The sequence below is a fragment of the Callospermophilus lateralis genome, chromosome 8 (assembly GCF_048772815.1).
Source record: "Callospermophilus lateralis isolate mCalLat2 chromosome 8, mCalLat2.hap1, whole genome shotgun sequence".
NCBI classification, from domain to species: domain Eukaryota; kingdom Metazoa; phylum Chordata; class Mammalia; order Rodentia; family Sciuridae; genus Callospermophilus; species Callospermophilus lateralis.
In genome coordinates this window covers 42,960,172-43,248,529 of record NC_135312.1, presented here as the reverse complement: position 1 = coordinate 43,248,529, position 288,358 = coordinate 42,960,172, and the positions used below count along the sequence as shown (strand labels likewise).

Genomic DNA, 288,358 nt, shown 5'->3' with positions numbered 1-288,358 from the left:
GGTTCATGAAAAAAAATCCTAAGTGGCAGAATAGGCAGAAAAAGGTAACTATTAGTAATAAAATCTTTGGAGTCATACAAACATGGTTTAAACCTTGGTTCCAATGTGTATTATTTGTGTAACTTTGAAAGCTACCAAATACTCTGAGTCTTAGCACTCACAACTACAAGTAAAAAAATCAAAACATAGTATACCTAATGGTTTTCCTGAAGTGCCAGACACATAGCAGACAATGAAAAAAAAAAAAAAGATTGTAATATAAGAAACTTGACATTCAAATTCTAAAACTGAAATTGTTTCAAATCAATAGAAACCATCGCATTCCAATCCATTGTTTGTCATAACATATGACAAAGTATCTGCTATATTGAGTCAGGAGGCCCCTAGACATAGTAGTGCTTTAAAAAAAACTCAAAATTTGGTCTGATAAATACGAGACAGAAGAAAGAGAATCCAAAGCTATTGAGCTCCTAAGATTGTAGTGGATAAAGAGGAGGACTAAATTTAATCTTAAATATTTGATGTTGTGATGGCATGACATGACCCTGCCACTTTCTCCAGTGATCACATTCTTTTTTACAATGACCTCTATTTTATGAATTAGGTATGATGACCTTGCAGAAGGAAATGTAAAAAGCTATCAAAAAAGCATTGTATGAGATGGCAGATGTAGCCTATTGTCCCTGTTACCTTGAATGCAGCCAAATAAAAGTGATATACAGGTTTCTTGAATCAGAGAATACAATGTACAGGACTGAGAGGGTCTATTTATTCTGCATGTATCATTGGCCTGGATATTAAAAGCATTGATTTTTGCCTTTTGGGGTCCTATAATTTTTTATTTTCTAATCTTTTACTTCTGTGTATTTTTCCCACTGTCTATCTTTGATGTTTCCAACTTGACCATGTATGCTTGGCTCTGTTATCTAGGATTCATGCTCTTCCTCTTTTATCTTTTCTGTTTATTCTCCCCCAACTTCGTTGAGATATTTAAAAACAAAACCAAAAAAAAAAAATAGTATGGCCAAGATGCACAATGAGATATGTTTTAATCAACTCTTTCATCACTGTGACTTAAAGACCTGACAAGAACAATTTTAGAGGATGAAAAGTTTATTTATCACTCATGGTTTCAGAGGTACATCTTGAACATACTCTGTTTTCATTTATTTTAATTTTCTCTTCTGATTGGATATTTTCAAGTGAGTTTTCTTGGAGTTCACAAATTATTTCTTCTGCCTGATTAAATCTGTTGCTAACAAACAATTGCATTTTTATTTCTTTGCATTTTTCAGGCCCAGAATTTTGGGTACATCTTTTTGTGATTTTTTACTGTACTCATTTTATATCTATTTTTTAAATTTCTTTGAGTATTTTTTTGTATTCTCTTGTAACTCTCTGTCATTTTTTGTTTGTTTGTTTGGTTGGTTGGTTGGTTTTTGTTGTTTTGTTTTCTTTTGCTTTTGGTTTATACTGAGGATTGAACCCAGGGATACTTTAACATGGAGCTATATCTCCAGTCCCTTTTATTTTTTTGTTTTGACATGGACTCACTAAGTTACTGAGGCTGTCCTTGAACTTGCAATCTTCCTACCTTAGTCTCTTGAATTACTAGGATTATAGGCATATGTTACCATGTTTAGTTCTCCAGGCTTTCTTAAGGCAACTTTTTTTTGGTCCAACAACATGTAGCTCCTCAATTTTTTTTGAAGTCAGTTACTGGAAAACTTTTATGTTTATTTTTTCTTTGTTTATTTTTAGTTTTCTTTTCTTTTTCTTTTCATCCTCTAAAATTGTTCTTGTCAGGTCTTTTAATCACAGTGCTGAAACAGTTGATTAAAACATCTCATTGTATATCTTGAACATAATAATTTTTTGGTTTGTTTTTAATAAATACATATTATTTTGATAAATACATATTATAAATACATATTATTTTGATAAATACATATTAGATGGACCAGTCACTTCATTCATACTTTCTTTCATACTTCAGAAACTTATTTCAGTGAGAAAAGTCCTTCACCTCAGCAAGGTTTCAAGGATTCTCTCTCAGTGGAATGCAGCAGTTTAAAGTTTGTTGAGGTCAAAGTGGTACAGTCCCCATGCAGCTCCAGTAGCGTAGGTCAGCAGCGGCAAAGATTAAGTGGTCTTCAGTGGTTCAGCCTGTGGGTGGCCACAGTGGCAACAAGGATGATTTGTTCCTTTACAGCAAAGACTGATGAAGTCCATCTGATATCTTTTCTACCATGGAGAAAGTCATGATTGAAGGAATCCCTTTTGGTGCCAAGGCTGGCTCACAGGTGTACTTTCAGTAGATATGATAATGACATTTGATATAAGGCATCAAATGGAGCAACCCCAGAGCTGGGGACCTGAAGAATGGATACATGTGGAGGGAATCATAATTTGGGGTCCTGGCTAACAGTATCACATGTGGACAATGCACAAATATCCCTACTGTGGCATTGATAATGACATTCAAAGTGTGGGCACTTGTGGAGCAACTGTGGAGTGAAGGTTCAGATCATGGCACATGAAGAATTATAATGGCTCTAAGATCTGGGGTACAGACATTTCTGGTATAGCAATGACCAGAGTGCCCAAGATATGGGTCCTTGCAGAGAGGCCATGTAATCTTGGTTTTTCCACAGGTGAATGCATAGCAACCTCTTCTCTAGGTTACAGGGCATGAACATTCCTGCTGCAGTTCCTATGGCATTTAAATACTCATGGAGTGGTCCCAGAGATAGTCTAGCATATGGGATAGCGGTAGCAGAGTGGAGGGGGCTTGTCCCAGTGTAGCACAAGAGCAGCTCCTTTTTACAGGGGATAGAGATGTGATTCAGCAGCTTTTCCCTCTGCAGGACTCTGAGTAGCAATGGGTATTTCTTCCCTACAAGACAAATGCTGCCATTGTCACCTGTGAAGCAATCCATTAGTGTCCTTGCCAAAAAACGCTAAGGGGACCTCCACTGCAAAAGCTCCAGGGAGTCTGTGGCTGCTATAGGCTCTGATAGATACTCCATAGTAAGAGTTGCTGATGAGTCACTCCCTGGAACTTCAGTGCCATTCTGTATGACTGATATCAACAGCCTCTGAATTTATTTATTTGATTTTTTTCTCCTCCTCAACAATCTTTTATGTTTGGTTATTCTACTCGTTTTTGCTCCACTATGATTATTATTTGAGCTGAACCACAGCTATTTTTATATGTGTAACACTATTTAATTATAGTATTACTTTTCAAGGACAGAACAAAGAATGGTATTTTCTGCCCCACCATCTTACTGATGTCATTCCTGTTAAAATCCTTTTCTCTTCAGCTCCTAAGATGGCTGTAGATTTTCCTTTTCTATTATTCTTAGTCATTGTTTTATCACATCTTGCTTGTGATAACAAGAAGCAAGTAATTCTCAAATGTTAAATGCCTTAAGCATAGACAATTAGGAAAAACATTCAAGTATGTAGTAGAATAAAGCTCCGGACTCTTACAGGTCTGGCTTTTAAAGAGAGATGGGCACTTATTTTGCAATTTGCTTCTTTGTATCTTTTATTAAGAAAATATAATAAGCAAAAGGCAGGTGTCCCTTGAGAGTGTCCAGTAGTTTCACATATATAGTTGTGACTAAAATTCAACATTATCCTTTAAGGAATAACTTACATTCCACCACTTTACCTCTGAGAAACTGGTTGAAGACATTTGGCCTAAGTCATGTTGCAACAGTTGTAGTTCCTGGGTGTTAATTTGAACTTTCTGACTCTAAAAACCTAAACCATGTGTTTTCTCCAGATAATGTCTCATGACTAAGGTCAACTTTCTGTGTAATGTGTTTTCAGGCACTTCAGAAAATGCTCTGTTTCTTAAAATATCTTCTAATTAATGTATTTCAATGGAAACTAAACTTTTCACATCACCAGCTTTATTGCATAAAACACCAAAGGAACCTATGAAATATAAATATCAACAAAAGTGACAACATACTAAGATCACTTTAGATCATCTACAGTCAATATCAACCAAATTAGACTGAATTCTTTAAACCAGTAAGGAGATAAGTTTTGTAATCGATATGAAAAAAAAAATCTTAAGGAAAATAAGTGGCCAGTCGAGGATGCTGGGTCTAGCTCCTTGAAGGAAGCAGATATAGCATGGATAGTATGAAGTTGCTAGCTGGTAAAATATTGGTGTCAAGTAGCAGGAATGGTCTTTTGTTCTTCTGTCCCTAGCCTTACTTTCACTCTCAGATTTATTCATAGTCTTACAAAACACACAATTTCTAGATTACAGTCTAAATTTCAAATGGGAAGAAGGATGAATGACCTCAAAGTTTGCTTGGGTATCACTCCTATTCCCCTGGTTTGAGTCTGACTCTTATGATCTTCCCAGAGATAATGATACATCCATGATTTCCCTTTTATGAAAGCCATTTGCATCAGATACTACTACATGCCTATTCAATATCCATTTCACTTTTTCCTTAGCAAGAAATCCTGGATATCTCTCTCTCTCTCTCTCTCTCTCTCTCTCTCTCTCTCTCTCTCTCTCTCTCTCTCTCGTTGTTGTTTGGATTGCTTGTTTTTTCCTTGAGTGGTATTGTGACAGGTTTATTTAGAAGTCTGCATGTTACATCCTTTCATCATGTAATGAACAAAAGTCAAGTAGAAACTTCCTAGAGACTTTTGAGAATGCTTTGCTTTCCAAATATGGGTGCTATCCTTCTTTCTTATGCCTTCTACCAGTCTGAAATTCAGATGTTAATCTGAAAATTGGGTACTTTCTTGAGACTGTGAAGAAATCATGAGACTAAAAGTGCAAGCCAGGGATAATAGAACAAAAAGATAGTATGATCTTAGAACATTAACATTTTAAATCCTCTGCACCATCACTCTATCACTCATAGTTTTATTTATGTAAGAAATGTAAGCTTGCATTTGCCTAACCTATTATAATAAAACTTTTGATGTTTGCAGGTGATATACTCTCTAAAAATATTTTTTTCAGTTAAGCCATTGTTTCAATCATATTTATGTCTCTGTGATCAAAAGACCCAATAAGAACAATATAGAGAAGGAAAGTTTCAGAGGTTTAGTTCATACTCAACCACCTCTGCAGCTCTGGGCCTGAGGTAAGGCAGAACATCATGGTAGAGGTGTGCTGGAAAAAACAGCTCAGGACATGGCAATCAAGAAGCAGAAAGAGAGCTCTGCTCACCAGGAACAAAATATAAACCCCTAAATCACACCCTCAGTAGCCCCCCATCCTCCAACCATATCCCACCTGCCGAACTACTACCCAACTAACCCATTCAGCGACTTAATACAATGATTAGGTTACAACTACTACCCAACTAACCCATTAATACAGTGATTAGGTTACGACCTTTACAATCCAAATTTTTCACCTCTGAACATTCCTACATTGTCTTAACTCATGAGCTTTTGGGAAACATCACATATCCAAAGCATGATGCATACAGAAAGATTGAAAATACATAATATAAATGAACTATAACACCAATAAATTATACATATAATATATTGATGAAGTCTGTATTCTACCATTATTTGAACTAAGACAAGTAATTTTGCTTTTTAGAATCTAAGATTACTTATCCAAAGTGAGCTAGTCAACCTAAGTAACGTTAAAGATAATTTTGCTCTTCTAAAGTTTTAAAATTTTATGAAGTATTCTAAAGTATTTGATAAAATAAGTATTTCTTCACTTGTAAATGTTCTGTAAATTGAATCAGTTGTAACAGAAAACAGACCAAAAGTGTTTCAGAAATTCAAAAGGATTTTATTTTGTGTAAACTAGTGTATTGAGACATGACTTCACATACCCTGAAAGGTGATGCCAAGTAGATCATATATCTAATTACAGATGAAAAAATACAAAAATGTTATTTTTAAGTCAGCTTGAGACAGAACATTATAAAAGATTTCTAGAGAGTAATCAGGGTTCTGGAAGGGGTATATAAGCCACCAAAATGGGCAGGATGTTAGCAGATTCTCTCCCTCCCATGTGAACCTGAAGTTGGCTATTGTTCACATTGTGGTAAAGGATGATTATAAATATTTCAAATATTCATCATTTATCAAGGGACAATTTTTGAACATGTACTCTATGCAAATCTCTGTGGGAAATTCAAAGGAGCATAGAGAAAAATATCACCACTTTCAAGTAGGTTTTAATCCACCATCTTCCAAAAACAGATGAGGAGGCTTCACATATAACCACAAAATAACTTTAAGTGAGGTAAGAAGCACAAAAGTAGGCTGACTGTGTATTCTGTTTAAATAATTCTTGGATTGAGCCTGTTGTCCTGGCTTAATTACTGACACCGTCTACCATCCATGCTCAGTGTCCACCATGGTTATATGAATTTTTATTAGGCACTTCTCTATTACTACAACAAAATTCCCAAGAGAGATAATTAACTTACAAAAGAACACATTTATTCAGCTTATGTTTTTGAAGATTCCAGGCCTTGAAAAAGTGGCCCCAAGGCTTTGGGCTTCCAGTGGCCGTGTTGAATGGCAACGTCAAGGGCCTCGTGGTGGGGCAAAGCCACTTAGATCATGATTTAGGAGACAAAGGAGAAAGACCAAGAGAAAGGTGCCCAGGGTGTTGATTTTCATCTCCGCTTCCTTTTGTAATAATATAGAAAGAAAATTGTAAGTCTCTAGAGTTATTTTTATGTTTATGAATTTTCAGGCTTGCTTTGTTTGCATCCAACTCAGTTATTAACAACAGAAAAGGAATAAAACAAAATCTGAATGGTCAGAAATTCCAAGAATGGTGACATAAATGACCCACTATGGTACACATGGAACACAAATCAAATAGGCAGATTGATTGAGAGATAAGCAAAAAGCAAATCAAAAAGAAAAATGAGACCTGAAGTACATACACCAGAATTATTAATAGACTGAGGAATAAGAGCATCCTCTTTGCCTAAGGAATGATGCTATTAATGTGTTCTCTGATTGTAGAAGATAAAACTTTGCCTCTATTATAAGTGTCATTTGCCAAATGAATTTGTAATATCCTATTTTACATTATTAGTGTTAACACTGGTATTTCTGGCAGGAGCTGACTTCCAGAAGGAACTAACAGATGAGGATAATGAAAAAAATAACTATGTTAAAGTTTGCATGCCAGCCCTGAAACAGTAGCACACAGTGGGAGGTGCCTATCTGATCTGTGGCTGTCAGCTGCCTCACACATTCTCTTAGGGTTCATTTGCTTATTGCACATGAAGCACTGTCATGGCCACTCACAAAAATTTTGTGTGATTTTAACATTTTCCTTCTCTGGTTTTGTCAAAGAAAGATGGCTAAAAAGTCAAAACTGGTTTTTGAAATTTAAAAAAAAATGTTTTTTTGATCCTTGACACCCACTGGAGAAATTATCTTTTCTCTAATAATAATAGGAAGTGCTGTAATCATAGCTACAGAGATTTTATATTTCCCCATAATTTGAATTAGCATAAATTCCCTCTAATAAACATCTATGGTATGTTGAGACATGATTATAACTGACTTAAAAAGCAGCTTTGGTTAATAATGCTGCAGTATAAATTGAGTAAGGTTGATCTTTTCTGTTAGTCTGTGCTTTATAATAAATGGGTGGTGAGGGACAAGACAACAGAGTGAGAAGATTTTTCCAATTTTCCACTGAAGTAAGCCATCCTGCTTTAATCACTGTTACCCCAAGCAAAATAGATTTATAAATCACTTATTAATGATGAAATGTGGTTCCAGTTTAGACAAAACTTATTAAAGGATTACAAAAAAATGTAAAATGTTTATAACAGTTTAATGAAAGATTAACTGGGAGTAGAATTTTCATTAAAAATAAGGGCTGGTTAAAGAAATAGAAGGAACCATAGAAAAATCTCTTCTGTACTCTTCTTGACTTTCTCATCTCTCAGTACTTAGAGAAAAAAAAAGAGATTAATTTTCCAAAAGTCTTAAAGTAGCAAAGTTTGAATTTGTATCTTTGTTCTTCTTTTTTTTTTTAATTAATTTTTATTGTAGGTTGTTCAAAACATTACATAGTTCTTGATATATCATATTTCACACTTTGATTCAAGTGGGATATGAGCTCCCATTTTTACCCCATATACAGATTGCAGAATCACATCAGTTGCACAACCATTGATTTACATATTGCCATTCTGGTGTCTGTTGTATTCTGCTGCCTTTCCTATCCTCTACTATTACCCCTCCCCCAACCCCTCCCCTCTTCTCTCTCTACCCCCTCTACTGTAATTCATTTCTCCCCCTTATATTTTTCCTCCTTTCCCCTCACTTCCTCTTGTATGTAATTTTGTATACCCCTGAGGGTCTCCTTTCATTTACATGCAATTTCCTTTCTCTCTCCCTTTCCCTCCCACCTCTCATCCCTGTTTAATGTTAATCTTCTTCTCATGCTCTTCGTCCCTACTCTGTTCTTAGTTACTCTCCTTATATCAAAGAAGACATTTGGTATTTGTTTTTAAGGGATTGGCTAGCTTCACTTAGCATAATCTGCTCTAATGCCATCCATTTCCCTCCAAATTCTATGATTTTGTCATTTCTTAATGCAGAGTAATACTCCATTGTGTATAAATGCCACATTTTTTTTTATCCATTCGTCTATTGAAGGGCATCTAGGTTGGTTCCACAGTCTTGCTATTGTGAATTGTGCTGCTATGAACATGGATGTAGCAGTGTCCCTATAGTGTGCTCTTTTTAGGTCTTTAGGGAATAGACCGAGTAGGGGAATAGCTGGATCAAATGGTGGTTCCATTCCGAGCTTTCCAAGAAATCTCCATACTGCTTTCCAAATTGGCCGCACCAATTTGCAGTCCCACCAGCAATGTACAAGAGTACCCTTTTCCCCACATCCTCGCCAGCACTTGTTGTTGTTTGACTTCCTAATGGCTGCCAATCTTACTGGAGTGAGATGGTATCTTAGGGTGGTTTTGATTTGCATTTCTCTGACTGCTAGAGATGGTGAGCGTTTTTTCATATACTTGTTGATTGATTGTATGTCCTCCTCTGAGAAATTTCTGTTCAGGTCCTTGGCCCATTTGTTGATTGGGTTATTTGTTATCTCATTGTCTAATTTTTTTAGTTCTTTGTATATTCTGGATATTAGGGCTCTGTCTAAAGTGTGAGGAGTAACGGTTTGTTCCCAGGACGTAGGCTCCCCATTTACCTCTCTTATTGTTTCTTCTGCTGAGAAAAAACTTCTTTTTAGTTTGAGTAAGTCCCATTTGTTGATTCTAGTTATTAACTGTTGTGCTATGGGTGTCCTATTGAGGAATTTGGAGCCCGACCCCACAGTATGTAGATCATAGCCAACTTTTTCTTCTATCAGATGCCATGTCTCTGATTTGATATAAAGTTCCTTGATCCACTTTGAGTTAACTTTTGTGCATGGCGAGAGAAAGGGATTCAGTTTCATTTTGTTGCATATGGATTTCCAGTTTTCCCAACACCATTTGTTGAAGATGCTATCCTTCTTCCATTGCATGCTTTTAGCCCCTTTATCGAATATAAGATAGTTGTAGTTTTGTGGATTGGTTTCTGTGTCCTCTATTCTGTACCATTGGTCCACCCGCCTGTTTTGGTACCAGTACCATGCTGTTTTTGTTACTATTGCTCTGTAGTATAGTTTGAAGTCTGGTATAGCTATATCGCCTGATTCACACTTCCTGCTTAGCATTGTTTTTGCTATTCTGGGTCTTTTATTTTTCCATATGAATTTCATGATTGCTTTCTCTATTTCTACAAGAAATGCCGTTGGGATTTTGATTGGCATTGCATTAAACCTATAGAGAACTTTTGGTAATATCGCCATTTTGATGATGTTAGTTCTACCTATCCATGAACAGGGTATATTTTTCCATCTTCTAAGATCTTCTTCTATTTCTCTCTTTAGGGTTCTGTAGTTTTCATTGTATAAGTCTTTCACCTCTTTTGTTAGGTTGATTCCCAAGTATTTTTTTTTTTTTTGAGGATATTGTGAATGGGGTGGTTGTCCTCATTTCCATTTCAGAGGATTTGTCGCTGATATACAGGAATGCCTTTGATTTATGCGTGTTGATTTTATAGCCTGCCACTTTGCTGAATTCATTTATTAGCTCTAATAGTTTCTTTGTAGACCCTTTTGGGTCTGCTAGGTATAGAATCATGTCATCTGCAAATAGTGATAATTTGAGTTCTTCTTTTCCTATTTTTATGCCTTTAATTTCTTTCGTCTGTCTAATTGCTCTGGCCAGTGATTTGAGAACTATGTTGAATAGAAGTGGTGAGAGAGGGCATCCCTGTCTTGTTCCAGATTTTAGAGGGAATGCCTTCAGTTTTTCTCCATTCAGAATGATGCTAGCCTGAGGCTTAGCATAGATTGCTTTTACAATATTGAGGTATGTTCCTGTTATCCCTAGTTTTTCTAGAGTTTTGAACATAAAGGGATGCTGTACTTTGTCGCATGCTTTTTCTGCATCTATCGAGATGATCATATGGTTCTTATTTTTAAGTCTATTGATGTGGTGAATAACATTTATTGATTTCTGTATATTGAACCAACCTTGCATCCCAGGGATAAATCCTACCTGATCATGGTGCACAATTTTTTTGATATGTTTTTGTATCCGGTTCGCCAGAAGTTTATTGAGGATTTTTGCATCTAGGTTCATTAGAGATATTGGTCTGTAGTTTTCTTTCTTTGAAGTGTCTTTGTCTGGTTTAGGAATCAGGGTGATGTTGGCCTCATAGAATGAATTTGGAAGTTCTCCCTCTTTTTCTATTTCCTGAAATAGCTTGAAAAGTATTGGTATTAGTTCCTCTTTAAAGGTTTTGTAAAACTCTGCTGTATACCCATCTGGTCCTGGGCTTTTCTTAGTTGGTAGTTTTTTGATGGTATCTTCTATTTCCTCAATTGATATTGGTCTGTTTAGGTTGTCAATATCCTCCTGACTCAATCTGGGCAAATCATATGACTTAAGAAATTTATCGATGCCTTCACTATCTTCTATTTTATTGGAGTATAAGGATTCAAAATAATTTCTGATAATCTTCTGTATTTCTGAAGTGTCTGTTGTGATATTGCCTTTTTCATCCCGTATGCTGGTAATTTGAGTTCTCTCTCTTCTTCTCTTCGTTAGCGTGGCTAAGGGTCTGTCGATTTTATTTAATTTTTCAAAGAACCAACTTTTAGTTTTGTCAATTTTTCAATTGTTTCTTTCATTTCGATTTCATTAATTTCAGCTCTGATTTTAATTATTTCTTGTCTTCTACTTCTTTTGCTGTTGTTTTGCTCTTCTTTTTCTAGGATTTTGAGTTGAAGTATTAGATCATTTATTTGTTGGTTTTTTCTTTTTTTAAGGAATGAACTCCAAGCAATAAATTTTCCTCTTAGAACTGCTTTCAATGTGTCCCATAGATTCCGATATGTTGTGTCTGTGTTTTCATTTATCTCTAAGAATTTTTTAATTTCCTCCTTGATGTCTTCTATAACCCATTGATCATTCAGTAACCTATTGTTCATTCTCCAAGTGATGCATGATTTTTCCTTACTTCTTTTATCGTTAATTTTCAATTTCATTCCATTATGATCAGATAAGATGCATGGTATTATCTCTACTCCTTTATATTGTCTAAGAGTTGCCCTGTGACATAATATATGATCTATTTTTGAGAAGGATCCATGTGCTGCTGAGAAAAGAGTGTAACTGCTTGATGTTGGGTGGTATATTCTATATATGTCAATTAAGTCTAGGTTATTAATTATGTTATTGAGCTCTATAGTTTCCTTATTCAACTTTTGTTTGGAAGATCTGTCCAGTGGTGAGAGAGGTGTGTTGAAGTCTCCCATGATTATTGTATGGTGGTCTATTAGACTCTTGAACTTGAGAAGAGTTTGTTTGATGAACATAGCTGCACCATTGTTTGGGGCATATATATTTATGATTGTTATGTCTTGTTGGTGTATGGTTCCCTTGAGAAGTATGTAGTGTCCCTCTTCATCCCTTTTGATTAACTTTGCCTTGAAATCTATTTTATTTGATATGAGTATGGACACTCCTGCTTGTTTCCGAAGTCCATATGAGTGATATGATTTTTCCCAACCTTTCACCTTCAGTCTATGTATGTCTTTTCCTATCAAATGTGTCTCCTGAAGGCAGCATATTGTTGGGTCTTGTTTTGTGATCCATTCTACTAGCCTGTGTCTCTTAATTGGTGAGTTTAAGCCATTAACATTTAGGGTTATTATTGAGATATGGGTTGTTCTTCCAGCCATATTTGTTTATTTATGTTACTAAACATGGTTTGTTTTCCTCTTTGATTATTCCCCGCCCCTTTACTGCACTACCTCCCGCTGTTGGTTTTCATTGATATTTTCCATTTCCTCTTCCTGTAATATTTTGCCGAGGATGTTTTGAAGAGATGGTTTTCTAGCTGCAAATTCTTTTAACTTTTGTTTATCATGGAAGGTTTTAATTTCATCTTCCATCCTGAAGCTTAATTTCGTGGGATACACAATTCTTGGTTGGAACCCATTTTCTTTCAGTGTTTGAAATATGTTATTCCAGGATCTTCTAGCTTTCAGAGTCTGTGTTGAAAGATCAGCTGTTATCCTGATTGGTTTACCCCTAAATGTAATCTGCTTCCTTTCTCTTGTAGCTTTTAAAATTCTCTCCTTATTCTGTATGTTGGGCATCTTCATTATAATGTGTCTAGGTGTGGATCTCTTATGATTTTGCACATTCGGCGTCCTGTAGGCTTCTAGGATTTGGGATTCTGTCTCATTCTTCAAGTCTGGGAAGTTTTCTCGTATTATTTCGTTGAATAGATTGCTCATTCCTTTGGTTTGGACCTCAATACCTTCCTGTATCCCAATGACTCTTAAGTTTGGTCTCTTTATGTTATCCCATATTTCTTGAATGTTCTGCTCATGGTTTCTTAACAGCTTTGCTGAGCTGTCTATGTTCTTCTCCAGTTTAAATACTTTGTCTTCATTGTCTGATGTTCTATCTTCTAAGTGTTCTACTCTGTTGGTAGTATTCTCAATTGAGTTTTTAAGTTGGTTTATTGTTTCCTGCATTTCCAGGATTTCTGTTTGTTTGTTTTTTATAACCTCTATCTCCCTGTATAATTGATCTTTTGCTTCTTGGATTTGTTTATGTAATTCATTGTCGAAGTGGTCGAAGTGGTCTTTCATTGTCTGATTTTGCTGTCTAATGTCTTCCTTGAGACTCCAGATCATCTGAATCATGTATATCCTGAATTCTTTATCTGACATTCCATCTGCTGCAGATATTACCTCTTCTAAAGTTGAGTTGACCTGCATTGCTTGTGGTCCTTTCTTTCCTTGTCTTTTCACACTGATCGCGTTTCTTTCTGCTTGGTGAAACTGTTGTGTTATTGATTTTTCCCCCTATATATTTATATTGCTCTTGTATAGTTGCAAAGTCTCCCTCGCAGGCTTTGGCGGTGGTTCTGCCCCTCCTCCAATTGAGGCAATGTGCCTACCACGCCGGGAGGCCACTGTGCCTGTACTTTCGATGGGCCTGTTCTTTCGGTGGTCACAGGTCCGCCTACCTTGCAGGCGTGAGCAGCGGCTTTGCCCCTCCGCTGGCCGCTAGGCCTGTTCTGTCTGTCGGTTGCAGGTCTGTCTACCTAAAAGGCACTGGTGGAGGCTCTGCCCCTCCCCCAACCGGGGCGATGTGTCTGGCGGGCCACTGGGCCTGTTTTGTCAGTGGTCACGGTTCCGCCTACCTTGCACGCACGTGGAGCAGCTGTGTCCCTCCGAGAGTTGCTGGCCCTGACCTGCCGGTGGGTGGCAAGTGCGCCTACCTTGCAGGCCCGGGGGTGGCTCTGCCGCTCCGTGGGTTGCTGGGCCTGATATGCTGGTGAGACGCAGGTCTGCCTACCTTGCAGGCGCCCGGCGGCTCTTCCCCTCCCCCAACCGGGGCGGGGCGATGTGTCTGGCCGGCCGCTGGGCCTGTTCTGTTGGTGGTCACGGTTCTGCCTACCTAGCAGGCGCGTGGGGCAGCTGTGCCCCTCCACAGGTTGTTGGGCCTGACCTGCCGGTGAGTTGCAGGTCTGCCTACCTTGCAGGCTCGGGGGGTGGCTCTGCCGCTCTGTGGATTGCTGTGCCTGTTCTGCTGGTGGGTCGCGGTCCACCTACCTTGCAGGCGCCCGGCGGCTCTGCCCCTCCCCCAGCCGGGGCGATGTGTCTGGCGGACCTCTGGGCCTGTTTTGTCGGTGGTCAGGATTCTGCCTACCTAGCAGGCTCGTGGGGCAGCTGTGCCTCTCCGCAGTTTGTTGGGCCTGACCTGCCGGTGGGTGGCAAGTGTGCCTACCTTGCAGGCCCGGGGGTGGCTCTGCCGCTCCGCGGTTGCTGGGCCTGATCTGCTGGTGAGTCGCAGGTCTGCCTAACTTGCAGGCGCCCGGCGGCTCTGCCCCTCCCCCAACCGGGGCGGGGCGATGTGTCTGGCTGGCCTCTGGGCCTGTTCTGTCGGTGGTCAGGGTTCTGCCTACCTAGCAGGCTCGTGGGGCAGCTGTGCCCCTCCGCAGTTTGTTGGGCCTGACCTGCCGGTGGGTGGCAAGTGCACCTACCTTGCAGGCCCGGGGGTGGCTCTGCCGCTCCGCGGTTGCTGGGCCTGATCTCCTTTGTTCTTCTGATACCTCATTTATGGGGGCCATCCACTAGCTCAACCAAAATCTTCCCATCATTAGGTCCATTCTGGTTCTCCCATGGTTAACTGGTTCACTCAATCAATGCCCCAACATCACGATTCCTTGACCTCTGGAGTCCAGCAGAATTCACCCTTACTTTAAGGAAGCACTCTCAGAACCGTATCCAGGGTGCTCTATTACTTGAAAGTTTTTCATCTTTGAAATCTCAACCTCCTTACGCCACATTCTGGCTTCAGACTTCTATGCTTTTACATCTCCTATGACTTGGCTCTAAATTCACCAATTATATTATATAATGAGTCTGATTACCCTTTTCTGTGACTTTTACATATTCTATTGCTTTAAAAGTCCTAACTATGTTTGAACTTCTTTCTTTACGTACTCCATATCCACTGATAATGATTTCAAATAATTACTAATTCTTACTTAGCATGATTTGATTGAAAGAGCACTAAATAGAAGACATACCTAGGTTAAAATCTTGTTTCTGCCATCTAGAATTCATGAACTTCTCTTACATCCTATGATTTAATTGTAGTATCTTCTCTGGTAGAATGGAGATAATGTCAAGGTTTCGACTTTTTGTGATGATGAAATGAGGTGATATTACTTCTTCAGTTATTCTAAGCTCACATTACATGTTTACAAGCTCAGGTCAGTTAGTCATCTTCTCTCAGTCCTAGTAAACGGTCTTGCTTTCTGCTCTCCTGAGAATCTGAAAGCTGTGAAATGTGAAGTCCATCAGTTTCCTGCCTGCCACCTCCAAGCTCATCTATCTACTATCTGCCTAACAACTGCTATTTCCCTCCACACCGATTCTTTCTTCTTTCTTTTACATCTCAGGAAAGAAAACGCCCTACTTCACCTCCAAGAATGACAGCTCCCTCCTTCTCCTCCTGCCCCTCCTGGGACCCTGCTTCAGTGATGATGGGACTTTCTCTTGTACTTTGCACCTTTCTTCTCAGCATACTGATATATTTATTATTTCCCATACTTATTCTTTTCTATTTTTAAGATTTTTGTTTTGCTCATGCATTCATTTTTCTTCCTAATTTCTCTGCAATACCCTGTACTTTCCAAGTTCTTAAAAAAACAGGTCTTATTTCTTTCCTTCACTTTCTCACTTGCCATTTATCTTTCTAGCTATGACTCTTGCCTTTGTCACTTAATAAAATTATTTCATTTTGATAGTTGACTAGTCACTGTTATCTTTTTAAGACTTTTCCCCTTTTGACTTCAGTCTGGAATTCTCCTCCTACCTCACATATTCCTTCACCTTCCTGAATTCTACCCTACCTCTTTTCTCAGCCCCCAAGTTCTTTGTATCCTAACATCTGTCTTTTACTTTCTCTCATGCTACACATTTCGCTCTAGAGTTAGTGTATTCATGCTCATGACTTTCAATGGTTAAATATAAAACCTGAGAATCCTCTTGTTTGTATTTTTGCAAACTGGTTCTTGATTTCTCAGAAGAAAATTGTAACTGGCACTAGACATATACAACAGGTATACCTTTGGTTAAAAGATCTCCATTAATCCAATCATTTGATGGTTTCCAGAATTCTGTGTGGGTAAACAAGGTGTTTCTAGGTTAGAGGCCATTCCAGGAAGCTAGGGAAAAATTGGTGATCTTAGCTCTGAGTAGTCAAATGGAAAAAATAAAAAAGAATGCTCTCAATAAAAAATAAGAAAGTCAAAGTATGCATGCATCACTGGAATTGGAGGCAATATTAAGAATGAATAGCCAATTAATTATAAAAGGATTGTAGCAGGCTAGGGAGAAAAATACACAAAGAAGTACTAGATGATTTTTTTTAATTGGTACAAGCTTGTCCATGACCTGTGGCTGATGCCAAGTGCCAAACTGTCCTTGGGTAGATCATATTGACCTAAAGATGGACTCAAATTTGCTCCTTGGTCCCTCAGTTTCCAACGTTTTTACCTAGAATCAGTCCAATTATGTAATCTGTGTGTTCCATCATCTAAACAAATCCCAGTCCATTCTATATCTTTGTTACTGCTTCAGTTCAGGCCACCATTATTTGTCACAGAGATGATTGCAATAGCCTGTTAATAGGTTGCTCTTGCTCTCACTGCCACTAATCTCTCTCAAGTCTAATAAATCTTTCACAGTGCCTTGGAGGGATCATCCTGTTCCATGAACCTGGTCAAGTCACTCCGTTGCTTTAAAAGACCTCTGCTGAAAACCTTACTTTTCTTAACCTGCCAAAGGAGGCTACTAACAATCTCACCTGACCACTGGGTAAACCTAGCTCCCACAGCTCCTGACAATTGTGTTCCTGTTCTCTGATTATGACATTCTTTCACACATCTGTATTCCCTACTGGCTCTGACTGTTGTGTTGGAAAATCTATGTATCTATGGTGAAACAACAATAACTCTTCAAGTGTTAAGTGAAATATCATGTCCTTGTTGAGGCTATATGTTCTATAGCCTTGCAAGTGGCATGAATTTATATTGTAGCAATTAAATAAGTACCGCATTGTTAAGATTCTATGATCTTCTTGACAAGACGGGCCATTTTATTCCCATTTACATGTCCCATATTGACCTGTGTGCCTAGTGTCAATAGATGCTTGAAAGATGTTTGTCATTTAACTGATTGAATGGTGGGATGGACGAATTAATGAATGAGAGGCCACTATAAGAATTACCCTGTCACATTTTACTAAGGGAAAAATAATAGTACTTTTCAAAGAGAAATTACACTTTACCACCCAAGACTGAAAAGGATTGCCAGTTCCAAAGAGGACTCCTTTCTTTCAGATACTAGATTGGTTACAAGATCAATGATCGCAATGCTCTTACTGTTGCTATTTAAAAATTGTTAAATGATATTTAAATATATAAAATTATTACTTCTCCCTGTAATTATAGCTTAGAAATTGATTTAATGTAGGCTCAGGGGATAAATTACTATCTCACAACAGATTGTGATATAGGAAGGAAATGAACCTCTCCTTGATGGTCCCTCCTGCTCTGACTGTTCTTCTGGGTAATTATTGATGCCTTTCCCTAGCGATCTCAGCACCACCCACTTCCCAAAGCAGTTTGCATTAAGTGTATTCAGCCTCAGAAATTATCACCTGGCACAGTCTGGAAGTGACAGGAAAGCTCTCATCCTACTATTTTGATTCTTTCTGTGCCACAAGTTAGAGCACAGCTTCTTGTCTGATACTCATCCTGTCCTGTATCCCAGTACCTCAGTGAGGCCTTGGGACCTTACCTAGCTTTGGCCAACTCCTATTTACATTGGCTAAATGGAGGGATCTCTCAAATTCAATGATTTTGCCTGTCCCAATTGCCTTAGTATTACTTGCCACTCACAATCCTTTTGAGTACTGAGTTTTTTGGGTTTTGTTGTTGTTGTTGTTGTTGTTTGGTAGTTTTATTAAAACAGTTACTCAAATCAAGCTAGTGTTTGCATCTTGCAATTGGACACTCTGTGTTGATGTTGAATGCTTCTATGAAGTGCCAAGGATAGAACCCAGATGTGTTTTAGGACCCACTTTCACTTACGTAAAACACAGAGGTTCTCAGTGGAGGGATGGTGGATCTGTTGTTCCCCACAGGGCATTTGGCAACATCTGGAGACGTGTGTGTGTGTGTGTGTGTGTGTGTGTGTGTGTGGTCAAAATGCAAGAATCCTATTGGCATCTGTGGATAGAGGCCAAGAATACCATGCTGTTAAATACCCTGTAATGTACAGGTCAACTCCCACCACCACCCCACAATAAAGACTCATCTGGCTCAAAATGTCAATAGTGCTGATGTTGAAATACCCTGCATGTAACATTTTATACTTCTCGCACACCATTGGTGCTTAGAGTACCAGGATGCTTCATGACTGAGCTGACCCCAGCTATAAAATCAAGGAAGAAAGCACATAAAGTTTGCCAATTTGAGGCACTATAATTTAGTCATTTGGATTCTTTTTTGCCCAGTTTTCCCATCTTGATGAAATAGCAGCTGACCATCCCTCTTCTACAGAGGACCCTGGAGGTTTAATAAATCCATTTTAATGAGGCACTCTGCCATCCTCAGGTGAAAAATGTTCCACAAGTGTTATTCCCATCACAAGGGAGAGCAAGGATTGCTTTGCAGATTGGCACATGGAGTTCATTCCTGCAACACACCTCCATCCCACAGCTCCAAAAAGTACAAAATTTGCTCATAAAAAATAGAAGCAGACTGACAACTTCAGCATTTTCTTTTACTTCTGTCAGTAGAAGTGGAGTCACTGAAGAATCAGCTGTCAGATGGCTGCATCTTTAAATTATCCAGCATGTCAGCCACCACTGTTATTGAATTTCACTCCATTCATAGCATCCCCTCATGTACAGGGCAGGCAGTGGAGGTAGATTGCATTGATTACACAAAAAGGGAGATTAAAATGTCTCTAATGTACCCACCAAAAGTTTCAATGTAGCAAATGTGGCCTATGTATGGTAGTAAGGATTGAGAAGGCAAAGATTAAGGGCTTTGTCTTAAAGTTTAAAAACAGAAAACAGAAGCAGAAAGAGAATTTTCCCCATCTGATAGGAATTAAATATATTAAATGTTGATCTGTCTCTGGGAAGCTGTCTGCACATGGAAGCTTGGATGAATTATTTCCTTTTCCCTCCAAATGTACCTTTGGCTTAATGACACTGTAAAAAGTTAAATTTCAGGTTTTAGCTATTTAAAAAACCTCAACTAAAAAACATTAATACAAGATATTGACATAACTATTCTCCCTTTCATACATTACTGACCTCCTCAAAAAATATATATATGCACACACACACACACACACACACACAAACACGGATATATTTTAACACAAATGTAATTATGGTGAAATTTAGTTTCATAGCCTTTTCTACTAACTTATTATTTTATTCAATTAAAATATTTGTATATTTTAATTCATTGTTTATGGACTGCATTTTCCATGTATATATTGATAGATGACCTTCATAGATAACCACTATGTCCAAACCTCTAACTTCATTTATTGGCACTGTTTTTATAACCTTCTAACTCATCTCTATTTTTAGTTTAAGAAATAAATTTGGTTGCATATTGGAAAATAATTCAAATAAAAGTGGCTTAAATAAAATTGGAGGTGATTTTTCTTCATAAAGCTGGAAACTGGAATGCAGTGTACTATGGCCTATAGTTCCTGGCCCATTCTATTCTTCAGGCATCCTTAGATCAGGCCTTCTGCCCTTCAAGATGCCCTGCAGTTGTAATTTAGTCCTGGTATATCCATCCTTTATCCTCATGTCTGGGGAGTCCGATGTGTTGCCGGAACTCCATCTATAGAGTTTTCCCCCAAGGTCTCATCCAGAGATTTCAGCTTATCTTGAATTGACATAATCACTCCAAGTTGCAAGGGAAGCCGAGAAATATTTCCACCATGTGCAATGCAACCTTAAAAAAGAAAAGCAAACAGGATTATATTAGTAATATAAGAAAGAGATAAAAAAGGAGATTGAGAATGGAGATTGGGCTATCAATTGCCGTTTGTAAGCAATTCTATATTTTGTTTTACTCTTGTCCTTATTTAGTCTGTATCCCATAAGCAGAGAGCTCTTTTATAACATAAAATTGTATCTAGTGATTCCTTGATATAAAACCAATGCACTTAGAATAAAATTAATGCTTTTCTTCATATACTATATGCCAATATGTAGTCTGGCATAAAAACCTAGTATTTCCTCCTTCTTTATATCTATAGCCACATTATTTTTAGTATCAAACATCCCACGTGCATTTCATCCCCTGAATCTATATACTCACTACTCCCTCTGTCTAGTTCTCTCTTTTAGAAGGACATTTGTGTGTGTGTGTGTGTGTGTCCTAATAAAATATGTCATTCAATAAGTCTCAGAGAAGTCTTTAAATCACACAGCAGAGTGTTGAATAGCTTGAACTCTGAATATGAACTTCCTAGATTCAAATCCTGACTTCTACTAGGGGTCAGGTGGGTGACTTTAGGCTGTTCTTACCTCTTCCTTGTTTCCATTTTCTCATCTGTAAAATGTGTTTAATTGTGTTTAATGTGTTTAATTCCCCAGGGTTGTTGATAGCATCCATCCATTTTATATGAAAGTATAAACCATGTTAAACATTATTGAGAAAGTGTGGTTATTTGAAAAAGTCTTGGCAAAAAAAATTAAATGGGACTCTATGCCTCTCATAAGTCACTATCTAAGCTTATAGTTTTTTTTATTATTGTTGCTGTTTGTAAAACTACCTGATTTATTTATGTGATTACTTATTAACTAACTTCTCAAGGGAAAAGTAGACTGAATAAAGGTTTCAATTTATTTTCACAGTCTAGACTAGTTCCTAGCATAGATTAAGTGTTCAAAAATTTACTAATGAATTCTAAAACAATATTTTTATTTATTTTCCTCATATTACAAAATTAGGTCACCTCTGATAAATTGTTAACACATTATTAAAATATTTGCTGCTTGCTTGTTAACATTCTCTTTTTAATTCTGACCTGGATTTAGAGTTTAAGAACATACCAGAAGTTTGAAAAAGAAAATTAAATCAACTATAATTGGAAGCTGCCTGGATAAAAATCAAGTACCAACCACAAAATGCAATATTTCTCCAGGTCCACCCTAATCCCAGAAGTAATACACTCTACTTATCATAAATATTTGAAAATTAGAAGATTACATGTAAGTTAAAAAGATGAACTAAACAAATTACCATAGATTCACATATGTATACTATTTTTATTGCTGAGGTAAAGCAATGTCAGTATCCACTACACACAAAAATCTCAAGGCTTCAAATAACACAGATTTTTATTTATTTGTTTGTTTACTAATTTATTTTCTAAAATGTAATTGAAGATTGAGGAAGCATTTGTCCTCTTGGTGATGATAACTCAGGAAGCCAGGCAGCTATCCATCCTGCAGCAATATATTCTCAACACGTGGACTCCAAATTTAGCCTGCAATAAAAACATATGAAGAAAGTACACTAGCTCTTAACTGCTTCAGCTTGGAAGTGAAACGTATTACCTCTCCTCCCAGTCTTTGGTCCCATGTTGGCCATATAGTTCTACTGAACTACAAGGGGGAATAGGAAATACAAGGGAATGCATGGGACACTAGGTAAATTTCCTACCTCAATATTATACATAGAAGAGGATCTATTTTATATTGTTATATAAATTATATAAATCACATTAGCTTGAATGTAAAGATGTGTGTTTATTAGAAAGCATGAAGTTAGTGTGCGTATTGAAGGAAATTTTAGATTGTGTCACCTCAACTGCTGTTCTCTGAAAATAATATAAATCACCCATGGAAATCAGAGGAAAGCTGCATCATCCACAGATACATTGGATACTGAATGAAGAAAAGAACAATTAATTTTTAGTTTCTTTGGAAATTTAATTACTATGATGATGAATATGTTTAACAAAAACTACATATTAAACAGAAAAATATTTTGAATTTGAATTATCTTAGCCAATAATGTTATGCAAGCCATTTCACCATTTTGGTCCTTTTTAAATTTGTTCCTTTGTTTTAATGCAGTATATAAAATAGATGTTTTTAACTTTTCAGTACCAAACATCTATGATTCTATCACATGTTTTTTCAACCTAAGTGTTTTATTCTCCAATTGACATGCCATAAAATTAAGTCATACATTAATTGAGAAATATTTATTATTTATTTTCCCAAATTAAAATAATTTCTGACATGGATACAAAATCAAATCAGGAATCACAATCACAGGAAGTATTTCATACCATGGTATGAAAACTTAAAAACTTTAGAATATTATCCAGTAGTAACCTGGGTAAGTGATTGGTTTCACATTTTAAAAAAGAATTAATTAAAAATTTAACCAAATAATTTTCAGTATTCTTAGAAATTTATACTAAGGAAAAGAGCTAAATTTGGAAATTTTATTGTAAATTATACATGTGCAGGTATTCATATTTTTTACATTATATGTTAAATTTAAGAAATAAAATTCCCATTTCTTCTCAAGACAAAATCTTAAAACATATAATGCACCCCTACATTGTCTCATTCACCCTGGTGTTTTTAAAGTGTGAAAAGAGACATTATAACCACACACAAAAAAAGTCATTTTAACTTTGTGGATATTTAACATATGCACCTGCTATTGTGCTCAACTGGCAGGTGGCTAACAATTTTTTACACTGAAAACCTTTTCCCTTAATGCCTGCATGTGCTTTCGTGTCATTTTCAGCCCCAAGGAGACGAGCACACCTGCTGTTTAATCTGCCTAACTATGACGCGTGATGAGCTTGCCATTTTGTGCATGCCTATGTTAGAGCTGTAGTTTCATGACGCCTCCAGAGTTGCCTTATTTCCTAAACTGTCTGCTGCTAAAGCCATAATGTGGTTCCACATTCAAAGGAGAGGTAGAAGGGATGTGAAACAGGAAGTCTAGCTGATCCTCGGTGGGCTCTCACCCCTTGGAAGGGTCACCGCTTTCTAAGGACTGGTCCTCAACTTTGGCTAATTCTGATGAGCTTTGCTAACCAAGTCAGGATGTGAGTAATCAAACACCAGACGGTGAGGAGTCCTTGACTTGGATTGCTGTGGACTTAATAAAGGTAAAACACTGGTGTCTCACCCAAACAACACACTGCCAGGATAGAACATCTGGGAAATGGAGTTTATAATTTAGACATGGGAAGATGGAGGTTGAACTGGTGTTAGAGGAAATTTTAGAAGGAGGTCTGAATTATAACAAAAATGTGAGGAAGTTAATATATTCTTCAGTAGGAATGAAAGAAATCCCTGTTTATTAGGGTTTCCTCATGTCAGTTAGCATACCATGTATGTTTGCAGTTTCACTTAATCTGCACCTTAATCCAAAATGGGAGCTGCAGTTATTCTTACTTATAGGGATAAATTTGGGTCAGAGGAAGGAAGGACTGACTGCTTGGAGGAGTGGAGGCCAAGTTAGAGACTTCCTGTAATGTGATGCTCTTATTCTTCACTTCAATGCATTTCCTTTCCTAAATGTGGAAGACCAAGTAAAAACTGACAAAAAAAATTTTGTTTTTATTCTCCCTTTTCTGAGCTCAATATAAACCTCACTCCACTCTGGTTGACACTTTTATTCCCTCAGACACTTGTACAAACTACAAGTTTCTTTATCTCCATTCTTATCCTGAGGCTTCTTGTTCATCTTGATTAGACTTGGGTATTTCCAATCCTCTAGAAACACTTTCAGAAAGTGAAATGATATTATTGTTATATAACTAGCCCTTGGTGAACTCCTGCTGCCTTCTAGCATTCATTATTTTCATTCAAGTAAACTGATTTTTTTTTAAAGGAAGCCCAGCTTGATGGCATGAAAACAAATAAACAAACAAAAAAAATGACTTATTTTTCTTTAGTCATAGCATTTTAACATATTCTGTTGAATTTACACTCCCCACTGGGAGGCAGATCCTTTAATGCCAACTTTAGAAAGTTTCTGCAGCTTTCTGCACATTTACTATTAGCTTTACACTGCATTAGTCTAACCCAGCCTAAAATTCCACATATTAATCTATGCAAAACTTTTCTCTTTCCTGTTGTTGGTAATCACTGTGGAAGTAGTAGCAACATTTGTTGAACTTGAACATGTTTTTCTCTGTCCTTTCTTTTCTCCTTTTAGGATGTAGCTACACTGATAATGAGAATAAATAGCAAGGGAGCAAAAGTGATGAACATCAGTATATTAACTGGGTCTGGCCGCCATTTTTTCTATAGTGGCTGTTGCTGCTTCTCTGACCAACATTGATGAATGGCTTCTGCTTACAAGGTGTGGCTCTAGTAATGAGGCATGGGAGTCTCAGAGCATCCTCACTGCAGGGACTTTGCACTACACAGTCCCGGGATATGGGAGTTCAAGCTCAGCCTCTTCCACTATGATGGTCTCATGTTCCACCCAGTACCTTATGTAAAGTCCTCTCCCTTGATCATCTCCCCTCCTGTGCTGGTTCCTACAAGGATGGTTGAAAAGCAGTTTTCTTCCAGAGTATGCACTAGACACAGAGGATATTCACATACCCTTACCATGCCTGTGAGATGCCAAAGTGCTTCACACCCCACCCTATTCTGCCCTGTCCCTCTCTCCAATTCTCTTTCTCTCTGCTCAGAAAGATAAAAAGAGAGGCAAATATCCATTGTATGAGTGCTTTTCAAAACTGAGGGAATGTGAACCAGTCTCTCTTATTGCAGTGCAGGTATGTGAGTAATTTCACTAATGCATCCTCATCACCTGATTTGGCAGAAGAGTACCCAAACCTTTCACCCTCAGGGTGGGATGGCCTCCATCACTCACAGGTCACTTCCCATGAGGCCAGTGACTGATGACACACTTTATCTCTTGCCTCTCTACATTCTTTAGATATTTTTGGCAGAAAGTGAAGTTAAAGGATAAGTGGTGAGAGGAAGGCTGATTCCCATGGCACTTAGTAAGTTCTGGGAGGAGAAATAAAGCACCAATTGTTGGAGGTTATCTTTGGAATGGAATGCATTTAGCGACAATTCTTACAGCTTTTCAGTTGTAAACCCTATGCAACACAAAAAGTCTATCGTATTTCCCATTATATATGCATTTTTATACCTTTCATTTATTTATTTACTTTTCATGTGGTGCTGAGGATCAAACCCAGTGCCTCACATGTGCTGGGCAAGAGTTCTACCACTGAGCCACAATCCCAGCCCTCCATATGCATTTTTAAATGTATCATTTCAAAAAAATTAACAAATACCTTCTATACTAAGGCCATTATAGTGATTAATAATATAGAAAACTGAGAAAATACTATTACCACCCTCACAGTCAGAGTCAAGCATGCTAGTTCATGCCCTGTCTTTGGCACCATACTCACAGCTGCCCACTAGTTTTAACTTGAACCCTTTTGGGCTGTGATGATGTATTTACTAAGTGTGATGGGAGCAGCTGGAGGAGTGAAAATGGCTCTCCATAGGAGGCAGGAGGCTCAGGGAAGACTTCACAGATGAAGAATTGTTCCTCCTACCTCTTATGGAATAGGTAGGAATTAGCCAGTTAAAAAGATAAGAATGGGCATTCAAAATTGAAGAAATAGCATGTGAAAAAGCAAGAAGGTTTAAAAGAAAAAGGAAAATACATGTAATCAAGCATGGCTTGAGCAGAGAATCCATAATAATAGTAGAAGGATAAGCAAGGCAATCATATTTAATGGCTTTTATATTTTTACTGTCCTTGGTAATTCTGATTTTTGTCAGGCATAAGAATTTCCCAGTGTTCTTGCTCAAATGCAAATGCAAATTTTCAAACCCCACTGGAAAATGTCCAGTCCTACTATAAATTCTCAACCAGTATTTGTGAAGTAAGGGACAGTATTCTGAACTTTTGAAAGTATTCCAGAATCATTGAAGTAGGTATCATATGGTAGTTCACTGAAATAGATTCTAGTAAGGCATTAAGACATTTAAGCAAGTGGGTAACATGCTCAGATTTGCATTTTAGACACAAACCTCTGGTTTCCCTATAGATGAATGACTGGAGTAAGGTAAGACCAGAGATAGAAGACTAATTAGATGGTTATTACAGTGGTGCGAGCATGATCTGAGTGGCCCAGGTCCAGTAACAAGCAAGACCAGTCAGGCAATGACTGAAATATAAAATTAAAAGGATGCTAAAATAATCACTAAGAGAGAACTGGAAATATGATGCCAGCTCTACTGAGTTTCTTACAAAATTTCTAACACAATCAGCTAAATAGCAAAATGTACATTGAATGCAGCTGAATTACAGAGCAGAAATTTTCTTTTTTTCTTTTTCCAGTGGGTGCGTATTAATTATACTTAATCAATGGGCCTATTGTGACATACTCATACATGCATAGAACATTATTTAATCAATTACACTCTGTAGTATCTGCCCTTCCATTCCTCTTCTCCCTGCCCCTGACTCTCTTCCTCTTCCCTAACGATTACCCTTCTACTTTCCTAGGATCCCACTTTTTCCACCCTCTGGCTTCAACAAATGAGAGGAAACATGCATTTGTATTTCTGAGCCTGGCTTATTTCCCTTAACACAGTGTTCTCCAGTTCCATCCACTTTTCTGCAAATGACATTATATCCTTCTTCTTTATGGCTGGATGAAACTCCATTGTATGTGTGTGTGTGTGTGTGTGTGTGTGTGTGTGTGTGTATACATATTTTAATCCTTTCATCTGTTGACAGACACCTGAGCTGATTCTATAACTTGACCTTTGCTAATTGTGATGCTGTAAACATGGCAATGCATATATATCTAAAGTACATTGTCTTTGATTATTTTAGATTAATATGCAGAAGTGGTATAACTGGGTATTTTAGATTAATATGCAGAAGTGGTATAACTGGGTCATATGGTAGCTCCATTTATGTATGTTGAGGAATTGCCATGCTGATTTACATATGGCTATACCAATTTATATTCCCACCAACAGTCTATAAGTTTTCCTTTTACAGCACCTCACCAGAATCATTGTTAATTGTATTCCTGATGATTGGCATTCTAAGTAGAATAAGATGGAACCTCTGGTAAGTTTTGATTTGCATTTCCCTGATGACTAAACATGTACAATGTTTTTCATATAATTGTTGGACATTTTTGCTTCTTGTGGGAATGTCTGTTTAGTACTTTGACCCATTTATTGAGTTGATTATTCATTTTTTTGATTCTTGGTGGGTTTTTTTTTTTGTGTGTGTGTGTGTGTGTGTGTCTGTGTGTGGGTGTTGAGGTTTTTTTAGTTCTTTATATATTCTAGATATTAATTCTCTGTCAGAAGAGTACCTGGCAAAAATTTTCTCCCAACAGAATTGGGAATGAAGCAGTTTGTTTCTGTTTGTTTGTTTGGGATGCAACTCTACGCCAAAACTATATAACTCAAGCTAAAAATTGCAGTCAACTTAAATGACAAAACCAGAGTAGAAGGCACTGACTCAGAGATTTATTTTGTTATCTAAATTAATCCCTCTGCTACCTATCACAGAGAGATTTTGAGATTTACGAAAATTTCTAAAGAATATAAAAGAGATATTGAAACCCATTTATAAACAAATGGGGGGAAACTTACTAACAAGGGAAACAAAATGAATGGAAAAAAAAGAAAGTTTACAGTCATTCCATTTCAGTTACCTATTTGATAAGTGAAGGTGACAAAAAATAAAATAAAAGATAAAATTATATTTAGTTGATATATATATATATATATATATATAATATATATATATATATATATATATCAGGAAGAATATTTTGAGGTCTTATTCATGGTGGATTTTAGGTCCTATGTTGTTTTCTTATTGGCTTGGGTTTGTTTTCTCTATTTATTTATTTTATTGTTCTGCAAGGGACTAAGATTTCTTTGGCATGGAAAGTGTTAATATAAGAAACTGGAAGGCAAAGGAAGATGAGAAACACACACTCAAACACAGAAAGAGAAGGGGAGAACATGAGGCATTTGTAGAGTCTGAATTTACCGGCTGTTTCCTCAGGGAATTGGTAAGACACACTGAGAAATGATTGAGCAGTGTCTCCAGTTCTACTACACTTACAGGCAGTTTGCACAAGATTTTTGCTGCTCTAGAGTGACTTGGAAACACCTAAAGGGGCAATTACCATAGAGTCATTGTTCCTTTTCTGTTACCTGTATGTTTCCTTCTTAATTCCTTGGAGGTCCTGAAATTTCCTGACTATGTGTGTGGTTCAGTCTTCAGGAAGGACCAACATTAAGTTTTCTGTGAGGCTAAAGTTGGAAATGTAGTTTGAGTTGTAGAAAATGAAAGAATTATATTTGTTGAAAGCTTGAGTTTGTAGAATGAGATGTGCACACAGCACATGAAAGTAGCTCAGTTGATCAGTCTTTCAATATAACAGAGATGTTCCCACAGCACCAGCAAGGAGACTGCTGAACAAGAACGGCCTGCACAGCAAAGTTTTCTTTTGTGTTTTGTTTTGTTTTATTTGTTGTTTATATATATACATAACAGTAGGTTGTATTTTGACATATTATACATAAAAGGAGTGCAACCCATTCCAATTATGATCCCATTCTTGTGGTCGTACATGATGTGGAGTTACACTGGTCATGTATTCATATGTGAGCATAGGGAAGTTATGCCTGGTTCATTTTATTGTCTTTCCTATTCCCTTCTCTTCCCTTCATTCCCCTTTCTTCCCTTCATTCCCCTTTGTCTAATCTCATGAACTTCTATACTTTGCCTCCCTATCCTCCCTTGTTATGGGTTAGCATCCACATATGAGGAAAAAAACATTTGGCCTTTGGTTTTCTGGGATTGCTTATTTCACTTAGCATGATATTCTTTAGCTCCATCCACTTTCTGGCAAATGCCATAATTCCATTCTTCTTTACAGCTGAGTAATATTCCATCGTGTATAAATACCATATTTTCTTTATCCATTCATCTGTTGAAGGGCATGTAAGTTGGTCCCAGAGTTTAACTATTGTGAGTTGAGCTGCCATAAACATTGATGTGGCTGTGTCACTATAGCATGCTGATTTTAAGTTCTTTAGGTATAAACCAAGGAGTGGGATAACTGGGTCAAATATCAAACTATGGAAAGGTTTTCAAGGAAGCTCCTTGGCCTGGGGGTGAGCATTCAAGGACAGCAACCAACAACCAGGAAACTGTAAGGGTCTTTAGAGTAGAAACATTGGACAGTAGATGGAAACCAGCATAAGGGTACAAGGCATCACTAATAACAAGAAAGCTAAACCAGTAGGAGTTGTCTCAGGAATTGAGAGGGTCTGGTCGGATTCCATTCTACCTTTTCTCCTCATTTTAGTGAATCACAATTCTGGTTAATTCTGCTTGTCTGTGACTGAGCTCCAGTAAGAGAAGTGTCAGAGAGCCTCCATGCTTGAAGGGTAGAGTTCAAGGGAAACATTTGCTGCATCTCCCAGTGAGGAATCTACTCAACCCTTTCTAACTTTCAAAGCTTGCCAGTTACTTCTTGGACAAAACACCCATGTCCTATCTTCTTTGAGAACACTGAGGGGAAAAAAACTAAATGAGAAATTTTTTTGACTGCACAATGATCTACTAAAAGATAATGTAGCTGGGACAGTATTCTGAGATATGAATATGTGGATACTTTTACTTTTTTCCATTTGACTTATTAATACTTAGCTGATAACAAATAACTGAGAACTCAGTATACTCCATCTCTATGTCCTCAACCGGGCACAAACCTGGTACTTGCAGAAACTCCTGCAAGGTCCAAAGGTTTTCATCAGTCTGGAAAAATACATCAGTGCTGGAAAACAAAAATTAAACTTACTTGAAAATCTCACATTTGAGACTGTGAAGCAATGTTCACTCACTTTGGTGTGTTTAAGCCGTTTCTTTGGAAGGAAAAAAAAAGATTTTGTCTTTCTTATGTACTCAAGTAAGTGCTCAATAAATATTTAAATACTATTGATTTTAAAATATACCAAGTCATTTGACTGTCTGTTGGCTGTATATCCCAGATATACGCCTAGATCTGATATGGGATACTTGGCAGAGAAATCAGCTTCCACTCTTTGTTTGATCTTTTGGCCTACTGTTTCCTTTCAATAGTTAATTTTTTTCCTTTTCCTCTTGGTCTTATGTTAAAATGAATTGTGTCCAGGAAGCTCTTTGAGAATAGAAAATTTGACATTGGCACACACACGGTGCAGTTCGCATAGTATATACTAAAGAAATATTTGCTGGATGATTGGATGAGATGAAATTTGAAGGTGCTATATAATATAAAGTGCTGTTTTGTTCCAAGCTGCAAAATTGCAAACATACCACAACTAAGAAATAATATGCCTCCTTTGATTGAACACTGAAAGAACACATAGGGGGTTAGGCGTGTAATTTTAGACTTCTACTCTATTTGTGACCTTGGTTATAACTTTGAGTAACTGGCTCAACCATCGTTTCAGTCTATTTCTGTGTCCTTCAATACCCTGAATCATCCAATCATAGTCACAAAGGTAATTTGTACTGACCTCATATGATAATGGTGAAAAATAAATAAACAAAGCTCAGGTTAAGTTCTTTATGACTGAAACATTATGTGCCTTCTTGAATGTTTGTGGAAGTAGTGAGGCTGACCTGTCAAAAGCCAATGAATTATTCAGGTTCACTGTCATTCTAGAATACTCTAGATACCAGTAAGATTACTTTGACATTGATAAAAGTACAGCAGATATGATTTGCATTCATGAAATAATTTCAGATAATCTTTATCACATTTCAATTATAAAAAAGCTCTACCATGAAACAAACAAAAAGCATTAGTAATGATAAAACTGCAATATATTTTCAGTAGCTTAATTAGAACGGGAATTATGGCAGAAAATAATTGGAAGCAGTCTGACTGCTAAGAACCATAAGCTTTCAGTTTCAGGCTAGGTTTCTAAGTTACTGCATCTGGCTATTTGTAATGAGGATTACAAATCTGGTTGAAATATGGCCATTTAGATAAAACATTTAACCTGGTTCCTAAATTCAGAACCTCATTTACGGACAGAGGCACATGCAGAAAACACAGGGAATAGAACTACTGAGAGGAAATTTAATTTTAAAGTATGGAAAACATTTTTTTTCCAGGATACTTATTTTACTACTATTCTTTGCCTCTGCCCCAAATACTCAATATAAAAAATAAGACAAGAGAAGTCCATATTCCCATCATGTTTCTCAAAAAATGAAAAACATTGTGATTAACTTTAAAAAATAAAAAAAGAACAGCAGGAAATCCTCTAGAGCTTAACCATGATGATGACATTAGCCCTGCTCTGCTGACAGGATGATCAAGGGTGGTAATGGGAGACAACACAACCTTACATTAGTCGAGGTATAAAAGGGATTCTATCAAAATAAGAAATCTGCAAAGTAGAAAATTGAAATGCTGGAACTTGCAGATGTTTCTGTTTACTTTTCCTGCAAAGGAATTAAAATATCACAATATCATCAAGAAGAAACGTTTTATTATTACTGATATATGATAATGTGTAGGTATTTATGGAAGTATATTAAACTACTCTTTTCTTTTCCTACCAGTCTAAGAAGACTGAATATTCCTAAGCACATTTAGTTATAATTTGTGATTTTGAATCCACATGAGACCAATTTACCACAGATAAGAATCCCTCACTCTGTTTTCTGATTCTCTCAAATACTGAGGTGACCTTCCTCCCTAAATTTTATGCAAGTTCAATAATGTCAGCTTCACCTTTTTTTTACAAGTAGTTAAGATACTTATTTATCCTGGTATTTTATAAAAACACTAGTAAGAGTTTCCTGTGGAATGTTTGACCTGGTTATGAAGTGTTTATGTAGCATATATATGGATTTCCTGCTACATCACAAAGATAGTCACTATGCCGCAAAGAAGTAGAACACTTCTTGAGACTATTTGGTGTCTCTATGAGACATATTCTGATTTGAAATACTCAAAATAAATTCAGGTAAATGATCATGCATCAAACATTGACTTCAGCATTATAATATATACTATATAAAATGAATGACATTTATGTCCCCTTAGGAATTTAGAAAGGTCAGGATGAACTAACATGTAACTTAGGAAGAAAATCCTCACAGAACATTGGAGAGTGAGATGAAAATAGCAACCAATTAAAAGTTTAAAACTCAGAAGTTTACAGATTCACTTCTTACTAAAAAGTGAAAAAAATCTCCTTAGGAAAACACCACATTAGAAATAAACATGCAGGGTTGTAGATGTAGCTGAGTAGTAGAGCTCTTACCTAGCATGTGCAAGGTCCTAGGTTCAGTCCCAGAACAAAGGAAAAAAGAAGAAGAAGAATTAAACAGGCACCTCTCAATTGGTCTACCAAGTCACAGAAGGAATGACCCATAAACATGTACTTATTTATTAGTGACCTATCATTTCAGGACATTGCTAACATATCCCCCCCTCCCAAAAAATGCTACATCTCCCCAGACTAGAACCACATCAGGCTAGATGATTATATAAAAAGCCTGTGAGAACTGAGATATAGAAAAAGAATTTTAAAAGGATGGCAGGTAGATGTACACTCAACTGTGCTACTGAACTTGTGAGCACACATAGGGATAGTTTGAGTAAGTTAAATATACCTGTGATAAAACTATACTATAGTCATAAAAAAGTCAAACAAGTAAAGATCAAAACTAATTTCTCTGAGATTTCTCAGGAATGAGCCTCATGAACACAGGAAAGAAGAAGTCATTTCAGGTAATCCTTGAAACTTTAGGAAAATAATGACATGTGAAGAAAATGATTGGAAATAAAAAATATTCCAAAAGATAGAAACATGAGAAATGGCAAAGCATAAAAATGAAGAATATATTAGATTCTTTGGGTTTGGGCTTATATAAGCTACATGTCTTTAAAGGCCTTGAATCCCTTGGTAAAGAATTTGAATCTATTCTATATAAGTAGCGTAAGGCTAGATTTTAGAGAAGAAAGGTCAGGATGGACTAACATGTAACTTAGGAAGAAAATCCTCACAGAACATTGGAGAGTGAAATGAAATAGCAACCAATTAAAAGTAGGTGTTAAAGTGCAGGCCAGAAGAAATGCAAGTGAGAAGAGAAAAGCTGGGAAAAGATTTTTTAAATTTTTTATTTTTAAGGTAGAATCAAGAAGACTTGCTCTGACTAATCAGGTTTATTAAGAAAGGACGAGGGAGAATATTTTCTATTTTAGGCAGCTAGAATATTTGTGCCACCATTAATAGAAATATTGACCATTAATAAAGAGGAGATTATTTCTTCAGGGATGAGAATGAAGGTGGTAAAGATAATTTGTTTCATTTTAGAGGCATTGTGTAAGAGGCTGCTGTGGTTAGGTTTGAGTATGATCCTCAGAGGTACAAGTGTCAGAAGTGTGGTTCAGGGGCTGGGGTTGTGGCTCAGAGGTGGAGCCCTTGCCTAGCATACATGGGGCACTGGGTTCAAACCTCAGCACCACATAAGAATAAAATAAAAGTATTGTGTACATCTATAACTAAAAAATAAATATTAAAAAAAAAGAAGTGTGGTGCAGAGTGTGGCAATGCTGGAAAGTGGCAAAACTTTTAAGAGGTGGAGCTTTGTGCAATGTGATTAGAGCACCCGGGGTTGCTGCTTTTGAAAGGAATTAATGCAGTTTATGTGAGACCCGAAGTTAGTGCCCAGGGCCGTGAGTCATTATCAAAGAGCAAGACTGTTCCCTCCCTGAATTCAGGCTTCCTGTCTCACAGTCTGATTCCTCTTCCAAGTACTCCTGTTATGATACCACTACAAGTCCCATACCAGATTCCAAAAGGCTTACTTCATTTCTGACTTTTAACCTCCAAAACCGGGAGGCAAATAAATCTCTATTGTTTAGATATTGCTCAGCCTTGGGTATTTTTTCTAATAGTAACAAGAAATAGACTAATACAGGAACCTAGTTGAAGGCAAGTAAATATATTTATTAAGCTGAGCATGGTACTACAATCCCATAATCACAGCTACTCAAGAGGCTGAGGCAGAAGAATTGCAAATTCAAGGCCAGCCTGGGCAATGTAATGAGAGTGCATCCCAAATTAAAAAAAGAAAAAAGAAAAAAGACTGGGGATGTTGCTTAGAAGTAGACCACCCTTGGGTTAATCCCCAGTAACACAAAAAGAAAAATGAAGATGTTTTTTAGGTGCATGAAAATTCATATTGTCAGGCAAGAGAATGCTTGGGAAAAAAAAAGAAGGTAACTGAGGAGCTACCTGAATATTATTGGCAATTGAAGTATAGATCTGATTGGGTTTGAAGGCAGCAGATGGGAGTGGAGAATGACTGACACAAGCCACTTACCTCAAAAAATAGTCAATTTATCAAAGTCAATTTATCACATACCCATTTGTATGATACAACATTTGAAATCTAAGAATAATGTGAATAAAAAGAAGAGAAAATCTGCTGATACTAGATGGAAGGCTACGGTTATTTTTGATGCCTTCTTAAATAATGCAAAGTACTTCCTGTCTAATAAGAACCTTTAGAGAAGTGAAGCATGTAGGATCCACGGAAATATTTTCGGAAACCCACAAAAAAGGGTAAAAAGCCAATTGGAAATTATTTTTAAAATAAGATGCAGTGTCCCTTGCAATATACATAGCCCAAGAAAGTTTACATCATAAGCAACATTGCCACTTCAGAATTTAATAGCTCAATAAAGCAGTAAAGGAATTATTTTAAAACAATGTAGGAAATGTTTGAATTAAAAGTATAGAAATAGCTGTAGTATTCATGGATTTGTTGTTTTAAAATTAGATACAAATAAATGACCCTAGATAATAATAGATATATGAAAAGTAAATTAATTTGAATAGAAATTTTGATCTAGTTAAAGCCTTTATTTGTGTGGTCTTATTTACAATCTTTATAAATAAAGAAGCACAAAATAAAAAGAATCTAATGAAGTCACTACTTAATGCAAGTTTTCCTTTTACCTTTAAGTATATTCTGTCTTAATATCTTTCTCTTTTGGTGGATAGCTGATTTGAGCTCCTAAAAATTAAAATTTTGTATCTTTAACCTGGGCATGGTGGTACATGCCTATTACCCCAGTGGCTCAGGAGGCTGAGGAAGCAGGATCCTAAGTTCAAGGTCAGTTTACTGAGGCCCTAGCCTAAACAATCTAGCATGAGACCCTGTCTCAAAAATTAAAAAATTAAAAAAAAAAAGGCTGGGATGTTCACTTTCCTCTACCCCTCCCCAAAATTCAAATCTTTAAAATATGAGATTTCATACATAAATATATTCCATGTCTTCAGGCCTTTTCCTTCAAAATATTTTTTTGTAATGGTTATGGAAGAAAAAGACTCAATGGCAAGTACTGGCCACCTGTATTCCTGTCCTGTCACCTGCCATCCTCCCATACCGCAGGCAGCAGAAGAGGACTTCTGGGTCTTTCCAGCTATCCTCACCATGCAGAGCTTTGTATGCTTGGTTCCTGAGTTGCTTTATAAGATTGGATAAATCAGGAAAGGGAGAGCTCTAGAACATAGAGCTGATATGCAGATGAATATATACTCAGAAGGCGAGGAAACACTGTGTGATCAGCCTCCATTTTGATTGGATGGTGTGCGCCTTGTAAAAGAGGTTAGATGTTTTCAATATCCATGAAGAAAGAACAATGCTTCTCCAACAATCTGTGGTGACGAACTAGCTTTTATTTTCATTCCATCACAGGCCAATATTTTTAACACAATAAAAATAACAGAAAAAAAAACTAATGACAAATAAGCCCATTTTATTACTAGGTTTGTTTAGAAGACTCAATTCATTTTCTATGAATTTTTAAAAATGTTTGCTGTAAGTTTCTGTACTTTTCTCATTGCTGTTGGCAACACAAGTTTCTGGAATCCGCATGAGCCAGCACACCACTGCTTGAGGAGCCCTGCACTGGGAGATATTATATCTAAAAAGACAGAAAAGGAAATCACACACAGAGGAGAGTGACAGAAACGTCGAGGGCTGAGAACACTTCAGTATGGAAATGGACAAGTATTGGGGGTAAGGAAGGAAAAATGGGGTTTGAAGAAAAGTTTTGGGGGCATCTTCTATGGAAAACAATCCTGTGTCTTAGGTTGAAACTTAGCATTGATATTCTCTAAGCAATACTAAATATGGAATACATCTTCATTCATCATTTTTGATTATTGATTTCTTTACTGAATTTCTGAGAAATGACAAATAAGCAAATACAGTGTGGTTAGCTCAGTGTTTCATAAAGTGACTACCCAGTTCTATTAGATCAAAGAGGAAAATTGTCTGTTCTGAATTTGGGATTGGTCCTATCCCAGAAGGAAAAACTTGAAATATGAGACCTAAGAGCTACATTAGAGTTGTTGAAGAGAAAATGGTGGAGAAAAAAAAAAAGTTCTATAATTAGTGCATGAATGAAAGCAACCAACCAGAAGTAAGAGGGAGAACTTCACAGTCAATAGACCTCAATGTGGCTGAAACATCAGGATTAAAATTGAGAAACATCTTTCTTCCTTTTTTTTTCTTTAGCTACCAATTAACTTGTATTTGCATCTTCTAGTCTCAGATATCCTGAGATGTCCTAAATATGGAGTACATATCCATCCATCCATTCAATACCTGCTTGGTGTAAGGTACTATGTTTTATGTTAGAGATAAAATACCTGTAAATATTTACATCTCAAAGCATTTGGCTTCAATTTTTTTACAATTTACTAGGACATATACCAAAGCCAATGTGACCAAAAAGAATTGCAAAAAGCAAATGAAATCTTTAATAAAAACAGAGTTTCATCGTGTACTTTTATTGTTAGGAGGAGAACGGTGATGGTTTTGTTTTATTTTGCATTTTTCTCCCATTCTTTACTCTGGCTGAAATCCTGTTGGGCATATAAATACAGAAATATTCCTACAAACTCTACATGAGATTGTTTTCAAGGAAGGAAGACAAATTTAGAAGCCATTTAACTTCTAATGAATGCAAAAACAACAAAATATCTGGGTGAATGCAAAAACAACAAAACATCTGGGTGACCACGGAAATGTAAAGAACTCTGACATGATGTTTTATGTAGTTTCCTGAGATAAAACCCATCCCTAAGACACCTGGTCCTCTACCACAACTGTCTTTGGTTTTTCCCATCTGAAATTACTGGCTCACCACCATCACAGCAGCCCCAGACCCCCGGATCAGAGTCCATCATGCCATTCAAGACAATATAAAATCTATATCTGAATAATTAAAATAGGTAAATATTTACGATATAATCTTCATTAACTTATATTTCAGTATTTTCAGACATAAAAGTGCCTAATTCTGCTTTAAGAGAGAGTTAAGAAGCACTGCTGTGGAACTGAACTCTATTGATTCATTGGGTTAGATTCCTAAGACTGTTCTTGCCCAAATTACGTATGCTGTTCTCTGTGAGTCAATTTCTATTCCTGAGATAAATGTTACAGAAAATCTCTTTTTGTCCAGATTTTTCTGTTCCCTTAAATTAATGTTGTGCACCAACATACTAATCTCACATCCACAGCACAAGTATTACTCTATAATACTTATACAACTTAATCATATTATTATTATCATTATTAAACTGAAAATAAATACCTGAAGACATTTCGCATGAAGCCCATTGGTGCATATTGTAAAAATATACCAAATACGATTTTTTTATAGTATGAAATGGAACCAAAATGTTAAAAACGTAATAGAAGGTATTAACTAGGAAAAACAATTTCTAAGAGTATGTGAATTCTGTGATTTTAAAAGCACCAATACTATGCTGACACTTTGGTTCATACTCAGGAGATATGGCAATTAACAGCAATAGGAATCAAAGCAATTCTAGGACAAAAAACAATACTAGAGGCATCACAATTTCTGACTTCAAATTATACTACTGAGTTATACTAAAGAAAAAAAAAACTGCATAGCAGTGGCACATAAACAGACAAAATGGTACGGACTAGAAGGTACAAAGACAAACCCACACAGATACAGTCACCTGATTCTTGACAAAGGTTCCAAAAACTTTGGAGAAAATACAGTCTTTTAGACAAATGATGCTGAGAAAACTGGTTATCCATATGTAGAAGAATGAAACTAGACCCTTATCTCTCACCCTGCACAAAAATCAACACAAAATTGATCAAAGACCTTGGAATTAAGCCAGAATTGATGCAACTCCTAGGAGAAAATGTAGTTCCAAAATTCCAACATATATGCACAAGCAATGATTTTCTCAAAAGGACCCCTAAAGCTTAGGAATAATACCAATGATTGGAAGGCACTGAATAAAAAAGATTCTACACAGCAAACAATTAATATGAAGATAGAACCTACAGAATGGGAGAGAATCTTTACTAGCTATTCTTCTGACAGAAGCTTAATATTCAGAATACATAAAGAACTTGAAACACTCAACATCCAAAAGAAGACCCAAATAATAAATGGAAAATGAACTATACAAAAACTTCTCAAAAGAAGAAATACAAACGGCTGAGAAATATATGAAAAAGTGTTCAACATCATTAGCATCTTTGGGGATCTATTTTTTGACATCTTTGGGGATCTATTTCATTCTGCCTTTTACAAGTCCTTTTTAAAATTTTAACTCTAAAAAAAAAGGAACCACACTTAACCTCAGCATGACCAAACTGATCACTACTAAGAATTAATCACACATAGACTGCATAATTTGAAATTGTATGTCTACTTCACAAATTATATTTATTAAATGGCAAGGAATTCATTTCATTTTTATTCTCCAGGGTACTTTATTACCAACAATTAGAACTTTTGATTATCAGGAGGTAGCCAATGTTATTTTATTAAAATGAGTTGTCATGGAGGTGTATAATATTTGCTTTCATTTTTGTTTCTATATCTTAAGATATACAATAACTCTATGGAACACATAGATATTTTTGTTTCATGCTGAAATGTTCCTGAGCAACTCTACATTTTTTTAAAATTTTTTCCTTTATAAATTTGAATCACACATTTTCTGATGATAAAGGAATGGAATCTTTTTATTAGAAGAATAAAATCACTCCTCTCAGCCCTCCAGCAGACTTCCTGTCTGATTGATATGAGACATATCCTCAGCCTCTGTTGTGGTGAGTCAGTTCTGTCAACAAGGAAGAGGGGAGGAAGGAAGTGGCTGTTCTGTAGCAACCAATACCACTATGCTTGCAAAAATAGCTTGATAATAAGAAAACTCTTTATTCACACTGCAATGAGTTTTGAATCTATTTTTGATGTTTGGTTATTAAAGCTTTTAAACCCTTTCCTCCCCTTTTCCCTTTCTTCCTTGCATTTGGACAAACTCCTGGGAAACCTCAGACACTATTTTGAGTACTTGTGGGAAGTTCAAACCATCCAAGTCTATGCCTGCATGGGACCATCTCCCTCGTCCTATCACATCATTTAGGACCCCAAGTCAGTCTCCTTACCTTGTTGCTCTGTCAAGGAACTTTTAACCAGACTGGGGAAAGTCTGCTTTTTTCTTGCCCAGAAAGCCTCATTATGTATTTCATAACTCTTGGTATATCCTTTTGGTGTGCCTGTGTGTGTGTGTGTGTGTGTGTGTGTGTGTGTGTACACGAATGATCATCAGTGTTGACACCCAAATTATGGGTGGATGTCCATCCTTTATTATCTCCTTTCATCTTTACAATAATCTATTTAAGTGGCTTCAATTATCATAGCAGTTACAAATCAGTCAACAGGGATTCGAAAGATGAGTGACTTTCCCAAAGAGAGAAGATGAATGACAAACCTAAGGCTTAAAAACTCCATTTCAATTTGATTGCACTGGAATACAGTACCTCTGATGCATGCCCCAAATATGGCTTGGTAAAATGTCTTTATTCCAAGTGATTTAAAATTAATGATGCATGACACTTGCTAAAATTTCTACACCAACAGTAAAGCAGAAAAGATTTATGTGTCAAACATTTATGTAATAAAGACAATAAGAAAAATATTGCTCCTTGAATAATAATTTTTTAAAAATGAGCTGTTTTGTCAGCACAGGAAATTCCAGTGATAGAGAACCAAAAACCTGTTTTCATAAGCTAGTATTATATATATGGATGTATGTCTAATTGCATGTGTTGCGTGTGTGTTTTCTGCCGTTTTTGAGAATTTCCTAAGGGTCAGTCACTGCACTGCTTTAACATCCATCAAGTTATTTGTTCTTCGTAGCAGCCTCAGAGAATAGATATTTCCCCAATTTCACAGATAAGAAACCAGAGGTTAGAGATTTCATGTAACCTGTTCAAGTTTAGAGACTTGGTATATTGTAGAACTGGGATTTGAACATGGATTATGTGGGTGCACATGAAGTTAGTACTCTCAAGAAGCATTTTTGATGCTGTATTGCTGATGATGATTCCTTCAAGATATTATCATGCTTTGAGAGAAAAATAATCGAGATATTTTATAAATTTTCAGCTGTACTTATTGTTACAATTCCAATATTTAAACATATCACTAATTCAGACTTACCAATTATTTTAAGATCATGGTCAGAAAATATTATTTTCCATGTCCTAAGAGATAGCCTGATATCTTATGACATTTTAGATGTTATTATTTTTAAAAATGAAAACACCTTCAAAATCAACTTTATATGCTGATTATTCATTTTAAAAGTTCCCTGCATTTCTAGTTATTTTTACAATTCTAAAATGCTTTCACATTCTCATTTGTTCTTCATAAACAACCCATCAAGGTAGGAGAAGAAAGCATTATTATTCTTATTTTATAGCCACAGCTGCCAGAGAAAGTTTATGCATAATGTTTCAGGGTCTGGTATAATGTTTTCAACCTAGAATAAACAAAAATGTTGAGAACACAATCTCTTTTGAAAGAAAGAATTTTATTTTTAAAGATATTTTAACATATCATGGTGTTCTCTTCTTCAGTAAATAGTTTATAAATTATGCTTCCAATTTTAAAGTTGTGAGGGATCTTTTTTAATTTTTTGAAAAGTTTGTTCATAATATGCATGTAATATATTTGGGGTATGTGACATTTTCTGCACAATGAAATATCAGATGAATAACAGAGACTTAAAAAGATTTTTTTTTTTTTTTTTTTTTTTTTGGTAATACATGCCACTGATCCCAGCAGCTCAGAGTCTGAGGTAGGAGGATCACAAGTTCAAAGCCAGCCTCAGCAATTTAATGAGACCCTGTGTCAGAATAAAAAATAAAAAGGGATGGAGATGTGACTCAGTGGTGAAGTGCCCCTAGGTTCAAAAAAAAAAAAAAAAGACTTTGAAATATTATTTTAAATTTGCTTTAATTACTTTCTTAGTTCACTGGCATATTTAGACTCTTTCAAATTAACACTTTAAACTTATGACATTAAAGAATAAGCTTTATTCAATTCACTCATTTAAGCTTTATTCAATTCACTCATTCAACATTTATTGAGTGCTAACCAAGATGGTTTTCATTCACCTGACCAAGACTGTTTTGCATTTGCCTCAGCCGGTCTTAGCTTCATACAGGGCTCTTTCCTGACTCTAGTCCATGACTCCCTCTTCTTTAGGAAATTTACTTTAAAAAAAAAATGTGTCGTTATAAATTCTTTCAAAATCCTTTCTTCATGTTTTTATTTTCTCTTTCTTTCTTCTTTTTTTTTTTTGAAAAGTACAGCACATTTTGTTATCTGTGTTCATACTATTTTGCAATAGCACACCAGACTTCTTACTCCTATCTAAGCAGCCCACCACAGCCTTTGTTTTTGTTATAACTATGCAATTTATCTAAGAGCCCAAAGCACAATAAAGTCCCAATCCCACATTGGCCCCTAGGTACCCAAACAATACTGTGCTAGTGTGCCTGGCTGTGTTCCTGTTTGTTTTTCCTACTCATTAATTAAAATTTCCCCAATGTATATGTGATTTCCTCACAAAACAAATTCCTGTCCTTCTATTTCAATTGGTTCTAATGTAGTAACAGTTAGTAAATTCTAAGAGTTAGTAAATTCAAGCCCTTTGCATGTGGATCCCAGTGCTTGGTGAGGGAACCTCACAGTTTGTCTGGGTGAATGAGGGAACCTCACAGTTTGTCTGGGTGAATGGCCTTTTAATGTTTGAAAGTGGCTCAGGAGACACATATACAGAAACTAAACCTTGCCTTCACTCACTTCCTGGGTGCCAGTTAGGTGCCTTTCACTAGGCATGCTTCATTTCTAGGGCTGAAAAATGAAAGTGATAATTTCCTTCTATAGGATTTTGGAAGACTAGCTATGTCTGACCAATAATGATTGGCCCCTAGATATTAATAACCAATTCCTTTCTGTTCAATCATTCATTCAATAAATATTGGCTTATAGTTGATGTCACTGATCTAGTAACTGGCAACAAAGCAACAAACCATCCCAAATACATTCCCCAGATGTTCATCAGCCTTGTATTTGAAGACCTTCCATGGCGAGAAGGAAACCCACTATACAGCCAGTTTTTATTATGAGAAAAATTGCCATAAATTCTATCAAAAATCAGTATCTCTGTGATTTCTATCCATTATCACTATTTCTGCAAAACTATTGCTCCTTCTGTGTAAGTGTGGCACCTATTCATGCCTCATGTTTTTAAACATAAAAAGGCAGTATGAATGTGGCTTGAGTTACCAAAGTTCTGTAAGTTTTCTGACCCTGTATGGGTCACTTTATCCAAATCTACCTGGTCATTTGTTTTCATCAGTTTCCTTGAAAGAATGGTATGTAAAGCTAGTTATGATACTTTCTCTTTTGAGATAATGTGCAAGGCTTTAATGAAGTTTAAACTCAAAGTAGATATACCAACAGCCACATGACAATAATAGTTCATACTGAGCTTCGGGTCAGAAAGCCTACCAATAGAAAAAGCATTCCACATCTTAAACTGGTGATTTTTTTCTTTTTTAATTGACCTGCAGGAAGGCTTATATTTTGTCTGCTTATATTTAATTTACCACAGCAATATTTGACATCAGTTTGTACGTAGTTTTTAACCATGCATCATTTGTGTTGTTTTTTGGTTTCGGATAACTTGCAAATTCAAACATGTTCTGCTCTCTTGACACATCAGTCATTGCTCTAAAATACAGACCTTTTTCTATTAAATGGTGAGAGGCAAACTCATTGTTTCTGTGCTGAGAGCTTCCTCCAGTGGGAAATGAAGCTATACATCATCACCATTTGGACATCATCAATTAGTTATAAATCAATCTAATAATTCCATTTTCTCAAGAACCAAATGACTATGCTGAAAACAAGATATCCCCTTTTCCAGCATTCATCTTAGTCTTTATGGTTCCTAAAACCTAGTCTAGAATTCTAACTACAGGTTGTCCCATAGAATAGAATTTAACCATGAATCAAAAGAAACATAAAATGGTACTTTCAGAATTCAAATATTCCCTTACAATCTCTTCAACTTTGGGGATGTTTTTTCCTTCTCTTTCAGACATACTTTTCTTTGACTAAGTAGACAGTCACAAAAAGAACTTAAAACATATAGATTTTAGCTGAGTTTGAGCCTGTAATTTTAACTACTCAGGAAGCTGAGGCAGGAGGATAGAGAGTTCAAGCCTAACCTGGGCAACTTAGAGCAAGTCAAAGGGAGGAGGGAAAGGAGTAGGGGGAAGGAAAGAAGGAAGGAAGGGAGGGAGAGGGAGGAAGGGGGATCTCTTTGCTCAGTGCTCCTACCTTTAACCAAGGTTTCCACCTTCCTTCCTCCTTTCTTTCTTTCTTTCCTTCCTTCCTTCCTTCTTTGTTTTTTTTATTTCCTTCCTTCCTTGTTTCTTTTTTTCCTTTCTTCCCTCCCCTTTCTCTTCTTCCTCTCTTCCCTCCCTCTTTCCCTCCCTCTCTCTGCAAGGGCATGTCTCTTCTCCCCCTTCACCTCCATCTGTGGTAAAATAAATGTAATAGAAATTTTTGGTCTTAATAGGTAGTATTAAGGGCAAAGAGCGTGAATGTTAATCAGGAAAAGAATTCTCTATAATTTGGATATTTGCTTAATTTTTCTAAATCTAGCTGAGCATGGTGGTAATGCCAGGAATCCCAGCAACACTGGAGGTTAAGGCAAGAGAATCACAAGTTCAAGGCCAGCCTCATCAACTTCATAAGTCCCTCAGCAATTTAGTGAGACCCTGTCTCAAAATAAAAAATAAAAAGGGATGGAGATGTGGCTCAATGGTAAAGCACTTCTGGGTTAAGTCCCCAGTACTAAAAATAAATAAATTAAAATTAAAAAAATTCTAAAGCTACTATATTTTTAAATTTGTTCTAATTAGTTATACATGATGCATGATGGTAGAGTATATTTTGACATATTATACATATAAGGAGTATAATTTCCCATTCTTCTGGTTGTACATGGTGTGGAATTACATTGGTCATATATTGATAAATGCACATAGGAAAGTAATGTCCAATTCATTCTGCTATCATTCCTATTCTCATTCCCTCCCCCTTCCCTTCATTCCTCTTTGTCTAATCCAAAGTACTTCTAACATTCCTTACCTTCCCCTCTCTTTATTGCGATTCAGCATCCTAATGTCAGAGAAAATATTTGGCCTTTGATTCTTTGGGATTGGCTTATTTTACTTAGCATGATAATCTCCAGTTCCAACCATTTATCAACAAATGCCATAATTTCACTTCTCTTTATGAGTGAGTGGTATTCTATTGTATAAATGTACCACATTTTCTGAATCATTTCATCTGTTGAAGGGCATCTAGGTTGGTTTCATAGCTTAACTCTTGTGAATTGAGCTGCTATAAATATTGATGTAGCTGTGTCACTGTAGTATGCTGATTTTAAGTCCCTTGGGTATAAACCAAGGAGTGGGATAACTTCGTCGAATGGTGGTTCCATTCCACATTTTCTGAGGAATCTCCATACTGCTTTCCAGAGTGGTTGCACCAATTTGTAGTCCCACCAGCAATGTATGAGTGTACTTTTACCCCACTTCCTCACCAGCATTTATTGTCACTTGTATTCTTGAAAATTGCCATTTTGACTGAAGTGAGATGGAATTCCAATGTACTTTTAATTTGCAATTCTCTAATTGCTAGAGTTATTGAACATTTTTTCTTATATTTGTTGACCAATTGTATGTCTTCTTCTGTGAAGTGTCTGTTCAGTTCTTTTGCTCATTTATTGTTTGGTTTATTTGGTTTTTTTGGTGGTAAAGCTTTTGAGTTCTTTATATATCCTGGAGATTAATGCTCTATCTGGGGTGCAGGGGACAAAGATGTTCTCCTATTCTATAGGCTATCTTTTCACCTTCTGGACTTTTTCTTTTGCTGTGAAGAAGCTTTTTAGTTTAATGCCATCCCATTTGTTTATTCTTGATTTTATTTTTGCACTTTAGGAGTCTTGTTAAGGAAGTTGGTTTCTAAGACATGATGTAGATTTGGGCCTACTTTTTTGTCTATTAGGTGTAGGGTCTCTGTTCTAGTGCCTAAGTCATTGATCTGCTTTGAGTTCGGTATTGTGCAGGGTGAGAGGTAGGGGTTTAATTTCATATTGCTACATATGGATTTCTAATTTTCACAGCCCCATTTCTTGAAGAGGCTATCTTTTCTGCAATGTATGTTTTTGGTACTTTTGTCTAGTATGAGATAACTGTATTTATGTTGGTTTGTCTCTGTGTCTTCTATTCTGTACCAGTGATCTTCATATCTGTTTTGGTGACATTGCCATGCCTTTTTGTTACTATGGCTTTGTACTATATTTTAACATCTTGTATTGTGATGTCTCCTGCTTCACCTTTCTTGCTAAGTATTGCTTTGGCTATTCTTGGTCTCTTATTTTTCCCAATGAATTTCATGACTTATTTTTCTTTTTCTATAAATAATGTCATTGGGATTTTAATAGGAAGTTTAGCACTTTTGGAAGTATGGCCATTTTGACAAAACCAAGTTCTTCCATTTTGTTTTTTTACTGTACTGTCTTTTTCATTGTACACATCTTTCACCTCATTTCTTAGATTGATTTCCAAATATTTTATTTCTCTTTCAGTTGGCTCATCACTGATATACAGAAATGCAATTGATTTATGAGTGCTAATTTTATATCTTTCTACTTTGATGAATTCATTTATTAGCTCTAGAAATTTTGGTAGAGTTTTTTGGGTCTTCCAAATACAGAATTGTGTCATTGGCAAATAGAGATAGTTTGAGTTTCCCTTTTCCTATTCGAATCCCTGTCATTTTTTCTTCTCTCTGATTATTCTGGCTAGAGTTTCAAGGACAACGTTGAATAGAAGTGGTGAAAGAGGGCATCCTTGTCTTGTTTCAGTTTTCAGAGGGAATGTCTTCAATTTTTGTCCATTTAGAATGATGTTGACCTTGGGTTTAAGTATATATAGCTTTCACAATGTTCAGGTATGTCCCTACTCTCCCTAGTTCTTCTAGTGTTTTGAAGATGAATGGGTGCTTTATTTTGTAAAATGCTTTTTGTGCATCTATTAAGATAATCATATGATCCTTGTCTTTAAGTCTATTAATACGATGAATTATATTTATTGATTTCCATATGTTGAACCAGCCTTGCATCCCTGGGATGAACCCTACTTGGTCATGGAAAACCATCTTTTTAATATGTTTTTGTATGTAATTTGCATCTGTTTTCATCAGGGATATTAGTCTGAAATGTTTTGTCCTTCATGTGTCTTTGTCTGGTTTTGGTATCAGGGTGATACTAGCTTCATAGAATGAATCTGGAATGGTTCCCTCTTTTTATATTTCATGAAATAATTTGAGGAATATTGGTGTTAATTCTTCTTTGAAAGAAAACCATAAAAATAAAAAAAATCTAAATCTAATTTATATATTTGTATGAACATTAAACAGATATAATGTTCTTGGAACATCTTAAGAACAGAACTTATTAATGTAGCATGGATTTAAATTTATATTCAACAGATCAGATAGGTATAATGTGTCATTTTTATTTTTATTAGAAGTGTATGAAATTTTGAGTTCCATTCCCAGTCAGTAGTGGAAAGAAAAGGAGCAATGAGGTAAGACCTCCAAGGTGGCACTGCAACGATCTACCCCAGTTTTAAAACAGGACTGTGATCTAACAAAGTTTTGAGTTTTTTGTTATTTCTATTGTTATTTGTAAAGTACACAAAAATATAAATATCAGAATCCAATCTGTACTATTTGTCCTGTTTTTCTAAGGAAACTCCTCTCCTTTACATGAAGACCTCAGGCCACATGCTCATGGTAGTCACTGGCCCCAGTCCATTCACCAAGCACAATGCTTTCTCCCTCACCTTGGTCTGGTATAAACATCCCCGTGTCACAGCTCTCCTGACTATGACTTATAACAAAACTCTATAATCCGAGTTCTCCTGAAAAGGGTCTTGGGAAAAGGCAGCATGGGAAATTGAAATGTTCAGTAAATTATTTTTTTAAAAAATCACATTTTTCTCCAGAAAAAAGGAGGGAATGTTAATATATTTATTACTTATTAGTAAAAATAAAGACAAAATCATTTTGTAAAAATTATTTAAATTAAAAAAATATAAAATAACATGAATTGGGAACAGTTATACTCCATGTATGTGTCAAAATAGACTCTACTGTCATGTATAACTATAAAGAACAAATAAATAAAACAAACCAAAGGAAGACTGAAAAAAAATATAAGAACCAATTTGAAACGCTAATTATAGTTATTGACATTTAAAGGTAATAGACAATAATTCATAAGAAAAGTTGCATTAATTATGTTCATAGAAATAAAATTCCTTTCTAAATTGTTCATGTGTACTTGCTAAATATTTGCTTCTTACTTTTAAAATGATGGCTGGATTTAAACCCTGTGACATGGTGGACCTAAATAATTATTTTTTATTTTGTTTTATTTCATTTCTTCTACTTTGTTATATATCGCAGCAGAATGCAATTCAATTCATATTACACAAATAGAGCACAATTTTTCACATCTCTGCCTGTACACAAAGTAGAGTCACACCATTTGTGTTTTTATACATGTACTTAGGGTAATGATTTCCATCTCATTCTACTATCATTCCTAGCCCCATGCCCTCTTCCTTTCCTTCCCTCCCATTTGCTTTATCTAAAGTTTATCTTTTCCTGCCATGCTCCCTCCCATATCATTATAAATCAGCATCCTTGTATCAGAAAAAACATTCAGCATCTGTATTTTGGGGGATTGGCTTACTTCACTTAGCATTATATTCTCCAAGTTTATCCATTTACCTGCAAATGCCATGATTTTATTGTGTTTTAATGCTGAGTAATATTCCACTGTAACAAACATTTTCTTTATCCATTCATCTACTGAAGAGTATCTAGGTTGGTTCCACAGTTTAGCTATTGTGCATTGTGCTGCTATAAACATTGATGTGGCTGTGTCCCTGCAGTATGCTGATTTTAAGTCCTTTGGGTATAAAACGAGGAGAGGGAGAGAGGGATAGCTGGGTCAAATGGTGATGCCATTCCTAGTTTTCCAAGGAATCTCCCTACTGCTTTCCATATTGGCTGCACCAATTTAAAGTCCCACCAGCAATGTATGAGTGTGCCTTTTTCCCCACATCCTCACCAACATTCATTATTTGTTTGTATGCATAATAGCTGCCATTCTGACTGGAGTGAGATGAAATCCTAGAGTAGTTTTGATTCCCATTTCTTTAATTGCTAGAGATGTTGAACACTTTTTAATAAATTTGTTTATCAATTGTATATAATCTTCTGAGAAGTGTATCTACAATTCCTTGGCCCATTTATTGATTTAGTTGTTGTTGTTTTGTTTTGTTGGTGTTAAAATTTTTGAGTTTTTTATATATCTTAAAGATTAGTGCTCTATCTGATGTGATTTGGTAAAAATTTCCTCCCATTCCGTAGGCTCTCTACTCACTTCACTGATTGTTTCTTTTGCTTAGAATAAGCTTTTGAGTTTGAATTCATACCATTTATTGATTCTTGATTTTAATTCTTGCACTATAGAAGTCTTATTAAGGAAGTTGGGGCCTAATCCAAAATGATGGAGATTTGAGTCTACTCTTTTTTCTACTAGGTGCAGGATTTTTGGTTTAATTCCTAGGTCCTTGATCCACTTTGAGTTGAGTTTTGTGTATGGTGAGAGATAGGGACTTAATTTCATTTTGTTGCCTATGGATTTCCAGTTTTCCAAGCACCATTTGTTGAAGAGGCTATGTTTTCTCCAATATAGGTTTTTGGCACCTTTATCTAAAAAACTATATTTATGTAGGTTTGTCTGTATTCTGTACCATTGGTCTACAACACTATTTTGGTGCCAATATCATGCCATTTTTGTTATATTGCTCTGTAGTATAGTTTAAGCTCTGATATACTGACTAAACATGCTTCACTCTTTTTGCTCAGGATTGCTTCAGCTATTTTGGGTCTCTTATTTTTCCAGATGAATTTCATAACTTTTTTTCTATTTCTATGAGGAATGTCATTGGGATTTTGATTGGAATTGCATTAAATCTGCATAGTGCTTTTGGTATTGGAATTATTTTGACAGTGTTCATTCTGCCTATCCAAGAACAAGGAAATCTTTCGATCTTCTAAGGTCTTCTTTAATTTCTTTCTTAATCATTCCATAGTTTTCATTGCAGAGGTCTTTCACGTCTTTCATTCAGTTGACTCCCAAGTATTTTGTTTTTTTGAGGCTATTATAAATGGGGTAGTTTTCCTCATTTCTCTTTCAGAGGATTTGTCACTGATATACAGAAATGCCTTTGATTTGTGGGTGTTGATTTTATATCCTGCTACTTTGATGAATTCATTTATTAGTTATAGAAGTTTTAGAATCATAGTGTCAGCAAATAGTGATAATTTGAGATCTTCTTTTCCATCTGTATTCCTTTAATTTCTCTTCTTTGTCTAATTTCTCTAGCTAGTGTTTCAAAAATCACATTAAATAGAAGTAGTGAAAGAGGGCATCCCTGTCTTGTTCCAGTTTTTAGAGGGAATACTTTCAATTTTTCTCCATTTAAACTGATGTTGGCCTAGGGCTTAGCATAGATAGCTTTTATGATGTTGAGATAGGTTCCTGTTATCCCTAGTTTTCCCAGTGTTTTTAACATAAAAGGGTGCTGTATTTTGTCAAAAGATTTTTCTTCATCTATTTAGATAATCCTATGATTCTTATTCTTAAGTCTATTGATGTGATGAGTTACATTTTTGAGTTCTTTATGTTGAACCAACCTTGCATCCCTGGAAAGAACTCCACTTGATCATGGTGCACTATCTTTTTGATATGTTTTTTTTTTCAATTTGCCAGAATTTCATTGATAATTTTTGCATTTATGTTCATTAGAGATATTGTTCTGGAGTTTTCTATCTTTGATATATCTTTGTCTGGTTTTGGAATCAGGGTGATATTGGCCTCATAGTTTGGAAGTGTTCCATCTTTTTCTATTTCATGAAATAATTTGTGAAGTATTGGTATTAGTTCTTCTTTAAAGTTTTTGTAGAACTCAGCTGTGTATCCATCTGGCTCTGGGCTTTTCCTTGTTGGTAGGCTTCTGATGGTGTCTTCTATTTCATTGCTTGAAATTGATCTGCTTAAATGGTGCATATCATCCTGGTTCAATTTGGGCAAATCATGTGGCTCTAGAAAATTTTCAATGCCTTGTATATTTTCCATTTTATTGTAGTACAAATTTTCAAAATAATTTCTAACTATCTTCTGTATTTCTATAGTGTCTGTCCTGATATTTCCTTTTTCATTACAGATATTAGTAATTTGAGTTTTCTCTCTCCTTCTCTTCATTAGTGTGTCTAAGGGTTTATTACTTTTATTTATTTTTTCAAAGAGCCAACTTTTTATTTAAATTTTTAAAATTGTTTCTTTTGTTTCAATTTTGTTGATTTCAGCTCTAATTTTCATTATTTTCTGTATTCTATTGCTTTTGTTGTTGATTTGTTCTTTTTTTCTCTAGGGCTTTGAGATGTAATATTAGGTCATTTATTTCTTGACTTTTCTTCTTTTAAGGAATGAACTCCATGGAATAAACTTTCTTAGTACTACCTTCATAGTGTCCCAGAGATTTTGATATGTTATATTAGTGTTCTCATTTACCTCTAAGAATTTTTAATCTCTTCTTTGATGTCTTTTGCAACCCATTATTCATTCAATAGCATATTATTTAGTATCCAGGTGTTGAAGTAGCTTTTATTTTTTATTTTATCATTGATTTCTAATTCCATTCCTTTTATGATCTGATAGAATGCAGGGTAGTATCTCTACTTTTTTGTATTTACTAAGAGTTGCTGTGTGCATAATATATGGTCTATTTTAGAGAGGGATTCACATGGTGCTGAGAGAGTGTATTTACTCATTGATGAATGAAATACTCTATACATGTCAGTTAAGTCTAAGTTATTATTTTATTGAGTTGTATAGTTTCTTTGTCTAGCTTTTGTTTGAGAGATCTATCCAGCCGTGAAATAGGTGTGTTGAAGTCTTTCAGAATTACTGTATTGTGGTCTATTTGACTCTTGAACTTGAGAAGAGTTTGTTTGATTAATGTAGATCCTCCATTTACTGAGGCATATATATTTATAATTGTTACGTATTGTTGATGTACAGTTCTCTTGAGCAGCATGAAATGTCCTTTTGTATCCCTTTGGATTAACTTTGGCTGGAAGTCTACTTTATTTGATATGGATGGAGACCCCTTCTTGTTTCCATGGTTCATGTGTGTGGTATGTTTTTTCCAAACTTTCACCTTCGGTCTGTGGATGTCTTTTCCTATGAGATGAGTCTCTTGGAGGCAGCACATTGTCAGGTCTTTTTGTTTGATTCAATCTGCCAATCCATGTCTTCTGATTGGTGAGTTCAGGCCATTAACATTCAGGTTTATTATTGAGACATGGTTTGTATTCCCAGCCACCTTGTTTATTTTTGGTATTTTACTGACTTGGTTTCTCCTCTAGTTTTTCCTTTAGTGTAATACATTCCTCTCCTGATTTTTATTGTTGTTTTTCATTTCCTCCTCATGGAATATTTTGCTGAGGATGTTCTGTAGTGCAGACTTTCTAGCTATAAATTCTTTTAAGTTTTGTTTATCATGGAAGGTTTTTATTTCATCACAAATCTAAAGATTAAATTTTCTGGATATAATATTCTTGGTTGGCATTCAGTTTCTTTCAGAGTTTGGAATATGTTGTTCCATGATCTTCAGGCTTTGAAGATCTGGGTTGAAAAATCTGAAGATATCCTAATTGGTTTCTCCCTATATGTAATTTGATTCCTTTCTCTCATGAGTTTTAAAATTCTCTCCTTTTTTTGTATTCTAGGCATTTTCATAATAATGTGCCTTGGTGTGGATATGTTGTGATTTTGTACATTTGCCATCCTGTAAGCCTCTTGTATTTGGTTTATCAATTCATTCTTCATGTTTGAAAATTTTTATGATATTATTTCATTGAATAGATTTTTCATTCCTTTGATTTGAAACTCTATGCCTTCCTCTATCCCAATAACTCTTAAATTTCAACTTTTTATGTTATCCTGTATTTCTTGAATGTTCTGCTCATGGATTCTTACTGTCTTCTCTATGTGATTTACATTCTTTTCAAGATTATATATTCATTGTATGAGGTCCTGTCTTTCAAGTAAACTAATCTGTCAGTGATTCTTTCTATTGAGCTTTTAATTTGGTTTATTGTTTCTTTCATTTCAAGAATTTCTGTTTGTTTTTTTCAGGACATCCATCTCCTTATTGAAGTAATGTTTTGCTTCCTGTAATTGTTCTCTTCTATCATCCTTTAATTCATAGAACATCTTAATTATGTACATCCTGAACTCCTTCTCTGTAATTTATTCTGTTGTGCTAGCCTTTGGTTCTAATAATGCAGTATCTTGATTGGTTGGGGACACTTTTTCCCTTGTGTTTTCATGTCATTCTTTTTTCTTCCCTTCTAGCACTGTGGATCCAGGGCATTACCGTTTTTACTATGCGGGCTTATAGTGACCCTGCAGGGTTCCAATACCTGTCCTTTGAGGGGAAGAACAATGTTAACAAATTCTAATATAAACAATATACAAACTTAAATCAAAGAGTTATTACCGCACTTACAGTTTTGTCACAATACACAGAAATGTTAAGTTCAATTATTATCTATAATACAAACAATAGGTTTGTAAAGGGGTCTACAGTTTCTGATGGTGGACAAAGAACTGGGGGTGAGGTATACAAGGAGATGTTGAGGGGGTAGAAGGTGAGGATATAGAGTTATTAGATCTTAGAAAGTGTAAAAAAGGAATCTAAAGAAGATGGTTAGTAGCAGGAGAAGAGAGAGGAAGTGATTTGGAGGAGACAAGTAAGTGGGGGAGACAATAGAGTATATAAAACAAACACACATAAATGTTAAGAATAATAAAAAAATGTAAAAATAGGAGATAAAAGAATATATAACACAATGTAATATACTATTCAGACATCCCAGTCCTCAGTATTCAAATTTATGCAAAGTGCTTGGTTTCACAAATGTTGGTAATGTGAGAGTGGGAGAATAGAGAGGGAGGAAAAAAAAGTCTTGAAGGAAGAGACAAGGATTGTTTGGGTTGGAGATCATTATATTTCTTCCTTCTCTTCTCATCCAACAGATGGGGTTGTCTGTTGTTTGCTGGCATCTCCACCCTCAGGATGGTAGAGGTTACCAGGGCGGGAGGGTTGGTCTTGGGTGCAGGGCACCTGGAAATGGGGTGTGGCACCAGCCAGTCCCCAATAAGAGGTTGCACCCCAAAGATCTCCTTTGGGGCCTTCCTGAGTGATGTGGCCACCTGGTCTTTTCTCCTTATATCCATTGTAGGCCTCATAGTTTCTGGTCTCTAATTTAGTCTCTAAACTGTATCTCACTCACCTTCTCCCTTTTTACTTCCTAATTGGATACCTTTCTCACTGGAAGTCTTGTAGGTTGCACTCTGGGGGCTACACACCTGTCTTGGAGAGCTGTTTTGTATTAGGCAGTCACTGTTCATAGTAGCAGCTGCCGAGAAAGAGGGATGGGGACTATGGGTACCTGCTCCGCTGGTGTTCCAAGCTGAGAATTGCCTTAACTAAAGATGGTGAGGAAGGTTTCCCCAGAGAGACAGAGGCTCCTTTCAGCGATAGAGTGTCAGGTCAGATGGGGGGACTGGGCAGTGGCATTGGAGGATGTGTTCAAAGATGCAACTCTGTTGTGGTATGCAGTGTTGTGGCTGTCAGCTGTCTCAGGACCCAGTGCAGGCTCCATGAGTGTCATTGGGGCTGATCTGGGGCTGTTCCACAAGTGTCGGTGGGACTCAATAATTGTAATACTTTCTTCCTTAGCAGATTTAATAATATTGAAGAGTAATAAAGCTATTTTTAAAGATAGCCAGAAAAAAAATCATGTGTCTGTATACACTGCAAAACTATAATGGAAGCTGTACTAGATTTTATATTATTTAGCCATTAGAGTACTTCAAGAATAGAGGTTTTATCAATAGTGCATTTCTTACAATGTACATCAGTCAATTTCATCAGTAAGTAAATATAACATTTATAACCTAAATTTTATTCTTTTAACATAGTAAATATTTTTTGCTTAAAAAGAAATTGTATGTGACATGGAAAAAAATTATTTTAAAATTAGATTTGAATAACAGATGTGCTAAGTGTGAGGTTCACAAAGAAAATTTTCTTTATTCTTTTTCTAATGTGTTTTAGAGAAATTATTATAGGTGTGCCTCTGTGCCCATTGGCTTTACACTGACTTTTGTTCAAGAATTAATGTTGCTTAAATGATTAACACAGATCAAGTAAATGTTAAAAGAAAACATTTTTTAAAAATATTTCTTTGGTTTTCACTAAAGAATCTATATCTTTATGAATACATCAACAGTTTCTAAAAGAGCATTAGAATAATATTCTTAATGACTGTCCTAAGGCAAGAAGGCATCACTTTGATTTTCCCATTGCCACTTTGACAATGGCTTCAAATTTATGCAGGTAAATTATTTTTGTTATACTTTCAGCTAACAATTAAATTTTCAAAATGTAATAGAATTTACAAAATGTTTTGCCTCATTATGTATCATCAAATTTAGAGAATGCACAGTGAAAGAAATATAAAAAACATTAAACTACTTTGAGGGTCTTCTCTTTATTCTCTTTTCCAATCACATTTGCAATATTTTTGTATCTCTGACAAGTTATTGTTATGCTTACATTTAAATTGGTTTTATTTTTCTTTAAATACTTCATTACCAAGGTAGATGATCCTTGTGTGATATGTCATATGGTCCAGTAAAATATTGAATAATGTAACCCAAAGTGTTAAATTTTATGTACTTTCTTCAATAGAACTAATCTTACGACATAACATAGAACTTCTTGTGATTATTCCTTAAACACTAGAGTCATTGCCTTGGAAAAAACGACATTGTGTATAATTCTTTCAGGACTTGCCAATATTCTTTTCATTCTCATTTGCTCTGTTTAGAAAGCCTCAATAGTCTATCGGATTTAACTTTGAATACTTACCATTTTTTTCACCACTCTTTTCACATTTGCAAGACTATTAGATAAAAGCTGCCTATGTTTTGTCCCTTCTCATTCTTCAGGTAAATAATTTTTCACTCTCACCTAATTCATAATTGAGTCAAAATACAGAACACATTGGTCTTTAATAAAGTTATTAGAATCTATTATATGTTTTACAATTTGGAAGACATTATTAATGCTCTTGAAGTTTGTTCTACCACTAGGTCATCTAAGTTTTTTCATTGTGGAACATTCAAATTACATGACCAGGCATCAGGTCTTTGGAAAATATATTTGAGCAATGAATTCTTCATGCACATGTTCTCAGTTTTCCTGAATTTTATCAATTTTATTAATTATAGTTAACATGGAGGTAGAATCTAAATTAACCTCCACATCCATCATATTAGTGGTAAATATAATTACATATAATTAATAGCTCTGAAAGCTTGTCCTTTTTATGGCATTCCATCTATTTTCTCAAAAAACATCTTTAGATTATGCAAAAAGGGTATATATATATATATATATATATATATATATATATATATATATATATTCTCCAATGGCTTCTTCATTTTATTTTCAAAAATCTATCTTCATATCCTGATGTATGGGGAAAATAATACAGAAGGGCCAAGAAAACATTTTACAATGTGCAAGAATTTTTAAAATAAGAGCACTATAAAGTCATCAAATTTTAATAATAGGTAATCCTTGTACTGAAAAAATTTTCATAACCACAATGAAAAATTGCTGGATAATAAATGGCTGAAACAATTAGCTGATAATGTATAATGTTTATCTTGTGATTATTGATGATATGTTATTATTATTTATTACATAGTGGTTTGTGTAATAATAAGATACAAGTCCATTTATATCTTGAATGCTATAATACCACTAAAAATAAATGACAAATGATGTAAAGGACAATATTACATATCAACTTATTTGGCTCTTTTACAACAATTTATTCCTTTTAATTTCAAAAAATAATGAGTGTGTGTAGAAATATCTTATTTTAAATTTAGTTGGATCAACAAGTTTAGGTATACAACTCATTCCTCCTTCATAAGTCAAAACGAAATGATATATCTGCTTATGAATGTTCTAAGAATAATATATTTATATATTTTGGGAAATTCTTGTTATGCTATGTACAGGAATTTTTCTTAATAAATACATACATTGATTAAATATGGTTTCAAACAAGTAAAAATATTATATTAGTTTCAATGCCATTAATTTTACATTTTTGTACCTTACAACAATCAAATATTGGAAATTTAGTTCATTTCACATAAAACAGTATTTTCACAGACAGAAAGTTGTCAGTGTTATAAGTGGCACCCCTTGACCTCTGTGTACCACTCCCAACCTGAATAAATGTATTGGTCAGATATAGTTTAGAGACAAGAAAACATTTATCAGTCTCAACAATCCCTGGGCTTCAACACTATGACATCATGAACTTTAGATTCTTAATTTGAAAGTCAAAATGAGAAGATTTTCTTTTCCCTTCTCTTTTAATTTTTTTCTCTGAAACTCTTGTGTTTTCTGGGACAATGATTGCCTTTATCTGGAAAAAAAAAAGAGGAAAGGCTATGAACAAGGAAGTACAAAACATCAATATAAATCCATATATTTCAAAATATTTCTCATTATATTATTTTTGTTCTTATTATTTATATTTTGATTAAGGATTTTTCTTCCCTGGCCTTGTACTTGCAGTTTTGTGCCTCTTGTATTTATATTCAATTATTTCCATTTTTACTCCATATTTTTGTAAAACTTGATCAGAAATCTGCATTCTTGAAATTTAGGATAGAATTTCTCATTTTTTTCCTTTTATAATCCTTGATATAATAACTTTACCCCAAGATAATTATTAAACTTATTCTAACTACTAAACCTCTGTATTGGTAATAATAAACACATTAATAGTTATTACTGCTCTCATGACCTAGAAATGAATTGCCAGAGAAAGAGTTAAAAAGTTATGTAGTTTGCCTACAATAAGTTAATCCATACTCTTCATGTGCATCCTCTCCGGTGTCTCAGATGGATGCCTGTATGGAAGACCTCACTACTCCAGCAGGGACAGTCCTCAAAAGTCCCCTAGTACTGCTTGACTTCAAATGTCAGTTTTCCATTCTCAGACTGGTAACTGGTAACAGCTCCTCTTTATTACATTTCACATGGTCTTGCCCTTCGCATACATAGCTAAGTTGCAAGTAACTTCCTAGAAATGTTGCTTAACCCGTTTAGTTCCCTCTTCCTAAGTATTTCTTTCCTTCAAAATTCTTATCATTTCAATCTCCTTAAACTCTGATCTCTGCCTCTTTACCCTAGCTGTATGATGTTCACTGAGCCACATTGGACACACTGTCCCCAGGCAGAGTAAGGTAAATTGGGACCTACCTTACAAGCTTGTCTTCTCTCAGAGATGGTACAGCATGCTCTACAATGCCTGAGGCAATTGCTTCAAACAACATGTACAGAAGGTTGGCTGTTTATGGCATAAATGCTAATCTTTCCATCATAGCCAAAGCAGAATTCTAGCCTGTTTAATCATATTCTTATGATTCACAAGCCACACTGGTTTGATTAATAATTTATACAGGAAAATTAAGGCTAAGAACCTATACTCACTTTTGTTTGTTTCTTAATCAAATGTATTTTAGCAGTAAGACAGGTGAAATTAAAATAAATTATGTAACATAATTATGAATATAGTAATGTCACATTGTTTTGTGAAACTGTTTTATGTTCTATTATATTTACTAATTCCAAGGGACAGTGCTCCATACATCATGGTATATCATCAGTCACTTGAAGAAATTATGTGCAGTTCATTCAGCCTCAGGTGGGTAAAAAATTTCTAATCAAGATTTTAACCAGCTTCTCCTCAGGAATTACCAACTCCTGGCTACTGATGATACCTCCAGTAGAGACCTATGCCAAATGGACTGACATCATCATGGATCTGTGGTGGAAAGGAACCTTCGTTGATCTGGTTCCTGAAGTTATACCAGTCCTCTCTGCCCTCCTGTGGGGCTCCTTATTTCCCTCCTCTCTGATTCTCCCATGCAGCCCTATCTCAGAGGAAGCAACCAGAATGAGTCAATGCCCACTCTCATTTAATAACAAAGAGGGGTTAAAAGCTTGATTAGAAATTTTTTACCCACCTGAGTCTGAATGAACCTTATGATAAAGGGAAGGAGCAGGCACAGGGAGTTTTTATAGCCCAAATCTGATGGGGTCTCTGGGTCTGCAAGCTGCCTTGTTGGCACAAGGTGGGTTAAGTGTTCAGCCTTGAGCGGGGGCTTGGGTGTTTGGGCTTGAAGCAAACAGGTGATAAAGAACCAGACAGAGGGTTTGAGAAGCCAGGTCATCCTGAAGCTGGTTTGGCATGACCTGCAGACCAGCCTTTCCTGCACCTAACACCCTCAATTCCACTCTTTATTCCTAGTCCAATCAAACTCTCTCCTACCTGGGTGTCTCTGAAACCAGCTTGCTTCTCTCTTTACCTTTCTAGAAATATCCCAGCTTGCTTCTTTCTCTCTTTACCTTTCTCTGGCCCTTGGATCCCAAAATATCTGTTCCCAGCTTTCCCTAGTCTTGTCTCTCTTCACATCAAAAAAGCACAGGCTTTGTAATATAGAAGGCAGCTTCTCCCACGCTCTGAACGAAAGTAGCCAAGGAAGAACAGTGGCCCATTGTTACCAGATTTCTCTTTGAGAACAGTCAGATCTCTCCAGGTTTTATGTGAAACACCTCAACCTTAGATACTGATACTTGAAATTCTTACGAAACTGGGAGGGTAAACAAAACACACATGTTCCTCTTTAGGCCCAGAAGGCAACTGATAAAGTGCTCTCTTATGATAAAGGTAGTTCACACTTATTCAGGGGTCACCATGCTCCGGACACCTAAGTGGTCTGTCAGAAGAACAACACACAATGGTCCCACTACCGGCCAGATCCAAGCAAGTAGGGGATCTGTAAGGAGGAGAAGGGGGTCTGGCTGGAGGGGGCCCTTAGGGACGCTTGCCTTGAATATAGGGCAAAGAGAGCACCCAAGAGGAGCCAGAAATGAGGGGGAGCATTAGGTATTGGGCTAAGAATGGAGACACAGGAGAGGTGGAGCTTGAGGGGATCTTGTGGGGAGGGATGACAAGAGTAATGACAGGTGACGATCGTTGGCTCTTCTGATGAAGGTGTAGGAGGGCTGGGCTTAAACCTGGAAATATGAATCCATGTGGTAAGTTGGTTATTAGACAGCTTGAGTTTGGCTGCCAAGGAAGTGCACATCACCTGAGCAGGACCCTCCCATTTTGCTTTTAGAGGGGACTTTTTCCCTGGTGGGCAATAGTAAACAAGTTGACCAGGTGTTAAGGAGGTAGGGTTTTGAAAGAGACTGGGGTCAGGAAGGAGCCAGTCTTGATAGCACTAGAGTTCAGAGCATAGATGGAAGAGGAGGGGCAGGGCATCTGTAGGCAATCTGGGACGACCATACATGACTTTGAACGTTGAGAGATGAGATGGTTAGCGGGGAGCCAAAGGTAAGCTTGTGTGCTTCTTTCTGGAGGTCATGGGCTACTGCTAGGGCTCTGAGGCATGGGGGCCAGCCCCTGATGGTGGGGTCGAGCTGTTTGAATAGGTAGGCCACTGGTGCAAATGTGGGACCATCCTGACCCAGTACGCCCAGACTTTGTCCCTGTTTTTACATAGAGGGTTAAGCGTCGGGAGAGGTCGAGGAGATGCAGGGCAGGTGCCCAGAGGAGGGCCTTTTTAAAGGGCTTCTCTACCGCTGAGAGTAGGGGTTCATCTTGGGGGCCCTTGGCCAGATTATATAGCAACCTGGTGAGGAGGGAGAAATTAGGAATCCAGGCCCTGAAGTACCCAACCAAACCCAAGAAGGAGAGTATGTCATCTTTGGTCTTTGGTGTAGGTATAGACACAATAAGCTGTTTTTTGTCTACTGTAATGCCTTTTATCCCTTGAGAGATAGAGAACCCTAGATGCTATTTGGGCCTTTTTTGGAGAGGCCCGATATCCCTTTAAGGCCAAGAAAGTAGGAGAACTGTGTCATCTTTTGAGCGCCCTTTGGACAAGCTAGAAGAATTTATAGAGGTTTGCAAGAGGGGCAGAGAGCAGGATTGGACTGGAGCAAGAAGAAAGCCTGGATATAAGCTATCTCTACCCATTTTTTTGAATGCTCACAGTAATTGTAGAGATCCCTTAGAATGAAGAGATCCAGGGACCCAAAAAGGGGCCATCTGCTTTGGTCGTCTAAGGGATAAGTGGGCCAGGCCTGGGTGCTATATTTGATCCAAGAGGCATTGTAGGGGAGAGTCGACTGGCAGAGAGGACACATTACCCATGTAAGGAGGAGGGAAGAGGATACAGAGAAGGAGGAAACTGATTTATTGGCAAAAGGGGTGTCCTCGTTAGAGCCAAAAATCAGGAGTGCCTAAGTGGCAGGTTCGAGCTGCAGAGATTGGTCGTCACAGAATCCTCATAGTCAAAGCTCTCATCCTAGATGGAGCCAGAGCCATGGGAAACCTTGGCCAAGGCTTTTCGGGACCCCTCCTGGAGAGGCCGGATACTCCCAGGGCCAGAAAGAGGGGAGAGAGAGAGAGGCAGGGGAAGAGAGAGGAAGGGGAGGGTAAGCGTCTCTCTAGCAGCCGAGTCTTAAAGGTGGGAGGACTAGGACTTTCAAATCTGCCCAAGGGAGGAGTCCCTGAGGGCCACCATAGCCTTAAAAGCTGTGGTGGGGTGCTTTCCTCCCCACCGACGATAATCAACATATTTCAAGAGGGTGGATTCGGGGCACTGGGGGTGAAAAGATTGGAGGTCGGAGGCCAAGGTTTGTCCAAAGAGGTGTGAACTATCTCGAGGTCCCTGAGGAAGGACAGTTCAGGTTAAAGGCAAAAAAGATATCCTTTAAATCTATGACTGAGAAGTGGGTGGCAGTGTGGGGGATCTGAGACCGCAGGGTGTATGGGTTGGGAACCAAAGGATGTATGGGCCTAACGGAGGTGTTGATGAGTCGTAGGTCCTGAACTAAGCATAGGACCCTTTGGGCATATTTACCGCTAGCATGGGAGTATTGTAAGGGTAATGAGCAGGACGGAGGTACCCCTTGCTAAGAAGGTCCTGAATAATAGGTTGTAGGCCCAGAAGAGCTTTTGTGGACAGGGGGTATTGAGCCTGATTGGGGAAGGTGTTAGGATCTTTGAGATGAATGTTAACTGGTGGGCAGGAAACGGTGGAGGGGGTGTGGGTATCCCATACAATCAGGTCAACCAGGTTCGTAGGTAAGGGGTCCTTTTTTAGTATGGTGTTTCATGTCAGCCTCACAAGTGGAGCAGAATGGCCAGTCTTCTGCCAAAAGGGCCAGAAAAGATGAACAGGCCAATTCTGGTGCCTGACTGATGCCAGGAGCCCGTATGTTGATTGTTGTATTGAATTTAGAGAGAATATCTTGGTCAAGCAAAGGAATTGGACATTGGGGCATAACTAGGAACTTCTGAGAGAATGGGAAGTTGTCTATGGAACAGAGTAATAGGGGAGTCTTTTTTGGATAGATGGTCCTTCCTCCTACCCCAACAATAGGAGAGGTGGATGGCACTGTTTGCCCCCAGAATTCTGTCAGGACTGAGAAGGTAGCCCCGGTGTCAAGGAGAAAGTCAACCTTGCATCCATCCACCTGAATCCGCACCCTGGGTTCCTGTCTATTGATTGTTACAGCTGGGGACAAGGACCCAAGGCTCTGTCAATTGATTGACATGCCCAGAAGGTCGGAGGGTTCCCTGGCCATAGGCCTCCTACGGGATCTAGGACAGTCAGAGCCCCAATGACCTTGTTGTTGACATTTAGGGCATGGGGTACGCAGAGTGTGTGGTGCGGGGCATGCCCTGGCCCAATGTCCCTCCTTGCCACACTTGAAGCAGGCGCCTGGGGGGGTTTGACCTGTGGTGATGGGCAGCGACCTGAGAAAGCACCCTGCAGGGCCTGGGCTAGCATCTGAAATTTCTCATTCTGGGGAGTGGCAGGGCCTTGTTCAAGCTTTTTTAGTTTGGCCCGATGTCGGGGTAGTTCTGCGAGAGGAAATATGTCATAAGGAAATGACGGCCATCCCAGGTTTCGGCACCAATGAAAGAAGAAACAAGGCACGTCGTCAGAGAAAATGCTTGTTTATTGAGGATCAGCTCTGCATATTTATAGAGCTGGGGGTGGTTTGACAGTTATGACAGTTTAATGGATGAAGGGTTTGACAGTTGGCATAGGATGCTTTCTGATTGGTGGGTAAGGATCATATGAGTCAGCAGGGCTAGTCTGATTGGTGGGTAAGGATCATGTGAGTCAGCAGGGCTAGTCTGATTGGTGGGTCAGGATCATGTGAGCCAGCAGGGCTCACCATTACACGGCTTTTCTCGGGGGATGGGGAAGTTAGTCTTTGGAGCCGGGGCAACTCCCAACAATCCTCACCTGCAGTAATCCTGAATGCTACTTTCCAACAGCCTCACTATCACCATTCCTGAAGTCTCTAAATAAGGCCTTCACCAATTAGAATTGGAGCAGACCATGCACCCTGCTCTTCATAACTTTGACAAGTCTGACATGATACCCAAACTGATACTACTTTCCAGAGGACCCCTGAAGCCACCACTCTTTCTGATCTTATCTTCAATGCACCACTCCATCCCACTGCAGGCCCTAAGATTGCTTCCTATTCCTCACTCAATCCTAAGGGACTGCCATAGTTGTTACCACCACCATTGTTACTGGAAATACTGGTTTAAAGCAGCAAAAGTAAAGTTGGCATCTCTTCAGGTCTGACTATTGAGTCTCTATGTTGATTACTACTTTCCTCCACTCAGTCCTGCCCAGATGTTCCTAAAACACTGTACAGAATGGGTGCTACATTGTGGGCTGCTTCTCCCTCTGAACATTCCCCTTGTTAAGAATTCACAGAATGCTCCCTTATCGATGAAATGTGGCTCATTGTGCTTTCCTTCCTTACATTATCCCTGATGACAAACAGGACTTAGGAGAAACCATCTGACACACCCTTTACCCTCACTTCAACTAATGGTCACTTCCTGTCCCTATGATGAATGCCTGTCTGCTAAAGAAATGAGAAAACCATTAGAATTATTGCCATCTTTTTTTTTTTCTTTTCATTGTTAAAGTCATTGAAGGCATGAGATCCACAAAGGTTATATAACTTCTTAATATGGCACTTGGCCATTTAATATAGATCCTATTACCACATTAGTTTTCTCCCTACAAAAATCCCTATTCTGTGAAACCCTAATGGGCCCTTGGGCTAAAATTTCAAAAACATGGACCTAATCCAATAATTCATTTTAAGGTGAAGAAACAGATTAAATGGAATTCAGCAACTTATCCAATTTACACAATGTATTTAGTTGCACAGCTGAAGGTCTTCAAGTACAGTATCCAATGTGGCTTCATGTTTCTTGTTATGACAAATTCATAAATTTATAACTCATAATAACAAGCATTGCTGATATTTATAAAGGAGCTCATTTTATTTGACCCAGATAATTACAAATCTGAATGATGCATTAATTTCCAACTCAGCTATTCTTCTCAGAATTCCAAGATACTTACTTTAGAATTTTGAAGCTTCTTTTCAGTATTGTCCCCAGTTGTCTGTTTTGGGAAGCAATGTGAGAACTCTTCACATTATTAAATAAGAGCCATTTTCAGAGAAGATTTTGACTATAAAAGATCTTCTAGAAAAATAAAAATTCTTACATAAAAATTGTGCCAGAAACATAAAAATAGGTATGTCACAGTGAAAGAAAAAAGCTTTCCTTGCATAATAATAAATTAAGACAATCCTACAATGAGGCATAAATTCTATTGCCATATTCCAGAGTCCTGTTCTGTTTCGCATTGTGTTCTGAGTAAGAAGTGTCAGATTTCATTTTTCAAAACCCTCAGTTGTAATAAAAATGTATTTAAAAGCCCCAATACTTTCAAACTTGTTAGCACATTTTCAAAGATCACAAAAGATGTGTAGCCCCCAGTGGGAAACAACACACATATCAAACTACTGCACTTGAGAGAAAAATAAGTCTGTGGTATGTTTTGTTTGCCCAGCTTTATAGTTAAAACAGAAATTTTAGGCATGAATTATTAACTGGAGCGAGGACAAGAGAAGAGTTTTATTGTTCCCAGATTCATTAATGACCATTCTTCAATATACATTTGCCTCACAGACAGAGTTGACTAGAGCAATTTTCTTTTCTGTTCTAGGACACTTGCTACTCTCTACCCCCAAACTCAAATTTGTAGCATCCTGGAACCTTGAAAGAAAAAAAAAAGATACTTGTGACAAAGCTGAAGCTGCCTAGCTGGAAGACAAGTGAGCATTTAACTCAAAGGAGCAGGGTGACGTGTTTGCCTTGGTCCTGAGGGGAAGCCTCTCACTTGCCTGTTCTTCTGGCATCTTAAGTGCAGGCAGATGGACACCTCCTGATCATATCCCCAAATACACAGACACAGGGTCAAATGTCTCTAGACTTGATCATGCTTAAAAGCATCGATACCCTGAGGATCTGGAATTCATTTGACATCAACAGCAGTGAATCTTTAACTAGACTTCATACTTTGTCACAATTTTTCTGTCTTTCATCATGTTTTGTTGAGAAACAAAGAACTGAGGTTACATGGGTCAAATTTCAGTTTTTGAAACCACGTCAGGTCACTACTGTCCCATTGTCTTTGAGCATCTATATTATTAATATTTTAAATTTTCTTCCTACAAGCATGCTGTTATGTTTCTTTAACCTTCGGTCATTGACAATCTTTGGTCATTTCCATGGCAATAAATGCCCACTGGTACATGTGTGTGTACAGAATGAAGCTTTATTTTTGTGATTTTTTTCATCTTCATTTTTTTAGAAGTTCTATCAGAATCTGCATGTGGCTTCCTTTGAACTCTGTTTGAGTCCTACATTTAAAAAAAATCTCTACATTTCTAAAATCTCCAAATTTCTTTCTAAGGACACTAAGTAAGTGTCCCTCAGGAATGAGTTTGCAATTTGGGTAGTACTTTATATTGTGGGTCATATCTTCAAGTTTTTTTTTTTAATGTTATAGTATTTTATTTGACCAACAATATCTGATCTTAAGTGTAATATACTTTTTAAAATATATATTTGATAGAAATGAATAGTGTTCACCTAAGAGAGAAAAGGGGGTTGGTGTTGATTAGGAGGACTCATTAGAGAACCTTCTTGAGCACAGTGTGTGGAAAGAGACTAATGCAGGAGTGAAAATGAAAATTAGTTAAGCTATACAGTTCATGTCAGTGCACTCTACATACTTCACTACACATAAATCATATCTTGATTAAAAACGTAAGACGTTTTGTTCATTTTATCCCTATCATAACAATGTTATTTATTATGTTCTTGAAATTCTACACAATGAAGCTTTAGGAAATAAAAGAATAGAATGCAATGGCAATATTTTGTGGGGGGCGGCTATACCTAGGATTGAACTAAGGGTCATTTGACCACTGACGGCACATACCCAGCCCTATTTTGTATTTTATTTAGAGACAGTCACTAAGTTACTCAGTACCTCACCTTTGCTAAGACTGGCTTTGAACTTGCAATCCTCCTTTCTCAGCCTCCTGAACCTCTGGGATTTCAGGCATGCACCACAGCACCTGGCTGCAATGGCAATATTTGTTTAGCTGATTATTTCTTTAGCAGCATATTGTGGAGGCATCTACTCTGTGGAAAGAATAGTTGTCAATCAGAGCATATCCTCATGCTCATGTGTCAGTTTAGGTTCACTTCCCCAGGGTGGTAATCCTGTGGCTGGGGAAGCCACCATGTGTGGTTTTGATTTTGGTTTGTCTTTCACCTTGGTGGGATCCATGTTGATGGCCGAGTGCATAGTAATAGTGAAAGCCCACCTGAGGAGATGATGGTTGAATTTGATGTGTACTTAACAGAAATCAAAATATAAATTGTTACTTTTTTTTCAAATGTCTCCAAAAAAATGAGATTGAGATAAATTGGTACAGAAATCAATCAAAACATTACTTTTTTCATTTAATAAACACACAAGTCACACAAATTAATTCCAACAAGAAGAGACCCTAAAAAATTAATGTTTTCTGCAAAATATATTTTCATTTGAATGCAAAAGGTTCAAAGGCAAAGTCAATCTCAATTAAATTTCTGGAAGATAAGAACATCACCTGAAAATAGGGTTTTGGTAGAAGCCTTATTCTAGTGGGAGAGGATGTGCTAGACAATAAGGCCATTTGATCTTAAGTTTAACATGGTAGGATGAGGAGCACCCATGTCCAGTTAGGACTAGAATTTTTTTTTTTTAATATTTATTTTTTAGTTGCAGTTGGACACAACACCTTTGTTTTATTTATTTATTTTTATGTGGTGCTGAGGATCGAACCCAGGGCCTCGCATGTGCTAGGTGAGCGCTCTTCCACTGAGCCACAACCCCAGCCCCTAGGACTAGAATTTTAAAATATGTATTAACTTCAAAAGAACACTCTGTCCCAAGTTATTGAAAATTTTCAGTATCAGTATGATTCTTCTCCAGTAACTTCTCTTTTTATCATTCATTTGGCTGACCTAGCACATCTGTCCTCATCTCCTAGCATCAGACTCAGATTCCAAAGAATCTACTTGCCTGCTTCTAAAATGCCTCAGTCTACCCATGTTTCCAACCACATTTCTATTTCTTCTTCCCTGGTTCCAGCTACCCTATCTTGTCATCCAACATTCTTTCTCTAAATATTCCACCCTTTTACATCCTGAAATTAAAAGTGGAAATGGCTTAAATAAAATAAAATTTCGTCCCTGCCTCACACAAAGCAGACATTTTCACAGACACAGATGTTCCTGTGCTGCAGGGGTCTGTGTCAGCAGTCAGCCTCCTTCTGTCCCTCCTAGGTCCTGGAGTGTTCTGATGGATCTTCTACCAGCTGGAAAGTTGGGGAAGAGACAGTACAAAGGATCAGACAGCTCATACATTTATGAGCTAGGACAGACAGTAGTTCAAATCATCTGAGACTACCCTGAGTGTCTAAGATCCAGTCACCTGGCCACATCTAAATTAAAGACAGGCTAGAGAATGCAGTCCAGCTAATCTTCTCAGGAAGAAAAGAAAATTATTTTGGTTAGTGGATGGCAGTCTCCACATTTGTTCACTAGTTTTTGGCAGCCAATTGCCACTTATGTCTGGGCTTCCTAGTATGCAGTTAGCCATATATGGATTCCACAATTTACAGATTCAATTCATCAAGCATGGATTGAAAATCTATGAAATGAAATGCATCTACACTGAACATGTATAGTCATTTTTTCCTTGTCATTGTTACCTCAACTATGTAGTATAACAGCTATTTATGTAGTATTTATATTATGTTGGAGGCATTATAAATAATCTAGAGGTTATTTAAATTGTAAGAAACAATGTGTATAGGTTTTGTTATGGTTTGGATATGAGGTGTCCCCCTGAAAGCTCACACGTGAAACAATGCAAGAAGGTTTGGAGAAGAAGCCTAATCAGTGAGTTAATCCCCAATGGGTATCAGGAGGGTGTGGCTGGAGGAGGTGGGAATTGGGGCGTGGTTTTGGTGTATATATTTGTATCCAGCAAGTGGAGTCTCTCTGCTTCCTGATCCCCGTGATGTGAGCTGCTTCCCTTTGCCACACTTTTCTGCGATGACGTTCTGCCTCACCTTGAGTCCCGAGGAATGGAGCTGGCCTTCTATGGACTAAGACCTGAAACCATGAGGCCTCAAATAAACTTTTCCTCCTCTCTACAGTTTTGCTGGTTGGGTCATTTAGTTACAGCTGCAAAAAAGGTAACTAAAACAGGTTTTGTTCAAATACTGCACTTTATATGATGGAATTGGCCATTCTTGGACATTAGTATTGTTGAGGGTCCTTGAACCAATCTCTTGCTGATACCAGGAGACAACTGTCACAACAAGATCTCTGCAGTCCCCACAGGTCCCCTGGGTTGACATGTGAATCTTGGCAGTATGAGATAATGAGGATTTATACATTGAGTATATCCTTATTGAGTGCCTTCTCTGTGATGGACACTTTTCTAAGTGTTGGGTAAAAGTGGTAAATACAGGGACCAAAATTGCCAGACTGTAATCACCTCCATTACCTTAGCACCTTCTCACAGCCTGGGAGAAGAAAGAATAGCCACCTAGCTGCATTATAGAATTAGAGGGCATCCTGAAAATCTTTTTGAGTACAAAAGCTCCTTGATTCAGGTAGCACTAAGAGAGATTTAGTCACTTGAGTTAATCCTCTATGTCACTTTTAAATATATTAATTCTTCTGGAAAGAATGATACATTAACTTACAAGAGCTTATGTGAAACTGTCAGATGCCTTTCTTTAAGACATGAAAATTCAGTGATAACTGGAGGATGAAAGAGCCCCCAGGAACACAGAGAAATACATAAATGGAAGAAAAAGTAAAGAGATAATTCCTACCTTATAATTTAACTGCCAATATCTCTGTATTTTATATCATTTTGCATTCAGACCTATAAAACTTGAAGGATGTATATTATCAAAAGCCAAGATCTCACCCACAGTATTAGATAATGAATTTACTTTCAACCATTAAGCTAGTCAAATAAAATACTGAATCTCTAACTTATTGTAATATGGACCAATTTTGCATGTTCTGCAACCCCAATTAGTCTATGGTCTCTCAAACTCACATTATGTTTTTCTCCAAACTTTATGTAATCTTCTATTATCATGATTCAAGGAGAACTCTCTCTCCTCCTGTTTTGTTTCCTTGAAATAATTGGAAATCTTAAATTCAGTAAGTGAATAAATGATAATTCAAATAATAATATTTGATATGAGAGATTTCTATGTATAGCATATTGTTGCTGTATAAATATAAGAGGAAATGGTTTGAATAAACCAAGTCTCTCTCAATTCCTATCAGAGGACTGCTGCCCTAGCCTAGAAATTCTGTATAAACTAAAAGAGTCAACATAGGATCACAAGTGTTTGCAGTATAGAAATATTTCATACCAAATTCTAAAATGATCTTTATGTAAATTGAGTTTGTATTCCTGATTATTACTGTACCCTTTTTTTCTGGATAGTTAAACAAGTTCTGAACTTTTGTTAGCTATGTACAGCAGAGACACATGGATATTTTACAGTTACAAGAGGTTTAAACTTCATTTAGTTCTTATTCTCAGATAGTGGATGAGAACGCTGAGACCTAGAAAGGTCATGGAAACAGATTACCAAGCCGAGGAAACTATACAAGGATACTCTCCCTTGAAGGCCTTAAAAAGGAAGAATAATGTGAGATTAAAGAACTGGATTGGATTCTTACTTCAGATCTGAATAGGGTGAATGGGTTTTGAATTAGTTCTGGACTAGATATCAAATAAAAATAAACAAGGGTCAAAATCTATTTTTTAACAAGTGCTTTAAGTCTCCACTAAGTATAGTTAATTACATATATTCGTGCAGGGGCAGTAGTCCAACCAAGCCCAGTAATTACTTACAGAAGCAAATATTTTACTCTATTTTGAAAGTAGGTTTGTTCCTGTTAAATTAGATATCCTGAGGGAGGGCTAAATGAATTCAGGGCTTGTTTATCTATTCAGAGGGACACGTTCCCATTCTGCCTCCACTGCAGAAATTTGAAGAAACTCAGGTCCAAAGCATTAATGCTGAAACTTTAAATCTGTTCATTGACTCTTTACAGGATTAACTTTCTAAGTATGCTTAAATTCTGAGGCATTTGTTTGTAATGGAAGTCAGACTCCTTAAGCCTAATCAGGAGCTGTTGCTGCAGTTTATTTATAGTTCAGAAGGTCAAACTGATTCACTTAATTGGAAAACGCTGTTTCCTAGACTATGTGGCTATTGATGTACTGTACATTTGACGCAATTAGTTACCAGGGTAAGATTCTAATATGACCTTTGTTAATAAGGTGCATTCTCCATAATGGGTTGTTTGCAGTTTCTAAGAGCCGTTTACATGATGTGCTTGGTAATCAGTTATACAGTGCAATTCCCATGGAGGAGAGAAAGATCCCCCTTAATTGGAATAGCGCAGAAGGCTCAAATCTGAGAAAATTTTAGAAGTCTGTTGTTGATTACTTACAAAGTTCCACATATGCTTTTAAAGTGGAAAAGGCATGTTTGCACAACTTGCCTGACATCCCACACTTCATTTGGAATGTTGTAGTACAAGATATAAACATCATAAGGGAAAGAGTATATGAGTGACATAATGGAAAGATGATTTGTCCATTTAGACAAATATTGCTCATAGTGTTTTAGTCAGCTTTTTTTTTGCAGCTATAACCAAAAGACCAGACCAGAACAAATTTAGAGGAGGAAGAGTTATTTTGAGGCTCAGAGTTTCAGAGGTTCCGATTCATAGATGGCCAGCCCATTGTTCTGGACCCAAGGTGAGGCAGAACATCATGGCAGAAGAGTATGATGAAGGAAAGTAGCTCAAAACATGGCCACCAGGAAGAAAAGAGAGAGAAAGTGTGTGGGGGGCGGGGGAAGAGAGCTGTCCTCATGATGACAAAATATAAGCTTCAAAGGCAGGCCCCAGTGTCCAACCTTCTCCAGCCATACCCTACCTGCCTACAGTTACCTCCCAATTAATCCCTATCAGGGGATCAATGTACCGAGTACGTTAAGGCTCTCATAATGCAATAATTTCACCTCTAAACTTCTTTCTGTTGTATTGTCCCCCATATGAGCTTCTGGTGGACGTTTCATATCCAAACCATAACACATAGCATTATCATCCCTCATTCACTAGCACCATAAAATGTTGTAGGGACAGACGAGGCAAGGCACCGAAGATAGCAGGAAATAATTTTATTTGGCTGCAGCCAGGTTTAGAGGGCATAGCTTTTGCTGTAATCAGTCAACCCCCTGAACCCCGAGTTCAGGTAGTTTCAGAATTTTTATACCCAGCATGTAAGGGGAGGGGCTCAGAAGTTCACAGTCTGCAAAAGTTCACATAAAAGACACTTTTTGTCTCACTGCTTTGGGCAAGTTAACCTTTCAAGGACAACACCTGAGAAAGGAAGAGTTTCTTCTCCCCTTTTTTGCCTTTCCCCTGCCAGCTGGTACCATGAAGCCCAATTGGTATCTTCTCTTATCTTAAAAATGCAGACATCTCTGTGAAGCCCAGCTCAAGGCCAGAGGATTTGTCTGTATATTTCTACAAACAACTATATTGGATATATTTGTGAAAAACTAGTAAGGGAGTGTCCCGGCACCTAGAGTGCTGGTATCTTCCTGACTAGTGGACAAGTAAACGGGGCAACACAAAAATAGGAAGTTTATCTACATTGAACTCTTTTGCAGAGACTCTTTTGGTGACAGTTTCAAAATCAGCCATGGTGAAGATTTCTGGAGAAGCTCAGTTAAGACTTTTCTGTGGAGAAAGGGAGTGCCACTACAAGAACACACACACACACACACATACACACACACACACACCCTCTACAATGATTCTTCATGAGTTCATTCATAGAATTTATATTAAAGATGATCTCTCACCATTTACACACAAAAAATAATGCACAAAACTCAACTCAAAGTGGATCAAGGACCTTGGAATTAGACCAGCCACCCTACACATAATGGAGGAAAAAGTAGGCCCAAATCACCATCATGTTGGATTAGGTCCTGACTTAACAAGATTCCTAAAGTGCAAGAAATAAAATAAAAAATTAATAAATGGGATGGACTCAAACTAAAAAGCTTCTTCTCAGCAAAACAAACAACCAACAATGTGAAGAGACAGCCTACATTTGGGGAGTAAATTTTTGCCACATACATTTCAGATAGAGCACTAATCTCCAGGATATATAAAGAACACAAAAAACATAACACCAAAAAAAAAAAAAAAAAAGAAATCAACCCAATCAATAAATGGGCTAAGGAGCTGAACAGACACTTCTCAGAAGAAGATATACATTCTTTCAACAAATGTATGAAAAAATGTTCAACATCTCTAGTAATTAGAGAAATGCAAATCATCTCAAACCAAGCACAATGGCAATCATTAAGAATACAGACAACAATAAATGTTGGCAAGGATGTGGGGGGAAAGGCACACTCATACATTGCTGGTGGGACAGCAAATTGGTACAACCAATCTGGAAAGCAGTATTGAGATTCCTTAGAAAACTTGGAATGGAACCACCATTTGATTCAGCTATCCCACTCTTCATTTTATACCCAAAGGACTTAAAATCAGCATACTAAAGGGACACAGCCACATCAATGTTCATAACAGCTCAATTCACAATAGCTAAACTGTGGAAGCAACTTAGATACCCTTCAGTAGATGAGTGGATAAAGAAACTGTGATATATAGACACAATGGAATATTACTCAGCATTAAAAGAGAATAAAATTATGGCATTTGCATGTAAATGAATGAAGCTGGAGAATATCATGCTAAGCAAAGTAAGCCGATACCAAAAAACCAACTGCCGAATGTTCTCACTTATAAATGGATGCCGATTCATAATGGGGGGGGGGCATGAGAAAAATGGAGGAGCATTGATGGGACAAAGGGGAGGGTGGGGAAAGGGAACAGGTGCAGAAAAGATCGTGAAATGAGATGGACATCATTACCCTAGGTACATGTATGACTGCACATATAGTGGACACTACATCATATACAACCAGAGCAATGAAAAGTTGTGCTGCAGTTGTGTCCAATGAAACAAAATTCATTTTGCTGTTATATATACCTAATTTAAATAAATTAATTAATTTTAGAAAAGAAAATAACATGATATATAAAATTTATTATGCTAAAAGCAAAAAAAAAAAAGATTATCACGAAAAACACTCAACCAATCTGTTTTTAAAGAATATGATGTGTGGATTACCATGATGATTAGATGTATAAAAGGAACAAAAGATAGGAATGTCCTAAGAAAATAAACAAAACACATTTTTCAAATGAGTAGCATATTATAGAATGTTTCTTGAATGTGAAGCCAAGAAGCCTGGTATTAGTGTTGACTTTAGCACTTATTTGCTGTGTGATTTTGGTCAAATTAATTAACCTCTTTGAGGATCTGTTCATTTATCTATGAAATTAGAAAAATAATGGATATTGCTTAAGTATGTGGGCATCAAATGAAGAAGCATACAGACTGCTGTAACAGAAGAGTCCCAAAAGAGAACTCAAAACACACAATTAAAATAGTAATATAACAGTTTTATTTATATTTATTTTCTAATAAAGTTAATGGGGAAAAAGATTTAAGGACCAGGGAACTTGTGATATGGAAAAAATTCATTTTTCCTGTAAAAATTTAAATAATAATATGCTTTCAAAACTGTAAATGCATAGCCATAAAAATGAAACATCAGATCTAGAAACTGAACCTCCATAGGACATCAGTCTTTGTTTCTTTTGTTTGCTCAAGATCAGTGGCTAGTCTTTCCCATGACCACAGTAATTCTTCCACATTCCTATCACTCATAGTCCCAACCAACACAAAGTTACTAAAATAAACTCACTCTGCTGTTAAAATACTAGAATGATCTTTGTCACTATCAGTTATCATCAAAAGTGACCTGCATTTTTCAGAAATCTCAACACTTGTACACTTCAAAGAATCACTTGGCAAGGTTCATCAGGACCCACATTCCAAACCGCATTCCAGACTTGCTGTATAGTAACTCTGTAATGACACCATGGAAACTGTACTTCAACAAGCGCTCACATCTCTGATATAAGAGGTTTGCAGAAATCACTGAGACCCAATGGCAGAATGTACATCATGTTTTCAAATATAATTAGCATCCCTAATTATGTCATATATAAATGGCTTATTAATTCTCAAGATTTAAGAGAAATGCTTATGTTGAAAATACAAAGCATAGGGTTCAAGACACTGAGGATAGAATATTACCTTCATTATATGGTCTGGAACATGGTGTGCTTCTTGTCCTTTCCACTGGATAACTGATGTTCTTACATGGCTAAGTCAAAGGACAGCTCTGTCACAGAAAGTTGACAGCTGTGATGTCAGTCTTAGGCAACTTCCTAACAGTGGGTGCCTGAGGAAAAACACTCTTCACATATCTCCTGTAGATACCTAAAACAATGGAGGAGGCTTCAAGGGTTTGCATTAGTCATTTTCAGAATCATAAAAAAAAAAAAAGAATTGTAACTGTGTTAGTAGAAACGTAATTTCTTACCTAGGCTACCCTGGCCTGAAAAGTAAAGCAATCTGAAGATTATATAGCATAGACTCTAATAAAGATCTATCTTACAGATCTTAAAAATTAATTTTAATATTAATTAATATGAGCAATAATTTATATTTCATAAGGGAGTTTTTTAAAATTTTCTGATCTAAAGAATTGAAAGTACATAAGACAAATGTAGTCACTTCAGAAATGGCACAAGGACTTTTGGCCAAGTAAATAATCATTCCTTAGTTTTTCCTTTATGAAGGTCCAGATTTCTAGATAGACAAACTTCTAAAAATTGAGACTCAACTATGTTTATTTTTAAACAAAGCAACTTGGAAAACATTACTTTTTCCTGGCCTGAAAATAAATGCACATCAATAATGTTATATGTTCATAATTTAAATATATTATTAAATCTTCCAAATAGTACTATGGTAATCAAACAGCTGGATTTATTCTGACTCATTTTCTATCCATACTGTTCCTTTACCCAATCCAGCTCCCAATAGAAGTACTACATAAACAAATACAATATAAGAAATAATGTTGATATTGCTCATGTTCAATAATATTTTACTTAATATTAAACTTAAGTATAATATTAACTTTGTCCTGAAAATTAATGATAGCATAACAATTGTATAATATTTTATGATTTTGTTTTAAAAAGAGTGTTGTATAGGTTTGGGGTTGTAGCTCAGTGGTAGAGTGCTTGCCTCGCATGCATGAAGCCCTGGGCTTGATCCTTAGCACCACATAAAAATAAAAACAAATAAAAATAAAGATATTGTGTCCATCTACAACTAAAAACCAAAGAAGAGTGTTGTATCATGAAATATCAGCTCGTTGTACACAACTGATAATTCAGGCTTAATAATGTTATAATTGCAAAAATCTACAACGAAATGGGTGGAAGTCTCAGAAGCCCTGTGTGCTTTGCCTGAAGACCCAGACCTTGGTTCAATTTCTAGGCTCTTTCTATTTTAAGATTTTCATGTTCATCACACTAAAGATTTTTTTTTTTTAGATGTTGCACTCTTTATTTGATTTGGTAGACTAGCAGATGCTTTATGACTCATGTTTCCTCACCCTCCTTGTAAAGTGTATATTGCTTCTTTCTCTTTTCAAAAAAAAAAAAAATCATGTGTACAATTAAAACATTTCTCTCCATGGAAAACTAATTGATAAACCTCCTCTTCTGTAAGGAATGCTTGTGGGTTTTTGTTTATTTGTTTTACCCAGGATATGTTTCTGAGCAAGATGTCTCTATATTTTTCTGAAATTGAACATACACATGTTCTCAGCGTTGAACACATAACTTCCCAGATTTGAAAGTAGAACTGCACTGATATACAGTTGGCCTGTTACCAACAGGCCTCCTCACCGGTGACAGCATGGCACTGGGTACAGACACTACTGCTGGCTCCATCCCTGTGGCATCAAAGTAAGAGAATACATATGTCCTGGGAATACTACATAGATAAAAATGTGCTGAAATCAACCTTCTTGGATATTTCTGTAACTTCCTTGAGAAGTTTAAACTGAAAATCATACTATAGCTAACCACACTGGGAAGGAAGATTGCCCAAGATAAAATATGCTGGAAGGAAACAATAAATAGCCCTGTTTTCCTTCAGATTCTCCTATATATCTAAGTATTGTGCTAGTAGAAGAACCAGCCGTTTAACATAAAATAGTAGAAACTGCAGTCTTGCTTTATTTATATTTAGATAGAAAAGGTTCCTGGATCATTAAATCAAAATTCGACAAAGAACAACCCAGAGGGAAGCTTACAGTTTCAACACAAGTGCTGCAACCAACAGAAGAAAATGGACCTACAAGGTCAAGTGGGCCTGGTTCTTAATCTGTACTGACTTCCCTTAAGATGAAAACTAATAAAGTTTAAAACAACATTTTCACCACATTTGCATTATTTTCCAGTTCTTTCTAACGTCCTATGTATTGCTTGATTACCATCTTAGATTTTTTATGGCTCTGGAAATGGTGAAAAATTCAAATTCTTGAAGATTGGAAATGATAATATTATATCTAATGGGGTGACAGATCCGCTGAGCTTGGTCTCTCTGGAACCTCCTTCACTGGCATTTTTGCATTAGAAAAGGGAAAAATGCTTTTCCAATAGTTGCCATTTTTGCATTGCTGTAGTGTCTAGAATGGGACCTGGTCATTACTATATAATCCGGGGGGGGGGGGGGGACACTAGTGCTAGCTAGCGGCAAAGTAGGATATTCAACCCAGAAGCTGATTACTAGGTTCTGGTATCATACTCCCATAGTTGCTGGAGCTCTGGGTGACAGGTCTGTGTGACTATTAGACGCTCAGAAAGCTCTCGCTCAAAACTTTCTATCATGGTAAATTTCATCTGGAGGTCAGAAGCTGTTGATACCACTGAGTGTCTTTTGCATAAGAAAATTTCGCCAGCTGACTAACTGAACAACCTTATCCAAATATATTTGTGCATTCTCTGTTAAGCCCTGCAGCCTTTCAATTTTTCTACAATAAAATACGATTTGTATAAGATTTTATGTTGTCACTTGTCTGTATTAACTCATGACCTCAGTAAGAATAATTCTGGGTAATTCCTAATGTACCCAGGGGGATATGTCCCCAAACGTATCACCAAGAATCAGGATTTATATAAAGGATTTGATTATGACTTAATGATAATATTTATTGAAATATTAGGCCCTCACTCATTCATCTTTCTAGCCCCATGTCTCAACCTATATTTTTCTGAAAATAAAAAGAAAAACACATTCCTAGAATACTTCATTTTCTCAATAGTTTTACCAAAAAAAAAAAAAGAAAGAAAGAAAGAAAGATGGTGTGCTATACCATTTGCTGTTTGTTTCTCTAACTCCAAGTTACCACTAGCTCTTCTTACTCACGATCCTCATTTACTTTAAATGACCTTCTTCATTATCTGCCTCACCTTGTTTCTCTGAAGCCTCCTATGAGCTGAGTGGCTTTTATTTTCCTTGATTTCTCTAATTATAAAAAATGGCATTTTTCTTCTTTGATATCCTCTACATTTTAACATATTTTCTCTAAATTATTCTCAAGTTTCTCCTTCTTCAACTACAACTATAATTATGTGAGGAAGAAGGTAGTTTACACACACATCTGTACTATTTGTTACAACATAAAATGAAAGAGAAAGCATGGGAATTTCTGCTCATGGGATCAAGTTTTTTAACTCATTTAGCCAGCAATATTAACACCACTGGGAAAGATTGAAATATCAATGAAGGTCACATTTAGAACTAGAATATGGAAAATGTGAACCCCAAAGCTGATTTTGGTAATCCATGTTCATCAACATTCATACCCTGGCAGACATAAACAATCCAGTCACTAGAAAGATTCATTCTGTGAAGATATTTGGAACTCTTCCTTTGTCTGGAAATAAATGATCACTCCAGACGATTTGCCTTCTTAGTTGAATTTACACCAAAAGGCATTATAATTATTAAGTTCAAATGCCCACTGACTCTTCTATGGAGAAAGGAATCAGAGAATAAGCACTGTCTTGTCATCAAAGACAGAAATGTCTCATTATAAAGAAATTGCTTGGCATCCCAGGTTATACATCTCCGTGTTGACATATAAAACTCAGTTTAGGTGCTTATCAAGCTGATTCCCCAAATCTGTACCACCATAGGAATATCACCCTATGAAACCTCATCATGTCTAGTCAAATGACAATAAATGTCCCTAAGCTTTTCTACCCTATGAATTTTAATATCAAGAAAACAAGAAAAATAATTTTTTTCCACAAAAAAGTAAAGGGAAAATTATTTCAAACCTTTGACCATCTCTATATTTAACTGTCCTCCAAATTGTATTCGGTTATAAATTCAATTAATTATAGCCAATGTGTATATAATTTTTCTTTATGATGCACATGTTTATTTATTCAAGATATTGGAATTGAATGGTTTTTTTCCCCTGATGATCATGTCCCACTGCATCTTGCTATCTAATTGTCTTCAAAATTTCTTAGTGAATAGCCTCCAGGAGTAATCACAATTGTTTAAGCTAGTCATAGTCACCCTAACCCATTTTCCCAGATACTAACTTTGCCAAATTATTCACAGCAAGATATGAGCCAACCCACTGCTCTGGCCAATGAGAAAAAAAGGTAAGTATTCTGTGGTACAGGAAAAATTTTAAAATATACATACATAAAGAAAGTTTAATTCTTATCACCTCTTCTGATTCTTGCCTTGAAACACATTGTGAGGATGTAATGCTTAGAAGTGCATAGTCCTCTGTGACCCCAAGAAGAGCTATCGACTCGTCTGGCGCATGTATTGAGAACTACCAACAACAGCCTATTTTTTGCCTTCATGATTTGTCAACAAAACCATATCCCCCTTTCAAGTGATGAAAACAAGGCCAGAACTGTTTCTATGCCTTTATTCTTAATCTAAAAAAATACAGAGATCTGGTTTTCTGTTCCAGGAAACCTGGAGGAGCTCTGCATGTATGCCTGAGTTATTACTATGCCTTTTCCTCTCTGGCATGTATTAACCAATCCCAATACATATGCATGTGTACATCTAAGTCTGCACTATTTACTTGATACATCGTTTTTGTTCAATAGTTCACTTATTTTCCATAAAAGCACAATCTTGTTGAACATAACAGAACTTTGACCAATACCTGAAAGTTTCCTTGCCCCGTATGGATATCCAGTCTCATTCTTAAGATAAATATTTTGAATAGGTAATTTGGAATTTTACCAGTAATCTATTCATAGAAACAGTATTCATTAAGCATGAAAAGCTAACAAAATTTTTGTGTATGCTCATATATAAATTTTGAAATAAACTATAACACATATCAGCAATCATTACTATCTCGTGCACCATTACTTATTGGATCTTTAACCCTTGAGGCCTTACAATATTCTTTTCATCCTGAAAAGATGGGCATATTTCTATTCCATTCTGATGCATATGAGAAAAACAGCAAAAACTCTATAAATTAGCTTGGTACAAGAAATTGTCAATTAAAATATACACATTCAAAAATAATAAGTAATCTCATCTTTGCAAAAAATAAAAAGCTTCAGAGATTATTTGTATGTAAGAGTTTCAACAAACACTTTAGACCCAAAATTCAATATCTAATTTTGTCTTGAATTATGAAAAAATGTAATAGCCTGACAATAAAATTAATCTTCAGATCAAGCATTCAACAACACAGAAAGTTGTGATGTGGTTATGTATACATTTGTTTAAATGAGATAATTATCTCCTTCATTCTAAAAGCCAATTCTCCATTTGTAACATCTTCATTAAAATTCCGGTCAAGTCAGATAGTGTAACATAAATAGAAGTTATGCTGCCCACATAATCAGAAAACATTTGTAATAGATTATTTGCAAAGTACTAACTAACAGAAACGGATACTTTTAAAGTCAGGCCTTCAGGGAATCAATTGTGGAGGGAGATGCATTTTTGAAAGGCAAAGACGAGGAAAGCTGCTTCTCAGGAAAACGATGGTTAAAAAAAGAAAAATAAGAGATAAAACATATAAGCCACATTTTGAGATTGCACAGTTAGGTTGCAACTCTAGGGACATGAGTGTGAGTGATATAAAATAAGGCTGCAAAGAGAAATAGACCCCAAACCACAGAGCCTTGAATGGCGTGTTCAATACCAATAATCAATATGGATACTATTGAAGTCTGCTTATTTAATATTTTAGCTATCTCTTATGCATTGTATAAGAAAAAAAATGAACACTTTTCCTGTGTTATCCCCTGTGATTCTAGGATGCTTGTGACAGTTCACAGAAATTCTTTGTATTTGTGAATCAACTGGCATTCTATGAATGATCAGTCCCCAAAGACCTTCTGCATGAAAGGCAAGCACTCTACCACTGGGCCACAACCCCAGCGCATCCTTACAGTCTTTTAAAGGAACATTGTCCATTTATTCAGTTAAACTTTCTGAGCACTTCTACTCCGCTTACCACCCAAGATATTGGAAACATAATGGTGACCATAGAGAGACATAATTTCTGTCCTCAGAGTTCCAGTAAGCTGGAAGAATTAAAAAAAAAAAAAAACACAATCAAGCATATAAACTTAATTATAAGTGAGGAAGGGCTACAAATGATACAAATGACCATATTAAAGCAATGAAAGCTCTTCAGAGAAATCTGTGAAGAAGTCTCTGAGATAGTAGCAGTTAAGCTGAGACATGAAATATTCAGAGAAAATCCCAGAATGGAAAATAAAATGGGAAAAAAATATTATAAGATCCTGAAAATGACAAGTATTGCAAAATCAAACAAAAAAAAATGGGAAAAAGCTGAAGAAATTAGTTGATAAGGGAGAAGAAAACAGAGGTTATAGAATCTGAGAGACATGTTTAGGAAATTTGTTTATAGTTTAAGGTTAATGGAAAGTTACTGAAAATCTTAAACAGCAGAATTATTCCATTAGCAATATGAACGATATTTCAGGAGACCAGAACCGGAAGAGTAGTAAGGTAAAGCAATCAAAATAGCTTTTCTGGTATTCCAGACAAGAGATTTCATTTGAACCAGGTTGGGGGAAAGATTAAGAATTTTGTTCTTTTATCTCATTAGTCTTAATGTATGCTGTTATAATTTTAACACCCTCCCCCTAGGATGCCTTCAATTACTTGCTACCTATAGCCAAAGTCCTTAAATAAATTAGCAATACATGCAGTGTTCACATCCTCACTTCCTATTGTGTATAGAAACTGCAGAATTTCACACTGATCACTGAAACAGAGTGGGTTAGAGTCACAGGACAGCACTATAGTGGAAAATCCTGTCAATTATATTCTGTCACCTTATTTCACATCTAAACTACATTTCACCAAGGTTTATTCAACAAATACATTTTTCTCACTCAGCAACTACATATTGGATTGCTATTGTGTAGCATTCACCCTATGTTTTCACTAGGCTAACAAAAAAGGTTTGCGTGTAGTGGTTTAAACAAATAGTAATCAAAGTATTGTACAAATAATTGTAAGAATTCAATTACGATTAATTTTGTGAAAGTTACCAGAATTCATTTAATCAGAGAAGCAACACATTCATCTCTTGGTTATCATTACATCATAGTCATCTATATCTATGGATGTTCTTCATAAATAAATATGATAGATGGTAGATAGATGATAAATAACAAATATATAGATAGATAGGTAGATGGGTACACCTGGACAAGTAGATAAAAATACTTAAAAGACTGTCACAAAAGAAGATTATGTTTACAATGGGTAAAACTAAAGTGCCAATATGGTTGAACTGGATAGACAGACTTTGCAAGATACATATATAAAAAGATGGATATTCCATAGCAATGACTGATAAAAAATAGGAAAGAGTGAGAATACACTTCTCTTGGGAAAGAAAATAAGAAACTGATGACATAGTTAAAAAGTCTAAAAAAACAGAAAAAAATATTAATGAACTGAGAAAAAAAATGCAGGAGTAAGAGAGAAATTGAAAAAGCAAGAAAATGTAGCCTATATTTATCAGAATAAAGATATAAGAGAGAAAAGAGAATACTAAGAAGGGCAGACATAAATCAATGGTATGTTTTAGAAACAAAAAATATTTCACATTCTGAATAAAAACCAAAAGTACTATATTTTTCTATTATAGTATGGTATTTTTCTGTTATAGTATTTACATAATATAGCATGCATGCAATGTGTTCATTCAGTTATTCAAATTTATGCTTTCTTGAAACATTTTATTATTTCTGTAATATTCCATCACATCTATATTATCTTTCATTTGTATATATTTGTTATATAGATATTACCCTTGCCTATTTTGTGTTTATCATTTCCTTTTCTTGTTTTGTACAGGTGATACCTATTGAATTTTACTTATAATAAAAAAATACTTATTCCCTTAGTAAAAATTGAAAAAAATTAGAGGAAATTTCTAAATATTTTCCTTGAAAATGTTTGATTTATTTGATTTGCGATTTTCTCCCCTAGAACCTCTAGGTTTCCTTCTCCTTCTTCCTATCCTTCTCTTTCTTCATTTCTTTTCCTCTACCTTGAACAAGAGAGAAATCTCCTGGACTTGAATTTTCCTCTCTGAGTGTGTGTTATATAGAGAGATTATTATGATCTCACTTGAAGAATAGTTAATATTATAACTCCACTTTAAACATGCATAGTTTCATTTTATTTCTAAGAGTATTCATATATTGTAGCTCTGTTTGTTGACATGGAATACCTCCAGTCCGCAAAATCAAATTCTCTAATACATGAGAAAATCAGATGTGGCTTTCTTATTGATCAAGTACGACACATAAAAAACAGTATCTCCTTACTTTTAAATACCAATAATGATCCCTCCATCTCTGTCTCATCTTCCTCCCAGTGCCATGTACAATACATTCTCTAAGGTAACCAAACATCTCTAAAAATTCAGTTATTATTATCTTCACCCCTATCTATACATTCTGCCCATCTCAAGTAGATATCTAAAGAACTAGAAAATGAGGTTGGATTGTGCTCACAGATTGGCTTAAATGAGTAGCATCTTTATTGCTAAGATTTCAATACTCTCAAAAGTTTTGTGTTTTTTTGACAATTTGTGGATATTTTATTTTGCTTGAGATAAAAGGAAATATCCTGCTGTGAATCAGAATCACAAGAGTTAGAGATCTACCCTATTGTTTTTCTTTAAATGGGAGTTCTCTCCCAAGAGCTCATGTGGGTGACAATGCAAGATAAGAGGTGCAATGATTGGGTTATGAGAATCTTAATCTAATCAGTGTATTAATCTTCTCATACAAATTAACAGGGTGGTAACTGTGGGCAGATAGAGTGCGACTGGAGGAGATATATCACTGGGAGTATGCATTTAGGATTTATATTTTATCCTCTTTCTCTCTCTCTCTCTCTCTCTCTCTCTCTCTCTCTCTCTCTCTCTCTTTCCTGATTGCAGCATCCTGATCTGCTTTCTTCCTGCATACCTTCCACCATTATGTTCTACCTCATCTCAGCCCAGAGCTATGCAATACATCATCTATGGACTAAGACCTCTGAAGCCTTGAGTGCCAAATAAACTTTTCTTCCTCTGAGATGTTTCTTGTTGGGTTTTTTGGTAACAGTAGAAAAAAGGCTAACTACAACGCTCACTATCAGCTAGTACTAATAGTTTCAAAAATACAAATAATCATGGGAACACATAAAGTAGCAAAAACCATGGGGCTTCCAACACAACTACTCAGGACGGGACGTTTTACCAGCACCAAGCCCAGGTTAACAGACAGGGTTTCTAATTAAAGTGTGTCATCATCTCCTTGGATCATGAAATATCTCTATTGCATACACAATTTATGACCAGAGAACCATGCCCCCTTAATCCATAGGTTTCAGGCACGGTTTTTTCCTTGAACAATTCCAAACAAATAGGTTCATACTATAAAAGACATTACAAGATAGGTGACACTGCAGATGATAATGATGATGATGATGATGATGATGATGATTTTTTGCAAAAATTGTTATTAGCTTGCTTACAAGAAGATAAGACATAGTTGTTTGCCTTCTCCATGCTTCTTATCCTAAAAATGTCCTATCTTGATTATTTCCCATTTGCCAAATTGATTGGATTACACACTTGTTTAACTATTCACTTCCAAGACATTAGGGATCCTTGGGGATAGGCAAAGCTTCTCTATATATTACCATAATGTTGACTTTTTAAATCATGTTTCTTATTGTGTATACACTTACTTATTGGGCCATCATAAAACAGTAAAATCAAATTTCCAGGATGTGACATCCATGACTGTCTACCACCTAACTCTACTTGTCCTAAATAAGCTCAACTTTGCATCCCTCAAGCACATTGGTTTTGCTACTATGAACTTCCAGTTCCTAACCCAACACTTTCATGTATTTTCACTTGTCTCTTCTCTCTGTCCTTTACACACAGTAGGCCTTAGTAAAAACTAGCTCTCTTTAATGCGGTAGGGCAGGAATATACTCATCAATATACTCATTGATTAAGCAAGAGAAATAAAACAATATCCTATAGAGACACAAAGAACTAGAACTCACTCTTAATAAGCCTGAAATATTATCCAAGTTACCTTGTTAGTAACTGGAAGAAAAGAGAATTAAGCCAATCACTTTAATTGAAAATGAAATCACATCAAATCTAATTATACTGTGGCACAACACAGACCCTCCGTACAGTGAAAGCATTCCTTTCCTGTTGCAGACATTATAAATACTGCCAGTACTCTGGCAATGCCTCATTTCCTTCCGATTTCTTCCAAATACAGCACAATTTATTGTTGTATAGTGAGGTCAGCTAATGACTTTTCAAGGTAATTTGCAAATAGGAGCAAGTTATTTCTTTTCATTCCTCCTAGATGTCTGCATAATGGGTTACTTCTGCTGAATTCATTAACTTTTTCATCATGCTGTAAACCAATTGTCTTCTGCCTGTGTTCATTATAATCTAGACTTATATAACTGAAATTAGATGCTCACAGCAGTCCAATGATGTTGCCTAACTGACCCCTATAATAGCTTTTAGAAGAAAACAGAAAATGATATGAATCCCCCTATTATTCTCAAGGCTGCAGAGTTGTGGTTACATTTGCTTCAGGTCTATAAGGTAAATCCAAGATCCAAGTTCCAGATAGACTTCACTGCTTTTCAACCTGGATCTGAAGTTTTGCATTCCCATATACAGAATATTTTTTTTCTTGAGTTTTCTTCTTCTTGGTAACTACAAGGAAAAAAAAATCAAAGAGAATCACATTGTGTCTGTAATGTGTAAGCATACTAGACAACGCTGAAAGGAAAATGTTGCTTTTTGAAGCCCAATCTGCCGCAGTCTGGCTGGGCACAAATCACAAGCCACTGAAACAGGAACACACTTTATTTCTGAATTCCATCAGCACACTCCACACACGCTCCCCAGGAACTCTTCCAAACGCCACACGGCTCCTCCAGGAACCAACAACCGGAAATCCCTCTTCCGGAAATCCCTCCCCCACACTTCCCCAACCAATGGGAACCCTCCAGGAATCCCCAGGAGAACTCCAAAGTAGCGCGAGAACTCCAAAGTAGCTGTATCAAGTAGCCCATTAAATTCATGTCCTTGAATATTTAGTTTTAGCATTGGGCAAGAATTTAAATTTAAAGACAGCATAGCCCAATCTATACCTGTGGAGCCTCATCCCCTGGAACCTCTTTCTATAGTACTACTGAAAAATTTATCATGTAGGCTGGGTATTATTAGTAACTGTGCTATTCTATCTCCTAGTGAAATTACTGATATACCCTTTGGAGAACTAGCTATAATTTTTATTTCACCTTCATAATCGAGATCAATTACCCCAGGACTTATCATAAGTCCTTTTAGAGTAGAAGAACTGCATCCTAACAATAAGCCTACTGTTCCTTGGAGAAGAGGTCCTTTTAATCCTGTGGGAATGATTTGAACTCCCATCTCTGGAGTTAGTACTGCTCTGGCAGAGGCACACAAGTCCAACCCTGTGCTCCCTCTGGTTCGTCTGATGAGAGATCTGATGGATAATGTGTCCTGGGAACTACCCTGATGGTGTTGCTGGGTTCCTCCATGGTGTTTCTTGGTTCCTCCAGTGCCCCATATATTTGTGGTCATGGGCCCCCTGTCCGTTTTTTGGCAATGGAGCTCGATGCCTTTCTCCATGATATCATGGGTAAACACCTGGTCCTTGTCCATTTTTTGATAACGGAGTACCCTCTATGGGGATTTGAGAACGGCATTCATAAGCCCAATGTCTCCCTCTACGGTATCGTGGGCAAATACCAGGTATTCTACTCCTTTGATACCTAGCTTTGTTAAACCCTCCTCCTATGGGGCAATTCCTTTTAAAATGTCCTGTTTGTTCACAATTGTAGCATGTTTTTGGCCTGGCATCTAAAGCCTGTTGTACTGCAGCTGCCAAGACTTGCCCTTGTTCATTAATGTCTCTACATAATTTAATATATGTGTTTAAATCTTCATGTTTCCATGGTATAATGACCTTTCTGCACCAACGATTTGCTTGCTCATAAGCCAGTTGTTTTATTAATGGCATTGCTTGTTCTCTATCCCCCAAAACTCTGGTAGCTGTTTGAATAAGCCTATCTACAAATTCAGTGTAAGGTTCATTAGCTCCCTGTATTACCTTAGATAATTGACCTTGTAAATCTCCATGTCCTTGTAAAGTCTTCCATGCCCTAACTGCATCTGCAGCAATTTGTGAATATATGGCAGGATCATATTCAATTTGTTGCCGTTGACCCTCATAAGGTCCTTTTCCTAACAACATATCTAGATTTCTTTGAGGATAACCAGCTGCTGCATTTTGCCTAACTGTCTCCATACAAAATTCCTCATTGGCAACCCTCCATAACAAATATTGCCCCCCATTTAGCACAGCTTTACACATGCTAGCCCAATCTGCTGGCGTCATGTCCAAGTTGGTAATGGATTCAACCATGCTTACAGTGAAGGGTGCTTGAGGACCATAGGTTGTTACAGCCTCCTTTAACTGCTTCACTGTTTTGAAATCTAAAGCACAGTGAATTCGCTGCCCTCCTGCCTGCTCAATTACCGGGCATGCTAATCTTTGAGGTCCTGTCTCAGGATCCCATCTATCAACTACGGGGGTTGAGGGCCACTCAGCTATCTCCATAGGTGGAGCTGTTGGTTGAATTATGCCCTCTGGTGATAGAACAGAGTTAGTAGCAGCCTCCTGTTGTAGCTTCCCCCCGATAGCTGTTTCTCCTCTAAGCTTTCTTCCTTTAAATTTTCTTCTTCTATCTGACTAGCTTGAGAGACCTTCTCTTTTGCTTGATCTAACATGTTTTCTACCATAGTCTGGACCTCTAACAACTTACTTAACACTCTTTCAGTTTGTATTTTACTAATTTCTAATCTACTATAAAGATAATGCAACCCAACAAGATAACACAAAATAAAACCGAAACAGAATGAAACAAAAACGGAACAAAAAAAATCGTTGTATCAATTTTCCTATTTTCTTGACATGTGCATTTGTAGTCTATTTCTATCTCTTCCTCAGGGGCGAACAACTTCAAACCTTGATCCAAACATTTTTCCCAGTTTGCCTGAGAAAGTTCTAGGGATAAGCAGCTTGAAACAAAAACAAAACAAATCAAAACAAGAACACATTGTTTTTTGAAATGGTCACTCATTCTCTCGCCTTCCCTCAGGGGCAAGCAATTTCACTTACCTTCAGGCGTTCCCCGTACAGGCCACCAAATGCTGCAGTCTGGCTAGGCACAAATCACAAGCCACGGAAGCAGGAACAAACTTAATTTCTGAACTCATCAGCACACTCCACACACGCTCCCCAGGAACTCTTCCGAACGCCACGCAGCTCCTCCAGGAACCAACAACTGGAAATCCCTCTTCCGGTAATCCCTCCACCCACACTTCGAAACCAATGGGAACTCACGAGATCTCCAAAGCAGCACGAGAACTCCAAAGTAGCAGGCCGAGGCGGACAGTAAAGATCTAATATACAACCGAATCAATCCAGCATCATCTTAATGGCTTGCCTCTCAATCAATACTATTGGCAAAATGCCAGGGACCACTCCGACTCCGCTGTGGCTCTCAGCACAATTTTTCTAGGCAAGTTATTCCAGACACTTCTTTTTACCAGACACTTGGCCTCTCTCTAGATTTAGTTCCATTGTCCCTTCTCTACAGCTGTCTCTTTTACTGCTGGTGGTTATCTGTAAGTCAGATTACTATGAAAAATACAAAACTGTGAGATAGATTTGGGATCATTTTTGCAAGTAATTTAACAAATATACATTCTGTATTAAATAAGAAGATGGACCTTATAACAAATAAATCAGAGAATTGAAATCAATATTATCCCAAGTATTAAAATCTAGAATTCTTGATCTTCATTACATTATTTTTTTTATGTAATGTCTAAGCTCAGACACAAAATTTGAGCTTATATAAATTGTCCCTTATGGTACATATTGTGTTATCCAATGTATTTTAGAGAAAGCAAAGAGTTTTTAAAGTAAATATAATCAGTAATGGTCTTTCTGCATACTTCATGACCTATCCCTCCCTTGAAAACTATTTTTTATTTCATTTTATATTCATTGTTATGTTTATTTTCTTTGACCACAGAGAATAATACCAACTATCTTACCTGAAAGAAGCTAGTGTGAAAACTAACTCATGGCACACCTAGGGAGACAGGGAATGATCAGGTTCTAAAGGAGAAACACAGGCCTTAGGTTTGTTGTGCAGGGTAGAATCTCAAAGCTGTGGAAAATAAAAAGGCTTCATTACAATCAATTTTATAGTTTTCTGGAGACCTCTGATAAGGACATACCTTACATGATTTATAGGTTACAATTTGCCTGATCTATTGCATATAATGTCAGGTTAAAGAAAGGAGAAGAGATGGAAGATGAATACATTTTATACATTTTCTTTATATTATTTTTAATTAATCAATTTTAATTAGGTATATATGACAGCATAATTCATTTTGATTCATTGTACACAATTGCAGCACAACTTTTCATTTCTCTGGTTGTACATGATGTAGTGTCCCACCATATGTGCAGTCATAGAAGTACCTAAAGTAATGATATCCACCTCATTCCACCATCTTTCCTGCCCCAATGCCACCTTTCTACCCCACCCTCCCCTTTGCCCAACCGAAGCTCCTCCATTTTTCTCACGTCCTCCCCATTATGGATCAGCATCTACTTATAAGAGAGAACATTTGGCATTTGGTTTTTTGGTATTGGCTTACTTTGCTTAGCATGATATTCTCCAACTCCATTTACCTTCAAATACCATAATTTTATTCTCTTTTAATGCTGAGTCATATTCCATTGTGTATATATACCACAATTTCTTTATCCATTCATCTTTTGAAGGGCATCTAGGTTGCTTTCACAGTTTAGCTATTGTGAATTAAGCTGTTATAAACATTTATGTGGCTACATTACTATAGTATGCTGATTTTAAATCCTTTGGGTATAGACCGAGGAGTGGGAGAGCAGGGTCAAATGGTGTTTCCATTCATAGTTTTTTTAGGAAATCTCCATGCTGTTTTCCAGACTGGTTGCACCAATTTGCAGTCCCACCAACACATGGTAAGAAAATAGGTTATGTCTATGAAAGACATGACTCATGTTGATTTAGATCTGGGGAATTTTTTCATCTAAATAGTCACATGATTTGTACCTTGAAACATTAAATTCTGGTCGGTGAAGAGTCTAGACCAGAACATTTTCATATTCATGTAACTTACTCAGATCATAGTGCTCTGCTTCAGGAACCCACATTTGGTTTATTGCACTGTTGCCATCTTTAAATACTTAATAAGTTTTGAAAAATGGGCCTTAAATTTTTACTTTTCATCAGGCCCATAAATTATATATCTGATCTTGAATGTAGAATGGCCTTGAAGGGAAATAACAAGGTTTATGGTTTGAGACATACTTTACATATTGGGAAGGTTCTTCCTTCTCTGATGCTCTGCATATTTTCAATGTTTTCCTCCAAAACCAACAAAAATATAACTATGTAAAAGTCATATCATGATCTCAGGTCTTTTCTAGCTTAATGCTAAACACATTTTATAATAAGCAAACTATACATGATGAAATTTTGGATAAGATACTTCTACTAATACTTCAAGAAACTTTCATAATTTATAGAATAGCTAAAATAATTAAGGAAAAATGTTGAAATAACTATGTGCATTGGCCTTTCATCTTTTTAAGTTTTATACTTAAAATATCATCTCATCTTCTACTTTCTTTAATGATATATCAATTCTCAAAATATTATAATTCTAAATAACTCAAATACTTATTTAAAATGCTAAACAGGACTTTGAAAAAATTGTAATAATTAGAAATAACAATTTTAACAATGAAACACCCTGAATAAATGTTAGAAGTCCTAAATCCATAAACAGGAGCTGAAAATAAATCTTTATCTAATACTGATTGTAAAGCATTGATTTCATTCAGAGTATTGACTATACTGTGTAAAGTATATTCTTACTTCGTTTTCAATCAACTACATCCAGAAAATTGCACAGATTGAGAATACTGTTCTCAGCCTCAAAGAGAATAGGTTTGGTCTCGAATATAAACTCTGGCCTGCCTTGCCTCATCAAAAAGATTGGAGCTTAAAGGTTTTGTTCAAATAACACCTTCATGTCTATTTAAAATACAGCATCTGGTTTCTGAGCTCTAGGTTAACCAAATAACCATCTGTTAAAAACTGTCAACATGAAAATGTTAAAATCCTCATCTTACTTGCAAAGTCGCCTAGAAATTAACAGTATCCTGGTGATTGTGACTTTAGGTAATTATAACTTAGGTTCATTAGCATTACTTTGAAAATTCAACACAAAAACATTAACAAGGCCCATTTTCTAACCTTTTGCTCTCTCCCACTACATTCAAGACTCTAAATCTATCTCATTCTTTTCTCCTCAGTCTGTTCCACCCACACTGGAGTCCTTGCCTGTCTTCAAATACAGACATGGACCAAATAATGTTTCAGTCAACTCTGAAGCAAATGCTATGGTAGTTCCATAAGATCACATAGAAGCTGAGAAATCCTATTGTCTAGTGAGGTTGTAATATAACACACTCACATATTTGGGGGAGATGTTGGTGTAAACAAACCTACTGTGCTTCCAGAGGTGTAAAAGCATAGCACATGCAATTTTGTAGAGTTTGTAACACTTGATAATGATGATGAATGATTTACTGATGTATGTGTTTACTATAATATGCATTCTATTGTGATTTTGAGGTATGCAATTTATACTTACAAAAAGGTTTGTGTGTATATGTGTCTTTACCATGTAATTTAGGACTGAATGTATGCAGCAGACCACCTAGGTTTATGCAAGTATACTCTATGATTGTCATAAAACAAAATTGCATAATGATACGTTTCTCAATATACATCTCTACTGTGAAGTGAGGAATTGCTGTACTCTTGCTGTTTCCTGTGACTGAGACTTTCTTCATCCAGATCTATATGGCTGGTCTTCAAGCTCCTTCAGCAGTTTGCTAAAATAGTCCTGTCCATTGATGACTTCTCTGGTCACCATATTTAAAACTGAACCATATCCTCAATATCTTCATCTGTAGTACTTGTCAATGTCTATGTATTATGTAGATCTTCTTGCTTGATTCGTTGTTTATACACCTAATGATCATGTATAATGTAAATTCTGAAAGGGCATGGATTTGGGCTCACTGTGTGAGCTTCAGTGTGCAGGACCATGTCTGGCATATTGTAGGCTCTCCATAAATATTACCAAAGGAATGGATATAGTTATATGTACTCTTTGTTCTGAGCCTTCCTTTGCCCTAGAGATCAAAACTGAATTTGTCTTCAAATCTAAACCCAAGAAATTACACTGATAATCACAAGGGGAAAGTCCAATGTCATTCACATACAAGTTTTCAGCCAAACTCTGAAACCCACATAAGTAAGTCCTATTTTATGTTTGCCCCCACAATGACTGCATACATTATTAGCAGGGAAAATATTATGTTTAAGATGCCATGAACTTCCTTGGACAACTGGAGCTTCATAATAAAATACCACAAACTGGATGCAAACTGGTTTTCCTCACAGTTCTATAGGCAGGAAGTTCAAGCTCAAAGTGCCAGCCTGGTCAGTTTCTGGCGAGAACGTCCTTCCTGGCTTGTAGATGGTCCTCTTCTTCCTGTGCTGCTACACTGATGGGGAGAAAGAAACCCCATTGTCTAGTATTTCATCTGTAGAGGCAATAATGCCATCATGAAAGATATACTTTCATGCACCCATATGAATCTAATCACCTTCTAAATGCTCCATCTCCATATACCATCACTTTGAGAATCAGGGCTTCAGCATCTGAATTTTGCAGACATGCAACTCAGTCCATACCATTAACAAACAGAGTACTGAAAATGGTACAAAACATTGCTTAATTTGTTTCATCAAATTCTTTCAAAGTTGACTTCAAATGGGTATCCATCTCAATTCCTCTCAACCACCATTCTCTCTCTTCCTTCCTTCCTTCCTTTCTTTGTTGCTTTCTGTCTTTTGTACCCTCCATATATAAAGTTGCTTGGGATTTTGATTTGGTTATCTTATAGAACTGTTTTACTCTCATCCATCTTAGCTTCTTTCCCTCAGGTCAAGGTTATGAAGATCTTTATACATCTTCCATCCTGGAAATGGTGGTGACATGGATTTCTAATGGTTTAAGGTTTTCTCTCTTGGAGTGAAGAGTCAAAACAAAGTTTTCTTGGACAAATATTATTCTCTCGCATACTAGAGCTTGATTGGTTACCAGGCTGATAAAATCTCTGCCTTTTTACCGGGTTTTATTAAAGTGACATCCTGCTTAAATGGATAAGTGGGTGTTCTGTAACAATTTGGATCCAGTATGATAGAATTGATTTCAAGATACCAGAAGAGCAAAAAGAAGCAGACAGATCCAGGATTGCACAGAAAGAAATGTGCTCAGAGAATTACTGATAGAGGTGTGGACCTAGGAGTGGGATGCAGCAAGACCAACTGGATATCTGCAATATGAATGCTTATAAAGTGGTCAGGACAAAAGTGACTTCATTCAACCTGGATTGTACCTGGCTTATATCAAGCTAATATCAGTGAGTCAGGTGCATTTCTGGCACTGGGTTCCAGGTCATAAAGTTCCATATGCCATTCTAGCAGTTTTGTCTATTTATAGTATGCTGGGAAACTATACAGTAAAAACCAACCAGGATAACTCTGGGTCTACCATGTGGTTATCACTCAAGGTGGCTGCAGTATACAGAGGGAAATGAATGTGAGGGATTAGAGAAGAAAACACATTATCTTGTTACATATGGTTGAATTACCTGTTCATAGATCTTAAATTTAAAGATCAGAGAAAAAAATCTGATATTGTTAAAATAAGACCCAAGTTCTGTGTTCCCAGTCCCTTTCTGGAAATCTGCAAAATTATATAAATTCATTTATCTTTCTTTTTCTGTTCAACAATTCTCTGCTGCCAAGATACAAATCATACACTGTACAACTTTTAAAACAAGATAAGTACTTCAAAGAATTGAAAAAAAATTTAGCAATATATTAGAATATATTATGTAACTTCTTTGAATTCTTAGGCTCACATACAGCTTTGGTTATCTACCATGTAGTAAGTTGTGGTTTTGCTGCTCCAAAAACTAGTTCATGCACCAAATGGTTTAGTTTCTGTAATATATAATGATTGTTTCCAGGTATTAGTTAAGCAGTGATTATAAGAAATAGCGTATCAGAAGATTTATTGACCTGACTATGCTGATTATTTTTTACTTTTATAAGTCATTTTGAGGATAATATGAAGTCAAAACTTTCCATACCTGATGCCATTTATTATTAATCAAAACCACAGACAGATGAATACTAGAAGTAGGAGGAGGAGGAGGAGAAGGAGGAAGAGGAGGAGGAAAGAAGAAAGATTTCTTAGTAATTCTCTTTTTGTGTAGTAATGTAGAAATGAGCATTCTTTTATTAACAGTAACATTTACTTTCATGGAAGGGTCAAATTTAAAATTGAACACAATTTTAAGAAGTCTGGTTCTAAGGGGATAGTGTTCATAATATCGAAGTGTTCTCATTAATGTTGTTGACACAATTTTGTCTATGAGTCTAAGATTTAAGCATAGTACTCGAGTAAGGATATTGGGTTTTTGATGAATCCCATTTTTATTAAAAACAATCAGCTCTAAGAGGTCAGGGTAAGAGGCAAATGATACATGTAATTTACATACAGAATTATTATGTAAAATTTATCTACTTGACTATTTTTTCTCCAAATTTTTTATAGATGTTGAACTCTTTTAATAGAATAATAAGATGCCAAATATCATCAGTAACATATCATTAACAACTGTAAATGTAGAAACATCACAGACTATTCCAACTCTTCATTAGTGCGCTCTCTTGTTGATATTATCCTAGTTGAAACTAAGAACTAAGTTTTGTTTATAAAGACTTCTGGTGTTTGTGGTTTCCACTGAGGTTTATACTTACTGTAAGTGAATTGTAGACCACAGGAACATGAAAACTTCTGCCTATATTCTTTTATTCTGGATAGAAGTTATTTCCCAACTTGCTCTTTGGCTACTGACAAAACCCAAATGTGAAATAATTAAGAAATGCTGTTTAAAACTTTCATCATCTCTACTTATTACAGAATTTAATTGTGATTCAAGAAGAATTATAGGATTGATGTAAAGGGGTAAATGGCTGAATGGTACAGTAAATGTCATTGAGTTTATTTCATTTGGGAGCTCTGAGGTAATTAATCTTACATGGTTAATATCCAGAGGAGCTGAATTGCATTGGTGAGTTTGGGGGCAGTTTGGTAGACAGGTAGTAGAAAATACAAACATTTGAGGATCCAAAGGCTAATTACTAATCACAATCACAGTAATAGAAAGGACTTAACTTGTTGCTAAAGTAAGAAAACCTAGTGGAATCCATGGTTATAAAAAGTTCACTCCTATTTTCATTTTGTGAACTTCTGGTGTTACCCCACACTGAATGTGCCTGAAATAATCATAAAAAAAAAACCTTGAGCTGAAATACAATGAGAAATACATACTAGAACAATACAAGAATTTTGCATTAACAGAGTTAATCATTTCTGTCCTCATGAAAGAGATTTCAGGGAAAAAATATATATGTATAGTCATTACATGTCACTAGGTTATACCAATTTCTTCCTGTTCTCATGGATCACCTACCTTAATTATTTAGTAATCACTTATTTATTAATGCTTTTGGAAACTGCTTCACATTTTTTCTTTTCTTTTACACATATTAGCCTTATGACTTCAGTATCAATATGACTGATGCCTGACATCCCAACGGCTAGATATCTTTACCTCTATCTCAAATACTCACTTCCTCTGCTAAAGTAACGTTTGTCATCACCAAAACTACACTATTTCAGAAATCACAGTTCCAAGTACCTACTATCTCAAACTAACCACTTTATCTCTGCTCATTCACTGTATTTACTTAGCCAAAAAAAAATTCTGTACTCTTATCAGATTCTGCATTCCATTATATTCATCAATTTCTTTTTCAAACAAGCAATTTAAATGTCAGAGGTTGAAAGAGTAATAAAGTCCAGACCCAGCATAAACTGTAACCTCAAGGAAAATGGTTCATCATAGTTGATCTGGGAAATAACAGTTAAATGGGAAAAGAGGAGAATATCTCAAATTCATGCCTTTTAATTGCATTTTGAGGAATAGCAATTGCTAACTGGTACTTCTGAAACCAAATGAACATCAAGAAAGTTTCACCATACACCTGTTATTATAAAAAATACTTGCAAACACAGTTTTGGAGTATATGAAGGATATGCATATGGCAGAAATTATCAAATGAGTAAAAATTAAAAATGATCAGAATTAATAAAATATGAGCAGCTTACCTCAATTTCACTCTCATACTAAGATATAGGGTCCGGTTTAGTTATATATATCATTTTACTTACAATCTGTCCTGATTGATAAGAAATCACCATTCTTTCAGTCATAGCCATTGTGCATCTACTTTGCAAATGATTACCTAAAACATATGGGATTCCCATAAACATATGGGAAACTCCATCTTTGAATCTATAACAAACAACAAAAAAATCACAAATTTGGTTCATTGTGTCGAATCGTTAGAAACTATCCTCATCATGGGGAATGGGGCAGCTGTTAATTATTCTAATGGGAGACAAGACGTGATAAATAATGAAAGAAGTCATTGGCCTTCCTCAGTGCTCCTTCCTGGGGATGTAAATCTAGGTTCGCTAGAAATATTTCGGGGAGACTGAGGCACGTTTATGAGCATTTAGTGGTATCAAGTCACAGAATGCAATGTCTAGGAAGCTCTGAATCCAAATTATAAAGCTGTAGCCTGGGAAAGGCAGTAAATCTAACAAGGTAATGGTTCAGGTGGTTCTGTTTTATAACTGAGGGCCATGGCTGTGAGAGTTGCTGCCATAGTGACAGAGCCACAGTTAACATGTAAGACCAGACAAAAGACACCGCCAACACTCTGCAAGAGAAAAATTCCATTTATTGCCAAAGAGAAATTGGAGGATATAAGAACTAATACCAAACTAAAAAGAATTTGTACATCACCTTTTTTTTTTTAAGTAAAATCAGTTTGTTTCTGGCATCATAGTCTTCCCTTTTGTGTAAATTATACAGGTCCATCTGGAAGATTCAGAGTTATTAATGTGAGCAAATTTAGGTAAAGTCAATGATGTTTCCAGCTTCTATCAAAGAGAATTTATACAGAGCACACCTAAAGATGTTACTTTCTTGACCCTGAAACATAGACATTTAATAAAACCTTTTCCCTCTTAGAAAGCTAAGAGACAGAAACTAGTTTGTTGAGAATCTCCAAGGCAGGTCAGTCACTAAGATCTTAAAGGTGTATCCATGTTGAAGTGGAACACTTCCCTAGGGCTCTCTGGTCTATAAATAAATGCTGCTCAATTTAATCTAAGAAGATCAAGCACTGCATTTGTAGGAAATGGCACAAACATTCAAAGTACAATTTTGCAAAGAATTCATGCTCTCAAGATAAAAGGATAAAACAAAACACATACGAGATTTAGAGAAAGAAAATGTGAATATATTTCTTGAACAGCAATAACAAAAAAAAATACTTTCTGAAAGAAAAAATAATATATATATATATATTTTCAGATCATATATATATATATATATATAGTTACTTTAGTACATCCACTTGTCATTTACTGGTTTCACCAAAGTCAGATTCATTTAAATTTGTTCTTTCTGTGTGTCATAGAAATTAAAGGAACAGGTATAGGATTCAGGCTCAGGGTAGGCTAAGGTTCATCCTGCCACCTGCAGACATCCACAGGAGCTCAGGCTGGCCTAGATCTGCCTCCTCCCAACTGCGCTGGACCCAGACTCAGGGAAGGCCCAGGTCCACTCCAACACCAACAGACACTGGCCAGATCTCAGGCTCTTACACAGGAACACCTCCTCTGACCAGTAGACCCCTGCTGGAGCTCAGACCAGACCAGATCCTCCTATGCAGATATATCCGGGACCCAGGCCCAGGGTAGATCTGAGTCCACCATCTCCCCTCAACCTGGGAGTCCAGGCCTAACCTAATTTTGGGACACTGCAGACATTGCCATTGCCTTCCTCATGCAATAGCCTCTACCTTTCAACAAGAGACATGGCCTAGAAGCAACTTCATCTTGAAGCAGGCATCCCAAAGACAGTGTAAGGCCCACCCTTTCAGCCCCATTTCTGAAAGACATTGCTTCCATCCTGGGGCACCTCCACTGCTATTTCGAGTTCCCACTATTGCCACCACTATATTTAGTTGTGGTAGCGTACATCGAGGAACACCTGCAGGGCCTGGAAGCCCAACATCAAGGTGAGGAACAGATAATCTGCATGAATACTACAAGATTATAGGGTAGAAACTGTGATATCTCACATCCACACTGCAAAAAGGGAAGACACATAGATGACACATGAAAAAAACAAGGGAGGAAAGTGCCCCAAACAAGCCAGGATACTATAATAACAGAACCTATGGACTGTGAAGTTGATAAACTTTCAGAGAAGGAGTTCAAAATATTCATAATTAAAATGATCTGTGAATTAAAGAGTGAGCAAATACAGGCAAAAATTGATCACTCCAACAAAGAGAAAAGAAAGCAAATATAGGTAGCAAAAGATTTCTTCAAGAGAGAGAGACTCTGAAAAAAACAGTCAGAAATCCTTGAAATAAACCAAATAAAAAACTCAATAGAAAGCATAAGCAACAGACTAGATCTCTTGGAAAAAAGAACGTCAGATAATAAAGACAAAGTATACAATCTGAAAAATAAAGATGACCACTGAGTGAAGATAGTAAGAAACAATGAACAGAATATCCAAGAATTATGGGATAGCATCAAAAGACCAAATTTAAGAGTTATTGGGATAGAGGAAGGCACATAGTTTCAAAACAAAGAAATGCACAATCTTTTCAATGAGATAATATCAGAAAATTTCCCATGAATGAAGAATGAATTGGAAAACCAAATACAAGAGGCTTACAGGTCACCAAATGTACAAAATTACAACAGATCTACACCAAGGCACATTGTAATGAAAATGCCTAGCATATAGAATAAGGATAGAATCTTAAAGGCCCCAAGCGAGAGGTTTCAGATCACATATAGGGGGAGACCAATTCGTATCTCAGCAGATTTTTAAACCCAGACTCTCAATGTCAGGAGATCGCGAAACAACATATACCAAGCTCTGAAAGAAAATGGATGCCAATCAAAAATCTTATATTCAGCAAAATTAAGCTTTAGATTTGATGAAGAAATAATAAAAAACCTTCCATGATAAACAAAACTTAAAAGAATTTACAACTAGAAAGCCTTCACTACAGAATATCCTCAGCAAAATATTCCATGAAGAGGAAATGAAAAACAATAATGAAAATGAGCAGAGGAATGTATTACACTAAGGGAAAAACTAATTAAAGGAGAAACCAAGTCAAGTTAAATACCAAAAATAAACAAAAGTGGCTGGGAATACAATTCATGTCTCAATTATAATAAGCCTGAATGTTAATGGCCTAAACTCACCAATCAAAAGACATAGACTAGCAGATTAGATAAAAAAAAAAAAAGACCCAACAATATGCTGCCCCCAAGAGACTTATCTCATAGAAAAAGACATTCATAGACTGAAGGTGAAAGTTTAGAAAAAACATACCACACACATAGATTGTGGAAACAAGAAGGGGTCTCTATCCTCATATCAAATAAAGTAGACTTCAAGCTAAAGTTAATCAAAAAGGATAAAGAAGGACATTATATACTGCTCAAGGGAACCATACACCAACAAGACATATCAAGTATAAATATATATGCCCCAATCAATGGAGCATCTATGTTCATCAAACAAACTCTTGTCAAGTTCAAGAGTCAAATAGGGAGCTAGGGTGGTGGCTCAGTGGTAGAGCGCTTGCCTAGCATGTGCCAGGAGGCCCTAGATTCAATATTCAGAATCACATAAAAATGAACAAATAAGTGTGTCCAACTATTTCTAAAAAATAAATATTAAACAAAAGAGTCAAATAGACCACAACATAATAATTCTGGGTGACTTTAACACACTGCTTTCAACACTGGATAGATGTTCCAATCAAAAGCTGAGCAAAGAAACTATAGAACTCAATAATACAATCAATGACTTAGACTTAACTGACATATATAGAATATTTCATCCATCAATGAGTAAACACACTTTCTTCTCAGCAGCACATGGATCCTTCTCTAAAATAGACCATATATTATGCCACAAAGCAACTCTTAGCAAATATAAAAAAGTAGAAATATTACCCTGCATTCTATCATATCGTAATTGACAGAAACTAGAAAACAATGATAAAATTAAAAATAAAAACTATCCCAACACCTGGAGACAATAATTTGTTACTGAATAAACATGGATTGCCAAAAGACATCAAAGAAGAAGTTAAAAATTATTAGAGGTCAATGAGAACACTAGTACAACATAGCAAAATCTCTGGGACACTATGAAGGCAGTACTAAGAGGAAAGTTCATTGCATGGAGTTCACTCCTTAAAAGAAGAAAAAGTCAACAAATAAATGACTTAACATTACACCTCAAAACCTTAGGGAAAAAAAAGAACAAACCAACATCAAAATTAGTAGAGGACAGGAAATAATTGAAATCAGAGCTGAAATAAATGAAATTGAAACAAAAGAAACAATTGAAAAAAACAAATAGTTGGTTCTTTGAAAAAATAAATAAAATTGACAAACTCTTAGCCATGCTAACAAAGAGGAGGAGAAAGAAAACTCAAATTACTAACATCTGTGATGAAAAAGGAAATATTACAACACATACTACAGAAATACAGAAGATAACTAGAAATTATTTTGAAAGTTTGTACTCCAATAAAATAGAAAACATCGAAGGAATCAACAAATTTCTAGAGTCATATGATTTGCCCAAATTGAATCAGGATGATATACACTATTTAAACAGATTGATTTCAAGCAATAGAAGATGCCATCTGAAGCCTACCAACCAAGAAAAGCCCAGAACCAGATGGATACACAGCTGAGTTCTACACAACCTTTAACAAAAAACTAATATCAATACTATTCAAATTATTTCATGAAAAGAAAAAAATAGCACTTTCAAACTCATTCTATGAGGCTAGTATCACCCTGATTCCAAAACCAGGCAAGGACACATCAAAGAAAGAAAATTTCAGGCAAATATTTCTAATGAATATAGATGCAAAATTTTCAATAAAACACTGGCAAATCAAATAAAAAGCTATATCAAAAAAAGTGATGTATCATGATCAAGTGGTATTCATCCCAGGAATGTAAGTTTGGTTCAACATATGGAAATCAATACATGCAATTAATCACATCAATAGAGTTAAAGAATCATATGATCATCCCCATGGATGCAGAAAAAGCATTCAACAAAATGCAGCACCCCTTCATATTCAAAACACTAGAAAAAGTAGGGATGACAGTAACAAATCTCAACATTGTAAAAGTTATCTATGCTAAACCCCAGGCCAACATCATTCTAAATGGAGACAAATTGAAAGCATTCCCTCTAAAAACTGGAACAAGACAGGGATGCCCTCTTTCACCACTTCTATTTAACATAGTTCTTGAAATACTGGCCAGAGCAATTAGACAGACCAAAGAAATTAAAGGGATATAGATAGGAAAAGAAAAACTCAAATTAGCACTATTTGCTAACAATATGAGTTTATACCTAGAAGATCCAAAAAATTCCACCAGAAAACTTCTAGAAATAATAAATAAATTCTGCAAAGTATCAGGATATAAAATCAACACCCACAAATCAAAGGCATTTCTGTATATCAGTGAGAAATCCTCTGAAAGGGAAATAAGAAAAACTAACCCATTTGCAATAGCCTCAAACGAAAAAAAAAAAAAGTGGGAATCAAACTAACAAAATAGGTGAAAGACCTCTGCAACAAAACTTAAGAAAGCTAAAGAAAAAATAAAAAAGACCTTAGAAGATGGAAATATCTCCCTTGTTCTTGGATAGGCAGAATTAATATTGTCAAAATGACCTTACAACCAAAAGCACTATACAGATACAATGTCAATCAAAATCCAAATGACAGACATAGAAATAGAAAACGGAGTCATGAAATGCATCTGGAAAAATAAGAGACCTAGAATAACTAAAGCAATCTTTAGCAAGAAGAATGAAGTAGGTGGCATCAGTATACCAGACCTTAGACAATACTACAGAGCAATCATAACAAAAGCAGCACAGTATTGGCACCAAAATAGACTTTTAGACCAATGGTATAGAATAGAGGACACATAGACAAATCTTATATTAGACAAAGGCACCAAAAACATACATTGGAGAAAAGATAGCCTCTTTAACAAAAGGTGCTGGGAAAACTGGAAATCCATAAAATGAAATTAAATCCCTATCTTTCACCATTCACAAAACTCAACTCAAAGTGAATCAAGGACCTAGGAATTAAACCAGAGACACTACGTCTAATATAAGAAAGAAATAGGTACAAATCTCCATCATGTTAGATTAGGCCCCAACTTCCTGAATAAGACTCCAATAGCATAAGAATTAAAATTAAGAATCAATAAGTGGGATTGATTCAAACTAGCAATCAGTGAGGTGAATAGAGAGTCTACATTTGGGGAGCAAATTTTACCACACACACATCAGATAGAGTACTAAACTCTAGGATATATAAATAACTCAAAAATTTTAACACCAAAAAAAAAAAAACACAGTTAACCCAATCAATAAATGGGCCAAGGACCTGAAGAGACACTTCTCAGAAGATTATATACAATCAGTCAACAAATATATGAAAAAATGTTCAACATCTCTAGCAATTAGAGAAATGCAAATCAATACTCTAAGATTTCATCTCACTCCAGTCAGAATGCCAACTATTAAAAATACAAGCAACAATAAGTGTTGGCAAGGATATGGGAGGAAAGGCACACTCATACACTGCTGATGGAACTGCACATTGGTGCAGCCAATATGGAAAGCAGTATGGAGATTCCTTGAAAAACTAGGAATGGAACTACCATTTGACCGAGCTATCCCAGTCTTCAGTCTATATCCAAAGGACTTAAAAAAAAGCATACTACAGGGACTTAGCCACATCAATGTTTATAGGAGCACAATTGACAATAGCTAAACTGTGGAGCCAACCTATATATCCTTCAGTGGATGAATGGATAAAAAAAAAGTGGCATTTATACACAATGGAATATTACTCAGCATTAAAAAAGAACAAAATCATGGCATTTGCAGGCAAATGCATGGAACTGGAGAATATAATGTTAAGTGAAGTTAAACAGTCTCAAAAAAACAAATGCCAAATGTTTTCTCTGATATATGGATGTTGATTTATAATGGGGTTGCAGGGGGAACATAGGTGAATTAGACAAATTCTAGATAAAGCAAAGGGGAGGGAAAAGAGGAGGCATGGGGGGGGTGGGGAATGAGATTGGTGGAATCTCATTGGTGGAATGAGATGGACATCATTACCCTAAGTACATGTATGAAGACACAAATGCTTTACTCTATTTTGTGTACAACCGGAGATATGAAAAATTATTCTCTGTATGTGTTGTATGAATTGTAATGCATTCTGCTGTCACACCTAACAAATTAGAAAAAAATCAATAAAAGAAATTAAAGGAACATCTTAAGTGAGGTGGTAGACAGTTTTTAGTATGGCACCTCACAATTAGTACTTTCTGGCATTCATCTCCTTTTGTTTTCTTATTTTTACTAAAATTTTTACATTGGTGCATTCTCATTATTCTTAGCAGTGGCCTTTTCCCCCTACATATTTATACTTGCACACAATATAACAATATAATTTCTTTCCAGTATGTCTTTCTCCTGACTTCTTTTCCCCATCTCCTTCCTCTACCTCCTCTTGTCTCTCTTCTATATTTTTTTGAAATCTCTTCACTACCTTGTTTTTTTCTTTATTCTTTTTGACTTTTAAATATGAGAGAAAATATATGACCCTTGACTTTCTGCGTTTGGCTTATTTCACTTACCATAATGCTCTCAGGTTTCATACATTTTATTCACACTTTTTAATAATCCCCTGCCATTGAATCCCCTCCCTAGATTTAGTGACTCTCTTGGAATAAATAGAATATAGCAAAACTCATCAAATGCCACCCCTAAAAATAGATTGAAAAATTATAATGGCATCCAAAGTTCCTTGCTGCAGGCATCTCCCCGTAATAGATCTTATACGGTGGCATTATAAGAGCAAATAAGCAAGAAACAGGGGAGAGAATGGGAATGTGAAATGAAAGCCCATCACCATTTTGTTCACACAAGCAAGGACTGACACCTTCAGTTCAACAGTTCCATGAGGAGCTCAATCCTGCCAACAACCGGGTGAGTGAGCTTAAAAGTAGGTGCTCCCTCAGCCAAGCCTTCAGATAGAATTGCAACCCATCCCTACACCTGATGGCAGTCTTCTGAAAGCCACAAGCATTCAGCTGAGCTATACCCAGATTCCTAATACACAAAAACTGTGAGAGAATGAGTGTTTGTTGTCTTAAACTTCTACTTGAGGTAATTTGTTACATAGCAACAGATAACAAAAACAACAACAAAATTTTGAAATACTGTCACTGTTCCAAGATTTAAAATTTGATTCCAATTGCATCTTAAACTAAATCAAGCTGTCTAAAATATAAATGGGATACTTTTTCCAATTTGATTGAAAATAACAATAAATTCAGGTTAAATTAGAAAATAGTTACCCATAAAACTGTTCATCCTTAAATAACTAGTTACTATCTAATACAGACTACTTTATAAAGCCAAATGCTTTATATGAAATTACATCCTTAGAGGATTAAATGATATCTTTTGAATCTCTAATCAGATTTTATAGGATTATTTGAAACTCAGTGATATCTCTAAAAAGAAAGCTCATATACTTTCAAATTTCTAAGTTACTGCTTTGATTTTAATTTGTAAATCTGTTAAATTTGCCATATCGCTATTATTATTACATAGCATTCTATAAGATTTTGCAAACATTTATTTAGCATTACGCAGCTATCTATCTTATATACATGAAAATAATGTCAAATAAATATTTGAGAGGTTTATAATAGCTTACATTTTTGGAATTTAAAAAGTAATGCTTCTTAGACTAACACATTAGTCTTAAGCTCACATCTATTACTCAGTGTGGGAACTTCTATACTTCCCAATACAGAGATTAATTCGGTAATTTATAATTATGATATTATAAAATGATTTTAAAAACACACACTATTATATTTTTGTGCAAAACCACCAATTCATATCAACATTTTTGGAAATCTGAAGAGTGGTAAGCAATTCAATTTTAAAAATTCATGTTGAAAGTTACAATTATGTGGAAGGAAAATAAATAAGGACTTCCATCAACTAAGATAAGGCACAGAGATATTATATAATTTTTTTTTCAAATTATGAAGAACTAATAATAAAGGATAGCAAAAAGGCTATCAGCAGCAGAAGCTGACATAATTATTGGATGCAAAAAAGACATAATCAAAATATCATTTTAGGAAATATTTGGACCAGGTAACATCCTAAAAATTTTATATATTTCAAAGTATACTCCCACTAGTATAATGTACAAAATGTAACTGGTAGAGCTGCTCCATCCCTCTGTGCTTAGGTGGATATGTTTCACATGTATCTTTATTTCCTTTTGGAAGTGTCAGTGTTGGGAGCAATTCAGAAGGCTGACCAAAGTCGATCACCTTGAGATTTAGCTCATAAAATCTTTCATGTAAGTATATCCATTTGTTACATGACATCTCATAATGCAGTGAAATGATTCAATTAACTCAGATATGAACAAAGTTACTGAGAGACAATGTATAAGGTCCAGTAACTAGGCAGATGCTGTGGTGATGTGATTTTAAAGATAAAGGTACATACAATGTCTGTGCAGCAAAGGGCTCATTGTGCTAAATAGTTATGAACCTACTGGTTTTTAAAGACAAGTCTCAGGACTTCATAAGAGTCTACCTATCTCTTTAATTCATGTATTTTGGTTTAGTATTATAAAGCATACCAGCATATTTTTTAATGAAATGTCTTTTGCATCTGCTAAAAAAATGTAGAATGAGGATAAATATAAATTTTTTTCTCATTTTTAACCACACTAAAATGTAATGGGGTAATTCATTTATTTCTCATCCTAGTTCTTACAGTTTTTGTTTAATGTATCTTGAAACTGTCAAAGCCTTTGATGAATTGACACTTTTATCATTCTGTCATCTCTCTCCCTTTTCCTAATAATATTATTGTGTGAATTCTACTCTGTTTATGTTAATGTAAATACTGGAGCTTGTTTAAATTTCTATTTTTATGCTGTATTTTATTTTATCTTTATTCTTTCAGTGTATTTACATAATTAAAATGGCATTCTTTTTATTGTATGTATTTATGATGTATAACGTGATGTTTTGATACATGCAATGAAATAATTATTATAGTCAAGAATGTATTTGTGGCCTTCCACATTTGCCTTGTATATATGTACAATGTAGATGTGTACACATATATGTGTCTGTGTACAAGAAAGCACAACTCTACCCTCTTGACAAATTTTCAAAGTACAATATTATTATACATTGCTATTATATATTATTATAATAGCTGTGCACTTTGATCTCTCGACTTATATTATTATTCACGCTGTGCACTTTTATCTCTAGACTTAAACTCCTACATTTCTGAAAGTTTATACTCTGACTAATATCTCTGTATTGCCACTACCACCTGGGCCCTGGCAACAATCTTATTCTCTACATTTATGAGTTTGGCTTCTGTTGGTTTTAGATTCCACATATAAATGAGATTATGCTGTGTTTGTCTTGTGTGCCTGGCATATTTCATTTACCATAATGTTCTCCAGGTACAACCATATTGTCACAAATGAAAACATCTCATTCAATTTAAAAGCTGAATGAAAAATTAAAATTAACTAAAAAATTAAAGACTTTAAAACTTCTTTCTCATCAGCAGATAGAAAAACCATAGAGTAAGTCAATAAGGACATAGAAAGCAAGGCTTCTCTTTTCCTAGTTGATATTTGTAGAATATTTTATGTAGAACTAATAGGATACACACTATTTTCAGGTGTACATGGAACATTTAGCAAGATAAGCTATGAACTGGACCACAAAGCAGTATTTAAAAATATAAATGATAGGAATGACAGGAAGTATGCTCAGTGACCATAAATGAATTAAATTAGAAATCAATGAGAAAATGGTATGTGGAAATCTTCAAAAATTTGTAGATTAGTCAATAAACTACTAAATTATCAATGAATCAAAGAGAAAATTATAAAGAATTTTAGGATGTAGTTTGAATTTGATGAAAAAACACAGCATATCAATATAAATTTTAGGATATAGCTAAAGTAGTACCTAGGATAAAAAAAATGTGGAATACTAATATTATTAAAGAATAGTTGCAAAATCAATTATCTAAGCTTCCAATTTAAGATGCTGGAAAATAACAGCAAATTAAAAAACTGAAGAATAAAATAAATGAGACAGATGAATAAAACTGAAAAGAAAATAATAGATAAACTCAGTCAAACCAAAATCTCACTTCTAGAAAACAAAGTAAATTCATAAATGTCTAACCAGAATTACCAAGGAAAATTAAGAGAAAATTTGTTAATATCCAGAGTAAAACAAAGGACATCACTGCAGTTACTACAGACATTAAAAGGCTGATAAATGAATATCATGACTAGTTTTATGTCCATAAATCCAATAGCATAGAGAAATGGACAAGTTTCCTCAAAGACACAAGCTAATCTAGCTCACTCAAAAATAACTGAGTATGGATTGAAAGTTCCTCAAGGATGGAGCATGCAATCAAAGTAGTGGAGTGCACAGAAAAAATGAATTACAAGAATAATTTTATATGTATTACATAAATTAATTTCATAATGGAGAACCTTTTGGAAAGAAAGTTCAAAGCACACATCCTTCATAAGCAAATTCTACCAAATATTTAAGGAAAAAAATATCATTGTTACATAAAATACTTCAGAAAGTAGAAATGACAAGAGCACTTCTTGACTCATTTTTATCTAGAATTATCTAAATAAATCTGGCCAAAATTCCCAGGATGTCAACATGAGACAAAGCATTATAAGAAAACTACAGATCAATAGTTCTCATAATATAAATGAAGGAATGCCCAACAAAATATTAGCAAATTAACTCCAGAAATATATCAATGGGCCAACATAGCACTTATGAGCAGGGTTAAACTAGAAATACAAGTCTGTTTCAACATTCAAATCTCAGTATGTATTTATTTCCATATCAACAGACTAAAGAAGGCAATCATAAGATTATCACAGTAGATAGGAGAAGAAAGTTTGACCAAATGCAAACTCCAAGCAGGATGAAATACTCAGAAAACCTAGGTGAGAACAGAATTTTCTTAACCTATGTTATATTTTGTATTTTAGATTGAATTGAAACATTTGGTTTACATTTTACCCTATACTGGTGACCCTGCCAAAATAAATTATTTTCAAACTGTACCTTTGTGTAATTAAACAAGTTAAAATCCTTTATGGAATTATAGGATATGCCATAATCAGATTCTTTTTGATATCTGCCACAAGTGATTATTTTAATTTTTTACAGGTAATTGATCTTCATCAATTCTTTGTGATAACATCTAGGTAGAATAATAAATTATTCAATAATGTCATTTCTGGATCATAAATTTAAAACTTTGCTTTCTCTGTGATGGTCCATGTATGTAGATTGAGCCAAAATGACTTTAAAATAAAATATTTATATAAAAGGCAAAAGGAAAAAGAAGTCAAAGCAGAGGTGTGTTTATACTCTGAAATCACCTGCTCTATCATAAAAACATACCAGCTTGTCCTTATTGTCACAGACGTATTAAGACACAATACTGCATAGACATTAGTCACTGAAACCTTTCCCCAAGTTACTGAAATTTAAGCCAAACTGATTCTTACACAGAGTCAGAGCCACAGTGAAGTCCAAACAAGTCATAGTTCACCACACACATTCCTCCATAGATTTAAGTCAATGTGATACTTAAATGTATCCAAGACAGGCATCACACTGGTTTAAATCTATTTTCCTCATGTAAAACATTACACATAAAGATTTTTTAAAATATCTTAACAAATAGAATACAAGGCCATGTTGATGATTGGTGATTGTTTTAAGAGAACAGAAGCCAAATTCCCTTAACATTTTTATCTGTAAAAGTCCTGAGTTTGAAAAAGCCAAATAACAATAAAAATTACTACCCAGCAGAAAAGACTTCTGAATGAGAAGCCAGTGTTTATTTCATGATGGCAGTATTTGTGTTTCTTATTACAGATAACTTTGTGAGAAATTATATACTGTGGACTATACCAGATACTTTATACACATTATCTGAAATCTTCACTACAATCCAATGAAGTGGACATAGATATCCTCATCTTGCTGATCAGAAAACTGTGCCTTAGAAAACTTAAGTATCTTGACAAAAACTTACATGTTCTCAGACCTGGGATGCAAGTACCCCAAGTGCCAAGACCAGTATTCACTCCTCTCAAATACATTTTTTCTGTGCACTCCACTACTTTAGTTGCATGCTCCATCCTTGAGGAACTTTCAATCATACTCATTTATTTACAAATAATAAGCATAATTATGTAAGTATAAGTTAGATACATATATAATAAAGCATACTAGAATAAAACTAAAACATGATATAAGATAAATTTAAGTAGAAATTTTCTATTATACTGGAAATTATTAAACGATCACCTGATGCACTCACCATACATAAGAGACCTACATTTTAGATAATCGAGTTCAAACTTGCACAGGGGAGGCCCTCTTTATACTCCAGCAGAACTGAACACCTGTGTTTATTTCTCACATATTTTCCTCTTCCTGGAATGGCCTTCCCTCCACATGTGAAAAGTCCATTCATCTTTTAAAATTAAGCCCATACACTAATATCCAAGTGATGAGGCTACCAAGAGAAGTAATCAGACAGTTTCTGTGGCCTATGCACCTGTACATCATTTGTTACATTATTGCATTTATGCCTACTTGTACATCTGCCTGCTCCCACTTCCTTGAAAGTTTCTAAATGGAACTGTCTGCACTGAAATGAAATAAAACCAAGTCTTGTCTCCCTAGTGCCTAGTGCAGTGCTTGGTAAATAAAAAGCAATCACTTGGGAATGAACAAATGAATAAAGCCACCTATTCCTTTGTCTCATGCAAATTATTATATTTATGCTGTATGTGCTTAAAACAATGAGCACACTAGGAAAAGAAATAGAAATGGAACCTAATATTATCTCTACCTCTATCATCTGGGAGTAGATAAATACAGCTGTTGTGTGCAGAACAGAAATAGAATCACAGAATCAAAGAACTTTGGACCTAAAAATGACTTAAGCCCATTCACTGCTGAGGTCAATAACAGGTCTAGAGGAGACATCGCAGCACTAAACTACAGACACAATAGAAAACATCATTCAGTGTGCAAGTGCATGTAAATATTTGTGTACAATGCATGTGTATGTGTGCATATATGCGTGAAAATGGACTCTTTAAGCCAAAACTTTGTTACATCAGCCATAGATATCTGACAACTATGCACTAATACCCATTGTTATTGGGTAGGATACTCAGTATTAGCAGTATTTGCATATACTGTTTTCTTTTTCCTTCTAAAAATCAGAAGTTGTGACATGTATTTTCTATTGATATCCTGTAGCAAATTAATTAGACTGCCTTGCTGTTGCTTTTGGCACTGCCTTATCAATGTGGCAATATGGTTGGTTCTCAGTTTCACAGCAGATTCTTTTTTTTTTTTTTTCAGTGCTAGGGATTGAATCCAAGAGTGCTTAACCACTGAGCCACATCCCCAGCCCTTTTTATATTTTATTTAGAGAAAGGGTCTCGCTAAGTTGCTTAGGGTCTCACTAAGTTTCTGAGGTTAGCTTTGAACTTTTGATCCTCTTGCTTCTGCCTCCCAAGCCTCTGGGTTTATAGGCGTGTGCCACCATGCCCCCAAATCACAGTAGCTTCTTCAAACTTTGTGCAGGATATGAAAATAAAGTTCATGTGCTTGTAGTATATCCAATAAAAAGCTGTCTTCTGGAACCATTCAGCTATGTGTTTTTATAATTGACTGAAAACAAATTTCTAAATGGCCTAATTGTGAATTTATTTGTCCTTCTAGAAAAATAACTCAATGAAAAATCGTCTAGAATTACAGAAAGAGAATTGGTTAGAACTATCTTTTCCCGTGTAATTAAAAAGCAAAATCTGTCCAGTACATCATATCCCCAAAAGGATAACAAAAAATAATTGCATTTCTTATATATGTGCAAATGGGCATTAGCTTAAAGAAGACCTAATTATAGTACTTTATGAATGGCAAGAATATTATCTCTCCAGCTGCAATGCAATATTAAAAGAGGATTTATTTATTCAGGAAAATAATACATCTATTATTGGCTCTAAACTATCTCTAACTCATTTAGTAATTCATGGAGTGTTTTAAGATTTTCATTGATCCCTACAATGAATAAATATTTTAATAGTATATACTGAAAACAGGTTTCTTACTGCCCATGTAAAAATAAATAATCAAACATACAAATAAGGTTTCAAAGCAATTTTATTGAAAATTCTCCACATAAGCTGATTTGAATTAAAGCCTATACAAGTTGGAATTATATACAGTATTTTTTCCTTTCTATTTCTTGGTGTCATTAGGGCACTGGTATGTGGTTAAATAAAACAGAATCCTAATGAAATCATTCTCTCTCTTTCTGCCTGTGATATAATCACTACAGTAGAATCTAAGGCATGCATATTTATATATAGCTTTTGAAGTTTTGATTGTTTCTTTTAAGTGTTTAATTGAAACTCCAGTGATTTTCACATATGTGAAAATAGAGAAACCAAATCCACATATTAGCACCAGGTAGTAAAATAAGAACCACTAGAATGTATTATGTACAACACACAATTTGTATTCAAGGTGAAGGAAAACAGGGCAGAGAAAAAATTTTAAGATGTATATTGATAAATAAGGTCAATAGTTTCTCATTAGCCTTTGGTACATAAAGGGAATATTTTATTCCTCTTGGTACAAGTTTCACATAAAATGTGCAAATTTAGAACAGGTGAAAGACAGACAGCCTTAGAGTCAAAACTTCCTGATTTAAGAAGTACAGCCATGCTGCAGTCATGTTGTCTATCAGGCAGATATCAAAGACATTTCCTCTGGACCTGAGTTACCATATGCCTCTCCATGAAGGAAGCTCTGTGCACCAAGGGAAGATCTGTATTTTCTCATTCTGTTTCTCAAAAATAAATAAATAAATACATACATACATAAACTATCACAGGAATTCAACTTGTATTTAAGTAACAAAGTAATAACAATAACTAATATGTATGCACCTGGTGCTCTTCCAGACACACATGTGTAATATCTTATTAAATTTTCAGCATCACCACCTCTGAAAGGTACTATTTGTATACAGTTGAGAAAGCACAGATACTCGAGGTCTTATATATTGGCTATATCTACAATAGTAACAATTAGAAGAACCAGCTATATGTGCAAAATTCCTTAAAATGAGAAAGCAAAGTCAGATTTTAGTAACTTATCTAAGCTAACATATAAGAAAATATTAAAGATTTGGGTCATACACAGTTCTTTCCTTTCAAAAAAAAAATGTAACCACATCAGTTTCTGTAAACACACTCACCCTAATATCCCACACATTCTTAGTTATTATAATCCCTTTAGGAAGTAGTACTTTAATAATAAAGGGTTTCTAAAGAAGTAATTTCACTATATGATATCTGATATACTTTATCCAAGTCAAAAACTAATTCTATTTGAAAATATGTGTATTGGGTTCCAAGCTATACTAAATTCTTCTGGAGACACTTTCTATTACCATTAGCCTTAAACTAATTTGTTATGCACATACCTATCCTATAATATGTAAATGCTTTTAGCAGTGAATTCATAAAAATGTATGCATTTGCACATCTTATTTTTTCATTGTATATTGTCAATGAATCCTAAACTATCAATAGTTAATATAATACATTTTACCCAGATGTGGTAGTGCATTTTTGTAAATCCCAGATATTCAAGAGGCTGAAATAGGAGGATTGCAAGTTTGAGTCTAGCCTGCACAACTTAACAAGACCCTGTCACACACACACACACACACACACACACACACACACACACACAAAATAAAAAATAAAAAGCACTGGGGATGTAACTCAGTGGTAAAATATCCCTGGGTTCAATCCACAACACTGCAAAAAAGCACTTTGAAATATTCATCTACTCTAGCCATTAGTCAAGTGCATATGAGAAAAAATTTAATTTCTTTTTCTCTCAAATCTTTTACCCCCTTAATTTGAGCAACAGCCTTTCTTTGGCTTTAAATTTTTGAGATGCTGATTTAAGTGGAGCTTAGAGGAAAAAAAGGCACAAAATCACTTCAAAGATACCAACAGAGTCAAGAGAACAAAGCAACTTTTCTTTTCATATGACTCAAAGTATATTTGTACCAAGAAGTCATTGAATTTAAGAGAGTTTGCCAAGACTTTTCAGCCCTCAAACTTTGGTCATGTGACATGTTATGTTTTCCTAAAGAAAAAGAATGGCTGGTTATTCTTAATTGAGAAATGTGAACACCATGAAGACCATATAGAAAGATATATTATTTGGAGGTTTCCTTCCTTTTCTTATCTAAACTTTTCCATATGCCATTATCAGAAGAATCTCTCTAAGTTAATGTCAGGGCATACTAACATAATCATCAGAATCATTTGTGAGCAGCATCTAGTTAGTATAATCTGCAAAAGACATCCCTCTCCATATGTGAATCAAACCAAGAGCTACCTCAGATTACTATCTCATCATCTTCTTGTTAAAAAGTCTCAACTGTAATATATTTTTGTTTTGTTCAACTCTTATCCCTATTTCTATTCTATATGCTTTTTAATTCCTTGCCTCTGTTTTCTTTGTTCTTTGTTATTTCTTTGTATGTTCTTTGCCTCTCCATTCATATTTCTAATTTATAATATCTCACACTGTGTTTTTTTAAGAAAATAAACAATAATTGAATGAACAAGGAATAAAAGTAATTTTTAACAAAGATAACCAACCACTGAAGGAAAGAGGTCCCTACAGTTAGGATCTAGAGTGTCCCTCAAAGGCCTATGTATTAAAGGATTAATCCTCAGCTTGCAGTACTTTGGGGATCTAAAGGTTCTACTATCCTAAAATTTCCACCAGGTAAATTTGGAAATTTTAGGTCATTGGAGGAACATTCTTAAAGGGTATTTTGGGACCTGGTTTATATCTCTTTCCCTTTCATTCCAACGATAAGATGGACAATTTGTTTCCACCGCGATGTGCTGCTTCCTCTCTAGAGGCCTAAAAGCAATTCATCTACTCGGAAAGCTCAAAATTGTGAGCCAAAATGAACTTTTTCTCTTTTAAAATTTTTTAAAATTATTTATATATGACAGTAGAATGCATTTATGCACCTTGATATATCATACATAGATGGTATATAATTTCTCATTTTTCTGAGTGTACATGTTGCAGAATCATATTGGTCATGTAGTCACATATATACATACAGTAATAATGTCTGTTTCATTCTACTATCTTTCCTATCCCCACATCTCCTCCCCACCCCTCCCCTCCCATCATTTTCCTCTACCTAATCTAAGGTAACACCATTCTTCCCCTGCCTTATTGTGAATTAGCATCTGCGTATTAGAGAAAACATCTGCGTATTAGAGAAAACATTCAGCCTTTGGTTTTGTGGGATTGGCTTATTTCGCTTAGCATGATATTCTCCAACTCCAACCATTTACTGTTGGCAAGGATATGGTGAAAAAGGTACACTCATATGTTGCTGGTGGAACTTTTTCTCTTAATAAGCTGATATATCTTTTAGGATAAGACAATCTGCAGTTATTAATAACAGAAAGCTAATTAACACAGTGGGAAAGCTTCAGGCCTTCCCCTTCAGATTCAATGGACTTTACTGACATGGAAGCCTGAATCTGTGCAATACTTTCAAAGGTATTGTGTATTTTGAGCTTTGACTTGGAAATAAATGTGGTTAAAATGATAATGCTCAGAATAACTGAAAACAACTAGTGGCATGTAATAGTTTGTTGTGCAATATTCACTGGAACTATTGGAATTCTTTGACCCAAGAATTGGAAATTAATTCAATAGTATTTAACCATACTCTCATTCAAATCTAAAATATTAATATATTTAACATATAATCATTAATTTAAAGGACTATTTGCTCCTTTTCCAAAAAGTCCTGCTAGTGCAAATTTATATGTTCACATTATGAAATGTGATCCAAAAAGAAATAGTAACAGGTATTTGTTTTTCACCAGAAGAAAAAAGAAAACCAATACAATCGATAGTCCATTTGAAAGTCAAGTTTCAAATGCACTATCAATTGTATTGCCTTTGGTGATTTAACCCAAAGCTAATTGACGATGGTCATCTACATTAAACACTTTGTTTCCTGTGGAGGTAATTTTTTTTTATCTGCCAACTTGAAATGATTGAAAGGGTATGATGGGGGAAAGACTACTAAATTTGGATCTCCTAACAGGCAAGACAGAGAGTGGCAGTCCTTTGTTTAATCAGACACAATAATGGGTAATTGGATATGGAAATTTAATCCCAAGAAAAAAAAGTTCAGGGAAGTGAGTTAAATAAGCTGAGGGAAATTCAACAGAAAGAGAGAGATGGGGTTTTGAGCAATCTGGGAAAACCAAAACATAAAAAGCTACAAAGAGAGACAAAAGAGGAATCTATGAGTTAGGCAGTTAGGCGACATGGTAAAAGTCCAAAGCCCAGGAACCAAGGCCAGTAAAATATTCCCAGTAGCAGAGTGGCCAACTGATTTTTTTTTGTAGGATAAAATAACTTGCAGAGATTCAACACAGAATTCCTTCCATTGTCCTAAAATATCAGAAAAACCTATGACACACGTGAATAATTTGTCTCTGTGGATTGTAGAAAATTTAAAAAGAAAGATTAAGAAATTCAGTGTGATGTGGAACAAAAGGGAATAGAAATATGAGTAAGAGTTCTATGTACGGGGGATTCAGGATCACCCAGAGCCATGCCTTAGAAATTCATAGAAATTTAGGGAGAATTTCCTTAGAATCTGGGATAGTAGCTCCTGACAGCAAGATCTCACTCATGAGTGGAGTTTAAGCAAGTAGATCCCATAGAAGTTAAGAGCAGAATGGTGGTTACCAGAAGCCGAGGAAAGTAGTGTAGACTGTGGGGTAGGGGTGTGTGTGGAGTGTGGAAAGGCTGATCAGTTTTCAAGTAGTGTTACAATTAGACTGGAGCAAGAAGTTCTGGTATGCATTGCATAGTAATGAAACTATGAATAACAACAATAATGTATATTTCAAAAAACTATAAGAAATCATTTTGAATGTTTTCACCATAAAAAATGAGAAATATTTAGAAGACATATGCTGAACCTGACTTAAATACTATACATCATATACACGTATTAAAATATTACCTCATTAATATGTACTATTTTCATATTTTTATGTTTCAGTTAAATCTCAACCAACTATATGAATTCAAATGGCATGTGCTTTATTTTTAAAAAAAAAAAACTTTAAAAATTATATTTTAAGCAGAGGGCATGTAAAGCTTTTTAAAAACATGGAGTGATAGTTTGAAGCTTCTACACATACTATAAAGTCTGTCTTCCCTGAAGACAGCTAAAAAATAACCACTTGCTACCCTTTTCCAACCCCAAGCTTCTAAGAGAAAATTCAATGATTTTCAACTTGAATCAGAAAGATTTTATTAAGATTATCATTTGAAATATTTTCACTGTTTCCACAAACAATCGGACTTTTCATGACAGTGGGAAATGTGAGCTCTGAATGCTGGAGTCTGGGAGACTGATTTCCATGGTGATGCAATGCCTCAGGTTTGAGAGCCTGTTCCTTGTCAGGAACCTGATGCTAACACATCCCAGGTAATAAAGCACATATTACCTGTCGCCATGGAAAACTGACGTACATTCCCATAAAATATGAAGGTGTCCCAGTCACACATTTTGCTACAGTTGTCATTGCTACTTTACTTTATTAGGATTCTTAAGAAGCAGGTCAATATTAGAAAATTGGACATCAGCCCAATCATTGCATTTGGTTGACAGCTTAGCTGTGCCAGAACTTGAATCTCACTTCCTCACATTTAACAGACAGAATAGATTTCTGTTTCCAATAAGCTCTCCACAAAAAAGGATCTATGAGGTCTGCCTGTTAACAGAAGTATGTGCACTGTAAGGAGAAGAATGTGAGAGTATCTGACAAAATGCAGACCCTCTGAACATGTTCTGCACATGGGATTTCATTACACTTCCTGGCTAAAGCAAGAATATGAAAAGGAGCACAGATTTAGGATTCTTGATGAGGAGTTATTCTGGATGCAAATGTTAATTCTCAGGTAGTGTTTATGTTTCCAACTTTCTGGCTTTTCTTAAGATCTGTATAAGCTGTCAGCTAAGTTTGTATCAAGTGTGCATTTATTTATCCTAGAGAAGAAAGCCACATTTCTATTTCCATGTTGTGTCTAGACTGGCTGATAAATCTCAGTGGATACCATGTAAGGTCAAATTAGAGACCTCACAGTGCTACACATTTATGAAAGCATTATTATCTTTTAGAACTAAGGAGAAATTAATTACGTTCTAACAAAGTTTTGATACAATGTGTTTAGTGCTACACTATGAAAACAGTATTTTTTAGTCAATATTCTTTCTTTCTTGGTTTATACTCTCAATTCTCAGACTTCTAAACTACTGAGATGCCCGATATCTATAGACATTTAGATATAAGAGGTAAGAGAAATCTCCTCTGGATTGTACAATGTCTGCCTTATTTTTATCAAACTTATATACTTGAGTAAGTCCTATAGAGAGTACAGAAGAAAGTGTGCATTCCATATGAATGATAGCAACAAAAGCACTCATTTATTCATTGTCTTTCTTTTTGGATACTAACATAAGGCCATAATCAGACTTAAAGATATCATTTAAAAATATTTCTTCCTTGATAGTCTATCAAAATTTAATGTATCTTAAACATAGAATAATATTTAAGGTGATACTGCTCTCCAATTATTTGGACTTCTTAGAATGTATGATCGGGAATCTGAAATTTTATAAAACTGGGTAAATTGAAACAAGTTCAGAGATTTCTAGAAATAGGATACAAACATAGTAAATGAGAATACAAAACATATGGTACCAATTTTTAAATTAAATTCTTTCTCACTCAGTGTTTTTCTAAATCCCCAAGACAAATTAATAAGAGGTAATTACTCCCACATTCCAAACTGAGATTTTTAGACTATCCAAGCAAGATGTGCACGGGAGATGTATTATTTTGCTAGAGCTTCCATAATGGATTGGGTGACAAAAACAGGAATTTATCTTCTCACTGGGGTGCAAAGATCAAACACCAAGGTGTCTATAGGATGAGTTTCTTCAGAGGCCCTCTCTTTGGTTTTAAATGGCCATCTTCTCCGTGCATCTTTACATCATTCCTTCTATATATTTCTGTGCCAAAATTTCCTCTTATTAGAACACTAATCATGTTGGATCAGATTCCACTCTGGAGATTTCATTTTGCCTGTGTAATGATCCTATTTCTAAAATAGTCACATTCTGAGGTACTGAAAGTTAGGACTTCAACATGAATTTGGGGGCACACAGTTCAGCCCATAACAAGAAGTAATCAAAACCATGTGACCTGAAGCACAACAGAACTTTAAGGGAATTTAAAAAAAAAAGAAAGAAAGAAAAAACATTAACCTAAGGATCTGGAAGGGAAATTTTTCTAGTTAATTTTTTTTTAAGTTTTGCAGTATTTTTCCTATTTATTCCATCAAGAAGGATGGATAGATACATCACCTTCATTCCATGTCAAGTGAAAAAAAAAAAGCCTTAAAAGAACCTTTTGAACAGCTTGGCAAGGATTTCCTAAAGCAAGAGACCAGGGTTTGACTTATGCTTGAGAAATTTAAAGTAAAAATGTAGTTAATGCAATGGATGATTTTAGGTGTTAATTTGACTAAACTGCCCAGATGTTTACTCAAACATGATTCTGGGTGTGTCTGTCAGAGTGCTTCTGAATGAAATTAACATTTAGATAGATAGATTGAATAAAGCAGATTTCCCTTCCCAATGAGGGTGTGCCTCATCCAATCAATTGAGAATCTGAAGAGTACAAAACTGATTCTTCTCCTATCAGAAAGAACCCCTCCAACCTGACTGCTGAACTGAGATAATGGTCTTTTCCTGGCACCAATACAATGTGAAATTTTGACTCTTTTTGTCACAAGTCTGCAATTTTTGTACTGGATCTTATACAACTGGCTGGCTTTCAGGCATTTAGACAAATGCTGAAACTATACAGAAGCTTGCCTAGGTCTCCAGCTTGTTGACTATGAGTCTGGGAGCTTTCAGTACCAAAATCTGGATGGGTAACTAGGTAGGTAGGGGATAGATACATCCTGTTGGTTCTATTTCTCTGGAGATTCTTCACTAATACAGCTAAAACCATCAAGAAATAGCTGTACTGGGAACAGAGGCTGTACTGCCTCTGCTAACAGAGTAGAAGAGTGTTTTCTATGATCTGTATGTGATCATGTAAGAGGACACTGCTCTCCAAGTCACTTTTTAAAAAGAGAATCTGTCAAAGATATCTTCAATAGCTGAAAGATACTGGAGGTACAGTGTTGGATAAATGAGAAAATAATACAGTTCCCAACAGAGAAGAGGCATTGCCTGATACAATACAGGCTACAATCACTGAAATCATCAACGTCTCTTAGGAAAAAAAAAAAAAATATTTGGTGTTGAACTAGAGCATGCACATACTCCAAATAAAATAATATTTCTGAAATTGGATTGTCTTGCCCTTTACCTCTTTCAATCCTACAGTGGTCATAGAACAAGTAAGAGATAGGAATAGAAACAGTTTACCAAATTGACCTTGTTCCCTCCCTCAATTCACTACAAACTTCCCAGGCTAAAGCCAATTATGTTCAAAGTGTTTGTCTGGGCTTACTGGATTCTATATTTTTTGCTAGTAGGTGTGCAAAGATATCTATGAAGAGATAGAATCTTGCTTTGTGATTTCACTTGATTAAGTTCCATCTTATCCATATATATGTTAATAGTGACTTGTCAAATTGGTATTTGGGCATTAAAGTATGTGCATAAATCCTACTGTTTTAGAAGTATTCTGGTTATTTTTTCAAACAATTTACTTGGGATTTACAAATATTTCAATATTATACAATATCAATACTGTATTATATTGCAAATATACAAAAATCAGACAAGTTTCCTTAGAGAGATAAGAGTTGAACGTAGCTGAGAAATACATGAAATACAATTCCATGTAATGCATTCGTTGCTCTGATAGAGGCAGGCAGAGAACCTTACAAGACTGTGCAGAAGCCACAAACACAATCAAATATCACCATGAAGTGACTTGCACAGAGCTTCCAATGCAAGTGAGATGCATGTGTAGATAGAAACAGCAGTAAGAAGAATCCATAATTTGGTCATTTTGGGTTTTCATGGTAAGCTCTCCTGGAAGTCCAAAGAATGCTTTGTATGTAGGAGGGGATCCTATCAGAATTTTCAATAAAAAAGGAACATTATTCAAATTACAGCTTCACCACTGCTATGGACCTGTCCCACCCACCACCCTCCTGTCAATTACTTCCTATAATGAGAAACGAAAATGTTGGGAATGTTGGAAGATGTGAACTGGTGTAAAAATAGCTTACTTTTGAAGCTGAGAATCTAATCCTAAACTTTCTACGACTACGTAGTGTGTGATGGAAATCTCTTTAAAAAAAAAAAAAACTGTACTTAAATAGAAAGTAAAGAAGGACTTAGTTATGGCTTTCTTGAATCACTGAGAAGACAGAACTGGACCAAAGGATAAGTCGTTGTATCCAGAAGGGTGAGTACACAGTCAAGAAAAGAGATAGACCACAGAAGCAATGACAGGTAAAGTAATAGCTATATTAAAAAAATAAATAAAAACCGCCTTGATATGGTTAGCTCCAGTCCTGGATTCCAGTATTTTCTCTGCCACTGACCTCAGTCACTATGGGAAAAATCACTGTGAGATCATTACCCGACAGTAACTCCAAAGTTTTCCTTTTCAGTTAGAATTTTTCATGCAAAGATTCTGAAGCCTGAAGAATATTTAATCATTTTTTCTTCCAGTTTTCTGCATTATCTTTCAGAGTCATCATTTTTTTTCAGAACTCATCAATTCAGTGATGAATTTTTATTTCAATATTTTCCAGTGAAGAAATATTGCCAGACTTCTGTAAGCTCATTCAAGCCACACTTGATGCTAAGAACATTTCTGATGTAAGTATACTTTACATGGAATACTGAAAATTGGGTTAGTTAGTATAGCTGGTCTTGTTATAATTTTTATTTAGAGATTTTTGCAAGTAAGAGCATAAAAAGAATAAGATTAATTAGGGGATTCCAAATTAGCATAGCCTAGCAGGGCATGTGAAACCATGAGCTATTTGGATGTAACCTGCCCTTTCATCTTATCTCATTCTACTCTTTCCTATGCATTCTGGTCATTTTCATGATCAACAGACACATGCCTTCTATTGTTTTTCTTCCTCTGCTACCTGGTGAAATGCTTGCTATTCCTGAAGATTCTCCCAGAAAGTCTCTAAATCCATTGATATTCTCCCTTGTGAAAGTTGCCCAAATCTCTCAGAGTGTCACTCCCAAATATTTCCATTCATAGCACATATTTTACAGTTCTTTTTGAACACTTCACATATCACATAATGATTGATAATGGGTCTCACTGGGAAACAATCTGATTAAGGAAGAAGAGGACAGGAACAAATGTGAGTTTGGTTATACACATCTTTCTTCTTCCCCACCCTAAACCCTTACCTAGTAGTTGATCTAGTACTTAGAACACAGAAAAATGGAAAGTCACCCCATAGTATCACTTGCTAAGAGCTTCTCCAGTCATTTAGGAGTTAGTGGAACTTGAAGTTCTACTAGAGTTGATCTAGAATGCAACAAAGGGAAGAATGGCCTCATATACAAGTAAATAGATTGCCTCTTCCTTTTGTAGACATACCATACTGTTGATACATTAGAACTGAATTCCCAGCAAAAAACACTAGAACTTGTGCCTGAATGAAGCCTATGTCCACTACATATCAATGTCCTATTGGACTTAGGAATACTAGTTGATAGGCAGGTTTGGGAGACCGATTTTCAACAGCAAAATCGTCAACAAAATGTCTCCAAATGTGTACAATGTAGTATCGAATGGATGGCTGGGAGGACAATTGTTTACAATATAACAGATGAAACCAGAAAATATAGCACATTTTCAGTTTTTTTTTTTTTTTTTTTTTTTGCCACTCTTCAACTGTCCATGAACAACTGCAAAAGTACCATGAATCTTGTTAATAGGCAAATTCACCAGCGCAGAACCAGCACATAAAATTGATCCACTCTATGTGATTTTCTGTACTTCAATTACACTTCAATAAAATTGTGAACAAAAGCGTTGGTCCCACATTCTGATGAATCTATGAGTGAACTTAAGCAACTGCAAAACAAAACCTTCAATCATGGAGATATCCAACAGCTCCTCAGAGCATAGTCTTTTCTGACCATTGCTTCTGTGTCACTTCCAGAACAAAAACTCTCATCTGACAACAGATAGTAGCACAGGCTGCTGACATGGTCACATTGATTGTGAACTGTGAAGGCTGCACTTCCTGAATGAAGCATGTGGAAAAAAATGGAGATGATTCTCCAACACTTGGAGTTCAACCTTCAACATGGTTTGTAAATGTGAGGAGGGAAACAGAACATTTTCTCTGTAGACACTTCGCAGTTAGACTTTCTACAGTTTTACTCCTTCCCACGTTTCTAACAATCACTATGACCTAAAAGAAGTCTATAAATCTTTCTGGTATAAAATTAGCTCATTGAAGGTGTCACCAGAATGATTCTGTGCAGGTGATTTAGAAGTTATGGCTCACCCAGTCCAAAGCATGTCTCTTCTCAAGTCTTGTTAGCATGTAGGCCACCAAATAACTTGCAAAAAATCTTTCTTCCGCACTTTAAATCCTAGGGTCTTCCCACAAACAACCAATATTGCCAATTATTTTGTACATGTGTCACTGGCCTCCTACTGTTGCTAAGCTACCCCTCTTAACATGCTTTTTCCACATTCTCTTTTAAATTATTCCTCACTATTCTTGTTCACATGTCATCTTTATCTCAATGCAAACTTCTTTATCTGTGTTTTAAACATCTAAACTTTAGCTCCTAATGACTTGCAGTTCAGGGACATTAAAACAGTATGACTCACAAATAGCAAGACATTTAATACTCTGCTTTTGTAAGCTTGAGTGTTTCTGCCCCTGTCTTTTCTATTTTTATTTATTTTTTATTTTTTGCTTTGCTTCTGTTTTTCTGCTTGTATGTCTCTCTGTCATTCTACATTGCTGTCTTCCTCTTTCTTGTCTCTGATTACTTTCATCCAGTGTCATTGTTCATTTTTATAGGTCTATTTCTTAATCTGATAATCTTTCAGTTTCCATCATTTCAGGGTTTTTTTCTTTTAATTTTTTAAAAATTTATTCTGCTATCTGGGAAGAAATTATTAGTGTAGAGGTGAAGAATTTTTTCTCTGGATCCAGACTTCTCAGGTTTGAATTCTGGTTTTGCCACTTATTTCCTATAATGTGACTAAATTGTCTGGCTCCCAGTTATCTCATATGTGAAGTGGAGACAAAAGTAATTTCTTCCTCATTCAGACTTTGTGAGCTTTACATGATTCATCTTTGAGAATCACTTAGAAAAATGCCTATAGCAGAGGGACTACTATTGCTGTTTATTAAATGAATTCAACTTTAAGTGTAAATTATCATGCAAAATATTATGCTGGCACAGACAAAGCAGTGCTGGAATAAGTGCAAACAAATACAGGATGAGGAGGGTCAAAGGGAAAAGATTTGGGGAAGGGCAATCGTGGAACCTTGAGATGAAAACATTTTTTTCCATGCAGCCTGAGCCTTCCTTGACTTTCTCATTATACTCAGTTGCTGCATTTCAGTGTGAGGAACAGGTAGATGAATGTGTATAGCTAGATAGGAACAGGAGTTCTTGTTTGCTATTGCAAAACAAGGTGACTTGCTATTGCAGGGTGACAACAAGGAACAATAATGTTCCTGAAATGATAAATGTTTGAGGAGATAGATATGCTTAACCTGATTTAAACAGTGCATTATCTATATATGTGTCAAAATACCACATTGCCCCATTAATATGTACAGTTTTATGTTTCTAGGTTTCGATTTAAAAACAATTTAATTAAAATATATATATATATATATATATATATATATATATATATATGAAATGAGAATTGGGATAGTCAATGCTCTTACAAGAAATGGTAAGGAACCAGGGAAAAGAGTGAGTGAGGACGGAAGGAGGGTGATGGTGATGGAAATGGAAAAGGGATGTAACAAGTCAAAGAGAAGAAGAAGGTTTTTAGGACAAGGTGTGAGAGGAGAACAAGTTAACCCCGGGCTTCATGAGGCCCAGGGTAGAACCCATTGCACAGAAGTTTGAGTGAGGCAAATGTAGGCTCTGGAAAAGAAAAGGGCAGTGATTGCAATATGTTTTATACACATATTATATACTTTTTGCAGTTGCTCTGTGTGTATGTGAACCACATTCCCCATGTATATTATTTTTTAAACAAAATGAGTTAAAAGGCACCAAAAGAATAAATGTTGAAAATAATTTGCCTTGAAAATAAATCCTCTATTTAAGTCATCTCCTTTAAAGAGTTTGATAATCTGTAACTACTGGTTACAAAATAATTGTGGTAGTTGACTGTGCCTCTGGGATTCTCATTGATGTACTCAAAGTGCTACTCTAGCTTGTCTTTTGATCTGAATACTGGGTCACACCAAATAGATAATTTAAATTTTTTATGTAACTTGTCTCTTTCTGTTGTTCAAGTCCTGGTTTCAATGTTCATGTTTCAGGAAAAAAATCACTGCCTCATTCAACCATCTTTTCAGTAAACCTATAATGAGCTTCTTCTATGGGCCAGACACAATTTTATGTACCAGCAACCAAAATAAGTGTGTCCATTTCCTGATGTTGCAAGTTGAAACCCAGTTCAAAGATCCTCCCACCAATAAATAATTAAAACAGAATGCAGCGAGTATCAGTAAGTTCAGGTATGAGCAGTATAGGCACAACAGACTAGCAATGCTTCTGAAATAAATAAAACTTTTATCCCTGTGACACTGTGCTATGTCACATGGTTTCTTTCCAACTTACTATGCTGTACTTATTCACATGGTTCAAGTTGTTCAGAATTACACCGCTTCATTTTAAAATTCTTTTCATTTCATTTGTTGTGCTGACTTTGTACTACATTAACTGAGCTGAGTTCCAGAACTTACTTCAATATATGGTTCAGAGTTAGGATTTGCTATAAGAGGACCTTATTGGAAACTTGGATGTTGAATTTTACCTGAGCCCTGTGCTCCCAGAAAACAGAGATGGTTAAGAAATTCTTCTTCCCCTGACATACAATAAACACACTTTGGGGTTCTAGAAAGCAGCTTACGCACAAATACACCCACGTAAGACCTAGTCGAGATTTATAGATGGCTCCTTACCTACCTATGAGAAAGACACAAACCTTCAAATCCCCTTTCTTTGATTTGTAAGTGATTAAATGAACTCCTCATCCTTATTGATAAATAGGAACAAAATGCTTGTGAACTGAACTTTGATTAAGTTTATTTCCTTTTCCTGACCTGCATTCAACTTCATCTTAAAGCTCCACTTGGACATAGACTCTTCAGGGTGAAATATTCTCTCATCTACTCTCTGCCACACCTTCATCTCACTTTTTTCTAGCCTCGTTCCCACCCCCACCCCACTTCCAGCCTTGTTTCATTCTGGAAACTGGACCTGGGGTCTTGCTAAATTATTTAGGTCTTTCGTAAATTGCTGAAAGTGACCTTGAACTTGTGATCCTCCTGCCTCAGCCACCCGAGTCACTGGGATTACAGGTGTGCACCACCACCCTGGCTCTTTGTTAATCCTCTCTATGAAAGCAAAGCCTTTCATAGAGATGCTTGGATCTTATCAGCATAGCTTTCTTCCTTTTGACATCATCTCTCAACATAAAGATTACACTACACAAAGTAAAATATTCATGGAAGCCTTTATTTAAGACTACTACAATAGGGGAGAGGATCTGAACTCAGTTCCACTGAATCAAAAGCCAGTTTTTAAGTACTGGGGGAGCTAGTGGAGTAGTGCTGGAGTGTGTGGGAATGGTGGCTGAGTTGCTCCTGGGTTGGAATGTTTTCCATGATTGATTTTTCTGTGTTTGCTAACTGGTGCCCATGAAAATTAGATGCTTACCCTTCCACGTAGGCTAGGAGACAGGGATGCTGTGTCATTTGATATCTACATTACAGCAAGATGATTCCTAGGTCCTTGAGAAAAATATTTTCTGGGTGATAAAACTGGAAGGAAGCTAAGAGGAGATTTACATATAGTTCAAAGAAGCAGAGAAAGAATTTATAATTCTAAGTTGTCTAAAGTGTCCTAAAAAAAGAGAGGTCAGGGGCCTATAGTCAGGAAAATCCTATATGAAGATTATTCAAGCTGAAGGGGAAATTTAAGGCCATTTTGATCACTTTAAAGTTAATTCCCTTCTGACTGAATCTGAGTGTGTTTTCATCAGACTCTCTCTCTCTACTGGGGCTAGACTCCTCCTCCCACTGTTCTGAATACTGGACCAGCGGCATGAGTAGCATTGAGCTGAGGGTCATCCAAGATCGGAAGCAACTAGAGCCAGATGTGGGTTCTCGCTTGTTCTTAGAAATTCCAGTCTTCCCTCCTCCTCCCCACCCCAAAGTCAGTCCTACCGACTGCCTGTCGCCTCAGGTCACCTCCAGAGATGATGGCCTCCAGAGAGTCTTTGCCAGCTCCCATCTTTGTGGAAATATTAATGGTAAAATAAATTCTTTATTCCACCTCTCTCAAGTTCTGTGACTGAACCCTATTACACTGCCTCAGCAGATTAAAAAAAAAAAAAAGATTCAAGTTTTAATTTCTGCCTTAAATTGCAAGTTTTGAGAATTAATGCATCATTAATCTCCCTGATATGACAGCAGTGATTTCTTTACACCACAATATTGAAAGAAAAGGAATAAACTTCCTGTAATTAAATAATATTTCTTCAACTGTTTCTGCAGTTCTTTTCTGCAAGCCCTTTTGTGAAGATATCAAGTACCCCATTAAGAAGAAGAAAAAACGAAACTCCTATAACATTTTTCTCTTTAGTGTGTATTTTTCCTCCTCATCCTGAAAAGAAAGGCTCTGCTTTATTCATCTGCCTAAAAATATTCTGATCATCAGAAATCCTTGGAAACAAAATGATTGTGTGTTTGACTCTGCCTCTGGGCTTCTCGTAGATGTACTTGAAATGCCACCTTACACTTGCCTTTTTGGTTTGAATGCTGATTTCCATCCACCATACACCCACTCAAAACTTCGTTATAAGATTAGTCTCTTATCTCTCCTTGCTTCCTATCCAATCAAGTATCAAGTACTGTGAACTTCTTTTCTTTTTCTGTCTTTCTAGTTTGCATCCTCATCGTCATATTGTTGACTATTGTTATAGCCAAGCTTTAACTTCTCACGGTTTTTTCTCTCCTGTTGCGCTCATAAAACATGAATGGAAAATTCAACCTGCACAAGTAACACACCAGATCATCCTTCTACTGTGCAAACATCAAAGACGCTCCTTTTCTGTGAAGTTCAAATCCCTAAGCATGGAATTTAAAGCCTTTCATTCTTCCTACTAATGTTCCACAAGATTCTTATGTGAACCTCTCTTTGTACTTGTGGTCCAGTCTTTGAAAGTCATAGAAGGAGGCAACTCGTTAGCTGCATAGTCATTAATGACCCAGATGACTCATGATTAAAGATTTACATACCCTACCTAGTAATGAAACCCAAACAACTGGAGGCAAATGAAGCATAGAATGGTTCTTTAGCCCTTCAGTCTTTATTCTCAGTATGAGGAAGTTTTTATTGGAAATGTGAGGAAGTTTAAAAGTTAAAACAATTTGGAGCTTCAATTGTCAGTGCAAGGAAGGTGTCCTTAATTTCAGAGGGATTCTGTTTCATGGGAAGTCCTTAGGTCATTGGGAACATGTATTTGAAATGGATTTGAGGAACTTGAGCCCTTAATCTTTCTATTCTGCTTCCTGGCTCATGAAGTGAGTAGTGTGTTTTACCATGTACTTTTGCCATGATGTTCAGTTTGACAGGGCTCTGAAACATTGGGGCTGTTCATCATAGACAGAAACTTTCAAAACCATGAATCAAAATAAACCTTTCATCTTTATAAGTTAATTTTCTCTGTTTTGTTGTTATAATAAAGAGAAGCTGACAAATACAGTGGGAAAGAAAAATTATAAAATTGTTCTCTATACAGTGGCAGATGTTGAGGGTCAGAAAAAAATGATATCACCAAATGTGCTTTGACATGCTGAGCTCAGGAACTAAGGTGTTTGAGAACTAAGGTGTCTCTGACCTTCTCACAGCCTCCCTGTGTCTTATGATCTTTGGTCTTTTTTTTTTTTCTTTCTTTCTTTCCTGAAGCACAGGGAAGGGCTTTCTCTGAAATTCTCTTATCTGCTGAGAAAACTTATTCCAAAAGAAATGTCTTAAATTCCCTCCTTAGGAATCTCATCAGATAAACCAGGAATATTAATCATCAGAGAACAGAACAGAATAAAAGTCATCACCCCGCCTGGACAGATTTCTCGTCTATTCTTCTGAGGGTACTTCTGAGAGCTTACCTCAGGGACTTTACCTGGATGATAAGACAACCTGTATGTGCAGTGAGTTCCATCCTTACCTCCCCCCAAACCAGGAGGAACTTGGTCACACACTGCTCTCTGTGCTTTGGAGTAATTTGTGGAACCTAAAAATCATTCAATAACTCTTTGAATTGCATTCGTGTGCCTCTGCCCTCCCCTTATAAAGAAGATGCATCAGTTTCTGAATCTACCAGATAAAGAGCTATCATTCTGTTTTGATTCCTCTGTACCTAAGGACATTAATGAATTTGGATGTTTCCTCTCCTGTTACTCCAGTCACAGTTTATCAAATAGACTCACATTTCCAGGAGCTTCAGGACAGGAGAAGCTCCCCTCATCCCAACATGGGAAGAAGTGTGCCTGTCACCAGATGTGGGATCTCATAATGTGTTTATTGCAAGGCATTTACTTTGGTACTAAAACTAGCTGTGATAATCAACATTGATTTTTCTGAAGTTCCTGACTTAACAATAGCATTCTCTGAGCTTCATTCCTCTTTCCTGCCAATATTTGTACATAATTCTCTAAATTAAACCCCTTCTGTCTTAAAATATATTAAATGATTTCTAGTCTCATAAACTAATCATGACTGACACCCGCTAGGAAGGAAAGAGAGCCTTTTGGTCTGGAAAGAATAAGGACCCTATCATCTTTGACGATAAAGCACTTTCTAGTAGGTGTGAGTGCAGTAGTGGAGGGCACTTCCTCTGAGACATGAAGGATGAGAAGGCAGTCACGCTGGTTTCCTGAGGCTGCCAAAACAAAGAACCAAAAATCGAGTGCCTTAAAACAATAGATATATATCCTCACAATTCTGCAGGTGGGAAATTCAAATCAAAGTGTCAGCAGGGCTCTCTTTGACTACTCTCAAAGACACCCCAGGCTTGCTTCTTCTAGATTCTAACAGCTGCTGAGAATCCTTTGCATTCCTTGGTTTATGGAGGCACCATGTCAGTCACACCGCAGTCTTCTCCCTGTGTCCTTCACATAGTCACAAAATGTATGTTTGTCTCTGTATCCAAATTTCTCCTTTCTGAAGACAGTAGCAATATTGGATTAGGGCCTACCAAATGACCTCATTTTAACTTGATTAGATTTCTAAGGCCCTATTTTCAGATAATTTCACATTCTATGGTACTGGGGGATAAAGCCTTATACATATCTTTCAGGAGGAACTATTAAACCAATGACATGAACCAAGTAGAGTTGAGGGAAGAATAAGCATTCCATGAGGAGGGAACAGAAAATAAAAAAGCACTTAACAATGGAAGGAAATCTTTTCTCAAAGATCAATAGCATATTATTTTTATGAGTGGAGAAAGGAACTTTAGAAGAGCAGACCTATGTGAGATTTTCCAGAGTAGATAAGGTAGGACCATAGGAGCCGTACCAAGATGTCTTTCATAGAAAGATAACCAAGGGTTTCAGGAGGACAAATGTCTCGATCCGACCTCTAGTTTTGGAAGATCACTGAAGGTGCAAAGTGTAGGATGAATTGCAAGGGGTGGTGTATTTCACAATTTAAATAGAAAAACTTTTTTTTTTTAAAAAAGAAGCTATAAATAACCAAAGGAGACATGGCAAACAAAACTAAAATTCAAATAAGACTGGGGAAAATATTTACAGCATGTATAAAAGACAGAGTAATTACACTGACATATATACAAGTCCTAAAATCGATTGGAACAAAATGAACAATGTAATGGAAATAAGTAAGGAGTATGAATAAGCAATTCACAGGTGACATATGCAATGGTCAATCACATATGAAAGCAGATTCAGCCTTACGAGGGCTTGGGAATATATAAACATTGAATTACAAATTTTCATTCATCAAATTTAAAAATGTTTGATAATGGAGCTGTAGATATAGCTCAGTTGGTAGAGCACCTGCCTCTCATGCACAAGGCACCACACACACACACACACACACACACACACATTGATAATATTAATCATCAATATAGGTGAAATAAAATATTTTCATGTACTGTTATTGGGGATATAATTAAGTTTAAGCACTGTAGAATTAAATCTAGAAATTATAAATTAAACATAGAATTAAAAATTCACTTTCTCAGAATCTATCCCATAGTGTAGATATGATCACAAAGAATAATGTACAATGTATTTAGCAAAGTACACACAGCATATGTGTTATAGACGTTAAAAGATACTCAAACAATAGTATGTGCTTTCTGTAAGGGCATATTCATTGACACAGAAAAGCATAGTAAAATATCTAGAAAAATATACATCAAAGCAGTCACAATAGTTATCTCCGGTGTGTAAGTGAAAAGAAGAATTTAATTCTTTTTTTATAAATAATGCAAATATATTCCCTATAGACAAAATATAATAGAGTAATTAGAAGTATAGACATTAGAGCCGTACTGCCTGACTTAATATATGTGACCTTGAACAAGTTACTTAATTTCTCTGTTCCTCAGAGTTTTGATCTAAAAAAATGAAGAACTGACTCTATTTATACATTGTTTTGACTATATTTAGTAACTAATTGTGTACATATGTGTATGTGTATTTATATATAATATATGTAATGTGTGTTTATTTAATACATATAAGTATGTTTTAATATATATAATGTATGCATATTAGCTTTCAATCTCTCTGACAAAATAATTGAGATAAGTAAACGTAAAGAGGAAAGATTTATTTTTTTCCTCAGCATTTTGGCAGTACTAGTCCATGGTCCCTTAGCCACATCACTTTAGGCCTGAATCCATGGTGGACATCATGGTGGAGAGCATGTGGCGGGGCTGTTCACCTCATGACAGCCAGGAAGCAAAGAGACAGAGAGAGTGAGAATAAGGAGCCAGAAACAAGGTATACTGTTTCCTTTCCAGACTAACCCTTAGTGACCCATTTCCTCCAGCTAGGCCCCATCTCCAAAATGGCCACCACCTTCCAACAGCCCAAGAAGTTACTGACTCATCACTGGATTAAATCACTGATGAGGTCAGAGCCCTCGTGACCCAATCATTTCCCCAAACCTCACCACAGAACACGGCTTCCAACCCCTGGGACCAAGCCTTTAACACATGAGGTTTTTGGATACAGTTAAGAACAAAACTATAACTATAATAATATACAGGGTTCAGCATCAATCCTAATAACATATATAATTTACAATATTTCAAAAATTCAGTATAATTCTAAAGAAAGGGCTCACTGCCATTTTTGCAAAATACATACAGTGGAATGAATACAAACACAAATCTATTATTTCAGAGGGAGTTACCTTGTCTTGTTTAAATGATAGAAACTTTAACAGATTGGAGGAGTTTAATCTCATAGCTGGATGGGCCTATGGGAGGAAACATGGTGCATCACTGAAGAGAACATTCCTGTTGGATTAAGAAGCTCACTACAAGATGTTGTAAAATAAAAGTATGAAGCATGAAAGGCTTTGAGTTCTCTGTTTAGGGATTTGAACTTTATCTCTGTAGTGAAGAAGAATCTATGGTGCTTTTTGAGCAGGGAAATGATGTTAGATGTTTTGGGTTGGCTTTTCTATTCCAAATTATTGAATTAACTGTAGAGGTAAAACTAAAGCAAGCAGATCTCTAATGCCTAAATAATAGTTGTTGTGGTGATGAAGAAGGAAACTAAAATCATTAGAGGGAAAGAAAAGGAAGATCAATAATACCCAAGAATCTCCTGCTATCTAGAAATACTTAGACTTAACCCCCACTGAAGTGCCAGATTTAGAAAATAAAATCATAGTGAACACAATTATATTTGAATTTTAGATGAGTTACAAAAAAAAAAAAAAGTAAGAATGTTCCACTGAATGCATCTGGTTCAATGTACAGAAACTATAGTCCTCATCAGGTTCAGATGCAGGATCCATTGACCTCATAACCGAAAAGCAAAAGGTCATGTTTACTCCTCCCCACCCCTAACAGCCAGTGGGACATGATGTTTATTGTGCATGAAACATTCCCCAAGACTTATTATCTATTTCCATGAAAACAAGTCTCTATAAATTAAAATAATAAATTAAACAAGCAATCAAAAAAAGACACTTGGAAAATTCTCAAATATTTGAATATAAGAAACACACATGAAAGTAAGCTAAAAATAAAAGAAAAAAGAAGAAGAAACAAACATTTTGAACTTAAAGAAAATGAAAACAATGTAGAAAAAAATAAACATTGTTTACAGGGAACTTTATAGCACATAACAAGGAAAGTGAAAACAATGTAGAAAAAAATAAACATCGTTTACAGGGAACTTTATAGCACATAACACCTATATTAAAAAAAGAAGCAAGCTCTTAAGGCAAAAAAAAAAAAAGAAAAATCTCATCTTTCACCTTAATACACTGGAAACGAAAATTACATCTGAAATATGGAGAAGAAAAAAAAAGAAAGATAAAAGCAGAAACCAATGAAATAGAAAATATACAAACAATAGATATAACTAATGAAGACATTCAATGGTTCTTTAAAATTAGGAAATATAATAGATAACCATTTATCTGAAGATTAAAATATGCAAGTTGCCAATATCCAGAATGAAAGAGGGAAAACATAACTGCAGATATTATAGACATTGCAAGGGAAACAAAAAGAACATGACAAAGGACTTTGTACTCAGTGAACTATTCAACAACCGCTAGGACACTTTTCTGTTACTCTACATTGTATCATGATTTTACAATCTATTGAAAGAAGGGAAAGAAGTTTGTGCTCCAAACACCAAGTTAAAACTGCGTGTATGTAACCTTAAGAAAAGGGATGAAATTAATTCATATCATCTGTATGCCAGGACTATAGTTAAATATCTCCTTATATTCTCAAAATCTAAAATGTTAAATGTTCAGGGATTATAATTTTGTCATAATGTATTATGACAAAGGGTAGAAAGGAAAGAATCTGATTCACATTAGTTAACCACTCCGTGCAAGGTTCAAGAACTAGTTACAAGGATATTAGGTTGAAACCCTAGAAATTATGTCAAACAGTTAGGATGAATTCCCGTATTTTTCTTAGAGTTTTCCCCTAGAAACAAACATGGAAAAGACAGCATTTATGTTTAAGAGCTGACGTGAACTCAGCAGGACCCTAGAAAAACCAGGAGATATTCTGGTTGAAGAGAATGAGATGTGAATCACTGGGAAGGGTCTACTGTCTTTTTTATTGGTTTTGTCTTGTTTTCATTTTAATTCAAAACCCTACTAGACCAAGTGTTTGGTTCATAGACCAAACAGGAAGTCCAAAATTAAATGTACAATACTTCATAGTTTATTGAGTCCTGTGAAACAACTGGACAACTGCTTCCATTAAATATTCTTGTGGAGTCTAAAAAGATGAGATATTTTTTTTCTGTCTCAAGTGGCCTCTCTGGCCAGAACTGTTTCCAAATTTAGGATTCCAAGTGTTTCCTGTCTTCACTGTGCTAACTTACTCTTTTCTTTGATCCCTGGCTGTGTGAACTTCATGTCATCATCTTACATCTGCTAATCATAATATCTGGAAACCTTTCTGTAGGTCTTCACTTTGTTTGCGTCTGCTTTTAATCTACCAATACCCTGATGCTCAGTCCTAAGGGAACACAACTTCACTCAACCATGCTTATTAATGCACTTGCTACTTTGCAAAGCTCCTTCTTTCCATACCTAAAAATTTATTTTAGTGGATAGCTTTATTTTATTGTTGCATCATCTCTGTCTCCTTTAGATCACTCTGAATTCTTTCTTATATTCACTGTTCATTTCTTAAATTCACCTTTTAGCTTCTCATCTCAGTCATTGAAATTATGCAGCAAATTTTCTCAACTACTTAATAATATCTTCTGTAGATTACACAACATCTACTGTATTAAATTTGTGTCATTCTGTTCTGTCTTAAACCTGTTCTTTGATTTTCTATATTATTATCCTTACTCTTGTTTTTGTTAATTACTATTATTATTTTAGCTCTTTGTCACTCTTTGCAAAGGAATTCCTGACATTCTTTACTCAATCTCCTTTATTTTTATCTGCCAATAATTTACCAAAATGCTTCATTTGGTATTTTGAAAGTTGAATAATTATTTTGATGATAAAAAATTGATACTGATTCACTTTAATTTTAGAGAGATTTTAGAAGATGTTAGTTTAAAAGGCTGTAGAATGGGAAACGTTTCCAAAAGTTTGTCAGGTTAATGTGTTAGTATTTACATATTTTTACAGCATTTTCATTTGATTAATCATTTCTGACTCAAATATGTACTTTTTGTTTTAAGATCATTTCCAACTATACATGTTTTTCAATAGGATTCTTACACTAATATATGATATTTGCTTATCAAGCATTCTTATAAATGCAATTCCTCTGCTTTATCTGGAATGTAGCTTTAAAATTTACTCATCTTCCCTTCTGCATGACTGTGATTTCCTTCTGTGGGTTGCTCATTTTTATTTTTGCATCAGTTTCTTTACTTTTTGTGATTTTGGCATGGACATAAATTCTCATCTTCTATTTCTTCCAACTAGAACAAAATAAATGCATATTTCAATACATAGTCTCTCATCCTTCAAAGTTATCCACACAAAACCCATAAATTTTGTAAAAATTCAAATCCTGTGTGGGTCTGTATGTGTTTAATAGTGATAGCTTCAGATAAAAATATTTTTGTTGCTAAGCTTCTGATCATTGAGAAGAGAGAATTACCTAAGGAAATTTGACCCTAGGAAGCATATTATTAAAATTTACCATTCTAGAGTGGTACAATAGAGAAAAATTGAGGATACTGAGGGTTAACTTGAACTCTAACCAACCATGCTTTTAAAATTAAACTGGAAGTACTCTAAAATTCAATGACAGCTTTCATGAAAAATAATAAAGTTTATCCTACCAAGGTAGAGACTCCTTCTGGAAACATTTGACATTTGAGAGATAAATCTTGACATTCAAGAGATAACGAATCTTGATTCCTTCACAAATGTGGAAGGAACCAAATCCTCTTCTCAAATCCTATTTCTAAGCAAAACAAATATATTTCTCATATATTTGGTTTTTTAGCTATTTCTTCATAAAGTATAAAATGTTTGGAACCTCAAGTCATTTATTTTGAGAGTGACAATGAGTAGAAGCCCAGAGATGACTTGAGACCCAGTTGGCTAAGTGCCAGCTTAGGACACACCCATGTCTCACCACATGGACCTCAGATTTCTGCTTTGTCCAAATGATGGTCCCAATATTTATGGGCATGAAAAATTGCTGAAACCTCAAATACTAGATTCACTAATGCCAAAGACTATTTAAAACAATCTTTCCTAATGTATAAGTGTTGTACCACCATTATGTGGCAAATCAAATAAGTGGAACAATGTTTAGGAACTAACAAAACTGATTTCTAATTAAAATAGGAGTTGGAAAATACTAAGCAAGATGAAAATTTCTACTTTATTCTCTCTCGGTTCTGAACACTACCATGAATCCTTTTCTAGGACTGTGCAGTATACAAGTTGAAATACTTTAAGGAACAAATTTGCAAATTCACTTTCTTGAGCTTTCCAACTATATCAAACCTAATGATTTTAGATTTTTAGGAGAGAAAATTAAGAAATAGGAATATTTAGAAATAAATAAGTTTGGCACTCAGTCATGTGTTTGTGACTCTTTCTCAACAGAGAAATATCCTGTTCTCACACCAACTATAATATATGATTTGCTTGTGGTCATGTATATCCGGATTGATTAATGGTCACTGTCATAGTAAACACCACTCTAAGCTGCCTTTTCTGTCATTGCTAACACTTTGTTAGACACTTTGAAGACTGCAGTAGAAAAACATTTATTGAACTTCTAACTTATACAAATATAGTTGGGAGCCAGGAAATGGTTTCAGAGTTAAATCTAGTATTTCGAAGGAGAAGAAAGACCTTCATGTGAAATAAAACCTCTCTCTCTCACCCTACCTTTATTTCTTTGTGAATCAACTCTGTGAAGTTTGGTTAAGGTAGTCCTGGTATTCTTGCATAATAGCTATAAGTAATGTGCTCCTACAGTTTCTTCTAAAAGTTGGCCTATTACATGAAACACTGTATAATACAAGAGTAATGGAAGCTTTTGAAAGTAATTTGGGATTTAAGTTAAGAAATAGTAAAATTAAGATTCAAAAAATTATACATTCTTAATATACATTTTTAACTCAATTTTCTGTTCATGAGACTTTCCTCTGCTTTTAAAAGAAAAGCACATGTTGAGGAAAGATACATATAAGAAGCAAATTGAGTTTTACAGGGCCTTCTACTACATTTTGAAATATAGTCTAGTGCAGAAATCAGTGCATAAAATAATTATACCCAAGTGCCATTATATTCATTTCAGTCCCAAGATTACTGCTTCTTTTCACATCCCATTTTATTTTAAAAAAGAATGACTGAAACTTCCCTGCCCCTGTAGTTTGATTAGGAAGAGAATGGTGATGCTTTGAGTGGCGATTATCTGAAATAATTAATTTCCTTGAGTTATCATTGTAGCCTTAACAAGTGTCTCATACATGAAGAAAAGTCAGACTTACTATCTCATTACTTTAAAATCTGGTAATTCAAAATCCATATGAAAACATGAACCATTGGGAAATTCTTTAAAAAATGCAGATTTTGATCCCCAACCCAAACATTCTAATCATCTTAAGGAATGAGGTGTTCTCATTTGCACTAAACTACAATTTCCTCTAAATGATCCTGATATTCAGCAAGTTTTAAAAACCACTTGACTAGAAGTTATTGGACTAAAATTTGCAGAGCTATTATCTTTTTTTTCCCACAGTAATAAACATTCAGTATTAAGATATTATGTTTAATCATTTTAATATGAACAAATTCTTTGATATGCTTAAGTGAAAACCATTTTATTCCTTATTTGTGATCATGTTTGCATTAAAAACTTATTAAAGTTAGTTTTAAATAGTTCTGATCTATAAGTAAACTATGGTCTCTGAAGTAGGAGTGGAAACATAGGTTCAATGTGTGTAGGAACATATGCTATGAACAATAAGAGTCCCAATTAAAATGGAAAATATTACCCCAAGCTAGTGCCTTTTAGAGCACTAATTCTTATTTTAATCAAATGCATTCTTTTTTAAAAAAGCTTTTTAGAAAAGAATATTATGGGTTATGGATGTGTATGTGTTTTGGAAGCATTTCATGGAGTTTTAATAGCTTCTAAAAGAGATAGTGTGTTATAATTTCTTGCATAAATTTTCAGAATATTTGAAGGAGGGGTTCTTCATAAACTTTAACTGTTAGATCTGAATTGTTCTTGAGACTTACTGAACATAGGCTTGTAGGGCCTTTTTTTTTTTTTTTTTAGTTTTGAGGGATTGCCTTTCAGGTCCTGCAAGACAAGCATAGTGCATATGTTCTTTCTTATCTATGTATCAAGGAACATGTACAGACCATATTGAGGAACTCTGCTTTTTTGCTGGGGATAGGGTGCAAATAACTCAGTGATACCCTCCCCAGCAGTTTTCTACCTTATGGGAAAGATAAACATTACATGAGAAATTATGAGTAAAATAAATTCTCCTAAGGAGAAATGGAAAGTGTGGCAAGAAAGATCGCTCTACATATTTGCTGTTAAAGGAAAATTCCATATGATGGATAGGGGTTATCTAGGACTGTGCAGAAAGAGTTCAAGGATAGAAAGCAACACACAGCAGGTTGAGGAGGGTCCAGCCTGCCTACTCTGCTGAAATGCTCTTACATTACAGGGGGTGGTGTAAATTTGGGGGGACTCTGAAAGCAGAGAGCTGTACAAATGTTTTCCTAAACGTAATTCTGCCAACACTACCCTGCCATATATTTGGGTAGATTAATTAACCTCTAAAAATTTTCTCATTTGTTCAGTGGAATTTATTAAAGGTTTGAGTGAGGACAAAAGAATTACATAATAGCCAGTGATTATAGAGAATAATACTAAATACTTGCTTAATATACATTGATAGAAAACCTCATCTTATTTAAACCATACATTCCTCACTTGGTTCCTAACTGAAGAGTTGAGTTCCAAATCCAGTGCTTTCTACACAAAACTGCATTGTAAGGAATTATAGGCTCCTCCAGAAAAGCTTATTAACATGTTATTGCTATTCATGATTTGACAGGAGAAAATTAAATGCGAATACAGAAAAAATCCCAGAATCTTTGTCTTTTATGTTCAGAAATGTTGCACAGTTCTTATTAGAAAATTAAAAAAACTACCTGAGAATTTTAAAATTTACTTTAGATTTAAATAAAGAAGGCAGCAGGAGCAAAAACAATTAATTTGAATAAATGGCTCAGAGGGTATTGGCAAAAATTGTCTTAATTGTTTTTATGCACAGGTTATCATTGAGATAAATATAAAAATTAGATTTTAAAGTGATTGGATTATTTTATGAGCTTCAAAAGCACTTACAGGTAACCAGCTTGGGCAATAACTTTTTAATCAAACTTCATGAAGCAGGAAGTAAACTGATCATTCAGAGGTCAGAATGACATTTATGAGCTTAAGAGCTTCTTTTCAGTCTCTGAAACTGACTGAATGGGCACCACCAGAGGTAGAATTTGAGTAGAAGGATTTATCACCCAATATGGAACACAGTCCTTACATCCTTACATTAGTCCTAACTAATCATTAGGGGCAAAGAAGATCCTTTCTGATACTATTTCAAATTTCTTAATAATTGTCAGAAGAATCTGATGTAGATTAATGGATAGTTATGACTAAACACCCCAAAATTTTTTAAAAAAATTGATTCTTATCACTACCCCTACTTATATCCAGACCTTTATTATATATGCTCTCAGCCATACATTTTGTTAAACACTAGGATCTGTTAGGGGGTGTCCCCCTGCAAAATTCCTGTGTTGAAGACCTAACCCTAGAATCTCATAATTTGACATGACTAAATTAGTCAGGGTCACTCCAGGTGAATTGGGTTGGCACTGAATAATCACACAGAGACAGAGAACATACCTTTTTATTGGGGTTCAGCAATGGTCCCTTGGCCCCAGCTCCCACACGGGAAGCAAGAGAGGCAGACAAAAGAGAGATGGAGCATGCTTGAAGCCCTACTTGTTGAGAGGAAGACACTCGAGAAACTTCCACCCAAATGAGGCAAGGGATTGGGTTTTAGGGAGGGTGTAGCCCAGTCTCATTGTGTGACAACCACTCTTAGAGCATCATTCTCCTGCCAGCAGAGGTGAGGTCCACCTGTTCTCATGCTTCCAGCAGAAGGCAGTCCCACACATGGACCCTTTGCTCAAGACTAAGGGTCCCTGCTCACTCCTATGTGGAAGCTCCGGACACTAGCCCCTAGGGACTTTATACTTTCTTGTTGTTACCTTTACCTTCCTCTCACTTTGTAAATAATTCAATTTATGTACTCTCTCGAATGACTTCTTGCTCAATTCTTCAGCTGCATAACAAACACTCAGCTCTTGACCAAGTTCCTCCCAAGACACTACATTCACAGCTCCCTCCTGGAGGAAACAGAAGTTTTAATAAGAAATTTCAAAAACTGCACCAGCTGCTCCTTCTTCACTGGGCTGCACCTTGTTTTCTTAAGCAATATAACACAGAGCTCTCTTTCTTTATGATGTCCTTCTTTAGAATTAGACTGTCCCATGCTTTCCATGGAGCTATATATCAACTCAATCCTCCCCTTCCTCCAATCGATCCAGGATTGTCCAGCTCACCTTAACAAATTAGAGTTCCTGCGAGTGCTTGGGTCCCCGCTCCAAGGAGTCAACTATCACTTCCAGCACATCTACTCAGTTTCCCTAAACCAAGGTGATGAGGGGATTGGAAAAAAAGATAAACAAACACAAAAATAGAGAAAATAGAAAAAGCAGGACCAGTGATTCAGCAGACCTCTGATGGAGGAAGACTGACAATGAGCAGGCTCCGCACATTTATTATATAGGTTTTTACATCAAAGGGATTTGTTGTGAGAAAGTTACTTTAAAACAGAACTGAGATCAAAAGTTTGGACAGCCCAATTACTCATCAGCTTGTGCTCACAATTCTCCACCCCCGGTGCCTGGTGCCTGAACCTTAGGTCATGAACTGATAAACTCCATGGCAACCATGAAATTTCCCTTTGAACAGAGCATCATCATACAACTGGATAGTTTTCTTGGTGCTGAGATTTCCAAGGGAGGTGTCAGCCTCTTTCTCTGGGTAGTTCAAAGACCCACAATTAATTTACTGCTCCTAACAACTACTTTTTTAAGCACATCAATAATTTCTTACCAAAACTATCATTGACAAAAATTTTACCAGGAATATCACCAAAATATAGATTCCCAAATTTGGATTTCTTTATTGATGTGTCATATGTCTGATGAATGCACAGATAACCTCTTTACTAGGGGGCAAAATGACACTGGTGCCCATACCTGCAGTGTATGGTATTTCTCAAATGATCTCCGGTGACATTGGATAGAGCGCAGTGGAAAGAGGCTTTAGGAAATAAATTTGCTATGGTTTTCAGTTTCTAGGTTGCTGTTGAGTGAAAAAGCTAAAATAAATTCCTGTCTGGATGTGGGGAGAAAGATACAATCACACATCATTGGTGGAACTGCATTTTCCAAAGTGGTAATACAACCACTTTGGAAAGCAATATGGAGATTCCTCAAAAGTCTAGGAAGGGAAACAAACACCTTTTACCCACTAATCCACTCCTTTGTATTTGTCCAAAATAACTAAAATCAGACACATCAGTGTTTATGGCAGCACAATTTACAGGAGCTAAATTATGGAACCAGACTAGATGTCCATCAACAAATAAATGAATTAAGAAAATGTGGAAGATGAAGTTTTACTCAGTCAGTGAAAAATGAAATTATGGCACTTGATGGTAAATAGATGGAACTGGGGAGCATCACACTAAGTAAAAGACACCAGACTCAGAAAGCACAGGTTCAACTGTTTTCTCTCATCCATGGAAGCTAGAGCAAAATAAGTGAAAAGGGGAGGGGGGTCCATGAAAATAATAAGAGGGAAAGCAGTAGAATAGAGGAGGGAAGTTCAGTAGCAGGAAGGAGGGATTGGAAAGGGGGGATTGTGAAATGAAATTGGCCAAACTCTGCGCTCTCTCTCTCTCTCTCTCTCTCTCTCTCTCTCTCTGTATATATATATATATATATATATATATATATATATATATATATATATAACATACCATAGTGAATTCCACCTTTATGTATATACATCTATAAAATATCAATTAAGAATAATAATGAATAGAAGGAAGACTGCTGTACTCTGCTTGCTCTCTCTCTCTCTCTCTCTCTCTCTCTCTCTCTCTCTATATATATATATATATATATATATATATAAACATACCATAGTGAATTCCATCTTTATGTATATCTATCTATAAAACATCAATTAAGAATAATAATGAATAGAAGGAAGACTGCTGTAGTTCGGCTGCAACAAAATAACGGGGTGGGGGATGATGAGCAACTTGTGTACATTGATACAGCAGGAGTGGGAGCCATTTATTGTAGGACAGGAGGGGTATATATACATCACACACAGCTTATCTTAATTAACATAAACTAGATACAGCAGTCAACCAATAAGGAATCTCCACATTTAATGGCTCGCTGGCGTTACTTCACAAACCACTCCCTCTGGCAAAATGCCAGGCGCCATCCTGACTTGTTTACAGACCCTAACAGAAGACCAGTAAAGTAGAGGAAGAGAAGCACTGGGAGGGAGGGAGGAAGAAAGGAAAATAGGAAGCACTGGGGATTGAAGTGGATCAAATTATATTCCATGCATGATGACTATGTCAAAATGAACCCAACCATTATGTATAACCACAAGGCACTAATTAAAACATTGAAAATAAAAAGCTAAAATACTTTGTTCTTTCTGATTCTCTCACTCATAAACACACATACACACACACACAAGGTAATTCAAAGCCTGAAATTCCTTTCTGGAGAGTAGGAAGCCTCTATGCAAGCTTTCTTACATAGCTGGAGTGCAGACATGATTGTGGATGAGGAATAAAACCTGACTGAATCTATGGAGATGTGATGCCAATCAATGGTGTAATTGCTTCAGATCTCATATACTAACTTCAAGATCATTGATTAGAAAGATGTGGAACCTTGAAAATTGGGATGAGAAGTCTCAGTCAGTATAGGTGTTTGTTCACTTTCTGTAGACACTCAGAAGGAGAGATAAATAACCTGATGTAAGATTTATATTACTCATAACCAGTAGATAACAAGTTAGATAGTGTCATAATATTGAAAAGAACAGGATTGGAAGATGAGTGACAAGGGATTCAAGGTGAGAAGATTGTGAATAAACACCTCAGGATAGGCAGAATGTGAGAATATTCATGGGCCACTTTAAATTATTCTCTCCAGTGTTGGAGGGAGGGGAGGTTCTCAGCAACCAACAGAATGAAATGACCTAATGTGTAAATATGTCAGTTTGGTCACCGACCACTGAATTGCTGATTTAAAGGGCCCATTTACAAAGTGGCCATCGTGACAGGGATAGAGGTTATGCATGAACCCAGTAAGATAGACTTCCCTTCCTTGAGACTGACATGGTGAGAACTAAGGCTACATAGCCAACATGCCAACAGCTAAACCCCAATAGAACCATTTTCCGGAGAACCAGCCAATCACCAGCTGAAATTTCATAACTTTAGTTCCCTTTTATCACAAAGGCTGTTCTCCTCAAAACAGATTCATGTTCCTGAGACAAATTTGCTTTTTTATCTACAAACCCTATCAAGATTGTCAATCAGGTATTAGCAGAAGTCCTTACTCATCATCTTAATATCCTAAATACATATATTTAGGATATATATGAAATTTAGGATATATATATCACCTATGCCATGGGAACACATTTTACAGTGAAAACTATGCAGCAATGGCTTTTCTTCAAAAGGTTGTCTATTCCCCAAAGAGCGAGTGTTTGGCAAAGTGGTAAACTGGCTGACAACCATTCAGTAATATCACTAGAGAAGCAAAGACACCTGTGAGTCTGTGATGCTTTTCTACAAGCACAGAATATGCCTTTAACTAGCAGACTATAAAAAGTGACATCTTCTTTGTAGGTAGAATTAATAAGTGTGCGTGGAAAATGAGGTAGGTATGTGAAAATAACCCCTTTTACTATTATACAAATAGTACCACAGAAATTACCTCAGTGTGTTTAAAAAGTGAGTGCCCAAAGACTAACTGCTTCCACCAGTGAACGCAGCCATGATTCCATTAAAATAGAAATTAAGACTTACCTTGAACTAACTTGGTCTTCTTATTTTGATGAACTAGGCACAGAAAGGGATCAGTATAATGGTTTGAATTATTAATTCCATTGCCAATAATATTTTAGTTGCTTCCACTAGTGGGGGCAAAGAGAACTTTGAAATATAGGCAGCTCACTATGACACATTTTAGCACAGCTATTCTGTCATTGGTTGCCAATGAGAAATTGAGGCAATATAATCATATAGGACCTCCAGGGACTTGGACCCTATTGCAGTGAAAAATTGTCTCACCCTCATAAGGAAAAAATATCATCAACTAATCTTGGCAGAGAATGAAGAAAATATGAAATGGATGAATAAAGAATGAAGGTATAATTTCCACAAGCTTTGAAACTTGAGCCTTATAACCAACCAAAAAAGTGGCAACAAGATCAGTTAAATTTTGTGGGTATATATGTGACTGCATGACCAATGTAATTCTGCAACCTGTGCGTACACTCAGAAAAATGAGAAATTATATCCCATCTGATTCAAATGTTAAAAATTAATTATTTTTTTTAAAAATCAGTTAAATTTTATGTTAATTGTTATTTCTTTCTTTTCCATTTCCCCTCCATACTTGATATTTTACATGAAATACACTAATGTTTGATAACATAATTAAGGTCCTGGTGAGATTCTAGCTGTGTTGAGGTGATGTGTTGGTTAACAAGACTTTGAATTTCCCCTCTTTGAGGAAATGAATGCTAATTGACAACAGGAGTAGAATATACTGGTTGTTGACCCTTCTGAATCCAGTCTGTGCCCTATCTGTGCCCTAGAACTATAATGCCTTGAATCCCTTTTCCTTTGGCATCTTGTTGGCGTCAGCCACTTACTAGAACTTACTTCCAAGTGAGCAGGATTAAGACAACAAAGTTACCATTCACTCATTTTCACTACCGCTCAGCTCCCACCCTCCCCAGCCATCGTTTTGGCAGTATGCATGTTCTTCTCTGTATGCCCATGACTATCACTGGAGACCATATCTTCACATCTACAGCTCTCACTGGGTTCTGATATTGCCACTCTCTACCCTTACTAGGCATTCACTGGAGTAGCAATCACTTTCCATCATTGTAGATGTGCTTCTTGCTTCTTGCTTCTTGCAACTCTGCTTATCTCTATAATTGATCCCTTCTTTTAACTCATAAGTTAACCTTTTGAGTGTTCCTTCTGTTGTCTTCTACTCTCCCAATTGACTAAATTAACAGGTGATAAATGTCTTTTTAGATTCCCTAGTGCACATTGAAAGTTCCTATGTAGCAATAGAAATTATCTATTCTTTTAAATTCGAGACTTCACCAGATGCTGCTGTAAAATATGTGTATTTGACCAGCACTGTTAATTACAGAGCAAAAGGATTCTGAAAGGGAAAATACATTCCCTGAGAACAGATGGATTAAGCGTAGTGGTTTTCTGGGTACAATGTTCTATAAAGGACACTAAATACTTGTAGAGTTGCTATATTTGCAAGCCATTTCATCAAGATTATATCTTTAATACACTTAAGTAGAATGAATTAATGAAAAAATAATAAACACAAATATGTCAAAATCCAGAATGTTGGAATGATAACAGGAAATCTTATAATTTATATCTTTAAAAACCTATTCGATTTTGGGGGGCTAAGGAAAACAGTCATTAGTTACTTAGCTAACTGCTGTATTTTTAGTTCTTTTATTACTCTGCTGCTTTAGGACAATAATGATCTATTTTATGAAGTCTGAATTATTCTGTCAAATATTGTTCCTTAAGAACTTGCACAACTCATTCAAAATACTGAAAGCCTGTCTTGATTGGTTCTGTGTTGTTTTGTTTATTCCTTTGGGGAAGAAAAACGAGAAGAAAAAAGAAACCTTCAGAATACTACACAGAGTTAATGACTACCATGTACCTACTCTTGTTGGCCACTGTTTGCCACATACCCAATGCTTTTACTGAGAGAGAAGAGAGTTTTATGATTTAGATTTAACCTTCCAGATTTGCACTTTGGGGTCTAAATGTAATTCAGTTGGAACATATTCTTTGAATTTAATAAGAAAATTATCAATTTTATGGCCAAAGACTCAGTTAATAGCATCTCAGAAGAAAGATGTGTGAAGCGCAACACACTGCAGTAAAAAGGAATAGACAGGATTGGTAGTTGTCCATTAGAAAGCCTCCTGTTTCTCCCTGTTGTTCTGGAAAAGCCACTGTGGCAAATTTGTTGGCTTTAGCCAACTTGTGTTTTCATGTCTCAGCAAAGATGTGCTTCAAAGGAGTCTCTCTTTGAAAACTGTGATAAAAGACTATTCCGAGCAAACTGAATTCATCATCAAATAACTGGTATTTCCTCTAAGAAAATGGAAAAGGAAAGCACAGCTCTTACCTGCAATACATGTTTAATGGCATTTTGCATAACTTTACTATGTTTTTCTATGAGTATACTATAGTATCAGAAATGTTCCAGAAGAACAGCCTGTCTAAATAATAGTGGAACTTAAATGGGATAACATAGGAATATAAAAATTGTCGGTAAAGTTCCTAGTATCAAATATTTTTACAGCTAGTACTTCTCAGTATTCCCATTGCCAAGAATTACTCATAATACAAATTTTAGTCACTCCTGTGTGCCATAGACCCCATTCTCCAAATCTATTCACACTATTCAATGGTATTCATTCCTTACAGTTATCGTATAAGTAATATGTGTACATACGTATCATATACCTATATATATTGTGGTTAAAATGTGATAGATATTGGCACTAGTAGCTGGAATATAATAGTTCTCAAGAGTAAATAAGTATGTAAATAGATAAAGAAATAACAAATACAGACCAAATTTGAAATCAAAATCTGTAAGACGTTCTGTAGATGTTGAGAAAATAGATATACACATTAAATTCAGAAAAGGTCCTTTTAATTCTGAATTTGTGATAATTTATAGAAAATGAAATAGAATTTGACAAAATAACTCATGCATGTTTCAGGGGGAAAAAAGCAATTTCACAAACCCAAATTTCTAAAACCTAAGATTTTTGTCGTTATTTTACTAAAGTACACTTCAAATCCCAAATACCAAAATTGATACCAAATATGAATAGTTATTTTTAAAACGTGAGTATGAAAGACCCACCGATTCCCTGTCCAAGAAAGACGCACGAGGCACTGGCTGCAAACGCAAGAGGTTTATTCAGACACAGACGCCTGTGGGTGCTCAGCAAAACCTCAGCCGGAGCTTTGGTGAACTGGCACACCGGGCTTTGGGGTACAGGTCTTTTATAGGATAATGGGGCAGGTTTCGCGCGCGCGGTAAGCAACAGGTTTCTTATTGGTTATTTTGAACCCAGCATATAGATTAGCTAAAGGGCAAAGTTGTTCTTCACTTTATGTTATCAGTTCCTATTTGCCTAAGAATGCCCTGGGACCTGTTTTTTTTTTTTTGTTCTTTTTCCAACCATCCTGTCCTTTCACAATAGACTACCCTTAACTGATTAACAGATAGACCTCTCCGGTGTTTAGTGGGTTAGCAACACGCCCTGATGGTTTCACAATGGGGCCTGGGGTTTCTGGGCTGGGGTCTTTCAAGTACAAAGAAAATAGTGAAATGTAATATTGTTATGGTTTGATATAAGGTGCTGGGAGCCATCAGCCAAGTAGGTATGACAATCTCCTTGCCAGCTTACTCCCATGCTGTCTAGTGGAAGGACTTCTGAAAGGTGACCTTGCTCAAGGACTAGGGCGGTTTAGCATAATAGGACATTAGGGTGTTCCCCCTTTAGAATAGGGCGGTTTAGCATAATAGGAGATTAGGGTGTTCCCCCTTTAGAATAGGGCGGTTTAGCATAATAGGACATTAGGGTGTTCCCCCTTTAGAATAGGGCGGTTTAGCATAATAGGACATTAGGGTGTTCCCCCTTTAGAATAGGGCGTATCCTGCTGCTGAGTTCCTCTTGAGTTCTTAGGGTCAGACAGTATTTTTGGGAGACAGAAGCCCATGTGGAGTGGATTTGGGCAGAGTGTGGATTTGGGCAGAGAACGTGGATTTCCCCAAAACGTGTTTGTAGACTGCCGGTGTGAGTTCGGGAATAAAGAATTGCTGTTTGAATCTACAAGCTGTGTGGTGGCTCGTGATTCGTGCCCAGCCAGAGACTGCGGCAATAAGGTGTCTCCCAACAGCTCCCATGTTAATTCAGGAGGTGAAACTATGAGATCATAATATCTATAACCAAGATATTTTGAAGTTTACCCTTACTTAATGCCATAAACAAAAGTTATTATAAATAGATCATAGTCATAGATGTAAAAAAAATTAAGCTTCACGGAGGAAGTACAAAATTATTTTGACCCTGGATAGATAAGATATCTGAAACAAGACAAAAACCACTAACTTTGAAAGAAAATAATGATAAATTTAAATATTCTTTCATTAAAGTTGAACAAAAAGACTAACACATGCTACAGAGTAAAGACTATACCAATATTTTGGTACAGTGAGGGACTTGAATTCAAAGTCCCACAAATCACTAAAGAGCTAAAAAAAAAAAAACAAAATAAACTTTGATTTTAAAAGTAAGCAAAATATTTGAAGACAAACATCACCAAAAATTGTATACAAATAGATAGTGCTGCTCAGCTATAATATTTGATAGATTAGTGGTATTACTCAACTTATAATATTTTTAATTTGCCCTAAGTTCTTTATGATAATATACCATCATAAGCTGAGCATCTATAGTTGTCTATCTAAATTCTATCATAACTTGCTAACATTCTTTAATATGATTATTTAGAAGCATTTCTTGGGCAGATGAAGATCTCCACTTCTTTAGTTTTAGTTCCTTACATTATTCTTATGGTTATTCATAATTCTTGTGGGCTTTCATTGCACATTTGAAGAAATAGATATCTTTTCAAGTCTTTACAGGATAACTTTGGAAGGGGAAAGCCTTTACATTGAGCTTGTCTAGAGATCCTACTTGGGCTGTCTGGGAGGGCTCATATCTGAACTTGCTGCAGAAGTGGACTGCTATGGTGACTTGATCAGTGGACAGATAAACGACAACCCTGAGTCTATTGGGATGTGCCTGGAGTTCCCATGTATGTGGGAACTTTTGGATTTTGGGGGCTTCAGGACCTACATAGGTCACCATGAACCCGAAGTCCATAGAGTCCAAGATAGCAGATCAGTAGTGGTGGACCTAGAATATTGATCTATGGGAGTATGATCATAGAGGCCTAGAGTCTTCCATGACAATTCTATACCCAGAGTTCATAGGTGTTGGTCAACACTGGGGTCTACCTGCAACCTCTATCTGCATCAATGTGTCTGGAGCTTGAGTCCCAGAGTGCCAGCTTGGACAATAGGTCTATGGATCTCCGCCTGGAGCCTGAGGCTCTGGATGGATTCTGGATGCAGAGAATCAGCCTGGAACCTGAGGCCCTGAAACCTGACCTAGAACCTGGAGCTATAGGACCTGGAGCTATAGGTTAAATGATCTGCAGCAAAGTTGGGCTCTTACTCATTCTCATTTCCCTAGATAGGGTTATCTCTGTGTGCTGTACTATGAAAATTTGAGGCAGGGTTAGTGCAGGTGATATAAAACTTCCCACACTCTTTGATGTGACTTTTCTTATTATTGTTTTGCACTTACTTGCTATAATCTCTCACCTGGATTTTTTAACTCTTATAAAGGCATGTCCACACATGAATGGTTATTCAAATTGATATTCCTTTGAGGGATCAAACACAAGAAACTCCTATGCCACCATTTTCCTGATCATTTTGTGTGTGTGTGTGTGTGTGTGTGTGTGTGTGTTTCTGAGTATACTTAAGAAACCCTTAAGGACTATAATGTAGCAACTTGTGATCTTTCTGGGACATAAATTTAATCCTTAATCACATACCCCAATTGAGCTTTACTAATCAACTTGGATTCTTAATGCCACATCCCCAATTTCTACCCATCATTTCAAATATAATAGATCTTTTCAAATAGTCAATCATTAATAAATATTAATTGTAATTCTTCCATTTTCTGGACATTGTTTTAGGGCTCAAAGCATTTATCTCACCTGTATAACAGGCCCATCATTATTGTAAATAAAGTTTATGGATGTATTCTTAGTAAATGTCAAACACCTATGATAAGTATTTTTTATTCCTTGATTTCAATTAAATTATAAATATAGTAAAATGCCAAGTAGGTTGAATTTAAATAAATTTTTTAACATTCCAGCTATCATCAATAGTATACTGAGCTCTTTATTTCTCCAAGACTCATTCTTCTAAGATGTTCTCTATTACTTTATGTACTTTTCCAGATTTAAGAACTCCACTTTTCTATAATTTAACATTTCCTTCAAGTCAAAATATCCCCAATATTATTTCCTAAGACTTTGCAGTTTCCCATTTTTCTCCCACAGGTATTAATCATTATAATTATCACATTTCATCAATTGGTACTTTCATGTAACTTAAAAATATATGTCTCAGTATTTCAATTCAAAATTTTACCTGAATAAACTGATGATAAACTGAGGGTGAAGAACACAAACATTTTAGAGGGACTATGGCAAAAATCTAAAATTGATACTTTTATAGACAAACATTGTTTTGGAATGCAATAAGTTAATTTTCCCATTTTTTCCATGTCTGGAAAAAAGCATTCCATTAAATTTAACCCAAATGTCACAGACATTAATTTTAAATTCAAAAAGAAAATCTCCTTAGTTTTAATTTTTAATTTATAAATAAAATTAGTAATAATGTGACATTTTAAAATATGACCCCCTGAAGTTTTTAAGAAAATTTAAAAAAAATCAACTTTAAATACTAAAAGTGGACTTAGAAAACTTATTCTGATATATTACCCTAGCTGCATCTGCACTTCATTATTAATATAGAAATCAATATCCTCATATCCTAATCATCTTAGATTATTTAATGTTATGTAACTACTTGTAGTACCAGAAAAAGGTATATGTTGGAAAAATGTTCTGAAAGACTTAATGTATTTAAATATTTAAGTAGTCACCATAGAAATATTAGGAGTACGATGCACATTATTATACTTATTTTATAGTTTAACATCATTTTCATTATGTATTTCATATGAAGTTCTATGATATAATAGATGTGTATTACTGTATAATAAATATATTTATATATCCCATATCCTGTTCCCATTCTTTTTACTTAGGCCTGAATTTCCTAATCACACTTCTGTACTATATATAATGTATAGTCCCTTCACAGAACATTTTCATGATAGCTTCTTGATATATGGAGGGAAAGATGTAGCTTAAATAACCTCCTATTAGAGGTTAGATTCAGGATCACTACACTTTCCTGATCTTTAGGATTGTGGTTTCTATCTATCTGGTGGCATCTGTTACAGATGCAGCTTATAACATTACTTTGAGCTGGTGAAGTTTGTGGTACACTCTGGTTAACTAAATCTTACCACACATCTTCCTATTATTTGGAATATGACTTTCAATTCCTCTGAGATCTCACTATGACTTTCATATACATAGGACTCCCTGGTGGGCAAAGTTTAGAAAAGAGATATTATGCCTTTACTACAATATTGCCTCTGAGAACTTACCTGAAGGCACTTTGTCCACAATTTTTTTTTTTTATGTACAGCTTTTGAGAACCCCAGACAGCACAGCTTGTTATGCCTTAGGTTAGCAAATGGTGTTCTGCATATAATGCTCTTTCCAGAGGATCCAAAAGGGAACATGGGAAAAGCACATCACATTCCCTTTTAGTATTATTTTATTGACTGAACACCTCTGCATTCCTCCTTCTCTTTCTTCTTCCAGATACCCACTGAGTCAGGAAGAAAGATTTTCTTTTCCTTCCCTCATATCAAATATTTCTTCCTCTATAGAGGCAAGCCTCAGCGTTTGGCTACAATAGGACAAAGAGACATTTTCACTATCTTACATGGAACAACTCAATGACTTAAGTCTTATAACAATTCTTAAGATGCTTACTAAACAATAAATTTGGAAATTTTTATTTTCAAAAAACCCTGCTTCTGCCAAAAATAACTCCTTTTCTTTGCACATTAGAAATTAAATATTACATCATTATTCCAGTTCTTCACTTTTCATTGTGCAATGAGAAGTCTCATTGTCACTTCAGAACAGGAATGCCCAGGACAGCCAGAACAGAGGTCATCTGTTTAAAATGACAAAAGAGAAATGTGCATTCAGAATTTCCCAAATATCACCTCTTATTTCCATCTTCCACAAATTTATTATTAAGATTCTGCTAGTCAAAAATTGATTTCCTCCTTTCTCTGCATTTTCATATATCAAACTCCTTCTAAAACCCTTCTCAAATATTAGCTCTTTTAGAATTCTTGTGAGTAGAGGTGATGGCTATTATCTCCAGTATCTCTTAATTTTCTTTTGTCTTGCTTTTATGACATTTATTACTTTCTGTCTTATATAATAACAAAAAATTAAAAAATAATAAAAAAACTATAATAACAGTTGCAACTGTTGTTTTTTTCCCTCTTCCTCTCCTCTTTAAGAATATACCATTTGTAGAAATGCTCTGTATGTTGGATATAGCTTGACATAACACATGTCTCATATTCTTTGATTTTGGACAAGTCACTGACATTCGATAACTCAATGTCATTTTATCAATAAAATGATAATAATATTTCTTCCTCTATAGAAGCAAGCCTCAGCATTAATTTGAAGTTCAAAAAGAGAATAGGGGAGTCATTACATTTGAAACAAAACTAATATTCAGAACCTGATATAAAGAACTATAATGTGTGTGTGATAAAATCAATATTTATATAAAAATAAAATTTAAAGAATCTGAAAAATAGCAACTAAAAATATTATGTAATTTAATATAAGATCTCATGGGGTAGTCAACCTGTTCCTGGTCTAAAGGTCCTAATTATTATTGCAAAAATAATGGCAAACATAAAGCCTTATCCTGTATACTGCTTTCCATACAATTTTTTCATACAAAATTTATTCTGTTCATTGCTTTTTTTTCTTTTTGCAATATCATTAAGGTAAGTAGGTTAGATTAGAAAATCTAAAATTCAGAGAGGTTACAACACCTGCCCGAGGACAAATGCTGACTAAGCTAGTGATGGGAAGCGGTTAAGACCCAGATCCCACCAACTTCTTGCCTTATTTCTTCCTTCATCAACAAGGAATACTCTGTGTGTAAAGCTGGCATTTTATTTATGAGAATGCTTTTCCGTTTATGACTATTTGAAAGCATGTTTTTCTCTTTATATCACTTATTAGTAATAATGTAATAGCAAGATTGTCTATTATGCAGGACTTGCCAGAAACAAATGTCATGCTGTTGTGGGAATCTGGATGCCTGCCTGAAACAACAATAAATGTTGATCCTCCCTTCTATTTGCTGCCCTCACAGAAGACATTAAACTCAAGTTGTCTGAGAGTGGGTCTTGCATTAGGAATGCCCATTCATTCTGTATCGCTTTGGGCCAGTAATCTACTCTGCTCCTGCCCAAAGATTTACCTTTCATATTACAAGGCTGATAGTCGCATCCTGCTATGAAAGGAAAAAAACAAACATTTGAAGTCTCATACAGAGGTGATTAAATGCCTTGGGGGAAGGGCATTTTTATTTCTTTTTTTTTCCTTCTATCACTTTCTTCCTTTCCCCTTTCCCCATGTTCCCTTCTAAATTCAATATCTTTTTTGGCTTCTTCACAAAAATTTCAACATATTAATAAAATGCCAGTCATTATAACAAAAGGATTAGAATAGCCAAAAACCTTCAAAATGAGACTTTTCAGTTATTTTACATTTATATTTCTTTTACACTCACAAAGCTTTTTTTTTTCTCTTTCTTTTTGCAAACCAAGTGTGAAAAACACAAAAGATTTGAAAAGCAATGCTCTAAACATGTAATGCAGCAAAACATGGTAAATTGTGCCCACTTAGGCTTGAAGGCAGCTTTCTAGACAAATTCTATGTGCAAACACAGTAGCTAGAATTCAATCCACCCTAAGCCAATTCTATCCCTTTATGTACCATTTGGGATCAGTCTCTCACCAAAGAAGGTGTTTGATATATTATTCTTAGATTTTAAAATCCAAGCTGCCTTGACACAAAGCTTTTAGAGGAAAACATCATACTCCAAAATGCAGTAGTAACTGCAGCACATCAACTGAACAGAGGCTTATGCATTAATCATGAAAGTGATTAAGTTAAGGAGATCACTTTCTGATCCAAATTCTTCTGGTCATTTAAAATAGAACTTTGATGACATTGAGTAGGTTTCTCTAGGTCAGAGCAACCTCATGAAAGGCATTGCTCTCCTAACTTCCCATAGAAACTCACTGACATGTGATGTAAAATAGTTTGAGTATAAACCTTAGCTCAAATGCATGGAGCTAATAATTTTTGAATTAAAATTCATTTTTGAGAAAAGGAAATGTATCTATAATTACCCAGAGTCAGAGTTTACAAGATGTCCAACAACCATAGGTTCTCGGACAAAATTGTGAGATCTCTTTGCTAACATTAATTACCATCTGTATCTGTCTATTCAGTGGATATTTTTGGCCTATCCTTTCTGCTAGGCACCATACTAACCTCTCATCGCTTGCCCACGCTGGCAAGATGAGCTGGGTTCAAAGGAGCTGCTGCAATATTAAACTGAGAAAACGGCGAATAAATCACACAACACACGGACATGAGTTTCTTAGGTTGAGGGTGGTACTATTCTGTGACCTCAAGGATCCTCTTCCCGCTGAAAGGCAAGAGGCAAGAGAGTGAGTGCACCTGGAACCCCTCTATTTATTAGGGAAAAAACATTCATTAGAATATTATGTAACCTGCACACTCAGAAAAATGAGAAATAATATCCCAATTGATTCAAATGTATGATATATCAAAGTCATTGTATTGTCATGTATAACTAATTAAAACAAATAAATTTTTTTAAAAAAAAAAAAAGAATATTCCACCCAAATAAGGCAGGAGACAATGTTTCAAAATGGGGGTTGTCCAATCCCATTGGGTAATGCTCAAGTCCAGGGCTAGAGCAAACTTCTTTGCCGAGCCAAGGTGGAGGCCACTTGCTTGGTATAGCGTGTAGAGTGTGAGGCCAGACCAAAAATCCCCCTTACTCAAAAGAAAGGATGCTCAGACCCTGGGCAGGGCGGCCTCACACACTAACCTATTACCATATCCATCATATACATACACACACATGCCAACCTCTGAGAATCTAGTTAATCAAACTTTATATAAATTTTCACAGTACCCTAAAACTCAGTTGTTTAAAACAACAGACATTTAATATTGGTCATGAGTCTTTGGTCAATTGGGTGATTCTGAGATCTTGACTACATTACTCATGCATCTGCAGGCAACTGTATGTTAATTACTTGGTCTCGACTAAGCTCACTTATGTCACATGCAGTTCTGCTGATTGCTTGGATAGGAATGATGGGAGAGGTATCTGTCTCATCCTTCATCAGGAAAGCTGAAGGATGTGATGAAATATAAAGTAGCAAAAGAGCCAATCCGAACACCCAACTGCTTTTGATGTCTTTGTATGTTCAACTGTTTCTAACAAATGCCACAAATATATGTTTATGTTAGCAATTTCTCTTTTTATACCTCTTATGAATCTAGGGTGGTCTTGAGAATTGTTTTGACTGATACAATATGGCAAGTGACATTTTTCAACTTCTGAGCCTTGGCCTCAAGAGTCTGCACATCTTCTGCTTCCTGCTCTGGGATAATTATATTATCATTCGAGAAAACTCTATATAGCTTCTATACAGGTACTAGAAGGTTAAGACCACAAGGAGCCTGGTCCAAAAGCAACCACCTTTGCTGAGAACTTCTAGACCAAATCTGAACTGAAATGGCTAAGATCTAGGATCTATCAGTGTGACAGCACTTGTGACTAAGTACTGGGTTGCCCTTGTTATTAATCTGACTTCAATAATGAGTTGCATTTCTAATTAATGGGCTCTAACCTATCCAATACCTGGTTTCTCATATCACATATTCCAATTCTCTTAGAATTCTGTTCTGAAATTCCACTTGGGGTAATTGACATGGTCATTGACCTATTTCTTCATTGTTCTCTTTGCTTTTTTTCCATCTCAGTCAGAAACTGGACATATTTTCCAAGGTCAAATAACTATGGCCAAAACCCAATTGCCATGTTCAGACCTTTGTAGTTCTTCCTGCCTGGATTTCCAAGAATTACTCGGACCAAATATTCTTCACCTCATTCTTCATATTTCAGAGGATGTTAGGATATTCAAGTTTAAGACTATTGGTCCTACATTTCTATCCTACTAAATCTTAGGCCAGAATATTTTATTCATCTTTGTATCTCCTTGCAGGACTTGGCAGTACCTTGAATTTAGACAGAGTTTCATCAATATAGTTGAACAAACAACACAAATAAATGTCTAAAAGAATATAGTTTATTATTTGAAGAGAGTAGTTTCATATTGCTGCAAATTAAAGCTATAACTCCTGCCATTATCTCTTCTCTGATACTATTTCACACTGATCAAAGTGCTTTTTAAAAAAATGTTAATTTTTCAGTTATAGTCAGACACAATACCTTTATCTTATTTATTTTTATGTGGTGCTGAGGATCGAACCGAAGGCCTCGCATGTGCAAGTGCTCTTCTGCTGAGCCACAACCCCAGCACCAGAGTGTTTTTTATGAACAAAAATTAGTACAGTTTTTTCCCTCATTCTTTCTATTCTCTCTGTTCAGTATTCCATTTGGAATGAATTTGCAGTTAAAAAAATCACACCTATTGATTATTGCATAGCAAATCTGTTATGATTAAGTCTGTGATAGTTAATTCATTTTGTGTCAACTTGATCAGAACTTGAGGTACCCACATGTTTGGTTAAATATTCCTGGGTGTTTTTGTGAGGATGTTTCTGGATGAGATCAATATTTGAATTGGTAGACTGAGTAAAACAAATTGTCATTTCCAGTGTGGGTGGGCCTTATCCAGTCAAGCAAATATGTGAATGGAATAAAAGCCTGAGTTAGAAAGAATTCTTTTGGTTTCCCTGACAGGCCAATTTGGCCTGTCTGTCTTCTCCTGCCTCTGGACTCAAACTGGAACTGTACTTTCAGCTCTCCTGGGTCTGGACTTCAAAGCCAATTTCTTATAATAACACACACACACACACACACACACACACACACGCACACACACTATGTGTTCTATCTCCATGAATAACCATGAATAACAAAGTCCTTCCTCCCAAGCCAAGAATTCAATGAGGCTCTCCATTAAAAGTGACCAGTCTCTAATATCATAATTTAACCTCCAATTATTCTAAAGCATCTCCCATACAAAAAATACACAATCCACTCAGCAAATATATTAAAAAATAAGATTTTTATCACAAAAGACCAAAGAGAAGTGAAGTTTACATTTTCTTATGGATGTTAGCAAAGCTTAAACAAGTAATTAAAATGAAGAGTATGTATCCTTAAAGGTCTGATGTCATGGTACTAGCAAAGAAGTATTTATCATTTTCTAGTGCTCATGCAGCATTAATGAAAACAGATGTCACAAGTCCCTGTGCTATGCTAGAAAAAGCTTTTGATTTTATGTTATATCTACTATCATAAAATGAAATAGAGATAGAAAAACTGGAGAACTAGCACCTTCTTTCCTCTCTTATTCTTTTTTCCACTAAGAAAATACTTGAAGATATTGTGTGTGTGTGTGTGTGTGTGTGTGTGTGTGTGTTTGTGAAACTTCTGTTATAAGTATCCATTAAGGGAACAAATCAACAGAGAAAACGGTCAAAGCAATATAATAATATATAAGAATGTTTCAAAATTGTACCTTTGGAATATGGAAAGAATAAAAATATTTTAATGGTAGGAAATTTTATGAAACAAAACCCTTCATGGAAAGAGAATTTTTTTTCAATTTTTACTTTAAGTGGGAGACAGTAACTTGTCATAATGATCATCACCAACCTAATATACAAATGTCATAGTGTTGAGAACATTAGAATTGCTAATAATTTTAAATAGGAATCAGTATGGAAACATACTGTTCATAAAGACTTTTTAAAATTCTTTCTGAATGACTGATCCAACATATTCATTTTTATAATCAAAAGAATAGTCAAGGAAATAAACACAATTCCTTAAAAAAATATTCAGAGGAAAAAAATGGGTTTATTTCAATAAGTACACAAAATTTTATAAATGTACATTTTTTTCTGTGGGTTTATTATGTTTTAATGTTATTTCTTTTAGTAAAATCATATAATTTTGACAGTGGCATTTTATTTTAAAACAACAACAGCATAAGGAAAAAGAGAGAAAGAAAGCCTCAGAATAATTTATATGATTACAGACAGATCCTAGAAGTAATAAGCATTTCATATAAACAAATCAATGATCACCCATTTATTCTTCCCTTCCCTCAACCTCTGGTTATAACTGATTTTGCTTTTAGTCTTTCCTTAGTTTTGCTGTTTCCAGAATGTTATATATTCAGAATAAAATAGTATGTGGACTTTTTCAGATCAATATCTTTCACTTACTAATATGCATTTAAGATTCCTCTAAGTTTTTTTTATAGTTCCATAGCTCATTTCTGCAGCACCAAATGATATTCCATTATCTAGATGTATGGTATTTCACTTTTATGTTCACCTACTATTATAGGATAAATTCTATCTCCTAACCCACAAATTCATATGTTGAAATGTTAAAAACTTAGAACCTGACCATACTTGGAGATAGGACTATAGAAGTAATCAAGTGAAAATAAGGTCATGAGGACAAGCCCTAATGTAATATAACTGGTGATTAAAAGAGAATATCAGGACACAGACATGCACAGAAGGGAGACCATGTTAGGAAACAGGGCCATCTGCAAGCAATAGAAGCAAGATTTCAGAAGAAACCAACTATACTGAGCCCTTGATTTTAGACTTTCAGCCCAGATTGTGAAGGTATAAATTTCTGTTGTTCAAGTTGCTGAGTCTGTGGAATATTTTTACTGCATACCTGGAAGACTAGTATACTCACGGAGACACATCTCAGTTGCTTTCAAGTTTTGACAACTACGAATGTTCTATAAATATTCATGTGCAAGTATTTTTGTTGGTGTGATTTTTTTTAAATCCTTTGGGTAGGAGCACAATTGTTGTATCATATGACAAGAATGTTTGGTTTTATAATAAACTTTCAAACTGTCTTCTAAAATTGCTGTACCATTTTGCAATCATGCCACCAATGAAAGAGAGTCTTCTTGTTTCAGTTACACCCTCACTGACATCTTTTTGTTATCCTAGTTTTGTGTTCTCACTATTCCAAAAGGTATGTGTGCTATCTCATTGCTCTTGTAAATTTCAATTCCTAACAATTAATGTTGAGCATGCTTTCATATGTTTATTTGCTATCCATGTATTTCTTTGGTATAGTATCCCAAGCCATATGTTGTATTTTATTTAGAGACAGATTCTCACGGAGTTGCTTAATGCCTCATTTTTGCTCAGGTTGGCTTTGAACACAAGATTCTCCTTCTGCAGCCACCCGAACTGCTGGAATTACAGTCATGTGCCACCATGTTGTCCATTTTTAATGTGGTGGTGGTGGTGTATGTGTGTGTGTGTGTGTGTGTGTGTGTGTGTGTGTGTGTGTGTGTTCTCTGAGTGTTAAGAGTTCCTTGTGTATTTTGGATAATAGTCTTTTATCAGATAGATATTTTTTTAAAAAAATTTCTCCATCTGTGGCTTATTATCTCCTTTTCTTGACAAAAAATCTTTCACAGAATAGCTTTTCAAAATTTTAATAAAGACCAACATCAATTATTACTTTTATAAATCTTGCTCTTCCAAATCCAAGGACATGTTCATATTCTTATGTTGTGTTATAGAAATGTTATGCTTTTGCATTTTAGATGTGAGTTGATGATCCATTTTGAGGTAATTCTTTTGAAGAGCATATAGTCTGTGTCTGGATTAATTATATATTATTTATTTGTTTGTTTTTGAAATGTAGATGGACATTTTCTTCAGTACCTTTTGTTGAAAAAAAAAAACTGTCTTTTCTCCAGTGTTTTGTTTTTGCTCCTTTTTCAAAAGCTGAGTTGACTATATGGTGTGGATCTATTTATAAGCCTTTATTCTGTACCAATGATCTACTTGTCTATTCTTTTGCCAATACCACACTATTTGGATTACTATAGCCTTATAGTAAGTCTTCAAGTCAAGTAATGTCAGTCCTCTGACTTTACTTTACTTTTTCAATATTTGGGGGGGGGGTTCTTATGGGTCTTTGGCCCATTTATTAACATCTTTATTGAAGTATAATTCACATATTATAAAGTGCATAAATTTAAAGCATTATATGACTTTTAGCACAATCACAGAGCTATGTAGTCATTGATGCAAGCCAATTTTAGAAATTTCCATTATCCTCAAAAGGAACCCTATTCCCATTACCAGTGATTTCCTAAAACACTTTCCTGTCTCCTGTCATAAACAACTGCCTCTTTCCTGTCTCTCTATATTTACCTATTCTGAACACTTCATATAAATTAATCACACAATATATGCTCTTTTGTGACTGGATGCTTCTACTTAGTATAATATAGTCAAGGCTTATTCATATTTCACCATTTATTAGTACTTCCTCTTTGCTGCTAAATAATAGTATGGACGTGTCATGTTTCATTTATTTACATTTGGGTTATTTTCATTCTGGAGCTACTATGGATGATGCTTATCTAAACATTTTGTACAGCTTTTTGTGAGAACATATATTATCATTTCTCTTAGATATGCAATGGAGTTGGACTTATTGGTTCCATGATAACTCTGTCTCTAATCTTTTAAAGATCTACAGAACTGTTTTCAAAAATGATGGAAACATTTTACATTTCCACCAGTGAAATGGACTAAATATTTGTGTCTCTCTTCCCCAAATTCATATAGTGAGAGCATATTCTAAATATATGATTATATTTGGAGGTGGAGCCCTCATGTGGTAATTAAGTCATGTGGTCAAAATATTTGTGAATAATGATTGCTTCTTGTGAGAAGAGGCCAAAAAGCAAATTAGCTCTCTTTTGGCCATGTGCCATCTGTTTACGTACTAAAAAGAGGACACCAAAATCTGGTTCTCCTGCCATTTTTTTCTCTGATTTCCAGCCTTCCAAACTGTGTGAAATAAATTGTTGTCTGAACAAAATGCTTAACAGTATTTTGTTATAGCAGCTCAAGATGACTAAGACAACCAATGATGCATGAGACTAAATTTATCTAAACACTCACAAATGCTAGTAATCTGTCCACTTGAGCACAGCCATCCTAGTAGTTGTGAGGTAGTACTTCATTGTGAATATGCCTAGTTCTGACTTTTGTGTTTTGTTTCTTGATGTTAATGTTCAGGTTTTAAAAACTAATAAGCTCACTATTTGCAGATGACATGATTCTATACCTAGCAGACCCAAAAGGGTCTACAAAGAAACTATTAGAGCTAATAAATGAATTCAGCAAAGTGGCAGGATATAAAATCAACACGTATAAATCAAAGGCATTCCTGTATATCAGCGACAAATCCTCTGAAATGGAAATGAGGACAACCACTCCATTCACAATATCCCCCCAAAAAATAAAATACTTAGGAATCAACCTAACAAAAGAGGTGAAAGACTTATACAATGAAAACTACAGAACCCTAAAGAGAGAAATAGAAGAAGATCTTAGAAGATGGAAAAATATACCCTGTTCATGGATAGGCAGAACTAACATCATCAAAATGACGATATTACCAAAAGTTCTCTATAGGTTTAATGCAATGCCAATCAAAATCCCAATGGCATTTCTTATAGAAATAGAGAAAGCAATCATGAAATTCATATGGAAAAATAAAAGACCCAGAATAGCAAAAACAATGCTAAGCAGGAAGGGTGAATCAGGCGGTATAGCGATACCAGACTTCAAACTATACTACAGAGCAATAGTAACAAAAACAGCATGGTACTGGTACCAAAACAGGTGGGTGGACCAATAGTACAGAGTAGAGGACACAGAAACCAATCCACAAAACTACAACTATCTCATATTTGATAAAGGGGCTAAAAGCATGCAATGGAGGAAGGATAGCATCTTCAACAAATGGTGCTGGGAAAACTGGAAATCCATATGCAACAAAATGAAACTGAATGCCTTTCTCTCACCATGCACAAAAGTTAACTCAAAATGGATCAAGGAGCTTGATATCAAATCAGAGACACGGCGTCTGATAGAAGAAAAAGTCGGCTACGATCTACATACTGTGGGGTCGGGCTCCAAATTCCTCAATAGGACACCCATAGCACAACAGTTAATAACTAGAATCAACAAATGGGACTTACTCAAACTAAAAAGTTTTTTCTCAGCAAAAGAAACAATAAGAGAGGTGAATAGGGAGCCTACATCCTGGGAACAAATCTTTACTCCTCACACTTCAGATAGAGCCCTAATATCCAGAGTATACAAAGAACTCAAAAAATTAGACAACAAGATAACAAATAACCCAATCAACAAATGGGCCAAAGACATGAACAGACACTTCTCAGAGGAGGACATACAATCAATCAACAAGTACATGAAAAAATGCTCAGCATCCCTAGCAGTCAGAGAAATGCAAATCAAAACCACCCTAAGATACCATCTCACTCCAGTAAGATTGGCAGCCATTATGAAGTCAAACAACAACAAGTGCTGGCGAGGATGTGGGGAAAAGGGTACACTTGTTCATTGTTGGTGGGACTGCAAATTGGTGCAGCCAAATCTCCAAGTATGGAGATTTCTTGGAAAGCTGGGAATGGAACCACCATTTGACCCAGCTATTCCCCTTCTCGGTCTATTCCCTAAAGACCTAAATAGAGCATGCTACAGGGACACTGCTACATCGATGTTCATAGCAGCACAATTCACAATAGCAAGACTGTGGAACCAACCTAGATGCCCTTCAATAGACAAATGGATAAAAAAAAATGTGGCATTTATACACAATGGAGTATTACTCTGCATTAAGAAATGACAAAATCATAGAATTTGGAGGGAAATGGATGGCATTAGAGCAGATTATGCTAAGTGAAGCCAGCCAATCCCTAAAAAGCAAATGCCAAATGTCTTCTTTGATATAAGGACAGTAACTAAGAACAGAGTAGGGACGAAGAGCATGAGAAGAAGATTAACATTAAACAGGGACGAGAGGTGGGAGGGAAAGGGAGGGAGAAGGGAAATTGCATGGAAATGGAAGGAGACCCTCAGGATTATACAAAATTACATACAAGAGGTAGCGAGGGGAAAGGGAAAAATAATACAAGGGGGAGATATGAACTGCAGTAGAGTGGGTAGAGAGAGAAGAGGGGAGGGGAGGGGAGGGGAGGGGAGGGGGATAGTAAAGGATAGGAAAGGCAGCAGAATACAACAGACCCTAGTATGGCAATATATAAATCAATGGAAGTGTAAAAAAAAAAAAATTACCCATTCCAAGGTATTTTATTACAGCAGCAGGAAGAGACTCCTTCATCTGGGAAGACCTCCATTTCTTCTCTCTGTGGGAAGGACACTTTTGCCAGTTTTAGGATTCTTGGGGTCCATATTTTGTTTTTAATCACTTTGAATATATCAACCCACTCTTTTTTGAATTCCAGAGTTTCCAATGAGAATTCCCCAGTAGGACTATACGGGGCTATTAGGATGAAGCCTTCCTCCCTCTTAGCCCCATAGGTGTTAAGACTGTGGTTAGGGAACAGATCATGTTGTTTCAGTATCATAATGGGAGCCAAGTGCTATTATATTTTGACACCAATGATTTGGAAGAAAAAGAAATTGAATACCTTGAGTGTAGATATGATAAGGTCTTCAGAAGCCCAGAATTATTAGAAATGTTTAGAATTGAAATGACAAGTCCTTTTAATTTGTAAACAAGTAAATATCAGTCTCCATAACCAACTGAACCAAAAAAAAATATATATATGTCTGGAGTCCATTTGTATTCTTGTTGTGACATGGAAACAGTTCTGGAGGCCCCAAAGGGAGATGACCACTGAGGGTTTAGACCAGGCATGATTGGTCCTTTTCTTGCTCTGAACTCACAAGGAGCCATTGTGAGGAAGCTTCCAACAGCGGGTATATAAGAAAGTGGCCAGGGCTGGGTTTTTGTCCACAAGTACAGGAAGCTCTTGGTGGTGACCTGTCGGACTCCCAGATAGTTAGTGCGTTTGGTGGTTGGTGGTTGGTATTCGGTGGTTGGTGGTTGGTGGTTGGTGGTTGGTGGTGCTGTGGTCTTTGGCTTTTGGTTTTTTGATTTGGGTTTGTTATTTTGCTTTGTTTTTGGTTTTTGGTTTTGCTTTGTTGTTTTGGCTTGTTATTTTGTTTTTAAGCTAGCATCCTTAGTTGGTGTTCCTGCTTAGGATGTTTAGCCCGAGTAGTGAGAGTAGTGAGAGTAGTGTAGCAGCACTGCAGGTGCCAGGTTCCTGCAGTGTGGCAGCCTTCATGGAGCACTATGAGTTCATGAAGGTCATCGGGCGTGGTGGGTATGGCCAGGTGAGCCTAGCCCTCCATCGCCTCTCAGGGGCACAGGTGGCAGTGAAAGCCCTGGCACTGGAAGTGCAGAACATTCCGGCCTTCAACGAACCCCAGATAATGATGAGTCTGGAGCACCCCAACGTGGTCCAGCTGTTTCACGTGATTGGCACCGAGAGCACCGTCTACATGGTGATGGAGCACGTAGGTGGGGGACAACTGCTTGAGCACATCAGACGTGGCATGCAGGTGGAGGAGGTCCGGAGGGTTTTCAGGCAGATCGTGTGTGCAGTGGGCTACCTCCATGACCAGGGCATCGTGCACCGAGACCTGAAGCCAGAGAACATCATGCTGGATACCAGAGGCACCGTCAAGCTGATCGACTTTGGTGCCGCCACGTGGTTCAGGGCTGGGGAGAAGCTGAGGCGGATCTGGGGCACACTCCCATACCTTGCCCCTGAAGGTGTCTTGCGGCACGAGTATGAGGGACCCCCGGTGGACGTCTGGAGCCTGGGGGTCATCTTGTATTTTATGTTGACACGGAGCCTCCCATTTGACTCCACGTCCTATGAGGACCTGCTGACGCGGATCACTCACGCAAGGTACCATGTCCCTGACTCAGTGCCTGTCAGAGCCCGAAGGCTCATCCACAGCATACTGACTGTGCAGCCCCCGAAGCGGCCCACAGTCAAGCAAATCTCTCGGCACCCATGGCTGAAGCAGGGTGGGGAGCGTGTACCCCAACAGCGTAGTGAGGCTCTTCCCAAACACCCAGACCCCCAAATAATGGCGCTCCTGGTTGACAATGGTCTCGATCCATACCAAACCTGGGTGTCTCTGGCCAAGAGAAAGTTTGATGCAAGGATGGCCAACTACTTGATTCTGCAGCACCAGAAAAGCCAGGGGGTAGAGTGCATGTACCCAGGGAAGCCTGTGCCTCGCAGGGTTAGGCTTTCCTCTTGTCCTGCGGGCCTTTCCCGTGGCCCTGTGCTCCCAAGGAGGAGCACGAGTGAGCCTGTCCTTCAAGCCTTGCCCTTGCCCCATAAGCACCAGCTGCCTGAGGAAGCCAAACAGCCAGGGCAGGTGGGCATCAGAAGGGCCAGCCTGCCTGCTCTTCCTCTGGACTTGCAGCCTGCTGAGGCCCCGCCTCCTGACGAAGCCTCCCAGTCTGACTCGGTGTCCTACTTGCCCAACCGCTGGAAGCGCCTGCTCAGGTTAGTAGAGACCATCCGCAGCAGTTCGGCCCAAGATGTAGCCCCAGAGGAACCCCGAGAACCCAGGAAGAGCTGGACTAGGAGGATCCTTAACTGTGTCCAAAGACTGTGCTGTTGCATGCCACGTGCCCGCAATAGAGTGTTTCCAAGGGTTCGCAGGAGAAGTGAGCCAGAGCCGGATCAGTAGACCTTCTGTGGCTCCAAGAAAGTGGAGAGCTGAGCCAGACAGGACCAGTGGACAGCCTGCGATTCCTCTGCCCCCACCTGCGGAAGACACCAGAGACTGTTCTGCCTGGGACACTTCACCCTGCCCTGCCCCTTTTCCTTCTCCCATTCCTCTGACATGTTTTTTGATAACATTGATTTTGGACAAATTGTATAATAAAATTTGTGTTGCAAAATTTAAAAGTGCTCTGATTCAAAGAAAGGAGGGTCCTCAGGGTGGGTCAGGTCCCACCAGCCATCATCTCCCAGGCCTGGACCACCGTGCCTCCCTCTCCAGTGTACTGGACTCCCTTGCCCTTAGAATAGATGGGGACTCACTTGTCTTGAGCCAGTGTAGAACGTTCACTTGCTTTCACCTAGTACAGACTGGCTTCTGTTGATCCAGTGTCCATGGAGTCTCTCCCATGGAGCATTTGTAGACATGACCTTTAGCTGGTGACCATGGTCAGGAGGAATACCTCCAAGAAGGCATGGAAGACCTGTGTTCCAGGGCAACTTAATGATACTGTGTGTAGGGCAGGTAGGGAAGAGTTGGCCAGTACAGCAGTGGCTGGGTGCCTCAGCACCTGCCATGCAGCCTCCTCAAAATTGTCATGACTGTTGCTAAAGATAAGGGACAGGGAGTACTCAAGATTTCAGGACTGGAGGGTCAGTTCACTTATGGATGCAATTATCCATTAAGGCATAGTGCACCCACATGGATTTATTCTTACCTTTTTATTCTATTAATAGTCTTGTAAAGCTAAGTGCCCACAAATGAAAAATAAGAAATGGTCAGGCTTGTCAAAGGTGATGGCTTGGGCACCTTGTTTCTCTGACATGTCCACTGGTCTGGCACCAGGAGCTGCTCTGACACCAGCTTCCGGCTCTTGCCCTTTGTGGTCAGAAATGTATACTATGTTAAACTATGTCATTCTTGTGTAGACTTCAGTGTAGAGGTCTGTCACCTCCTTGGTTACATTTATTTCTAATTTTTTTTAAGTTATAGCACATAGAATTTTCCTAATTTCCTTTGCAGCAGATTCATTATTGGAGTAAAGGAAATTTACTGTTTTGTATGTGTTGATCTTCTATCCTGCTACTTTGGTAATTTCTTTCTCTTGCCTGATTGCTTTGGATACAGTTAATGGTCTATGTTGAATCATAGTGAGGAAAGTGGACATGTTTTCCTTATTACTGGTTTTAGAGGAAATGTTTTTAGTTTTTCTCCATTCAGAATGATGTTGGCCTTTGGTTTGTCATATATAGGCTTTAAGATGTTGAGGGAAGTTCCTTCTGTCCTTAGTTTCTCTTGTTATAAAAATGAATGGGTAGTGACCTTTGGCAAATGCATCTTCTGCATCTATCAATGTAATCCTGTGATTTTTGTCCTGAATTCTAATTATGTGGTTTGTTACATTTATTGATTTCTGCATGTCTTCAACTGATATTTGGTTTATTTTTTTCTCTATGACCTTGAGTTGTAACATTAGTTAGCTATATGGTATTTTTGGTATATGGTATTTTTGGTATATTATAATTTTTTAAAAAATATAAAAAAGTGAACAAAAATATATGTGACAGTGTGAAGACAACTTAAATTTTTAGCAATGGGTTTCTATATTTTTTAAAAAATTATAAGTTGCCTTCACACTGTCACATAGATTTTTGTAATATCTCTATTCTGATTTCTTTCTAAGATTTCTTTTCTACAATTCATTGCTCTTGTAAATGTGTAGCATTTAATGTTCAATTGTAGGTGCTGGAATTCCTTTATTATTCCTTTATTATATTTCATCCATTATTATCTATGCAAGGAGTACTCTGTCTTTATTTGTGTTTCCTAACATTTGCTCCATCTCCTAAAATATGAATATTCAAACAGATGTGATTAAAACGTGAATTGCTTTGTCAATGAAAGAAATATTTTATTGATGTCTTTAAGATCCATTTGATTCATTGTTTTTGAAATATTTTTAGTTCTAAATAATCTTTGTTTATGTCTGGATGACATATCTTAATGGTTAGAGAGCTTTGTTTAAATCGCCCAGTATTTTTTGTATTTTGATCTATTTCCTTCTTTATATTGATAAGAGTTTGCTTTCTGTATGCAGCATTGTTTGAAGCATAAATATTTATAATCAGTAAAAAAAAAACTAATAAGCTACTTTTTAGAGCATGAAGTAAGGTCAATTCCTATATAATTCCTCCTTTCTCAACCTCTGCATAGTTTCCCCATTATTAAAGACTTACAATTGATGAGCCAACATCTCCTTGTCTCTGTTTGATGAAAAAAGAACTCTGTTCTATTTTGGGGGAAAAAATTGATGAACCCAAAATATTGATAACATATTAACTAAAGTCCATCATCTACATTGGGATTCAATCAATTTTTTGTACCTTATATGAGTTTTGACGAATACATGGTATCACATACTTACCATTATCATATGGAATAGTTTCATCTGTCTTCTGCCTTTTTATCTTAAACCCTGGCAACCCCGGATTTTTCTGTTTTCAATTTTGCAATCTCTAAAATATTATGTAGTTGAAATCATAGTGTGCAGCCTTTTCTGATCTATGCTCTTCACTTAGAAATATTCATTTAAGTTTCCTTTGTTTTTCCATTGCTTAATAGTTCATTTTTTTCCAACACTGAATAATGCCCCATTATATAATGCCCTGTTTGTTTATCCATTATATAATGTACAGTTTGTTTATCCACTCACCATTTAAAGAACATCTTCTTTGCTTCCAAATTTAAATACTATGAGTAAAATTGCTATAAAAATCTGACCATATATTTTTGTGGATAAAAGATTTTAATTCATTTAAATAAATGCTAAGGAGATTGATAGTTATTAAAGCTGAAGTATGCTCAGTTTTGTAAGAAACTGCTGAACTATTTTCCAAAGTAGACCTACCATTTTACATTCTCACTAGTAGTGAGAGTATTCCAATTTCACCACAAGTGTTGGTGTGGATCAACACTTGTTACTGTCTGTCTCTTATATTATAGCCATCCTAACGATTGTGAAATGATATCTCATGGTGGTTTTGATTAACATTCTCAAATGGTTAATTACATTGGGCATTTTATGTGTTTATCATTTATAAATTCTCCTTGGTAAAATGTTTTTTGTCCATTTTTAACTGGATTTTTTTTTTTTGGAGTGGGGTACTGAAATTGAACTCAGGGGTGCTCAACTGCTGAGCCACATCCCCAGCCCTTTTTTGTATGTTATTTAGAGACAGAGTCTTACTGAGTTGTCTTGTGCCTTGATTTTGCTGAGGCTGGCTTTGAACTTGCAATCTTCCTGCCTCAGCCTCCCAAGCCTCTGGGACTACACATATGCACTACCACATGTGGCTTAACTGGAATTTTTGTTTTTTAATATTGAGTTCTTTATATTCTGGAGGTATATGTTTTACAAATATTCAGATATATGTTTTACAAATATTTCTTCTAGTCTGTAGTTCAAGATGTTATCTTTTAACCACCTCTTTTGTGGAGAAAAACATTGAACTTTGTTAAAGTCTTTTTTTTTTTTTAAGATAACACTTTTAGCATCATGCCTAAGGATACTTCACCAAATCATAGGTTTCGAAGACTTTCTCCTATGTTTTCTTCTAACAGTTTTAACTTTTGCATTTTATGGTTAAGCCTGCTTTCCATTTTGAGTTAATTTTTGTATGAGATTTAAGTGGAGGTTCATGTTTTATTTTTATCTATGAATAAACAATTTTCTAGAATAATTTGTTGAAAATACAATTTTCCCATCTTTGGATATGTTTTGCATCTTTATCAAAAATCCCTTGTTGATATTTGTGTGGTATATTTCTTGGTTCTCTATTTTGTTTCAATGATCATGTGATCATTCCCTTCACTAATAACACAGAACCTTCATTTCAATAATTATGTAATAAACCTTGAAATTGGGCAGGTTGATTCCTCCCACTTTACTTTTCTTAATAAAATAATTTAACTATATGAGTCTTAGTTTTAATATGAACACTGTATTTCAATATTGACTAATTCCTCTCTAAAGAAAAAGATGCATTAGTAGATCAGTTAGGATACACAGAAAATATGTTAAATATCACGTTTAAAAATAAGAAAGTGTGGTGTGAGTGTGTGTGTGTGTGAGTGTGTGTGTGTGTGTGTTGCATGATAGAAGTGGTGATGGTAAAAAAAAAGAGTATATTTCCTACTGTAGCGTGTATTGATTCATTGTTTCTAATCAACGTGTATGAATTGTATTCTACCATTTCTTTAATAAAAATCATTGTAAGAAGGCAATTGCAGGAAGGAGTGGTAGCACACACCAGTTATCCCAGAAGCTCAGGAAGCTGAGGCAGGAGGATCACATGTTCAAAGCCAGCCTGCCCAAAATCAAGGTGCTAAGCAACTCAGTGAGACTCTGTCCCTAAATAAAATACAAAATAGGGCTGGGGGTGCAGCTCAGTGGTTGAGTGCCCCTGAGTTCAATCCCTGATACCCCACCCCTTGCAAAAAAAGAAAGAAATTGTAATTTATTTTCCCAATCCATTGCCTGATACCTAGTAAACATCCAATAAATGGTCAGCAATACCTTAATTAACATAAAGATAAATTTTCTTTGTCATATATTAATAAAATGGTTAAAGAAAATACATGTTTTCTACCTCATTGGACTTGCTGATGAAAAAGAAGAAAGGATTATATATTTGCATATTCATGATTTCAGTGCAAATATCATGACATCTAGGATATGCCTTTTATATGCAGGAAGGAAAAACTCTATTTCTGAAGAGTTTTATTATATTATTAATAAATGCATATTGTGGTTCAGAGTACAGGACAAGAGTCCTTTAATTTTGCCCTTCCAATGGCAAATTAGTAATATACTAAGTCAATCTGTATTAATCATCAAGACTCCTTCTTATGTATTTTTGCTTTGTTTTGTTTTTTCTTCTTCCATCTTGGTTTTCTTAGTCTTTTAACTCAATTACAATTTTTGTGAAGTTATAGTTTCTTCTCTGGGTCTGAGATACAGATAAAATTAATTCCAGGAGCTTGGTTTTGTCTTTCCAACACTGAGAGACAAGACAAGTTGGGTAGGGTCAAGGCTTCTTCTTATGGACTTTGACTAAATTGAGACAGAGAATCATGCCTCTGTCTAGTCTGAGGATGCCTCAATGTATTTATCCGACAGACAGATCTATTTTGTTTTCTAACAATATTTCATACTGTTTGGTAAAATTCATTTGTTAAAATGGGCTCAACCACCTTAATAAAAACTTAGCCCTAGCTTAATCTGACCCATAACCTCAGAAAGAAAAGTGAATAGGTATGGTACAACCCATCTGTTATGATTTGGGCAAGTGTCTCCCAAAGGCCCATGTATTCAAGGCTTGGCATCCAATTGTTGGCACTTTTGGGAGGTGGTGGAACATTTAACAGGTGGAATCTATTAGGAAGAAGTTAAGTAACTGGAAACTTGCCTTGAAGGAGGTATTCAGACTTCAGTCACTTCTCATCTCTTTTCTTTCCAGCCACTGTGAGATAAACAGTTTTTTGCTCCCAACGTGATGTTTTACCTCATCACAGATCCAACAGTAATGAAGGCAGCTGACTATGGGCTGCAAACTCTGAAACTGTGAGCCAAAATAAACCTTTCCTCCTTATAAGTTGATCATATCAGGTATTTTGTCACAGTGACATAATTCTGATTAGCACACCACTCCTGCAGAGGGGTGGAGAATGATTTTAAAAATTTGCTACAGTATTTGATTAGGAAATTATATGAAGAAAAATGTATCCGTCTCCATGGCTCATATGTCTGCATTTGTAGGAAGATTTATAGTGCACAGAAGACATTCATTCATTTTATCCTCATGAACCATTGTTGGAGTAGTAAAATAAGAAAATATTATTGTTATTTAAATTTGAGATGAATAACCTGAGTCTAAAATGATATGAACAAGGTTACAGAGCCAGAATTTTTGGCTTCAAGGTAGCAGAAAATTTCCAACACACACTAAATCTTCTTGCATAACAACAACACAACAACAACAATAACAAAACATGGATTAGTAACCATAAACAGTAAAACTATATTGTGGAAAAAATTTGTGAAACATCTTGATGAGTGAATACAGCGGAAAACAAAGGCTTAAAGTTATAGGTTGTGTATTATATCTTTAAATGTTTTAAATATTCTATAAGACTCATTTCTTTAAATTAAGATTACATGAAACATTTTTCAATGTTTAAAAATGCCCATGCTCCAAAGAAAGATAATTCTTGACAATGTCACATAAAGAAAAATAAGAGAGAGCAACAGAAAGAGATCAAGAGGCAAAGAGAAAGAAACAAGTATAGAGAATTGAAAACATTAAACAAATATGTGCCTATTATTAGAATTAGTTCATGTAAAGTAGCAGAAGCTTTAATGATTACCTAGTTTCACCGAGAGGGAAGCTATTGATTAGAATAAATTTTTATTGCTGATGACTGTTAAGAAGCCGAGCAAAGTCAGATACAAAGGGTTGTTTTATAACCACTGAGACTCCATTTTATGCCTCATCTCTTCACGTACAGCCTGGTGGTACAAGCTCTGGTAGGAAGCAGATGCACAAACCCAGGAAGACTTACCATCTTGATATACAATGCTAGACTGACACAAATTGATTATACACTAGCTCATTGCTGCAAAGTAAAATCTATAGCTACTAATGGGTTTTGCTCTTAGGGTTGAAAGTCACAAAAATATTATAGCCTTGTCCTTGAATATTAATTAATTTTCCTTTAGTGACCACTTTGGGAAATAAGAGATCACAGAAGGCTAAAAGGTTCCCATAAATTTCAACTACTATCTGTTTAAAGAAAATAAAGTGGGATTGTAAATCTGGGGTGTGATTTCCTATATGACAGCTTTGGAAACAGCTAGTGAATATCATTCTGTCCATGATATTAACCCTATTGATGTTACTGATGATGACTCAGCTTCCTCTTGGAAAATCCTGACTGACTCAAATATATTCAACCATGCATTGTACATGAAGGAATATATTTAACCCTCTTTATGATGTTGAAAACATATTGTATGGTTCTGTCTTTATTGGGAATATCTCATTTAAACACATAATATATAAGGATATAAGGTGCAGCTATAAAAAGACAGCAGAGGAAAGTTTTTACAACTAAAAAAAAAAAAAGCTTCACTATCACTTAATATAGCTTAATTGCAGAAAGAAGTGTTTCAATTGGCAAATGGAACCAAATCTGAATGCCAGTAACTATTTGTCCTTGAAGGAAAAGTGTCTTACACATTCTGCTGAGGTCTCTTCATCTGTTAACTAAGACCATAAAGAAAATTTTCCTCACGAGGAAACTTTTTTTACTTTAATTAGCATCTTTAAATGTACAAAAAAGTATAATCATGGTGAAATCTAAAGAGAAACACTTTAGACATTTAAAATAAGATCTAAAGTAACTGATAATATTTATTTGTCCTTGTTTGAAAGTTTCAATGTTTGAAGTTGGAAGTTCTAGAACTGGTAGGTTGCCAAAATGGCCCTAATGATTTTCTTGTCCCACCCCTTTGTATCTGCATGCTTGTCACACAACTCTGCAAATCTTTCCTATGGGGGTAGGAGTAGAGAAAATTTCTCTTTCTGAATTCAGCCATGTATTGCTTGAGCCAATGAAAGGTTAGCAAGCGTGATGCAAAGAAAAGATTGAAACAGGTTTATAAAGAACTTTTGGGCTTATTCTCATACATGCCTTTATTACTTCTGTGAAAGAGCACACCTAGACTAATCTGAAAATAAATAAGAGACACATAGGAAAGGGCTGAGGTTACCCACTTTCCCCAAGCCAGGCCATGGTAAGTCCCCTAATAAGCAGGTGTCTTCTAGGCATGATCAGCAAAGTTACTAAGACTGTTCCATTTATGTGAGCAATAAATTATGGTGGGTATGCCACAGAAGTTCCGTGGTTTCTCTTCCAAATCATTGCTATTAGATAGACAATGAAAATATGTGTACTGAAAGTAGGGTGTGCCACAATATACAATCCATTTATTCAAGGGACCATGAAATAGGTGTTAACTATACAATTAGAGGAGATTTGGAAAATTAGAAAAACAGAATTACAGGAAAACTGAAGTTCTGTCACATTAACAAAACTAGTGCATGTTACCCAAAAGTTGCAAAATGTACCTAATGAACTGTGAGTCTTTAGAGATCTGCAAAAAAAAAAAAAAAAAAAAAAAGTACTAAAAAAAGCTTTTGGTTGTCCTTAGATGTTCATGGTTAAGTTTCCAGAAGAAAAGTGCAGGACAAAGGACTGGCGAGTTCCAACCAGCATTTAGCAGACATCTGAAGAGCTCAGGTATTATGGAAATTTCTAGTTTAGAAAATAAAACCTTTTTCATCTCCAGTCTTTCAAATAATTAAGATATTTCCATATTAAAACATTCCTAAAAGAATTAAATTGGTGCCCTGATCTAGACAAATGTACTCCTAGAAATGTTAATATGTTGTTCATAAAAGCCTAGTTTATAAAAAATATACCAAAAATTAAGCCTAGAATGGTAGGTATGCTTTGAAACAATTGAGATGTACCTTTGGGTGCACTTGAATTTGATACATAGAAAATCCCCAGGGTTTTTAAGATACTTGCACTTGCAAAATAAATAACATTTCAATACATAGTAAAAACAAAATAAGAGTCGGACATGGTGGCCCACTCCTGTAATCCCAGGTGCTTAGGAAGCTGAGGCAGGAGAATTGCAAGTTCAAAGCCAGCCTCAGCAATGTCGAGGTACTAGCAACTCAGTGAGAGTCTGTTTCTAAATGAAATACAAAAATGGGGATGGGGATGTGGCTCAGTGGTCAAGTGCTCCTGAGTTCAATACCCAGTACTAAAAAAAAAAAAAAAAAAAAAAAAAAAAAACAGACAGTCATACTTACAAAAGTAATCTTACAAAAGTAATACCCATTTGTTCTAAAGGGGCTTACCTTTCTCAGTCTATGGCTTAATCAAGGCACAGACTTCATTCCAAAGGAGAGGGATCCAACATTTTTCCTATAGGAACTTCAGAATTAATATTAATTATTGATTGCCATGGTGCCTCCTACTTTTTGTTTTACAAGCCAAAGTATCCATTGTAATCATTATCTCCTGAAGCGAGTGGCAGAAAACAGACATTTGTTATGTTTGTGAATTTGGGGTTCATCTCTGGAACCTCAGCTGGAGAACTGAGAGGCCAGGAACAATCATTTTCTGAAGGTGTTTTTTCACTTAGATATCTGAGGATAGATGTGGTTAGGACCCCAGTTGGATCTATTGGGCATATCTTCCCTGGAGCTTGTAGACTTTTCTTCTTCACAACTTGGTGGCTGACTTCCCCTGGAGCACCCGCAGCAGAAGCCTAGAGTAGCACAACACAACTTTGCTTCCCTTGCCATTCCCCTGGGCCACCACCACAAACAGCACATGGCCAAGTTGGTCCGACAGATGAGACACCCATGGAGCACAGACAAGCTTAACTAATCACTCAAGAAGCCCTTAAAAATCATCCATTAGTTTACCAACCCAGAATTGGGTGAACCAACCAAAATTAGAGACAGCAGCCAACCACCTCAGGAGTATAATTGAATAAAGGCTATTGTGAGCTTCTTTATGGCAAAAAACAAATTAAACCTGTGGAGTGCTTTGGGTAGTACGACTATTTGACAATCTTTATTCTGTCTAGCCAAGAATATGGGAGAGCTTTCCATCTTTGAAGGTCTTCTTTGATTTCTTTATTTAGTGTTCTGTAGTTTTCATTGTAGGGATCTTTTGCGTCTTTTGTTAGATTGATTCCCAAGTATTTTATTTTTTCTGGTGGCTATTGTGAATGAGACAGTTTTCCTAATTTCTCTTTCGATTGATTCATCATAGGAATGCTGTTGATTTATGGGTGTTGATTTTATACCCTTCTGCTTTGTGAATTAATTTGTGAAGTCTAGAAGTTCTCTGGTATAGTTTTTGGGGGGTCTTCTAAATATAAAATCATGTCAGCAGCATACAAATTTCATGCAATTCCTATTAAAATCCCAATGACCTTCTTTATAGAAACAACAACAAAAAAAGCAGTCACAAAATTCATTTAGAAAAATAAAAGTCCCAGAATAGCCAAAGCAATACTTAGCAAGAAAAGTGAAGCAGAAGGCTTCACAGTACCAGACTTTAAATTATACTACAGACCCACAGTAACAAAAACAGCATGGTATTGGCAGCAAAACAGACATGAAGACCAATGGAACAGAATAAAATATATAGAGACAAACCCACATAAATATGATTATCTCATACTAGACAAAAGTGCCACATACATATATTGGCAAAAAGATAGCCTCTTCAATAAATGGTGCTGAAAACTGGATACCCATATGTAGCAAAATGATATTGAACCACTATCTCTCACCCTGCAAAAAAAAAAACAACACAAACTGGATCAAGGACCTATGCATTACACCAGAAACCCTGTGCCTACTAAAAGAAAAAGTAGGCCCAACTTTCCATCATGTTGGCTTAGGAACTGACTTCCTCAACAAGATTCTTAACGCACAAAAAGTAAAATCAAGAATCAATAAATGGGCTGGACTCAAACTAAAAAGCTTCTTCACAGCAAAGGAAACAATCAAGAACATGTATAGAGAGCCTACAGAGTGGGAGAAAATCTTTTCCACATGCACCTCAGATACAGCATTAATCTCCAGGATATATAAAGAACTCACAAAACTTAACACCAAAGGAACTAAAACCCAATCAATAAATGGGCAAAGAACCAGACACTTCACAGTAGAAGAAATGTAACTGGTCAATAAATATATAAATGACTGTTTAACATCACTAGCAACTAGAGAAATGCACATTAAAACTACACTGAGATTCCATCTCACTCTAGTCAGAATGGCAATTATTAAGAACACAAGTAACAATAAATGTTAGTGAGGATGTGGGGAAGAGGTACACTCACATTGCTGGTGAGACTGCAAATTGGTGCAACCACTCTGGAAAGCAGTATGGAAATTCCTCAGAAAACTTGGAATGGAACCACATTTGACCTAGTATCCAGCTCCTCAGTATATACACAAAGGACTTAAAATCAGTATAGTACTGTGAGGCAGCCACATTGTTATAGCAGTTCAATTCACATTAGCTAAGCTATGAAATCAACCTAGGTGTCCTTCAACAGATAAATGGATAAAGAAAATGTAGTATATATACACAGTGGAATATTACTCAGAAATAAAGAAGAATGAAATTATGGCATTTGCTCATAAATGGATGGAATTGGAGACTGTCATGCTAAGAAAAATAAGCCAATACCCCCGCCCCCCCAAAAAAAACCCAAAGGCCAAATGTTCTCTCTGATATGTGGATACTAACACACAATAAGGGGGTGTGGAGAGAAAACCACAAGTTCATAGGATCAGACAAAAGGAAATGAAGGGAAGGGTAGAATGAGAATAGAAAAGACAGTTGAATAAATCATGCATAACTTTACTATGCTCATATATGAATAAATGACCAGTGTAACTCCACATCATAGTCAATCATAAGAATGGGATCCTAATTAGAATAAGTTATACTCCATGTATGTATAATACGTCCAAATACATTCTACTGTCATATAAATCTAAAAAGATCAGAAAAAGATAAATTAAAAAAATTAAAAATAGATGAAAACACTGATAGCCACCTAAGGAATATGTGTGATGAGGATAAAATTACTACGACTCTCAGTTTGTCCTGTATTCTATCGTGGCATTAGAAATGTATATCAGAGGCCAGGTGCTGTGGCACATGTCAGCTCAGGAGGTTGAGGCAAAAGGATCTCCAGTTGAAAGTCAGCCTCAGCAAAAGCAAGGTGCTAAGCAACTCAGTGAGAACCTGTCTCTAAATAAAATACAAAATAGGGCTGGGGATGTGGCTCAGTATTTGAGTACTCCTGAATGCATTCCTGAGTTCCCCTCCTCCGCCCCCTGCAAAAAAAAAAAAAAAGCAAAAGAAAAGAAATGTATATCAGAGGCTAATTGATGCAATACTAATCAAAATTTGCCCTTGTGTCTCATCTTTTGGGCACATGCTTGAAAGTAGCAAAAACTTTCTATTTTGGGGAACATGGTTAGATATACACATATCACACATCCTATTGAGCTACAGAGACGTGGTGAACATCTGTATGAGAGTGCCATTTGCCCTTTTAAGCAGAGCTATCCAACAAATTATCTGTAGAATGCAGTTAACATTAAATAGAATACAAATGATATTTGCACATCTGTCTCTGGAATCAAATTTATGTCTTTAACATTTTACTGAAGGAACTGTGCTTTTCGAAAATAAGAGAATAATGAGGCACTTTGCAATGAATGGGCTTATATAAATAAAAATGATGATTATTTTACTAGTTACAAATGGATGTCAATTATATACACACCTTTGGCTATTTACGTATATAAATGCCTATGTACATGTTAATAACAACTGTAAGGTCCATCATTGTTCCTCATAACTTATAGAAATTGAAATAATGGTTTTTTAATATCAAAATATCTGAACAAGGAGAAAGGAAATCACTGTGAATTTTTATTCCTCCAATGCAGACATATTGGAATAAATTACTCTAGGCAGTCACATTATTCCTAGTTAGAAAAACATTCATCTATATCAAAAAACATTGATGAGATTAAGCACAATGAATAATCTAAGCAATACCAATTACAGCCCTCTATGATATAAATAAATATCCAATTGTTGCTTAGAATCATTAGAAAAATATTCAAGAGGCAGTTGAGGTGAGAGTGAATTCTGGAGTTAGTGGCTCCAACACTAACCTAATAGGTAACGTTGAACAAACTCAGTTTCCTCACCTGAAAATGTGAATAATAACTGTACCCATGTTACAAAATTTGCTGAGTTTCATATGGCTAGCACATGGTAAACACTCAAAGATGTTGGGTATGTATATAAATGATTTACTTGGCCATCTATGATTATCTGTTAGAACAATCAGGCATTCCTTTGAGATTAACAGGTATTGGGTTTTTAGCATTAATTAATGATGAAGATCATTAAATGAAATAGTATTATTTTTTCACATACCTCAGTACAAAGGCAACAGATGATAGATTTTCTCAAACAGTTACTGATTTATGTCTAGGAATCTTTCTATTTGGAGATACTAAAAGACAATGCTGCTAACTGTGGGGGGAAAAGTACTCTCATTACAAAAATAAAGGAGTTCTCATCTAGCCTTAGACACTTCCTTACTGTAGGACTTCTGTCAGCTCACTTTTCTTTTCCTTAGTGCAAGTGATAATAAAAGGTCTGTATTAGAAACTGCAGAAGTTCCTTCCAAAGTAACTGCTTATGTGTACTGAGATGAGAGAAATATAAATGTGAGTTACAGTTTTACTCCTCACTTTCTGGGACTCCATCTCTTTCAGAGTTCTTAAATAAAAAGATTTTCATGACAGATACATGAGAATGTCTATCAATGAGTGGTACATTCGCCTGGTACACAGATTGCCTGAGACATGGCATGATGATAAAAGTAGGACCTCTGAAATCAGAACTACTGGTTTAGATCTTGGCTCTTCCACTCAGGAGCTCATTAAAGTGTTTAAGTCTCAGTTTATCATTTACAAAATAAGAGTGAACACGATTTTTCTTGAAAGGATTTTTGTGATGAGTAAGTCAATTAATATGTGTAAAAAATTTAGTGCTTTGTTATTATTATTGCTATTTGCTATAAATAAGCTTCTGTTCTGTAGCTATTTATATTACTTATTATGGACTCTTTATCCACACTTTCTGTACATCTTCTTCCTCCTAGCCTCTTTTCTTTTTATTTATTTATTTTTTTTAATCCAAGAAATGTGTTTCAGTAGTAGACACTTAAAGGTCAGGAAAGCTAGACAACTAATTCTATGAACATATGTACATGTTTTAAATGGCAACCTGAGAAGCAACTATCTTTGCATTCTTCTACATGCATTTGCAAACAACTTATGTGCTTTTCTTTTGCTTCCTGGGATCTCTTTTACCACACTTTTCTGCTAAGCTTCTTACTATATAGACCTTTGCATGACATCATCCACCCAAAGGCCTTTTTTTAGATGTGATTTTGGCAAAATGCCCACTCAGAGAGACTATGAACATGTTCAATATAAGCAGATTAGTACTGTAAGCACCAATTCACTTTGTGTGAATGTTTAGAGTTCTCTGTACAGCAGTGACTACTGCCAGGGCCTATTACAAACCAATGCACTCTTTATGCCTACAGATAAAAGAACTATTCCTTCGTAAATTTTCTACCCAAAGGCTACCCAGACAGCTGTCACTGCATACCCTGGCCTCCAAATCTATTGCAGAACCTTTACTAAATATAATTTTATTCATATGTATTTATGATATTCCCATGGGGTTCTCTATATGTATTTTTTCTTCATCTGAAAGGGCATTTTATTTTTCTTTCTCCTCTTTTCAGTACAAGAACATGGTTGATGTTATTTAAGGCCTAATGTTCCACAGTGGAGTAGTATATGAGGTCATAAATGGCTCTAGCGGTTATCAGCTTCAACCCGATCATTTAATCATCTGTAAAAGCCAGTTATAGGCTCATATACTTCCCCACCATGAACATTATTCCTCTTATATGACAAGCTAAAAATATTCTTTTAAAATAGATTAAACAAACTTCATCATTGAAAAGTTAATAATGAAATATTTTGTTCCAAATAAGAATTTGGAAATCCTACACTTTTGCTGACTTCTTTCAATGGGCATTAATTATTTAATGTTTGCTCCGTATTTTGAGATGGAATGCACTATATAAGTGCTAAGTTTTATTAATGGTGTTATTGTGTGAGGTTAGTTTAGAAGCTTGGATCAAATGAAAAATAGCACAAGGGAATGAATGCACAATGGGGAAAAGAAATGAGGTTTATGATTAGACACATTTCATCTCGGAGAAGATTTGTTTTCCTTCTGAGAACGGGTATATTTATACTTTCTGAGATTTAATTGGTCAAAATGCCTCGTTTCATACACTTAATCAGGATGTATTATACTAATACTGGCAATTTACATAATGAAGAGTGCTATGCTTCATACATAGAGGGAAAGGTTACTGACCCACCACTGATAAAAGAAGCATTTTAAATACTTTAAAAAAAAACATCAATGACAGGCTTATAGTAATTCAGAATTTCTCAACTATTTCCATCTCCAAACAAAGATACTCACTTAATAGATTACACATACATCACACACACACACACACACACACACACACACACACACATACCACACACACACAAATATACAGGTCTCAGAGTCAGAGCAGGAGTAAGTATGCCATAGAACAAAGCTTTCTGGCCTGTATGTGATTTGAAATAATAGTCTGTATTTTTTTGTACCATAGTTAATTAGTGGACAAAGCTTCCCCTTGAAAATAAAGCAAACATTTTAAAAGTTCTATCTCCATTGTACTACAATAATGAATATGATCTTTTCCCCTTTGATATTTTTTAGCTTCTATGTATTTAAAAATAAATAACATGTAAGTTATTTTCAAATTATAGTACACTCTGTAAGCATTATTTATTTCCCAAAACTTAGCATAAAGGTAAAATGTTTTATGGCTATATGAAAGTATTGAGTCCATGGACCAAAAATGAGAGAAGCAATTTACAAAGATTTTGATAGCAGAGATTCATTTGTACAGCCAATTCGATCCAGGCACTTTCTGTTTTTATATTCAAGACAACTGTGTACTTTCTCTCTCCCTTATAATTATACTCTATTGTTTTTCTTGGGGGAGTGAACTATGAAGAACACTTTTGTTTGCTGAGAGAAATGGAACTGAAGAATATTTTCATGGAAGATTTATGATACAAAGCCAATTACATCTGGATCACAGATAGCAAATTAGGTTGGATTTGTCTCATTCAAAAATCATTGACAAGTGTGATTCATCATAATAATTTTGCAGAGGAATCATAGCAGATCATAGCCCATAACACAAATGCTGCTGCTGTCACAATTCATCATGATTAAATAGTGGTGGAGAGTTAGATGAATGAGAACTTGGAATAATATAAAACATGGATAATTAGATGTTATTTGAAGTGGGGGCATGGATATTAGTGTGGTCCTACTACTTTATTTTATACTGAACAGATTAAGAATTAAGAATTGTTTGCTACTTTTGAATTATGTTAGAATCCTCATGAATATTCTTCATAAAACTTACCAAAAATATCCTGTTAACTTTTTTCTATTTAAATATTGTATGTATAGTTCGTGTTGATATAATTTTATAGGATTTTATCCATCTTTTATGACAACATTAAAAAGCACTAGATGAGGTTTACAAAAGTTTCCAATTTGAAAAAGCTTGCTCCCTGAAGGGTTTGTCCTCCTCCGGTCCCAATTTGCTACCTGTAAGTTAGAAAAGCAATGGAAAATTCCAGTTACTTTTTCCAAATAGATCTTCACTGCAAAAATATTCACCTCAAGTTTCTTGAAACTTTCCTGATTTTTCTGAAATACCCACGTTTTTAATTTACTTATTCATTAAATAAGTATTTATTGAATTAAATTAATGTGCCAAATATTGTTCCAGACATTGAGAATGTAAGATTAATAAAATGGACCAACATCTCTGTTCTCTTTGAACTCATTCTGTACTGCAAGAAATCAGCATAATCAAAGTAAATATCTTGATGATGCATTGTTGGTTGAGAAAAATTAATCATGAAATCATATTTAAGGAGTGTAAATTGAAGAATATTCCAGAAAAGATTCTGAAATCTCCTATAGTTAGGTACAAATACAACTAAAAATTCCTTTCTCCATTACATGCCCTAAAAGAAACTAATGGAATCAACTATCAACAAAGCCTTTTAAATGCTATATGTCTATTGTACCTGCTAACTGTCCATTGTCTCTTCCCAGAAAAAGCTGTATTTTATTAAATTACTGTTCTTATGTGGGAAGGTTTTTGTTAGAGCCCCTAACAGAAAAACAGACTGTCCTTAACACTAGAAAGAGCCTTAGAAAATATGTAATCCTGTCCCCTCATTGTATTAAGGAGGAAATTTTACATAGATAGATAAAATTCCTTGTCCACAATTCCATGACTAATGAAGTCTGCATTAGGACCTGCTCAAAATTGCATAAATACAATTTCAATATTTGCTGCTGATATTCCACCCATTCTTCTGCTCTCTCTTTGTTTGGCATGCTGGATACCCTGTACAACCCTCCATCTCTTAGTAGGCAGAATTCCCGCTTGATAAATACCCAGCTCAGAGAGGCTTAATGTAAAAATGTACATATTTAGATACCCAAAGCATCCCCAAGGTTTTAAAGCTAAAATCATCCTAGGATATAAAACATGCATAAGTAAGTTTAAAGGATTATTTTTCCTCTGATTATTTATTTGGTGGCGAATTTGTAATATTAAACATAAAATTCTTTGGCAGGATGTCTTTATTGGCTGATTGACTTGTAATGTAACACACACTGATTCTTCTTGTTGGATGATCCCTCACTGATGATCAGAATCCAGCCCTTTTTATGTGACCCATTATTTAATTTTACCACTTGCATCAAATAAATTGTGGTCAAGGTTGGATAAGACTTTACCAAACTCACTTCACTTTTTCCTTGGAAATCAAGGGTATTGATATTTCTATCATCAGATCCCTGGAATGTGGTAAAAGTAATGCTACCCCCCTCAAGGCTGGTGTATAAGTTTCCCTGTGTGATCTTTAATTTTCTTTCTATTCCCTGGCTAAAAGGAATGAACTCTAAGAACGATTTACAAAAAGCCAGAACCAAAATACAGAAGAAATTTTAGTCTGTAAATTACTTTGCACAACTCTTTATCATACAACATTTTGAATTACTATAAGAAATCATTTCTATGGAGTTAAGCCATTGAAATGTTGGGATATATTTTTCATATCAGCTAGTTCATCCTGATTAATACATACATATTGCATCTGCAATACTTCTTATTATCTTAAAAGTGTTGTGAACTTTGTTGATCTATATTTAATTTCCATATAGTACCAATTAACACACTTTTTAGAATTTTTGAGGAATACCTTTAGCTATAGTTGGATATTTATTACCTGGGATACATTTATTTTCTAAAATTCCTTCTTTTTAAGTTAGTCCATCATACAAAGGCTGATGCAAAGTTAGCCGATGATTGCAACACAAATCCCCATATACCTTCAGCCCAACTTCAGAAACAAAACATCCTCACTACAATTGAAGCTTTCAAGGGATCCTTGGGCTCACATTTGTTTTTATCTTCTCCAGATAAAGCCACTCTCTTGAATCTGTTGTTTAACATCTCTATATATTTTCTTGTCTTTTTAATTCTAATATCTGAATTCAAAATATGTAGTATGATTTTTTGTATGTTCACATGATCTTACTATAGATGATTGATATATTTAGATTCCTACAAGATAGATACCACTCTGTGTGTTCTCAATTTTCTTAATTTAATTAATGCTGTACTTTAAAATGCATGATTATTGATATATATGAATATAATTTATTAATTTTTATTAACACATTCTACTGTATGCCTATTCCACACTATGCCATTTCTTGTTTAGAGACATTTTAGGTTGCTTCTAAATGTTTATTTTAGACACATTTGCTATTTAAAACTTCATTAAGCACGTCTCTTTATGTACTTGTGCAAGAAGTTTTATAGAGTACATAAAAGACAGAATTTCTAGACTATGGAGTCTCAGTCGACATAAACTAGTCATGATGTAGCCACTAATAATTCTAAAATTTCAATAGTTCAACACACAGTAATTGGGGACTTGCTCACACAAGTTTGTTGTTCAAGTGCTGCTTCAGGGTAGCGACCCTCCAGCTACAGACTCAGAATTCAGTATGCTTTGCTTTTAAAGTAACTCTACATCACCATAAGTGCACATGATTCCAGAAGAAGAACAACAGAGTGCACAGAGTATTGTCTAATGGTCTAATAGTTTTTAAGTACTTAATATGAAAATGAAATGCATTGCTTTCACTAAAGTTTTGTTGGCCAATGCAGGACTGACAACTTAGACCAACATCATGGCCGCAGGGCAACTTAATCCAGATGGCCTATATAGAAGAACTGGATTGTATCTTTAATTATCTTGGATATTTTATTTCACATTAATATAAATTAATATCAATGTAGTGTTTTAGTAGTAATTTCAAAAGTTACTCTACAAAGTGCTAATTGTACCAACAGTGTAGCTGTATTAGTTATGCTTCACATTGATGCCAGCAGTTGATATTGTCAGACTGTCATTTTTGCCAACTCGGTGGGCATGAAATCGCCTCTTATTGTGGTTTTAATTTGCTTCTCCATGGATGATAATGGGGGTCACTGCTATTTCATGTATTTTCCCTTCTCCAAAGTGTTTATTGCTTGTGGCACATTTTTCTATCAACTTGTCATTTTCTCTTTGATGAGTAGTTGTTAAAAATATACACTGGATTCTAATTCTATGTCAGCTTTATGTTTTGCAAATGTCTGCAGAGTTTGTGGCTTGTCATTTCACTTTTATTTATGGTGCCTTGTGATAAACAGAGATTTTAAATTTTATGTTGACAAATTTATCATTTATTCTCCTATGATGTTTTGCTGTTTGTGTCTTGCTTAAAATTTTTCCCCAATCATTGGTCATAAATTTAATTTTTACTAATTTTTTAAATTTTACTTGAAGTTATCTAATCCACCTAGAGCTCATTTGGAGAATGATGTGACATAAAGATTTATATTTTCCATATGGATAACAAATTTTCATAGCACCATATTCTGAACGGTCCATTTTCCACCTCCAATAATCTACAATGGCCCTCTTGTTTTTAATGTATTTTCTACATAAGCTTGCATCTTTTCTGCTTCTGGGCTCTCTATTCTGTTTCTTGAGCCTGGTGTTTATCTTCATCACCAGCTCACACTGCCTTAGTTTCTCTTGCCATAATAGACCTTGCTGTCTGGTCTTCCTGAGTCCTATTTCCATTCATTCATCTGATCAACAAATGTTGACTCTACACACACTGTATATCAGCAATATTTCTAGGGACTGGGAACTCATCAGAAATCAAAAGGAACAAATCTCTCTGCCTTCATTAAGCTTTTGTACTTGTCAATAACAAACTGCAGATAGTATTGATCATATAGTAAGCTAAAAATTGATATATACTATGGAAAATAAAATAAAAATAGCAGGAAGAGGAGTTCCGGGAGCTTAGGGGAGATACTGTTTTAAAAGTCTCCTCTTATTTGATCAGACATCTTAAGGAGGCAGGAGAAAGGGTCATTCAGATATGCAGGGAAAGGGCATACCCAGAGGGAAATGCAGGGCAAAGATTCTGGATTTCACATTTTTCATTTCCACATGTGTTTTATATACTTCCTGAGTATTGGAAGTTTTCTAGAAACACAACCTTATTCTTTATTAAAATTGTTTCAGTAACTCTTTGCTGTTTGCTCTTCTTTAAAAACATTTATATATAAAATCAATAGGGAATGATCTTCTGTACTATTGCATGAAAAAAATTTATAACAGGACTGTTAACAAAGTATGTTCAACTTCTAAAATAATACTTGTTTTTTCCCACTGATATTAAGTAAAGCAAAATATAAATAAAATATTTATATAAGTCTGTTTTCCCCCACTGATAAGAAAGGGTAGCTTATGAAGTCACAGCTGAGTATTCTGCATCCTGGAGTACATGGTTGGAGGGTTTGCCAAACTTCTGCTGAGAATCAGAGCAAAGCTGTCATTAGTAAATTAAGCATGTAAGCTAGTTCCATTGGATTAGAATTTTCATCTCTGCAATGTTACTTTGACTGCCTCTAATAGCTGGCGAAAGAAATTTAACTACTTTGATTCTCAATTTCCTTATCGTTAAGGGGGGTTGCATTACATCTATCCCTTGAGAATTGTAGAGAGAAATAAGTAAGATATATATGTGTGCATTAATCAATAACAACTTGGTGCAATTTGAATTAGGATATTTATGCAATCTCTGATGTATGTGGTTAGCATGTTTAGCGGGAATTAGGTATTTCATGGAGACTTGATCCTAGTTCTCTCCAGAGTCAGCAAACACTGATCCATCAAAATGATTTCTAAAATCCATCCTGCTGCTAAAAGGGTCCATAACTACAGGATACAATTCAGACTTAAACATGCCTGCCACCTGTTCAGCATGACTCCTGAGCACCATGCCAACCTCTCCTCCATTCCTCATTCCTACGTACGTAATTCATCCATGCTCCAAGTCTTTGCATATCCTGTTTCTGCTCCAAGTCAGTGTCCTCTCCTCCTAGTTCCTTACGAGTGCTGAGAGGTTATCAACTCAGTGTTGCTTTCCCTATTACTTCGAGGTGCAGGTAGGATATGACCTTGTGCTATTTGATCATTATTTTCCAAGTAGGAGACATTCATTTTCTTTGTGTACAGAGGCTTTTAGGTCAGGTCTAATTTGATTGGTCTGAAGATGATTGTAAAATACAGTTGAATTAAGGCAAGGAATAACCCTTTGAAATCTGTGACCTACAAAATTGGATGTGTGCTAATAGCCCAAGATAATACCATTATTGGGCAAAGAATTTGGGCCGACATCCCTTTATGACTCCCTGAGAATTTTACAATGGCCTTAATATAACACTGTATGCTTCCTACAATTTGGTGATGAGGAGCTTATCATCACTGAAAGTTGAAGAGAAGAACATCATGTGGATTGTATTTGCTCTTAAATGCAGGTAATGGCATCTTTTAGATGAAATCTGTAGCCCAAGAAATCTATTTTCATGCTCCCTCTTCTCTATAAAGGCACCCTCCTGATTTGGTGAACATACTAATTGCTTTCTTTGTAGGGAGATCTATGCCTGGGAAATAAACTTGGCTGACCAGCCTATGAACCCAAATCATCTATTCTTGTATTGATTTAGCACTGACTCACTTAACCTATTAAAGTACCTAATTTTGCTGGGCTATATAGCAGGGTGAAATTCTCTTATATTTATGGCACCTCCCAATAGCCCTGTGAAGTGGTCATAAATGACAGTTGCAAAACTTGTGCTCCAAACTTGTATATTGCAGTTATTAGACCATTTTCTCAGACATTGGGCAATTGAGACATCAGCTGTAAATACATATGGATAATTATATTCATTTGAGTTCTGTTACGTCATTTTTAACTTTCTCCTATATATGATGTCATTTATAACAGAAGAATGTTGTTATGATCATCCTACAATTGTATTTTATCATATCTGTGCATCTCACATACAATGTTGGGATTATTTTTGTATCTTCCAATTTCAGGCTCACAGCACAATTTGATTCCTCCTTTCTCCCCTACCAAATGTATCCCCATAAACGATGCTAAGAAAAACTTGCTTCTCTGAAAAACACCATTATGAAAATTCATTCTATTTGTTTTTTGGGCCAACATTGCCCATTCAGCAGACAATTTTATTGAGCTATGTACATCGATGTGTACATGTTTTTGAAAGTTCATTGTACGGTGACTTCAATATCACTTTCTAGCTATAGATCATAAGAAGAAATTGTGATTCCTGTAAAGTGCGTAGCTTTCAAAACTAATTCTCATCCATACTCCCACTGCATCACATGACAAGTTGTTCCTGTTTATTACTCTGTCTTCAACCCTTAATTATTTCTATTGGCAGCAAATCTTAGGCCTGGACTTCAGCAAGCCAAGTTTGTGAGATTTATATAAGAAGGTGCTATAGAAATTATGAAATTCCCTACATTAAGAGTTTTCAGCATGGTAGTGCATTGGCAGACATGTATATTTTCATTTGGGTGACTTCCACAGCCTAGGTCCTCTGTAGATCTAACTCAAACTTGTTCTATTAAATTTACCTTATATGCTGCTTTTGCTAAGAAGATCTCTTTGATGTATGCACACTAGTTGTGATGCTTTTTTTGTGCTCTCATGCATCCCTATAAACACCTCCATGGTAAGACTTACCAAACTACACCTTACATTTGCTGACCTTGTTTTCTCTCTCCAGAGAGTAACCTGAATAAAAGCAGGCAATTTGTCTTATGTGAGGTAGTAGCCTCAGCACAGTGCCTGGTAAATAGAGGCATGTGGTAAATATTTAATGAATAAAGACAAAGGAATCTTATTATTTTCTTTTTCTCCATGTCAGAAAGGTTCATTACTCTAGCACGTAAATTTGTTTAAACTTGTTTTGCCCCAAATGAAATTCCATGAATTAGAATCTTCATAAATATTTGCATAAGAAATGAATGAATAAGTAAATAAGATATAAATTCTCCAAGAACTGTTTTTGCTCTCAAGTTGTATGCAACAGTAAAGATAGAGATAAGGATATGATCTTATTGCAAAATGAAATTGATGCATTGGCTGATGATGTTTTAAAATAATAAACCACAGCTGAAAAACAGGAAAAACAGAAAGTAACTGATTTTACGATTCTACCTCTTCTGATATTTCTATACTTCTCATCCAAATTATGTTCCTTGTGCACTCAATTTACAAATGATCACACAGCCTGCTTATATTTTAAAGCTTGACTCTTATGGAGAAAACAGTCTGCCAAAGATAAAAAAAAAAAGCACATTTTAAATTTTTTAAAAGAAACTGGAAAAAATTTTGTGAGCAATTGCTTTATCAGAGTGAGATGTGCACAGTAGCCGATTAATACAGTGTTAATGAATACTAAGCCTTGAGGAACTTATTGCTTCTATTTTGCTGCTGCCTGCAAATAATCCTTATCCTACCTGTGTACCTGGGTGTGGAGATTGATCAGGTAAAAACATGCTGCAGATCAATTGCTCAGAGGGTGTCAGAAGGGAATGTTTCAGTGCACATCCTAACACTATTCTGCAATTGTTATTTTTCATGGGTGTCCACATCCCAGTAATATATCCCTCGATTTGACTGTAATCTTGCCACTGAGCTCGCCTGCAGGTCCCATAAACTTGTTTTAGTGTAGCCTTAAGTCACAGATTCTGTGGAACCAGACAGATAGTACTACCCCATAACATCCATTAGAAAATACATCTGAACTTACATCTCCTACTAATAAATGTTTTCACAGGGGGACCACATTCTGTTGAATGAAAACAAACAACATTACAAAGCCACTGACAAGCCTCATGCCTATTGCCTTCATAATTGGATTAGCCATTCCCAATACAGGCTGGGTTTTCCAAGATGTCCTTGCATTCTTTAGATTCATATGCCATGATATACAAATTATAAAATAGTCAAGTTTCATTATACTTGGGGTGATTCTAAAATGTTGGCTGCAAAAATATTAGGTAATTGTTTTAGGAAGGTTCCCTGGCATAAAATCTGGAAAATAGATGTATCTGAAGTTTTAGGAAACTAGTAGATAATAAAATGATGTATAGACAGTGGAATTTCTGCCTCTAGCAAGTTGGTTAGACCAATAGTGTGATGGTTCCCAGATGGTATTTGCTAAGGACAGGGGGATGGGTTGAATAGTATTCCCTTAAATGATATGTGCATGTCTTACCTGTGCCTCTCCCAACCCCTATCTTATTGGGCAATAAGGTTTTTGCAAGAATTATTAATTAAGGACCATGAGATAACACTATTCTTGATCATCAGGTAGGCACTACGTCTGGAAGGAACTGTCTTTGCAAGAGACAGAAAGCAGACACAGAATGGAGAAAACTATGTGGAAAAAAAGGAGGGAGAGAGTAGAATTATATGGACACAAGCCAAAGAGTGCTTGGACATCAGACTCTGGAGAGACAGGAAGGATTATCCCGTAAGATTTCAGAGGAAGCAAGGCACTTCCTCTGCCTTGATTTCTGACATCTGGCCTCCACGACTCTGGAAGAATATTGCTTTCAGTCACTGAGCTTGCAGAACTCAAGTTATGGCAGCCCCAGGGAAGCAATGCAGCGAAGAGCCCACACCTGAAGATGAGCACAAGCTCTATAATAAGGGATTCTCTCTGGAAGACGCAAAGCCACAGAGAAGCAACAAACACTGAAATTTCAGGATCCTCACTTACATAAATCCGTTCCAAGGAAAGGCACCAACCATGTGTTAATATGGTCACAAGTTTTATGCAATTTATATAAGATATTTTGATCACAATTAGTTGAGATTGCTTTCTTTTTCCACTTGACCATCTCTTCCACACCCATTTCCCCTGTTTTTATGGTTTTGGATTGTGCCCAGATGATGTAAGGATTTAACTAATGGGAAGGTGACATAAGGATACATTTCATTTGGGATCACTAGGATCATATTTATTTGCATGTTGTTATGGTTAATTGTCTTGCTGTAGAAATGGTTCCAGGAAGCTAGTCTACTAACAACTTTGCTAACTAACCTTCTGAATTAACTCCAAAATGCAGGTCTGGACATAGCATCATGATTAAGTGAAGTCCTGAGACTTTTGACATCAGAAGTATGTTAGTAGAAGACAGAAATCATGGCTTAAAATGGGCAAAGCCAGAAACTAGTCCAAAAATAATTCTTCCAATAAGATACGTAAAATTATAAGCATCAATTCCCATTGATTCCCAGTCAAAATGAAATTTCTGTTCTTTCAGGAATATCTATGATAACACAGCATATCTGATTACAAATGCACTCTACACTGTTTTGGCAGAAATCACAAGGAAAAGAATGTGTCAGCTTCTGTGTGTTCCTAGGGCTCTAAGCCATGGAAATCTTGCAAACAGCAAGAACATCTGTGTGTGAATCACATGTCTTGGGCACCCCATTCTCAATAACAAAACAGAAATTGCCATTGACTGAGCTAGAGGAAAACCTTTATCTAGGGACTTTTTACCTTTATCAAGATTGATATTACCAACTTATTGCCATATAAACATGTAACCAAAAAATATGCAACAAAAAAGGAACACAAATGTGATTATAGAGGGTGTCAGGTAGTGAATTATTTATACATTTTTCTGAATTTTATGCTTCTGGATATTTTTAGCTTTGTCTTATTTTACTGTTGTGATTTTTTTTCATTCTAAATGAACATTCATTTTTGTGCCAAATTTTGTATTTCTTTAAAGAGGTCCCTAAGAATTGCATGTGTGTCAGCCTTTACAAAACCTAGACACACCCTGGCTCAGTTAGGTTAGGTCAGATTTTAAAATAAATAAATAAATACACACAAACACACACACACACACACACACACACACACGCACACACACACACTGAGGTTTTGGGGGGAAGAAAGCCAGAGTAAATCATAAATGTCCCTTTTGATGTATTGGGAAAGGAGTTCTATTTTAGAATGTGAAATTACTTTTGTAAGCCTTCAAGTGCATCTCTTTCTATCACTCTAGAAATGATGGTACAGATTGTTTTCTTTCTTGAATCTGTCATCTTTACATATACTTTTTTCCATTTCCTCCCCAGATACCTGAAATATAGGCAGCATAGGTATTTATGCTAACTTTTAGTTGATACTGTAAGCTGAAGGAGAAGTCAGACCCATACAAATTCACAAACTTCCAAACAGATTCAGGCCCCAAACTTCTCATTTTGACTCTAAATGCTTCTGGTCCTTCATGTAATGCTGATTGAATGTCAGCTTTTTAGAAAAAAAAAAAATTAATGCTTCTGTGATCAAGTTTCTAAATTTACAAACTTATGATCAAATAACTAATTGATAACCAGTTCCAGCATCTGCCTTGTGCTTTTTCACAAAAGCCATCTGTACCTGACGGTAAACAGGAACCTCCATGTGATTAAAAAAAGTCATTGGTCCCTTCATTTACTGTGACCTGGACACTTAGACTCAGTGTTATTTCATATTTAGGGAAATATTTAATTGAAGTTTCATATTTGCTGGTTTCTCAAAGTTTTTCTGCAAAAAATCACATTTGGCATCTCTTAATAAGGGACATATGTTCTCATTCCTAAATCTAGCCTTACAGAGTTCACTTTTCACTGCCTCCTGCACTTCCTTCCCTCTCAACCCCTGTGTGTCTAGCTTGGAGAGGATGTGCTCACAAGTAGAACTAACACACCCATTGGAAGACCTGGAGGGAAAGAAAAAACATGCTAGGCCCATCACTTTTGTCAGAAAGATGAAAGGTCAGAAGAAAGAGAAGAATGGGCATTAAAAACCATCTAAAGAAATCTGGTTTTACTCTTGAATAAACAGTATGCACCATTATGACTTTGCTTATGTGGGACTGTATATAGACCACTGAACGGAAAATTAGGAAACGTGAATTGTAGTCCAAACTGTGCAGCTAGACAGTCTGTGTGACTCAAGCCACATCCCTTACTTTCTGGACCTAAGTTAATTCATCTATAAAATGGGGCATCTCAGCTACATGGTCTCTAATTTTTTTTTTGCCAATCTCTAAAGTCTGTGGTCCTATTTTATACATTGACTCACATTTATGTCCAAAAGGAAGCATGGTTTTACAAAACACTAGAAATCATTTACAGTGGGAAGAAGGCAAACAAAACAAGGAGTGGAAGACCACAGGGATGAGTTCTTCTCTACAGGACGGGGACACTGCCACACACAGTAAATTAAGAGTTTATTCTTCAGAAAAGCCTCAATGCACAGATGCATGACATTCCCGACTTATTGTCAAGTCCAGAAAGAGAGTAAAGAAGGAAGAGCCAAACAAAGCAGGAAATACAGGGAAGGGGTAACTTCAATATTTCTTCGCTTGTCACTTGCAGGAATAAATGCTCAAAGTCTCTCTTGTATTAGCATCATATGAACCCACGATTTTCAAAGATCAGCAGGCATGATTCTAGCAAATTCCTATTTGTACAGACTTGGTTAACATTAGGGTCATTCCAAAACAGGGGATTTTCTGAAAGGAAAGAAATTAGCACAGCGTTCTCATGCTCCAAGAATCAGGACTCATCTGCAGGCTCCTTGTCTTTCCTCAGCAGCCCCATTCCTGATGTGAGGGAGACACAGGAGAACCTGTCACCACAGAAGGCAGCGGAAAACAGGCAAAAGAAAGCTTTCCCCCAACCTCGGCTTCCTCTTTGCCAGTGAAATGTGTCACTTCTTTCATTTTGAAGAATCTAAGGATATGGCATTAAATGGGGAAGAATTGTGATACAGTCGGAAGTCGAAGAATGCAAAATGAACGTGTTTCTTAAAATTTGCTTAACCTTTGAATGACTAGTAAAGTGCTGAGGAGTGCTGTCTCCACAGTGTGCCTGTCAAACACATAGAAAGTGACTGTGCTCCTTCGTTACTTTCTCAAAAAAAAAAAAAAAAAAAAATATATATATATATATATATATATATATATATATATATATATATTCCTTGACACAGTAGTCTTTAAAATTTGAAATAAAAGCTATCATGATAAAAAAATTCTAAAACGTGGACTAATTAAAATCTTGAGAAACTGAGAAACAGTTGTTCTACTGGTTTGTGCTTGAATTTTTTTTTAAAAAAAATTGTTTTTATTGCCCTTGGTAATAATCTGTCTTAAATTGTCTACTCAGCATCCTACTATTCTAAGTAGTACCAACCATGTAAATTTCATTATTCTTTGATGAATGAGATCTTGAGTGCTTTAGATTAATCATTATGAAAATTTATTTTCACTGTGCTGTCTCAAATTTGGAAACACCTTTTAGATTTGGACTTACTCAAGGACATGCAGATGGTTGTTATTACAGATGCACCTCGACGCACAGGGAGGTTATATGCCAATAAACTCATGGTAGATTGAAAATACTGTAAAACCAGAATGCATTCAATACTCTTCCTGCTTAAAAACAATGCTTCTCACACTCTCATACACTGCTCTGGCTACTGCCTTATTGTTCTAGTCCCTGTTGTGACAAAATGCCTTGCATTAGGTGTGCTTATTGTCACCATTTCACATTCATTAAAAACCATTCTGACTCCACTGGAAGGGCTCTCATCAGTGTCACCATGTTACTGATGTCAAAGGTCAGTCCCTAGCCCTCGCCTTATTTGTTTCACCAGCAGCATTTGACGTAGCTGATCCCCCCTCCTCTTCCAAACACTTTATTCAGTCAACTTCTAGGAAAACACCACCTTCTGCGGCATGGGCCTGCATGTCTAAGTCACCTTTATGGAACTCACCTCACCTCCCTGACCCCTTAATGTGGGAAGGGTGCACGAGGACTCAGAGGGACTCCTGACATTTTCCATCAGGCTATTCCCAAAGCAAACTCATTCAGCCCCATGCCTTAAGTCCTCTCCTTGCATGGACAACTGTCAAACTTATATTTCCTCAGCCACAATCTCCTCTATGGACCTCAAACTAAGATCCATCTGGCTACTTAACATGTCCACCTAAATGTCTGTTGAGCATCCCAAATATCACGTTGCCAAACATGAACTTCCTATATCTTCCCTTTCTTGCAATCTTCCAAATCTTAATTGGTTGCAATACCATCCTTCTCGTTGTTCAAATCGTGACAATTAGATTCATCTTTGCCTCTTCTCTTATTTCTTGTACTTCATAACCAATTAATCAGCAAATCCAATAAGCTATACCTTCAGGATTTAACCTATATCTGACTACTTCTCACCACATTCATCTCTAATACCTTCTTCCAAGCTACAAAGAAATGATTGAAAAGTCCTTTCGATCTTTCACCTTGCTTCCACCCGCCACACTTGTCCTATTAAAATATGAGTCAAAGGATATCATTGCAATGCTCAGAATCTTCCTGTGGCTTCCCATATCTCATGCTAAAAGGCAGAAAAGTAGTAGACAGTTTAAAAAAAAAACCTGAAGAACAGTTTGGCTCCTGAAGACCTCCTGGACCTTATTTTGCTCTCCTATTTGAGCCACACCAGCTTCTCCTGCTCCTTAAACACTCCACAGGAATCGTGTTTCAGGGTCTTTGTGTTTGCTCTTCTCTGAGCCCATGCCACTCTTCTCCTAGGAACAGGCAGGGCTAATTCTATCTCCTCCTCCAGTTCTCTGCCCAGATGTTACTTTCTCCATGTGATTTTTCCTTTTTCCAGACCTCCTCATTCATGATTGCAGTCCAATCCCTCCCTCCTACTGCTCCACATTCCCTCATCTCATAAGTGTTTAGTTTTCCTATAAACAAGCATTATTCTCTGAATTTCTATGCATTTGACTTTTTTTATTGCATCTCTTTTCTCTGATATTAAGTTCTAGGATCTCAGAGCTATTGTTGGTTTTATTTACTTTGTGTTCTAGTGCTAACACTTACGTAAGTAGTCTGTAAGTATTGACTAAGTGAATACATTTGGCAATAGATCATGGCACCTATGTAGAGTCACACTAAAAAGAATGTTTATAATAGTAACATCAGTGTGATCAAGTATACCCTATCAAGAGGGAGTTGAATATACAAGGAATGATTCAGAAGGAGACAGTACTTCATCAAGCAACAACAACAAAAAATGAGTATTTTGTAAACACAGTATATGGCTCCGAGGGAAACTGTAAAAAAAAATAAAAGTGTGTGGGTGGAAGGGTAATGCAGTTTAAGGATCTGTAGGTTGGGTGGGAAGGTCTCCCTATTGCTCTGGAAACAGAGTGACTTAGAGGGATATAACATAAAAGTTATCAAAAGAAGTAACATAAAATTTATCAAAAGAATTAGAGAAAAGAGGACAGGAAGGAGCAGAGGAGGAAGAACTAGGAAGGCAAGTGATTCAAACATCATGAGTGAGAGATGGAACTAGTTAGACTTAATTGGGTCAAGAAATATTACCAACTCCCTGTGCAGGATAAATCAAAATTAAAATCACACTAGTGTAATAAGTTTCTAAATAGTTCTCACATTTATTTTAACAGTTTAGAATTATGTTAAATAGGAATTTTACCATAGTGTGTATGTTAACCCATTAAGTTCCAAGTTTTCCATTCTGTAAATCATTCAACAAAATTAGCCCATGTGTATTAAAATTGATTGAAAAAATATATTATATCAATTGAAAGTAACCAATATTACTACAATTATATTCTTATTGTGTAATTATATATTGTGTGCTACATTTAAGTTTTTAATAGGTGTTCCTTACCTAGAACAATGGGCAAATTTGGTTAATCAAGAAGTTTTCACTGCTATGGCAAACTAACCCCAAATCTGAAAAATGTGATTTTATTAAGATGATTTTTTGTCCAAAACTATTTTTTTCTACAATCCATTGAAGGATGCCAGGAGGCTCTGATTCATACAGTCATTTTGGGATCTAGAATACTCTATGTAGTGGGCTCTATAATCTCGTAGATCTTATATTTCCCCTACTAGACCTTCCATGTCTGATCAGAAGACAAAGAAAGAAAGTGTGCATGGAGTGAGTAGATGTGCTTACAATCCTTTAGCCAGACCTTAGTCACATACCTACCCATAACAGAAACAGAGTGAGAATTGTAATTTCATACCCAAGAAAGCCCAATCAGCCTCCTACCAACAACCAGGAAGAATATTAGATTAAAATTTTGACCAACTTGCAAGTTAACAAATTATAAATTAATCTGCCACAAATGCATGGATACTGATCAAAGACACAAGATTCCTGAATCATAGAAAAAGAACAGTTGGTTACACACAACAGTAACAATAGTCAATATAATTTAATCAATTTAATTTAATAAATTTGATTTAATCTCTCTCTCTTCCCCCCCCTCTCTCTTTCCCCCCCATCTCCCTTTCTCTCCTTTCCCTCCTCTCCCCCTCCCCCTTTTTTTCTTGTCATATCCTAAAGCCTGAGTGCCTGCAGGATAATGTGAAGATGTCCAGACCATACCTGTAGTAGACTGTGTTACAAAAGAGGAAATATAGACTGTAGGAACCCAAATCTTTTCCTAGTAGGCAATAAGCATGCCTTACCACTATTGTCATGTAAGTAAAAAATGAATAAATAAATAAGACCAATAAAAAAACTAATTAAGGTAACTTGAGCAAGCCATAACTAACCAGTTAACAGCTTGACCTATCAGGAATTGTATCCTAAATTATTAATATTAGATTGTTACCCAAATAATTCAGAATTAAGCAAACCTCCAGCCACTTATTACATGAAAAGAAAAATAAATGTGGGTTATTGCAGAATTAGGTCTTTAAAAATTATACACTTTATAGCAGATAGATTTTCAAAGGAGAAAAGTCAGATTATGAGTAACTAATATTATGCTTTATGTATTATTTTGTGTTGTAGGCTGAACATAATTACATGTGAATTAGCTTTTCACAAAAAGTTATATTATTGCCCCAGGACATAAAATGATAAAGGCAGACTAATCATTGGGGAAAGCTTAAGCACTAAAAAATATCTTCTAGGAAAAACATGTTATCCATGTGACAAAATGCTAAGGTAACCCAAGAAGAAAGGTGCATATATGGATATGCTTTAATACACATTTTAATTTTGTTGTTTCAAGTTTAAGTCCTTTGGAGTATCTTAATGTTCCAGGGAAAGTCTCAATCTTAAAATAAAAAAACTAAAAATAAAATTCTTTCTAGAATTACCTATTTATTTGCATTTAAACTTTTTTTTGTTCTTCCACTGTTTATTGAGCATCATATTTATGAATGCCAGCTCAAGCACTGAAAAAGCTAAAACAGCAAGCCATTATTTATTTATTTTTTTTTTGGTGGGGGTGTGCCAGGGATTGAACTCAGGGGCATTCAACTGCTGAACCACATCCCCAGCCCTTTTTTGTATTTTATTAGAAACAAGGCCTCACTGAGTTGTTTAGCGCCTTGCCTGTTGCTGAGGGGCTGGCTTTCAATTTGTGATCCTCCTGCCTCAGCCACCCGAGTCACTGGGATTACAGGCGTGAGCCACTGCACCCTGCAAGACACTGTTCTTGACTCAATAGGAACCCCAGTGGTAGTGGAAAGTCATGCCCAGAAATAATCACAGTGCACTATGATAGTGATACAGACAGAGTGACGCATCAGCGCTATAACACTGATACACATCAGGGCTATAACAAGGAAATCAAAAGAGGACCATTAAACAACATGGAAAAAAAACAAAATAAATATTCACAGGAGTCTTTTCACTTATGGGAGTTCTCACAGGAGTGACATTGGACATAAGTCATGAAATGTAAAATGGAGATACCCAAAAAGCCAAAACGGTAAATAAATTATAGAGACTGAACTATATGTACAAAGACCAGAAGAGATGAAAGGTGTTCTGTGAAAGGGAAGAAAGTAGTCTTGGCTTTGGAAGCTTTTGAGGGTTGGGGAGAATGTCCTATAAATTAGGACTGTAATGGGAACCAGACGTGATGAGCCTTGAATTTCAAACCTGTGGGCCTGGGTTGATACTGAAAGCAAGAAGAAAGCTAGAGATTTTTTATTCCAGGTAACAGTGAAAACAAGTCCAGGCTTGAATTAATCAATTAGATACTCAATCCAGTATTGCTTCTTGCATTACAGCTTTTCATTATTTGCTTATTTATATTTCATCTAATACTTCTTGAATGCCTACTTTATGCCAGATGCTGTGTTCCATGGGTGCTGGCACTAGGCAATGTATTAACATACAATTTCTACATTTAAGAAGTTCACAACCAAATTTCTATAGTAGATTTTAAAATGCTGTTAAAAATAAATGAAGTAAGAAAGCTCTAAGTGAATATGGTGGCAATGAAGCACTGTGTTGCCAGGAGATCATATGCATAAGATATCACAAGAGTGGATCCGAGGGGAGCTGAATCAGCTTTCAGGTCTAAGGAACAGATATTTTATTTGTGAAAATCACTCAACATATAAGTTGAATCGTAGATTCTGACACTGAGGATCATTCAGAGTGGGAAATACAGTGTTTAATGCAATGTGATCTTGCTTGTTGTGGAACCAAAGACATCAAGGAGGCAACAATGACATCAGTAAAATCTTAAACATGGTTTTGGTCTTTAAGCTCTCAGATAACCAGGATCTTGCTTTATTCTCTGACCTTGACATCATCTCCTGTTACCTTCTGTCTTGTTCACTATACTCCACTCACACTGACTGTCTTCATTTCTCAAATACATTCTCATTTCTGCCTTGGGCCTTTGCACTACTATTTCCTACCTCCAGGGTGCCCTTGCCCTGACTTTCACATGCATGGCTTATTCACTGACGTGGCAATGTCATCTCATCTGAGAGGACTTTCCTGTTCAAGCAATCTAAGATGACTGCCACTTTTTAAAGTTACTCTGCCATATTAATCCATTTTATTATGTTTGCATACCATTTATCCATACCTGAATCTTCATACATCTATGTACTTTGTGTATTTACTGTGTCTATACCCCCTCATAGAAAGATCCTGAAAACATGATACTTAACTCATTTATTCACTATTCCATTTCCTACATACCACATAGTACCTAATAAGCACACGATAAACATTTACTGAATGAATAAAGCAGGAAGTGAAGAAAGGTATGTCAGAATCATATTTTTAATTTGAAAAGGCATTCAGATTGCAGTGAGACTAGAGGAATGTTAAGAAAATAAAAATAGAAGAAAATTATTTGGGCAAGAAATGTTGAGTTCTAAAACTAAGATATTATTGTAGAAAGGCAAAGGAGAGGGTAGATGTGAACACAGACTACTGAGCAGATAGTATGGCCATTCACCGAAGCACAGATCCAAGGAGGAAGAGAAGATGGATCTAGCTTTAAACAGAATCCATAAATCTAAAGTGCAGACTTTAATCAATTGTGAAGAAAACTCCCCGGGGTTCCTTCCTGTGACTACTCCCAGTGGGAACATAGCAACAGCATGAAATGCTGCTCGTACCCATAAAATGTGTTTATTAATCTCTCCTTCCATATAATTCCTGTGGAGGACTCCTCTTTATGGGGCTATATGAATTCAATCTCTACTATGGAAAATTGAAATCATTATTATTATAGTTTTATTATTACTACCTGTAGCTAGTACAAGTCCCTTCTAGTATAGGCATAATTCACAAAAAAAAAAATATAGCATAATGCAAAGTTTTCTCTATTTGCTCCTTCTAAGACTTAATCTCGGAAATATAAATATTATGGAGGTGAGTTTATTTTCATAATGGAAAAATAGGACATTTCCAATCATAACCCAGTCTCTTATTTACTCTCTCGGCAAAAGATTCCTATTGGTTCTCATTTCTTCCAACTCAGATCGTATTTTCTATACAAAGGATAATCCATATGAATTTTTAATTCTTACATTTGCAATTATTGCCATTATTGTTATTTTACTTGCATGTAACTGTGAGCAGATAAATAGTATCTATAGCAATTAATATTCAATAGATTCCAAATTTCTGAAATAGAAGATTAGGAAAGAGTATACATAAATTTAAAGATTTGATTTAAATATTTATTCTCCAGGATTTAAAATACATCAAAATATTTTAATAGTATGTGGAATTCTATTATCTACAAGTGTACTATATTGATAACCACCCCTCTACAAAATTACTAAAGCATAGTATAGTTAGGAAAAATCTTCATCTGCTTATAAATAGCTTTTTTAAAAAATATTTCTTCGCTTTGAGGAAAAATATAAATCTTTAAGTTTAAAATTTAAATATGAATATAAATTTAAATATAAAGCTTTTTAATTCCTCTCATAAATGAGTCTGATTTTTATTTTTTCCCTTACACTATAATTGTGAATTATTTGCTATATATGTGAACAATCTCCTACTAGAGAGGCAAAAGCCACTACACTAGGATGTTTTAATGCAAATAAGGCAGAGAGTAAACTCTACTTCAAGATTTTTAAGACCCAATCCCTATAAGAAGAAGGATGAATGATCACCATGAGATTTCCAACCCTTTCACTAGCTCCAATCAGTACCCTCATTTATCTCTTTTGTTTTGCATTTTGTATTTTCCTTTATTTTACATTTTCATTGTTATATCCAAAGGGTATGATGTCACTTCATTATCAATTGAAAAGTTGTCTTAAAAAAAAAGAAAAGCAAACAGAAAACAAGAAAAAATGAGCTGATAACTTTTTTGTAATTAATAAAAAATTGCTTTTATGTCAGTTAAGTCAGTTGTGATAAAATTAGGGAGACTCCCTGCACTGAGGGGTCAGGATTTTTTCCTGAAGTACTCTGGAAAGATTATTAAAAACAGAGAGGCTAGAGGTACAGAAAAGAAGTTAGTCATTTTCTGATAACTCCTCCACTGCTCACAGACCCAGACACAGAGCATCTAAACACCTGCCCACAGGAAGACTTATTCATTTAACAAACCATATATGTGGTGGTTTGATCTTAGACTAGCAAAGCTCTATGAAAGGTTCATTTACACTCTAGTTGAACTTGCAGGCATTCCCCACTCACCGAAGAGCAGAGACTGAGCTTGATAAAGGTTAATTACTCATATAACTCTGGTCAGCTTGGGTTAAAAATGCAGAAGAATCTCACTTATTAACTAAGTGTCAGGGCAAAGGAATGGGAAGTGATCACAGAGGTTGATATTTTTTCTTCCAACTCAATAAGAGATTGTTTATATTTTAGGAAATCTGGAGAACTATTTTATTTGTAGTTTGAAGGAAAAAGAATGAAATAGATTGGCTATCGAGGGGAAACATCGATGAATTTAGGGCTAATGGTAATTTTCTCTTTGTTAATTATTGCATTTTTATATACAGTTATTAATGCCCATGAAACAAGACTCCAAAAGAAAAAAAATTAACTGTTTATAAATGAAAAATTACATTTAAAGAGGGAAATTGGAGAACTTGAATAAATTTTGGACGCAGTTCTAGCTATGCATTGAGTTATTATGAGGCTTTCATAGTTGATTATAGTGAGAGTCTAGAAAGACATCATGCTGTTGGAAAATTGGATTTTTTAAGCTGTCAGGTTACTATTATTAATGTAAGAGTAGCCCTGTAGAACCCCATAATTCTGATCCTATCCCACATCTTCATTAATTCCAAAAGTTAGGTTCCTTGAAAAATGCTCCCTTTTGTGCTCTTTTTCTCTCTCTCTCTCTCTCTCTCTCTCTCTCTCTCTCTCTCTCGTGTTCTCTCTCTCGTGTTCTCTCTCTCTCTCTCTCTCTCTCTCTCTCTCTCTCTCACACAAACACACACACACACACAACTTAAGAGACTTCTACTAACAAACCTCTACAAACCTTTATTTAGCGTTGGCTGTGGTCAACTGGCTTATATCCTCAGTGACTTCAAAAACTCAAGTCCACTGTCATTGCTCTGACCAGGTATATTCCTCTGGTGCACTCCAAAGGAGTAAATCTCTCTCAATGCCAAATTTTTACATTACTTTTTAATTATCACTGTGATGAAGACAAACTGTATTATAGGCATAAAATGAAAATAAAATAATACAAAGAAAATACCTTTCTTTGTATTCCATTTCAATTTAGCCCAGAGGCCAAGCTGAAGACCAAGGATTGTATCATTCTGCTCTCCCACCAAACATGTTGAACTCACTTTCTCTTTTCTCTTTCATTCTTAAGCTAAGAAAACAAAAGCCAAACACACACACACACACACACACACACACACACCCCTCAATGCCTATGACTCTTCAATCAGCACCTATAAGAGACAGGATTCCCTGCATGCTCAGCTATGGTTCCCTATGACTGTTGTCCTGCAACTTGGTTGGGAGTTAAATCAGCCAAGACTGTTAAAGAAAAATGGAATTTGTACTATATCCCAAGAGACCAGAACATAATAAATAGGAAAAAGGGAATGAGCTCATTGTTCCAGACCTTGGGAATGTCTTCGATAGAAGGACTTCTCCCCTAAAAGATTTTGACAGGTAAAAAATAGTACATTAGTTCAACTGAATGGCTAATATCATGAATAAATTCTCATGTATGCATTTCTAAGATACTTTATGTTTTCAGCCAATTCCAAAAAAGCTTCTTAAAAGGGTTTTAGAACAGGGTCACAGAAAGCAGTGACCCATAGAAATACAGCTCATATTTACTCATATACATGACCAAAGAAGTGCATCACATATCAATTATGAATCATATTACTAAGAAATTTTAGACTGTCAAAACATTATAAGCCATGTTTTCTTTATAACACACTGGTACATTTTCATCTACCTTTCTTATAAAGGTCTCTATTAGAATAAAAAAGAAATATTGAAGGGACAATTCTAAAAACAATTAGTAAACACTTTTATTTTTCCATATGACTTATCTTAAAGCATCTACTCTATATTGCATTAAAATTGCTATTAAGTTATAGTTACAGACCAGATAAACCTATAAGTTGACTTTCCTCAGACAATAAGCAATACAGAGAGAAGAATCAACCCCATTATTGCTTGAACTGTTAAAAGCCTGAGGTTAATTAGGTGTTTACTGTAGAATATCACTTATCCTAAATATCTGTGGTTGGAATAGGGACCCATGCAAGGTAGCAGTGCTTTTCTAGAGTTGCTAAAATTGTTCCATCTTATGTCATTAATATTATCTTTATCTTAACTATCATGAGAGACATTGCTTTAGTTACCTTTTCATCACTGTGACCAAAAAAAAAAAAAAAAAATCGACAAGAACAATTTAGAAGAGGAAAAAGTTTATTTTGGCTCATGATTTTAGAGGTCTCAGTCCATGGTCAGCTGACTCCATAAATCTGGGCCTAAGGTGAGGCAGAACATCATGGTGGGAGGGCATGGTGAATCTCAGGACGTGGAAACCAGGAAGCAGAGCGATAGAGCACAGCTTACCAAGAATAAAATGTAAACCTCTTATGGTTTGTAGTTGAGGTGTCCCCCAAAAGCTCACGTGTGAGACAATGCAAGAAGATTCAGAAGAATCTTCTTAACCTAATTAGTGATTTAATCCTCTGGTAGGGATTAACTTGAGTGGTAACTAAAGTGATAGGGTATGCCGGGAGGAGGTGGGAATTGGAGCATGGCTTTGGGCTTATATTTGTATCTGGCAAGAGACTCTGTCTCTGCTTTATGATCGTAATGTGAGCTGCTTCCCTCCACCGCACTCTCCTGCCATGTTGTTCAACCTCATCTGATTCTGGAGAAATGGAGCCAGCCTTCTATAGACTAAGACCTCTGAAACCATCAGCCCTGAAGTAAACTTTCCCTCCACTACAATTGTTCTGGTTAGATCTTTTAGTCACATCAGTGAAAAAGTTGACTAAGAGAAAACCCCAAAGGCACACACAGTGACCTACTTCCTCCAGTCACAACTACCTACTCAGTTACAGCTCAGTTAATTCATATCAGTGGATTAATTCACTGATTAGGTTACACCTCTAATAATTTCACCTCTGAACCTTCTTGCATTGTCTTACACATGAGCTTTTGGGAGACATATCTAAACCATAACAAACATTAAGGGTTTGTGTCTACAATCTTTGCTACACACACAGGTGGTATGACCAGGATTCAAAACCCAAATGCCTAAACGATCTAGGCAACACATGTATATAAATGGCCTAGGTGCCAGGATGCAAGGAGCAAAGCAATGTGACAAAGCAGGGACTGTGGGGAAAGAGTGAGGGCACATTCCCTGCTAAGGAAGCAGCTGTGATTGACCTCATTTGTTGCCTTGAGGTAAGGAAGAACCGTGAAGATGCATGTACCACTGGTTAAGAGGAGCAAAACAGGTGAATATGTGTTGTCTGGTAGTGGAATATCAATTTAAAATATTGATTAAGAAACTTCTGAAACCCTGAGGCAAGCATATTATGCTTGCAGGATAAATTGTGTCAAAATATTTTCAGTTGGGTGCATCCTTTCTGTATTCACACCTATATATCCAGGTGTGATGGTTAATCTTATGTGTCAATTTGACCGGGTTACAGTGCTCATATATGTAGTCAAATACATCTGGATGTTGTTGTGATGGAATGTTTTGGATGAGACTAATAATTAAATATCTAAGCTTGAGGTAAAGCAGACCACCCCTCAATAAAGTGGGTGGGTCTCATTCAATCACTTGAAAACCTTAAGAAAAAGACTGACATCGTCTGAGAAAGAAGAAACTCTGAAAGCAGCTGGCCTTCAGACTCAAACTGAAACATCACCTCTTCCTGGGCTAGCTTGTAGATTTGGGGATTTGCTAGCCCTCAGAATTTTGTAAGCAATTTTGTAAAAACAAATCAATCTAGATTGATAGATAAATCTCTTATTGATTCTGATTCTCCAGAGAAACTTATCCTAATATACCAGGTTTGTCAATACAGTCTCATTTTATGCCTTTTCAACCAAAAAAAAAAAAAGCTAAATAGTAAGACTTCCTTAGCCATTCTATTTATAAAGTTTCAACTCTACAACACAAGCTAACTAACTACATCTTGAATCTATAGAATCAAAACTATTAAGTTACTCTGATTAGCACGTTTACCTCATCTTCTCTCCTTCACTAAAGACCCTAATTTACTTAAAGCCAAAGTTTCAGAAATACCTTCTTTTATTCATCATCTTTCTTAACCACTGCCATCCCCCATAAAACCAAGTTTGGAATATGATTTATTTTGTTTTTTGTTGTTTTTTTCCCTTCTCATTTTTGATTTGTATGTGTTTTGAAGTGGTAAGCTACTTCACATTGCATTTATTTTATTAAGTTCTTGTTCTCACTGGGATCTTGTGAACTGCTCTAACCCATGGCAGTCTCTAATTTTCCCTCCTTCTATTTCACTCACCATTTTCCATCTTACTGTATGACATGAATCTTTGCTGGCCAGAGGTTTTTTGGAAAGAAATAGCACAGAAAAAAAAAGGAATTTGGGTAGGACTGTATAAACAAATTATACTGGATTAACATGACAATTTCTTCAATAGCAATAAATAAAGTATACATAGTGTTTATAATATGTTAGGAATTCTCCTAAACACTTTACATATATTAATTCTAATCTTTAACACATCCTCTTTAAATCTTCATAGTGTCCCGATGAGGCATTATGAATTTTTGATCCCATTTTTCTATGAATAAATTGAGGCAAACAGCAATCAAAAACTTGTTAAAAGTTAATAAATGTTGAGCATACACTATGGGTCCCATTCCTTGCACTGACCCCCCAAACCAGGGCTATAATCATAAAATGAAACATGGTAAGTACTTTCCTATGACAAACTAAGATTACAAAGCACGATAGTGTACCCCAGCTTCACGAAAATTTTAGAATCCCAAGAGAAGACAAACAGCATATCTACTGCTGAATTTCTACCAAACAACCAGATCTGAAATTTCTTAAATATAAAACTGGTATTATAGTTGAAGTATAAGCAGAAAATAAATAGAACTACTTTTTTGATGAAAAGTGAGAATTGACCTTTAAGAAAATGGGATGTTTGGGAATTTCAGTCCATTTCATAAAAAGAGCATATCAGAAGAACAAGCTTCATATCTTTTGATGTACAGATGACATAATAAGTAAATAATTATATTATGATTAGAGACCACCAGCCAGAATGATCAGAACCATGAACAGTGGTTTTAAGCTAATTATTCATTAATTTGGATGTATTTGGGAGTGGGTTAGGAAAAGAAGTTTTTCTGTGTCCCAGACTAAACTAAAATAGTATCCACAAGTTAGAAACAATTATTTAGGGTTATAAACCTTAGAAAAAGAAGAGCTCCCAATATTAATGGGAAACCAAGTTTTTATAAATACTTTTAATGAAATTTTATCATTGGTAAGTATTTCCCAAAATCTGATATTATTATTAGTTCCAAATTTTAAATTTGGGATTCCCATAGATTGCTCAAATTTTGAGAAATATGTCTTTTAGAATTAAATTTGTTAAGTTGCACCCACAGCAAAAATAAAATAAATTCTATGACTTATTGTTCAGTACATCTCTTAAAATAAATAGTACTTTGGGGGTTTTCATTGGCTTTTTATTCTTCTGATTGCCTGCCTTCATATTGGTTCATTCTTGTTATTCCTGGAGTCTGTGTCATTCAATAGGATTGGTAGGAGTAGATTTCATCTATCCTTCATCTATTGATAGAAAAGTAGCAGAACATTTCTGGAAAAACAATCAAAACACAGATTCCAAACAGGAGTAAAGATTTTTGGCCATCAGCTCAACTTTTCTTAATGTAATCATAGGGCCAAATGGGTATGGAAATTTTCAGTCTATTTGTCATTTTCCACTTTTATAGCAAAATACTTGAGGGTGAATAGTGTATAAAGAAGTTTGTTTAATATACAGTTCTGGAAAGTATTAGTCATTTTTTCATCAATGTGACCAAATCACTTAAAAAAAATTAGAAGAGGAAAGATATTTTGGCTCATAATTTTAGTCCACAGGTAAAATGTTAGTCCCCAAGACTGGATCCAAGGCAGGAACATCATGGTAGAAGGGTGTGGTAGAGGAAAAATGTTTCAACTCATGGTAGTTGGGAAGTATACAAAGAGAAAGGTATCAGAAAGAAGATAAATGCTTATAAAGCACTTCCTCTATGACCTGTTTCCACCTCCAATTGCTTCCCACCTTCCAGTAATCCATTCAGCCATGATTGGATTAATCCAGTGATCTGATCCTTAAACTGCTACCTTTGAGTATTTGAGATATGGGGGGACATCCAAATGATAACATGGAGTTCAAAGTCATAGTGCCAACTTCTGCTCAGATCTTTTGAGAGTCAGTGAAAGATGGCAATGCAGTGGAGCATTCACACTTCAAGACAGAAAGCCACAGGGGTTAGTTAGTCTTGCTATTTTATAACAACCCATTCTTATGGGAACTAATGGGTCCCATGAGAATGACATTAATCCCTTTCAAAGGCAGCTTTGAAAATGGAATCACAATCCCCAAGATGGGAAAATTTTTTCAGTCTCTGCATGTTGGGAATTTTCTTGGATGCTAGAGAGGGAAGACCTTCAATGAATAAGGTCCAACCACCTCTAACTTCATCTAGCTCTACTTGCTTTAGAACCCTTCTTGCTAGCTGTCATAGTCTACACAATGTTAAACCCTAGGCTTAGATATGATATTATCAAGAAAAGACTAAATCATTCCACACCTTAGTTCAATAGAGCCTTCCCAATATCCCTGCCTGAGATGCATTCTGAAGCTTAAGAGTTATAAAATTTGTGAGCTCACTTGTTTTTGTCCCTTAAGAGGCTGGTGAATGATAGTCACAAAGTAGAATCAATTTTTTAGAAATCTATGTTCTTAATATTATATAACAATATATTTTATAAATATCTTATTTAACAAATTCTTCAACTACCATTTTTAAGCATTAGGAAATGAAGAAAATCTTCCCTAAGAATGACAATGAACAGAAAAAAAGTGTTTAGTGTACCTTGTATCATTTGCCTCTAGACTTTATATGTAAATTGCATAAAACACAGTTCTTACATGAAATTGCACTTACAAATTAGTTTAACTTTATTTTTACATTGAAATTTACAAAAGCCTTCGTAATACCAATCTATTGCATATATTCTACCCAACAAACACTTGAAAATCCCAGGGAAAGTAGCTGTCACATTGTTTCAACATGAAATTGATGTCACAGAAGATTTTTTTCTCATCATTGCTTCCTTCTCAATGCCACATCAATTCCCCAGTGATAAATGTAAACTGATTTTAATCACTATAGTCAACTGGGCACATACTTCAAGAAACTTCAAGAAACTTATTATCTGAAACCATAAAATCAAAAAGCTAGCTAGAATTTTCCTCAGAGATCATTTTTCTATTTGGCTTCTCTAATGGGAGATGGTATAAATTTTTAACCTTCAAACTTTGATGCTGAAAATTTTTTACCCTTCCTGGCAGTTTGGAATACATTAAAAAACATAGTGAATGAAGAATTTGGGTACTGGAAATGGTAGACACCAAGACTTAGAAGGCCTGGGAAATAATTGATAATAAATAATATCTATGTTAAATACAGAATTCTGTGGGCATTCAGACACGGAAAGTTAGAGACAATGGTTGGGTGGATAGTGTGGGAGGTCTCAAAACTGACTAGAGAAAATGAGGGTACTTAATACTTTGGGGAAAATGCTGGTGGGGGACAAACAACTGGTTTGCCTAAGTAAACATACCTTTAACAAAAGAAACAGTATAAAAACTGCCATTTTGGATTTGAATATTGTATCAGTCTAAGTATTCTTGCTGGAAAGCATTTCGGATCATTGAAATTGCTAAATCCCCCTTGATGATTATTCAGAACCTGAGATATTAGACAAAAAGGTAGGCCAAATACTCCCTCTACCATTTTAGATTTGGGAAGTGAAAATAACTGTGCTATTCAGGCACAATGGAAAGAAAACGTCCCCTGCTTTGACAAGTTATAAAACTTCTCTGTGCCTGTTTTGTTATCTATAAAATAGCTTTCTATAAAAATCAGATGAATTAAAACATATATTATGTTTTTGAAAAAGAAAGAAAGCATTGCTTTCAGTAAACAAGTGAAAACCCAATAATATTCTAATCTTTTGAACACTGCGGCTGCTGTTACTACTTCTGTTGAAGCAGTAGGGGGTGGGCGGAGAAAATGGTACCAAGCTGTGCTTCCCTCCTTCTGCCATCCTGCTGCCTCACTGTGTCTCTGCACTACCAATCACCAGTAGCAGCAAAGTCCCCTGCAGTTTGATATTTATGCTCATCTTGAATGCTCTATGTGAAAAAAAAATATATATATATATATATATATATATATATATATATATATATATATATATATCCGTTCATCCCTTGAAAAATAGCCATTCACCTTAACTAACATGATCATTATCCCTGATAGCCTGGTCACTGAATATAGCAAATTAAACCTGAAGATAAAGTGTACTTGCAATCTTGGCTTTCTAGCACACCAATATTTTTTAAATTAATGCAAATGCCTATATAATCTCATAATGCACTTAGAGGTATATAGATAAGTAAAATGGACTTCCTAAATAGGCTTGCTCCTAAGTGTTGCTTACATTGAGTTGATAATTTTGGTTCCATTTGCTTGTGGTGTTTTGTCCTAATTTCTAGCAGTGGAGAAACTGTCTGAGTGAAGAAAGTATATAAATCTTATTCTTATTAGTTTGAGCTCTTGAACTGAGTTAATGTTTTTCACTCATATGAATGTCACCCTGTGAAAGAAACGACTATGCTTTTGTGAGATGCAATTTTTAATGTCAAGTCTGGGAATTAGTCGTGATAAAATGTTGTAATATAAATAAATGTGCATTGCAAACTCAAAAGACCCACAAACACTCATAAATAAACAAAGAGAAAGAAAAGTCAGATTGCAGAAACTGATTTCAATTGATAAGACATCTCAGGATATTGGTCAGTAATTTAAATCAATATTAACAGATCAATGCAAATAAAGATGCACTAATATCATCATTGCTATGCCTTTATTTATATTCTTATTTCTGGATTCACAATCTTTAAAGAATCAAAAATTAAAATTACATAGTACTCTCTCTCCGCAAGTTTAATTTTAGGAGACATGGAAGCATTTATTTACAAATATATGATCATAGTAAGAAATATTGCATAAGTTGGATTTAGGATTTTTTGCAACTCCTTTTATTCTAGAAAGTTTATAAAATGTAAGATGAAGACAAATTCTAGACACCATTTTTCATAGTAAAATATAAAGGATGTTAATAATCTGTTGTAGACAGATTGGACAAATATTTAAGAGATGTGGAGTTGAATTTCTGCTCAATGGCTTTTGCTAAGTCTCTCAATTTTACTGTGCTGCAAAATTTTTAAGCCTAAATTGGAGATCCGGTAACTTCCATCCTTCCACCTTCTAGCTAATAATCAAAATACAAGATGATTTGTATGTCAAATTTATTAAGCACTTATTATTTGACTCTCTTCTAAGTCTTTTCTGTGTCTTAATTTATATAATGGCCTTAATAACACTAAGGCATACATTATAATATATACTAAGTATTATATGTGATCTGTTGAATATTATATACTAACATAATTCTTAAATTTTTGCAGCACACCGTAAGGACTTTAATTTTCACTCTTGGTGAGGTCAAGAACCATTTGGAGGGTTCTAATGTGAGAAGGGGCATGAATTGACCTCCATTTCAGAAGGTCATTCTGGCTGCTGTGTTGAGGAAACACTACTGATGGGCAGAGAAGAGACTATTGCAACAATCCAGGTGGGAGATGATGGGAGCTGGTATCAGCATGGTAGCAGTGGAGGGTGAGAATGTTTGGATTCTGGATCTATTAGAAAGTTGAATCAATGCATTTTCTGAAGGATTGAAAGTGGAATGAGGAAGAAAGAGGAAAGTCAGGGATGACTGAGTATTCTGGACTCAAATAACTGGGAGAATGGAATTGTCATTTACTTAGATGTGGAATATGATGATTGGAGCAGAATTGATGGGGAAACCAGGAGTGCATGAGCACAAACCTGTGTACTACTGTTTTGCCATTATTCTGCAGGGCACTAGCAGCCCTCTGTGGGTGGCTCTGGGGCAAGTATGTGCCTTTATTACTTTACCTGGCAGCTGAAAGTACTTTCAGCCTTTTCCCCATCTCACTGTTCCTTGAGCTCCATCATTCCCTCCTCACCCTTCACTATGCGACTGATGCACTGAGCACCCAGGGGTCATAACTACCCATCTGGGAAAAGTGGTCCCATGCCCACAAAGTTATTTGGGTATAGCTCCACCAGGCCCTGGGATTTGTAGCGAAATGTGGCAAAGAAGGGGAAAGACTTCTTAGAGATTCTATAAAAGATATTCTTTCTTAGAGATCTAGAAAGTACTGTTCCTAGTATTTCAAAAATCAAAATTCCCTAAAACAGCTCCTGATATTTTACTTTCACTTCTTTAACTCAGATCAAAATATTTTTCTGGATATTGGGCTGAAAACTGATTTGAATAAAAATCCGACTATGCTCAGAATCATGATCTTCTTTCATGGCCTTCTTTGTGGTTAATTTCATTTGTTATAAAAACAACTGAACAACAAGGCCCACCCATAAAAATAAACTTTTGCTAAATTAAATCACTGATATCCATAATTATCCACATAAGACTAGACCCCAGGAATGCAGAAGATTAAGTTCTTTCCATGACTTTCCATCCTCACCTTCCATGACACTGACTTTCACTAGACTTGTATTGATAGCTTCCAGTCATGGCCCAACATGTTTAAACTCCACAAATACATTAAGATGAAACTTACAGTGTAATACCCACTTTGGTGTCTTAGTCCTGTAGAGATTAGTGTCAGACTTGAGATTTGAAACCAAGTTTCTTTGATTCCAAGACTCATGAACTTAATCATTAAACTGATTAGAAAACAGATTAAGAAAGACTGTGATGGTATGAACAGAACAGGAAATAAAGTGTATTTATAGAGTCAAATCTTATGATGTTACCCTTGAATTAGACATCTATATTTTCATGCACATTTTGAAAATGCATAACAGTAACCAGTAAAATTGAGTTCATGATATTGTCCACATTAGTGGAGACAAAGGAGTAATAAATACAATGATGGAGAGCCCCCTTTTTGTAGGCAGACTCACCTGGGAGAGAATGTTGACACTACTTCTCACTAATGTTGTGACCTAGGGCACATCATTGAGTTTGCTGAGCCATAAAGACACAAAGAGTTCCAGCTGGGTTAAAAAGTGGTATTTTAATGTATCTACTTAAAAAATAATTTGAAAAAAAAATTTTAAATATTGCTCACAAGAAATATTGCTTTAGCAATTGACATACAATCTAGGCAAACAGTGAAGCATACTAACCAACACTCATCAAGGGTAGCAAAATTAAAACCAAAATAAACAGAGTAAATATGTGTTATGTTTTAGATATTAGGTATTCCCCCAAAAGCTCATGCCTGAAACAACGTAAGAATGGTTAGAGGTGAAACAATTGGGTTCTGAGAACCTTAACTCAATCAGTGAATTAATCCTCTGATAGGGATTAAGTGAGTGGAAAATGAAAGCAGGTAGGGCATAGCTGGAGGAGGTGGGTCACTGGGGGTTTGTCTTTGGCGTATATATTTTGTATCTGGTGAGTGGACGCTCTCTCTCTGCTTTGTGGTGTGATGCCTTGAGTCACTTTCCTCCACCATACCCTTCTTCCATAATGTTCTCCCTTATTTTGAACTTCAAGGAATAGAGCCAGCTTTCTATGGAATGAGATCTCTGAAACTGTGAGCTCCAAAATAAACTTTTCCTCCTAAAATTGTCCTTGTCAGGTCTTTTGATCACAGCAACAACAACAACAACAAAACTGACTAAAACAGTGTAATAACAAGGCTTTTCTGGCTCACCCACATTAGAAATAAGAATCTAAAGATAAGGCAAAAATATATACATGCATTACATTTCAAAAAGAGTAAAATAATTAACTGTAGCCAGAAATTGTTTCCAGGGCTTATGACAGGGGAGTGAAATTGATTTGGTATCCTCTCCTATTTCCTAACCAACTCACTCCCTAGCCTCATCAATCTGTATAAACAAAAGACAGGGAAGAAGTGAGGAAAGCAAAGACAGGTAGATGGGAGAAGAGACAGAATAATTATGAGAAAAGAGAAGAAAAAGAGAATCCTCACCTGAAATCAAGGTGAGGGACCTGTGACTCACTATGGAAACCAGGAATGATTAGCAGAAACAGGCAACTCATTTGTAGTTGAATATCTGTCTATGCAGTGGATTGACTAAGCTGTCAGTGCACCACCTCTACCCCAAATCCTCATGGTTGAAAAAAAATGGAGATAAAGAGTATAGAGATATAATAAAGCCTGATATTCCACCTGGTGACAGATTTCCAGCAGGTCTCATAGACTCTACAAAAAGTAGTGCAGATTGCACTAAGACATCTGCCCATGAGGGCAGTCCACTTGGATCAGCAGCAAGAGACAATGGTATACACTGACAAGGAGAGCAGTGTATTTGAAGGACGTTGACCTAGAGCTTCACTTCTGCCTGAGTAACCTATGTAGAGAAGGGTCTTTATAATACCACAGTGACCAGAAAGGGTTTTTCTGGAACTGCCACGGAATCTGCTTCAGATTAAAGTATTAGTAAGTATCATAAAGAGAAAAAAAATGGTGGTATGTGTGGGATTCAATAACACATGGCTAAATGCAATAACTGTAGAAAAATGAACCATTTCCCAATTCTACTTCACAGAGTTTAGTCTGTTCAATCACCCTATACTGGTTACAAAAGTAGAGATTAAACTTAAATTGATTTAAAAAGCCAACAATGAAGATAAGCTAATCATAAACCACTGGGTATTGAACACATCATATCAAAATGCAATAGACAGAAATATGAACTCTAGAGCCAAATTGCTTGGGGAGAGATTCTAACAGGTAAGACTGATCCAGTTATTTAACGTCTTTGCCTCCATTTCATCATCTGAAAAAAATAGGACTTAATAATAGGACCTTCCTCGTTTGTTCTTCTGAGGATCAAAGTACTTAATATAGCAAAAACTTTGAAAAGTAAATACACACAGAAAGCATTCCTAAATGCTAGTCAGTAGCAGCAGCAGTAGCATTATTAATGCTAGAGAATTAGAAACACATCTGTAATCGGGAGCTTTAATAGAGCATACTCAATTTTAAGGGCTAAAAAGTAACTCATACAAAATTTAATAAATATTTGGATGGTGTTATGGTCCCCAAAGGCCCGTATTCTAAAGGCTTAGTTACCAGCCTGTGGTACTTTTGGGAGGCAGCAGAACCTTTCGTAGATGGGGCCCAGTTAGATCACAGGGTCCATGCCTTTGAAGAGGAAATTGGGATGGTGGTCTTCTCCCAACTCTCCTCCTCTGTCTCTGTTTCTTTGTGTGTGTGCATGCCCACACGCTCATGAACGTGCTTCACAGATGTCATGAGGTGAGTAGCTTTGCTCCACCAAGTGCTCTCAGCCATGTCACAAAAGCAGATGTTCTGCCTAGTCACAAAAGCAACAAAGCCAGCTAGCTGTGGGCTGACTGAACACCGTTGAATCAGGAACCAAAATAGACCTTTCCTGCTTTTGTCTATCTTAGGTATTTGCCACAGCAATGGGAAGCTAACAGAGATAGTTAGAATAATATAATGACCAGCAGAGAAATAGATAATAACAAAGGAGAAAGTTAAAAAATTAAGAGACAAAAATTGTGAGCCTAACTCTATCAAAAACCCAACAGGTAATGAAAGAAAACCTCAAACGAAAGATAAAAAAGGAAAACAAACAATAGTAAACATGAGGAAAATGCATATAATATTATCACCTTAACCTAAAATAAACAAAAACTCAATGAGGTGTTTATTAAATCTAACAAATAATTTAACAATTGAAAATAATAATAATAGTAGTTCAATCTCAGGGAGGGGACACTTTCTTATAAAGCCACACAAATAAGTATAGATCATTTGGAAAATAGTTCATAATATAAACCAAAGAGATTTCACAGTATTCTTGCCTTTATTTTGTTAATGGAAATGAAAATGTTCTAGCAAAAATGCGAAGAATAAATCCTAAAAGTTAATGCATAAAGTCTTAATATTAATTATCTCAAGGATGTAAGTCACTTTTCCTAATTTGTACTTTCTACTAATTTTACTTTACTGCAAGTTTCTATATTTCTATAAATTTTTTACTTATTATCCAAATATTTTACTTACAATTTCAGTTTCAATTATCACCAAATTTTGGAAGACAGAAGTACCCATATCATCACATCTTCCTGTCTGTGTGTGCGTGCTCTGTATGCACAGATGTGAGCTGTAGTTGAACAGGTATTACCTTCCATATTGTGTAAAGCATCTTGCTGGATCTAGGCTGCTTTCATGTACTGCTGCATTGGAAATATACTTTTTTAACCAGTTTATTGCTTTTCTGGGTAAAATAAATGCTTACCAGGGATTCATTTCTCTTCCAGGTGGGTCTGCTATGGTAGAAAAGAAGCACTCTTGAGAGGTCAGTGCCCACTCACCATATTCCTTTCTATTTTATTCGGTCGTGACATGTGGATTGAATGTTTTCATTAGTCTGAACCTGGATCTTTTGCCTTCTAAACATTTTTCTTTTTCTTGCCTGTCTTGTCAGAGTTTATTAAAACCATGATTTGTTCTGTGGAATTAGATTCCCATCTCCTCAGCTTGATGGGATTTTTGTCTCTTCACCTAAGAACTGTAGATCACAGGATAATTCAGTGATACTTTAAATCAAGGAATTTAATAAAACGGTTATGTTGAATACAATTTAAAGGTGCTTTAAAATAGATTAGGCTATAATATATGTCCTGCTTTCTAGTTTCCATAACCTTCTATAGCTAAAGACTGTGAATATTTATTGAGGTAAATCCTCATTCAAAATTGAAATTATATGCATATACATATGCATACAAATGCATACATACATACATACATATATAGTGGGTGAATTTGAATAGAATATCATGGAGTCAGAAGAAGCTAAAGGCTCAGCAAAGTAACAAAAGCCTTTAATCAATAATCAATCCCAATATTATTAATTTTATTTCCCCTCCATCTCCCCCTTTCTTCTTCTAGAGATTTATATCTATCTATATATATATACATATGTATACACACACACACACACATATATATATATACACATATGTATACACACACACACACACACATATATATATATATATATGAAACAGATAAAGTGAAAGACAAAGAAGGTTTAGCCTATAATTTTCTTTATAGCAAACCTAATTGTCCTAAAATTGTCAATTACACTTATTTGGTCATTTTGAGACAGAAAAATATGTAATTTGTTGCACTTTATCCTTTGATTAAATAGTAAAGGAATATAAAATTTATAATCTTGAAATATTTTGCCAAATACTGTTGATTTGGGGAACCAAATTTTTCTTTAAATTCTGGAATACTCAAGCCAACTTGGTGAAAGCTGCACCAAAAAATTCCTAAAAGGATATGTGACATTCCAAGTTTTTACTTCTCTGATTCTCAATTACTTCCTATTTTTGAAGAATAATATTTTTTTCTTAAAAATATAATGATCATTATAAAAAGTTTTTTTTTAAAAATCAAGAAGTAAAAAAAAAACCTAAACTTTACCAAACTTAGGAACAACAATGCTATCCCCTTTTTAAGGATATATTATGATGGAATAGATCATTACATTACAATTAAAACATATTACTCATTTTAAATAAAATGTGTATTAATTTTCCACTTTCGGTATTATATCAATGATCAAAACATTTCAGATTTTAGAGCATTTTATTTTTTTATTTTTTTTTTTATTGGTTGTTCAAAACCCTACAAAGCTCTTGACATATCATATTTCATACATTAGCATACATTAGCTTCAAGTGAGTTATGAACTCCCTTTTTTACCCCAAGTACAGATTGCAGAATCACATGGGTTACACATCCACATTTTTACATAATACCATAATAGTAACTGTTGTATTCTGCTACCTTTCCTATCCTCTACTATCCCCCCTCCCCTCCCCTCCCATCTTCTCTCTCTACCCCCTCTACTGTAATTCATTTCTCACCTTGTTTATTTTCCCATTCCACTTACAACCTCTTATATGTAATTTAGTATAACAATGAGGGTCTCCCTCCGTTTCCATGCAATTCCCCTTTTCTCTCCCTTTCCCTCCCACCTCATGTCTCTGTTTAAAGTTAATCTTTTCTTCCTGCTCTTCCTCCCTGCTTTATTCTTAGTTGCTCTCATTATATCAAAGATGTCATTTGGTATTTGTTTTTTAGAGATTGGCTAGCTTCACTAAGCATAATCTGCTCTAGTGCCATCCATTTCCCTGCAAATTCCAAGATTTTGTCATTTTTTAGTGCTGCGTAATACTCCATGGTGTATAGATGCCACATTTTTTTAATCCATTCATCCATTGAAGGGCATCTGGGTTGGTTCCACAATCTAGCTATTGTAAATTGTGCTGCTATGAACATCGATGTGGCAGTATCCCTGTACTACGCTCTTTTAAGGTCTTCAGGGAATAGTCCGAGAAGGGCAATAGCTGGGTCAAATGGTGGTTCCATTCCCAGCTTTCCCAGGAATCTCCATACTGCTTTCCAAATTGGCCGCACCAATTTGCAGCCCCACCAGCAATGTACAAGAGAACCCTTTCCTTAATAGGACACCCATAGCACAAGAGTTAATAGCAAGAATCAACAAATGGGACTTACTTAAACTAAAAAGTTTTTTCACAGCAAGAGAAACAATAAGAGAAGTAAATAGGGAGCCTACATCATGGGAACAAATATTTACTCCTCACACATCAGATAGAGCCTTAATATCCAGAATATACAAAGAACTCAAAAAATTAGACAATAAGATAACAAATAACCCAGTCAACAAATGGGCCAAGGACCTGAACAGAAACTTCTCAGAGGAGGACATACAATCAATCAACAAGTACATGAAAAAGTGCTCATCATCTCTAGCAGTCAGAGAAATGCAAATCAAAACCACCCTAAGATACCATCTCACTCCAGTAAGATTGGCAGCCATTATGAAATCAAACAACAACAAGTGCTGGCGAGGATGTGGGGAATAGAGCATTTTATTTTTAAAAAAATAATATTTTATTAGTTGTTGGTGGACCTCTATTTATTTATTTTTTTATATAGCCTTAAGAGTTGATTCCAGTGCCTCACACATGCCAGGCAAGCATGCTACCACTGAGCCACAACCCCAGCCCATTTTCAATTTTGGATTTGGGGATTAGAAATACTCTTTTTTTTTTTTTTTTTTTTTTTTTTTTTTTTTTTTTTTTTTTTTTTTACTGTTACTTGCTTTTTTCTCTCTCTGAAGTAATTAACAACAGGGACAACTTGGGAATTCTCTCTCCTTGTATTATGACTTTATATAATTATATAAAACATGTTTTTCAAGCCTTGATACCCATGCAAATACAGGAGTTTGCATTTCAGATAGAGAAAGCAAGATTCTTTTATAAAACAACTTAACCATAAAAGAGAACTCATGTATTCAAAAAATATTTTCATGGCCAGGCGTGGCAGCACATGCCTATAATCCCAGGGGCTCAGAAGTCTATGCCATAGACTGTCAGAAGGATCTCAAGTTCAAAGCCAGCTTCAGCAAAGACAAGGTACTAAGCAATTCAGTGAGACTCTGTCTCTAAATAAAAATACAAAATAGGGCTTGAGATGTGGCTCAGTTGTTGAGTGTCCCTGAGTTCAATCCACGGTATCCTCCCCAAAAGAAATATTTTAAAGAAACTTAAAAAAATATTACCTTTGATATAGGACTGAACAGTCAAATATAGTCAGACATGGAATCTTCACTTCAGTGTGATTAGTTCAAGCATAGGCTATTGTTTATCTTCGGCTTTCTAAAGTATTATACTTCTTCAAGTTTTCTCATAAATACAAAAAACCTTTTTTTTTTATTTTTTTATTTTTTATTTTTTTTGGTCAGGCCAAAATGATTTTCTTCATACTTTTTGTTTAATGGTAGTTGATACTCTTTTTAAATAGAAACTTATGTTCCCATTTTTATTTTTCTTCTTCTAAAGAAAAGGAGAAATCTATATTATTATGTATGAACATTGCTACTTTTCTTGAATCCTTATATAGTTGAGGGTTAATGTCTTTTGAGGATATACATCTTAGCAGGGTATAAAATTCTCTACATAAACTGAAATAGGTACCTAATAAAACCATACAAAAATTACATTTTAAAAGAATGTGCTTAAGTAAGTATACATTTCTCCTCTTCCATTTTGGTTCTGAAATTCCTTTTAGAATATGACCTCTAAATAATTTTAACTAATACAACCATTTATCTTATGGGATTTTGCAGTTCAGCCAACCAGCACCTATTAAATTTTGAATTTTCAGAAGTTTGCTGAAAACACAATAAATGTAAGAGAAAAAATGATGAGTCATCAAATAAAATTTCATCAATGTAAAACATTGTGTAGGGTAATTTTATGTGTCAATTTGGTTAGTCCACAGTAACCAAATATTTGGTCAAACACAGGTTGTCACTGTAAAGTTAATTTCTAGATGAAGTTAATATTTTAAATCATTTAATGTAGACTTTAAATAAAGCATATTACTCTCTATGATGTAAGTAGATTGCATGCAATCAGTTGAAGGCTTTATGAGAAAGACTGAAATTCCCTATTGGAGAAGGAATTCTGGAGACCTGGGCTGCAGCATAAACTCCTCTGTTGTTTTTGTGCATGTACATATATACATACGTGCACGTGTATGTGTGTGTGTGTGTGTGTGTCTGTCTGTCTGTCTGTCTGAGAAAGAGAAACTGAACTCCTATTGGTTCCAATTCTCTGGAAACTCACTAATACAAGGATAAAATAGGGAAATTGCATGGAAATGGAAGAAGACCCTCATGGTTATACAAAATTACATATAAGAGGTTGTGAGGGGAATGGGAAAAAAAAACAAGGAGAGAAATGAATTACAGTAGATGGGGTAGAGAGAGAAGATGGGAGGGGAGGGGAGGGGGGGATAGTAGAGGATAGGAAAGGTAGCAGAATACAACAGTTACTAATATGGCATTATGTAAAAATGTGGATGTGTAACCTATGTGATTCTGCAATCTGTATTTGGGGTAAAAATGGGAGTTCATAACCCACTTGAATCTAATGTATGAAATATGATATGTCAAGAGCTTTGTAATGTTTTGAGCAACCAATAAAAAAAAGAAAAACAAAAACAAAAAAACAAGGATAAAATAAGTCTGTAGGTCAAGAGATAAATGTTTGTCTTATAAAATAAAGCAAAGGCAACTAATCTACATTGAGGCATATCCTGGGTTAGTTGCCAAAATTCCAGAAAAAAATTACTGTATATTTTCCTATTCTTTTCTTTACTTAATATCTTCCCCCAAATCTCTATTGTTGAAATCTTGAAAAATGTAGTATATTTTTTATTATTTTCTCTACTGCTTTCCTATACCAATACAAGGCCCATTTGAATAGGAGTTCAAAAAAAATACTTGGTGTATGAATGACTAATATCTACTTTACAGTGTTATAAAAACACTGTAAAGATCATGCATATGAGAAATGAACAATATTTGTTTTGATTCTACTATGTGACAAAGGCTTTTTTATGTTACCATAGTCCATATGCATAATAATAAAAAAGTAGGCATTAATAGTTCTGTTTTCCAGTCAAGGAAATTGACACTCAGAAAATTTACATCATTTGAGGTGCAGAAAGACTAGAAAATCCTAATCTAACTTCAATTCCAAGCTGCTTCTGTTATACATTCTTTGTATGGAGTTAATATTACTATCATTGTTTTGTGGCTATTGTTTTCCTCATATTTTTGGTAAAAGTGTATATTCACAAGTCTACCCCTTCCTCTGAATGCTATGATTCAGACTCAAAATTCTGCTAAGGATAAAATTATAAAATACTAATCAATAAATGACATAGACATAAATTTTATATTTTAATGAACCCAAATTAAGTTAAAAAAAAAACTAAATGATAGAATTTCTTTGATGTTAACTGTGACCTAATTTATCAAAATAGATATATTGTCTGGAGTACTGTTATGAAAATTTGCCTTACAAATGGATAAAATCTTTGTATCTTGGTGCTTATTAAAGAAGTCTGATAAGTATTTAGTATGGAAATATTACTTACATTTTTAATTAATAATTCCTCTATTAATTAGCTTTATAAATTCTTATTTATATAACTTGGTTGAAGTTAGAAATGTATTTAATGAAAGTTAATTCCTTCTACCAGGTATCTGCTTATTGTAGTCAGCTATTTTCCTCATGTGACTAAATGACCCAACCAGCACAACTGTAGAAGAGGAAGAGTTTATTTGAGGGCTCAAGGTTTCTGAGGTCTTTGTCCATAGAAAGCTGTCTCCATTCCTCCAGGTTCTAGGTGAGGCAGGACATTATGGCAGAAGAGTGTGGCAGAGGGAAGCAGCTCACATGGTTATCAGAAAGCAGAGAGAGAAAGAGAGAGAAAAAAACTCCACTAGCCAGATACAAATATAAACCCAAAGCCACACCCCAATCCCTACCTCCTCTAGACACACCCTACCACTTCAGTTACCACTCAGTTAATCCCTATCAAGGGATTAAATCACTAATTGTGTTAAGACTCTCACAACCCAATCATTTCTCCTCTTTTGGGAGACACCTCACATCTAAACCATAACACTGCCTTTTGCCAATACTGAAGAAATTGCTTTTCACTGACTTGCAAAATTGCCCCCATGATTTCCTCCTGTAGTTTTGTTCAAACTGTCCTAATTCTAGTTTGGCTTTTTGCTACAGTTTTCATATGGTTTTATATTTTATACTCCAAGGACTACTTAAAACATTCATAAAATGTCCCCTAGTTACTGCAGATATAATTTTGCATTTTCTTCTAAATCAACTTAGTATTTTATCTGACCTATTTTGGATTTTATTTATTCCAACTTTACATTCTTCTTATTTTAATTTGGGCATATTTGAAAGAAGATAAAATATATTTTACATTATTGAATCCCTCATGGTATTCTAAATATGTTTCTAATATAGCAGTATCCAGTAGATGTCCAATAAATGCTGATTGATTGTTCAAGTTGGCATTTATTGGAGTTGTAATATTTCCCTAAAACAAACTTAAATGTTGCTGAATTACTTAAATCCTAACACATATTAATTCTTTTCAAAAACTACTTTCCAATAGCTATTCTAATACTTTATTATGTCAACAAACTACTGAACACAGTGATATGCAACAGGACTTTTTTCTAAGAAGGTGGAAGTTTTTTCTAAATACGTCCTTAAACATACTTGGGGAAAATATCCACTTCAAAATAGAATGTTTCATAAAAACTGCTAAAAGCCAATCCTTAAATATTATTTTACTACTAACAGATACTCATATAGTCAGTTCTTAATAGTCAGTTCAAGAGCAATCATGCCAAATCCTAACCTAAGTTAAATGATTATTTCAGATATTCGGTTTGAAGGTGTTGCTGGTAAGTCTTTCATCACTCTTACCATTGTTTATAGTCTTTCAGAAATTCCCAGGGAGTCTTACACTTAGATGTCTCTACAAATTTTGCATGAATTTTTAAAATTTCAATATTAAAATAATTGGTGAATACAATTTACTGAGTTCTATTGAAATTTGCTTTAGGATCTTGAAAAAAAACTTTGAAATTGAAGATGAACAATTCTTATAAAAGACAAAAATTGCCAAAGATAGTGAAAATTTCTGGCATAGCCAAATCCTAAAACTGGAATTTTAGATTTCTATGTGTATAAAACTTAATTACCTCTAACATTAGCTATGAATCTGAAATTTAGGAAATGTGATTTTATTCTAGTGAAAAATATGGTGAAATATGTAAAGAGCTGATTATAACCTCTGGCTCAGAAAGAAATATTTAGATACATCCAAGTTTTAGAACCCTTCACCAGGACACATAGCATGTCATAAGTTAGAATTTTAAATGTGTAGCTTTTTAAATTTTTCTAAGATGTATCCTAATATCTTTGTGAATTCAAAAACAACATTTATTCTTAGACATTAACTAAAGGCAGACTCACGTTTGTTGATTTCTAAACGTTTGTACAGAATTCTTTCATTTACAACGTAGTTCCAATTAGAACTTCCCATTTTCAGCACAACCTCAGAAGTGTACAGGGTAAATCTTGACTGCCTTTACATATGAAATTTCTGAGGGCTATAAGAACAAAAGTGAATTTCCCAATCATACAAGGATTTAAAAAAAAATAAGTTCCAAAGTTAAAAATCAATTCTTAGTTCAGTGCCATTCGTGTTGTTCCTCTGTCTATACATAAAGGGCACAAGAAATAGTCATTGCAAGTGACGTTTCAATCAATAAAAGGTATGCCATAAAATATATCAATGATATGTCATATACTTCTCACTTATAATGTTCAACATACTGTTTAGAATGTGGTGGAAATATAGACAGATCCTAATTCCATGCACTTAATTAATGATTTATTCTAAAAATATTTATTGAATATGTCCTAGTTTCAACAGTGTTCAAGACACTGTACAAAAATGCAGAAATCAATAAAATGGATTCTTAATTTTGCACACATCTCCTTATAGTTATTGTATAACCAAAATAACTATAATCAATCAATCAATATAATAAATATAATTAGCATCCTAATAGATATATTTATAAAGCTTTGGAGTGTCACAATTATAATAATTATCTCTGCCATGGAGTTCAGAAATTGTTTCAAAGTGAAAGTAATTTTTGAGCTGCAACTTTAGTAAAAATGAATTGAATAATTTTACTATTAAAATTAGAATATTTAAGAATTTTTTAAAAATCCCAAGACTTGAAATACAGTGATATCTTTATCCTCAAAAAGAATAGTTTCCCATATGGAATTCCTTATCTGACTCGTGTATCAAATGTAGAGGAAATATGAGATATGGTGATGTACATAGAATGAAAAAAAAGAGTAACTAAAAATTAGGCCATGAAAATATGAGACTATAGTCAAGAGAAAAAATTAGTCAACAGAAATAGAACTTTAAAATTCTCAGATATAAAGTAACTTAAAACAAACATACATAATATATTTAAAAGTTCCATAGGAAAGAACCAAAAACTGGAAACAAGAAAAATGCCCCACAATAACTGAACGATTAAACAAACTATTGTGCATTCATACTAAGTAATACTATTCCAATAGAAAGAATGAATTATTGATATGATTTGGATGGATCTCAAGAGCATTATGCTGTGTAAAAAACTAAATTTGAAAATATTATACACTATATTTCATTTATATATTACTCGTGAAATAAAAAGATTATAGGGCTTAAGAACATATCTTAGGTTATCAGGAGGTACTGGTGGTGAGGAAGAAGGGATGGGTATGCTTGATTATAAAGAGGCAGCACAAGGAGACCTCTGAAGTAGTGAAATAGCCCTGGCATATGGTAGAGATGCAAGACATTTAAAATGTAAATCAAAACTTTCCTCTCTCATTCTTCAACAAAAATATTTATTTTGGGAGGTAAAACAAGATGACTGAGTTTCTTAATAAGAGATATGGAAGGTAGTAAACTCGTTTTGAACTTTCATGTATAAATGTCTTCTATATAAGAAGACATTTATATGTATATATGTATTTCATGTATATATGTCTTCTATATAAAAGCTTCAGGAAAAAGAGATTCAGATATAAATTTGAGGGCCAGAGGCTTTAGTTGGTTATTGAGACCCTGGAAAGGATGAGACGATGCAGGAGTATAGAAAAAGTTGTACCCAGGATCTTAAGCATTGTAGGGAGAAGGTGGCTATGGTGTGGTTGTTTATGTCCCTTCAAAATTCATGTTGAAACTTAATCTTTAAGGCATTTGTATTGAGAGGAAGAGCCTCTTTTCATAAGGGTTCCGTTCTCTTGAATGGAATTGTGTCCTTATTAAAAGTCTTCAGGGAGCCTGTTGGTCCCTTTTGGCTCTTCTGCTATGTGAAAACATTGCAAAAAGGTACTGTGCTCGAAGAAGAGATGAAACCCTCGCCAGACACTGAATATGTTGATGCTTCAACTTCCCAGCCTTTAGAACAGTAAAGGGGAAAAAAATGTTGTTTATAAATTACTCAGTCCAATACATTTTGTAGTAGCATGAAGAAAGAACTAAAATAGGGGTCACACATGGCTTTGCGAAGCCAAACAAAGTTTGGACACTATCTTCATAACAATGTGCATCACATATTCTGTAAAAAATTTTAGGGAAAACCCAAATCATGCAGACAATAAAAGAAAACACAACTTAGGACAAGGAATAATGGAACACAATATAACGTATTGTGTAATGCATAACACACATATTAGAGAATATGTTTTAAGGAATCAATTTTATCTATAAGTGTATAGATTTAAAATTATAATTACATAAATTTAGACCACCAAATATCAAGCAAAAATTAACATGAGACTAGTAAGTAGGTCCTTTTAAATTCTGGTTCCAAGTATAACATAAATTAGGCAGGAGCACAGAGCTTGAATTATTTCTTATGGAGTGGAGTAATGCAAGCAGTGAAATGTGCCTTTGGCCAAACTTAGACGAGGAAGTACAGGTACATTTTCTGATTATTAAATCTCTTCTTGCATGTGACTTGCCTAAGGTAACAAAGAATTAACAGTGAAAATGGGAAATAAGCATAATGTGTTATTTTTCTTAAGAAGATAATACTCCTGACCCATTACTGGTTGAGCATACACTTATGAATTATTTCCCATGGGTAGTGAGAGATATTTGTGCTGATCCAGCCACAGAGGACTCTTTTTTTAAGAACTACCAATCCACAGCTTTCCTATTCAATTTGGAAATTCTCTGAGGCAACTTTGCAAACTGATTCAATCAAAAAAAAAATAGATCTATGTTACTTCAACCCATGCTATACTGATAGTAACTTAACCTGCAGAAAAGGGAAAATTAATTAAATTCTCACTAAAACCTTGATCTCTTGTGACATTGAATCAACACAATGGTTTGCCCTATGGTTTTATCACACTTGACTGTAATTAATACTTTGAAATTGTATTTTAAAAATCTCCCAAGAAACAAGTAAGAACTAAAAATATTCCCCCGTGTTTGCTTGGGGCACTGGCTGCAAGCTTCAGGCCTTTAAAAAAATAACCATGTTGTTTCTTTTGAATAATAAGTAATATTTATAGGTGAGAAAAATAGGAATAAACTACTATCATTCACAGTAAAATAGTGTTGTTTTCTTTCTCAAAGTTCCATCATGGATAGACAAGATTATTTTAGTTTTATTCCTCATTTCTTGTACTTTATTAGCTTTCCATCTATTACCTTCCAAACCATACAGCACAACTAGCCTGTTTTGTTTTTAAGAGTTCTTATTATTAGGTTCAGTCATGCAAATAATAAAAGGAATCTCAGTTTTCCACTCCAACCAGCATCTTACATCTGATGTTATTTAACTAGATTCCTTACTTTGATACCCCTGGAAAGAGCCTTTTCTTTCTCCTCTATTTGAGTGCATCAAATGTCTTAAATGTCTCCTTCCCAACATTTGGAGTCCTAAGCTGATGGCATTTGATAAAAAATATGATTGACTTCCATTCTACTAAGTTATTTTTTTTTCTCATTATTTTTGGACTGCCTTCTACTGACCAGAGAAAGAAAGTTAGTAGCCCTTCTTGCTCTCCACTTTGGGAAACCTGGATGCCATAAATAATTCAAAAGCATTTTACAGCAATCAGGAAGAGAAGCAGTGCATGCAAAGGGAACCACTGCAGAAACAGCTGTTGAGCTTTCCAGAAAGAGCTAAAATATAACAAGAATGTCATGGATAAGACCAATGAGCTGTGAGAAGAGGGAGAAGAGGAACACGGAGCGTCTGGAGAAGAGCAATTGGTTGGTTTTCAGAAAATATCCATTGACATTCAGAATGCCTTGACTATAGGAATTTTTATCAATAATTTGATGATATTCAAACTATTTAAATACCCATTCATCACAAGCACTAACCAAAGCATATGTACGATGACAGTTATACAAGTAGATATCTAGATGTATAAATGTTACATAGATATAACATATACACATAAATGTTTAGATACAGATATATGTTAGATATATAAAGACATGTGTAAAATATTTAAAGACTCGACATTACCAAGCCGAGTATTTACCCAGAATGTTCTAGATACAATTATTGCCTAAATACAATTAACCCTCCTTGAAACTTTCCTGAAAAGGAATAAGTTTTTTCTTTAAATAATAAGAATAAAGAAAGAGGTAAACTATCATCCCAAGATTACACAGCTAAAAGTTGGGGAAAAGACTATCAAGACAAATTCCTCAATGTGAATCAATGTTTTGAACCCTCAGTGTTATTTTTCTCATTTTTCTCTATTTCACACAAACATGTATTCATGTGCACATACACACACACACACACACACACACACTCACACATACACACACATAAGTAAAACAATTTCCAAGTCCTTTTCATCTAGCACACATGATAACTTTTGTGCTGAAATTACTAAAGGGTGTCATTTTTTAAAATATCAGCTTTTCTTCTCCATTTATCAAATTTCTAATATAAGGAAAAAGAACACCTCATGTGTCAGATCAATTACAAAGTCAAACGGAAGCTCCAGTGGCCTAACTACTTGATTTTGGAAAATTTTTCAGTAGCTGTAACCATTATCCTGTTTACATCTGACCATTTCTGTCCCATGGTTACCTGCTTCAGCTTATTTCATTCAATTTTAACTCCATTTCTTGATGATGACCCTGATGTGCACACCCTGATATCTTAAAGCAAGTGCCTAGCCTACCTTTGCAGATCACAGAATATGGAGTCTCCAAAAAATGCTTCATCATTTCATTTAAGAGGTGCAAAGTCTGTGTCATATGTATCTTAAAGGTATTTTCATATTACCTTTTGACCCTTACTGGTATTCAAGTATCCTGCTCTAAAAATGGAAATAATCACCAGCATTATTGAGACCACAAAAACACCAGTTCCTATGCAATGTGCTGACACATGAAGTCTGCTCTTTAGTTCCTACCACTATCCTTCGTGAAAAATACCATCACTCTTACTTCTACAGACAAGAAAACAAACTCAGAGAGGGTAAGTAATTAAGTAAAGAAACTATTGCATTAAAAGGCAGAAAACAAGCTTATCTAGTTCCAAATTGATTTCCTTCCCTTAATTTATATGTATATATTCTTTAAATATTGGAAGCATACAAAGCATATTACAGAAACATCACCAATGTTAATCCAGTTACCATTTTGCAAAAATTTTGTTGACTAGACATTTCCCCAAGTCAGTGTTGTAGAAATATATAATATAAAAAGAAATAATTATTGCTTAGCTGCTTTAGAACAAATTTTGAGACTGTATTATTTCATACATTATGCATTATATCTGATAAAAAATTGAATTTCATGACAGATGTTTTCTGCAAAATCAGGTATATTACATGTATACAGAAATCTCCAGGTGCTGGACAACATAATATTTTTCTTTATTCTCATTTTGTTAAAGGAAGCTTAAAAGGAACCTAGAAAGTTTAGAACTGTGGATAAAATATACTGGAAAAATTATCATTTTTTTTCTTTCTAAAAAAAAAATAGTTTCAGCATTTGGTCATTGCTTGTGTTCATAGTGGCACAATGCACAAGAATAATCATATGTCAAACATTATTCTTAACTCTTGACATTTCTCTCTTTATTGGTAGTTAGTGATATTCACCTCTCTACAAATAGTGTAAAACTTTAATTCAAGATCATGTCAATATCTCTGAAAGAACCATTATTTGAACAACAGAGTGATACTATAAGTCAGAATCCTTGGAGCAAATTCAGAGACTACTTAACGTGATTTTCTGACAAGGCCAGAGGCCAGAGCTTTAAAAATGGCTTTACATAAAGATGTCATGGAGTAGACAATCATTATTCTTTTGGGCCACTTAGCATCTCAGCATTCTTCCTAGGTAGGACACTTTTATACTTTATGAGTCTTCATAGCAGAAGAAATATATCCCCATCCCAGAAGTAAGAAAATATATGACACTGACTTCCCTGGATCCTGTGAAGCTAGTTATAAATAATGGACCTAGACTCTGCCAATCACATGCATCCACGTCACTCTTCTAATCCAGAAGCTAAAAGTGCAAGATGCATGGTCTTTCTGGTTGGCAACATTAACAACTGCAATGAAGTTGAGCTGTGAGCAGAGTACAAGCTGTGGCACCTTTTACTCAATGATAGTAGACACAGTTTCATCATCAGACTACTACCGAGGTTTAAGTTCTGTGATTAGGTATTTAGGTTGGTTCTTCAACCCTTCCAGTTACACTGAGATTGTGCTAATATCTCCTTGGTATATTTCTATCTTGTTAAAATTAGCTAGAGTTTATTTCTATTACTTGCTTCAGAGAAATGGTTGATTGAAAACTCTGCCTCTATTTTATAGTAGGATCAATACGTAGTTTTTGCTCACGGGCTGTAATGGAGGACAATTGTTATTGGACTAGAACGGGAATGTCCTACTAGGGCATTTGTTATATACACATGCTTAGTAAGTATTGCTAACTCTGGTAACAATCATTAGTAGGCAGAAGTTAGAATTTCCAAGATCTTTTTCTAGGTCTATCCCTGCTGAGTTTCTTTCCTTTTTTTCATGAGTTAGAATCAGCCCATCTGCTTCACCCTTCTAACTTAGTCTATTTTTATGATGAATTAAGTGATACTAAAATAGTTGGTTCAATATGTCCCAGTCCATCAATACATTACTTACTGGGGAATATGACTCCCAAGGATCACAGGTGGTAAAGTGGATCCAGGAAAATTGGCTAAGCTAATGTCCAGCCCTAAATCTTGTACACTGGCAGCTGAGGCTCAGCTGTAATCCATTCTGTCTGCTCCAGGAGAATGTTTCTGAGTTAATCAGCTTCTTGCAATCAGCCAAACCAATGTCCAACTAACTGTATCTCTTTATTATGTATATTATTGTGCCTATATCATCATCATCTCTTAACTGTAGTTAACCTTCCTACCCTCTTCTCACCCAGACTGTCATGACCACCATTTGACTTGGATGCTATTGAAATTTAGATATAGAAATCTACTCTCATATGGAAGGGTTCACCATTCAAATTACCAATCATAATCAGAGCAAAGCCAGAAAAATCAGTTTTAACCAATATTTTTTAACAATTGGTTTCAACTAGAAATTTTATAATTAACAACTTTAAATTTAAACTGACACTGATTATTTTAAACACTGAGTCAATAGCAATGTGGGAAAAATAGCATGGTTTTGAACCCAGAAAACAGTGGCATTTTTATTAATTTTTATAGTAAGAGAAATGATGCAATTAAAATCAGTTTTTATTATTTTTAACCAACATATTCTTTCATCAGCACTAGGCTCTCTCTAGTGGAGGTCAATTCTCAAATAATAAAATTTCTACATATAGACATTAGCATATCAAGTAAAGCTGTTTTAAATGATCTTGTCTTTTTTAATTTTACACATAGCTCAAGTATAAAAGATTATTACATGTACCCTGGAGAAAGAATTTCTACAACTATCAAATTTCGTTTTTAAACTGTACATTTAGTACATCATTTGAAAGAATCTGATGAAATATAGGGGTAGTATTTAAGTCTCAAAGTCTCCATGGAACTTTGCAGATTTAAATACAGTCTTCACGGTTTAGTATATCTTTGACCTTGGATAGGTAACTTAGCCTCTCTATGCTCTGGTTTCCTAGAATACAAAATAGGAATAGAATAGAACCTGCATCAAAGGTTGCTATGAGAACTGAAGGGGTTGATAGGCACAGACTATTTGGAATTGTGTCTCACACAAGGTAAATGTGCAATAAATGTTGGCTATTATAATTATAATTGTTGTTCCAAACATATAGCCACAAGAGGTTTAGTGAGACATAAAGAGTAGAAGAATTCAAGTCAGAACTTATTTGGCTTAAAACTGGCAATCTTGGGCTATGTAAACTTCGCATGTTTAAAGTTAGGTCTGAATTGTGATGCTTATATGCAAGAACCCCCTACTGCCCTAACCACCTGGGCACAGCAGGTGTTGACTGTGCTAAGAAAAAAAAAAATGCACCTTCTGCCTAAAAAGAGGTTTGTTCATATCATAGATTTCAAGAGCCCTACTTCAGCTTTGCTTATAGTCCTTCCATAAATGTCTATACCATAAATGTCTACATTGTGCACATTTGCTCTATTTTTTTCAAAGTAATACTCATTGCTCTAATCACTCATATAAACCCAATGCCAAAATTTTCTATTCAAAATCTTTTCTTTCATAAAAGGAAATGAGATTCTATTTTTTATAAAACAGATATTTTGTGGAATGAAGTTATTGTTCTTGTCATTTTCTTTGCAAAACACAGATGCCTTCTAGAGCCCAAATCAAGGCACTTGGAACCACTGTACCCAGGCTAAAAACAAGAACATAACAAAATCATTCTGAGCTGTTCTGCCTTCTTGACTCTCTTGGATACAATTAGAGACATGATTTTGTGGCTTGGTGGGATCCCAAATCCTTCCTAAACATACTCCCTAAGGCAAAGACTGAGGACATGGAGGTTATTTGGGAGACACAAAAATATTAGGAGGGAAGTTAGGGAAGCTGGGCTGGGGTAGGGGGGAAACTAGATGAGTGATGGCTGTAGGATAATGGCTTTGCCCTGGTGCTGTGGTGGCTTTATATGTCTCCACACCGGCCACACAAACATTATTCTATCACAGTTTGACTCAAATCTTAGTGGAATACCATGTAATGTTCTATAGAACCTGACAAGATAAGCAGATTTGTGAGAAGCTATCACATGGTTACTGTTATTTTTGGATAAGTCTCCCCCAAATAATCATGTATTGAGGACTTGGTTCCCAATGCAGCAATATTCAGAGGTAGAGATTTGGGAAAGTGATTGAATCATGAAGGTTCTGACCTTATTAGTGGATTAACCCAGCGATAGCTGAATGGACTCTTGGGAGAGTAGGAAAATTGAGAATTGGGCAACTGAAACTTTATACTGAGAAATGGTGTAAATGCATATATCAGAATTATGCTGGCCAAAGAAGGAGAGAGGGCTGAGATACGTATTTATACTACCATTCACATGTTGATGAAAGGCCACTTCCAAAGGGGAATTAATGGCTTGGTACTTCAGGCCCAAATATAAGCAAGCAACGTTATAGATTTTCATCGTTTCAAATCAAACTGGCATGACCAGAAATGGTAAAGAGATCCAATGGAATATTGGCAGACCACTAAAAAGTATTCACTGTACCCTATTATGTCAATGGTCATGCCAAAAACTTATCATATTATAGAGTATTTCTATGTTTACCTAAAAATTTTAAAACTAAAATGTTGAAACTAACATCTCCTCAAAGAGAAGATAACCTAATTCAGTCCCACCTACCTTACCACTCTCTTTCCTTTTACTTTCTTTTTTTTTTTCCTTAGTATGAGTTTATATGATTATAACCTTTTAATATGGCGGGGGCTTTAATTAATTTCTCTATCATTGTATTTCCAGAGCCCACTAGAGTATCTGGCATACTTTTGACAGAGTTAATATTTATTGAATGAAAAAGTTTAAATGAATGAAATAATCAAATACTTTTTTAAAAAATATGTCTTGGCTAAGACGATCTAGAGTCTCTGTTAAAAATGCCTAATTGGGAAATACATTTGTAATTTCCAGATGATTTCTGATTCTAAACACCTGAGAGCAAAGGACTATTATTTATTTATCTCTCCCAGCACCAATATTAGAATATTCTACATTCTTATGCATAGTAGGCCTTTATAAGTTTAAATTGTTTCTCAAAATCTTTTCCCCATTCATTTTTATGACTCCATATTTTCAAACATGTTTACTTTTATTATTTATTTCTCACATCAGTGCTCTGAAATAGGTTTGTAAGTGTTATTATTCCAATTTTGCATATGAAGAACAACTTGATTTTCAAGAGAGTTGAATCAAGTTTTTCCGATGACGCAAAAGATAGAAGATGAACTCATGACAAATCTCTAATCGTTTATTCAGCACATGTGCGATGAATGTCTGTTGTAAGTCCAGCTCCATTTAAGCTCAGGAAATAAAGCAAAGAATAGTCCCTGAATATAAGGAATTCATATTCCAAGAAAGGAAATATATTTCCTCGGAAATCATTTCCAGCAGGGTAAACACATAGGTAAGGCTAAAATCCCAAGATCCAGTGCAATACCACTATGTTCAAATACTAATCTCACTAATTCTGGTTTGTCTCCCATCGTAGGCAAGTTTCTGGATTTCTCTAAGCCTTATTTTCTCTAGTTCTTTCATTTATGGCATTTTTATAACTCAGTAAAACTTAAATGCATCATATAGAACCATGCAAGCACATGATTAAGTACTTAATAATTATCAATTGCTATTATGCTGGATAGAGCTTCAAGGACTATTTGGGAAATAGTGGATAAAACAACTAAATATGATCCAGGATAATAAAGCATTATGGATTCCCGGGTGAATTCACAGTTTCACAATCATATGAGAAGTGAGGAAGCGAACTTCAGGTATGCCATGAAATGCAATGGCCAACTCAAAGAATAATAAATAGGTGAATATTTTATAGCTCAGGAACAAGTGAACGTGTCTGGAGGAAAAAAAATATCAGAAGAACTGGAATGAGTCAATGTCAAGAAGAACTACTCTAAGACAATTTTAGATTAGACCTTGTAATTAATAGGAATCTATTAGTAGATTTAAGAAAGCAGGTAACACAATCAGATCAAATTTTGCTGTTGTGACAGTATAACCTAAGTGTAATGGATTTTCCTTTGGTATCACCATATAAAGGCTGAGTTGGAGGTAAAGTTTGAAGACAATTAAGAAACCAACCTAGGGAAGAAGAAATAATGTGAGGAATTGAACTAAAAAGGAAAATGAGTAAGAAAAAGAACTATCAGGCATGTAGAATAGAAGAGGTTGGCAATGTTTTGCAGATGTGCAATAAGGGAAAAAATAAATAAATGATGATGAGATTTGGGGCCTAGGCCAAAAACCTAAACATAGAATATCTACAAACAGCATGAATATTTCAGAAAAGAATCAGATTTGAAGGGAATACAGGAGAAGGTAGGAATGGGGCAGATAATGAGCTCAGTTTTAGACACAATCTGATGCTCTTTCTACTTCCTTCTTTACCTGCTAAAGGTATGAATTCTTTAGGATATAAGTGTAAATTAAAGGCAATAATATAAACAAAGATGTGAAAGGGTAAGAGTCTGTTCATGGTAAAAGCTGAATTTGAAATGATGAGCCAGATAATTCCATTGCCAGGGTCTAATTAATCTCTCTGAACCCAATGACAATGCCCCAGTGAACACTAATCATCTATAACCATGCACACAGACACAAAGTACATTCAAAAGTTATATGCAAATAAATATAACGTATTTGTTTTTAACAGCAAACATTTAAGGTATTTTAAATTTCACAGTTATTCAACAAATATTTCCTTCAGTGAAATTTGATGGTCATTTGCTCATGTGACTGAAGGACTTTATAAAAGGGCTTCAAATCGAATTTTACTATGTCTTTACTGCTGAGGAATTTAAAACCAGAATTTTTATTTTGTGCTTGTCACATTTAATGATAATAATCACCTTTGATCCATCAAAGTAATTTCATATCCAAGCTGGAGACAGTTTTTCTCTTAAAATTCTGATAAATTTGTTGTGATACAATTGCATTGACTAAGCAATTAACAAGTATCAGGACTGAGATTGCAACTGTGGCATAAACAACAAAGCAATTTCAAGTGACAGAACTGTCAGGTGAGTGAATCTCATTTGACAGTCTTACCTAGTTTTAATATCTTACTATTTGTGTTCTGGGAATAATGTAAATGATGCATGAGAATAGGTTAGTTGACTTTTTTTTTTGGATACTTATTCATGTCATAGCTAGTCATTATGCTGAAAAATTTTAAAAGGTTAAAATGAAATAATGTTTACCGTGGCTTGTACTTATGAAAGTGTATGTGTATAACATGCAAGCTAAGGTTCAGGTACAGAACAAAAGTTCACCTCTTTCAAAATGAACTCTAAGGCTGTGGAATGAATGTCATAATCTATGCAAGGTTTATTTAATACTGTGGAGCCAACTTTTACAATAAAGAAAGGTTTCAGGTTTGACATACATATACTGAAAATATGGAAAACAATCTCACTCATTGTGCAGGCTTCACATTGACATGTGTCACAAAACTCACTAGAAAAAAATGTTTCCTCTTGGGTTGCACTTAATATATTCACTGGAAAGTTTATTCTAACTGCATTGTAGTTGTAATTTTTTTTCCCATGAAGCATACATCCCAGTTGCATATACACTCTGTCGTCAAGAAACTATATTTCCAAAGACAATCCTGACCAAACTGAAAACAGCTTTAACTTCCACTCTTCTCAAAGATAAGGTTAGGATTTATGAGTAGGAGGACACTGATATGAAAGTTTTTGCAGATGAGGAAATTCAAGTGAGCAGTTTTCCACGTCTGCTCTTAAATCATTAGTGGATGTTCCCACTGAGTCATTTCTAAAGGGCTAGAGCCTACCTGATGCAAATGTGGATCACTTTGCTGTGACCCACCTGCAATTAACAGGCGCCAATGATTGGCTCGTGCCTCAACCATGGTTTTGTGCAACCAAATGCCTTCTACTGAAATCTTGATTTTTTAAGAAGCAGTTAAAAGCTGTCTTATATAGTTGGGAAGAAAGTAGAAGGAAATGTAGAAAAAGACCCAGGTAAGAGGCAGGAACCATTGTTGCCCTCTACCTGGAAAGCTGCTTGACCCTATGGTGGGTAGGAAAATCCTCAGAATTTGTAGGTAACACAACTGGTAGCTTGTCCATTAGGAGCAATGCTCTTAGGGACTGCACATTATCTAATGGAGCATTGGAGCCACGTCTCTTATCCATAGAAAAGAATGTTTTGATTCTGTGATTTTATATAAAAATATTAAAAAGACAATAATTCTTACCTTGAAGGAATTTTGAGACTCTCCAAAGGCAGTCAGCCTCTATGCTTTTCACTCCATGTAGTACTTATCAGTTTTGAATATTCTTTCTTTCCTTCAGTGACAGATAATGTCCAACAAAAATTAACTGGAGCTGTTGATTTTTTTTTTTTTTTTTTTGTCTTCTGGCTTTATGGACAAAGCTTTCTTCCTCTAGGATAGCAAAACTATAAACGATGTAATTGAGTTAAAAATAAAAGGGTGTGCATGGCAAATGACAGCACAGTAGTTGGAATCCTGGTCACTGCAATGTAAAATCTTGGTCACCACAATGTGTTACTTCTGAGAAAACTGTAGAGCCCATCCTCCTTGTCAAAGCTGATCCTGAGACACCCAAGAAAAACATGCCCATGATCCAGCAGGCAGATTCCTATGGGCAGTACAGGGCATCAGTTTGGAACACAAATCATCAACAAAAGCCTAGAGAGACTCAAGCAAACCCAGAAATTAATAAGGAGGAAGTTAAAAATGACCCTTTCTTCTCTTGTAAGAGATCCATCTGTGAAAGGTGAGGATATTTCCTGGCATTATGGACATTTCCAGTACTAGATCATTCCTCAGAAAGTCCTCCCATACAAATACATGAAGAGTCTAGAAAGACTTCTATAAATGTAAAGCCAAATGTGGTCCACATTCCAAAGAGTCTCTGGAGAGAGAGATGGCTCTGATGGTGAAGTCCTTTTTCATTTTTATTTGTTTTGGTTTTTGGTACCAGGGATTGAACCCAGGGACATTTAATCACAGAGCCGCATCCCCATCTCCTTTTTATATTTTATTAGAAACAGAGTCTCACTGAGTTGCTTAGGGCCTCACTAAGTTGCTGAGGCTTGGTTTGAACTCATGTTCCTCCTGCCTCCGCCTCCTGAGTCACTAGGATTACAGCCCATCTGTGAAGTTTTTCTTAATGTTGTTAAAATTATCTTTTGTTTTAAGATCTAGATATTTGAGTGAACACATAAAATAAAGGCCCATAATATCTAAATGGCCAGGAAAAAATAATTACTTCTTTGTTCAGCAAGTAACTTTATTTAATTGGGTCTTCTTGCCTCAATATCAATAGACACCCATGTAATGAATACCTGTGTAAATGTTAAATTGAAATGAATACACTATCCCAGGGATATCTTGAAGACAAATGTATACAATGAATAGCTCAATTTTTTTCATATGAATTTTTTCTTTGTGGGGAGTATCCTTGCTGCTTTCACGGCAATGACTATATCAGTAATTATGTATTGGCCAAAAGAAGTGTCTTCATTCTTCTGTAGGTATGATAACCGCAATTCTGCTTCAAAGATGAGGGTAACAGCTTCCAGGTGGAAGCTGCAATCCAGGGACTGCATAAACACACTTTAACAAATGTATTTTAATGAATAACAATCAGAAATCAACTCAGGCCAGATCTGAAATAGCAGATACCAGTGCCTTTTCTACAGAAAGTATTTTAGCAACTTATGTTCAAAAACCATGGCTTGGCCAAAAATTCTTTTGACAGATCTGAGAGGCTTTAGCACTGGTTCTTCACAGACATCAACAACTTTGGAAATATAAAATTTAAAAATATTATCTTCAAATTAACTACTACTTAGGAAAAGCATTTTTTTATGGCCATAAAATTAGCAATAAGAACAGCAAGCAAGTACCTTGAGTATCAAGATCTTGAACATTGGTGTATTTCATGTTTGTTCCATGACTTTTAAGTAGAAGCCAGTATCCTAAGGACTGTATCCTAAGGACTGTATGCATGTGCTTGAAGACAAATAGCATTGTTGAGAACCACTTGGAAAATTCAGTAGTTAGTGAAATTTGCTTTTCCTTTTTCCTTTTTATGATATGAACCCTAAAAACCCAAAAGTTCCAGGACTCTCTGCAGTGCACACATTTTCTTATGTGGGAGAAAATCAATTGCATGATCTCATCCTTGTTAACTGTAAGATTAAGCAACTAATGTTTCCTGGAGTATTAATTTTTTTAAAGGAGTTCCAGGAAAATGGAAACTCAAAATAAAGAAGTGAGTCGTGAATGGTGCAGTTTTGGTCACCACCCAGGGAGAAGAGTTGATGAGCAGATAATCCAAGAGTTTTCCAGACAAAAGAAGAGCTTTTACAGTTTTATTTGGATTAGACCCCAAATGCATGCTCCTCTTGGTCACATATAGTACCTAAGAAAATGTTCTTTTGTGATCTAATTTCTAACTCCACTCCTTGATTACTAATGTATTAGAGAACAAAGGATTAATACAAATGTGGAAAGCAGGAAGCATTTCATTCTTTCAGGTTTTTAAAATTCATTCAACAAATATTGAATGCCTATTATATTAGCTGTTATAGCTCAAGGGTTTTCAACAGATGATAATTTTGTTTTCTGGAGCACATCTGATAAGGTCTGGAGAAGTGTTGTGTTATCAAAAATGAGAAGATATCACTGTTATCTAGTAAGTAAAAACCAAGCTAACTTTCTGCTAGACATCCTGCAATGATCATGGCAGTGTCCAAGAATACCAATCCAAAATACCAATTATGCCTCTGTGGAGAAGCCTTGCTCTAAGGATTTGATTCTAAGTGCATTTGTCCACTTTCTGTTACTGTAACAAAATACCTGAGATAATTAGTCATGCCCCCACCTGCCTACAGTTACCAATAAGCAGGCCAATCAAATTGTTAATCCATCAATTATTTTGAATACTAATCTTATTTTTAAAACTCAAGTTGAGTTAAATTAATGACCATCTTCCTCTTTCTCTTTATTATTTTCCCCCTCTTCATCAAATGGATTAAGCCAATTATAAGAGTTCTCATAATATAATCATTTCACTTCTGAACCTTCCTGCACTACCTAATTCATAAGCCTTTCAGGGAACATTAAAGATCAAAACCAAAATGGAAAGAGAAAACAAGAGAGAGTTAAAAACAACAACAACAACAAAAAAAAGATTGGTGATTGATTGATCCAAAGACAATAGGAAAATTTGGTCAAAGATCTTGCAAGAGTTGCTGAGGACATGGAGACCTTCATCAAATAGCTGAATGGTCACCATATGTGGAGGAATTGGATTAGTTCTGCATTACCTTAATTGGTACAATTGGAATGAAAAAAAAATAGTGAAAAACTAAATTCTGCTTATTATATTTTTAAAGTTTTCTTTACAAACATTTCAGAGATGGAAAATTCTGCTCTAAAAAATGGAACATTCCTTTTGAAAGGAATTGTTTAGGATCAGAGGTGGTGAAGGCATAGTAGGCATATATCTTAATCTTTCTGGTAGAGTCCAAGAAGTGGATGGAGAGTTGGGGGCTGGTAATGGAAGAAATGTCCAGGGAGTGACAAAGGCGATGTGTAGAGGTCCCCCTGATCCACAGCCATAAGAAAAGAGAATCCAAAACAAAGTCAAAGTCCAAGGAAGCAGCACAGGGGACAATGAAACAGTGAGTACAGATATTGACTAGCCAGGTCAAGGAGAATACCCTAAAAAGCCTAAACAGAAACACAAGTCATTGAGGACTCACCACAACGGCCACCTCCTCGTGGAGGCCACTTTCTGAGCCCCAAATCTATTAATCCCTCATAAACATTCTATCTACTATCCTCTGTTTTATTCTTTGTTGTTGGTGGTTGGTTGGTTTTCTTTTATCGTTGTCTGAAATCATTTCATTTATTTGTTTACTTGTTTATCTTCCATTTTCTCCTCCTGAAATGTGAGCTCCAAAACTTGGTTTTACCTCCAACCCTATGCCCAGCACCTGGAGTACCTGATTCATAGTATATGCACCTACTAAACATTCAGAAAGTAGATGAAGAAATGTCCAGATTGATAAACAATTAAAGAACTAAATCAGCCAGAGGCAGAGGAGGTCACGAGTTCTCAGAGCCTTGATGTTAATAGAAACTGAGATTCTCCAAGGTACAATTATGGAGTGTTTTCCACATGTACTTAATCAAGAATTTCCATTTATACAATGCATGTTTAAGAAAGAGTGTTTCACTGAATACTGTTTAGGAACACAACCTTACCCACAAGAATTTTTTTTTTTTTTTTTTTTTGAGAAACAGGTCTCTAAAAACCAGAATGACTTGAAGAGATTCTAGTAGAATACATTTTGTCTAAGACTAGTCATGTCAGCATATCTAAATGTTTCTAGAAAACAAAAAAAAAATAAATATTCCTAGAACAGTGGGTTATTGTTGTTCCAATGCAAGAAGAAATTGATATTTATGCTTTTAGAAACCCATACGTTCTACTATTGAATACGTGAAGAACCAGCAAGGATGTAAATCTGGGATTGTTTCCTAGATCTTAAACAGCTTCTACATTCTACATTTTTTTAAAAAAAAATTCATGTGGAAAAGGAAGGAAGTTTTATTTTATGTTTTCCTTAGTTTAAGGTACTAAAAGTGTACTCAGTTGTGATTCATTAAACAATATTTCCTGTGTCAGGCATTAGAAAATTGAATTTCAGCTAAGGACTTAAAAATATGTATATGAGTTACAGTGATGGTAAACAGCTTTGCAATTAATTTATTTAAGCATTTGCAATTTTCATTTCAAAGCAAAAGGAACAATATGGAATGTTGTACAAAAAATTAATCTGTGTACATAATGCTCATTAAAATACTGGAAGAATTCAGTGCTGTCTCACCAAAAGTACTGTTCAAGCTGTGTTAGAGCAGACACCAGGAGCTTCATGGATTCTATAAAGTACACCAAGGGAGCTTAATGAACACTAATTAATCAAAGCAATATTTAGTTCCATTTCCAATTAACTCCCACAATGAATGTTTGCAAGAAAGAATATGGATGCCTAAAGACATGTCTATTATTTATTTAGGCATTATTTATTTATGCCCCCAACTACATCCAGAAATAATTGATTCTAACCACAATGCAAGTAATCAATACAGGAAAACTATTTTCAAAAGCATAGGAAAAAAATGAGTCAGGCAATAAGTGGGAAGGGAGAGAGTAGGTAATTATAGAAAAAAAAAAAGTAAGATAAAGGAAGTTGCCATACTAGCAAAAGTTTAGTTTTAAACTTCCTGGCTATTACTTAGCAGTGTATAAAGTTCATCGTAACCCTAAATTCAGATTAAAAATATATCTCAGAAGTCCTCATATATGAAATTTGAATAAGTCTAAGTTAACTATCCTTAATTGCTGTTTTTCATTTGACTCCAACAAAACCAAGACAAGAGTTTTATAATCTTTTCTATAGTAAATATCCCAGGACACCAATCTAACCTTATGTAGAATAAAGTTTAAAGTCAGGAGAAATGTCCATTGCAGTAGTTCACTTGAATGGTAAGTGTATATTCTGCTATTAGGCGTCATTTGAACTTTCAGCAGGACTCTGACAGACTATTGGAATATGGGGCAGCTAGCTAGTGTCTGACGTTCATTCTGTATTGTTAACTGAGTCCATGCATCCTGAGTGGATTTATGTTCACTGACATTACTCCCATAAGGTTAAATACATCCACCACACAGAAGAAATGGTTTCTAATTCTGAAAAATCAAGTATTAGTTAAAGATATCAAATAATCCTTCCAAGAAAGGCAGAGATATATTCATTTTTACCAGAAACAGATCAGGTTTAGAGAGATTTCTGTGATTTCTTTATGGACCAGCTAGGGCCAGGGATGATATCCAGGTGTTGACTAAAGCCAAATCAGCCAGCTTAATTTATTTCATGAATAGGCTGGATTGAATAAGAGCTTTCACTCTTGTAAATGAGGGAAGTTACTTGTAAGTTCATTTCCCCAGCTCTAGCAATGTGTTCAAGATAGTAATTGCCCAATGCATGATTTAAAAAAAAATAGCTATGTTTTAGAAATTGGTTATATTAGGAAACTGATTAATTCATTCAATTAACATTTATTGCTCAACTTCCACACTCCAGGTACTGGGCTAGCTCTGAGGATGCAATGATGAGCTACACAGACAGTAGCTGTCCTTACAAATATCAGCAACCAAGAAATAATCATATAAACTAATATCTTAATTCCAACTGTGATATTTCAAAAGAAAAGAGTGTTAGAAGAGCAAATAGGTCAGAGGAAACATTATCAACATTGGCTTTTGGGGATTTACAATTCTGTGGACAACTTTCTCAGAAATGGTGGGAACCAGCTCATCCAAGTGCAGCAAATACTTTTGGAGCATTTATTATATTATGTCCTTGGGCTAGTCACTGTGGGGTGCACAGATGACTAGGATACAGCCTCTGCACTTAATAACCCCAAAATCTAATATAAAGATGTGCTCTAGCTATAATCTAAAGAAAATTTTAGTAGCTGCATAGAAGAGAGATCACAAATCCAACTCATAAAGTTCAGAGGATGGAAAAAGTCTCTCACAGTCAAAATGATCAGAGAGCTTTGTGAAGAAAGAGAGATTTTTTTATGAGAATTAAAGAATGCATATGTATAATGCTGATAGAAGAGAAGGAAGAGAAGAGCTATTTTAGTGTATAGAGAAGCAAAAGCAAAGGAGATGATGGGAGGAAATCCAGGCTCCTGACAGCGGTGTGTAGGCATGGATGAAGCACATGTGTAAGTTAACAGGAGGCAGAAGGGAGGACGGTGGGGTTGCAGCCAGTTCAGGAGACTATTAGATGCCAGACTACAAAGGCTACTCTTCATTCAGTAGGTGATGGAGACCCACTGGAGACTTTTGATCGGGGGAGTGACATGATAAAAAGGGAACTTTAAGAACCTTCAACTCGGTAGGTGATTTTGAGAGATGTGAGGCCAAAGTCAATCAGACCAGCTGGTAGCTCAGACAAGAGGTAATAAGGGTCTGAACTATGACAGTGGGAATGGAAATGAGGAATTAGGGAAGAACGCTGAGCTCTGAACCCATCAGGAATCACCCATGGTAACTGATCGGATCGCAGCAGCAGTGACACCTCCATTAACTCAATTGCATCACATCTCCAGGAGCATAGCACTGATTGCTCCTAAAGCAAATGCAAGCTTATTCTGCCACCACCCGAATGGACGGATTCCACTACACAGGAATACACCATGGTCAACTTGATTTTAAAATTGCACGATGCATTGCATTAACAATATTGGAACCTGTAGCCCATTGTGCTGTTTCGCATATCCTTGAAGTTATTAAAGCATTCTTGATTTTTCCATTCCTCTCTCTGCTTTATTCCAAAGAGACTTCATCTTCTTCTTTGTAACAAACAAAAATATTTTTCTCTATCTCCTTTGCTAAGGCCATCTCTTACCTCTGCAAGCCTCAGAGGCAAGCATGAGTTAGTGTCCAATCTTACAGGAGAATTTCTTTCCAAGGAAGTTTGAATTTAAACAGCAATTAGTAAATAATAGGTGTCCAAGAAATTCAGACCTCTGTAGCCACAGAGGTGCCTCCACTTAATAAAGAAGGGGACTGCCCATGACTTGCTTTGTTCTGGAAACGTTTTACTGATAGAAGGCAACCCCCAGTGGTTGAGGCCATGAGCTGGGAAATCAGACTTCCTGCATTCACAACCAAACTATGTCACATATTACCTGTGAAATGTGGGAAGTATAAGTAACTTCTCCATTCCTCTGTTTCCTCATTGAAAAATTAGAATAGCAACTTTGCTGATTTCCTGGGATTTTTTTGGAGGAGGACAGGAAATGACCCCTATAAAGCATTTTAGCCCATTACCAAGCACATAGCACTAAAAAGTGTGAACTATTATTACAATATTGTTACTTTATATAATAATATAAATCAAATAAAACTGGAGCTATATCTTCTGGTTGCTCTATGGACAAACGATTTAAGTATAATCTCAGTCTAGCTTGGAATAGATTGAGATCTTTTGCAACCCAGGGATTCAGAGGCCATGTGTCTTGACATGTAGAATCCAAACTAGTTCTTCCCTTGGTGCCAGCATAACTCTCCTGCCTATGATAATTCATATCTTTGTCATATCTCTGTGTCACTTAAAATTTTTCTCTTTGCTAAAATGAGCAGAATTTCTACTTTCATTCAACATGGTAAATAAAGTCCATACAAAAAAAAACCAATACCTTGTTCAAAGTTAAACTATTAGCCCACTACTCTACAAGCCAGCAGAAAAACAAGGGCTTTGGTTTGGGTTTTATTTTACATTTGGAAACATCTCACATTCCATCTACTTCACATGAGATTGTTTCATTCCAAGATAACACATTTTGGTTCATAACCTAACAAAACTTTGCACTTTTTCTGTATTCTATGTTCCTGAATGTGTAAACAGAAGCTCAAATATCTTCCAAATCAGCTTTTCACATAATATTCTACCGAGGGATCCCCTGAGGTATTTTTCTCAAAAGTATTCAAACAAGTATAGAAAAGGCTGGATCCCCAAGAGAATTAAAATGAATACTAGCATTTTAAAGACTCTTAGAAATCCTATCAAAAAGAACCATATTCGACAGTGTTTTGTCCAAAGTTTCAGGGTTAGTCAGCTTTTTGTCACTGTAACAACATATATGAGATAACCAATTTATAAGGAAGAAAGGTTTATTTTGGCTTATGGTTGAAGAGATTTCAGCCTATGGTTGTTTATCCCCTTTGCTGTGACAAGGCAGAACATGATAGCAGGAAACACATGATAGAGTTGAGCTGCTCACATCATGATAGTTAGGAAGAAAAAAGAAAGAGGAGAGTCCAGTGTCCTAATATGTCCTTCAAGGGCACACCCCTAGTGACTTAACTTCCTTCCATGAGGCTCCACCTCTTAAAGGTCCGTCTGCCCTCCAATAGCACCACAGGCTTGTGACCAAACCTTCAATACATGGCCTTTGGGAGCCTTTAAGATGCAAACCAAAACAGTTTACTAATAACATAATTTTTATATAACAAAAATTAACATGCTGAAAAATGTTCTAGATGTGTTAACTCATCTATATTTTAATTAAGCCAATGAGAACCCTTGAACTATTTTCTAAATTAAGTAAACTCCTGAGAAATAGTTTGAAAGTGAAGGCAATCATTTATATCTTAAATGCTGTCCACCATTGATCTTTTGGAGGGATTGCTATTTCTAAAATTATTGAAACAAATTATCATAGGTGACCAGAATTTAAATAAAATATTTTTAAAAATCTGTGATATTAATATGCAAACTATTAAGAAAAAATATTTTTAATAGCTCTCTCAGTAAAACCATCAGAAGAAAGTGTTTGATTTGTTATTTTTACATTTTGCTATGAACATTGAAGGAGACATTTTATACCCACTGTGTGTCTGGGCCTTTGACATTTGAGAGTCCCTTTAAAGGGATGCTAAGAGCTCTAATCATCATGCAGTTGTATGTCACTAAACATTGATCATGGAAAAGGACATCAAGATGAAATCAAAGGGCTTCTTAAATGTTAACTTGTGATCTCTCGATCTCAGGGAAGATATAAACATAACATAGAAGAGTTTGTTGTGTTTTTTTTTTTCAGGTTAATTACAGTTTTCAAGAAATACAAGTTGAGAATTCACAACTAAATGTTTGTGCCAAAGAATTTTCAAATTACTTAGGGCCAGCAAATCAAAATGGAAAACAAGTTAGTACCATACATGTTGATGTTCATAGTGTCTGTTAGTAACCCCCGCCCCCCAAGCACAAAGTTGGATAAAAGGACTTCTCAGAGTTCTCATCAGCTTCTATGTTAGGTGTGCCTGAAATTTAGAAAGTAGTGTGTAAAGGGGAGAAAGGGAATAAAATAGCTACATTTGGGGTAAAAGGAAGAAATTTAGGATGTGGATGAAAATAACTTTGAACTTTCAAATACAGAAACAGTCTTGATGCAATCTGTCTCATGTAGCTGCCTTTTTAAAGAGTTTTATTAATAAATAACTGCTGTTGAAGCATAGAATTATTCCTGGAAATTGAACAAGAAGCGTTTAGCATTCGTTCACATTTTGAAATGATATTCCTTCATGGTTTGACTACACATATCAAACTCTGATTTTAACAGAAAACAATCACATAACAATAACATATTGATTTTTTTTAATTCTTCAACTTTTCTTATTCAGTTACTCTCCATTTTTACCTTTCTTGACCTATTGAAAATAAACACAGGGCTGGAGATATGACAGTAGTGTGCTTACCAAGCATGCAGGAGGCTCTGTTTAATCCCTAGTATTACAAAAAATTACAAATAAATAACAATGACATAAATCATTGACAGAAAGACTAGCTCTAAACACAAAAATGGTTTAATCAACTTCCCCAACACATACATACACACACACACACAAAATATTGAGGATTCACATCAGGGATCATATTTTAAATCTCCCATTTTATTTGGTTGGGTTAGATTCACTTTTGCTTTAAGACAATAGGTTGGATTTAACTTAGTAATCAATTAAGTGATTATTAATGATATTTTTACATTGTATTCATAATTCACTAATAATCTTATTAAATTAAGTTGAACATATAGATAGACATGGTTTCTATACAGATTACCTAATTTCTTCATGGTCCTTTTATATAACCATAGCCCCTCAGGCTGTCCAGCCTCACGTGGGTGCCTTTGTAATCTGATCTCCTACTCTGCCTTGTCTCCCTATACACTGTCCTCACCACATGACAACCCTGGGTGTTATATGGTACAGACATTGATACCTCTTTCCCTAAACACACAGTCTCTCTCTCATCCTTTCCTTCAGGCTGAGAGAAAAGACTACCCACCCCCTCTGTAAACCTAACCTCTCTACTTCTCTCCTCCACCACTTTTCTCAGTCTCCATAAGGCACGACCAGTCCCTCTTCATTAAGGCTTTCTTCTCTGACCTAGAATCTGAACTTTATATCTGGTTCTTTATCTCCATTACCTTTGAACAACTACAATACTCTACAATAGAAGTTGGTGGTTCAGAAAGCCTCAAAGAAAAAAAAAAGTAATTACTGTCTTTCACCAAGGCATGAAAATAGACCAGGTGGGATTAGAAAAGTATTCAACATCATCTGAGATCAGAGGAGGATATAGCTCACAGAAAGGAAAAAAAAAGAATATTTATAATTTTATTATGCTCCCCAGACTGAGCTAGCTGAGATTAGACATGAGACCACCAGCACAGGAGTCAGAGAACTGCCATTCTATTGCACTTAAGTATCTTTTGATCTTAAATGGCCATTAAATATTAATGGGCCTCAGTATTTGCATTTATAAAATGAGAGAGTTGTTCTAGAGCTGTGTGTTTTAATTGTACAATCTAGTCACAGGTGATAAGTAAGTGTCTACCTCACAGGTAGACAACTGTGCAGTGTCACTTGCTCAGAAATCTACATGCTAACAAGGGCACCACCTTCCCATTTATGATCTTCTATTGAAGTCTTGAAATTCTTAATGAGTTTTCAATGATAAAATCCCCCAAATTCATCTTACTTTGGACACTGAAAAGTATGTAGTTGTTCCTGCTACTGAGATTCATTTGGTGAACTAGGATGAGCATTTTGTTCCTTAAGGAACTAGGTAAGAATGCCTCCACATATCAGAATGAACATTAGATCTTTGGTTTCGGGGGATTGGCTTAATAATCCCAGATCCAACACACAACAAGGGTGGAGTAGAATAGAAGTTCAGTGGATTAGAAAAGGGGAATGAAAAGAAAGGAGTGGGATAGGAATAGGAAAGACTGTGGAATGAATCGGACATAACTTTCCTAGGTATGAATATATGACCAGTGAAACTCCACATCATATACAACCCCAAGAATGGGAAGTTATACTGCACGTACAATATGTCAAAATACACTCTACTGTCATGTATATCTAAAATTTAAAAATAATTAATTAAAATTTTTAAAAAAGAAAAAAATGCTTTGATACTTTACATAAAGCCTAAGTCTTTATGCTAAAACTGTTGCTTCTGTTTTATCTACACGCCTGCAGACATTCGTGTGTGGGTGGGTGGATGGTAGTGTGCATTGTGCTAAAAATAAAGTATATTTTTATGTGAGTTAGGATCAGTGATCAGACCAAGGATAAGCTCCCTAACAGTTCTAATGTTGTAGAAGCGTAATTAATACGGTATTTTCTTCTGTAGAAGAAAAGCCCATCATTTATTTATTCAAAGACAGCTACTGAGCTTCTCTTTTGAAAGGTTTCTATGTACAACGGAAAAACAGCATCTTAAACACTCTAAATGTGAAAATAAAAGGCAGAAACACATTTTGAATAAATAAAGATGGGTACTGCATTGTATCTAAGAAAGAAACACAAGCATGGAATTGTGCTCTGTTGGCAACCTAATCAAACACACATTAGCCATAACTAATAACATGCTTAACTGGACTCTCCTCATAAGTTTACACTCCAAAGTCTCTGTCACACACATAAATTTAATTATTACACAGAATATTATACGTATTACACATTGCACACATAAATGGATTATTTTGAACCCCCAATTACTTAGAACTGTTATTAGGATTTTTTTTTTTTTAGAGAGCACATTGAGAAGGTTATACAAAACACTCTGATATATATATTTATTGAACCTGTACATTGAACCCTGGAATAAAGCACAATACTCATGTAATAACAAGAACTTTCCAGAGATGGGTGTGTTGATATAAAACTGCCAAATGTACCTAAGCCATATAATTTGTTTTCATATTTAGAAAGCAATGATATTCTCTTTCCCTTAAAGAAACTACTTTTATAACCTACATTTTAAAAATGTGAGCTTTCCAGAGATTAAAAGCTTTCTCTAGCCAAGCAGAAATAGGATGGAGTTAAAACATTTTCCTGACACACTCTGGACTCAACAGAGTTCAACAGTGAAGCTGTTAAGAAAACCCATTCCAGCGGTAATACTCTTCTGAGAGAATGTTCGAAATATAAAATTATGACCCCAAGGTGAACTGAAAGCCAGGGAGGCCTCTGCTTATAATTATAGTTCCAAAACCATTTCAATTTAAGTACATTTTGGAAGCTTTGTATATGTGAATTATTTGTCAAACTGCTACCATTACATGTGCCTTAATGTGCATTTGGGGTGCTCACCACAAGTACTTTGCAGATAAAATATGATTTGGATATACAGATTCTAAATCTGATAAATCGCAGTCACATCTGCGTTAAAGAAGTCATATTCCCATCCTGGCTGATAATACAGTGTGAAAGGCATTCCCAACTGTGTCCCAGTATTAGACAAAAGATCACTGAAGAATAGCCCAGCGGTACAAAACCAATCTGTGTTACGTGTGTGTCAAGAAACTGGCTATATAGCTATGCAAAGAGAAGTCCTGTATGAAGCTGACAGTTTGCAAGTTAGTAAATTAAAAGACCTGTGTTTGTCTCTTATTTCAGCTCTATCTATTATTTTGCCTTCCCTGGTGTTCCAGCTCCCTTATTAGCATAAAAGGGAGGTAAACATTTTCCCAGAGTCATCTTCTAAAATTACTATTAGCAGTATGGACCCCCGGTGTAACACAGAGAAAGAGCCAGACTCTGAAGTCTTCCTTCATGGCTCGACCTACTGTGTGAACTGGGCCACTCACTTAGTTACAGAGAGCCTCAATTTCTTTCTCTTTTTTGAGATGAAAAATTTTACACTACCAATTTCATAACATTAATGTACAAATGAAATAATTTTTGAAGGAGAAAATTTACTTGTAAACAGTAAATTGCTAGTCTACATTTTCAGTTATATTACCTTGGGGTTATATGAGAAATACTTCCTAAATTTCCCAGAAAAATAACTGCAAACAAAGACATAATTCCAGAATTGTCAGAATACTGGAAGAATTATCAATAATTAAAAGATAAATAAAGATTTTTAAAAATCCAGTTTGATGATCTATCCATGCTTAGCTGTTTGAAACAAAAGGAATCTGCAGACCTTAAAGGAGGGGAAAAGAGGAGGGTTTGTCCCAGGTTATAGCCACAGAACCTTCTTTGCGAGGCAAGCGTTAGGAAATTTGGCTTATGCTGTAGGTCTTCTCTGTGAGTCAGCTAGATATTGTTATTTCCTTTCATTTCTCCAGGGACATCGCCCATCCCTGTTTCACATGCTACAGGCATGCATGCATACCTTAGAAACCTCTGTTACTGTAAGTACTTAGGAAAAAGAGAGAGCTGAAGAAGGTCAGAGGTCTAGGAGGTCATGTTCTTACTGCTACGTTTTACACAATGTGCCTGAATTTGGGGTGGACTCAACATCATCCAATACCATGGACAGGAAACAAGGGAATGGATGGAAACTCTGAAATCAAATCACAGTGCTGGTTCCAGGAAAAACTTATGTAGAGGTCAAGTGGCCAAGAAAAACATAAAGAGTATTCTAAACACTGGCTTTCTATCAGCACAAGACAGGACCACGTTTCCCACTATGACATACAGTCTTCAAGATCTAACTTCTGCCATCTCCAAGACCAAGCTCTGCAATCTCCAACAACTTTTTTTCACCCTTTTTATATTATATTTTACATTCTGACAACACCTAAGTGCTTATATACTTTTTAACTAATCCTATGCTGTTTTCTATACTTTATGATTTGTATTAAAATAAAATCCACTTCCTCTTTGGATAAATGTTCTTCCTAGTTACTGCCTTCCTATCATTAAGAATCATTTCAAGTGGTCTTTCAAATAATTGTTCCTAAATAGGAAGACTCAATTCTATGACCTTCTCCTGCGTCCTCACAAAGTTCTATACAGGCATTTATTCTCCATTTATTGACTCAAGAAAAAAAAAAGCTACATATTTTTGCTTCTTGGGACAGAGACTGTATTCCAGCCTTCTTTGTTTCTGCAGCCCCAGATGCACTGGTCGTCCACTTGACCCCTAGATTAGCAGTTCCTGAGATTTTAAGTAGTGATGTGGGTTTCAAGATTATGGACCACCCACAGGGTGTATTGGGACAAATGCACAATGGACAAAGGCAAAGTAAAGGTGGAGCCAAAGGGCACCATCACAGACAACTTATAATGCATTGCCAAGCAGTCCAGTGTTAATACCATAGACTGTGACATCCCAGAGTCTCCACACCAGGATGGTGAAAGCCAAGAATAGACAGGACAATGAAAGGGAGAGAGTCCTGGGCATAAAAGGGAATTGATTATATCCAGCCCTGGAAATAGAATCTGGAAATTTTTCTTCTCACTAAGAATTAGAGCTTTTTGAACAACAGTAACTCTCTCTTCAGGAGAAGGCATAGAAAGTAAAGGCACAGAAACACTGAAGGTACAAAGGTGGTGGGCCACCATATGGTACCTTCACGTATAATATCCAATGTCTTCATCCACCAAAACCAAGGCAAAATGTGATCTAATGCCATAAACATAAACTAAAGGGACAAATGAGAAAATGAAACCTCATTCTTCAAACCATAAACCCATCCAAGAAAAGTTCACATCATAGCACCCTAAATGTATGCTACACTGGCTCCCACATTTGTGAAAGACAGTGAACTATTAAAATGAACTCACAAAATGTTTAAGTGTATTTGTTTCAGTGCTTTGGAGACTGTTTTCAGATGGTTTATTCACATGTGGTTTTATATAGGAATACATGGCAGATTAAACTAAAAAATGTATTGAACAATAGATATCACACACACACACACACACACACACACACATTATATACTACCTGATTTGTGTTTGTAATAAGCATGTGAATTCATTAAAGAGCCAAGGGAAAAAGTTAATGTTGAATATTCAAACAAGGAACAGTTTTATCCAAAGGAATATTTCATAGGCAGATGGAAGTGAATATGCAAAACTGCTCCAGTTAGGCAAATGTTCCAGATAAATTTTCAAGATAAAACATGTTAGCAGTCCTATGCAATTTGTACTATTTTTAATAGCCTGTTCCTAGATTTTTTTATATGACTTAGTTATTTTATCATTCTACTCCTTTGAAGCAACATACAGTATGAAAAACTGAGCTGCAAGAGAAGCTTCTGGCTAGGCAGTGGGTAGGAGTGCACGTAGAATAATGATGTTTTAACAGCAGTGTGAAAGGATGACAGATGTACAAGGGAAAGTTCTTAAACATGTTGGAGATGAAGCCCATTAAGCCCCAAACCTTGTGATATCTGTCTCATCATTCAGTCTGGGATTCATTATACAAATGATTCAGTGCTTCCAAGATACATTAGAGTTAGTGCCTGAGCGATACAGCCTCATTCCTGGAAACACCCTATTGAATTTATGGATGGAATTTCTGAAAAGAAAAAAAAATTGTGTGATTCTAAGACTAGAAAGGAATGAGTGTCACAGAGGTTAAGAAATAGACTCTCAAATCAAAGTCCCTGAGTTTGACTCCCAGTTCTATCAGCTACAAGCTATGTGGCCTTGGGCAACTTGCTAAGTCTCTCTATGCTTCTACTCCCTCACCTGTAAAATGGGAATAGTGATGTCACCCATCTCATAGAGTTGCTGTGAGAAGTAAATTGCACAGTGTCTATTAAATGATGTCACATAGTAAATCCACAGGTAAGGAAAATGGCTACAAAAATCGAACAGTACAACATTCATAAAAATGTGTCTCTACTACAATGATCTATAAGTTCTAAGAATTTCTATCTCTTGCATATGCCATAGAAATGCTTTCTTTTCCAAACTCAAAATCAAACTAGTGGTAAAAACTAAGGGTCCTATCTCTTAGGTATAAAAAAAAATTCAACATATTTTACACTTAATAGGCACAACTTCATAAAACTAATGTATCAAATTAATTTAACATTAGCCAGAAATAATTGATGGTTAGATCTTAATGTGAAAAATTATATTTTATATGTTTATGCTATTTCACTGAAACAGACACCGGAAATAAGTAACTTCTTTCCAAGTTTAATAACTAAAACTATTTTGAGTAATCATTAAAAATATTTACCAATCCACAAATTCCTCTGAACATATAATTTTAAAGTTAAAATTGCCCTTGATACGAAGTCTGAAATACTCACTTTACAATAGATAACTGAGTCCCAAACATATGTGACCTGCACAAAGTACTATAGCATAGTGATTAGAGTTCAGATATTAAAACCATGTTCCCAACTACAGCAATATCATTCATTCAAAGACATCATATTGACAGAGGAACAAATTTACTGGTATGAACTAGAAAGAGAGTTTGTCCTTTGGTATTTACATAATAAATATCAATTCTTATTGGAGGATAAGTATCCTATATAATGTGTTGATTTAAAAGACATCAAGAGATTGAATGTTTTCCCAAAGTAGAAAATAAATTATTCAAGTTGCAAAATAAGATTTTTTTTGATACCAGATATTGAACTCAGGGGTGCTTAACCACTGAATAACATCTGTGGCTTTTTTTATTTTTATTATTTTCAGATAGGATCTCACTAAATTTTTTAGGCCCTCAATAAGTTGCTGAGGCTGGCTTTGAACTTGTGATCTTCCTTCCTCAGCCTCCACAGTGGCTCAGATTACAGGCACACACCACCACAGTTGGCACAAAGTAAGATTTAATTGAATACTGATGGAGGGACTCAGTTAAGTAAAAGATAAAGATAATTTTCTTTAGAGAGCTGCTTCAAAAATATAAATGGTCATTGTCAAGAGGAAAGAGTCAGTTTTCTTCCAAACTCAAGGCCAAAAAATGCATAAAATATTAAGAGATTTTTGTATCAACATGGTAGATTATATTTTCAAACATGGCCACAAAAAAGCTCCTATTTAACACATTTGCTTAAATGTGGTCCTGTCATTCTCCCATCAGCAGGTAGAATCTGTTTTCTTTCTCCTTGAAGACATGCTGGTCCTATAATTTGTTTTGAACTATAAGATATGTTGGAAGTGATGTTAGATGACTTCTGAGCTAATAATGTCTTAAAGCAACTGCATGGCTTCTGGCTTTACTACTTATAACATTTCTTTTAAAAACTTGGTCACCATGCCATGAGGAAGCACAAGCAGACAGGGAGAGGACAATATGGAAAACTGAGACTCTTGGATGACAGCCACATTGAGATCCCAGAAGAAGCACCAACTACCAGCATGCGTGTGAGGTCATTTAGACCTCTAAGTATCTCATCACCTCATCTATTGTCACATGAAGCAAAACTGCTCAGAAACTCTGCTCAAATCCTTGGCCCAGAAAACACTGAGCAGATCCAATGATTGTTGCAACTCACTGAATTAAAGTTCCAAAGGTCACCTTCTGCCTATTCTTCAGGCTAGATTGGATGCCCATCCATGTGCACTGTAGCACACTGATGTCTCCCTAGCACAGCAGTTTTTGTGTTCCATCTTAATTTGCTCTTACTTATCTTCTCCTTTCACAAGTGCTGTATGCAAAAATAGCTTTACACAGTAAAAAAACAAAAATATCTGCAATAACAAGATAAAATATTACAGCCCTAAACATGTAGTTAATGCTTGGACAGTACCTATTTTTCAATTATACATGCTTTCTAGGATAGATCAGCCTAGACTGAATTAACAGGTTCATAAAAGCAATTTATACAAAAGAAAAATCACATTTTTAAATCTGTGTTCTCTGGCCATCCCTTTACTGAGTTCCTTCCAGGCAGTTCTGGGACTTTCTAAGGAGAGATCTTTAGCAGATTGGTCCTTTCCACAATAATACGAAATATGTCTTCTCCTTTTCCCTGCAGACTCCTAAAGGAATGCAACTTACTGTTCCCAATGCCTCGTCAGCAGCTTTGCCACTGAAATATATCACTGGGTGCTAGTGATTCCTGCTCACTTTTAATTTTAAGGTATTAAGATCTTCACAAATGGTATTGATTGTTAAATCCAATGTCTTTGGAACCTACTCATACCAGAACAAAAGGTATGATGCTAGCTCTTCTACCATTGCTACTATAACTCAGACCTTCCACACTCTACCTAAATTTTGATAAAATCATGTTGCCCCTTTGTCAATCAAAACACACAGAGAGACACACACATACACATATACTGTATACATGGACTAAAATATCACACTGTACCTAACAAATCAGTATAATTACCTTGTGTCAATTAAAAATATATACACATAAATCCAGATGGAGTGACAAACATTCACTTCTTCAGCAAATATTAATTTATTTAATGGTACCGTTCTTGGTACTGACGTATAATGGGAAATGAGAGGGGCAAGAATTCTGCTGTCATAAAATTTGCAGTCTACTTAAGGAAGCAAATATGTAAAGGAAATAATTACAAATTGTAATGTTATAACACCACAGAATATCAGGAGAGGGCAAGATGGAGGAAACCTACTTTAGTCCCTACTTTAGAAGGTAGTGATGGCCTTTTTGTGGAGGAGACTCTTTAGCTAACTTCAAAAATGTGAGAAAGAGAAAAAAAAATTTAAGATCCTGGAGAAATTATTTCTAGACAGAGGAAACAATGTGTTCAAAGACCCTAATGTTGAAAAGAACTTGAACTGTCCTAGGAGCTGAAAGGAGGGCTAAGAACTTGAAGCAGAGAGGACTGGGATAAATATATCAGACAGAGTCATATGAGTAAGCAGGGAGCAGATCCTGCAGGGCCTCAGAGGCCGCTGAAAGATGTTTCCACTAGATGTGTGATGGACAGCAATTGGCAGCCAACAAGGGAACGGCGTGAGGCAATTCAACTCTTAAAAATACCTGAGTACCACGGTAAGAATGAAAGAGAACAAATCGAGGGGAGACAAAAACTGAAAGGAAATCCTTAGTCCCATGGAACCTTGCCCCAGCCTAGGGAGAGTGGAAGAAAAAGAAATGACAGATATTGAATATTCGGAGTAGATTCTATCATTGACCCACTTCCTTAAACCAAATAGTGAACTTCAATTATCTATTCCTTTCTCAGATCTTCATTTCAAAGACTCTATCGAGCACATTTATCAGTCCTTTACTTCTACCCAAAACTTTGATGGAGATGACTTTTGCATGAGCCACAATGGCTGCTCCAAGTGCACATACTTCCAACCAAAAAGATACTGAATTAATAAAATTTTGTGAACTGTATCAATTCTTATCAGATACATCTGACCATAATAACCAAGTATCTCCAGAACTTTGTATAGTACCTGACACAAAATATATCTTAAATGTTTACTCATGAATAAATAAATACTTCCTTCTACTATTAAAGCGAGAGGAAGATTTGGGCCTTCAATTAGGAAATCCTAGTATGATGTAGATAAGTGTCTCCCAAAAGCCATTGTGTTAAATGTTTGGCTTCCAACCTGTGGCAACCCTGGAGGGTGGTAGAGTCTTAGAGTTGGGGACTGGTTGGAGGAAGTTAGCTCATTGTGGGTATGCCTTTGGATGGGATATTGGGATCTCTCCTTCCTTTCTTTTGGCTTTCCGATATGCCATGAGGTGAGCGGCTTCTATGGCCCTCCAACCCACTCCTGCCATGAGATACTACTGCCTTGCCATAGTCCCAAGAGCAGCAAGAACTCATACCTCCAAAACCATGAGCCAAACTAAACGTTTCTTCTTTTCAGTTGATTTATCTTGGGTATTTGTTACAACAATGGAAAGTGAGTAGCAGAAGTCCTAAGGTTAGGACTGGAAATAAGGAAAGTTTATATTAACCTCAGAAGATGCTGTCAATCTCCAGCCACCATAGTCTGGATCTTGGAAATTCCCCAAAGGCCCATGTGTAAGAGGCTTGTTTGCCAACCTGTGTGCTATCGGGAGATGGTAGAATCTTTAAAAGGAGAGGACTAGTGGGTAGAAAATATATCACTACCTAGGTACACTGGAAGGGGATGCTGGGATCCCAGCTTCCCCCATCCTCTCTGTCTCAGCTCTCTGGCCACTATGAGGTGAGCAACTTCTGCCATGGGCTCTCACCATGAAGTACTGCCTTACCATAGGAACAAAAACAATGGGCCAACCAATCACAGACTGAAACTTGCAAAACTGCAAGCCAAAAATGAACCTTTCCTGTTCAGTTGACTGTGTCAGGTATTTTATCACAGTAACAGAAATTGTGATAACACATCTGCTAGGAGGAGAATTGGGTTTAATGATACTGTACATTTACAAGTTAAAGTTAACATTCAGTTGCCCAAATTAGGAATATTCAGAATCCAAGAAATGAAAAGGTCATTTACAATGTCAGAGCTCAAACTTTTAGGGTGCACAACCGTTTATTTACAATAATTATAATTCAACATACAAACATCAAGGGTCACATTTATATTTAAATTATGTTTTTGATATTGCAATTTATTGTTATAAAGGTATTTTTAGTATAAAATATTGATCATTCATAGAAAGAAAATTTCTTTGCCGGTGTTCTGAAGAGTGGGCTAATTAAATTGATGTGGGTTTGTTTTTTTTGTTTGTTTGTTTGTTTTTTCCTCAGGGAATGCCTTAAAGACAATAAAGTACAAGTATTGATGTAGGCACAAAACAAGGCATTGCCAAAGTCATTTAGAGGGTCTTCTTTGCTTCAGTGTGGGTCACAGTGTCTGAAGAAGTTCCTGTAAAATTATGACGCCTTTTCTAAAACATCTAAGATCCAGATAGAGGTCAGGACCATTCTGTGATTTCCTGACCAGATGACCCAATGGCCCAGTAAACACAAAGACAAAGAGGTTTGAGTCCACAAGGCTCTGTACAAGGCTGGACAATAAAAGCAATTTTAGTAGATTGGGAATAGAGCTATCAAAAAAGACAAATGTCTATTAATATCCAATTTAAATTGCTAATGAGACATATCACTTATGATATTTCTGTTATAAAACAAATCATAATAATAACCAGAGGTAGTTTCAAGAGTGGGCATGTGCATCTATGAAATGTTTATATATGCCCAAATCTAAAAGAAATGGTTTTACTAACAGCCCACTAAATTGTGAAATAAGACATAGCTAACTCTTACCATAAGTTCATTTTATATGTATCAGCATTGCTTTTGACTTAAGTTCAGTTAGTTTCTTTCAAAAGTTAGTGTGTAAGCACAATTTCAAATGTTAAAAGGGCATAGCCCAAATATTCTTTATCCTATGTGTAAATTCAGTGAATAAATCCTCTTTTTCTTCCCTTAGATAATGTTCTCTCTGAATTTCCAGATGGATAACAAGAGTTGACATATGCTAATCCAAAGCAAATGTACTCTTTTCTGCTTTAGCTATTCCTTCTTGCTGTCTCTCTTTTCCCTCTCTCTCTACCTCATGCACATGTGAACACACACACACACACACACACACACACACACAGAAGCCAACAAAGAGAAAAACACCATGAGCTAACAGATGCATTACTAGAACAGAAATCAAAATGAGAGCTCATAAAACAAAGAAAGGAGAAAATAAAATGCTCCTGACAGTACAGGAAGAAACTGGCTAATTGCCAATTCAGGAAAGAAAATTTTAGGCAATTGTCTTCAAATCATATGCCATAATTTTATGACTGAACTAAGAAAATGATAATGCAGAAACTCAGAGCAACACAAAGGCTTTCACATGGCTTCTGGCATCCTCAAAAATTTCATATTTCTCTCCTTCACTTGCGAGCCAATCGAGCTTTTATATAAACACAGACCGAGTGTCATGAAACAGCAGATCCCTTTTCTTTAAAAGAGCTGGATGCATTTTATGAACTATGTTTAAAAATAGAACGACTATTTGCTGCCTATGAATGTTCAAATTTTAGTGAATTCTTTCGGTGAAAACTACTGTTGCAGACAGAGTTGTATTCCCAGAAAATTCATATATTGAAGTCCTAACCTCCAGTACTTCAAAACGTCATTGCATTTTGAGACAGGACCTTTAAAGAAGTGATTAAGTTAAAATCAGGTCATTAGGGTACACCCTAATCCAATACAACTGGTGTCCGTAGGAGATTAGGGCACAGAAAACAGATAAAAGAGCACTGTGTAAAGACATAGAGAAAGACAGTCATCTGCACGCTGAGAGGCCTCCCAAGAAATTAGCCCCCAGAATTGTGAGAAAATAAATTTCTGTTGTTTAAACTGCCCAGGGCATGGTACTTCCTTATGGCAGTCCTAGCAAACCAATACAACTACTAACTTCCTAAATTCATAGCAATAAACACATCTTAAATACAAATGTTGGTGTTACTGCAAAAGATCACTTTTCCATAAATGTCATCCATAACAAAATGGAAATACCGCTAAGCGAATTCTTTATAAAATGAAACTAACACATTGTATGGTTGTATATTCATCTTCTTCCTAAGTCTGGTAAAGGTTTTCATACTTAGAAAGTCATAACTAAGCCTCAGGGGGATAGAAATGGTACCTTCAGGAGCTCTAGGCAGAGAGACACAAGATTAGAAAATCCCAGGACTGGGATGTGGAAATGAGAAAAAGATTGGCTGCAGGGCTTGCTTCCTGGAGCTCTGATAAATTTTGTTAGGCAGGGAAGATCAAAACAAGCTGCCTACATTACAGTAACCTTGACTCCTTGTCCCTGTTCCTAAATTCCCTGTAAAACTTCTGATATAACAGTTTGTTCTAGTTACTTGTTTATATGCCTGCCTTAATTCATTCACTAGGCCCGAAGTTTCTCTAGAGCAAAAACCATGTGTCTGGCACATTGAAAGTACATGTGTTTGATAAGTTGATGAATGAGTAAATAAATGACTACAGAAATAAATGAATGGACATAAATCAAAGATTCAGGGCATCTGAGAAAATTCCAAACAGCAGGCAATCAGCAGTGCAGGCAGATGAATTGTCTAACAGCAACTATCAGTATAACACAGTCATTGGACAACACATATTATTCAGCCCCTGGAGGCATTATTCAATCTCATTGCAATTTAGTCCAAAGAAGATTAGACCCAGTTACATTCAACCTTTCTTATATGGTTATAACAGATCTAACAACCAGACTGAGTTAATGCTAAACAATGAACTTCCATCTCTCCTTCCAAAGAGAAAATTGACCAAGAAGTCCCTAGGGATGAGAAGACCTGTATTTGGGAAGTGACTAAGGAATAGATCATAGTTAAGCTCCGTGAGGACAAGTATGTGTCCATGCTGTGTCCCTAGACATAACACATGTAAGTTCCCAGTATGCATTTATTGGTCAAATCAATTTATGTTGATTTACTTTCAAAACATACCCCAGTTAGCTCAGAGGTATAATAATTGAAAGTTAATAAAACTTGTGCTGTAAAACACATTTCAATAATTAATTGACCCAGAAATGCCAAATGTGAATGAGTGGCATTTAATGAAAACAGCACCTCCAGACACATCCCTCTCTGAGTATTGCAGAGCCTGTCAATCAACCTCACATATCTCCACTCAGTCTTTGGTCTGCAGCCAGTTAGTAAGCACGTGGATCAACAGCCTAATCAAGATGTGTTCTGGTGCACTCACCATGCCTGTTATTCTAATGTGAGCTGAGCATTCATCATTTTAATTACATATTCACAGCACCTTAGCCATCTATGTGGCAATCAAATCACTCTAAAGGTTGACTACCTGCTTTTTTTGAACCAACAGTAAAAGTTATAAAGACAAAAGGGGTGAAAAGGAAGGTGGAGTACATAAAAGGAATGGAAAGGGAACAGAGGTTAATTAGACACAAGCTGTATGCCAGCCACATGATGAGCTTTTAATATTTCTCATAACATGTGGGTCTCATAGCAATCCCCTAGGACAGGCATCTCTATTTATAAACATGGTACCTGAAGCTGAAGGATTCCTTAAATCAATTCAGTGATTAACAATAACCATCATTTATTTATTTCATGATCCCACAAGTCAATAACGGAAACTAGCTCCAGATGAGAAATCTTCTGGTACCTGCTGGGTTCCCTCAACTATTTGCTGAACTTATGGGTCTACTTGTATGCTAACTCCCTCTGGAAATGGGTCAATTGTCAGCAGATGATACCTGTTCTTCATGTGTATGCATGGCTAGAGGTCTGAGCACAGAAGTTCATATAACCACTTATTCTGTTGCCCTCCTCTTTTGGTCAAAGCAATTACAAGGTCAGATTCATAGTCAATGATGAGGAAATAGTACCACTTACGGTGATGAGTCACAAAGTTACATAGATAAAGGAAAATAAAGAACTGGAAACACATTTCAATCATGTTATCTTAGATACCAAAGGATTTTCCCAATAGCACCCAACTGGTAATTATTAAGAAAAATTTTGAACTAATATCTTGAGTCTTACCTTTGTACTGTTTATGTTCTTTCCAAGTTGTCCTCTCTTAAAATAAGTTAAGTTAGGCTTAAGGGAGAAAATATCAGATTCTAATCAAATTGAGGTAACTTTGTATTGCTTCATGTCTTTGGAAACTTAGTCCTCAACTAGAGGTCATTTTTAAATAAACAAATTCAATACTTACAAAAGGATTCTCCTCAGCTTAACTTCTCTCTATTAATGTCAGGCTATGTTTCACATGCATCAAGTTGGTCATCTGCTTTTGAGTCATTTTACCTGAAAATAATTACATAAAGAACTACATAATAACAAACATAAGTTGGGTTCAAACCTAGAATCATGATTTTCGCTGCATAAGAGCAGTAAAATATCTTTATAGTTCTTGTATTAGAAAACACCTCTTGGCCGGATGTAGTGACACATGCCTATAATCCCAGAGGCTCTGGAGCTGAAGCAGGAGAATCTGGAGTTCAAAGCAAGGAACTAAGCAACTCAGTGAGACCCTGTCTCCAAGTAAAATACAAATAGGGCTGGGGATGTGGCTCAGTGGTTGAGTGCCCCTGAGTTCAGCACCCCCCACCCCCCACCCCAATAAAAGAAAACACCTCTCAGGTTATCACTGTAACTTCTTTTTTAAAATGCTGCCTATATATATATATATATATTAGGACTAGAACAATTTTGTTGTCTACCTTTCCTCTATTTCCCATGACCAGTTTTTAATCTACCTTCCTTTTCCTTCATCAGCTCTTACTCAGACCTACCCAAATCTTTTCATGTTTCTCAAGTGACTTACTTCAATTTCTGTTATTCTAAATTGAATTGTACTCAGTTAAATACAATTTCTTCTTTTTTTTTTTCTTTTTTTTTGGTACTCTTAAGAATAGTAGCTGCTTTTCAAAGCAAAGTAAATTTGGCTCCCAAACTAGAAATTTTACATATAGCAAAACATAAATACACAAACACAAAATTTTAAGACTAAAGTAAAAGAGCTGAGTTTTGATAACCCATCAATATTCTAATAGCATAAAGAAAGATCGAAGCATAATACTGCTTGTTCAAAAAAAAAAATAATGCAAAACCAAAGCTCCACAGTATTGGCTATGTTGCTAATACCTCATGTTCTGTCTCACCAGCTATAGGGTTTTCTTTGGTCAATGTTTTTGGATTAGTCTTTCTTTTGCTTGATTGAATAGGCTGTGGAAACTCTATTGAACTTTTTAATGCAGTCATTATATTCTTAAGTTCCAAAATTTCTGTTGCTTTCTTTTCTGCTTTTTAATCTCTTCATTGAATTTACAATGTTGTTCTTATATTGTTCCTCTGATTTCATTAAGTTGGTTACCTGTGTTATCTTGTAGCTTGCTGATATTCTTTAGAGCAATTATTTGTAATTGCTTGTCAGGCAAGTCATGGCTCCCCAAATCTTTCGCATCAGTTACTAGAATTTTATTGTGTTCCTTTGGTAACGTTAGGTTTCTCTGATTCTTCTGATCCTTGTAGCTTTGCGTAAGTGCCTTTGCATTTGAAGAAACAGTGAGCTCCTCTGGACTGCACACTGGCTTCAGTGAGGAAGCACCTTCTATGGGTGAGGTAGAGAGCACTGTGGGATGTGCTGTGGTAGAGGGCACCAACCATGGTGGTGTGCAGTGATCTGGGTCCAAAGGTAACCATGCCTTGTCATTTCAGGCAGCTAGAATTTCAATATCAGCACCTGTGGTCCTAGTCAGCAAGAGCTGTGGGGGATTCTGAGTCTGTTAGAGTCCTTTGCAATATCTCTAGGTTCAGTAGCAAGAGACCAATGATAGAGTTAGGGACTGGGACCATGTACTCAGCTGCAGAAATCTGCTACTGTCATGAATAAGGTTTTTGGGTCAGTTGCATGCATGTACACAGCCATAGGAGTCAGGACTGTTACCATGCATGTGTGTCATTGCAAGTGCCAACTGAAGGCACTATACAAGGTCTAGCAATGGGGTCAAGGTCATTGATAGCTGTGGGTCTCATATTGGCAGTATGCATACACTACAGGAGCCAACTGTGGGTGCAAGTACAAGTTGGGGACAAATTCCATTTTCCTCTAAAATAGTTCTCAGAAATTGCCACAATGTTGCATAAATTGTGAATGTTCAAGAAATGCTTTTAATATAATGGAAAAATTCCATTAATAATTCTTGTACACCTATCAAAAGCTTGAATGCTGAAGCAATGTTTGCTCTTCATTTGATTAATTGCCACAAAACTTAACTTAGTTTAAGGGTCAGGGAATAGTCTCCTGAAAGATAAAAAAAAAATAATGAATAAATTGTCTACTGTCTTTATTATTTCCTTTCTGGCTTGGAACCTATTAGAAATGCTAATATATTGACTTTTTTTTTTCTTGATCTACTTTGTTTTGTCTGATTTCCCTGAAATGATTAGGGGAAGGCAGTGATTCCTTTAGAAAATGAGTCAGAATGCTAATCAAACTAATCAAGCAGTGAAGGCCATATTGAGAAGGAAGAGGGTATAGTATTGCTGCAATTTGAGAAAGAGACTTCAGAAAAGATGTGTTTCAGAGAACAGCAGCCATACCCTTGACTGGTGTTATGGATCTGGTATCCCTCTCCCCCAAATTCATGCCTTAAGCAATACAGCAATGTTCAGAGAGCTGAATGATTAAATTTTGCTATTGGGTGGTAATTATAAGTAGGTGGAGCACGATTAGAGGAGATAGGTCACTGGGGCCCTGGGGCTATAACCTCTGGGGCCCTTTCCTGTCTCTTTCTCTGTTTTCTGGATGTCATGAGCTGAGCAGCTTTCCTCTACCTCACCCTTCTACCAGGATGCTCTACCTTGGACTGAATCCTCTGAACCTGTGAGCCAAAGTCAATCTTGCCAGATACATATTTGGATTACAACAATGGAAAAAATATTGCTAGCAGAGTGATCACAACCAAGGCAATTGCACCAGGTAGGGAAAGCCAGTCAGGACGAGGAGCAGCTTTAGAAGCAAATCAAACAAGCACACATGCCACCAGCTTCAGATTTGTCCTCACTCTTCACCACGGGAGTACCTTATAGTTCCCTAGCTTGGCCCTGAAAATAGAAAGAGACTCCAGCAAAGAGAGAGGAAGGAAAACTTCAGACACTGCGCTCAGGAACACCTACACGGGCAAAACTGAAGATATCTCTCCTGGTGGGAAACAAGAATCCTTACAATAAAGAAAATAAAAGCAGCTTGCCAAGAAAGATAGTATAATTTTTCAAAGAACAACAAAGCATAACTGACTGGCAAATGAATGTGAAATTTATAAATAACAGCAGCTAAATTTGTCAAACCCCTCTGGGGTGTCATTCACTGCACGGATGTGTCATTATTATTTCGTTTAGTTCTCACTCTCAAAGGTAGATACTATTTTATCCCTATGTACCTGAGATTAGGTAGAGGGAAGTGATAGGAGGGGAGGGGAAGGAATGTGGGGATAGGAAAGATAGTAGAATGAACAGACATTATTACTGTATGTATATATGTGACTACATGATGAATATGATTCTGCAACATGTATAATTTCTCAGAAAAATGAGAAATTATATTCCATCTATGTATGATATGCCAAAGTGCATAAATGCAGTTTACTGTCATGTATAACTAATTAAAACAAATAAAGAAATTTAAAAAAAAAAGAAAAGAAAATTAAGCAAGGTATTAAATAATGTTCCCAGGGTCATATTGGTAGTACACAGGAGAGCCTGGTTTTTTGAACCCACAGTTTTGAGATCCAAGAGTCTATACCTTCAACCTATTTAATTACAGTGTAGCTTGGAGTTCCATTTAGATGAAGAAAAGATAAGCACATGGTATTCTCTTAAAACAGGAAAAACTGAAGTTATTTATATACAACTTAATATACCTAATCATATATGTGGATATTTTGCTTAAAACAATAATTCTTCACCAAGTATGATGTGCAATAAAGATAAATTACTGGGTTCAGATAAAAAAAGAACTGTGTGATCCTTTTGAATACACATACTTTTTTTTCTCTCAATGAAAAATATAACAGTAACTTTTTCATAACCATAGCTCTTCCTCAAAGAACATCATCAGTTCAAAATTTACTTACCAGTATGACCTTGAACTAAGTCAAACTGTACTGTCAAGATCCATTTAAGGCTGAGTATGATGGAATATGCCTGTAATTCCAATGACTTAGGAGACTGAGGCAGGAGGATCACAACTTATAGGTCAGCCCCAACAACTAAGCAACTTAATAAGACCCTGTCTAAAAATTTAAAAATATAAGCTTCTGTAATCCCAGAAGCTCTGGAGGCTGAGACAGGAGAATCGTGAGTTCAAAGCCAGCCTCAGCAAAAGCAAGGTGGTAAGGAACTCAGTGAGACCCTGTCTCTAAATAAAATACAAAATAGAACTAGGGGTGGCTGAGGAGTCGATTGCCCCTTAGTTCAATTCCCAGAACCCCCCCCCAAAAAAATATATATATATATAAAAGGATGGGGATATAGCTCAGTGGTAAAGCATCCCCAGATTGAATCCCCAGTATAAAAAAATAAAATAAAATCTATTCAGAAATTTCACCAAATAGGGTGAAGATGTTATAATAACAGTCACTATTGTGTGAATAGTCATTATGTGTCATATGCTTTAACTCTAATTCTTACAGAAAAGTGATACTTTGAAATAGAAGTATGTGATTGGTTTTTGGTTTCTGTTTGCTTTAATTTATTTTCCTATAATCTTCTCCCTGCCATTCAAGCAGCAGCAATGGTTACCTATACATATTGCCCTTGGTTTAGGATTTAAGACAGAAAATCTAGTCAAATTCACAGCTTTCAAGCACTTCAACAAACATAAATAAATACTTAACAGAGATAATATTGAAAACTATAGTTTGGGACTACAAAGTCAAGTAATTGAGGAAAAAAAGATTAATTCTTTCCTTCCTTTTCTCTTTCCTTTTCTTCCCTTCCCTTCCCTCCTTTTCTCTTTCTTTCTTTCATTTGGTTTACTTTTCAAAGGCCAAATATAAAAGATTTCACAGCTGATAATTTACCAATTAACCATAGATAACTGGGAGTGAAATAAATTATAGGATGATACAAGAGCATTGTTCCCCCAGGTCATATTCCTAGGATTGAGATGAGCTGGGATTGAACTGAAGTGGGAGCTCCAGGTTCCTGTTCCCTTCACCATCACTCAAATTAATCACAGCTGGGAAAATGGTGAAATGATAGGAACTGCAATAGAGAATCAGATAAAGTCTCAAGAATTCCCACAGTACAGAAGAGATTTGTCTAACATAGATACATACATATATATACATATACAGTGCATTTTGTAATTTTAAATATATATATTTATGTTTATATATATTTATGTATATATTTATATATAAAATATATATCTTAAATATGTATATTTAAATATATATTTACATACTAAATATATATTTTATATTCTTATATATTATTTATATACACATAATAGAATATTATTCAATGTTAAATAGGAAGAAAATTTGCAAATGTTAACACAGATGAATTTTGAAGACATTATACTGATGAAACAAGCCAGGTAGAACAAGACCAATAGTATATGAGTCCGCTTATATGGGTTTCCTGGAGTAGTCAAATTCAGAGACAAAAAGTAGGTTTGTGGTTGCCAGCATTGTAAGGAGAAGAAGTGGGGAGTGTTACTTAACAGGTTTGAGTTTTAGTTGCAAAAGATGGAAAGAGTTCTGAAGATTGGTTATACAATAATCCCCTAAAGCTACTGAACTGTACATTTTAAAGTAGTATGGAAATTTTACATTATGCATATTTTGCCACAATTCAAACTATTTTCTAAGAAAAAAAAAAAAAAGGTTGCTACCTTACTTTCCAGGGTATACCCTTAGAGAACATAAGTCATATAGAGGAGCCCCATATCTGACATAGCAGTAAGAATAGTGAGTGAGAAAAGTGTCTAAGAGGCTCCTGATGGAACCTGATGGGAAAGAAAGAGGTCTCCTAAACCCCTGAGATTTACACACAAGTGAAGAATATGGTGTACCAGAATGACACCCTCAGTAGACAAACAGATTCCAAATAGACAGGATGGACAGTCTAAAGATATTGGACATCAGTGGACATCGTAGTCAAATGCAGTAGGACCAAAGCCCCCTGAGATACAGTCCATCTTACACCACGGCAGATGCACAGCAGAGAACAGCAAAGCCAACAGCTGGACTCATACTCTCCCATGGGTAGCAGACCTTCACATCCCATGATCTGATTATGATAGGATCTCCAGGGAGAAGGGAGAGAAAACTCTGTTTGACCTGAATTGTGGTTCAAAATAGATGGAGTTAAGCTGCAAGCATCTGAGTTATTATGAATGGGTCATACTGATTCTATCTCTCAATTATGAATAGGAATACACATTCTTTGGATATGTTTTCATAATAAATGACAAAATGTGTTTTGAATGCCCAATATTTTAATTATGAAATGTTATACCTATAATATTCACTACAATCCTGCAAAAAAAAAATGTTATTTTCACTACAAATGAGACCAAGTTGGCACAAAATTAAATAACTTGCCCAGTTTGTAATTTCTGCCTGCTAAGATTCCCACTCAGGTGTCTTCCTGTTCCAAAGTCCATCCACTTCATCATGGCAACATTCCCAACATGTATCAGTTCCATCCATGTATCAAGTTAAATTCTCAGAAAAACACATATTGTCATAGCTACCTTATCATACTCACACATCCTGAACACTTACCACTTCCAATAGTTTCTTCGTTTCTTTTCTTGACTTTTTCCCCAAGCTCTGTCCACAATTCTGTCTCCTCATTCTGCCTGATACACTACCGCACTCACCCGTGTGCAGACTGAGGTCTGGAGGTCTGCCCTGGACATGGAACTGGCATCTCTTCCCCATCCATAAAAACCCAGTTCATTAGAAATGGAACCATATCTGGAGTCTTCTCAGAAGGCAGACTTTTCATAGTTGACAGTTTCTGAATATATTCTTGCCTGACATACAGCAATAACCTGACCGCCCCCGCCCCCAGATTCCCTTGATACTATGTGTTCTTCCAAGAAGAATACATTCCCTGGCTAACTAACTGAATCTCCAAAGTTAGTTTCTGCAATTGGATCACTTCTCAAGAACTGTGGCCACCGTTGTTGAGTAGTCTTTCCCTTTCTCTTCCAGTACCATACTTTCTCAAAAAAAAAAAAAAAAAAATCATACTTTATAATACATACTTTATATCTCATTTCTGATCTGTGACATAAATTTTAGAAGCAAACGTGCACTCACACACAGGTGCACTCACACACACATGCACTAATGAGATGACTGTTGATTATGTAAATGTAGCAAAACCTATGTGTTACAAAGGCATATTAGCTTATTTTACCTACCAATGGTTAGTTTTTGGTGCTTCTCATATTTATGTAAATATTGAATGCTTTAAAAAAATTAGCTCAAGAGACTAGTTTTCAGTATGCATATTTCTGAAAGTGAAAGTGATATGTCAGTGAAACAAAATGTTTAGGAATGACAGAGATTTGAAATTTTTTCTCTGAAGTCTATAAGTATCTATTCTAGAAGCAAAGGTAAATGCTAAGATCATACTACCTTTATGGACATCTGTTGTTTCTCCCTCCCCAAAACCTATTCCCCCTCATCTTGAAACAATTCCTTAAACCATCCCTAGCCACTAAATCAATGCCCCTGGTATGGTTGACCACATTCCTAGCTTCAAGGGCAATCCTAGGAACCAGCATAGCCACTCAACGTATTTCATCCTAGTAGACATGATCATAGGTTCAGGGATGGCACATGACCAAATCCGGGCTGACTCTGAAAGTTTTTGCTTTTGTTTTTGCCTTTTTTCCTGGAAGTCTTAGGAAATATAAGCACTTTTAATCAGAGTTGCTATGCTTCTGGGAGATAAGTCTGGGAGCCATGGGAATCATATTATTGAAAAAGCCAATCTAAAATGAAGCCCAGCCAGGAAAGCAGAGCCAAGAGGTAGAGTCCTCGTGAACAAATCTGAGTGTGGCTGAAGACAGACTCTGACTAGATTTTTCAGTTACCTCAGCCAATTTTCTTTTTTCTTGCTTGAGCCATTATCAGTCAGGTTTTAGTCACCTATGACCCAAACAGTCCTGATTAATGTGCTACTCTAAAGAAGCAGTACTGCTCCCCTGGTGACAAATAGCACAGGTAAAGTGCTTAGAAAAAGTTAATTCACAGAGTTTAGGAAAAGTTAATTCACTTTCATGAATCTGGCCTTACATCCTTTATCCTAATCTGGAGGGGAATGAAAAAAAAAAAAAAAAAAAAAAAAGTCACATGTGTTTGAGAAAGAAATTTCTTCTATAATCAAATAAACGAGAGCAACTTCAGGTTTCTGCTTCTATTGCCTTAATTTATTGAGGCCTCACAGTTTTCAAAATGCTTCAAATTATGATCCATTTTGTGAGTTTTGTGAATCATAATTAATCTTTGCAAAGCACCTTGAGATTCTTAGGTGAGAGACCAGATAAAAGACAAAGCAACATTATTAAATAATTTAACTATTATTATTCTTTCAAGGGAAAAATACAAGAATGAAAATCTTCAGGGAACATGATAATTACTGACACAATAATGGAGAGCTGATTAGGAAAAAAAAAAAAAAAAAGGCCTCCTTGTCCCTGAAAATAACAAAATCTTCCAGGAGCTTTCAGTGGATCCACGTTTGTGTTTAAAGTCTTTTTATTCCTCACAGACCTGCTGCCTCCTCCCCCTCAGCACAACAAACACACACACCCAGGCCCCCAAGAAAGGGCCTTTGTGCACATTTGAAAAGGGTTCCAAGGCAAACATGTAACAATTCCCACAGTGGGGATGGAAATGTCATTTCACCAGACACTTCTCCAAAAAAGAGCTGTCCAGTAGAGACGAACATTTTAAAAAGGATTAATCAAAAAAAAAAAAAAAAAGAAAGAAAGAAAAAAAAGAAATCTCCGTTCTGACCACTCATCAGAAAACAGAGACACAGAAAAGCTAGAAGCTAGAAAAAAAAAAAAAAAAAGTAAATGGCTCATTCTACACAAATTGCTTGTTTGATATACAAAGATTTAGGACATGACTTCTTGTGATCTGGCAGGAAGGTAAACTGTAATTGTCCTGAAAATAAGTTTAGGGGACACTTGGTGGATGCATCCTCTGTGGCCTCCACGTCAGGATTAATTCCTACAGTGCCACATCACTTCATATAAAGGTCAGACAAGGAAACACTCAAGTGATAATGATGAAAGAACAGGTCATCTCTTAAGAATTAATGACTAGAGGGAAGGAATTGATAGTGTTTAGCTCTACCTTCAGCCATTAACCCCAGCTGGCTGTTAATCCTCAGGAAATGCCCTGAACTGGGGGATGGTATTGCTGTTGTAAGCCACAAATGAAGGAAACTGCACCAAAAAAAAAAAAAAAAAAAAAAAAAGATCATGGCAAGAAATTTAATGAACGATGCATTTTGAAATGCATATTCAAGATAGCGCCGAGAAATAGTTGGTCTAGGTGTGTGGTTCAAGCAGCTTGGCTTCTTCTATCTGCTCCTTCTAGTTAGGTTAGCACTAAAACTATCAGGGGCACCAAAACTAAACTCTGAACCTGACGGGGTTTACATACGAGTGCTGTGATTGATATTCCCTTATTGTCAGTGTTCTTGATTAGTGCAATATAATTACAGGGTTTATTGCTTATGTCAGTGAAATTACAGAGAGAAGATTAGCAGCTAGCAGAGGATTTCGCAGACATTTCCAAAGGTCTGTCCGCCCACTGACTAGTTGATGGAGTTGGTATTTTGCTCCCCACCAAATTATTTGTGAAAGGGAACTGGACTATTTCACATGCCTTTCTGAGTGACATTTCCGGAACTGTCATCCTTATGCCTGAGGTGATAATTCCCCAAATTGGGTTTGCATGCTAAAAAAAAAATAAAATAAAATAAATTCAAAAGCTAATCCTCATAGGCTGCTTGAAATGCCATCTCTGCAGGGACTCATCTTGAAGCCTTACTTTCAGAGTGACATGAAAGGATTAAGGGGGAAAGAAAGGAATTGGGCATGCTCCAAAGTCAATTCATTCAAATTGTAGGAAAAACAACATGTAAAAGTAACACCACATGGGGTTAACAGTGAGGAGTAAAATTTGTGGAGACATAATAGGAACAGTATTAAGCAATAGAAAAATATCCTGGACCAAATGTAAGATGTTAGCTGGAATTTTGAAACAACTCAAAAGTAATTTAGTTTCTTAATGGATACCATTAGGTGCTCTTTGCTAAGTGCTAATCTTTGATGTGATTCATTTTCAAATCAATAAATCAGACCAGTTCTGCCCTCTCAGATCAAGAATAATAATGAATCTAGTTGTGGAAGGAGTCTCAGATACATAGTTTCAGTCTCATAATAAACTTCATATGATATTTTCTAAATTACTATAGTTTCTAAGCTTTATCGCAAGGGACAAGGTAGGCATTTTTAACCCAGTTTTACATATGAGGAAACTAATTCAGTAATTACTCAAAATTCCACAGAAAATGAAAGAACCAAGATTTGAACTTCTCAGTGTCTGGTTCCACTCCTGAGCTAATGTTAGCTCTCTGACTTCACAGCTGGGACTTTTACACTGTGTTTCTCTAGAAGTGACTTAAAAAAATTGTTTTTTAGTTGTAAATGGACACAATATCTTTGTTTCATTTATTTCTTTTTATGTGGTACTGAGGATCAAACCCAGTGCCTCACATGTGTTAGGTAAGTGGTCTACAATTGAGATATAACCCCGGCCCCTAGAAGTGACTTCTGGATTTAGCCTATGATTCCTTGAAAGTGCATCTTTAGTCTCTTCCTCCAGGACACCTGAACATGTTCCAGTTGAAATGACTTTCTCCCCTTCCTTCAATACGTCCTTATGATTCCTCCCCACCAGTGTCACCACCTGTGGAGACCTGACTTATTGTCCAGTGCCTATGTGCCTCCTTCTCATATAGCCTTCCCCAACACTCAGGCAAATGCCACCTTTCCACCATCTGACCACCCACATCAATACTGAGGCACTGACCTTGACAAGCTTTCTTGTCATACTTGTACATGGAACATATTACCTATTTAATTATAAGCTTCTTTTTTAGAATAGGGATTAATTATATCATATCTTTGCTCCTCATCATTATAACATCTTGCAAAACAGTTTGCATTTTGAATGAGTGAAAGCTACCATCTTTTCACTCATAATTTTCTAATTAGTATGTACAAGTCAAAGATTCACAACTAGTAATGCACCACTTCCAGAATATTTTTGAAATTTTTTCTGATTATTCCTTCATCCTCTAAAATAAATCCTAGCAACACTGACAAGGCCTGAGTTCCCTGAGACTTAATGGCTTTCCAATCACAAGCACAGTCAATGACCTGTATTAAAATGGAACTCCAGGAATAACAAGAGGTAAACTGCCAAGAAGACTTTAGCAGATGGACAAGATGAATCCACGTGCAACCCATCAGTTCAACTGGGACACAGGACATGTGGTGTGTGGCATTCTCTAAGCCATCTCACTTGTCTCATGAATTACCTTAGTGACCATCCAAGTCCCTTAGAGAAGCACCTTGCAAACCTATCTCAGGTGTCATAATGGTAAAATGATGAAATTTCCTCACCCTCTTCTCCTTAGAAGGCTCCTCGAAAATACAATAGGGCTGACAAGCCGCCTGACTTTTGATGTTGTAGTTCAAGAGTGTGGACCTCTGACCCTTGAAATGATCAACATGTACTTCCAAAGTTGATTCATTCACAAGGTACCCAGGGCACATCATGAGCTTTCATTTCTCTCTCAAGGAGAAAAGAAAGGTTTTAATTATTCTTTTTTCTACTTCATTATAAATGTTTGTGTGAAGTTGTGTCCAGAGTTCATAGTCACTTTTATGTTACCTTACATGCATGTGACTCTGATAATGCTTACTCTGTGATAAAGTGTTATTCCTCTCATCTGTGTTGGTACAGAGGGGTCTTTTTCACTGGGATTGTTTTGATTCCTGTTAGTGTCTATATAGAGAAGATAGATGGATCATAGGCACTTATCCAAGGGCATAGTAGCTTTGTTATAGGCATTTCTTTATCAAAGGGAGCACAGTTTCTAAGATATATGATGATATGATGTTTCCATTAATCTAGACAGTTCAAACCAAACATAATTAAATAAAAAAGGCATCAGAAATGAGAAAGGAGGTAGAAGAGGATTAAGGAGAGAAAGAAAAAAGTCAGGGACAAGAAAGAGACCAATTTCTAGCAGAAAGAATGATTTAAATGTGTAAAAAGCAATTCAGACTGGGCACAGTGTTCCATGCTGGTAATCCTGGCAACTCAGATGCTGAGACAAGAAGATCACGAGTTCAAGACTAGCGTTAAGACCTTCAGAAACTTAGCCAAACTCTGCCTTGAGATACAAAATAAGAAAAAAACTGGGGATGTAGCTCAGTGGTAAAACATCCCTGAATTGACTCCCCAGTATCCCACCCCCCAAAAAATCAATTCAGTTTCTAATTTGGCATCTTATACAATTCACATGTATGGCATCATAATTCATTGATATATCAAATCTACCTCAAATCTTGTTAAAATTATATGTTAATAAGGTAAGATGGTTGACTAACTTGCATGTATTACAGGAAAGAAAAATGGTGTAGTTAGAGAAATTAGCTTGCCCTATTGTAACGGGTCAATCGAGTCAATTCAAAATTCAAGTAAATTACATTATGTGAATAAAGGGTATGGATATTTTTATATTTAGTTTTATTAACTATGTATTTTCATTCATAGAAAATAGATTTAACAGGAAAGATACTGACAGAACATTTAAATGTATTTATGTAAAGCCTCTATTAATTGTGAACTGATGATGTTATCTGATCTGCATGAAATTTTAAAACCATTTTATTAACATGTATCAATTGTCCATGTTCATGGGGTTCAGTTTTGATATTTCCACACAGGCATAGAGCATGGTCGTCAAATTTTAAGAGAATATATTTACAGAAACTTCTGTTTTGTGATATCTCAATTTGTGTTTTTGGAGCTGCAGATTCACTACTGAGTAATGTCATAGTCGAGTTTCCTTTAACAAAAGAAGATCCTTTTCAATGTCACATCTCCCCTCTCACCTATGCACTGACTCTCCTCATAAAAGTATCAAATGTAAGCCTGTTCATTCACAAATATTTCTATCTGCCAACCAATGTGCTGACACTGAAACCTATGACATTGTATTCATTGACATCTCTTAGGGGGGAACAGCAAAAGAGCCTCATGGACCACATTGAGTAGTTTCATTTTTGCACAGAAAACTCCAGACTTTAAGCAAGTCAGTTCCACCCAGCACAGCAGCCAGCTCCTGCATTTGCCAAAGCCTGGACCCCAGGAAAATGAGTCCTTTTTCATCCCTTCATCCTGCTTCACAGAGGGAAGACCCTGAATGCCTTCACTGAGGCTTTCTTAGTTCCTGCTCCACCCAGCAAATCTTGACATAGCCTGGTTCACTGCTTAACAAATAAAGGCCCTGAAGTTGGTCTCCATCTTCCTATGACTGTGTAAATTGAAATTGAGTCATAAGCACTGCCTTGTATAAAAGCAGTAGGTCAAGAAAGCCATTTCATAACATAATGTGAAGAAATAGACCCACAGTACCTTGGCATTTATTTTAAAAAAAGAAAAACTCAAAAATGTGAAAGGCGAGATTTTCGTTTAGACAAAAAAAATAAATTCTTGTAGCAACACATTTTCAAAGAACATGTTTTTTGCCTAAGAAAAGAAGGTCCTAGAACTCTTTTACAGGAGGACTTCCTGGTGAAGGAAGTGCATCTCCTAAGGCCAATAACCATTTATAGGGGCAAAATTCTAGCCCCTCCCCCAATATTTTATCCAGATAAAATCAGGTTAAAATGAATATCTAAGACAGTCTCAGAAAATAAACTGTACTTTGGTACAGTTAAAGATGACTTTACCTTGTTATGAAGTTTGCAGAGACATACCCCATGATTTGATTAGATCAAGTTTAGCAAATTGATTAGTTCCTTCTCCAGACCAGGAAGATCCACAATTGAGGAATGCCAACTGGGCAGAGAATGGTAAAGACTATGGAAAAAAGGCAGACCCTTTCGGCATGACCAAATTCATTTTTATAAAACCCCAGGGAAGACAGATACCTCACTGTGGCACTAGTTTATGACCAATGGAGTACATGACATCTGCAGAGCAGGCACAGATGGGTTTGAATCTAAGGTCTTTATAGACTAAGGCATGGAGTGGCTTACTTTCCCCCTACAGTGCGCCAGACCAAGTGGCTGCTCTGAAATCCTGGGCCTTGGGATTTGCTTTCCCCTCTCAAGAGAAGATTCCACCTCAGTACTGCCCAATTCATCCTGCAAACAGGTATCCCAAACACCTGAATCTATAATACTGTTGGAGACTCATACAGAATGTCTTCAACTTAGGATGGTTTGATTTACAGCTTTTTTTTTTTTTTTAACTTTATGATGGTACAAAAGCAATACATTTTTATTAGAAACCTAGAAAGCATACTTCAATTTTTTTTATTGGTTCTTCAAAACATTACAAAGCTCATGATATATCATCTTTCATACATTTGACTCAATTGGGTTATGAACTCCCATTTTTACCCCAAATACAAATTGCAGAATCACATCGGTTACACACTCACATTTTTACATAATGACATATTAGTGACTGTTGTATTCTGCTACCTTTCCTCTCCCCTACTATCCCCCCTCCCCTCCCCTCCCATCTTCCCTCTCTACCTCATCTGCTGTTGTTCAATTCATTTTGAAGTTTGATTTTTTTCCCAAGCTCAAGCTATGCATTAAAATGCCCTCTCCCTTAAGCTGAGCAGCAGCATAGAGCCACGGCTCCCAGTCAGCCAGACTTAGGCTTCAACACATGAGCTTTTGTATTGAGATGGTAAGTCTATATAAGAAGGGGAAGATAGTTTCCAAGCAGGCAGTGATATTCCTATTGTAGGGGACTTCAGCACTCAGATTTTGGGGACAGCATACTACTCCTTCTCCCACACTTTTATTCTTTTATCTTCTTTATACAGGGTTAGAATACCCTTACTCTACCCCAATTTAACAGAGAGTTGTTAATGTTATTGGTCAAAACGTAGAACTTTTGTTGGACCCTCACTTTTAGTGGTGACATGGTTGACTCTTTCCAGTTTCAAAAATTCAGATTCTCTTTCTCTTTTGGACTTCTGCACCCATATCTACCTGAGAATGGCCCTCTACATGGATTTAAGGCAAGATTAAGAAAGTTTGAGCCTAAGTAAGCATTGTCATCCAACACAGAGCAGGACTTTTTCTGAACTTGGACATTGTTTCTCGCACAAGGAGAAATACAATATGCTTATTTCCCAAGAGTCACTGAGAAGTACTAAATTTCCAAGGTCCTCAGAATGCCTAAGGATGTTGAAAGTATGATAACACATCCTCTTCTCCTAAGTGGTTTGTGTCAGGTAAGAAAAAGAATGAATGAATAGGTAAGTGGTTGAGGTAGGAAAATGGCAGAATGTACACGTAAAGAAGAAGACTGAAGAGAGAAATCAAAAGCTGTTTTATTATGGGTTCTCATATTCTAAGTCTACTTCTGGAATAGAAATCAGTCAGTCTATTTCATAGCTACCCTGCATCTCAATGTGGCCACAACTCCACTTTTCCTGAGCTCCTTTTCCTGTGGTGTTTCTCTTCTAAGGAAACTAATTCTTATCCTACCAACGGGGAAGGAAAAGGCTGGCAGGTAGTGATGGTTTTTACTGTCTTTCTTCCAGCAGCCCCAGAGCCAGCAAAGGCCTGGTGAGTTTCTTGCACAACCACAAATTAGCCTCACCCAACTCTAAGGCAGTCTGGGATCCAGGAAGGGGATACGAATGTTGCTTCTGCAAGAGCCAGTATTGAAAGGTTAGCTGGGGCGAGCAAAAGGTTTATAGCAAGAGCACCTCACCTGGAGTGAGGAGAGTACAGATTGCCCTGAGTGCCAGCTCATTTGCAACCAGAGTTCAGGTGCTGCATTGAAAATTCCAGAAAATCTTTATGAAAACCAAGTTCCCTGGAAGTTTGGTGAAGTGAACAACACTAATAAAATGTCCTCTTTAAAGTAAAATTTTAGAATTCTGTAAAGGTTCTTATTTCTTGGTGTTATCTGAATCGGCATCAGGGTTTTGAGAGGTTAAAAAAAAAAGACACATATATATTGCAAATATGTGCTTGTAATCCAGAATGTTAGACTGAGTGACCCAAGAGAGAATTGATAGGTCCCTTCAATATTTAAAGTTGGTACTGGGCATGGTGTCGCATGGCTGTAATCCCAGAGGCTTGGGAGGCTGAGGTAGGGGGATCCCAAGTTCAAAGCCAGCCTAGCAAGGCAGTCAGCAACTCAGTGTAACCCTGTCTCTAAATAAAATACAAAATATGGCTGGGGAGGTGATTCAGTGGTCAAGTGCTCCTGAGTTTAATCCATGGTTAAAAAAAAAAAAAAGTTGGTTTGATGACTCAGATGACGAGATGACATTTACAAGAAAAATAAATACATAAATAGTTGAGACAGGAATGTGGGAAAGAGAACTGAATTGAAAGATGGTCTCTTTGGATAAGTTCCTTCTCAAATGAACTTCGTGAAGATGACTGCCCCTCTCCTCACCTCAAGCCTCATGAGGGGGTGGTCAAAGGAAACCAGTTGGAGAGTTTGAGATGTGCCCCCTTGGAGTTTTGGGTGTCCCAAAGAAGCCTGGGCAATTCCTAGAGGAAAGGTTGGCTAAAGCAACCTGAGTTAGCAGAGATGTCTATGTCTGAGATACCTACACAACTCTGGATGAAACCTAATCAAGATGCTATCTGGTCTTTTCCTAGGGCCACCATAACAAATTACCACAAATCTGCTTGCTTAAAGCCATAGAACTGTGTTTTCCCACAGTCTGGGATGCCAGAAGTCCAAAGTCAAGGTGTCAGCAGGGCTGAGCGCCCTGTAAAGATCCTAGGAGATAATCTTCCCATGCCTTGACCCGTTTCTGATAGCTAATAGAATGTAATCTCACCGTCCCATGTTTTAATAGTAGAGAAAGTTCTTTATATATTTTCAAAGGTTCATTAAAATAAAGCTTCCACATGTTTACATTTCAAATATTCCTTATTCCTAATCGGTGAACTTTTAGAAATTCTAGGATACCAGGCATTCTGTGAAATTTTGTTTTATATTCACAAACATACACAGAGCTGTTTACTAATTGGATTTTCATAGTTATCCAAATGATGTAACTTAATGACACTGGGAAGGAATCTATTGTGTGACCATGGTCTTAAGCTTTTTCTGGGTTTATCTTGTACCAGGAACATATTTATTGGATGAAGATATCATGGCATTTATATTTTAATATAATGGGAGACTATATTTAATATTTCATCCAAAACAAAACATGACTGTTTGTACAAAACACATTTTAAACTCAATTTCGCTTAACACATTGTGCTGAAAAATACTGACCCTTACCCTGCGGGGAGACCCACATACCACTGGGCACCAATTGCCTGGGGCTACAGCAACAACAGCCCTAATTTGCCTTTTGCAGAGTATTAAAGAAGAAAAAAATGTATTCTTTCAAAATTGTTTGGCCAAGAATATTTGTTTGAAGATTTGCCAAAGCCGGCATGTAAGGACAGCACATCATAGGAACCAGAACCTAGAAGCAGGGCTTCTAGTACAGATCATTCTGCACCCCATCAGCCTATGATGCAGGGGAGAGGGCCCAGGGTGAAGCCAAGCTGTATCTTCCGACACAGCGACTGAAGTTTGTCTTCTCTATGAGGGTGACTTGAAGGGCAATGTCAGACCCCATTGAATATCCTTTAGCGCTCATTTGTATATTGGTCTGTGGAGTAAAGTGAATCTAATTCTCATTTTCTTTTTCCAAACTGTGTGACAATAATCCTGAACAAATAGTAAATCCATACCATTAGTCATCTTAAGAATGTTCTAAACCTCTCAGATACTGTTTTATGAGTGTAGTGAGCACCTTGACCAATGAAGACTCATAGAAGACAGCCAAAACTCAGCTGTTTGTTTTAATGTCTTCTGCTTTAAAAAAAAAAAAAAAAAATGATTCCGTGGAGGAAGGTCTTGCTGGGTCTCTTGATGAGATTTTAGGCAGCCTTCGCATTTTTCTGGTAATTCTCATGTAACAGACAATCCTGATGTCGGCTTAAGAAGGGAAACAATCATGACTTAGACACTTCTTCCCTCTCCAGGCTTCTCTCAGGCTTCAGAAGGCTCCTGAGCACCTTCCACAGTGAGAGCCAGCACAGAGGATGCCTTTGCCTTCGAAAAAGGTGGCCTGGGTGGTCTTTTTATCCTCACTCCCTGTTCTCTTTTCCAGACTTGTCAGTCAAAGATTCTTACGACCTCAGGTTTGGAGCATGGTAGGGAGAAGCAAAAGGGATTCAGGAAGGCCTTATCAACTAGTGTGTCCATAGGTTGACTCTGCTCTTGCTGGTGTCAGGTGTATTTTAGGCTGACTCTTTCCTTGGTGGATACTATATCTGTGTCAATCATCAGCTTCTACAAAATAGCCAGCTCCTCCTTCTCTATTGTTTGCTTCTGACTTTTCAGGTACCTTCTCTGCCTGCCCCCCTATAAAGACCCTCATTGTTGTCTCTTCCCTGTCTGGTCAGCTCACCATTGTCCAAATACCTTTTAAAAATTAATTAATTCTGCATAGTACTCATCTGGGCCAATGTTGAATGGTGACCATGAAAAACATATGTCCACATCTTAACCCTCAAACAATGAATGTAACCCTATTTAAGAAAAGGGTTTTTTAGGGTTTTTTTTTTTTTTTTTTTTGTACAGGGGATTGAACCCAGGGGCAATTTAACACTAAGCTACATCTATAGCCCATTTGTTTGTTTGTTTGTTTGTTTGTTTGTTTGTTTGTTTTGAGGCAGGGTCTCACTAAGTTGCTCCAGGGCCTCACAAAATTGCTGAGACTGGCTTTGAACTTGCAATCCTCCTGCTTTGACCTCCCAAGCTGCTGGGATTTCAGGCATGCACCACCACACCTGGCTTGGACAAGGGTCTTTGCAGATGTAGTGAAGAATCTCAAAATGGAGTTCTCCTGGCTATTCAAGTGGGTCCTCAATCCAGTGATTTAGGATTTAATAGATATGCACTTATCAGAAAAATGCAGAGAGAAAAGAGCCACAGAGCAGAAGGCCATGTGAGGACTGAGACAGAACATTGCTATCCTGAAATACGGGAAAATTCAACAATTTCCCAACTGATTTGCTTTAACAGGAAACAAGAAGGACAATTGGGTCATTAATGGATAACTAATTTCTAAAAATCACCTGTGCAAGTGGATCCTGTGTACCAGAACCTTATGGCCTTTTACGTGTAATACCCTGCTAAAACTCTGTATCCACACAGAATCTTTTTAAAAAATTGCATGTTTCAACTTCTAAAAGTGATATTGACTAACAGTCCTGAATCCTCATTTTGCAGCAAGCACATGCTTAAAATGCTCTGTTTTATTTAATCCTTCCCATTACCCAAGGAAGTGAAGTTCTCTAATTCACACAATCAGACAGGGACCGATTTACAAAAGATTTCAGCTCTCTCCGGAAGTCTGGGTCAAGGGCAGCCCAGTTCATTGCTCAATTTACTAAACCATTACCTCTTGTAAAAAAGAGGGAGGCATTAATTTATTTTTAAGGAAAGTGATTATTCCTCCAAAGGAAAATTAATTACCCTCCAAGTATCACCATCTGTTTTAATATTTTCAAGCCTAAACTTCAAAGATAGATACAGTAACTTTAATATGTCCCCATGGTAAGGCCCAAATGATTTTCATCATTAAGACAAAGCAAAATCATTTACATCAAGAAACTGAATGTGATAGCATATGTAGGGTCAGGGATTTGTCTCTAGACCCTGAAAATGTTCTCTTAGTGCACAGTTTAGCTGCTGTAGTCTAGAGGAGTTCAAAGGACCTCAGAGTCCAATGGGCCACATTAACCATGTTACTGCAGAGAGATAAAATCAGAAGAGAATCTGGAATGACAATACATTCTAGAAAAATAATTTTAAGATGTTTTCATTTCATAGGAAATAAGTTTATTTGCCAGTAAACTTTCATTATATGTTTACTATGTGCCATCAAGTTAGTTAGTTTAAACAAATACAATAATAACAAAAAAGTGCTGTTGGCTCTGAGGAGCTCATAGGCTTCCCTACATGGAATTTTTGTTTTACATTTCCCACTTCTCAATTCTATGAAATAAGAATTATTGTTTTTCACAGGTGGGAAAACAACAACTCAGAGAGGTTAATAGGTTCAAAATTGTTTCAGCTTGTAAAGGCTCAGCTGTGCTTGATGTCAAACTGTGATTGTTACTTAAAAGGGTGCAAGGAGATATTTTAAAGCAAATGATTATGACTTTAGTAAAAATCAGACCTAGTTATGTTTGCAAGCTCCAGAGCTGATACTTGATATCAAGTGTATCTGACTTAGAGCCTGGGTTGTTAACCTTCCAAATCTGCATATCATTTATATACACAATATTTTTTGAATAATTTTACTAAATTTATTTGGAATGATTATAAATCTACAGAAAAATTGTAAAGAGAGTACACAGAATTTCTGAATATCCCTCACTTTCTCCTATTATTTTATATTTCTCAAATCCAAGAAAACAACATTGGTTCATTACTATTATCTCAACTCCAGACTTCATTCAGAATTGACCTGCTTTTCCATTCGTGTCCTTTCTTATTCCAGGATCCTAGCTAGGAAACTGCATTGCATTTAGTTGTCATGTCTCCTTAGTGTCTCCTGGGCTGTGACAGTTTCTCAGACTTTCCTTTTCATTCTTGAACCTGACAGTTTCAAGGAGTCCTGGTCAGGTATTTTGTAGAATGTCCATCAATCTTGATTATTCTTTTAATTTAGAATCCTTCTTTAGCTTAATGTGAAGCACAACAGTGCATTTGTGACTTCCCCAGATCCAAAGAAACTTGAGAAGCTTTAGAAGGAAATGACACTAAAAAAAATACTAAGAAGTAGTTTGTAAAAGAGAATAAACATGGTGGAGCATTCTGGAATGATGGAGATGCTCTATGTTGTGATAGTGGGCTCAGTCTAGCAGGTGAAGTCTCACTTCTCCCATGGTATTCATTAGTCATTCCAAAGCTGTGTTCTGTGCCATCTAACTTGAACAGACAAGCAAATTTGCTGAAGAAAAATCAGCAAAAAAAAAAAAAAAAAAAAAAATCCCCATTGATGGAGAAAGAAAATGCAAATAAAAGGGAAGAGGGAAAAAGCAGAATGCCTACAGAAGTTCTGAAGTTAGAGCAGTCAGAGGAAGACAAACAACCCTGACTCTCAGGTCAGACCCCACCTTGACATAAATCTCAGTGTTGGTCTCACAGCGTATTTCATTTGGTTGTTGAAGTTTTTATTTAACAGGTAGCAAATTTTAAAAGATGAAACTCTCTCTTAACTGATCAATGGGGTGGGCCCCATGTACAAAGAAAGGCATGATGACTTCCATCCCCCAGCCATGGGAGTTTTAGGGGAAAGATACATATGAATGATGGGAACACCAGGAATGATTCTATAAAATGGCCCACTGTGCTGATCCCTGCCTTCTTTCTATTCTAAGAAGAAATTTACCTGCCGTCCTGCCTGGCCTAATTGGACAGGGTCTGTTACATTCCTCAGTAAACTACCCGTTCACTGTAGGACAAATGCAGGCCCAAAATAATGTTGATAATAGAAACCAAAGTTACCCTGAAGGAGGCGACTTTTGGGACCAAATACTGAAACTCTGGGAGATAAGGATAGCTTCTCCTAACCATAAAATCTGTAAGAATGTAGGGCTAAGAATCCAATTAGAACCAGTCAGCATGGAACGAGATGACCTAGAGTTGCCATGACAGGGGGGATATGAAAGTTTGATGTCACCTGATATCAAAGTCCAGAGGTAGACCTGGGCAGGATTCTAGAAAATTCTCTGGGATCCCCAATAAAATGGAGGTGCAGGAAAAGCACACTGTCCCTGAGAGGACCCACTCACTCCCTTGAGAGTGTCCCTTTTCCCTTTCCCCATCCCTTCAATAACTCATACCTATTGCTTTGAGTGACATGTCTGAAATCTTTCTGACTTGATTGCAAGAATCTGGGTTTGAAGAGGCGAGGAGGGTCTTCGTGCTGCTTCAGTTTCTCAGATGGCCCCAGCTCCATAACAGTACCCCACTGCACATTTGGAATGTGCTCAGCACGCTCCATTCTCTAGACAGGGCACAGGGCTCCCCCATTTGTCCTGGCTGTCCATTTTCACCTGGCTCCTTTCTTCATTTGGATTATCTTGCTGTCCTCAGGAAGTCATTTGCCTGGTAAGCCCTAAGGAAGCCATAACATTTACTAAAGAGTTAAGCCTTAGCTAAAGGAGCAATTTCTCTTAGATTGGTATAATATGGAGAGAACAGTGATCACCCCCAGAGGAGAGAGCGAGTAAACCAACCTCAGGTATGTCCAGACAGGCACCAACAATACTTCTGCAGGAGTATTTTCTGTAGGATGTGCCTCAGTGCTGGCTGGTTCCACCCCTTGGTTCACCTTGGCCCTGGCCTGAACTCGTTCCAATCAAAAAGCCTCCCCAGGAAAGTGGCATAAGGATCAAGCAAACAAGGTTTTGTGTGTCATCCATTGTCCTTGCTCAGAAAGGTGAATACTATAGGAAAAAAAAATCCTCACTCAAATAATTCTAAATTTGCACAGTGAAAAGGATTTATAATGAAGTCCTGTTGCTTCCACTGCTCTTTAGGGATCAGTAGGGATGGATTCTATGACATCTGGCTGTTAGAACACCCCTAAAATAGGTCACTTGTTTATTGATTAGCTCCAATTTTTACTTCCCTGACCACAAACCAGGAAACAACTTCTCAAATTCTCATTTCCCATCATGGAATAAATATACCATTAGAGATGGGGGGGGGGGGAAGAAACGATGATTTTAAATCTCAAGAGTCCAAGGAGAATGAATCCTGATAAAGGAAAAATAAAATAAATCTGTTCTAAATGAGGCCATGTTACTCTTGTTGAATAACTAAACTAGATGGGTTTCAACACATGCAAAGGACACAGATTTGGGGAAAGAAAACTGGAGAGAGCAGAATCATTCTGCACAATTCAGTGGGATTCTGAATTCCCTGAAGCAATCTGGGAAAAGAGAGTGAGAAGGTATCACAAAAGGACAGAAGGAGGGGGTAAACTCAGCAGGCAGCCTGGTAGGTAAGAACTCCCCAAAGGGAACGGAGAGCAGGGAGACTACTATGGGATGCTAAGTTTCAATAGCACAATTCAATAGCTCAGTTCTGCTCCACACAACTGTCTAGTAGTATCCATAGTGTCCTCAATGAGCCATCAAGAAGGTGCTGCGTGCCCACCAGGGTGAGTAGCAACAATGGCGGGTCAGAGATAAAGGAACTGCAAGACAGAGCAAATGACAGAATGCTGCGGAAGGGAAGTCACGGGAGTCAGGTGACCAAGGAAGCATAACCCTTTGGGGAATTAACAGGAATCCTCAAAAAGGCAGTGGGAATTCATAGGAAAAAGAATCAGAGGATGGTCCAGTCTTGCCTGGGTTCTAAGGGCAAGGTGGCCCCAGCTCTCAGTTTGGTTAAAAGTGATCACATATTCTCTGTAAGTGAACTGGCTAACCCAAGACTTACAAACTTACCCAGATTTGAGATCTTCTATGATTCTAGCCATCTGCGTTCACGTATCTCTGTACACCCTCCTATATTTAAGACCGAGTAGTTTGAAATCAAGCACACTAGTAAATCGCTAATGATCTACTACACATGTATTATTATTTACCTTTTCCAGTTATGCCCAAATCAACCCAGCCCTGAGCCTCAACAGGCTCATATTCACGCCATTAAGTAGTTAATTTTTCTAGGATGTGCACAGCTGTTAATATTTGAATAGTTTTCACATTGCCGTACCCAGAAAAAAAAAATCAAAGCAGCAATATCTTTTAAGAAAAAAAAAATTACATGTCAAGGAACTAGAAACTGAAAGCACAGAGAAAAAATGCCACCAGCTGTAGACAGTAAAATCTATTCTACCTGACTAGCTACATGTCAAAGAATCAATGCCTGTCCCAAGAGATGAGTGTGAACTAGTGCGTGAAGAGCTGCATGTTCAAGATTATTAAGATTGCTAAGTGATAATTCACGAAACACTGAACCCATAGTTACAGTCTTGCTTCCTTCCCAACACTCAGTTCATGGAAAGGGGCTTTGTCCTTGCCAGACAAGTTCAGATCTCGGCTCCTGTGCTGTGTCCTTCTCTCCATCAGCAGTTCACTCTTCTGACAAATGCATTTGTTCAGCAAATATTCACTGAGTGCCCATCAAGCAACAGAAACCGGGTTAAAAACAATAGTGGTGCACACAAAGCTCTCCCTGCCTTCAAGGAGATCAGAGACTGAGGATGAACAGGCAATAGCCATATAGGAAAAGAGGAAGATGGTTCCATAGGGAGGAATTATATGCATTTCAGTGTGGTTCAGGCAAATGATGCAAAGATGGAGACAAAGAAATGAAACTGAAGAGAGAGCAATGAACTTGGTCTTTATTGTGAATTCAAATAAGAGATCACACTGGTATAGGAACTCACCCAAGGATGGGAGGGCTAGGCACGGAAAGGCCAGTTGCAAGTTGATCAAATAGGCAAATGAAATAAGGATTAAGATGGTAAAATTTCAATGAAAATAAATAGGCAGAAAAATAACAGGGTTTGACTGATGGGATGGAAAGGAGTATGATTGTAGGAGGAATCAAAGTCATGATGAGTTTCATGACCTAGATGAGTAAAGAGACCATTTACTCAGGTACAAAGGG

General features: G+C 35.9%; 1 protein-coding gene across 1 annotated transcript; it reads left to right on the top strand.

The window, feature by feature from the left end:
* Positions 1–165,153: 165,153 nt before the first annotated feature.
* On the top strand, positions 165,154–166,665 carry LOC143405639 (sperm motility kinase 2B-like). The gene has a single exon (XM_076864022.2). It carries the CDS (start codon positions 165,154–165,156, stop codon positions 166,663–166,665), a length of 1,512 nt encoding a protein of 503 aa, XP_076720137.2.
* Positions 166,666–288,358: the final 121,693 nt, after the last annotated feature.

Excerpts from the sequence above, each read along its gene's own strand:
- LOC143405639 (XM_076864022.2), top strand. The coding sequence starts at position 165,154 with ATGTTTAGCCCGAGTAGTGAGAGTAGTGAGAGTAGTGTAGCAGCACTG.